A 227,040-nucleotide genomic window follows, 5' to 3' on the forward strand; every position below is an offset into this window, starting at 1 on the left:
CTGTGCTCCTGTGTGACGACGTCAGGATGCTTCAAACAAAGTGCTTGTCACGTTGTCAGTGTCTGAAACCTCCTGCCCCCACACCGAGCCAACGCTGGAACTGGGGGGCTTGATGTGTCCCACAATTTTTGTTGCTTTGCAAAAGTGACAATCACACAATCAAACCCACTTCGAGCAGCGTTTGGCCAGGTGTGCTGAGGTGAAAGAACTTCTCCTCCCAGCACCTATTCATTCATTCATTCATTCATTCTTCACATGGCCATTTCTGTCGCTTCAACAGCATGAATTATTTTGAGGAAAGACCGTTGAAAAGCGTGGGCTCTTATCTCGATCTTAACAATTGTTGCATCTCGTCCGTTTCTGTTGCGTCAGACTTTCTGTCCCCGCGTTTGAGCGTGACCGTTCGGAACAGCTACAAACACGTTCACCCTCTGATGTGGTGGAACGACGTGACACGAACTCGCTCACTTCGAGCGCACACCGGCCTTCACAGCAACACAATCTGCTGGGGAAGCGCAGTGATGCTGTAAGTCCACAGGCCTGTTTCTGTCCACATCAGACACTTTGACATGTCACAGTGTGAGAAGCACATATAATGGAGCTGTTAATGGAGGCTCTATTTTATGTACATGAGCCAGTTTCAGGCTCCTGGTTTTACGTTCTCTGGCTCCGTTGGGACTGAGCCATCATTCATTGTGTTTGTGACACCGTGAATCACGTCACAACGTCTGCTGTGGAAAGATGATTATTATTTTAACTGTAGACTATGAGGTCGCAACAATGAACCAACATCAACTATAACCATCACCTTCATTTAAATCTGATCCTAAAGACTTGGTCACACTCTCTGCTCGTACTCACACAGAGTCATGGGTCAAAGTTGATCACCTGTCGCTGTATCTTTCCCATCTTCTCGTGTGAGTACATGGTTGTGTAATAAGATGTGAGATGTGTCCACAGCAGAACTTCAGCTGAACAACAGCATCGGGAGAAAACACCTCTTAGCAAGTACACACAGACACACAACCACGGCATCCAGCATACATCTCCCACCACCTCCCCAGGGTTACATATTACACAGTATAATGTCGGATTCTTCTTCTCCTCCCCATGTATTTAACCTTGTGTCTCACCTGTGTGTTTTCGGTGAGTCAACACAGAAAACAGCCAGAGAAATCCCAGCTTCAGCGGCCACATGCTGCAGGGTTCAGCCGTTCTGTGGATGCATATGGAGGAGGCAGAGGACTCATGGGAAGCCTTCTCCCTGGAAATGAAGCATCGTCCACCTTTGTGTGCCAGTGCTGCCTCCTCTCCCCAGCTGCTTTCACACCTACGTCGTCCTCCACCCTCATCCTTCCTCGTCCCGCTGCTCTCTTCCTCCTCCTCCTCCTCTTCCTCCTCCATCCTTCTCTCTGCTTCACATCAAAGAGGAAAAACACATGAACACAGTGGTCTTTTAGATGTGCTGCGGATTTAACAGAGTGGAGTGAGTTTGAGTTGTCAGAGAGATGTAGCTTCAGATCTCTCTTCGATTTTCAGATTACGTAACGTTACGTAATTCCATCTGTAACTGTAAGAATATTTGGGAGGCGTGTGACCTTACGCTCACTGTAATATTCCTCGACAAAACTTCGATTTTAGCTCCCCTGACATTTTACCAATAAAAACTGCATTAAGCGTAATGCATATCACCGGCCTGAGAATCCTGACTGTGTCGAAGGTAAGAGACTAACACGACATAATACCTGCACCTTGAAGGTAAAACACAGCATGACATGCATTGGGATGTTTCGACAGGATTAGGAATGGCAGATTGAATGTGTGGCTTCATGGAAAAAGGAAAGCAAAGGCTGTACTGGGACGACTGATTTATATTATGTTTCTCTGCTTTCTGTTGATAGTTTGCTGAGAAAGACGTGGAAACACGAGAGCTTAGAAAGGAGGAGTCCCCTGTTCACACATCTATTCAACTGTCCTCCACTTCTATCTCCCTTTTCTCCTAAACTTTATCTCTTTTCTGCTGCACGCACACAACACTTTCCTTTGCCAACCACACCCAGTATTTTAGTCCAGTAATCCCTGGAGCGAGTGTTCACAATCAGAGCACGATTGTTGGAGAGCCCGCTGTTGTACCTGAATATCAGCAGACCAATTCGCTTCAAGAGTTCAACGACATTTCTCTTAACAGCAAATCATAATGAAAATTGTAGGTTTAGGAGCCAGGAAGAAAGAAAGAAAGGAAGGGAGGAAAAAAGTGAGGAGCGCTGTTTGGTTTCCAAGCAACAGTTAACGCTGGGTGCAGTGAGAGCTGCAGGGTGGGTTCCTGAGTTCCCATGTTTCTGCCTTCGTCTCCACATTCTCTTCCTGAGGAATTTGACCCGCCTGACCTCTCTGAATACGTCTGGATTTACCCTCCCCTCCGACACACAATCACAGCGCACTGTAATCGAAAGCTTTTATGAGAGCAAATCTCACTCCCTCTTTTTTGCCTCTTCACCGCTGAGGTAGCCACAGAGCCATGTGTTCTGAGGCTGATGTGCATGTTGACTTTAATGGCTCTTCTGATAAAATTCTGCATCCAGTGTTTCCTGTTGCGTATTGGCCTGATTTTGTACATGTAACTCGCTGTATGCAGGTGCCATTCAAATGCATGAAAACACTGTGACTCCGTCAGTAGAGGTGTAGCAGTCATGAAATGTTTCCCTCGCTGAAGTGCAACACATTTAAAAACAGAAAGAAGGCGTCGCTGTGCGCTAACAGAGAGATGGTAATTGAGAGGAGCGACATTAACTATAATTAAATAACAAAAACCAGAAAGAAATTCAAAAATAAAAAAATGTGCTAATCTGCAGATTTGTTTGCACATCATAGCAGCAATCCTGACAACTGGAAATGCAAATGATCAGTCACTGGTCGCACTCAGCAGGACAAGAATTAACACATACTAACGTCCTCAGAAAAAATCCCATTGGAAACTACTGTGTATGTGCATATACAGTGTGTGATGTGCTACAGCTGTGCTTCAAACCGCAGAAGGCGACTCTCAGTGGCTGATGGACAGGGAGGCAAAAATGTTGTCATGTTATATCTGTTTGTGTCGGAGAAAGAGGAGATAGTGTGCGTTTGCTCGCGCATGCCTGCAGTGGGGTGAAACATGGAGGTGTATGGGGGATGATCAGACAGAAGGCCATCTGAGAGCACGGTACACACTCCATCTGGACACACATTCACTGTGAAAGAGAGTGTGAAAGAAGAAGAAAGAGAAACGCTGAGCGAGACGGCGAAGGTGACATTATAATCTCGAATTTTAAAAAGCAACCTGTAAATGTTCCACCAGCGTCTCGCTCGTACTTTCTGACTTATGTTTTTCATTTTATTCACGTCTTCAACAACATCCGTTCGCACAAGTAACAAAATGATGTGTCCACCGCTGACCGAGGAAGAGTGGCACCCACACTCAGATCAATAAGCCCAAAATCAACACAATCTAATGTAAAATTCACTGTGGCTCCTGAATTTGGGCTTTTTGTCATCTCTTCATCAAACAGTCATTCAGGCGTCGATGTGAGGAAAATGGAATCATGTTTCTACACGAATGAAGCTTTGGTCCAAGCGAGGTAAACGTGTGGAGAGGGTTCGATCACTATATTACCAAGCTGCTAAAGGAAGAAAAACCTGAGGATGAAACTTTTCTACAAAAATAAACACAGAATTTTGGGAGTGAACACTGTGTTTGTGAGTCATAATTAACTAAAGCTGCAATTTTCACACCCTGTTGCTATGGAACTCCTCTTGCTGTGATAAGATATGTTTCATATGGACATATCTATGTTTTAAATACATTTTATTTCTGTCAGTCGGTTTTTGTAACCACAATGGACTGATGCAGAAAGGTGGTTGTGTTGTTCTTGTTGCCTTGGAGTGAAAACTGAAATGTGTATCTGATATTTTGTCCAACCCGTTGATAAACATGAGGGGGTTGAACGTTAGAAACACCTTTGCAGAATGACTCTGACATCGAAGACTCTAACAATCGTCCACCTTTGTGTGTCAGTCCTATCGCACTGCAAAAATGAAAACCAGGTAAGAAGTCAAGACACTATCAAAGTCATCTCACAGCAGTGGTGTGGAGGACCACTTCTGTTTTCACTCCAGCCTTCATCCTTTTCCTGAGCTCTTCTCAAGATATAATGGATAATCCTTAATGCCAAGTGTGATGGATGGATCTCTGTTCACAGCAGAGGGATAAACAGTCACTTCACAGAGCAAAGAGCTGAATCGAACATGAATGCACAATCACAGGTGATGGATTCTGTGCTTTTTACCGGGTCCTGTTCCAGTTCCTAATTTTACAAACTGTACATGATCAGCATCATCACTCTGAACACTTTTAGCCGCCCCTCTCCTAACAGAGATATTATATTTACATTTATTCATTGTTTCTTGAGGGGGGGTTGCATGCCTGGCAGATTGTGTGCATCAGCATCTGATATGCTTGAAAAATGTTGAGATAACAAAAGTGAACGAGCATTTTCCAATCTTGAAAAATCAGACAACTTCTGAAAAAACAAAAAAACGAGGTAAGCATATTTTTAATTGTCGTAATTTGTGTTGTTTTGTGGGTCAGTGCGCGCACACGCTAACGTACAGTCCACATGTATGAGAGCGGTTTGCTTTTAAACTAACTACACCCACACTAAAATCACATAACCTTAAATCTTGCAAACTCACACACACACACACACAAATTATTGCAGAGGTGTTGAGAGAGTTGACCTGTGGCCTTATAATCAGTGCTCAGTGTGCTCCACTGTGTTATATAAGGGAGCAGCGAGTGCTCGTCAGATCCTCCTACAGATGCCTGAGCAGTCACGACTAACGCGGATGTTCTCCATCCATCCACTCAGCCTGGCTAACGCAGACTTCACTTTAGCCTCTGCTCCTCAGTCCCACACAAACACACACACACACACACACATCCACACCACAGCAGGGACGTCCGCATACACATGCACAGTTGACATACACATGTGTAGTTGGGCAAAAAATAAAATAAAATAAATAAATAAATCCCACACACAGTTAGAAGATGCATATGTTCATTCCCACAAGTACGTTAAAAAAATTCTCACAAATAAAAGTATTTCTGATTTGGGATTTATGAGTTTGGGACGGAGAGTATAAGGCAGAGGGGGTGAACGGAGGAGGAGTTGAAAAAAGAGGCAGATCTAAAATCAGATCACTCATCCACATCCTCCCAAACGTTAGAGGACGAACACCTACAGTGCTAAATGTTCCTGCTTTGTGATATACGTGATATGATCGACTCCTGCTCATTCTACAAATCCCTGAAGTCCCACATCCTTTTAGATCTATTTTTCCGGTCTCAAGGAAAGGGTTATTTCACCGTGGATCTGAAGCAGCCTTTGGGACCTCAGAACCTGGGGCTCTGAGAAGCCTGTAGCTGAGAATAGCAGGCAGATCCTGCCCACCATCTGATGTTCTCATGCACTGCTGTCTGCAGGGAGAGAGATGAACCTTGATGAATAAATATGAAGATAACCTGCACCTCTGCTGCACTTTTTCTCTTCCCATTCCCCATATGGTTCTACTGAAGAGAAGGATAGGGGAGAAAAAAAACCTCCGATTTTCAAAAGAAGCCTCTGGGCCATTGTGTTTGTCTGTGTGCTCGTGGATGTGCTGGTTTGTGTGCTCCAAGTACAGCGTGTGCATGTTTGTTTGTGCGTGCGTGCATCTAGCTATCTCTCTTTGTGTGCCACCATCTGAATGTGTGCATACACGTTATTGTGTAGTGACTGTGTGTGTGTGTGTGTGCATGTGTGGGCGGCACTGTGTAGGAGTGTGCAGTAGCTTTTTGACAGAGCCTCCAGTAGCATGTATTTGTGAATCTTTTGTTTTATTCTCCATCCCCTATTCAGCTCTGCAGTAATCACACCTAGCAGTGCCGCTCGAGTGCTGCTGCCCTTGAATGAAGAGAAACAGAACGGGTCCTTCAAAGACTCGTTTTCACAGGTCACCCAGCCTCAGTCATCAAAGCTGAATGCTGCTGACAGCAGTGATGAGCAGTTTGTATACACTGATCATAAAAAAGGAAAAAAACTTTTATATTATAACAATAAACAGGACACGTGTTCTGCCATAAATCAGTGCAACAGACAAGATCACCTCGGAAATCAACAATCAATTATTAAACGGGAACCTGTTGCATATGTGAAATCTGTTCTGAATATGAAAATACTTTTGGTATCAGCAGTGGTTTGCACACTTCCTGGGCCAAGCTCGCATTCTCACTCTGTAGGAAAGAGATGTGGGTGGGGGATCGATCCATTCAGAGTCACATCGGACCTTGTTTTGACTATCAGCAGGTCCACAGTGACACGGGGCCCAGGCACAACACAGTGCCACGCGGTGCGTCACAGGAAGAGGAAAAGACAAAGAGAATAAAAGAGACAGAGAAGATTTTCTGTAAAAGCAACAAAACTCTGAAGTGAAATGTTTGGTTCAAAACATAATTATGGTTTTGTTTAAATATTCCTTTCTTTCCATTGTTTTCAGATCAGCTGCTCAAAGAAAGCACACAAGCACGAAAGCATCACAGCTGATAGCTGATCACGTTAGATGACAAATCTAATCGATTGATCGACAGCTGTGTGACAATGGAACTATAATATCATCCATTCAACATGGTTGTGGTTCAATTTTGGGAGTCATTAAACTGCTGTGTAAATTTCTTAAAAGAACAAATGGTCTCAATGTGTCTCAAATTAGAACTTTTTATTTATTTATTTAGCATTTCTACGTAGAATGTAAGCTTAAAGTACGCTCACTCTTTTAACTGAATGTAACTGAAATGTAGGAGAAAATCAACATCAAAACATTTTTAACAGCTATTTTTGATGTTTTAAAAATGGAGCCTGAGCACAGGGGCAGTGCTGTGCAGTCACAGTGTGATTCCCATCCATTTGCGCAGGTCTTACATCATTTCCTGTTGGTGCAAACTGTAATAAAGTCTGTGTTTCCCTCACTTTTACTGATGAAATCTCAAGAATTATTTTAAGAGACTGAGAGCAAACACATCATGAGCTAGCAGCAGCAACAGCAGAACACAAAGAGCACAGATGCTGCCATGCATGTCCTCCGTGTCTTTAACTGGAGATTTCTCTTTTTGATGGATTTTATTTGCTCCTCCAAATGGATCTCCATGCTGAGAGACGGAAACGCTTGATGGACATACTTGATGAGCCTCCTAAATGCACATCCAAAGGTTTCATTAAAAAAAAAAAAGTAGAATAACAGACTAAAAGTTTGAAATATAATCCTTCTTTTTTTTGGAGAAACAAAACAAAATAAAACATCAACCCTGAATTACTGAGAAAAACAAACTTCTGTAGTTATTTGATTTCTGTTAGTTTTAGTCGACAGACACCTGAAGACATTTCAGTCTAGGTTTTGGTGATCACCTAGCATTAGCACAGCTCCCTGTCTCTATCACAGAGCAGGTGTTTAGTTTGAGAGGTGAAGCTAAAACGTCGACTCTCACTGCCTTTAATCCTGTTTCACTCTCAGTGGAGTGGAGATGAATTTAATCCATTAATCTGTTTCTTCCACGAACGAGTAAGATCAGATAACACTACTGACAAAGAGAGAACAATGCTGAATGATAGATGACTCTCATTAACAGCAGTGCAACAGGACAAACTGATAAATCAGCCTCTTAAGAAGAAATATTTTGGGCAGTGGAATTAAGTCTTTTACTAATCAGGAGCTACAGTGTGTGATTCCACAGAGGCAGGTCGCTGAATAAGACCTGTCTTTCACTGTCTTTCCCATTATCACTGAGTTTTTATTTGTTAGTGAAAAATGTCATATATTTACTCATAGTTCTCATTTTCAAAGGGGACTTTTTATTTAGCTTTAGTCTTGTTTTTGTTCTGGAGGAAAAAAGGGTCATCAATAATAAAAATAATACAATTTTCATAATAATCTTCACTGATGAAATTAACACAGCTGTGGATTACAGAGAAGTAGCACACTGTACATCAAAGTTCTGCTGTCAAAGGTATTTTCAGTCACAGTGAGGAGAGCTTTGATGCTAAGAGACTTTCTGTTGGTGGGCTGAGAGCTGTGGGACTGGGACTGCACTGAATAAAACCCAGTGAGCAGTTTGTCTCTTACAAACCATCTCCTGTAATTTACAAATGCTTTACTACCTACAGACACGTGGAACACTAACACAGTTTAAACGGGTCTGAGTATTTCGACATGCGGAGCTTCAACGATTAATCAACTAGTTGATTGAGTGGTAATGAACTGACAGAGGGACCTTAAAGACGGTTAATCCATGAAGCATGTGTCATTGGAAGAGTCTAGTCACCTGTTTACATATTTACTTTACGATGTAATTCAATGTCTTCATTTTGTGGCTTTGGGGGGAGATATGTAGAACAGAAACCCACAACAAGCTGTAAGTACACAGACACAAAACCCATAATTAATCATACAAATGTGTGTGTGTGGCAGTGAATGCTGGTGAGATCAGAGAATCACGGAGAGAGAGAGAGAGAGAGGCATACGTTGCCCCATGTAGAGAGATGTGAAGTCAATGATGTGTTGTGTAATAATGGAGGCATATTTCTGCCTCATTTGTCCTGCCAACACTCCCAGGATCTCCCAGCGTCTCTCAGCTTCCACACATCCGATCTGCGCGGCACCTCACGGCGCTGACACTACCTCACACCGGGAACAATCATTCGTAGGTAAATGTTTGTGTGCATAGACGGCCTTGTGCCTGTAAGGCCCGCTTGACGCACTGGGGGTGATATCGAACATGTCGACGAGTGCTCATGCAAAGGGAAAATAAAACCGAAGCCTCAGAGAAGCTGTGAAAGCATGCTCTTTTAAAGCCAGAGGACGACAGATTGGTGAGCTCAAGGCCTTCGATGCAGAGCGGCCTTATGACTGCGTAGGTGGCTGGGCCGAGCTGCATCGCGTTGGTAGGCAGGGGAGAGACATATCAACAGCAGGAAGGCTGTAGATCGTCAATTACCAGGACTTCTGCACTGACAGTTCTTCCTCCAGTGCTTAGCCAAAGGTATTCCGAGTTCATTTCACCTACCTCTGTCACCTAGCCCTCAGCCCCCACACATCCCATAATAACCCTCTCCATGGGGGGGACACTGCAGACTGGGTGCACCACACAGGGAGGTTATTTAGTGTATTACACTGTCAGCCACTGATGTCTCTCCGGAGCAGAGCTGCTGCAGTGAAGTGAGCTGAAACGCATGTGATAATACTACTAAAGCTGGAAATTAGCCACCTATCACTGGCATGTTTACAGAAATGCTGACTGATGTGTTTTATACTTAAACAAATAAATGAAATGAAATCATGTGCTGTGTGTTCTCATAAAAGTCAAAAAATTCTAAGTCCAAGTTCATCAAGGAACAATGTTCAGTAACAAACGCTCACCCATTGCAGAATTAAGCAGCTTCATTTTTCATGGAGGACAGAAGCTGCATTTATCCTGGATTCACAAAACGAGTAAAGATCAAGACTTTACTCACAAGAAAAATGCTAGCACCTGTCTTTGGTTCACGTTCCTAACCTGCCCAGGACCTCGAGATACCACGTGATTTATGACTCTCGTGTGTCAAAACAGAGGCTGAAGCAGGGTAATGTTGTTACATCATGCAGAGTCATGCAAAGAAAACTGTCAGTTTCCTACCAACAGTTCATGCTGTTTTCTTTAAACCCTGACCTGAATCTCTCCCTAACTGTAACCAAGCTTTTGTGCCTAAGCCAAACCAACCCTCACCGAACCATAGCAGCGACAGATCTGAAAAAAAGTCAGATGAATCATTCTGTGACAGTCAACGGTTTTGGAAGGCACTGACAGGCGTGCCACATCACAAAACACGCACATGCTTTGTGATGGTCTGGGGGGATAACCCTCAAAAACCGAATAACAGCAAATATAAACATGACCTTAGAACAGTCCTCCTGAAATAACATTAGAACATACGTATTTAATATATATACAGACAACAACCTTCTGTTGTTCAAACAGCTCGACCTTAGTTCATTCGTTAGCTGGACGCTGAAACAAGAGAGAGAGAGCAGTGGCACTGAGACGGAGGAAGTAGAGAAGTAAAGGAGGACAAAGTGAAAAACGCACCTCTGGAGAGTTTTATCCAGAGGACTGAGCAGAAAGGGTTAAAACCGTAAGATGGAGATGAGGGAATGAGTCTGGACTTGAGGTAGCAGAGCTGTTGCGCGCTTGTTGTTTGGTATGGGGTGATGATATCTCCAATCCCTTTGTGGTATGTCAGGTATATCTGTGGGTGAGCAGTTTGGCCATAGGGTATGTCCCATTCTTTTGCCATGTGTCAGAAGTGTAAGTGTGTGTGTGTGTCTGTGTATGTGCTTGTGCGAGCGTCTGCATACTGTGGATTCCTGGTGTGCAGACTGCATGTGGGCGCAGAGAGAAAGCACCTGGCTGAGAGGTGAGTCACAGACACAGGTAATCGCTCTGACATTTAATTCTAATGAAGTACCGGGAAGATAATGGTACCCATTGGCATTAGCAGAAACGCACGTACACACTCACAACTGCATGCAAAACACAAGCACACAAACACACACATAAAAAGCCCTCCTCAACACTTACCACTGTAAAACCTGTGCTTAAGACCCTGACTCATACACATTAAGGCAGAGAACGCGGAGGAGGGAGAAGTGTATTGAGACCCAGACAAGATGACAGTCAAAAGGACACTTACACAGCCAAACAGTGGCAGCGCTAACAGGAGGCAGATGGCGGGGATGAAGGAAGAAGGATGGAGAGGGCAAAGAGGTGACTAATGCAGGAGATGCTGATTAGCTTACTTGAAAACACGAGTCTGAGAGTTAGAGAGAAATGGAAAGTGAGTTCATAGTTTTCTGCAGCGGGAGAGAGCTGAAAACTCTCAGATTAACTATTTCACTGTGGAGGAAAAGGGAAATATTCTCACAAGTAATATTGTAGTCAAACAAAGAGTGGGCAGTTTCACAAGCTGAAACATTTCCAGTTGCTCTCTGATTGCACTGAATTTATTTGAAAAGGTGAAGGGTGAGATGCAGTGAAGTGGGGTTTTCTCAGTTGTCATTCTGTGTATTTGCATGTACAATAATAATAATACAGTCGTGTGTGTGTGTGTGTGTGTGTGTGTGTGTCTGCAGAGCTCATCAGCATATTTAATGTCACATCTGATGTCACCGTGTTTCCCCTCAGTGAAAGGGCTGATTGCTGATTGTGGTTTGTTCCTGACTCACTGTGGTTTACCTTTATCAGATATAGGCTGTGTGTGTGTGTGGATATGCCAGTGTGTGTGTGTGTGTGTGTGAGAGAGAGAGAGAGAGACAGAGAGAAAAGAGAGCGGTAGCAAGCGGATGACCAGAGGAGTGAGAGACTTTTCAGTTGTGTGATGTGAGTCAGATGGGTGGCAGCCGTAAATGGCGGGGTAAATGTTAGGACTGCAGGTCACCCTCCACACCGCAGAGATCACAGCTCCATCACTCCCTCGTTTTGCTTCTGAGATTTTTTTCTTCTGCTTCTTCTTGTGCCCACACACAACAAATAACACAAAGTACAAAAGCCCTCATTTATTTAACCTCTGTCAGAGTTTTGATGTTTCTGACACGCTGTAAAACGCCCATGTGGTTTTGGGAAATTCTGCCTTTGAATTTCTTGCTCTTTTGTTCTGTCTCCCCACCACCACCACCACCACCACCACCACCCCCCAAGAACAGTCACTATTTGTTGATTGTCAGCTTGTGCAAAGACTACAATGACTTTATGAGTGACTGTGATTGTGTATTAAAGAGACTGCGAGAGAGAGAGAGAGAGAGAGAGAGAGAGAGAGAGAGAGAGAGAGAGAGAGAGAGAGAGAGAGAGAGAAATGAGTGTTTGATAAAGAAATCAGCTGCGGCCTACCAGTGCGGCACAAAAGCCCTTGAAATTTCGCTTGTTGCTCCGGTAACAGCGAGGACGGATTCAGGTGAGTATCAGGGTAAAAAAGTGAGATCAAACAAACTACACATGCATTTGTCTTTTGTCTGCGTGTTCGAGTGCAGCTGTGGAAAACACGGGATGTGGCAGCTGGATGTAACAGGTCTTGATCCTCATCTGTCAGGTGATACAGAATCATTTGTCTCTGCGCATCATTCTGCCGATCCTTTCACTACTTGAGAAAGCTCAGCCTCGTTCCTTTCACGCGTTTAATAGTGGTTTGCCCTCACTAATGTGCATTGCTCCTGCACAACTTTTATTTACATAATATGTTCTATGGCAGTGAAGCATTAGTGGCCTTTGCTGTCAACGCATCTTTTCTTTATTTGGGGACGGAGGGGGACTTTCTTTGGATTGTCCCCCACCCCCTCCATTAAGTACATCCTTGTATCTCCATTAAACATGATGCTTTTCATCAGATTCAAAACCGACAGTCCCTTTTCACCAGGTTGTCACGCCCTCGTCATTGTGCTGCTATTTGACAATGAATCTCGCGGCTGAAAAAAAGAGAAAAAGCTTGAAAACTGACAGTCACTTCTCAGGCGTGGACCTTTTTTAAACAATGTTTCGATTTTACTTTCAAATGAATATGTTTATTTATTTATTTATTTTTTATTTTTTTTTTGCAGAAGCCTGAGTTTGAGTGGTGGAGGTGAAACCCATTATAAGATGTGTCGGCGGAGAGAGGAGAGACAGAATGAGCGAGTGGGGGAGAGAGTGGCTCTGTGGTGTTCGGTGAGTGGGCTGCCGTGCATTCTTTTAGCCTTATTCACTGAGTAAACGTGGGCGGCTAATTCGTGTTTGCATTCACCAGGTTTACCTAAGGGGGAAATGTTTTATTATATTCTGTCTTTGAAATCGATGACTAATTGTACTCCTTTTTCTCTCCCTCTCCATCTGCTTGTCTCACATCTATCCATCTCCCTCAGCTCCATTTTCTCCCAATCTTCATGTCTCTCAACACTGTCCCCTTCTGGACTTGGACCTGAGTGTTGCAGTGTTTTGGGTGAAGGAAGGATGAAGATCTGTGCTGCTGTAACATACAGTACAGTTAGGTGCGATACTCAGTCCACTGGGAAGAAAAAGGCGTTTTATTCCATCATCTGAATCTCTGAAAGAAATACACAAAGAGCACCGGAGAGCAATACAGACACGGCCTTGGGAACCGAGAAGAAAAGAACACATTGAGATCTGAAGAAACTGAGGGAGAGTGTGATTGAGAGGCATTAAGACGGTTAAAAAAAAAAAAACTAAGAGAGAAAGAAGTGCATTCTCGGGACATGAGTCACTTCTGAGTGAAAGCTTTGTAATTTAAGCCACACACAGTGAAGGAGAAAGACACAGAGAGGGATAGATGGAGAGATACAGAGGAAAACGCAGATGGATGTAGACATTATCCATCACAGAAATCACCAGCTTTAACCACAGCTCAGTAGGTGGGTTCAATTAAGTCGGTGGGTGTACCTGATTTGGCAATACCTGCCTAGGCTGATTCCAACGTACAATAATTTCATACTAAAGAGCCGATGACAAGTAAAAACAACACACGTGCACTTTTTGTTTTAAGATCGTGGGATCCAGGTGCGGCGTTTTGGGCAGGCCTAACGGGCCAGGGCCCGCCCACTTGTACAACCGACAGATCCTAAAGGACTGGCAGAAGATATATATCGACTTCATTTTTGTATTTAATTATTAAAAGTAGCATTTAAATACACAACAAAGATTTTAAAAGAACATTTCCCTTATCAGAAGGTGAAAGACGTTTATTAGGCTTCTATCATGTGTGAACTCTGGACCAATCACAACACTTACTTTGGCCTATAGGTCTAATAAACTGCAATCAGTTTAAAGAATCCAGTCAGATTAAGGATATTTCCTTAAGTAGAATTAAAATGTCAGTGTAAATGAGTGGATTTACTGATCTGCACAATCTACAGCAAAAATGATGGGATTTTCACACAATTTGAGCAAATAAATGTGTGTAAATAATAATAATAATCTTGGCACTGACATTATTTTTAGAAAAAAATAAATAAAAATAATCCCACTATTTCTTTGACAACTGTCCAGAACCAAGATACGCACCACGAGGGTCCTGAATCAGAGCAAAACAAATTCAAAAACATCATCTTGCCAACCACAGCACTGTACTCACTGTACTCTGCAGCATTAGAAACATAACGTGACCTGAGGGAAGGAAATTCATCATAGTATCTCATAAGGCAGGAAGAAGAACAACAGGTGGAGAGAAAGAAACTTGTTTAGATGGTGTACAGGTGATTTCCAAAGAAGTGAGTACAACAAATTTTAAATCAAAGATGGCGCCGGTTTTCTTCCTCACTCATAGTATGAAGAGCTCTGCACTCAGTGCTGCCGCTGGTGGCTAGAAGCGATACTGCAACAATACTGATAGAGGAACATAAGCTGCTGCACATTATCAGATTATCAGAGTCTCAGTGACCGATAAAGTCCCCTCCACTCAAAAATGTGTTTTGCTTACTGTCACACACACACACACGCACGCACGCACGCACGCACGCACGCACACACGCACGCGCACACACACACACACACACACACACACACACACACACACACACACACACACACATCCAGCAAATAAACTTTTAAAATGAAAAAACATTTGCATTTTCTTGGAATGTAATTTAAAAATAATTATCTTGGTCAGAGCATTTTTTTTTTTGCGGAGAAACTATATCACACACAAATTATTATTCAAAGCACAGCATGATCTGTGTTTCTTATAATGTGCATCACTGCAGACCTGAACATCCAACCCCTCTGTATCCACTGACCTACATCAGCATAAGATGAAGTTTTATTAAGCAGCGAAGGGAAACTCATGGCCATGTGACAGACTGATCAGAGATATGAATACAGAGTTTAAATGTATGCTGCGATATCCCAGAGTCTACCAGAGTCTACCAACTTGGATATGGGATTATCCTGTTTTCTATTTTTATGTTTAACACACAAGATAAAATGTAAATAAGGCATATTTTGAGTCGACTTAAAGCAACGCTGCAAGTGATAAGGCAGGGGAAAACTAATATCTAGTAACTAATCAGTTTTCCCCTGCTTCCAATCTAATTGCTAAGCTAGGCTAAACACACCTCAGACTTGTCTCATATTAAAATAATACTAATCTCCATGTTACTTTGGGTGGGATGGCAGTTTTCTTTAAAACTCATATGTCCGCCATGTTCTCATCTTCCAGATAAAGCAGTGAGGTGTATCTACCAAGATGCATCAGCTGAGCAGGCACATTCAGTATCTACCACTAAAGCAAATCTTTCCCTTCTACATCATCATCCTCTATTCTGTTATTTCCCTCGGTGATAACAGAGAAACGTTTTCATCACTTTCTGTATGTATGCTATATGTATTATTAGCTGTGAGGCGTTATCTGGTAGTTTTTCTTCCCCTGTATCTGATGATGCCCGGACGTCAGCATCAAAGGTCTGAAAACTTACATTTGGCTGAACACGTCAAATCTGTTGGATCCACGTGGCTAACTGTACATGAGTCATGTGGTATTTACCATGACCTGCCTCCAGTCCTGCCTCCCCTCTGACCGCCAGCTACTATTTCATTTACTGTGGTCTGGATGATGACAGTGTCCTGGTTACATACACACCCACACGTGCACAAACCTGCACGTGTCCTTAAATGCAGCCCGTCCACTTGACAGCTGGTGTTTTCAATAAAATGGTCAGTAGGCCTTTTGTGTTTTTTTTTTCTCTTCATCTTGAGGAGAAAAAACAGAGACACATGTTGTGAGTCACCACAGTGTGTCACGATGATCTGTCAGAGAGGACGACGTCCTGTGCTGTGTTTATGACCAGCACTGTGCTGCCTACTGCCAGGGCGGTGGACAAAAATACAGAGACAGCATCTACCTTACTGACAGACATGAGTGAGAAAAGCCTGACAGCACTGCCTCTAACCTGCACTGACAAATACTGAAAGATGTGCTTGTCACTTTAAGCACCTTTATGTGGACGAAGACGTGTTGCATTCAGAGATTTCTTCACCCATTCTGCACCAATACTTATCAGTCTAATCACTCACTGACCACTTCCTGCTCAGCAGCAAACAGCAGACAGACTCAGTCAGAGAGCAGCTGGTGAACATAGAGGAGCATTTAGCAGCTGAAGAGGCTGATATTTCCCTCAGGAGCTGGTGGAGACCAAACACAGAGCGACTGCTGACAAGTTCAGCATATCAACACTGATGATATATGTCAGTGTTGTGTTCACAGCTTTTATCCACTGTCTACCAGTGACCAAAACATCAGTTATTTCTGATTAAAATACAACTCTGTAAAAATACTCTGCTACAAGTAAAAATCCTGCAATCATTTCTTAAAAGTTTGCTTGAAAGAACAGATTAGTTTGGAACAACTTACAGGAAAAATAGCAGTTAAGTTCTGAAACTGTTATTTCAGTTAGTTCAGTCAGTTGTGTTGCATTCATTATTGAGTTCAAGGTGAGTTTCCAGGAAAGAAATGGCTCCATTCAAACCCCTGGAAACTTCATTTTTTAATATACACTGAAGCGTGTGAATGTTGACACACTTCAACAGAATGTCGACTGATCACTCTCTGTTTCACCTGTAATTAGTAGCTTATGTGGTTTGTATGGTTCTTTTCAGGAAACACCTTGGAAATAAATATTTGGAAATAAACAGAAATTTATGGACCCTAAAAATAAAGCTTTACCAGTCCTCCACTCAGGTACAGAAGCTTCATCAGCACCAGGAGTTCACAACTACATTCTACACTGTTAAATAGTTTAATCTCTAACTATGCCTCATATTTTATAAATCAGTGATATGGTACTGTAGGCAACTTCATGGCTGCAAAAACAAAAAAAAAACCATTATCTTACCCAAAAGGAAGTTTTTCATTCTTTGGAAACAAATGTTCAAACAAATGGCACTGCAGCTGACGCCCTGCCGTGGGTCTGCTTGTCAGAACTGTGCAGCAAAGTGACAGTTCAGATACATGATTGTTCAGAAGAACCAATTAAAAACTTTCAAACGTTTTAAATAATGCAGTATTGCCATTCTTTGACAGACTCTTATTACTGTAATCACAGGTCACACGTCTGAAGTTTGGGAGTTTCAGGCTAACTCAAGTCCTCATCCTTTGTTTCTGGGAATCATACTGAGCTATTTGATTGTTACAGGTGAGCTGGCTAATGGCTATTGTTACATTTGAACTACATATGGTGCCGTAAAACATACACACGTGTGCGGACACAAATTCACACGTTTCTGAGTCTGCTATGCAAAGCACATTGACTCTGCTCACAGACAAAGCACACAAGGACACAGAGGTAGTGAGATGGATTATCGTGACTGTCAGAGGAGTGGACACAGTCATTATCCCCTAACTGAACCTCTTACTTTTCCTATAACTTAAACCGTGTTACTGAAACCAATGCCTCACAGGTATAGAAAGCTGTATACTAAAAGGGTGGAATGCTAGACCTGAGATCTGTGATGAAATCTATCTCTGACTTCCTGGAAAAGGTCTTAAGTTCTATTTGAGGGGGTTCCCACTGAAATCCACTATGCAGCTCTTACAGACACTGAATGAAAATTGAATAGGATTCTATTTCTAACCCCGATCCCAACCAACAATCAACACGCCGGGGTTTGCAGGAGTTTGACCTGACAGCGGAAAGAATCGGACCTGGTTTTGAAAAGGGAGCTAGAATTGAGGGAAATCCCTAATATGGAAATCAGACACCTGTGCCAGAAAGTTTCAGGGACTAAGGTGAATAAAGTCATCTTTCCAAAGCGTGCACACCACACACTCAGTGTGTGCGTGTCCATTACAGTCATCATTACCCAACCGCTACAAGTCATTCCAAGTCAGTGACAAGGCAGGAGTGTAAGATCCTGGCTGAAGTCCACTGTCAGCACCAGCCCGCTACAGTAGCAGAGCAGTCCCCGGAGTCGGCAGGTAGCTTTGATCTGCCACCAGTGAAACTATATCAAAGGACACACAGGTGATAAAGCAGTGCACAGTTCTCGTCTTCCCCTTATCAGCGTGGCCTACATCACACAACTTTGAGGTCATGTACTGTGTGAACAAGCATGCTGCTTTGAAACCCTGCCCAGTGTGAGGAAGATGTTAAATATTTTAAAGCACATCGTTTTTCTGTCCTTGAATGTGACGTTATTAGAAAAACAGCTCTCTGCCAAATATTAAAGCTCAGCCCACGATTTAACTCAATATAATGAAAATGATTACTCTTATCTCATGTGAGCCCCAGAGCATAAGAAAAAGCTACAACCTTTTCCTTCCTTTAACTTTTTCTACCCGCTACATGAATGGATAGGATCATGTGAAAGGCACTTTCATGTGACGTAAGCGCGGGCAGTTTTCATTTGCTGTATGGCACCCTATCACTGATAAGGATCGAGACATCAAATGTTTTTCATGGCGTAGCTTAGCAACCGGTGAGCCGGGAACAGTAGGCTGAGGATTTGAGGTTAGCTAAAAGTTCGACCGTCTAATTGCTGACATCAAAGAGAACTTTCACAAGCCATGTGACATCACCCTGTGGTACACTGGTCACACGCAGATGGTATTGACCTAAGCTACATAACCTCCAAGCACTTGAGGCCAAAATAACAGAGCAGCCTGTCCTGAGCGTGGCTGAGGCCAAAGTATGACACGATACTATGGTGTGAAAAAAGAGGAGGAAAGTGGTTTTTGCGAGCTAATGAAACATGCATCGAATTTATCCTCACCTCTCCTTTGCATATAACTAAAGTCATTAACTAAATGAAATGTTCAAATATATATTTTTGATCAATACAGCACAAAAAGAAGAATTACAATGCATAACAGCTCAAAATAAAAAAACATGAAATTTTAACTCCAGCTTTATCTGGATGGTAATTTTTGTGTCTATAAACCCACAGCCTCAACAGGACCTTGAAAACATGAGTGTCTTGAAAGGTCTCTTTCTAAGGCACAAGGTCTCTCTCTGCCAGGGTTTTGTGTTGTGGAGAAAAGCAGTGATGGGAGAGGGAATGCTTCAGCTTTCTCCTCTAAAAGAAAGTCACATATTTTTAAATGAAAGGCCTTTCGCAACAAGGCTGCAATCATGTTTCTCTGAAAAGGCTGTCTGCCCTTTGACCTCAAATATCTCTTGTACGCAAGAAAGAGAAGGAAAGGAGGGAACAAATGAGAAAAAGCATATTGACAACCTTTTCCTCACACCTTTTTCTATACCTCACCTTTTCTTCATAATATGGAACCTCTATCTCTCTATGCTCCTTCTCGTTTCAAGGCCGTGTCAACATTTAGCGGTGTATCCAGCCATTATCCATCCAGCCACCCATCCTTCTCAGGTATTTGAGCAGGAATTAGTTGGTAATGCCAAAGCATTGTTTCCCACGCCGAACACTGAGGGGTTAACAGAGCAGCGTAGGAGTAGTTTCGATCCGTCAGGTAGGTCAGGTTTCTCTTAACATGACTGCATACCTGTGTGAAACTGTGTGTATGTGTTTGTGTGTGTCCGCATGTGTGTGCACGCATTTGCATGCTTGTATTGAGACACCCAAAAAAAAAAAAAAAAAGCGGTAAAGAATCCACTCATTCTTGATATGGCCACCCAGACAGTAAACATGTAAACAGCCAATCAGATGTCTGCGCTTGCTACACACCATGTTCACAGATTCACCAGATGTAGGAGGCTGCTAGTGTTCGGTGACCCTCAAAGAAACAAATACCTGGTTAAAAGATATCAAATGTCTCGAGAATCAGCGATATTTCTCGGTAAAGATCAGACATGGTCATGGTCAACATTAGGTGGGAACAAAGGATCCAAAAACCTGGGGAAAGTCTTCTCAGATGAGTGGAGAATGTGATAGCAGCATGTTAATGCCCGCGTGGGAGTAATATTTTGGCGTCCACATACTTTTGTCCACACTTGCACCTCAACTGCAGCCACTCGTAGTTAAAGGCATCCCATTTAGGTCAGATTTAGCCGCATACAAAGAGGCATGGCTAAGTGGAGGAATAGCCAGCATGAGCCGCATATCTGTGTGGTGTAGGCAAGAGTGAGAGAACGAGAGGCACTCTGAGTGTTGTGTTTTTTAAACTTTAGCACACACACTGTAATGACAAGTGCTCATTCACACTGAGTCATCTTTTGTTTATGTTTTCAGCTCTTGCAAGGAAATGTAACAGACAGAATGTCGAAGCTCTGAAAGGCACCATGCATTATAAAGCATCCTTGCTCTGTCGCCATTCTTTGTGCAAGGACAGTTTGAATATCTGCAATCAGCCAGACACACTCAGTCGCTGCTGTGCTGTGTCTTTGTCGCCCACACTCACTTGCACGCGGGCAGGCACTGAAAACACGATAACTGGAAGGTGGTATCTTGCACTTTATTTTAAAATCTGACTTGCATTTAGCGTAAATGACACAAACATTACATCACTTCACATAACTTCTTTTTCTTTTCTTGCAAATTTAACTTGTTACGGGCTTTATTTTGGAAATGTGCCAATACACTGAAAAGATCAGTAACGTACCATGCTGATCAGAAGTAGCATACCACTGAGCTACCGTCACTCCATTCCACACATACTACAACGCTGAAATGCTTTGGAGGCAAATTCATTCATGAAGTCACCTCAGAGGTACATTTTTAAGTGTTAGGAATCGATACTGGATTAAATGATTTATTAACGTGGATATCTTCTGCAGTGTACATACATGTATAAGCACACACACGTGCACACACCTTGTTTAATCCCTTTCATGGCGGGTGGCTGTGCAGGCGGATGCTGTTTAAACAGAGCGGGCCCTTGATGTGGGGCCTCTAGGGGCCAGGGTTTGTGTGTGTGTCTTTCACCCTGGATGTGTGTGTGTGCCTCTCCGAGTTTTCTGGCCATGGGAACAATGGTCCTTTAGAATGTGAGGTTACTGGTGCGCTGACCCCTGGCAAATAAGAGCCATGTTCTGGCATTCCAGGCCTGATTGGCACTTTGAGCCTGCAGAGAGCTCAAAGGAGACACAGGAAATGTGACCAGTGTAATTGGTTATATATTAGCGGAGCATTCTCCCCCGTTTAAATGATGGAACATTCTTCAGTGACACTTAGGTTGATGGGGCTGGGATTCCACGAGCTACAAGGAGAGAGGGGAGGGACAAACAAGGGGGTAAGGAGGGGGTAGAAGACGGAAGGAAAGAAAGGCAAGATGAGGAAGAAAAGAAGGTAAAAAGGGCAAGGACAATAGAAAGATTTAAAGACTTGTTCAAATCTTCTTCAGAGAAGTGACGGCTTTCATGGATGAGAGCGACCATGGAGAAAATATTGGGGCGGAGTCGTCTCTTGTGCACCTTGTGTATTTACCCCTGTGGCGGTGAATGGGGCTGTCAGGTCATGATATGTTCAGCGCTCTCCCTCTGAAGTGTGGCGAGTGGGGAAGGCTGCATGTGTGGATAGGGAGGGGACGGGGGGACGGGGGGACGGGGGGCGGAGGGGGGAGGCCAAATCAGTAGCTTGACCTTTGACTTGGGGTGTGCGGTCACAGTTCGTGAAGGCTTCATATAACACCGCTGTGTCTGTGATGCACTTGTGAAGAGATTCATGTCCTGAGCTCTGTTGTTTTCTAGCGTTTTGAATCTTCCCATTCTGCACGGAAACCCATTTGTGCTTAACAGGTATCCGTCAAAGTAACAGCAACAATTTTGGCCTGCGAAAGTAGCTTGAAAGCCCACGCATAGATGTGTAGCCCAGTGTCAAAGGAATGAGTTATTATCCCCTGAGGCTCAGCCGGGGGAAGCTTCAGAGGCAGCGGAGCCACAGCACCACCCTGCATTCCTTCCTTATACAATGAGTTTAAGGATGGAACAGGTACCGATGGGTGCTAATATGTGCTCACTAAAGTGATCTTATCTACAGCCTGTCCTTTCAAAACAAAATGCTTGCTGGGGTAGTTTAGATAACATTAGTCTGGCAGAAGCCCCCCAAAGCTCATAGGCACACTAGATGAGTGCGCGCACACACAGACACACACACACACCTTGGTATGTGGCCTCAGGGTAAATGCAAAACACACAGATCTTGTTGTAAACTAACTGGAGGCTGTCAGTTTCTGTCTGTCAGGCCATTAAATCCATTGCGAACCATGAGAATCTTGTCAAAATGGACCACCCACTCCCATCAACACACAGACAATCTCTGGGTTTGCTCAAGTTCACATGAAGCCAATGAGTTGATGAGACCTACACTGTTTAATTCTCATCATTAACTGGGAGAACAGAAATCTGTGAAACAATGAACATGATGTGATCATATCATCCAGATTTCATTCTACTGAGGGTCTTTGACTGGATTAACGCTAGCTGACTCCCGCACTGCATCTAATGCTTCAGCCAGACTTTATTACTTGTTAGTTGAAATACATTTTAAAAATTTGTACATTTGAATTATTTTGCCAAATCGACATCAACTTCTTCACTATCAAGATCTGCAACAGCATCTCAAATTCAAACCCACATCTCAATGCACGGTCTGATGTGCACAGTGTACACGCACCTCTATTTGTGCTGCCTGCTCAGACCGGCTTATATTAACTGTGTCACCACATATTTCTGCTCACCAACACGCACACACTTTCCCCATCGTCTTCAGTGACAAAAAAAAAAGGGGGGGGTGAGTTGATTCATATCCTGGGTTGTTAGCCATGAGGACGGAGGAGCATTCCTTTGCATTCCATGCCGAGGTGAACACCGGGGTTGAGAGGAAGAGACAGGCATGTCTGTGGATGTCAGTGACTCACTGTCAAACCATTCTGGATCATCTGTCTTTATTCAAAGGGGCCACCACAGTTGGCACTCCCAGAAGCCTGGGCTGGTTAGTCCCCCCCGCTCGTGTTCAAATAGGGAAAAAACAGTATTGATCTGACTGGAGGAGGGCGCCGTCAGACTTTAGGAAAAGCTTGTCGGTACTGAGTTAAAGCTCTGGGCTATGTGATCAATCAGGCTGATGTGATGGGCCGAGGGAAGATGTCTCCTGAGAGACTGACCTGAGGATTACACACATGCACAGCCAGACATGGCACTCGGCAAAGAAACGGTGAATAAAAACACACTCGCAAACACAGACACAGGGATTGCACAGGCATTTAACAAGCTCTTTGTGCAGGTCAAAGTTGACTGCAGGCCCCTCAGGAAAAAGGAGGGGTGGAGGGCGGCTGGAGAGGCAACAGAAGGGAGAGCTGGGGAATGCAAGGGTACAGGGGGAACAGAGACACTGACTGAAACAAATCTTAAACAGACATGATGGATGAATTTTACCCCTCCTTTTCTAACATCACTGTTTTGGTTACTTCACTCATTCTTTCCCCTAATCTTTAAAATACCCAACTCAGTAAAGAGCTGCCGTGTATCTACGTGATTTTATTTTGAAAAATAAAAGATTTTCAGGGGATCGATGGAGCAAAATGCCTGTTATCCAAAACACATCCGAGAAGGATCAGGTAAAAATGCAGAAGTGTAATCTATCACCTTTCATCCTGTCAAAGCCGATTTAGACGAGTAGAGTTAAGATGCAGACGAGATCCACTTAGTGCTCCTGAGCTGTGACTGCCCATGAACCCTAACCCCACAAGGTCCAGGGATTATTTTAGGATGTTTAAAGAAAGATTCATCAGATAGGAGATAAAAGCAAATCGACTCTAAAAAAAATAATTATTATACATTTGCTTTAATTTTTGTTTTTTATTCCTTGTGAAATATTAATTTTATCAGCTTTCAGGCTTCCTCTGATCAAATAAAATAAACTGAAAAGGAAATAATTTTCCTGCGGCTGCTTTGGCATGTGGTTAATTTTTTTTACAACAAAAACGGTTGAGAACTACAGTCACAGAAGTAACAGCCATTTTCTCCCTCCCGATTTATTAGTACCTGACGACGGCATTCCACTTTTAGAAGACTGAAGAGCTCTCTCAAGGACATGCAGAATTATAAACCATAGTTCAATGAAGTACTGAATAACAGATCTTTGAGGTGTGTAGGATACAACAAGATTGCACTGCAATCTCCTAATACAATGACAATAAAGCTTTCTATTTTTTTTTTTTTTTTTATTTCTCATGGCCACTGCACGTTGAGGAAAAGAGACAGCTTTACCATACCCTGGAAAACCTGCCAGCTCCTTAAAGCAGACATGCACGGACAAGGACCAGGTAATTTGTGTTGAGTCCGAAAATGCTTTACTGGTCCTGTCACAGCCACAAAGCAAGACTCAGTCATACAGCCACAGCACGTCAGCGAATTACAATTTAATACAGTCAAATGCAGCCGAAAGAGTATCCGGAGATCACCTTCAAAAGACACACTTCTGTATGATAATTACCCAGGTTAGGATTTGGGGAGGTCTCTCTGCCTTTCAGCTACTTAAAGGGTCACTCCAGGTCAAGCAGAAATTAGTGGAGTAATAGCTCCCTCTTGTGTCTATATGTCACTGAAGACAATCACATCACAGGAGTCTCATTCTTAGTATCACCAAGGGGCGGCAGACTACTCACAGGACACTGATGGACTGATGGGAGTTTGTGAAGCCAGGGCACAAACCGAGACTGGAGCCAGAATGACAGTAATGGAGTCAAAGCCCAACTGTGTGCTGTGCTGTGTTTGCTAATTGTGGCCCATAGATGGTGGTGTTTCATATTTTACTTTTGTTAATACACATCTCTGCCTTACGCGCACACACACGCACACACACACACACAAATAGATGCAAGTGTGTACAAATAAAAACAGATGTGTTCCCAGATTCCAGTGATGAGAGGAAAACTGTTCTGAGATCGGGTGGATAAACAGCACCGTTCATGGTGTTCTGTGTGTGCGCCACTGTGTACGCTGTGTGTGTGTGTGGCTGATCGAGTGCGACCTTGCAGTGAGCGAGTGAAGAGAATTTACCTGCAGGGATAAATAGTGTATATTATTATTTATGCATGCATTTGTAGAGTCAGTGTGCATGCGTGCGGTGTGGGTGTTTTTACTTGTGTGTGTATTTTTGTGTGCATGCTCATTTTTTTTTCCTGTCTGTGCCTTTGCAGCCTTTATTTTGAACCCGCTCTGACCTCTGCGTCACAGCGGTGCATTCCTGTGGTGATTGTGTCTGTGGAAAGAAAACAATCTTCAAAAACCTGGTGCTCCCCTGTCTTTGCTGGTGCTGAAGCTCTGACATTTCAGCAGAAGTTCAGGTGTGTGTGGGCGGTGCTCAACTATTTCAAGAAAACAAACAGCTGGGCAGATATTCTGGTAGACAAACGTGAAAGGCTCATTGTGCAGTTATAAAGTGTTTAAAGGAGTGCTTCAACATTGGCATTATTGCCAAGAACAACAATATTAATTTCATTTCTGTGCTCAATACGCAGGAGTCTGTGTGACACATTTAGCTAAGCACAAGCACTGAAAACAGCAAAGCTCCCCATGAAGCTGAAGCCGTCCTTCAACACCAAAACACTATTTACATATTGTACAGTATCTTTCCATACAGCACGCTACTTAGCAACACAACCATGTTGGCCTGCAACTAATCCCCCCAGCAGTGGGACCACATCATTTGTCAGTGCCTCCAAAATCTTTACAAATGGCCGCTCACCAAAAAACCTGTGTGGTTACAGTTTGGTTTAGACAACTATCTACTTCGTTATGCTTGGGGTTGAAGAACCAGTGACATTTTTATGGTGAGGACAGTGGGACGCTGGGAAGTCTTTGTGATGAGCAGGAGTCCATGGGCTGAACACATGTGAAAGCTCCCTCTATATTAAAATACAGAACTGAATTTATAACCTTTAGTGAGATAGACAAAAAGCAAATTAACCAAAATATCAGAGCATTCTTCCGAGATGAGCCCTGTGAACTGTACAGTCTGACTTTTATTATTCCCAGAAGTGAGGATGGAATTAAAGAAGTCAAACCTAACTAAACCTCAAAATACTGTAGACTCACAGTATGTTAGCTTTAATCTGCAGACAAGTAATATGATTATACAGCCTTTTAAAAGCAAACACCATTTGCTTTCTTCACCTGTTAATGCTTTTGGAGGAACTTAAATAGATTTATGTAATGTACATTAGGCAATACCATGTTTGCTCTTCATGTTTGCTCTTTAGATCTGGTGCCTGCTGGAAGGAGAAATCAGGGCTTGTTTTTAAAAAAAAAGCATTAACAGCTGCAGAGTGTCCCTGACAGACTGAGACTGATGATGAGACATGGACATCAGTTGGTTCATTTTCTTATTAAAACATGCATGTCTAAAATACACACACATATTACACACTGATACATTTTAAGCAGAACCTCTGTTTTCTGGTGTTAAACTGTATGTTAATATTTGCTGTGGCCCGTCATGGGCACTGTCAGTAATGTCTAATTTATAAAACAGGACTGCTTTGCCTCTTGGAAATGACTTGGCCATCAGGTCTGCGACTCCTGATCCGTAAAGCACCGCAGGGTTCCCGGAAAACAAATGGTAGCTGTCAGGAGAGTGCAGTAGCATTTCATAGCTCTAAGATGCTGTAATAGTTAACTTTGCTCCCCCCAGTCTGAGAGTCCTGTATATAAGCTGACGTCAGTGGAAACGCTGGGAGGGAAGTGGCTGTCAACTGATTCAGCTCTGTCTCAGCTGAGGGGGTCAAAGGCTTGTCTCATGGGACGGAGGCTGGGATTCCTGAGGTATGTCTACTCTATTATAGGAAGCAGGAAACCTGGTACTCACATTAGCCCCAGACATTCATGATAATGTCACTAGAGTAGAAAAACCTCAACACAAATACAAAAGACTACTCTGAAAATGTTGTTAGACGCTGGAGCAAAGAGAAAGACAAGTCTTTGGGGAAAAGAAATACTAACTACTTCCCTAGCGTGTGATTTTCTGTACAGGGTTCACATTTTTCAGGTCAGGGGTTCTCCTTACGATACAAACAGAACACCCAAATTCCTTTGCTACTTCCAAACAAGGAGGGCTTTTTGGAAAAGTACCAAGAGCTTTTTGGACACAGGCCTGTTTCAGCTCACAATAGGGAGAAATAGCCTTGCACTATGTTCAGCTGTGAGTTTGTTTTAACACATACAGTGTTATATAGGTAAGCAGGTAGGTCAGTGGACCAGAATGCACCTGGGTGGGCCTGTTTCTTTTTTTCACCATAGTAGGAGAGGCAGGTAGGACAGGCCTTGTTTGTTTGCCTGCAAAACGGACTAAATAAATCTCCCACAAAATGACGATATTTACGAGTAAGGGCTTGTGTTATCAGCTGAAAACGTATCAAGACAAAAGAAATGCAAAGTGTAAACAGGCAAAAAGACTGTTGGAAGACATTAATGCGCTAATTAAAGCAAATGCAGATGTTAATTTGGTGGATGCTCTGCTCACTAAAAAAAACAATGCTGCCAGGACGCAGGCGCCAATCATGAATGGCCTAACCTTTACCACCAAATGAAGAAAGAGCTTTGAGGATAAAATGACCACTAGTCATTTTGCAGAAAACAAAGTGTTGGCTGTCTGAAGAGGGACAATCATTGTGCAACCAAATGCAGACACTGAGCCACAGTGTCCTGCAGAAGATGTAAACCCCGAAGACAGTGCCTCAAATATATTGTAAGAAATCTAACGCTAACAAGGAAACTTTCCGGCTTTCAGGCGCTTCAACAACATCATGTGCGCGTTTAAAGGCTGAAGTATGGATAAGGCAGGAGCTGATGGAGCGTGTCGCTGCGCTGAAGGAACAGCGTTACATTGATTAGAAGGAGCAAAGGTTGAAATGAGCAAAGGGACAACTGGAGCTGGAGCAATGGCAAAGCATGTACTGAATAATCCATCTGAATGTGGTTCAAAACGTTCTGATGGAACTCTTATTTTGAAAAGAGAAATGGCAAAGATGTGTCCAAGTCGGATCCCTGCGCCCACGTTTCTGTGCCCTCAACAGTTCAACGTTTCCCCTCAGGCACCGTTAGACATCCTGAGGCTGGAACATGTAGGACACAACACGAGCTAAGTGTTCCAAGCGACCTTTGACTATTGAAGACGGGGAGGGAAGGAGCCGGCAGCAGCGGCGCAGGTAACGTTAAGCTAACGGTTACAGTAACGTTACAAGCTAAACGTTACAAGTTCTAAATTCACGTTTGCTGGTTAAATTATTTGTTGACTTATTTTACCTGGCTGAATCTACTAAAATATCAAGCAAGCACAGACACGAATCGGTTTTTAGCTAGCTAGTTAGCTCTGTTAGCTATATCGGCTAGTGTAACCAACGTTATCAACACACGTCCGTGTGGTCTGGATAGTTTTGCTAATCCCACATGGTGAATGCAGATTGATGCAAGAGGATAAGATATCGTAACATGAAACACGGAAGAACTTGTGCTATTAAGCACAGCAGTGATTGTTTTAGCTGGCGTGATAACCAGAGATCGGAATCAGTTCAGGTTGAGAATCGGCAGTAAACCGCTCTAGTGAGCTAGCTACTACATTTTCATGGACAACTTTTTTTTTATTAAAATGATTAAAATTGTATTGAAAAAGAACTTTGTCCATGTAAACGCAGTTAGTTATATGAAGTGAGATATTGCAACCTGTTGACCTTCTATCAGGTCAGCAGGCGTCCTCCTGTCTGATTCTAACTGGCTGATTTTTGGAGGTTTTTCTCACATAAATCAGGAATCAATAAGGGAATCATTAAAGAATCAGATCAATAAGCAGAACTGATAATAGCTTTGACATCCATAACATTTTACCAATTCCCATCCCAAGTTATAACACAATGTTATAGTAACAATCACTTGTGGTTAACTAGCTGCCACTGGTCCTTTCTGTGTGGTTTCAGGTATCCTAATGCCACCGTCTCCCACAGCTGTGCTGTCAGCCAAGAAACTGCGCACACAGGCCGAGGAAAAAGATGATGCACAGGCCCTGTTGGCAGAACAAACAATTTTTTATCTGTATTAACAGACAAATAACAAATATTTACTCATAAGATTATTGAAAATTAGTTGATAAGTAAATCATGCACAATCAATGCTGACACAGCACTTTTAATGTCTAAATCATACATAAATGTACAACTTTAGTTATAAATGGTTTTATAATCATTTACAAATGTATATAAATGGTTTACTCATTAGTTCAGTATCTACGAATAGCTTATAAATGTCTTGTAACTTAAGTAATAAGTTTTAATAAGTGTTTTGTTCATGATTAGTTAACTATCTACTACTATCTACTAATAGCTGATAAATGTCTTATAAAGGATAGTTATTCTAAAGTGTTACCAAGTCCTTTCTTAAGATTTGTCATTGTTTCTTGACTGCATTGAAACTGCTTATTTCAATATGTAATTGCACTGTTTTCAGTTTTTATGTCTGTGAAGCTCTTTGTAAACTTGACACACTGAAGCAGACAGAAGTAAAGTATTTCTGTATAATCTTTTCCTCATTTATCTTCTTCTTTACCTCCACATTTATTTACTTTCTCATTTATTCAGTTTCACTTTGGGGTTCCAGTAAGACTGTACAGTATCTGACCTGTATGCACATTTACAACCTCCTTGAGTTTGTGTTGAGGTCAGCTAATCCACAGTGTCTGCCTTATTACTCTAATTTTTTTCTTACAGTATCTCATTCATTTACCTCCATCATTGTGTAAAATTGTACATAGCTGGAGAAAACTCACGTAAATCACACCAACAGTTTCTTAAGAGCATTGGTCGGCAACCTTAAATACTCAAAGAGCCATTTGGACTGTCTCCCATGGAAAAGAAAACAGCCAGAGCCACAACAACCTTTGACATCTAAAATGAGGATAACACTGCATATATCGTTTTTATTTTTACCTGTATGCTATGTATAAAATACTATAGTGTGTTGCAGTTATAAAATAAAAATCCAAACTTAAACAATTGGGCCTTCGTCTGACTTGTCAGGCTCGAGCCCTAGTTATCCACCTACGGCGAACCAAAAACGCCGCGTGCACTGGAGCGTGCAGTCAGCTGTCAACCTGAAAATGTTGCCACCGGGTGTCGCACAGCGGCGTTTGTGACGCATATTTTGAGCGACAAAAAATTAAAAACATTTTATTTTGATGTTAGAAGATCACCCTAATCCTCAAATTAAGAATTACATTTAAAAAACTGAACAAACTAAAATAAAAAGACATTTAAATTATTATTATTATTATTTATTATTTATAAGTCACAGGGAGCCACAGCAGAGGGATGAAAGCGCCTCATGCGGGTCTGGAGCCGCGGGTTTCCGACCCCTGCTTTAGAGGAAGGCAAAGTACGGCTCCCTATTCACCGCAGGAGGCATCTTTCTTTGCAAGCCGAATTGAGCAGTTTTTGGTGTGGGCTTGCATAATTTCAGTGATAGTGTCCACAGTTGGCTCCTGTGACAGTTTAGCGAATTCCAGTTTAAGTGATGCGTGACAATGTGGGGGAAACCGGAGCACCCGGAGAAAACCCACGATGTCACACTCACAGTTTCTTTAGAGGAAAGTTAGGCCGATGACCCGGAACACGGCTCTCTATTCACCGTACGAGACACCTGTCTTTGCAAGCCGAGTTGAGCAGTTTTTGGTGTGGGCTTGCATGATTTCAGTGATAGTGTCCACAGTTTTGAGAGTTCAGCGGATTCCAGTTTAAGTGATGCGTGTCAGTGTGGGGGAAACCCACGACATCACACCAACAGTTTCTTTAGAGGAAGGCAACGCTGAGGACGAGGTTTTATATTTATCCTGAGAGGCAGTTTTCACTAAAAGCCGACATGAGTGTTTGATGCGGGCTTGAATCAGTTCAGCAATAGTTCTGTCCATCTCTGGTTCTTGTAAGATTATGAGGGACTCCATCTTGCGTCTTCCACAGAATTTAGTGTCCAGTTTCTTTAACACGGCCTTGCAGACTTTTTTTTTTCAAGTGGGGGAACCGGAGCACCCGGAGAAAACCCACGACATCACACCAACAGTTTCTTTCGAGGAAGGCAACGCTGAGGGCGAGGTTTTATATTTATCCTGAGAGGCAGTTTTCACTAAAAGCCGAAATGAGTGTTTGATGCGGGCTTGAATCATTTCAGCCATAGTTCTGTCCATCTCTGGTTCTTATTAGATTATGAGGGGCTCCATCTTGCGTCTTCCACAGAATTTAGTGTCCAGTTCTTTTACGGACTTGCAGACTTTTTTTTTTGTGTGGGAGAAACCGGAGCACCCGGAGAAAACCCACGATATCAGTTTCTTTAGAGGAAGACAGTGCAGAGAGCGATCAGAGCCACCACGCCCAGACTAATGCCGATGGCCTTCAGCAGTTTTTTAAGATGAATCTTGGAGGTATCTTTCACTAAAAGTTGAAATGAGCACCGTTTGATGCGGGCTTGAATAATTTCAACGATAGCGCTGTCCACCTCTGGTTCTTGAAATATTAAGAGGGACTCCAGCGTGCGTCTTCCACAGAATTTAGTGTCCAGTTCTTTTAACACGGCCTTGCAGACTTTCTTTACTTGCTTCTCGTTCGGGCAGAAGCCCTCCGTGACAGTAAGTCCCTTCATTGTGAGATCCACCAGACGCTTGGTGCGACTGACCCACTGTTCTTGGTTTTGTTTCTTCAGAGCGTGACACTTGGTCAGCACTCTTATGGTCAGCAGAGTAACGAACAGCCTGAGCTGTATCTCACGTTCTGCCTCGGGTGTTGACTCTTTAGCTGAGCCGGGAGAATGGGCACACTCGGTTTTTTGAGATATGTCCATCATGACTTGGGAGTTGTTTTCTCTCTCCACGATTGTTTGTGTTGTAACTTCTTCAGATACAGTTCTTGATTCCTGCTCTTTCATTATCTTGGATGTTTCTTGGTCTTAGTTCAGAGTAGTCTCTGCTAGCTCATCCAGATGCTTGGTGTTGTGCTGAAAGGTCATTTATAAGGCTGCCAGGTGACGTCAAAGACATCAAGGGTACAGCTTGCGTCACTCGGTTCTACTTCACAGATCAAAGGTAGAGCCAAGTGCCTGCACGTGCGCATGCGCGCTCGAACGCACACCACACCTCCCAAGCAAAACAGTAAATTTGTTCGTGCGCATGCGCGCTCGAACGCACATCACACACCTCAAATAGTAAATGAAAGAAATTCAAATATTTACAACTGAGAGTCATAAGTTAACTCAGCACAAACACCTCCACTTATAACCAGACATTTTTATATGACATTAGATTGTTAATCGTGATGCATTAATGTGTACGCAGTGTTTTACTGGTGGAGATGGAACACGTTTTAACTATTTAAACTATACAGTTTATACTTCAGTCCAGTACCTCAAAACAGTACTGTACAAAACTGTACTTTTGAACAAATGGACTTTTCTTTCCACCACCACCCATAACTCATGCCCTCCTCAAAGACTACTTTTAAGATATTGTTTGGATTTCTGTGGGGAATAACAGGAAATATTTAGAAAACTATAACAAACTGGAAACGCAACAACAGTTAAAACACAACATTTTAGAAAACATTTACAAATTAGAAAACAAATTACATTATTCTAATTTGTTAATGTGAACCATATAATCTTGGCAAATAATAATAAGAATGATAATAATAATAATAATAATAATCAGCTTACAGCAACACTAGAAACTGAGACAACATTTATCTTGCAGCACCCTCGGTGGTAAAGCATTTACGGTGAATTTAGAGTAACATCAGGTTTTCCGAGGATCCGTGAATGGATTATTTTACCGGCATCAACCTCCCAGCCTCAGCTAACCGCCCGTTCGTCTGTCGCACAGGTGTGTATCAGCTCGTCCTTTTCTGCCAAATGCCCAAAATTCCAAGTGCCCGATGACTGGAATATGTGTTTTGACACTTAAAGCTGCCAGGACTTGTTTGCGAACGCTGTGGCAATTAATGAATTATAGGAGCTATTTTGCCAGTTTGTTTATTCATTTAGATTATTGTTTATTTAAAATTAGGGGTACCTAGGTTATATCAACACAGTCTCACTCCCAGCTCGTCACCTTGTGCGCCAGTTACTGACGCCAAAGGGCCGTGACCAAGCGTCGGTTTTTGACGAGCTGGGAGTGAATGCGGTGTATACCTTGTCCAGGTTGTGTTGATTCTAGACAGTTATATTTAGCCCTAAAGACTTGGCTGTTGCAAAACCTGTGCTCAAATAGAAAAAAACAGAAAAAGCTACAAGCTGCTGTGCACTGCAGGGAGTAAAGAGGGAAAGATTTTGTTTCCAGGGCATAAAAAGAGTCTACAGCCACGCTAGCTGCTCTGTGAGGCTGTTTTTAGGCACAGTGGTGCTCTGAGCCAAATGCTAACATCAGAGTGTTAACAAGCTCACAATGACAATGCAAAGCTGCTGATGTTTAGCAGATATTTCTCACACACACAGCTTGAGGCTGATGGGAAGGACATTAGTTTTGCACATAGACACAAACCAAGGAAACTGAAATGACTGACCTGATGGCAGCACTACAGGAAACATGATTCAGAACTGTAATTCATCATGAGGGGGACGTGAATGTCATTCAACAGCTGAGACATTTAACTCAATACCACAAACCTCACTGTGGTGTCAGCAGAAAAGTCTGGGGGATCACATTCATCAGGGTTATCATTTGGGAACCATAAGTATCTGTACTAAATTTAATAAACCGGTGGCTCAATATTTTCACTCCCAGTCACACTGCAAGCAAAAGTTCCTCTATTCATACGATCCAAATGTTAGCGACTGCTCTCATAATTTCACTGTGCTAAAACTTAATCAAAAGAGAGTAAATCAGATAAAACATTATCAGTTAATAAATGCTGTCAGAACTATTTTGAGACTCTCTTTGTCGTCTCTTGCTTGAGTTTCGGCGAGCGATCATGGCCATCTGTGCCATTTATGGAGCAGAAAGCAGCAAACTCAGCCAGAGCCCTCCTCTCGCCTCTCCTCAATCTGTCACTCCCCAACACACAGTTCCATTACTGAACAGCCATAAAAGCTCTCATTTGCCAAACCAGCTGTGGGGCTGGCGTACTACTTCACCAAGATTTGAGTCAGACACAGATGTCCCTGGAAAGAGACCCAGAGCTGAGTGGACAACTGCATTTTATTTTTTTAATTTTTTTGACATGCTACAATTCTTGGACCCAATTTAAAAACAACATTTTTTTTATCCTTTCATTGTGGTGAAGCACAGTTTCAGTCTACTTCCACATCCTTCCTCAAACTGCTCATTTTACCAAGACTTTAAAGATACTTGGATGCTTTGTGCGTTGCATGTTTTCACCACGGGGAACCATATGGGGTTAATTTGGTCCACTAATAAAAATGTAGGAGAACAGAGGAGAGAAGTACAAAGACAAACTACGACTCACAAACCAAGCATAAGAATTGCAAATCAAAAGAAAAGCAATGCATTCCTCCAGAGAAGGATAAAAGGCCTGGAAATAACCTCAACATTCACTGGTGCCACTCCATGAAATCCACCCTCAAGAATCCTGTCACTCAAGCTAGAACTGCCTTAGTGTGGAAAAAGAAGGACCTTGAGGTGATGGCTGAACTGGATCACAGCAAATTACTTCACATGGCGCTTTAGTGTCTTCAAATGACTGACAGCTACTTACATGGACCTTTGACTTTCGCAGTTCTCTCTGTCTCAAAAGTGCTCAGTAATAAGCTGAAGGCTACCAATGCTAACCACTTTATATGACCTAAACCACTTCAAATGAATTAAAGCAGTATTAGATATAAAGTTCACGTTACGTAAAAGGTCATTTCTTGCTTAATTTTGTTCCCAAATGATGTCTGAGTGGTTTTTCTTCTCACAGTCATTTGTGTAATTGTGTGAGAAAGTTGTACAGTCTGTGCTGAAGAGACTTTGTGCTCAGTGGAACTGTCACATTACCAGTAACACTGCTGTTGTTTCTGCGAAATGTCAACATTAGTACAACACAGACTGTCTGCCTCTCTGCTCCACAATGGGACTGTTGTATCAGTGTCAAAGACCCAACAAAGTATTTAAAGTCGGGACACTTGGGAAAGCTTAGCTTGGCTCCGTTTTGGAATATGTGTGTGTTTTTGTAGAAAATGTAAAGCTCTGTTCCAAACTTTGCCTGTAACATCTGAGGTTTTTTCCACTCGTAATCAAAATCAACCACATCATAAATACATCAGGTTTCTCTGCTATGATGGTTGAAATATGCAGCAACTGATGATGATTTTCCAGTTATACACACCCTTTTCTTCTTCTGTCCCCTCTCCTCTTATTCTCTCTTCCATAAGGATCTGATATGCGACTTCTTTGAAAGTCTGTTAATGAATCCACGCAGCAGCTGCATCCTGTGCTGTTTCTAAGACTTTACACATTTGAATGAAACGATCAATGGCCAACCTAAAACTGACAGACCACATGTTTCAGATTTTGATTATGCTTTCCATATGACCACTGACATTTCTAAATAAAAATTCATCTCATCCCCATATTACTGCTTTGGATGTGTACATTTGTTTAGTCTGAACAAGAGGGCATCTTACAGTGTTTCAGTACCAACTTCCCTTTTTATGGCGCAATGCTTCCACTGCAGCTCAGCAAAGAAACAGTGTGGGGGGGGGGGGGGGGGGGTTGATTTGTCGAACTGTGACTGCTGAAGCACAAAGCTAAAGTCAAGCACCTGCTATCAATCCCAAAACTGACTGACGGGTCTCTTACAGGGCGACTACATCCTCAAATTCTGCTGGAGGCCTGTCTCTCAGAATGCAGCAGAGGAGATGGGGAGCAGTGACTGAGGAGGTGTGGCTTCGTGGCTACATGGAGCTCTGAGTCTTTCCTACTTTGTCACAGAACATGTTTACATGTAAACATCATAACCTGGTTTCACAAACCTGGATAAGGTCTTATCCCAGTTTTCAGAAACCTGAATCTGCTACTACTACTACGACTACGGTGAGAAATCAGGACACACCTGATCAGACCTGTGTGATGATGCTAAGACTAAAAGCCAGTATAGTAATATGTACGTAAACACACCAGAGATACAGTTTTAACATCATATGCTAACAAGAAATCATTAGTGTGGTGTTCTGCGTCAGCATAAAAACAAACCCACTCATTAAAGCAGTGTTTTCTGATGCTGCTGTGGGTTTGCTCACATCACTGAGTTTTGCAGACTCAGAGAGTGTAAACAGGCATACACATTTTTAATTATGGCCCATACAGTATGACATCAGCTTTGGGTGTGGGCGAAACAGAGCACACCTATGACCTAAGCGGGCATCAGTGATGCTGGGGGTCTGCTGTGCACGTTGCAACAGACAAAAGAGCAGAACGAGGCTTTTTAGGTTTTAAATCACTCTTTTAGCCCTGGATTTACAGCCTTGGATATACAGTACAGTGTTCGAGAGAGATATGTGATTCACACACGTCGCAATCTATGATCTGGTTCATGCCAAAATATTTTGATAAGAACTGAGCAAAGCCTGCAGGCTATATAAAGATGACTCCAAAGACACTCAAACACAATGTGCTCTCACTGCAACATTTACTGAACACACCCAGAAGCAAGACGCCAAATATCAACAAAATCACTGCGTATTTTTCTTTCCCATTATAATCTATTCCACATGAGCTGGCTGCGTGACTGTATTATGTTTACAGCCCAAGAAACACTGCTGCTTCTCATCTTAAATAACTTTAAAGCCATCGCTTAGTAAACTTTAACAGCTCCGTTTCAACAAGAAGGAAGACTAAACAACGTTCCCTTCTCTAATATTACAACAATTTAAAATATCATAAACCCACAAACACAACTTTGACGTGATGCATTCCCCAGCATAACCCTAACCTGAACCCTAAAACAAAGTCTTAACCCTCAGAAAGTGCTTTGAATTTATGAGGACCGACCAAAATGAATGTCCTCACAACAAGAGTTTCAAACCAACAGGAGGTTTAAGAGTCCGATAACTTGCTTTTGTCGTTAAGTAAAATGATTCAATTCCAGTTTTCTAAAACATTCACACATCATTACTGCTTGAGGAAGAAAGACACAGCCTCTATGTGAGCATCCATAATAAAAATCTTTTTGACAGGATTCATGGTACAAAGTCTCTGTGGTCCTTGGATGAACATCGAGTTTTGACTGCCGACCTCTTGTGCGTGTGTGCTCAAAAGTGTGTGTTTTTACAGGTGCATCTGCAAGTCTGTGTGTATGTGACCATTAGCCATTTTAAGTCTGCCTGTGAATCCGATCTTTTATAAGATCTTCAACCTGGTATTAGGGGTCTATTCAGCCTACTCCAGACGTCTGAGCTGTTTTGGTGCCCGGTGTTCGTCAGAGCTGTTAGCCGCGGGGGGACTTGGCACTGGGAGACGCCGGCTGGGGCAAGTGGAGATGCTAAAGGACTCTAGTCATGCTTGGTGAGAGAGCAAACATTCTCATCCTTAATCCTCCCTAAAGTAAACTTGACCACCAGATTCGCCCGTGCCTCAGGACACTGTAGACCAGACAGGATGTTCATGCCACCTCCTACTTCCTCAGATTAGTTAATGTGCTCTAATAGCTAAGATGAGCTCAAAATACGTTTCAACTGCTTTTTAGTGGTGGCCAAGGTTGCTCATTATTTATCTCCCCTTGTGTAGAAGTTGCAGTACAGGTCTTTTATCATCTGTGGTATTAAGTGCATGTGCATGTGGCAGGGCAAAACTTACACACCTTAGACATTTCACCTCAAATTCCAGTTTTCAAAGACCTGAGCACTGACCTGGCTGAAGCGTCCTGTGAGTGGGAGCAGCACTGCAGGCAGCCAGTCATCAAGGAGCCACATAAACTGGAGATGGGCATCGTGACGATACCAGCCCCTGGTCCTCTGCACATCAGTCTGTCATCATGCTGTGAAACAGGGGGGTAACAAGAAATCAGCGCTCCATATTTCATTACACAAACACACATAGATATTATGCATGTCGGTGCTAAAAAGTAATCTCATTATAACCAACATCTTATCAACTATACAGAAATATTATGTAGATAGGGATCTGCACATAGAAAAACTGTTTTAATTTTAAATATCAAAAAAATACTGTTAACGTCTAAAGATGGATAAATAAGAAATCATCTACCATCATAGTTTATTTTCATCAGACTTAAACATAGTGAGTGAACCCGGCTGTAAACTCTAGATCATGTCTTTGCTCTCCCACTGACAATACTTAGGATCACAATGAGTGAATATCCCTGAGAATTTACCTTGTTGTGTGTCTGTATGTTCTGGTTCATACACAGCATACACAGACTGGACATCAGTGATTGTGTCAGTGAATATACTGAACCCGTGCATGTACTATATGTGAGTGTACAGGTACAGCATGTGTATGAGAGTCTATAGGCCCAGATCGTTAGCCGACAGAGCACTTGGAGTTATTTGTACCAGTAGCTGTGCATGAAGGGAATGTTATTCTAAAGCCTGGCTGTGGAATGCACTGTTCAAACACTATAGACCTACCCACACACTGTACTGTGTTCCCTTCACATGCTGATTGAAAACATCAGTGTGGCACCTCAGTAGCACAAAATTATATCCTGTTCATTTCACATTCATGTTTGCTCAACTCTGTTACTTGGTCTGTATATGAAAAGTACATGAAAACAGCACACGTGCCTGGGAGCGTTTATCTACCGGTATGTCAGAAACCATGCATGGGCATACATATTCATGCACCACCTGTCAAAGACAGATCTGCACGCTGTCTACTGCACCCTCCCAGCCGTCAGTCTCTGAGTGCTGCCACATACGGGAGGTTTGTGGCTGTGGTAGCAGCCGTCTTTCAGGTGCTGAAGATTTCTGAAGTTTTAGAAAATTCTTTACTTAAAACAACCATTTCTACTCGAATGGAAGCCGACACTGATCAGATCAGACTTGGAGGCTGGATGAGCGATGGCTTACAGAAACAGGTGTGGAGTGAGGAGCTGTTAAGCCTATTATTCAGAGCCACCTCTGAGGTCGGAAAAGCTACAAACTCTCCTTTAAAGAGAGAGAGAGACAGAACAAACAAACATAGAAACTAAGAGAAGTTACGTGACAGTGGTGACTGACAAACCTTTTGACCAATGCATCCTCCAAACTAACAACACACAAAATGTACTGTTTACAACTGGTCCCATGAGTGACACATAAAACAGTGTTCTCATCTGACATGGTTGTGGTTACGGTTTGGTTTGGTTTGGTTTGGTTAGGTTTAGAAAAACACAAATTAGCAAAAATGTCTTAGTTAACTATTTGTATAAGGTTAATATTCATGGCCATGGTTAAAGAAACCACTGTAGACAGTAGGTAACACAAAGTCTGATTTGTGGCTCTACAACATCTCACTCCTTCATCCTCTGCTCCAGTAACTGACGACAGTCATGTCCTCTTTTAAAACCTCATTCTTATTTCTGTGGTTCTTGTTTACCAACGGGTCATGATTACACCTTGTTCACCATCTTAATGGTTGAGTCCTGACTAAGCAGTTAGATTACTTGAATGGCCTCCAGCAGGGAAAGAGACAGAAGAGATCACACAAGTTGTAGACAAACATCTACTCACAACATTTTAATCACTTAACTAGAAGGAAACACTGAGCCTAATAAAGTTATTAACCAACTCTTATTGGATTGAGATGCTTCCTGGTGAAACATGGAGCTGCCAAATAGCTTTCAATGCAACAGATACCAGCGGTGGAAAGTACACTTACCCAAGTACTGTACTTAATTGTGAAGTACTTGTACTTTACTAGAAGATTTCCACATCATGTTCTGTTCACTACAGTTTAGAGGGAAATACTCTACTTTTTACTCCACTGTAGTAGAAACTGTGTAATGTCAGCAGGACTCATTTCCTAAGGGTTTGTAATTTTTGTTTGTTTGTTTTGTGCAGCTACAGGTTCTAGTTACATTTCAGGAAACTAGTAAAGCAAAGATTAAAGGGAAATATTGATTTATTATGTGACTTTCAGAGAGGGCCCAGCCCCTAGACCAAGGGTCAGCAACCTTAAATACTCAAAGAGCCATTTGGACTGTCTCCCATGGAAGAGAAAACACCTGGAGCCACAACAACCTTTGACATCTAAAATGAGGATAACACTGCATATATCGTTTTTATTTTTACCTGTATGCTATGTATAAAATACTATAGTGTGTTGCAGTTATGAAATAAAAATCCAAACTTAAACAATTGGGCCTTCGTCTGACTTGTCAGGCTCGAGCCCTAGTTATCCACCTACGGCGAACCAAAAACGCCGCGTGCACTGGAGCGTGCAGTCAGCTGTCAACCTGAAAATGTTGCCACCGGGTGTCGCACAGCGGCGTTTGTGACGCATATTTTGAGCGACAAAAAATTAAAAACATTTAATTTCGATGATACAAGATCACCGTAATCCTCAAATTTAGAATTACATTTCAAAAAGAAAAAAATAACGAACTAAAATAAAAATACATTTAAATTAAATTCTCATTATTTATTTTCCAAAGTCACAGGGAGCCTCATGCGGCTCTGGAGCCGCGGATTTCCGGCCCCTGCTCTAGACTGAACATCTGAACTAAAGTTGTTAAAATCAGCCGCCGCCTCCACAAACTACAGCAATAAACTACGGCGATAAACTGCTCTTTACGAATTGAGTAGTGATGGGTCTGATGCGTCGGCGCATGCGTCGAGCTCATACAGCAAAACCCCGTGTCGGTGCGCGTATCGCTGTAAGAAAGTCACGTGACCGATACAGGAACTGTTAGGAACTGACACCGACGCGCCAAACTTTATAAGGAAGCGCATAAGTCAACGAGATGCATCTGCCAAAAGAATCTCTGAGCTTTGGCGGTTCATCGCCAGATTCATCAAGAATTACGGAATAAACTTTGTTTAAAAAAAAAAAAAAAAAAAAAAAATCCCAGTCCACAAGCATCCTCATTCACAACACGTTCACTTAGATTTTCACGTTATGATACATGTTCACATTATTTATTGGCTGTATCTAAAAATATCAAAGATATTTTAAATTTAAATGAAGATATGAAATAATACAATATAAAATACAATGACTTAAATTATATTATTGTATATACAAGGTCATCAAATCAGTGTCAGTAGAGTCGGTCAACTAGGTTGCCTGTAGGGATTTTTAAGGCACAGCAGGTGTCAGTATTCAGTGACACAGTATCGACACAGTACCAATACAGTTTGTTAATGTGTCGAAACGCTTCATGACGCCTTATCTACCCATCACTAGAATTGAGACATGAGTATTAATAATCTAATAATATAATATATTGTCGTGTTATACTCACAGGCAACAAATCTCTGCAGTACAACCACTTCTACGGCTTGAACAGCAACAGCGACGCCAATCGAAGAAACACGAACGAGCGCTCGCGAATGACTGAATAAGCGATGGAGATACACCATTGGTCAGCGGTATGCCGCGTCACTGAGTGCCGACGTTACACCATTGGTCGGCTGGCCGTGTTACCGTTTCGCCATTGGCTGCTGCTCTTTCAAAATAAATTGGCGCCAACAGTTTCTATTACGTAATTGGGGGGGCGTTTACAGGTAATGCTGACAATTTATCGCATGATTTACCGACTTCTCAGGCCCTTTAGCGACCTAGAGACAAATCTATTGACTTTTTCTGGACTAATGCAACCACATCTCTAGGTGTCTGAATCAACTGACCACAGGGCAGCTGATATAGACGAGAATGAGCTTCTAAATTTCTCTCTGATCATTTTACCATTAAATACATCTGAAATCACAGCACAGTCCTTGTCTTTAACCTGTGTGTGTGTGTGTGTGTGTTTTCTACCTCCTCCACTCAGAGAAAAAAAACCCTTCCTCAAACAGAAGCATTCATGATTTGGTTGTTATTAAACCCACAGGACAGACAGAGAGCGACTTATCCTCTTTGAGCTAAGGCCAGAGCAGAAGTAGAGCACATTGGCCGGGGAGGACTGTACAATATGATGTGGTGTTGTATGCTATGTTACAGTGATGTGTGTATTTGTCTAAATTTGTACTCCTCCATGGAGTCATTACTCAGCTACATCTAAACACAGAGACATGAAACATGTTTTTAGATTCAGTGTGACCTACACATCCTGAGGATATCATTATATGTCCAGCATGAATAAGCGTTCACAAGTCCATTTAGAAATCATAGACACTTCTTCCCCATACAACTTGCTTGAGAGTCATCAGGTTTTTAAATTTTCTTCAGTGTCAGGGTAATTCAGTCAAAGTTGTCTGTTCATCCGTGGTTACAGTGCAAGAGGAAGTGCTAATAGTTCATTCAGAATACTATTTATGTCGCCATTTTTCCAAAATGAGAGCAAATGCAGGCAGAAAATATGGAGCTGAAGTTTTTGGCCAGAGCTAACTTGCTCTTTGTGTTTGTTGGACTGCGAAACCACATAAAATATGCATATCGCCACCTGCTCTGTCTGTGTTGTGGCATTAAATCACCTGAAGGCTTGTAGACTCATTGGTTTAAAAAAAATCTAATCTTGTTTCCATAATATAACACACTATCCCACTTCCCTGCATGGCGACGTGTGTACCCCATAAGTGTGTCCATGCATTCATGTAAATGAGAAATCTTAGGGTATCATACATGTTTCAGAGTTACTGAAACTCTGAGGCTGAAAGACTTAAGAAAAAAAGATTGCTTGTTATAATAACAAAAACAAACATGATTAAATGAGGAAACACAATGACATTTTTAATCCTTTAAACAAGCTGATATAGTAATTTATCCAAACAACAAGGAATTATAAAATCAGATTTTGGGAGAGGGATATTTCCTCCTAAATTAAAATAATCCAAAGAGTCAACAAGCTGAGAGGCCTAACACATTTACAGGCTTATTAAAGATGCCTATCAAGCATGATCGACCTTAGAATCCCCAAAAAAAACATCCGCTGTCCAGCCTGGATGTGATTGTCATCTCTGGATCTCTTCACACTGCAACATAGCCAGATTTCATTATCATCCTCATCTGTGCTCTATTATATATCAGCTATTTCCTTCCGCCAGGCATGGGATTTCTATTTTGATATGCGTTTGGATTTAGAAATGTTGAGCTGTGTATGTGTGTGTGTGTGTGTATGCGTGTGTCTATGTGGCTTATATTCAAGGTTAATAGTCCCAGTGCTCTCCCAGCATGGAAGTCTGTAAGTCATTATCCAGTCTCTCCTACAGTATAACTAACAACAAGACTCTTGAGTACAGAATCAGCACATATGGCTGATTTGCACATATTTCATATTTGTTGCATACTTTCTCATCAGACACAATCTGCATTTGCTTTTTTTTCCATCTCAATAAGTGCCTGTAGCAATGTATGACTATTTGAACTCCATTTTCTGTGTGGATTCATGTTTATATTCTATTTTCGTAGCGGTATTTTGGTTCTTTCGACTGCTGGGATGACTCACTCTCCACATGGGAAACATTAAAGTCTCAGCATATGCTAAAATCAACGTTTTCTTTCAAAGTGTCTCTGAATTAAAAAAAAATCAGTGATGATTGATAAGAGGAATTTTCAGCTTGTAATGTAACTGATGCATCAAATGAAAGGTTGAAAACATTGCTTTTGTCTTTCTTTTTCTTCAAAGATTCTCTTGTTATTGTTCCACGGCTTCCTTCGCACATTCCCAGCGTTTCACTGCACTAAAACCATTAGCATACCAGTAACAAAACTTCACATGGAATTCATTTGGGGTACAGTGTGGTCTCGGTATATTGCTCTATACCCAAGATAAATCAGGCAACGTTTTTTTCCCCCCGTCTTTATTTGAAACTAATGCAATGCAGGAATGTGCTTTGTCCCGCTGAGTCTGGGGATGCAGCTCACTGCAGCTGGCTCGGCTGAAGTGGCCACGACTCCACCCTCATCACAAGCCAACTGAATCACAGTGTGTCTCTGCTGTTGTATGCAGTGTTTCCCTCTGCTCTTCCACACACAGCACTGGGCTGACAGATTAATAATTTGTTGGTGAAGGTGCAAACTGCAACATTAGTTCTTTTTCTTTTAGCGTAATCATGTCCTGTTTGAGTTATCAAGCTACAGTGAAGGTCTCAGAGCCCTCATGTACATTTACTGCTCTACGGCACTTAAACTTGAATGTTTTAGAGTGTAAAGCACAAACAGACCCTTAATTTACAGAAAATAAACATAAAACAACAGTTAATAAACATTTGAGCAAAAGATCATTTTCAGCCTATAACCATCTGATTCATCCAGATAAATCTCTTCTCTGGCTTTTAAGTCTCAGGTTCAGTCTTGAACAAGTTTTCCTATAATTTATCTGCTGTGCCCACAGCACAGCAGAACAAGTGGGATCTGAAAGTCCCACATGTTAGGGTCATTAGTTGGGAAGCTGTGGCCTGGGCAGCTACATGTGGGGATTGAGTCATACTCTGTCCTCCTACACCACAGGCTCTCTGTGATGTTTCACCCCTATGAAAGGCTCCCTATTGACATGATGAATGGCCTCAGCCTCACGGTGCAGGATTTGGGGAAATCGAGTCACAGCCAGTCAGTCCGAGCCTGGTTTACACATGAACATAATCATCCTAATATACACCCATACCCATCAGTGGCTTAACACACTTAGAGGCTACTTAGCTGAGCAAACTTTACCAAAGAATGTATTCACATGTCTCAATGGGTAGGGTTGTTTGTCATGGTGGTTTGTTTAACTATAAAGTTTTCAGAATGATGAAGATTCAGTACCAGAGAACTGGGACTGAGAATCAACTTCATGCATTTTCACTGTGCAGAGAATTTTTGATGTGCTCATCATTTTCATGGCATAATTCTGATATTCTTCATCATTTGTCTTTATTAAATTCATTCTTGTTTATTAAACAGTTACATACAAGCAAACTGGTGCACTGGTTGTTTCCAGACTTCTGAATCACTGCAAATGTTTCTGGTATTTTCAGCATCACTAAATATGCAATGAAATTAAATGTCAATTCAGTCTGATTATCAGGCCAACTCCACTTCAGCTGATTTTTAAAGTAAAATGCAAAATTTCCTCAATAAAACATATCAGATGTTTACACTATGACTTGATATGTGACATTTGTCGTTTTCTTCCTTAAAACCTTTCAAGGCTTTCCTGGCTTGTGGCCTCATCTCTCTTTCTCCCTCTCACAAAGTACAACACAGTGTTATTAAAAAAACGGTGTGTGTGGGGGGGGGGGGGGGCGTCATACAATAAATCACTCCTTTACTCCTGACTGGGTTTTCATTTTGTGCTGTTTGCACAAGGTGTGCACAACAGGAGTGGATGGGGTCTCTGGTCTCAGCAAAAACACTTGTGGTCGGGATCAGGCTCCACACCCAGGAACCAGCGACACACACATATACACATATTTGCACGTACACATGCCAGTACGCTCACACACTTTCAAAGCCACTCAGTGTTTTAACGTGTGAAGTCATGTTCTGCTGAAGTCGGGGAAAAAACGGCAGAACACTTTCAAATAGACAACACCAGCCTGAAGAGAACAATGGAGTGAGGATGAGAGAAAGGGATGGAGTTAGAAAGTGACAGCATGAGACAAAAAGAAAAAACGCTTCCCCTTTGATCAGCTCTAAAGTTGGTGTCTGACATATATCAACCTCTGCACGTCTCTTAGTCAAATAGTTTCTATACTCCAGTCCCTCTGAGCTCCACTAAAAGATGACATGTGAAAATCATTAGGTTATTTTGGTCTCATGTGAGCACTGCCCTCTTATTTCTAAGCAGGTCCTTTCTTTCAAGGTCTACCAAGTTGAAATCTTTGTGGATGGATACGGTCGAGGAATCTGCTTCTGAAGCATGTTGGGAGAAAAAAACCCAAAAGGTTCTAATTAAAGGACGTTTTTTGATCTCTGCAGTCAGAATTTTAAAAGTTTTTTGTGTACAATATTTTTTGTCAGAACGTGTCCGTCCTGGGGACACCCCGGCAGCCCACCTGTAGAGTCCGTATCATATAGTAAGACTTAGTCCTGACCACAGCAGTCTGGGTTTGAATCCAGTCAAATCCTCCCATGAAAATGCAGACTGATTTGTCAGTGTGCACCCACACGACATCATAATGTGAATGTGTGTAACATGTGTGACAGGTTTCCCTCTCACTGACCTGTCAGCGGGCTGATAAAACAGAAGGAGAGTTCAAAGGTTAAGGGGCGAGGTCAAAGGTCATCGTGTTTATGAATGCAGTCCTAGACTGGACGTGCTGCGTCAACAAAAATTCACTGGGGTCAGGATGTCACTGTGGAGTGAGACAGTGTTTCCCAAACAGCGTCTCATATTTCCAGAAATGTCCACATTTCAGAAAATCAGCTGATGAGCAGGTCGACACGTCAGAAACAGTTTCCCTGTATTTCCTTTGTTTCTGTAACAATGTAAGGTTGATGACAAACTGATGGTATTTTGGGTGGAAACAGGGTGGGATGAAGCTCCAAGGCGTGGCTGCGTCCACTGAACCCTGACCGCCTGCCATTCATCCACACACCGCTCACTGCTTCACAGGACACATGAGACTTATCATGGCCTTTTGAGCTTTAAATCTCAGTAAGAACTCAAGATGTCAGTGAAGTTTCAGGCATGTCACACTCCCCAGCAAAGCCTTGGAACAGAACATGTGAGGGGCGGATGGCTGAGAACTGAGTGTGGGTTTGTCAGTTTGACTTTAACAGGACAGGGTTGGCACAGGAAAGCCAAAACGTTCTTTCTAAAACAACGTTTCCTGATGTTTTCCTGAAGACTCTGTCCTGAGCTGTGCCCTTTTTCCATGCTATATACTGAATGTTGTGTGTGCACATTTTCAAAGTATAATGTTTTGGCATTTAGTGTAACAGAAAAACAGAAAAACCACACAAGATATGTGTTAATGCAAGTCAATCAAACTACTATTTTTAAAATGCTGCCAGTTAAACTTAACAAAGAAGACAACAAACAGTTTTTCCAAAGAGTTAATACTTGGTTGTTTCTTCCTGGAGCTGTCTCACCACCATATGGAGAATCTTTTAATTTCTACCAGCTGTGAGTTGCTCCACCATTTTCCTTTGTGCACTGTGGAACAAGAGTGTGCACCAAACTTTGGTTTGTCAGTTTTCCAGTGTTAACACATCCTCAAAGCCCAGTTTGAATTTGTACAGCGTGTGCCACAGCAGTCGTGCTCTGTGACCTGCTGAGTCACTGACATCACGTTGTAAACTTCAGAAAATGGGGGATCGTTCATTGTTTATTCCATCGACTGGATGCTGATCTCAGAGGCTCAGTATCAGCTGCACATGTGAACACCACATAAACCATATGTAGAGACTACATCGTGAGCCTTTGCTATGGTTTGCACATCTGCTTTCCTCATGAGTGATGTATGTGTGCCGCCTCTTATATGACTTTACTGGTTTGTCTGAATGTAATAAAGGTCTGTAATGAAGAACCATCCAGATGGAAGTGAAGTCCGCGGTTCAGCTGGCAGTCCTGGGAACGATCTGCACTCTGGCTCATTCAGCGTGAACGGTCTGTGTAGCAGACAGAGGACAACAGTGATTTTGCATGCAGTGTAATTACAGCAAATCACAGAGACTTCTGGGGACATGGTAGATTCAGAATAGGACACATGCAGCAATCAGTGCTCTGTGCAATGCTCATGCTCACCTTACTGTGCTCCTATGCACAATAAGGAGCAGACAGTGACAGACTGAGCCCAGTTCAACCCATCAAAACAGGAGCACAGCCTCTGTCTTCTTTAACCCAAACACACTGAAATCACATCTGAACAATCTCACTCTGTCCTGCAGCTGTTCTTATCTGCTGACTTCAGGAGGAACGCAGGATGCTGGAGGCCCTTTCACTGCTCTCATCATCCAAAAAATATCTATTCAGTAGTAGTTTCACTGTCCTGGGAACCTGCACGTGACTGACATAATGTGAGTTGTGTCTGTTGTGTTCTAGACAGCTGACATCCTCTGGTTTCTGTTGGAGCTTTGTTGTTGTTGGTCTTTTTTTTTTTTCTTTTTTTGTTTGATGAAATATATTTGGGGCGAGGCAGTCGAGCTGGAAGTGGGTGTTGTATATTTTATACAGAACTGATTCTCTTTCCTTTAACTTCTCAGCTATACAGTTCGCTGTGGCAGCGGCAGATACTGGACAGTGTTTTGCCTTTGCAGAGTGGATGTGGCTCAGACCGAGTGGTTTACTTTTCTTAACTTAGGCCTTAATTACAAGACAAACTGGGAAACATCCTCAGAGGAAATGGAAAGAATCTGATTTGGACTGAGAGAGCCATCATAAAAGAGCAAAGACAGTCATTGCAATTATGTTATTTTGGCAATAAACATGTAAAGACAACATTCATTTCCATTTCTTTCTCTCTTTTTCTCACTGTAAACAGAGGAGCAGTAAAAGGATGGCCAGCCTCAAAGTTTAAATGCACACCAGCACTGTATTTCCCTCTAATTCGCCTGTTTCTGCACAGATTGTGCAATCCAAAATAAGAAGCAGCCCTCTGGAAGTAGATGGGAAAATATGGTCCACTTGGAGGCTATCATGGTGGATAGGGATGGGATTTGGGGGCGTTTCTCTGTTGGTTTTAAAGGAGGAACTTGACACTGAGTCTGATTATGGCCATTTGTCTTCCCGGTAAACTGGGCGGCACGGCGGGGGACACGGAGTTTTACTCTTTAAAAATCAACTTTTATTCACCCACTTAATATGTTATGCTTCAGAGCGACTTAAAACCATCCCAGCGTGCGGACAGGGAGTTTGGTACAAAGGGAGCTCTAGTGAAAGGGGAGTTGCAGACTGAACTGGCAGGTCTTGCCATTGCGTCGCCAAGAGTCCGGAGGCTGAGGTTTGTGTGGACATTTCTGGGAAAACCTCCAAAGCTTTTTTTTTTTTTTGCCAGGGAGAACCTGGGAAGAAGCACAGCCGCGTTCTCCTGTGCAGACTCAGCGCAGGTTTCCAGCGAAGTTCAGACTCAGATTTCATGCGTTTTGTCGGAGGTTTCTTCAGGTTTCTTCTTCCCTCACAAAGAGGATCGCATCACAGTTTGTTGGGGATGAAGCAATGAGGATTAACTGGGTGAGTTCATTATCAGAGTGAAAACGTCAGCTTGCGTGTATTTTGGAGATGTGACGTGGTCCAAAACTTTTCCAAAGACTTCATTCATTTTCTCTGGGGGTTGAGGAATTACTACAAAGTTGTGGATGCTTGTGTAACGGAGATGATACACAGTCCTGATCTCCTGGGATTATACTTGAAAACCGAAGTGTTGCTGAGATGAAGTTGTGGATATAACTGTTTACGCACTGCAAACTCTTCTCTTATTCGCCGTGTCTGTCAAATAAAGAGCAGACAGTGAAGTGGACTTCCCCTGTAGAAGGCATGCTCTGAAAAAGATCCCTGTCAGACTTGTTATGTGCCGAGCGCGCTGTTCGTCTTCATCGGGAATAAACTGACTAACAACCTCAGATGCACTAAAGACGCGCCAGGATCACGGGTCCACCGCTGGATCTTTACCTTTCCCTCAGAGAGTGTTTAGTCTTCTTTGTCTGACATCTCGCCAGAATGAGGGCTCTCGTTCTCACTTTAGCTCTGATTTATCTGCTGACCTGGAGAGGCGAAGCCGACGAACAGACTCCTGTCAGGCGGGTTTACCAACGCGCAAGCCTGGGACGTACACAGGTGGGCGCATCGGCCAAGGGGCGCCCCGTCAGACGTATGTACCCTGGGTTTGCTTCCGCAATCTCTTTGAACGCGCCTAAGGATGGGGAAGATGTACAGGCTGACGAGGCTGTGCCAGTTTCCGCCAGGACGGGGACTGTGCAGGGCAGGAGAGCAGGGGGTCAAGGTCTGGTCCCAAGGAGAGGGGTGGCCGGACAAATTGGCTTGCCCAGTCTACCGGACTTGCAGCAAGATGAAGGCACTCCAGGGGCGAGAGCCAGGGTCACTCGGATGCCCAGCGGCGCCGGGTCACCAAATCTTCTGGCCAGTTTCGCAGGGAAGAACCGCGTCTTGGTGATCTCCGCGCCTCATGAGTCAGATGGCTACTACCGGCTGATGATGTCTCTTCTGAAACCAGACGTGTACTGCGAGCTCGCCGAGCGACATGTCCACCAGATTGTCATGTTTCACCAGGAGGGCGAGATGGGGGGCAAGGTGAGGAGGATCACCACGGAGGGGAAGGTGATGGAGGAGCCGCTGGACACAGCACTCATCCCCAGACTCATGAGCTTCCTCAAACTGGAGAAAGGTAAAGAATAGTAAAGAAAGTCTGGAGGGAGATCTCACCACGACAGTAGTTTGTGTGTGTTTGTATTTGGGGTAAGTTCAGTTAGTTAAGTTTTCTGTTGTGGTGACCAACCTGAGCTTACACAGGACAGCACACACCTCACACTCAGATCATCATCTGGGTAAAAACATGACCCAGTGCCTGACATTATTTATATCCTGACCTGATCAGTGGTGTGGTGACCCTCAGGTAAGTTTGGGATGGTGCTGCTGAAGAAGACCCTGCAGGTGGAGGAGAGGTACCCCTACCCCGTGAGGCTGGAGGCCATGTACGAGGTGATTGACCAGTCGCCCATGAGGAAGCTGGAGAAGCTTCGGCAGAAAGGCTTTGTCCAGAAGTGTAAAGGAGCAGGTGTGGAGGGTCAAGTGGAGGAGGGCACGCTCACAGGTGAGAGGGGTTATGTTGAGCATTTTATCACTTTTCATAACTGTCACAGGAGGGGAACAGACAAAGAAACATTAGTTCACACAAATTAGACCAAAAGCACATTTTCTCTCTTTGCACTGCAGTTCACAGGTAAATGTCATTTTGTTTGTGGTTTTCAATGCAATAAAATATCATTTAAAAAAATCTATATCAACATGTCTCTCCAGAAGGAGCAGTGAGTCCTCATCTTTCACACTCAGGGACTATTTCATCACAAGATAATAGTTCCAGTGAAAACTATGACAGTGTGTTTTCTGGATAACTCAGAGTTAAGGAGACATGGTCCCTGGAAAGAGAAGTTTCCGCTGTAAAATGTAAATGTCCTATTTTATCTCTGAGCGGCACAAACAAATTCATATCCATTTCCATTCTGTGTGTGGGAGAAAATCTCAGAAGCAGATACCTCAACAGCTGAGCAGATAAAACCCAAACAGTCTGCAGGACTGGATACTGCTAACGGCAAGAGAGGAAATAAAGTTTTACAAATAGTGAGAAAGAAGATTCATTTTAAAATAAAATATTCAGTGAATAAAGATTAAAGAAATATTTATACTAGATTTTGCATTTTGTAACAGCAATATAAAAGTATGGATTTGTAGTGCTTTATGAGATTCATGTGTTATATCACTGTGTGTGTTTATATATGTGTGTGTGTGTGTGTGTGTGTGTGTGTGTGTGTGTGTGTGTGTGTAGCAGTAGAAACACCTGTAGAAAGAAAACCAGGGAAGAAGATACCAAGGAAGCCCACACAGGCAACAACAACAACAACCACCGCCACAACAACTACACGACCAACCACCACAACCACCACAACTACAACCCGGCCCACGACAACCACCACAACAACCAGAGCTACAACAACAACAACCAAACCTACAACAACAACCACCAAACCCACCACTACCACAACCAGAAGAACCACCACCACCACCACAAAAAGACCCACCACTACCACCACCCAGAGACCAACCAGAGCCCACACCACAGCCCCGTGGCTCCCAGCCCCCAGAACCACTGCTGACCCTTACTATTACAACCGCAGAGAGAGGGAGAGGTACCCGGCTAAAACCACCCCAGCTGGAGATAATCGCACTGACAAGGACAACAGAGATCCACACAGTCGCAAGCTGGTACCTACTACACAAAAACCCTCCAAGATCAAACCCACCAAGAAGAAGAATGGAGGAGAGAAGGTGATTTGCACCTTCTTTTCTGACTGAGAGTAAATTGTAATTGTTTGATAAAAGTGTTTGGGGTTTATACTAACAAACAGAAGCAACTATACTGGTGGAAAACAACACTGTTTCTCTACACTTGGTGTAGACAATGTACTTAAAGAAGTCATCCTGCTGAATAGAAGCTAGGTAACACATCACTGTTTGGGTCCTTATGCATCAGAAATCAATTGATAACATATCTTTATCTGTGCAGATATTGGCCAACGAGTACGAGGACAAGTATGAACCCAGCAAGCCGACAGTGGGTGATCCCGAGGAGACAGAAACCTTCACTGACATCAGTCCCACAAAGAAGGTCAAGGTCAAGCACAGTAAGCATGACAAGAAGAAGAAGAAGAATGACAAGACAGCCAAGAAAGCAGAGAGGAGAGGAAAACCAGGGAAGGAGGGGAAGATCGGGGGAAAGAAAAATGCAAAGAAACTGTTAAAGTACCCCGAGAAAGAGGACTACCCAAAACCCACTAAGAAGCCATCACCCACTCCGAAAGGATCTCTGGCTTCCTTCCTGGACTACTTTGAGAACAGGAGGCGGCTGCTGGTGAGAGCATGACATAACAGCCAGTTCATAAAAGGCTCACTTACTGTCTTTCCTGGCAAATATCCTGTTTCAGGCCTCAGCCAGAGGGAGATGTTTGTCCTCAGAAGCAGTAACATTATTAAACTGCTCAGATTTTACCCCTATACTCTTCCTGCTTTCATATCTGTCTGTTTAGATAGATAGATAGATAGATAGATAGATAGATACTTTATTCATCCCCAAGGGAAATTCACATCTGGCTACAGGCAGTTAGCCTAGCTTAGCATAAAACCTAGAGACAGGGAAACAGCTGGCCTAGCTCAGTCTTAAGAGAACAAAGTCTGCATATGAGACATACACCTCCAAAGCTCATTAATTGGCACGTTTTAGTTTGCCAGGCACGGCCACTTCCTGCCAAGCAACCAGCAGAGACTCCTTTGGAACTTTAGTAGAAAGTCCAAACACTACTGTGAAAGTGAAATTATTTTTTCACAATAAGCAAGCAATAATTAAACCAGCTAATCAGAGTATGGTTCAACAGAAGCGTCTGATGAAACCATGAAGCGTCTCAGACTTAAATTCTTGACAGAACGTTGCACCATTCTGCATCATTTCACAGGAAGTGCGGAGCAGGAGGAGGATGTGATCTATAGTTTACTGTAGCTCCAGTGAGAGGGAGTGTGTTTTCTCAGAAATGGAAAGTTAGGTTTGAAGGCCAAACATTTCAACATCTGGATAAATAATCTATTTCTGATGAATTTTTATAAGCTATAAAATTATTTTTGCGCTTTCAGGCGGAGAATCTTTCACTTGTTCCCCCTTTTTACTTTCTACAGTGTCACTGTTTTATAATCTCACTGTGGCGTGCTAAATGAAGAAAAGGCATGAGCTGCTCCAGCTATCTGCACAGCTGTGTGCTAACAGACTGTGTGTCTCTGTTTTCAGCCCGTACAGATTCTTATCACAGCAGTGCTGTGAGCAGGCTGGGAAAGTATGCCCCATCCACTGCCTGCAGGTTAATGTAAACACCACCTCTGCAGCACACGGTGTGTGTGTGTGTGTGTGTCTCAGTGAGTATACATGACACTCTAACCTCCTTCCCTCCCTCCCTCCCTCCAGCTGATTACGTCCCCCAGTGAGGAGAACAGTATGTATGTTCAGCAGAGGGATGAGTACCTGGAGTCTGTGTGTGAAATGGCCATCAGGAAAGTCTCCATCATCACCATCTTTGGCTCCCTGACCAACTCCACCATGAAAATTGACCACTACCAGCTGGGTGAGTAGCCCCCACATGCAGCTTCTTCTTTCTCTGTGGCTCAAAAGGTGTTTGTAACTAAAACAGACTGTGGGATGATGATTGGCTGCTGTCTCTGACATCAGTGTTATCCCAGCCCTCCCTGGGCTGTTAGTGGTCCTTGCAGTTGTTGAGTCATGCACCTGCTGTGAATAATTGTTTCTGAGAATCCAAGGTCTCACTGGATGTTTTCCACATTCGAAACTTAGAGTGAAGAAGAGAGCTGACGTCTGGTTTCCTCTCTGCTGCTCACAGCCTGTAAAGGTCTCATGTTTTCTAAACTGAAACTCTAAAGAGCATCTTTATTTTAAATATAGCAATTAACCTATCAAAAAATGCCAGGTCTCTTTGTGCTGATTGATCATTATTACATGGATAGTGAATTGTTTTTTTTCTCATATTTTATGGGACTTTAAATAATGTCCGGAAAAGATGCAGAAACTCCTGCATTTGACAGACTGACTACAGTCTTAGCTTTACATAATAATACAGAAATAAACCTACACTGTAAAATATCCAGTATAATTTCAGTAATTCAATGGAAATGATAAATATTATTTCAAAATACTATCATTTCTTTCCATAAGAATTCAGAACTGCATTCTCACCACAGCAGACTGGACATTTGTTTCTGGAAGATGATATAAGATAAGATGATAAGACTCAGTACTATTCGTGTTGCTCACTAAATTTTCCACTGCTGTTGCTGTTCAAACTACATTCAGGGAAAATTTTATGATGTGAACATTCACAATATGAAGACAGAGGCCAAGAGAGGTGTCTGCTGCCACGTCTGCTGTCCTGTCCTTGTTTTACCTTCCTTGCATGATGTCAAACTCGATGCTTTCAGCAGGGATCTCTGCTCCAAGTGTAACATTCAGAATGTAGACTGACTCTGCCAAAGCCACAGTATTGTGTGCTTCTCTGTGCAGGTGACGCTAAACAGTGCTGACTCCTGATTCTCATATTCTTGGCTTCTGTTCTTTTACTTTACTGTGGAGTTTACTCTCTCAGTAACAGCACATTTATTTTACTTTGAAATGTCACATTCCCATTGTGTTTTTAGTGATGATGAGATAGAGTTTGTGTTTTCCTATGAGAAGTCAGATGAGCTCAGCAGCTATTAAAGCACTGACTGTTTCATTAGTATCAGGGGAGCAGGAGGAGCCGCCGCCAGAAAACATACTGTCCCTGTGTATCATCCTAAACAGGGGGGGGGGGGTCAGTCTGCCTCCTCTGGAGCTGATGTGTGAGCTGGAGACAGTTAATTCATCACACCTACACCCACACACACACACACACACGCACACCCACACACACACTCTTAATTCAATTATGACAGCTTTTCAACATCTCCCTTTTATTAAACCTCTCACAGATACTTGTTCAAAAGGAACAAAACCACTGCTGCTTCCATGAGAAGTGCTGTGTCATTTAAACTTGGCAGCTCCTCGTATTTTGAGACTTTTTTTTTTTTATAGCTGTCTCAAACCCGAGGCTTTGGTTAGTGCGTGTTAACGTTGGGACGTACAAACCCACTGTGTAAAACTTTATGAGTGTGTCCCTCCGCATGACAACCAGGTTTTATCCAGATGGAACGATGGAAAAAGTGCCGGGGTGACGTCACCCACCCCCACCTATAACAGGACTCGGTTACACTTTTGTTCCATTTTCCGGCCAGGGGGTCAACATGTGCGTATCGGTGCGTGTGTGTGTGTGTGTGTGAACATGTACTGTATACGATCAACTGCTTCTTTCAGTGCCGCCCCTCCCTCCATTTAATGTGACTTCATAATGTTTGAGTCCCGGGTTGTTTGGCTGGTCAGCAACATGTGTGTACAGTCTGAGTCTGCTGTCTCCAGAATGTCCTGGGGTTTTCCTGATTTGCTTGCTCACACACATCACACATCACACATCACAGAGCGGGTGAAACAGCCACCAAAAAACACAGCTCTGTGGTTTGTGTGTGTGTGTGAGTGTGTGTGTGTGTGTGTGTGTGTGTGTGTTGTGCACATGGTCATGGAGGGAGTGGTGATTAAAGGCTTTTTCTGGCCTGTATAAAAGCCAGCTACAGTAAATTTCGGAGGCATCCGACCCTGTCAGATCTCAGTGAATAAAAGCTGCTCTGTGTCGACTTGTCCCTGATTCACTCTGCGTGTTTCCATTCTGCTCTTCACTTGTCTTGTCAAACACATTTTTCAAAGGAACATTGTTTTGAGCTCAGCAATGGAAAACACATTTTACTCCTAATATCTGAGAACTGAGCACTCGCATTGTGTTTGTGTTGTCATGCTTTATTTGATGGGAAGAAATTTATTGTCACAACTGTACATCATTTCCCATGAAGACGTCTAACAGTTGTTTCTCTTACAGTCTGAGAGTGTCATGAACAATAAACGCTGTCAGTCGCATTTTTCACACACTCACACACACACACACACACACACACACACACAAACCCAAAGCAAAAGCTGAGATGTCACAACAGTACAGTTTTCCTGTAAATCTACTTCCAAGGTCAAAAAAAGCTCAAATCAACAAACACTGTCTCACAGAATCACTGTGTCGTCTTGTCTCCAGAGAACGACAAACCTATGAAGGGGCTTCGTCAGGAGGACCTGGTGAATCAGGACCTGATCACAGAGCTGAGGAAAGAGTTCAGCATGATGCATGATGACTTCTACATGGTCCTCACTGACACCGACATGAGAGTCAAGGTGGGGACTCGATCTCTGGAGCCGTGTCCCGTATTCAGGGGCTGGATCCTCTCAAGTCGTCACATCCAGCTTTTCACCTAATGACAGAAAACGGTTGATTCAGATGAAAACTCACAACAGTCCCATCAGCTGTACTTTGTGTTTGGTGCTGATTAGCTCATGTTAGCATGCTAACAGGATAAAGTAAGCTGGTGAACAAGGTAAACTTTACCTGTTTGAACATCTTAGCATGCTAACATTAGCATTCTGAACATGCTTTTTAATAACACTTTCCCTCCGAGGTTAAACTTCACCCTCTTTCATGTTATGCTGCTTAATTCCAAACAAATTAGCTGTTTTTCTGCTTTATTCATAGCACTGCTGTTGGTCTCCCGGTCCTGTGTTTACACATCCACCGCCCATCTGCCCAACACTTTCATCGTCTCCTTCTATTTGAAGGTGGACCGACCTGTCCTCACACTGCCAACATGCTGCCTCCACTAAAACACTGTTTTAATTCACACAGCATGACATTTGCCCGACACCTGTGTGTGTATACGTACGTGTGTGTGTATGCCAGGGTCAATCACCGGGCTGTTTTCGGACAGATTCATCAAAGAGGCCAGTGTTCTCCTCTCTGCTGACAGAGGCACAGACAGGGAAGTCTGTGAACGTACGAGGATGTGGGTGTGGGTATGAGACAGGCGGGGGCAGAAGGAGCTCAGCGGAGAAAGGTGTGAAAGAGTTAGAGCGAGCTGTGCAGCAGATTCAGCACACCCCGAGGAAGGTGTGAGAGTGTATGTGTGGCTGTGGTACAGTTTCTTGCATGTGTTAGATTTTCATGCTGAGATTTCTTAGTGGCAGAGGTCACACCACATCGATGAACACGTGCAAAAGCTTCCCTTCATCACTTTATTGGAAACAGGTTCACCGCTGATTTAAGCAACAGGACTCGGGTTTCAAATCCTCTGTCGTTTCCAGATCTTTTCCGGGCAGGCATATTGATTTATTTATTCTGTGGTTTCACCAGACTTCAGATCAAACTTTGCGAGAGTATGACTGGTTCTTGTTGATGTTCTTTTGCCAGCAATCCTATGAGGTTCCCATCGCCATGAAGGCTGTGTTCGACTACATCGACACATTCTCCTCCCGCATCCGAGAGATGGAACAGCAGAAGAGAGACGGGGTCGTCTGTAAGAAAGAGGACAAGCCCAGATCGTTGGAGAACTTCCTCTCCAGGTAAGACTGCTTTTAAAAGTTTCTGAACAGCTTTCTCCTCTGGGAAAGTTTTCTGCAGGGTTTTGAAACCCAGTATCTTCAGTGAGGTCAGGCGCTGATGCTGGGAGATAAGACCTGGCTCGCACTCTGTGTTCCAGTTCATCCCAAAGATGCTGGGTGGGGCTGAGGTCAGGGCTATTCCACACCAAACTCAGAAAACCACTGAAGCATTGTTATTGTTTCCTGAAACAAAAGAAGCACATCATTTTCTAAAATATCACAGATGTAGCACTGATACATATACAAAATCCATATAGTGTTTCTTTTAACATGCATAAGAACAACTTCCAACCACCTGAAAAGGCAAATGAATGGCTTCACTCATATTTGCTTTAATAAAACCGTTGGACTGAAAAAACCTGCAAGTCCTTGAAATTTGGACATTGTCATAGTTAAGTATTTTTCTGAGGAACTGGTTGTCAGAATTATTGGGTGGTCCTGACAGGCCGTTCCTGCTTCCATCAAACATCTGTTACTTTGCTCAGTAATCAGCTGGACCACAATTTATAGCTCTTATAAGCAGCACTTGGCAGATTGCAGCAGCCTGTTTGTGTGTGTGTGTTCCTCAGATTTTAAAAGTAACATAAACCCCTGCCGTTCCTCAAGGCTGAATCATTGCACTCACTTATTTTCCTGAGATGTCTAAACTAGACAGGCTGTCTTTTGTTACCATGGAGACCTGGATTCCAGCTCCAGATCACAGTGCTGAGATCTGGCAGGTTTCTGACCATAATTCGGGATTGTCATTCTCTGGCAGTAACAGTATGGAAATATTTTAGTGCACAAGCACGAGCTCCTTGTCTTAGTACGGAGCTTTCACTGCCGCAGCAAAGTGCCACTTAAATCCAGGCTAAAATTTTCTGTGATTGCAGGTTCCGTTGGAGACGTCGCTTGTTCATCATCTCCGCCCCCAGCGACGAGGAGTGGGCCTATCAGCAGCAGCTCTATGCCCTGACCAGCCAGGCCTGCAACCTAGGTGAGTCACCCGAAATCAACCGTCAGTTCAGTCTCTCTTCAGCTAACTCACCTCCCTGAGGTCGGGACAGGAAAGGGACTTTAAAGAAAAACAAAAACAAAATACAACAAAATGAAAAACAAAACAAATCAAAATACTTTTTCACACTTTCTCTTAATCTCTCTTAATAATGTTCTTAGCAGAGCTTTTGAGATCACTGGTGAAACATGGCACTGGACAATGTCCCTGTCATCTCTCAACTTTTAACTATGAAATAAAAGCATTAAAATGCAAAAAAAACAAACGTGTTAGCAAACAGTTGCCTATTTACACATTTAGCAGATACAGAGCAACATTACCTTTTATTTTGAGTCATGTTTCAGGCCACCAATCCAATCTTAAGTCCAGTCTTCCCTCTCTTTTCTCTCCATTTTTGGTCTCCACCAACTCCTGAGGGAAGTGTCTGACTCTTTAGCATAAAGAATGTTGCAATACAATATTTTGACCTCTACAAATTAATTTATATTAACCTCTATTGTACTGGACTCTACAAATAACAGTGACGCAAAATTTCAAAGTGCCTTAAAGTGAGACACTGTGAAGCATTTTTTGCTACATACTGTGAGTACTTTTCTCTCCGGAGTTTCTCCTGTTGTTTTCCGTCCTCTGTGTGTCCGCTCATGCTGACCACTCTTTCTGTGCGCTCAACAATTTCCTGTTGCTGCAGCCAGAAACAAACAAACAAACAAACAAACCAACCAACCAACCAAAAAGCTTCTCTTCCGAGGAAAGATCTACCTTAGCAACCTTAGCGTTACCCAGGCATGTGTCCTGTTGCTGTCTGCCAAAGTATTAGTCAGACCACTTATGAATATGTTAATCACACAAAGAAACTGATTACATGGAATGTGTTTGTTTGCTGAAACCCTCCGGATATTGTCAGCATCTGTGTTTGTGTGTGTGCACACTGTGTGTGTTTGTGCGCACAGGGATGTGCAGAGAGATGCCAGATGACTGAACTGGCAAAGAGCTTTTCTGTGCCTCCCTGACGACGGCCTTTTCAGCCGTCCTCTTACTCAGCTTTTCCACAGTTACTCAACTCTTATTACTGTATATCTCAAAAAGGCACATTTATTTGAACTCTGCAAATATTAACAACCTGACGTGTCCGGCAGATGAATGTATGATAAATGTAAACTTTAAATAGCTCACGTTGAACTTCACTTCTCAGTAAAACCAAATAAATGCTGTCATCAGGAGTTTCTTCCCCACTTGAACCTCATGCCCCAGTCATGTTTATATGAGTTCAAGACTTAGTTTCTCCCTGGCTCTTACTTCTCTCTAACTCTGACTCTTATAACACTATAACACTCAATTCATTAATAAAGGTCACAGGATTCTCGTGACTTTTATTAATGGTGGTTTCTCTTTCATCAAACCACTGAATCTGCAGTTAATGTCAGCACATCAATAACTGTCCTATCTGTCAGTAACTTAACACCAGGCTGAAAATCCACCACCATCTGTTTGAAAACTTTCACCTCTAACTACACCCACAACCACTGCTGAGTCCGGTCTAAAGACTTCACACCTGAGGTGTCAACCTGAGGCCAACAAAAAACAGACTTACAAAGACTCAATTTCAAGGATTTGAGGATTTTTAGATCAATTTTCATTCATGAAAGCTGAAATTGTAAATGTCATGTTTATGAAATGATTTTGCTCCAGATGCTCTGCGCCTCAGATACTAGTTTTTTTATCTCATATGGTTTTGATTGTGCCTCATTTGTACGTCACTTAGCCAAATCAATGTAATGTCAAATATTTAAAGTATAAAATTGAATGGGAGTGGCCAAACAGATGGGCTGAGGAGTCCTCTGATGAATTAACCTACAAGGAACAAACTAAAGGCTTTTAACAACCTGGCAAACCACAAAGAAGTTCTTATTAATGGTTTGTTACTGACATGTGAAGCCTTTATAAATGATTTATTAACCATAGTCATAGCTTATATTTGAAGTGCCTGATGAAATATGCCTTATGTGACAGTGGAATCCATTTAACTCTAACGTCAGTGTGTGCCTCTGTTTTTCCATATGCATGAGTCAGGTGACTCGGGGGAAACTTATCGTTTATCAGCACACCAGGGTCCATGAGGACTTTTTTCCCCTCATGTGTTGCTCTTGGCCGGATTGGCACCCTGGGCTGTTCCCTCCCCCCCCTGCCCCAGACAAAGGCCTGTCCTGCTGACTGGGCTGAAGGCCTGAGAGGTTTGATCCTGGTATTCAGGACTTGGCTCTCACCAAGTAAAGCCAGAGTTCTCCTGTGTTTAATGTGGGCTTTCTCGCTTCAGAGGAAACAGCTTTTTGGCAGGACTCTCCAGACCACCACGATCTCCTCCCTTTACCTAGAAACTGGTGCTTAGGATGGTTCCAATAATAAACAATAATAAACCGCAGTGGAATCAGTTTGGATAAGCAGATGGCCTGATGGATAGAAAGCAGCTGATCAGCATATCACAGACACCATGTTCCCGTTTGACTTTTGCTGTTATCTAAGATATTTTCTTCTCTCTCATGTGTGGTCATTGCCGTGGTGACAAAGGCCTGAGGCACATCGCCATTCTAAAGTTGGTCGGCACGGAGGCGCCGGATATGGGCGGAGTCTTGGAACTCTATCCTATCAATGGTAAGAACAAAAAAAATAATCCATGGGGCTGCGGCTCAGGCTTGTCTGCAGCGAACACACTAACCCACACATAGCGCCTCTACTTAGGCACACAGCACCTCATTTTACTGAATGCTAAGACAATGCCAGCAAACCAACATTCAGCTCACTTGTTTCACTACAAAACAACAGTCTCTCCTCACAGTACAAGTCAAAAATCTTGCCCCAGATCTGCCCTCGCTCCGCAAAACCAGAATCCCAATCAGTCCAGAAATCCCCCCGCACAGGCCAGTGTTTCTGCATCCCACCTCTCATCAGTAATTAACCATATACTGCAGTAAAGAGAATCTACGCTCCGTTGATCTTCCACCGTGTCCCCAGAGGAACCTCAAAGATCTGTTATTAACAAAGACAATCCCCATAAAGCCCTGCAGCAGCAGCATACCCATGTGTGCTGCTGCTGTGAATAGGGACTCAGGACCAAAGTAAAAATGGATTTCTTTCATTTAACATGACCTGGTAGATGTTGCTCAAGAGAATTTTTTATCAAACGAAGAATAAACTTTACTGGAGGAAGAAAAAGAAATGAGAGTCAGGCTTGTGCAAGACTGTAGAAACCAGAGCTGCTGCCAGTGGTCTGAAGATGTTGAAATTTCTGCCTTTGGTATTTGAGCTCAGCGTGAGGAGATACAGTAAATGTCAAACAAGGCTGCAAAGGAAAACATGGCTGTTCTCCCTCCACTGCAAAAATAAAAAAATCTGTCTTAAATACTTTCATTCCATCCAGGGAGTGCTACTGTGGAGCGTGAAGGGCTGTCAGCCACCCTGGTGAAGGACATGAGGAACTACTTCCAGATCAGCCCGGAGTACTTCTCTATGCTGCTGGTGGGGAAGGACGGCAACGTTAAGTCCTGGTACCCTTCACCTATGTGGTCCATGGCTATCATCTATGACCTGGTAGACTCTATGCAGCTACGCAGACAGGAAATGGCCATCCAGCAGTCACTTGGCATGCGCTGCCCTGAGGACGAGTATGGTGGCTATGGCTACCATCAACATGGCTACGAACATGGTTACCAAGACGGCTACCACCAGGGCTATGGTTACTAACTGGTGTTTTGGGTGTGCGCTAACCGAGGGATGCACAAGTTAACTCCTCCCTTGGCTTTGCAGCTGGTGCTTGGCTTCATCAGACCTGTAACCTTTGACCCGTAACCTTTTTAAATCTTTCCTACCCATCCACCACCAGGCAGTTGTCACAGATGAAGCAGTCCTTGAATGTTTTGTAGCACTTAGTGGAAGCCTCAAACCTGCTGCTTTCACCTATCCACTTCTTTGATATAGTTTCTAGCATAGTGTGCTGCGAATACTGCTAATTTTCAGGGGGCTTTAATCGGAGCAAGTTAGTCCGTAACGCGTAGATGAGCCTGGAGGTTCACGAATCTATTGTGTACTTTAGTTTTACGTTTTTCGCATTACTGACTTCAGACGGTGTTTTGCACGTTGTAACGTTATGTTTCCTTCTCTTGGTCAAATTTACATCATCATGTTATCAGCACAGACCTTTATTTTGTAGATAATGGGCTAAAATAAGACATATATGTATTTATTGGACATCTGTTGCATTTGAGGTGCAGTCAACAAATATTTTATGAAAAGAAGCTGTCACATTATTTCTCTTTTGTAAAGTCTCTGTTGCTATACAGTGTCCTTATTTATACTCTGTTGTCCTATATGAAAAATAAACATTTGTTTACTACCAGTGATGGTCTTTGTTTGCTGTGCACAGTACATCAGGACTCACAAGCAAAGATTCAGTGTAAGAGAACTGCAAGAATCTTTAGAGCTACATCTCCTCCTAGTGGCCAAATAATAAGTAGAGGGGAACTACTGACCATTTAATACTGAAGACAAACCCTTCGAATATAAAGAAATGCGTCTTGTAGCAGATTAGAAATGTAAAATAATGAAGCTTTGACCTCTGAACACACTAAATCCCCACTTGAATTCTCTTTAATTCTCCTCCTCCGTCTTCTCCTGCCGTCTGTTTTCACAATCCTGTTCCTTCTCTTTCCTCACCTCTCTGTACTCTCATGTTTCTCCACATTACTTTACCTTTAAATTTCCACACTGTTACTATTATTCAGACAGAATTAAAACAATTAATTTGCAGTTTATTTCGGAACAAGTTGCATTCGTATACGTTTAAATTTTATGGCACAAACAAGAATCTTAAAACAAATACAGTTCATAGTATTTCACACATCTATACTCCGCCATCAGACAAAAAATGTTCAAGGCCAAGTGAAAGGACCCAGAGCCAGTTTGTTGTGCTTTTAGAAATTCACACTTAAGTGGTCCATTATGTCCGTGCTGGTGCAAAAAACAGAATTCCCTGAAGATGTAATGGATTCAACAGTCCGGTTCTGAGGGTACGTTTATAGTAATGTCTAGTTTAGAAATCCATGGTAATTTTGAAGCTGCAGTTTGTAGATCTGTACAGAGACTGCACAGATCTACAAACCTCAAAGACGACAACAGAGTGGAATAAGGAAGTTTAAACTTTCACACAGTCTAACAACAGTTAGATGAAGCTTAGCAACAATCATAGAACTGGCTGAAATATGACAAGTGGTCATTAAACTTATCACTCACCTGCGAGCAGGTAAACAGCTACACATCCAACAAGATTCATTAGAGGATTAATAACAAGCTCTTAATGATTCCGGCTGGCAAACGCAGCACATAATGCTGGTGTTCCTCCCACTGAACAAACAACAGCAGCCACACACAGACAGGCACGTTTCAAAATACACACAACAGCCTTAGTTATCGCGAGTGTCCGACCAACACTGTCGCTCTCTGTTTACCTGTCCAGGAGAACAAGTCTGCTGTGGGGTTTAATATTAGCAGCAGTTTTAGTCGAGCTGTAGGTCAGTACTACAAAGACTCCTCCTCAGATTCACTGTCCGTGTTGGGCTTTGTCAGGAGCTCCAGCTCCTCACCGTCCTACAACAGAAAACACGAAGAGCAAATCAGAATGAACGCAGCAGTGATGGCGTACGGTGGACAGATCCAACGGCATTTCCTCTAATTAACAGCTTAGTATCATCACCAACAGTCTGCTCTCAGACAGTGGAGGGAAGAATTTGCTGCCATGAAAACACACTTTGCATTTTAAAGCAAGTTCTACCAAAAGAAAAAAAAAGGACACATCTGAAGGCTGTTATTTCACATACAACAGAGGTCTGCCTCAGTGTGGGACAGGACACGAGTCATGGAAACGACCTCAAAGTCCAGGACCGTGTCCTCATGAGGCCCTCATGGAGATCTCTTCTGTTTAATTACTTCCTCTTCCAAAATCCAATAGATTCTATTGACCTAATGAAATTATGTGAGGTAAGGCCCCAGCATCAGGCTGAATGATGTTTTCATAGCAAGGAATCAGGTTTCCCCCAGCACCGGAGAAATCACATTACAGAGAAACAAGAGCCAAGTTTCCTACAGAGAGCCTGGTGTGTGTGTGCGTGTGTGTGTGTGTGTGTGTGCGCGTGTGTGTGTGTGTGTGTGGGAGGAGAGGAAGAGGCTTTGCATGGGGGTTAGGTGAGTGATGCTGTGCGAGAAAAGGAGCGTCTGGGATTGTGTGCGTGACAGCTAAAGATTTGTGGTTGGCTTCCTACCCCTCTGGACCTCTCGAACACCTCTCCGTTGATGACCCGCAGTTTTTCCTGCTGCAGGGTGTACTCCAGGTCCTTGGGCCGGCTGGCGTTGTAGATAAAGATGGCCAGCAGGACCACGGGAGCCTGGAGGAAGAAGTCCAGTGAGGGGCGGAAGTCGAAGAGGAAGAGGGAGAGGGTGGTAACCAGAACAGTGGTGATCTGGCCTGTCAGCACATGGAACATGTTGTCTCTGAATTTCAAGATGAAAGCCACAGATAAACCCAGGGCAGCTGAGGAGAAGACCGAAAACAGTGTGAGTTCTTCAAATTTAAAATTCTGAGCTCAGCTATATATCAGATACATGAAGACAAAGAGTGCAGCCTTGATCTAAAGACAGCTATCCAGTGAACGTCCTTACAAAACAACAGCAGTGGTTTTATGTTTGGAAGCTTAAAGTCGCAGAGACCTTGCCTAAATTTACTTGCCTAAATTTAACCACAGAGGCATCGGACCTGAAAACACTCATACTGGTTGTTTAGGAAGACGCTGACCAACGTCTGTCTTATAGTTTTACTCACCAGTGACCAGCACCAGGCCCAGGGAGTAGACGTTATGTCCATGGAGGAGGCCACAGTGCACGGTGAGGCCTCGTGCTTCACTGCTGAGCCCAAGGGTCAGACCATTAAACACCACACCAAAGGCATACCTGCAGCAACACGAAGGTCGAAGATCAGAATGCAAGAACTGAATTCAGCCCCGTGTCCCCTGCCTTGGTATTTTCTGCCTCTCACAATTTACTGTTCTGGATGAAGATGCTCTCAGTGAGCTGGTCTCCGTCTTTGAGGATCTTCTCATTGTAGATGTTGGCCATGGCCGAGATGAAGCACTGGAGCAGGAGCAGGATGTGGCCCACACCCAAAGATCGAAGCTTCCCTATGACCCTGTCCCTCCAGGCCTGCCCGGGCAGGTGCGACGTCCATGATTCACTGGCACTGTGATGGGAGCAAAGATATGATAATCAGAACACGTCTGAGTGAAGAGGTGTCTGCTACAGCATCAACAGAAAGCCTTTTCCTACACCTCTTTTTCACTTCATTGATTAGTTGTATGATCTATTAAATATCACAGTTTTGTACAAACAACAGTCCAAACCCAGCGGTATTCAATTCAGTTCACTATCATATCCTGTCTGTAACAAAGAGAAGCAGGAAACCTTCATATCTAAGAAGCTGGAACGAGCACATTCATTGTATTTTGCCTGAAAAGTGGTTTAAACAATTAATCAGTGATCAAAGTTTCTTTTGTCTTCTAGACCCAAATCCCCTGGCTTCACCCTCTTGTCCTACAGAATCCTTTTTCTTTGACAGACTGACAGTGGACGTTTTGTCTGTGGTACCTGCTGTTCCTCATCTGCTCCAGCAGCTGGGTGTAGAGTAGGCAGGAGTTGGAGGGGGTGGAGAGGGGGTTCGAGTGGAGGCCGGGCACAGCTATCGAGTTTTGGCTGCCTGATCCTGATCCTGTCGTCAAGGACACGATGGACAGGAAGAGGATAACTAACGCTGCCCACTGAACCCAGGAGAGGCGCCTCCTGAGGGAGAAGGCGAGAAACACAAATTGAAGTTTTATCTGTGGTTGACATGAAAGTTTGCAGTGGTGTCAGATACAAAGAATGGCCTGGTTGTGTGGACGTGGTCCATCAATAAAAAATGACACTTTCAGTATTTCTCGCCGCTTGGCTTTAGTGAATCAGACAAAGACATACAGTGATGTTTTCCTACACAGCGGTAAAGATAAGTTTCACTTTGAAGATACTGAAACATTTTCTCAGGGAAACACAGAGAAGTTTGATTAAAATGACGAATGAAAAAAAAACAGCACGAAAAGAAAAACAAGATAAAGTGTATGAACAGATTCACACTGTCCTGAAGAACATGACATTATCGAGTTCTTCGCTCAGCCACTTACTTCAAAACAATTCTAAAGAGAACAGCTGTGGTCAGGATGACAAAGTTGGAGAACAACACTGCCATGGCCTGGGGACAAGAGGGAGGACAGGAGACAGAGAGATAAAACAGCAGAGTGATAGCAGAACATAATAACTGAATCAAACACCAAGTCTTTGAGCAGGATGTTTTGTAAAAGCTCGTATGATATGAGAAGGTAAAATGTAGGTTTAGATGACGTGTTTCAAAGAGTCACCAGCAGGGTGAGGTTTGAAGAAGAAGCTGAACAACTGGAATTTATGCAACAAAACCTTCTCATAGGCCAAAAATAATCTCCCTCTGTCAGTGGTCACACAGCATATTTAGGTCTTAACTAACAGGCTGCAGGTAGGTCATCACATAGAAGATGATGAGGTTGTCGAGAAAGTAGAGGAAAGCAGGGACGGCCCACTTCAGGGAGCTGAGGAAGGAAGAGCTGGAGGAGCAGCCCAGCTCTCTGCAGGATCGTCCCTCTGAAGAAAGAGACGGAGAGAGCGAGTAAACAAACGTCACCAACAAAAAACAACACAACAGACAGATGTGACGTCCACACTTACCTCGGACTATGACCCTGACTGACATAACCAGACAGAAGAGCAGTTTGAGCGCCTCAGCAAGTAGGTTGACAGACGCAGGGAGGAAGTCATACTTGTTCTCTGAAAATAAAGAGACACGGTCGACAAGATGCAACACTTCAGGAGAAGAAACAGAAAAATATTAAAACTGTTTAACATGCATTTAAATATGTGACGACTTATCAAATGTTTTTATCTCTCTGTGGAAAACTTAATAACACTATTATCTGTCTCATTGTCAGTCAGTCACCAGCATTGGCAGAGAATTTGAGCAGCAGGATGCGACTGGTCCCCAAGGTTACAAAGCCCAGGCCGAGGGCTAGGGTGTAGGCCGACGAGCGGGAGCACAGTCTGGGGCAGGAATGGCAGCAGGCCATGGCTGGGACTGGAACACAGACACGGAGCTGGTATCAGCCTGGTTTCTCAGACAGAAACACTGAGACTGGTTTGTCTCTATCCAACAACACTGAGATCAGCGTGGTCAGGTTATTAGACAAACAGGACGACAAGACGAGTCCAAACACAGCCAGAGTCCTGCAGGAGACGGTCTGACCCACAGGACCCCACAGAGACCTGGACACGTCCCGCTCTCAGCTTCTCACACATGGAAATCTATTGGGTGTTTAACTCAGACAAAACAATCAATTTAACCACGTCGACTCGGGCAGTGAGAGGTTCACACACACACACACACACACACTGAAATGCTGATGTGATATGTGCAGACTGTGCTCTGAGCAGAGAGTAACCTGCTCTCATCAAACAACACGATGCACCACATCATGTCCGAGCCGCAGGTGAACGTGTTCACACACACGGTTTAAGAGCAAACGGAGCCTGAGAGCTCCGAGCAAACACCGCCTGCATCTCAGCGGCCATGTTTCTGCAGATGAACTCCTCCAGAATGAAACAGCGTGTCTCCTCCTACATGTTCGGACAGTTTGTTGGTTACAAACACGCGAAAGAGACACAAACTTACCGAGACTTCACTTGTTATTGTCCTTTTTCACCGACGCACAGCCGCAGCGTCGTATTTTCGGCCATCGCGCTTCCTGGTTAACCTGCGCAGGCGTACTGAGACAGGTGTCGCGATGACGTCACCGTACGCGTGGCGCTGGTTGGTGTGATCCTCGTGACCCTCTGGCTTCGGACTGTCATCGCCTGGCAGCTGATCGAGGTGTGTGTGAACCGCAGTCTTATGTTTTCTTCTGTTTGCCGTCAGTCATTCAGGCACACACGTGATTTAGCCATGTTCAGGCTGAACAGGCGTGATCTGATTGGCCAGCGCTGCTCTGACTCGGGAGGTATGGATTTGTGAATGGGTCAGTCAGGTATCCTGCAGGTACCAGTGGCTGTTTATACCTCTGAATGAAATTCAATCAAACAACAAAGAGACACAGGATAACTGCAGAGATTCAAAGCAACCACAAAATCACACAAAATGCCCACAACTGACCACAGACCCAAAACAACTAAACACAAACGCACAATGATCACGCAAAATAACAGCAAAGAGATGCACAATGACAACAACATGACTAAACAGAGACACACAATGATCTTTACAAATGAAAGTGTGCTGATATATTTGAATCACTTCATATAAGCACATCTAAAGTTGTTTACCTGCCATTTATTTATTAATTACAGTGACAACAGTGGAACTACTACGTGTACATCCATTTTAAAAAGGTTTCTGCCTTCTTTAAAACTGTGCTGCTCCGATTCAAAGGTTTCTAATCCATAACTGATAGTATATCAATCGATCAGTCTCCTCCTAACTTTATCAGTATGTGTTTGACACAGGTGCAGAGTGCTTTACAGATGTGCTGTAAAGCTGCTGCAGTGGCTGTGACAGGAAAATACAACATCAGTGGACAAAGCAGCTTAAAAAAACTACAGTGACATAAGATGCAGACTTTTACCGACAATGATCAATTAAGTATTTGGAGTAAGTAGAAAAGCACCTGTAGGTGAGATAAGGCTCAGACATAATGAGAGTCATAAGAGAACTGCAACTGACAGATTAAAAATAAACAAACAAAAAAAAAACGTTAGCAGTTATTTTGTTTAGGCTCGTACAGCTGCGATCGTTAAACTGGGGGGAAAACCACACTCCGGGATGGGTGTTGTCTCCACCTGTTACACACAGGAATGTTTTGCTCTGTGAATTATGATATGTTTTTATGGGAATTTGGTCCCGGAACATTTTGAGGTCAGAGAAATTTGCGATGTAATTGTCAAAGCTCATCCCCACAGAGTGTTTTCAGCAATGACGGAATAAGCTCAGCCCCACCACATGATTCACAGCAAATCACATGAGGTTTCAATTTCAAGAGAAAAAAAAACATATACAGAGACACAGTTCATTGCCCTGGGACATAATGTTTAAAAGTGTGTGTGTGTGTGTGTGTGTGTGTCAGTGGCAGATAAAGCACAGAGCAGACCTCGCTGTCAGATCACAGCTTCCTCACTTGCAGAGCAGACCCAGTCTCACCTGGAGGATTAATACCAGATATGAGGCTCTGTCCCTGGGCTGGATCTCGGTGTCTCCTGCCCGTCCTGGTTGTGCTGACTGTTGTCCTCTATGTCCAGTCAGATCAGCATCAACCCAGGGAGAGACACTATTACATCGCTGCTGTCGAGATAGACTGGAAATACCATGACAATGACACACACAGGTAGGATCCTGGCTGAAGGATTTGTGATATTAAATGATAAGAATTAGATTTGCAGCAGGTGTTAAAGACCATTTTTTAAATTCATTATGAAATTCCAAGTTAATGTTTGCAATGTTTGGCAATTTTGTAATTTTATATTGTATTTTTGTTTCATTATTATTTATTTATTTTCATTTAATTTTGCCTATGTTTCAGCCAGCGTCCTGTTCCTTATTGCATTTCTTTGTCAGCCTGTTATTTGTCTACGATAGTATCAGAGTTCACACACACAAACACACACACAGATATATTTAGAGACATTCTAGGTTACAGACTTTGAGAAATTTGTGCCTTCGTGTCTTCCATTTCTTGTTGATATGCGGTGCTTGGTGTGGGACGTTTGTTTTCCTTGTGTGCTGATTCATGTTTTGTGTTTTTCCACCGTTCGGTAGGTTTGGTCCCACCTATAAGAAAGTGGTCTTTCGGGAGTATGAGAAAGACTTCAGGCAGGCTAAGACTCATCCCTCCTGGTTAGGTAAATGCTGCACATCATTTAATGAATACAGTCTGTCTGACTCTGATTATGAAGAAACCCTTTTTCCTATCTTCAGATTCGCTAGTGACGCAGACAGAAACATTTATTTCCTCATTTCCCAGAAGGGAACTGGGATGTATGTTTCTTTAAAAGAAAGAATATCAGCAGTTCTGTAACTAGTGTCTCATCTCCTTTATCCTTAATAACGGGACTCCGTTATTAAGGAGGGACTCCTCAGACACTTAACAACTGTCCCAGCTGGATATTTTCTATATTTCCCTCAAATTAGAACCAAAGTACATTTTCCTGTCCAGGAAACAGTGGAATATTATTTCCTTTCTAGGAAAATAAGAGACAAAAAATAAGGAATTACCAGAAAGAGAAAACACATATTGTATCAACTGTATTGCACTGACATACATTACAATGCATGGGCCAGTGGTGAACTGCTGGTGAAAACAGTCAGTGAATCAACAATAATAACACAGAAAGACCGTGATGAGTCATTATGAATTGTCCTTACTTGTTCTGGTGCGTCATGCTGTATATAAATATACATAAGTGCAGTGGATTCCACTTAAGTCTGTTTGTTCCTCTGCAGGTCTCCTCGGACCCACACTGAGAGCTGAGGAGGGGGAGACGATCGTCGTCACTTTCAGGAACATGGCGACTGAAGCACATAGCATTCACCCACACGGGGTGGCTTACGGGAAACAGTCAGAGGGTGGGTGTCTGTTAACCCAGCTGCTGAGGACTGTGGCAAACCTGAAGACACCAGTAACACCCTGTAACTCAGTGTGTCTGTGAGGTTAGGGTCAGAGTAGGCGGCCATGATGTTATTCATTCCAATAGTTACACAAGATTGGCCAACACAACAAACAACTGTGTTTGTCTTTTTCTAAAATATTAACCAGGACAGGCAGATTATCGAAATAGACGGTACTGAAGTCCAACTTCTAATCCCGGAAATCACTGTCTCTGTTCTTACATACTGAGAGAACAAGACATTCGTGGCATTGTGGATTTAGGAAATTGAGACTAAGCGTTTCTTAATTTGCACTTAATTCAAAGGTCAGAGGGTTTCAGAATAAAAGAACTGCTTCCAGGAAACTCTTCATTAAGTCTTCATTAGTTTTGGGACTTAAGCAAAATCATTTCAGTCATGTCACAAATTTAGTTAAGAAAGTCAATGATCTCCTCAGACCCCTGCACAGCAATGGTATTTAATTCATGTGTCCAGTCCGACATTATTCTTCATTCGTCCATAATGCAGAGTTTTTTGTTTTGTTTTTATTACAGGCGCCAACTACTTTGACAACACATCACAGAAAGAGAAGGAGGACGACGTGGTGCAGCCAAACAGCGAACATGTTTACCACTGGGAGGTGACGTCAGATGTTTCTCCTCAGCCAAACGACCCCACCTGTCTCACCTACACCTACATCTCCCACCAGAATGTTGTGGAGGACTACAACTTAGGCCTCATCGGCACTTTGCTCATCTGCAAACCTGGTAAGATGAAATGTGGCTGTGTCGTCACTTTTGTTTGACGTGGAAACCACAAAATGTCAGTTGCTGTTGCTGCTGAAGTGAAAGGGTCATGGTTGCCATGTCCCCTGTCTCTTCACAGGCAGTCTGGATGAGTCGGGGAAGCAGATTGGGGTCCACCAGGAGTATGTGTTCCTCTTTGGGGTTTTTGATGAGAAGGAGAGCAAGAACAAACCAAACGGCTACGACTCAGACAACCACGTCAAATACACCATCAACGGATACACAAAGGGATCGCTGCCCGGTTAGTCAGTCACTCAGATACTCAAACTGTCAGTCAGTTGATCAGGTATCATCAGTCATTAAAGCAGAGATCAGGACACCTCAGACTTGGTCCTGTTAATAGTCAAACCTCTGTTCTGAGTCAGTGCGCAGAAAGGATATTAAGCTGCAAGTAACTATAACAACAGTGTTGATGCTTCACGGTAAATAATGTCCTAAACTAAAACTAAAAGTATTGGACTGGAACAAATGAATATTTTCACTATCAGTTAATCTCCTGCATAATGTTTAACCCAACTTCAAATGAATCATTCAGTCAGTATCATAGCACATCAAACCTGTGTCCCGGAACGTCCCGTGTTCCCTCACCAACAGTTTCCTGTTTTCTCTCCAGATGTCAGCGTGTGTGCTCATTCCTCCGTCAGCCTGCATCTGCTGGGTATGAGCTCAGAGCCTGAGGTATTCTCAGTGCACATGAACGGGCAGGTGCTGCAGCAGACTGGGCATAAGGTGTCATCAGTGGGGCTGATCAGTGGCTCCACCGCCACCGTAAGCATGGTGGCGCTCCATGAAGGCCGCTGGCTGCTCTCCTCGCACACACTGAAGCACATTGAAGGTGAGTGTTTCTCTGTGATCCCACACGAATGGATCCACCATCCACACAGGTTTTCACCACAGATGGAACTAAACTGAAATTTCCTGCTCTTGCAGCTGGCATGCATGGTTTCGTGGATGTGAAGAAGTGTGATGGCTTCAAAGCGCCACTGCGACAGATGACTATTGAGCAAAGAAGACAAAGCAGGGAGTGGACGTACTACATAGCAGCTGAGGAAATTATGTGGGACTATGCACCTACCATGCACGAACATGTTGATGAGTAAGTAACATTTAAAACATTATTACTAAAGCGTTTTAAATGAACTGATATTAATTGTTCTGTTTACTGTCACTTCACTGCCTGTGATTAGTTTTTCTCTTCTTATTAAATGTGGTTTTCTTCTTCTGATTTTCTGTTTTTCACTCATTAAGATAATCTTTACACTCTACGTTCTGTTTAAACTGGATGAAGAGTTTTTCACTGATTAAAAACGCTTTGTTGTGTCTTGTAAAAGTCAAATCCATGTGTCAGAATTAGATAAAAACCTCTTATCTTTTTGTGCAGGGACTTCAAGCACCAGTACTTGAGGCAGTCATCAACACGCATAGGTCGGAAGTACAAGAAGGCAGTGTACACTCTGTACAAAAACGAGTCGTTCACTGAACGGCTGGAGACGAAGCAAAGGAAAAATGAGCTCGGCATCTTGGGCCCAGTGATCAGAGCACAAATCAGAGACGTTATCAAGGTGAGGTTGCAAGGACATGTTCTTAAACTAACAGGCACTTGATGATGGTTTTTTCATGCTTTCATAAATTGAGCAGCTCTTCAACAAAAAAACAGCTGCAGTTTCTACACTGGTCATCTGCTGTGGAGATAAACGCTCAAATTAAAGGTCAAAGTTGGCACTTTAACCTCACAGTCAGTGGCGTCTCAGATAAATGGCTCTGATCACAGAGCACCATTTAACATTGTTTACAGACTCTGTGTCCTCACACATCCTCCTGTCCTTTTACAGATTGTTTTTAAGAACAAGGCGTCCAGGCCTTACAGCATCTATCCACACGGACTGACAATTGCCAAGTCAGAGGAGGGAGTCAACTACCCAGAGGGAGGTACTGAGCCTCTCCTCACCATCAGACACACTGATGAAGTGCTTTGTGTGGTGGACTGTCCACTTTGCTTTGATTAAATTAAATGATGAGAAAATATCTGATGGGGTACTTTGTGATATGGTTGCCAGGCAACCATTCTCATGGTGTCCAGCCGGGTGAGACATACACTTACGTGTGGAGAGTGGTCGAAGAGGACGAGCCTTTGGAAGGAGACTCCCGGTGTCTGACGCGGATGTACCACAGCGCAGTGGACGCACCACGTGACATCGCCTCGGGACTGATAGGACCAATCCTCATCTGCAAGAGTCAGTCCCTCAATGTCAGGAACGTGCAGGTGAAAGGCGTCGTCCTCTGTAGGAACGCGAGCAGCACGTAGACACTTTGTTTCTGTAAATACAGATTTTTCAACATGAATAAAAAACAAAGATTTGGTCATTTACTGGTGAGTTGGTCATAATTACAACGCATTTGTAGATCAACATATAAAGCCACAATTTATGTTTTCTACAGTTTTGTGGAAATGAAAAATATCTTGTTGCATTTATGATCATTGACCTGTCACAGTTTTGTAAACCTATGAAAGGGAAACTAAATATTTAGCAAGGCAGTGAAAAGGTAACTAACTATACTGATTCTGTATTACACTTTCAAGACTATCCATAGTCTAACAAATGTGCACATTCTTTCAGTACTAATTATGCTGAAAGCCAAAACAGTTTGTCAAAATAATCCAAAATGTTCTATAAATGAGTGGATAGGTGTAAATGGATGAATAAAGGCTTTGCTTTGTTTCTACAGCTGAAAGCAGACAAGGAGCAGCACGCCATTTTTGCCGTGTTTGATGAAAACAAGAGCTGGTACCTGGATTACAACGTTGGCCACTTTTGTGATCGAACCAAAGTCAGCAAGACTGACCCGGACTTCTATAAGTCCAACGTCATGCACAGTAAGTTTCGCCATAATCGGACTGAAGCTAACGAAAGCTCATCCTGAAAGAGGTGACATTGTCACTCCATGATTTGTTCATTCATTGAACTGCGCTGCCTGTCAGCTGCCTGTCAGATGACTGATATTCATGCACATGTCCTCACAGCGATTAATGGTTATGCGTTTGAGAGCGGCCCGCTCTTGGGCTTCTGTAATGGCGAGGTTGCAACGTGGCATGTGTCGAGCATTGGAGCGCAGGACTACATCCAGACAGCTACCTTCTATGGCCATGCATTCGAGCTGAATGAGCGGACAGAGGACTTTCTCAGTCTCTACCCCATGACGGGAGAAACCATCACTATGAGCATGGACAACATTGGTCAGTCGGGGCTCACAGTGCCTTTTTTATGTCAAATTATTTACTGTGTATCCCAGTAAATTCAAGATATGTTTAATATCACGACAGCAGAAAGTCAATATACTGTATATATTTGAAACAATATTAAGTGTAAATCCACAGAGACTATCAGCTGAAACAGCTGCTTGGTGTTTTAGAGTCTTTCATGGATGATTTTTGTGTGTCTCTGTTGAACCAGGAGTCTGGCTGCTGGCTTCCCTGAACTCTCATGAGACAACCAAAGGAATGCGCGTCAAGTTTCAGGATGTTGAGTGCTACCGTGACTACCAGTATGAGTACAATGACTATGAAGACGCAACGGTCAACAAAGAGTTTACGGTGTGGAAGCCTCCGAGCTGGGATGATATCAAGAAGGAAGAGGAGAAACCAAAACCTGTAAAAGAAAAGCCTGTGGAGGTAGATGTTTACACAGATATGTTTGCAGAAGAATTAGGTCTCAGGTCTCTGAAGAACCAGTCGATGGACTCGGAGGCGGAGGAACTGGACCTCTCTTTCCTTGACTACGATGCTATTGATGTGCTTGATGGAGGTCCGAATGTCACCCTTAATTTCACAGCGATAAAGAGCAACAATAAAACCTCTATTCCAAAGCCAAATGCACAAAATGAGACATCATTTCCCAATTGGAAAGAGGTTGATGGAGTAAACTTTACTGAGGTTAGTTTGCTGAACCACAGCATCAGTGAGAATACAAAACATACGCAGAACAGAAGTGCCGCACCAATATTTGACAAGATGAAAACAGAGAACACGACCGTCTTTAATAACACAAATGATTTACCAAAGAACGACAGTATAACTACAAATAGCAGTTCTTCTCCCGTTGTCTCAAATCCTAAGAATGATTCTGTGTCTGACACAAAGAACACAACAATTCACAATGCTACGGCATTATCAGCAGCTGGAAATGTATCTACAGACACACATACCAATCTTACCGCCACATTACAAGGAACTGCTAATCTTACTGTAACATTACCTGGAAATTTAAGTTCCCTCTTGGAGCCTGAACAAACTAACGTAAACCTGACTGCCTCTGTGAGCCCGGACTCGGCCGAGGACTCAGAGGAAAGACTCACCAGAGGAGATGTGTTCTCTTACTCTGCTCCTGTATCCAATTCCAGCAGCCTCCACAGTACACCAGAGGGCAATGTGTCTGCTACCACTCTGCCACCAAGGGACGATGTGAATAACACAGCGACTAACTATGTTAACGTGTCTGCAGATGCAACAAACCATTCAGTGTCTGTACCAGCGTCTGATGTTGGGGAGGTTAACATCAACAGCACAGACAGAAGCAACTCGACCACCTTAGACTTGGAGAACACAGACAACACAACCAGTGACAATGGCTCTTTGAGTGCTGCAGCAAAGCCGGAGTACGGACTACAAATGAATTCCTCTGAAGTTGAGCCTAATCGAGTCAATTCCAGCCTTGAAAATGTAACACATACTTTACTTGAAACTGGGCTCTTGCAAAATGGCTCAGTGAATAGCAAATATTCAGATATATCAAGATCAAATGGATCAAAGTCAACAGGGGAGCTTAGTTCAGACAGTCGAGAGAACATCACAGCTCTTTTTGGTGAGTTGAACCACACGTCTTCCTCAGAAAGTTTCTCCAATGAGACTGTGGGTTCAGGTAACCTGTCCTTCTCCAGTGACGCAGTGAAAAATGGAGGTTCTGAGGAGCTAAGTGCCTCAGAGAGCAGTGAAGAGGTGTTAATCTACCTCAAAGGGAACAACACAGAGGTGATTAAAACCACCTCTGTTAAAACACAGGACTACAACTGGCCCTATGAGGGAACGCACCAAATGGTACCCATGGAGATTCCTGACCACATGATGAAATATTTTGAGAAAGAGACTCCTCAAACAACGCCAGCTCCGAAGAAGAAGATCAAGAGGGTGACCCTCCGACACAGGCCCCAGAAGGGCGAAGGCATGAAAACAAAAAGGAGGAAGGTATACAAGCCTGTTGCTAGGAGTGGTTTACCAATGTCTCCTCGTGGATTTAATCCAGGCATGACCCCGCGGGGGTCACGACCCAGTGCACCACAGCCTTTCTCTGATGAGGAGGATCTCATTAACATGCCTGTGGTCATAGGGGTGCCCCGGCCTGATTTCAGTGACTATGAGCTGTATATTCCTGGGGATGAGCCAGATCGTCTAGGGTTTGATGAGCAAGATGTGAAAGAAGATGAATATGAATATGTTACCTACAAAGACCCCTACAGCAGCCATGAAGACATCAAGAATCTCAACCTGGACGAGACCACCAAATACTACTTAAAATTCTCAGGCCCGAACGTAAAGACTTATTTCATCGCTGCAGAGGAGGTTGAGTGGGACTACGGCGGCTACGGACAGAGGTAAGCTCAGAGACTGCAGTAAAAAATGGTACAGCAAATACACATACATACAAATTAAAGGCTAAAATAAGGTAGTGTTACCAACACAGGAGGCAAGACAAGTCACAACTTAACAGCCGAGAAACTACGTTCACCAAGGTGGTTTTCCGGAGATACATGGATAGTAGCTTCAGCACACCTGACATCCGTGGAGAGATAGACGAGCATCTAGGCATCCTGGGACCTCTCATCAAGGCAGAGGTTGGACAAAGCATCATGGTAAGTTCAGCCACATCAGCTGCAAGTGCAAGGGCGTCTCTGTCAGCATTTTTATGTTTATGTTTTTATGTCTTTTATATCAATTGTAGCATTTACAACTAATTGATGCTTTATGTAAACCGTGTGTCTGTATGCAAAACAAATCAGTGAGAGGAAGCAGCCAGTGAACTTAGCTTAGCTAAAGACTGAATATGGGCCTACAGGGTGGTAGCTATTTCCAGTCTTCATGCTTAGCAAAGCTAACCAGCTGCTGGTAGTAGTTTCATATTGATCATACAAACTTGACAGTTGTATAGATTTTTTTTTTTTACACAGAATGTGTCTGTTGACTTGTAGGTGGTGTTCAGGAACAATGCACACCGGCCATACTCCATTCACCCAAATGGGGTTTCCTATACCAAGCAGACAGAAGGTCTGTCCTACGAGGATGGCTCCAAGTACTGGTATAAATATGACAACGAGGTTCAACCCAATACCACCTTCACATATTTGTGGAAGGTCAGTTCCATGGTTGGGCCAACGGCAGAAGAGTCTCACTGTCGGACTTGGGCCTACTACTCAGGTGTTAATCCTGTGAGTACTATTAACTAATTATAAGTTTAGTGTGACAGGTATCAAAGAAATTCCATTTACAAACATACATTAAAAGCAGTGTACGCATTATTTGAGTTTCTGACTGCGGCACCCCCTAATGGCCGCAAAAAAAAGACACTGTGGGACACAGATGACTGGGCTGAAAGTAAAACACGGTGCACTGATTTTTACCTGTTACATGAAATACATTAAATTAAATGTCTGAATTGAGCAAAGTAAATGTATTCAGATTTAAGCACTAATCTGTGCTCTGTCTCTCAGGAAAGGGACATCCACTCCGGCTTGATTGGGCCTTTGCTGGTGTGTCGAGAGGGCACCCTGGATTTACCAGACATCAGGGAGTTCGTGCTGCTTTTCATGACCTTCGATGAGTCACAGAGCTGGTACTATGAGAAGAACCGTGAGATAATGCAGAGGAAAAGCCGAAGGAGAATCATGGACCCCAATCTGAAGGACAACCTCAAGTTCCATTGTAATGCATCAGTACCTTCAACTAGTTTGGTTAAAATCATCCTCCACCCAAAATGTTTCGAATATGATAGGAACTAATTATATAACATGCTTATTTAAACACATAGTGATGCACATTCGCTGTTGATAACATTCATTTCAGTATTCATTCATTCAGTTTTCACCAGCACTGTTAATAAAAATGTCTTCATGTTGTTTCCTTAGCCATCAATGGGATTATATACAACCTGAAGGGCCTGAGGATGTACACCAACCAGCTGGTGTGCTGGCATCTGATCAACGTGGGTTCTCCCAAAGACTTTCAGAGTGTCCACTTCCACGGCCAGACGTTCCTCCATAAGAAGACCACCAGCTACAGACAGGCTGTCTACCCACTGCTGCCTGGTTAGCACTGTAATGTTTGTTTGGACTGATGATAGCAGTCCAGTATTTTTCAGCTTAATTACTGTACCTAACTGTCTTTGCAGGGAACTTTGCTACTCTGGAGATGTATCCGTCCAAACCTGGCCTGTGGCAGCTGGAGACAGAAGTGGGTTTAAACCAACACAGGGGCATGCAGACCCTCTTCCTGGTTCTAGACAATGGTACAAACAAATGAAACACTGCAGCATTTAGGGTATGATTTTCTCACTACACCGACATACTGTTATGTTGTGTTTTAATAATGATGTGTTACTTGTATGTCTCGTCTAAGACTGCTACCGTCCACTGGGTCTACAGTCAGGCAGTGTGAAAGACAACCAGATCACTGCACTCAACACCAGAGGTAACCAAACCTCCTCCTGTCTGCATCCATCCACAGTGTGATCCTACTGCAGTCACAAAGACTTGTGAAATTATTGCATAACTACTGTAGTAAAGCTCTATAAGCAAAGATGTCACCAGAGTAATGACAGTATTTCCATCTTTGAAGGATACTGGGAGCCCCATCTCGCCAGACTGAACAATCAGGGTAAATACAACGCGTGGAGCACAGAGCAGAACAACAGCTGGATTCAGGTGTGTGTTGTAGGTGTACGAAATCCATATTTGCATATGTGCACTTGCTCTCTGTGTGAATACAATCTGCTACCTGTGGACTTCCCCCTGCACAGGTGGACTTCCAGCGGCCGGTTGTGGTCAGCCAGGTGGCCACGCAGGGAGCCAAGCAGATGTTCCATTCCCAGTATGTGGTCAAGTACTTGATCTCCTACAGCTACGACCGCCGGAAGTGGATCTTCTATAAAGGAGACAGCAAGGGCCTCAGGAAGGTGGGGGAAGTTTGATCACCTCTTTGATCAGTACAGCTACAAACTAAGAAAGTGTGTGATCGGCTCTTTATGTCTGTCTGTCTGTCTGTCTGTCTCTCCCTTGTTCACCAGGTGTTCCAGGGGAACCAGGAAGCCTATGAGACAAAGAAAAACACCTTCTTTCCTCCTGTGATTGGACGATTCATCAGGCTCCACCCCATCAACTGGTACAACAAGGCCACGCTTCGCATGGAGTTTTACGGCTGTGAGCTTGACGGTAAGGTGTCACTGTACATGTGACATGGACGTGAGCAAGGCAGAGCACAGGTCAAAAACGTGAACTCATGATCAATATCTGTGTCACACATTTGATTTTGTACATTGTTCACTGACCACCTAACGTTGTGTTTAACCATGCTTGCTATGCACATAAAGCACATGGTCCGGATTAACTGACATTTGTAATCCTCAGGCTGCTCGGTGCCTCTGGGCATAGAGAGCGGACTCATAGAAGACCGTCGGATCACTGCCAGCTCCACAGCCTCCAGCTGGTACTCTGGACCCTGGAAACCCTCTCTGGCACGCCTCAACAGACAGGGTACCATCAACGCATGGCAGGCAAAGGTGCTCACCTAATCCTGACATGACAGGTCACAATGAATGCATCCAAATTTAGAATGAGAATCAGGTACACTGACACACAGACGGTCAGTGCTGCTGTAACACAGGATCTGAGTGACCTGCTGGCAGCAGATACACACACACACCACAGCCCTCAACTGTGGATTAAATAACACACACGTTCCTCCAGTGGTTCATCCACACAACAACCTACAAGTCAAACCCATTATCTCCCTCCTCCTGCGCTTTCTCTTCCACAGTACAATGACATGAACCAGTGGCTTCAGGTGGAGCTGCCCCAGGTTAAGAAGATCACAGGTATAATAACACAGGGAGCAAAGTCTCTGGGGACAGAGATGTACGTCATGTCCTACACTCTGCAGCACAGCGACAATGGGATACACTGGAACCAGTACACAGATGATGAGGACCTCTCATCCAAGGTGGGCTGCAGCAAAATCACAAGAGCCAGTTGACTGGTGTGAGTTTTCTTTGACAGTGTGTTGTCTCCTCTCTCTCATCACATCCAGACTTTCTCTGGAAATAAAGACAACAACGACCATGTGAAGAACTACATCTACCCTCCCATCTTCTCACGCTTCATCCGAATCGTCCCCAGAAGCTGGATGAACTCCATCACCATGAGAATAGAGCTGCTGGGCTGTGACTTTGAGTGATGCACATACAGGTCACTGTCAGGTCAACCATACTCCTTTACCTGCAATTTAAGCACACATGCAACGTGTAGACATATGCACATACATTTCCACACATAGGGTCACGTGTAGAGGACAGTACACATGTGAATATACTAAATTATAGCCATTGCATGCAGCCACAAGCAAATACATACTTTCATACACTTTCTAACACATACACCATCCATTTCCAGATTTGTCGAGAGCAGTAGTTGTGCGTAATCTTTTTGTCAATAGGTTTGCGTGTTTTTGAGATACCACTTTCATTTTTAAGTTGATGTGTATTGATGTGTATTGATTTTGTCCATCAGAAATGAACAGAAATGAATGTAAATATGTAAGTACAGACCATGTAATTTATTTTACAATAAATATGATTACCATTCGTACTTACTCAGTGATGCATGAGTATATAAATGAATGGCTTCAGTTAGCAAGTAGAGAGTTTTGGTATCCAAAGAATGAGCATGTGAACACTGATCTTCTCATGGTGTCTTGAAGGTGTCACTTTTAGCACCTCTGCTGAAGCCAGGCCCATCGTTAAGTTGCACCTATGGGCCTCCAGAGTCAACAGACACGTGCAGCTGCAAACACATGGCGTGTTTATCCATTTGCTGATCACGTTAAACTGGGCACTGGAGGTGTGAAAGTCTCAGCATGGCTGTCCTGCATGCTACTGATCTGCGAAGACAAATTCATTCACAGATAGCTTTATTGGACAACTGGCTGTCTGGGGCTTTGGGCAAACTGATGAGAACCAGCTGTTTGTCTCTGTGTGAGCTGACTGTGGGAATAATTATTCAGAGATCAGAGCTGCTAGAAGTTCACATGGACCTTTTAGCAGATTATCCAGTGGATTGATTATCAATCAGTGGACAGACCGCTGAGGTAAATGCTCACTTACTTTCTGGGTCTTTTAACCCAACCAGCACATGAAAGTTCACCATTATGGTTGTAGCACTGCTTCTGTTTGACCAAACTAAATTGCCTTGGAAGTGACTTCTGAGGTGTAATGTTAACTCCACCTGCTGGTGAAGACTGTGATAAACTCAAAAGGCCTGAAACAAGCAAGTAAGGGGAGTGTGAAGCTAAACAGTTTGTGTTGCTGAACTTTTTGGAAAAACCATCCCCCCAGGTTCCAAACTTCAGATGCAACTGTGACACTGCACCACCAGATGTCGCTCTTACTTCACCTCTGCCTTAGATCAGACACAGACAAAACATCTGTCAGTCTGATAAAGTTTTCTTTGATAGAGGCCCACCTGATAAGATCACAGGAGATCACGTGATACAAAGCCAGGAGATTTACAAGACTTTCAAGATGCTGTCTGAGTACAGCGCAGTGAAAAACCTAATACATAATTCTCAGCTACAGTAATTTCAACTATCTGACATACTGTCAGGTGCCTCTGGAATGTTTTGTGTTTTACAAACTGTTCACCTTTTTGTTAATTAATATGAATTAGTAAATTAATAAACTATATAACTAGTCAAATAAATATACTGGAATGAAAAGTACAGTATTTGCTTTTGAATTGTAGTAAAGTAACATAAAAGGAACATAAGGGTCGCAATCATACTCAAGTAAAGCTGAACCCTCCATATGTGATATACACGTTCTACGTATATATATTAAATCTAATTCTAATCATTTCCAGCTGCACATCACTGACAATGATATAAAGGGTTCAGAGAGTGTTGGCTCCTCCAGGGTCTGACTCTCAGTCACAGTTTGGCCTCGTTCTGTTTGGATCTGCCTGGTGATAAAATCTGAAAAGCTGTGGGTCATGATTATAAATATCTGTGTATTACACCGCTGCTCGGAGAGTGACACACAAGTTGTTTACAAACACACTTTTATGAGGGAGACGTCAGGAGTGTGTAACTTCAACCGGGAAAACTTTTATTGGTCACTGCGCACGCGCGCACGCACGCACGCACACACGCACGCATGCGCACACACACACACACACACACACACACACACACACACACACACACACTCCCCTCCCATCTCTGCTTCGGTTGTCACCGCCCTCTCTGAGCAGGGCTCGTTAAAAAGCGGCAGTCTTCGGGCGGCAGGGTTAGTTGAAGACCTTCAGGAGTGTTTTACACAGGAGGACAGAGGGGGACTTTACACTGAGGGACATATATATACATATATATGTATATATAAAAATATAACACAGACCTTTCAGGACAGTACTGGATAATCTCTAACCCGACTACTTGAACCATGAAGTCTCCAAAGCTTAAACCTCAAGGTAAGTTGTATTTTTAATTAGTAATAACTGTAAGAATGAATGTTTGGTGTTCATTGTCACTGTAGTTTCAAAGTCCAATAACATTCCTGTACTGAAGTATTTAAATATAACATTGCAATAGAAAAGATCCTGATCCTGCATTTAATGGATTTATAGAGTCAAATATTCTCATTGCCATAATATTAGGTTACACTACCACAGTCTAACTGTGTGCTGGTGGCTCTGTTGTCAACCTTAGCTGTCTCTCATAAATATATTAAAGAAAAAAAACTTTTTTTATACTTAAATTTGCGTTTTCTTGCAGCGAAGTTCGTCAACGAGGAGGATCTGAACGACGTGCTGTGCGAGTTCGACGCGGTGATCGAAGACTTCACGTCGCCGGTGGAGAAGCGACACTTCAGGTACGACGAACACCTGAAGACCATGAAGAGGAGGAGCAGCGCCAGCGTCAGCGACAGCGGCATCAGCGACTCGGAGAGTGAGTTGGGATGAATCCTGAAGTGTGTGATTCTGTTTTCCTAATGTGACAAGAAAAGCAGTGTCAGATATTGTATATGGACCGTGTTATGATATATATGTCGCTTTTATCATGGTTCATGTCATATGGATAAAGCTGCTCATCCCACACCTGCAGGTTCCGGACTGAATCTTGTCTCTCGTTAGTTCAAACTGTGAACCGACGCCTCAGACTCCAGAACGGAGATCAGGCTCTGCACAAACCACATAGTTATGGTTTGGATGTCATCTGTCACTTATGGCTGATGGTCTGAGGAGGTTCTGCCCACTTTCCCATCAGATACAGTCCCAGGAAGTGACTGCTCACATCATTTTCTTTTTATCAGAGGCTCATGAACTTTGCCTCATTCATGCTTCTTCTCTGCTGGAGTCAGCTTTACTCCGTTTCCCCCTTCACGGCACTGTAATACCTTTGCCCTCTGTGCAGGATCTTATAATGTGCAATAAAGAGGGCAGCCAGGTCTACTGGTAAACTGTTGCACATGCAGATATGCATGTATGTATGTATGTATGTATGCTCACACATGCAATTACACAGAGAGAAACAGAGAGACAGAGAGAAAGAGCGAGAAAAACCCCTGATCCTTGCCCAGAGATTTTGGGTTAGATTAAGCTGCTGCTGCATATTTTGGCACATCTGCCCCCACATTGTGGCTGCGCCTCTAAGGTTTTACTGTCAGACATTACTATATTACTCTACCATACAGTGTTTTAAAATTCTCCTTCCCCAGCTGCAGAACTGGCCCCAGGCTGACTCTAACCCGAACGGGAGAGCCTCATATGCTGACACATCGAGAAAAATATGTTTCAGGTCCCCAGGAGCAAAGACAGTTTCCCAAACACGTGTGAGTGGGTTTGGATTTCCGAGGGAAGATGTGAAAAGATCTTTATGGGCCTAACATTTCTGGAACGGCGATCTGTGGAACCATTTAAACCATTTAGAGTGGAGAGAGGATGTCCAGTTAACAGGCTCTGCTGCTTTGCACATGATGAAAATCTAACTTTTCATGCTGATTTGTTTTCCTTTGAGAAAGTAATTTGGTAATTGCATAATAACTGAGGTTCCAGTGGTTTTTCTGAGGGCATCATCAGTCCCCACAATATTTATCAGTCCAGCTACAGTTTATGTAATTACTGCTTTACCTCTTCTTGTTCGAACCCGTGGCTGTGGCACCACTGAGCTTGTTGATTTGCTGAAGGGATCAGATTCCTGCAGAAGCTCTGTCCTCTCCATGGCAGTCTAATGAAGAGGGACCTGTCCACCTATTGTGTTGCAGCCTGATGGATGGATGGACCGTTGAAGGCGTAGATAAATGAGAGAGAGAGAGAGAGAGAGAGAGAGAGAGAGAGAGAGAGAAGGTAGACGACAAAAAAGAGCAGAAATGAAAACTGAGAAATTAGATGGTTTCATGTCCAAGACAAACACGGATGTTAAGGCCACAGCTGTGTGTGTGTGTGTGTGTGTGTGTGTGCACATGCACGTCTGGGTGCTCCCTGTTGTGTGTGGCGTCTGCTACCTCGCGCTGTGTGTTCAGTGCTGAGTGGTGGGAGTGGTACAGGTCAGAGAGGGGGGAGTAAGTAAGTGGCCGACATCTGAGACACTGTTAAGGTCTGCAGAGAGGAGTGAGACAGACATGGGCGGCTTTAAGTGTTGCCTAATCTTCTTTCTGTGACACACGCTTACTTCACACACACACACACAGATATCATTATCAGGAAAACTTTTTTTAGATGATTAATGATGTGAATGTCAAAAAAAACTGGTTTTAATAAATGGAGACTAACACTATCTGGTGTTGCAGAAACCAAGCTGCAAAAAGTCTGTGCTTCCTTTCCTCTCTCTTCCTGAAAATGTGTTATATCATGTGGTGGATTGAAATGTGACCTGCCACAATCAGCGTGGCCATTACATCATTAATGTGACCATCTGCATGGAGAGTTGGGTGGTACTCTGATTTAACTCAATCAGAGATGAACTTTGCTTCAGAGCAGTGGAACAGTTCCTGCCTTCAGAGAATTCTCTGCCCAGCACAGTATTTTATATATCGCTGTCACTGATTACCAGAATTGAGTTTTAGGTGCTATTATTTGCTCCGGAGTCGTCCACTGAAGCAGGGTGGAAGCTTTTGCTGTTATAAATGCAGAGCAGTTGTAATGTACTGGGATCATTTCTGCTCAGGGGTCAGAATTGGAGTCGGCTTAAAGTATTTTTGTATTTTTTTGTCTCAGTTTGTGTAAACAAGTGTCTGTCTGTGCAAATACAAGCACATGCATGTGTGTGACAGGCCACAGAGGAAGGGTGTCATTAGAGGAGAATGCGATGATTACACACTGAATCTGCTCCTCTGACACAGATCAGATTTGTGTGTCTGTCTGTGTGTGTGTTGTGTGGGGTGCACTGAAAAGTGAGCACTCACCTCATCTAATTTGTCTGCTCTTTGTCTCTTTGTCTCTCCGTCTTCCTGACAGGTGCAGAGTCGCTCAACAGAAACAGCTTCAGCTTCAGCGACGAGCGGCTGAATTCCCCCACTGTGCTCTCACCCGCCACCACCTCTCCCCCTCTTCTGTCACCCAAACGTGAGCTACACCCCTCATTCTTAAACACACACAGTTTTGACTTTCTGTAATGATGTGAGATGGTTTACAAAGTATAAATCATTAAGTGGAAGACACAGAAGACACACATATAGAAGCGTCCAGCTCCTGTCTGCTGTCTAATGTTTGATTAAAGATGCTTATTATAAAATTCCTCTCTATCCTCACTCTGAAGTCTGAATCTCTCTCTCCTTCTCCCTTGCAGCCAAACTCGGCGACACTAAAGACCTGGAGGACTTCATCGCCGACCTTGACAGGACATTAGAGAGTAAGTGCTAATGCAACCTAGCTGTCAGGACCCCTGATGAATTAGCCCGTGTGCAGGCGCCGCCCGCTACTCGGAATTAACAGGCTCGCTTGTTCCCTATGTCAGTTATGTTAACGACCACTCATAAAGTGACACAGGAGTCACTCGCCTTAGGTTTCCAAGAAACAATGATGTGTCAGGAGCATGACGGAGCAGGGGCCTGTTACGTGGACCATGAGGCGTCTGGGGTTACGCTGGAGAGAAAGGCAGCGGATCCATTTTCACTCTGTCGCTCAGCTTTGAAAAAAGCAAAGTGCTGCTACCAACACCATGCAATTTGCACACACCACATAGCACTGTGAACTGTGGCTTTTCTATTTTGTCCCATCCTTTTCTCCCCTCGTCCCTTTTTCATATGCATGTTTATCACTTCAGAAACACAGAAGTCTGTGAATGTACTTGCATGATACTGTAACCTGAGAAGCAACAGGGCGTCACTTAGCAGCTTCCAGAACGTCATGGATGATGGACGTACAGTACATGGCTGATTCGTGTTGGCCCTCCTCTTTACTACGGGGCCTGTGAGTGTTGGAACTTGCATCAGAGTATGAGGAATGTGTGCTGGTGCAAACCTGGGCTGAAATTCCAACTGTAAATGTCAGGAATGGAATGAGACAGACGTGGGAGTTGAAACACTTTTCTTATTTTCGTGTTTTTTCCTTCCACCGCCCTGCTCTGCTCTGTGTTTTGGACACTGAATGTCCGTCTTTCACAGCTCACGCGCGTCCCCGGTTGGGGGCTGGACACTCAGTCAGCCAGTCGGGCAGTCAGCCAGCCCCCTGTTAGTCCCGGAGAATGGCGTGTTTATTAGGGCCACCAATGTTTACGATGACCAGTCTGTAAAACTGAATGTCCACCGCTCTGAGAATAGAGTCAGAGCCAGGGAGCCAGGGAGTCCAGTTCTAATCAGGTCTGTCTGTCTCTGTCTGTTCTTAGGCATGTGACACGGAGGCTCACAGTCATCTGGGAGTGTAGCCATGAGAGAGGGAGGGAGTGGATGTCTGGACTCCCCCTGAAAATGCACCTGCCCCCCACACTGAAAACCACCCAACAGGATACAGCTGGATGGCACAGCAACTGCCAAGTGGCTCCACTGCGGCATCAGGTCTAGCCAGCGCTCTCCTAAAGTTAATCTGGCAGTGCTCCACTGAATCCAGGCCACCTGGCTCCTGGGCTGTAAGGACTGCAGGAAGGGTCAAAATTAGCATTGTAGGGAACCTGAGGACAAGAATACTCAGCAGCCATGAGGTAATGGACTCCATGAGACGCTGTGAAGAATGACAACATAGATTATATGCTACAAGAGTCACTGGAACTTTATGGTCAGAATCATATCATCAACCCCCCCCTCCCACACCCACACACACACACACACACACACACACACACACACAGACCAGGTCACACTCCCTCATCTGAAACTTGAGCTGGAGGATTATTTAAAATGGCTTTTTATAATAGAAATATATTTGTAATTTTATAGAGCTTCTTATTGTAAATGTATGTCTTTCTTTTTTTGTGAAATATATTTTTGTATCTTGTGTAAATAATAATTGTTCCAAATTCTATTTGCCTTGGTATTAACAGGACAGTCAGATTAAGATTTGACACTCGTTGACTGGAATAAAGTTGGTTACATGTTTAAATGTGAACTGAAAAAACTGGAAAAGTAAAATGTGTATTTAATACAGCTAATGCCTGCCAGAGACAACATTAAAGTATGAAATATTGATCTTTTAGTAGCACCTGCCTCCTGTGTTTTGCTTCTTTGGGCCTCGGTGTCATGTAACTCTGATCTGATTGTAATCTGTACCTCTGTATCTCTGTTTAGCTTTATTATCTCCATTTTACTTTCTCTTGCTCTCAAGCTCTTCAACCTGCCTATGTGTTGTACACTCTGCTAAATACAGTAGAATAACTTACCTTAAGTTAAATGAAATGGCCTGATTCACACTGACGTTCCATCTGTTCAGTGTGTCCTGTGCGATAAATAAAAAGTCCTTATATCTATGGTAAAATCAAATCACACAAGTAGGTATTGATTTCTTCTGGGGGAAGAACCTGGCTGAGTGGGAGCAGTAACACAGTGGGGATCTTTGAATGACAGCTGGCCCCTCTCCACCTCAGTGCTTCATTAACCCACCAGCACCAACACCACTTCCCTGGTGTGTCCTTCTCCCGGCCTCCCTCGGTTTTTCAGTGACCTGCTGATCTCCCTCCCAAACTGCAGCTTCCTTTTCAGAACCAAGGCCAAGTTAGAGCTGTGAACACAGGCAGACAAACCACATGAGAGCTACATTTTCATTTTTCATGTTGTGTGGACAGAGTTTTGTTCTGTAGACCACCAAAGAAAAAGACTCCCCAAAATAGAACAGCATGGAACAGTGCAGGAAGAGGCTGGACATTCACTTAGTCCCAAGAATGTAAACTCATACATGCAACAGCACACACACACACACACACACACACACACACACACACTGAAATAGATATGACAAGTCTCCTACCTTCTGTGCTCATTAATCAACCACTCAACAAAGCAGCGACTTATGTAACTTCTGCAGCAACGTGGTCTATTTCCAGAGGTGGAGGGAGACAGGAGGGTGGGACCCCTTCCAGGCCCCGGCAGCAGGTGTGGCTGAAGAAATCTCGTGTCAGAGGCACCCCTCCGTCTGTTGACCACCAGGGGTCAAAGATCAGTCACTAAGGGCAGGTTCGTTTCCATATTGGTTCTGTAGCAGCAGTGCAGCAGGTGCAGACAGACCTGGGACCACAATCAAATCTGCAAGAGACAAACTGGGAAAAGAATCTGTGCAGAAGAGGCCAACATATCCTCACCTGTGTGGGTCAAACAGCCACGAACAATGGATCCCACTTTTTCTATAATTCAGTTCTCCCTGCCTGGCAAAGGCAATATTTCAAATTCCACTCTATAAGTTTGTAACACGGGCTTTAATTTTTCTCTGCACACTAAGGAAACCCTGCTCACACCACGCCGACATCTTCTTTAGAAAGCTCCTCCGGAGAGTGTTACTTCTCATGGTCAGTAAACTGATTTTCATGTGTAAAATTGGTGGAGTGGCCCTTTAAACTTTGTTGATCTTGATGCAGTTATGTGTCCACACTTGGTTGGCAGCTGCCTTGCAGAGGAAGAGATTATACCTCCCTCCTTTCCTCCAGCCAGTTACTGACCCTCTGCGCTGATTTCTGCTGCAGCCTTTGATTTTATTTCACATGAAGTCTCGTGTTTTGAAGTGTTCGAGTGAGACCGCAGCCCGCTCGCTGAGAGTCCCTCGCAGCTGTGCGTGGCTGCTGCTCACAGCCTGTGGATCCGGGGCAGTACTATCACTGCATGCCAGTTCGCTAATCTGATGGCAGGAAGCTGGCATGGAGACCTGTCTCCGTGTTGTTTCTTCACCACAGTTGGCAGAGGGAAGCTGTGGGCACTGTCCCACTGTGAGTCCACCTATCTGTGCTGTTCTGCACCATGGGCACGGTGTTTGGAGGATTCCTGCCCCAGGCTGGGCAGCTGGCACCCATCTGAGGGACCATGTTGACACAACTCATGATCCCCTGAGGACGGGGGCGAGGGGACCTTCCCTCTAAAACAACCCGAGACCCCCCCCCCCCCCCCCCCCCCCACTCCCACACACACTCCCACACACACACACACACACACACACACACACACACACACACACACACACACACACACACACACACACACACACACACACACACACACACACACACACACACACTCTGGCAGCAGTGGGCATCTTTTTGGCAGCCTGGGTCAGTCCTGCAGAAGTGTTGGCCTTGGCAGAGGACAGTCTGTTCAGGCAGAGGGATGGAAGTGTGGGAAAGTGGAAGTCAGGCAAGAGAACGAAGTGAAGTGGAGGGACGGACAGATTTAGAAAGCTAAGGTGCATGAAGGAACCAGGGGACTGAAAGACAGACATCCTGAATCTGACATCCCTATTCCTATGGGAGGCCCTTCAAGGCTGCTGTAGAACTCTTTCTATGAATAGGCTGGGCAGAGACACAGATGTGTGTCCACATCACAAAGAGACAGGAATATACAGAGTCAAATATCAGGTTCAGCTGTCCACCATGTCTTCATGTCAGTGGAGTCCAGATGTTCTGGCAGAGGACAGAGAAGGGAACATTAATGAGTGTGTGTGCGTGCGCGTGTGTGTGTGTTTTCATGTTGGTCTGTACATATGTGAATTTGTGCATGATAATGTTAAGTTTGATGTGTAGGACATGCTGTGCACATACTGTAGTTGTGTGTAGACTGTATGTTTGCACATACATGTGTGACACATGCATGTCTGTGGCTGTTTACCATGTTTACACACCAAATGTGTGAATAAGAGCTCTCACCCCTCATAAATACAGCAAACATGATTTGGTTTTTCGGGCTGTGAAGTGGCTGAGACCCTGACAGAGAGGGTTCAGAAGGATTATTAGAAGAACGGCAGCCTAGTAATTTGTTCAAGGATGTTGAAGCTGAAAAGAAGATGAGAGATGATCTAAAATTATACTGAGTTGGATTTTTGAGCAGTTTAATCACAGACGGTACGACCACATTGGAAAGCAACTTATTAATGTTATTCACCAACATGGGCACAGTTCTAACATGTACATGTTTCACGTGCACAGACAGGAGCGTGCACCGTGGACCTCTGAACTCATTCTTTCACCATCGTGACAGAGTCCAGACTCACTCATACGAGGACGACAGGCAGGTTCAGCTGTCATGGAGGTCATTACAGCCTGTGTGTGAGTCACACAGCCCCTCCATCTATTACCATCTCCATCATCACTATCTGACCGACTTATCTATGACCTGAGTGACTGACAGACTGAAGCAGCTGCATTACCTTGACCTGTGATAATATCTCTGATGTCTGAAAACGTAGAAACAACAAACGAGGATAAAACGTAATAATGTGTCCGTGTTAATATCATAAAGTTTATATCTGAAATCCCTTTGAATAGTGTGAACATGATGAAATTTAGCCTCATCTCCACCTTTGGGAATTAGGTCACACTGTTCTTACAGGCAGATGCTCCACACACACACACACACACACACACACACACACACACACACACACACACACACACACACACACACACACACACACACACACACACACACACACGGTCCACAGGCTGTGGCCGCTGGGAGGTCTGAACAATGCGTGGGTGTGTTGGAGCTGACAGAGCAGTGGATTTACTGCTGTGGAAGCTCATGCAGCTGAATAGAAAGCTCAGAAGCAGGTGCTAGATGGTTTTCTAAAGACTCATGGCCAAATGGAGAAATGAGACACGTCACTTTTTGGCTTGTTTTGTAACTAAGAAACAAAGCTGAATGTGTACACTGAAAAAGAAAAGGAAAAAAAATTAACATTTCAAAATGGGACAAAACATAACACAGGGTGTTATGACAACAGAATAAGTGACAGTTATGTAATGCCTGTACTTCTGCTGACGAATGACGACCTGCCTCCTTCTGTTTCACTTTCATCAGTGGGTGAGTTCTCTGAATCCCACGTCCCCAAAGTGCAAACATCAGGAACAATGTCAGCCACTTGAACATGTATGTAACCTGTGGATGAATTCATCTGGCAAACCTGGTGTTAAACGTGCTTCTCTCCACCTACCTCCGGTCCACGCGGCATGAACGTGTAATAAATGATTGCCACATTATTTTACAGTTAGTTTTGTCTTTACTTCAGTGGAGCAGCTTTGCAGCTTTTCCACGTGGCTGTAGCAGAGCACGAGCAGCGGGACGTGAGATGGGACGGTGCTGGCACACGCTGAGGAGAAGCGGTGATAACACTGGGCTTCGGGCCTGCTGAATCCCCAGACACAGCTGTCTTCTTTGGCTACTCCTGACTCAGCCTGCGCCTCCTCTGAGTCAAACTGGAAGGATTCACACGAGGAGAAACTGGGATTCTGGAGAAGGACAAAGATTTGACTTTATGTGTTTGATCACAGATAAGTAAAGACTCTTCATTAGCAGCGAACCTGAACATGAGGAAACCCACTGTTAGAGTTGGTAAAACAGAACCAGATAAAAACCAGATATGACTCATGCCGTACACGTTCGAGTGACCAGCTCGTAGACTCTGAGTCAGAGTGTGCGGCTCGTCAGCGTGAAGTGAGAGTGAGCCTATATTTCCAAACTGATGAGTCATCACGGTGCTGCACGTATGATGGAAGTGGTGACTGCGTTGTTTGTCCCAGCGAACATCAAGCGTGAGAGAAATCACTGAAAAGGAAAATTAATAGAAGTGTAATGAGTCTGATTAGTGTTACAAATAACTTCCTGTATGTGATAGCTGTGTGATGTGTGTGTGACCTCAGGACACACAATATAAGTCTCCTCTGACCTCTGCTATACGTGTGTGTGTGTGTGTGTGTGTGTGTGTGTGTGTGTGTGTGTGTGTGTGTGTGTGTGTGTGTGTGTGTGTGTGTGTGTGTGTGTGTGTGTGTGTGTGTGTGTGTGTGTGTGTGTGTGTGTGTCTGCGCCAGGCAAATCCCAGATGGCCCTGTTCTGTCATGGCCCTCCTTCCTGTTGTCAGTCTGGTCTGTCTGCTTCCCATCTGCTGCTCTCTCCATTTCCTTCCATTCATCCTTCTGTCTCTCTGTGACTTATTAACTGCCTGAAACCAGCTCCGTCACAGATTAAACAAAACCTCAGTTTCTGCTCCGTTTCCCTCCCTCTTCCTTTTTTTTTTCTTGAAGAATCCTTCATTATCATCCAAGTATGTTTTTTACACATACAGGAAATTAATCCTCTGCATTTTACCCACACCACTGCTGTGTTGTTACTCTACAGGATCATTCCAAATTATTACTACTCAAACCTAGAGATACAGACAGGAAACGTGTGGAGAGATAAACGGAGGTGACGTGCAGCAGATCTACCCTGCCAACATGTGCTCATGTGGTAAGAGCATACTCACCCAGTTCATTTCCGGGATCTGGGAACATCACTGAAAACAAGACAGAAGAGTTCATTTACAAAACAGAAGACAGAAGACGGGACCAGAAACAGCCAGACAATCACACAAACCCTCAGGTTAGCTCAACTTCACAGAGGATAAACAACAGCAAACAAACTGTCACCCAAACATTTTCTGTAGTTGTGTGCACTCAGTTTTCCTGTGCACTGAGGGATCATAACAACAGAGGTGCAGTCACTTTGGGTTTTCCTCTAAATACAAGACTTAGATTATTGACTTGTTTTCTGTGTGTGTTATTGTCTGGCTGCTCGTGTTTCTTGTCCCATTGGAGCAGAACATTTTCTCACAACCAGTAGAAACTAGAAACAAGTTGTAGAACTTTCTTTAAGGGAAACGTAAAGACAGAGATACACACAAAAAGACCATCAGATAAGAAAGAGATGTCTTATCTGAGTGACCATGAACAGTTCCTGCTTTGTCCTGATGCACTTGATTGACTGTAGTGTATCAGTAAGTTTCCCACTGTGTGACAGTCAGAGAATGTTAACCACTGATGAAATTTGTCCCCTCTTAAGTCCTGAATTTCCCTCAGTGAGGCCACAATGATCTCTCTCTTCTCTCAATAGACTCCTCACTCATCTGTTCCAGTGGTGCCAACAGGATTAAACAGAGAGGGGGAGAGATCTCCCCCCTCCTTCCAGAGAGGGAGAGGCTGACAGGGCAAAAGGGTTTCCTCCTCTTACTGTGGGCAGATTAAACGTCTACTTCACCAGTTTTCTAACCAGTTTAAGAGCAAGGACAGCGACTTTCTGTAAACTGATCGAAATCATTATACAATATGTGGCACTCAGACATTAGAGTCAGGGATATTAGAGGTGTGTGTGGTGCTGCTGAGGCAGTGAAAGACAAGCTGTCCTCCACAGATTCCTGGTCCCTTACACCCAAACCACGATCTGTGGGAACACGCAGAGCCTCGCTCACACTGACCTCACCGTTCAACCCCACATCCAAAAATCAGCTGAAGCAGGTTTGAGTGCAGTTGTAGTGACCGCTGCGTCTAACGTCTTATTTTCTGAGGAGAGGAATGAGAAAGGGCAGAGGGGGAATCTGCTGAGAGCCTGAACTCTCGCTGGATGAGGCTTTAAATGACCTAACACATGTTTTTGCATGGCCGAGGCAACGCTCTACAATTTGCATATATTTCACTTTGACTACATTTTCCTAGGAAGTGAATTTGTGTGTGGTTTGATGTCCTGTTTGTAATGTTGCCACTGGTTTCTCTTCATGCTGGTTAATAAATAAAAACACGGAGGCATCTGAAACTTCCTCCATCATAGAAATTTACTAAGCACATGATTGTTCATTTATTCATTTATTCACAGGTGTTTTATCATCAGTGAAACCGTAGGACGAGGGAGAAGTGAAAATGGAGAATCCATGAACACAGCAGCCTCTGCCAGCATCTTCATCACCATGACACAACAACAAAATTTTTTCTGTGTTAGTAAAACGTCATGTCTCTGCAAGTTGATTATCACAATGCACTGATCTTTAAAATGTATGAAGAGGACTGAGTGTAATATACAGCTGTTTATATAAATACACAATGTTTGTAACTTGCAAAGTGTATGTGATTGATTACTGTGGAATCAACAGACGCAGTGTAAATAAATCAGGGACGAGTAAACATCATTTTATCAGACAAAAGCCAAAGCTAATAATTAAGTTCCAATAGATGCTGGTTTCTCTAATCCCTCCCCCTGCTTTCACTTCTCCTCCCATCCTTCTGTTCTTTCTGTCCCTCCCTGTCTCTCCCCCACCCCGCCCCCCACTAAGCTCCTCCACCCTTCTTTCAATGCGAATGTCTCCTTTTCACAGCTACTGTAAACTTGTCCCTGTCTATTGTCTTTCGTACCTTTCTCTATCATTCTTGTCTGCACTTCTGCCCAACACGGCCTCTGGCGTTTCTAAGGAGGGTGGGTTTACTTTTTCTACTTCTCTTTACCCCCGCCCCCCCCCGCCCCTCCCTCTGCTGCCTGCCCCTTGGCCAGGTTAGAAAGGTGGGTCAGGGTTTAGCTCTGGGCCAGAAGCAGCACCCTGTCATTAATGTTGAGTTTACAAGTGACCAGACTTTCCATGGGAACTGGACCCTGGGGTGGGTGTGGGGTGGGTGTGGGGTGTGTGGGGAGGCCTCACTGCAGCTCACCTGACTGATGGTGATAAATTACGTCTCAGGTTCGTTGTTTAACACACATGCACTGATACAAATGCACAGATTCAGTGTCTTTTTAACACATTTGAATGTTCATGTGCTGTTGAATTGTACTGAGAGGTGTTTCTGTTATTTTGTCCACCACATTTCCATCAGTGAGGGCAGGTTAAATAACAGAAACCTCTCTGTGTAAAAAGCAACACGGTTCAACAGCATACGAGCATGTAACTGTCAGAGAGCAGTGAGTCTGAAGCACGGATGCTGAAATCATGTCTCCATGTTCCATTTGATATGAAACACTGATGAGCGGAGCTTAGCGTGAACACAGCTAACAACGTGTGTGATACACACAGGTTTGAATGACAGCAGTGATTTTAGCAGAAAGGTGAACACTTTGCATTTACCTGCAGTTACCACTTCAACTGTCACCTCAGGGCAAAGTGTCCCATTTTATCCTGAACTGCAAAACTTAAAGGAGCCTGTTTCATCTTCAGAAGTCCCTGCAGGGCACCAGTGAAATCCCCGCTCTCCCCATAATTACTGCCCAATACAGGCAGTGACAACAAGCCAAACTCTGTCCTCTCTCTTACAAAGCTCAGCTCATTGATTTTAGCCTCCTGCCTGATGTGTGTGTGTGCGTGTGTGTGTGTGTGTGTGTGTGTGTGTGTGATTTGTTCTGTGCAGTCTTGTCCAGATTTATGTTTTTTTCATTTTCTCAGACAGTAAATTAAAGTAGGACAGGCCTGTGTTTAAATCAGTAAATCCAGCTTATTCTGTGTTTGTAGGTGTGCGACCCAGTGCTTCCCCATTGTTCATAAATCACGCTCCATCTGCCAAAGACTGGGATCCAGAATCTGCCCGTAAATCAGTAAGATTTCCTTTTTCAAATGCACCTTTCATCAGCCGAATCTGGTGAGTGGAAGAATAATAAATTACTGTCAAATTAAAAGATTTCATCACGCCCTCCCTCCCAGCACAAATAAACACAGGAGAGAGTTGAACTAGATGCTGAATGCTCCCCGTCCTCTCAGAGCTCTACTGAATGAATTTAACCACGCTAATATTACAGGTGTTGGTTAGAGATTTTATCATTTCTTTTATTTTACACAGGCTCTGCTTCCCCCTTGAAATCCTTTATTACTCGACCATATTTAACTTCCCTGGACTGTAGAACATGCTGTTCTTTTCTGTTTTTGTAAAGCAGAACTTCATCATAGATTCAACACACATGCAGACACAGTTCTGTGCAGCACCTCTGAAGATGCATACACTGAATAATCTCGAATGGAACAAACAGCATTATGCGCTGCACACACAGAATTTCCTGTGAACTGTCCTCGTTCACTTTGAACAACATGTGCCGGTGAGTCTGCAGTGTGATCAGATCGGGAGGCGAGGAGCTGCACGGAGGCTCTGCTCGGCCTGCGTCGGTTGGCAGAGGAGGAAACTCTGCTCACTCACAGAGGCATTTCCTGACTGTTGAGGTAATTAGGCCCATCAAGCCTCAGACACACAGGAATAACCCAATCTAACAGTGGCTGCACTAATTAGAGCTGTTAGTGCTGCTTGGAGAACGGCCAGTTCCTCTGTAAAATGAGTGAACAAGAAAACTATGTTAGTGTTGCTATTTGTGTTTCTCCAGTCTTTGTAATTTCCCAGTCCATTAGGCAGCAAAATAATATTAGAGACTATTATTAGAGGAGGGGAAATCATCAGTAGCAGTAATGCTGGGTAATGACATTTAAGCAGGGAGGCAGGGAGGGGACAGGGCAGGACGGAAAAACATCTTCCCTTGTTATTCCAAAACAGGCCTGACTCCTGGCCTGTAGTGAACTTCCTGGTCTCAGTAAAGGAGTAAAGGTCAAGACAGACACACACAGAAACACAGTCCACTACTGTTACCGTGTTGTCTTCGAGAGGTAACGTCTCCAGAGGAATGCATGTGTGGGTGTGGGGTGAATGAGAGATGAGGATAAAGGCCTGATTTTGGCCTTTGTCGCTCACACAAACTGTAGAAAACCTTCTCTACCTGTCACCGTTTCGCTGCTTCATTCATCATCATTATGGTCATTACTGCCTCTCTCCTCAGGGCTGCTGCTGCTGCTGCTGTTGGGGATAAGCTCTGGCTTAGACACTGTCTGCAGGACGCTACACTTCTGAGGTCAGCGGCTGCAGCTCCACCCCTGTTTGCTGCCTGTGGGGAGAAAAAGAAAAGAAAGACAGATGAGGCATAAACACAACGAAAGACACACAAAGACACAACACGTAGACTGTGCTGCTGGTAGCATCTTTTCTTTCTTCATCATTTTCTTTCATCGAGAGAGCACTGCAGAAGGAGACGTTCATTTCCACCGGTCTGAACTGGCAGAATTATCACATATTATCTCTGACGTGCACTGGTATGCAGCCGGAGGAGAGAGAGAGAGAGAGGGAGAGAGAGAGAGGGAGAGAGAGAGAGAGGGAGAGAGAGAGAGAGGGAGAGAGAGAGAGAGAGGGAGAGATGGGGGAGATGAGATGTTGCCAGACCAGCTTGGTTTGACGTGGTGGTGTGAGAGAAAGAAGCAGGAAGGAAAGAATGAGAGTGGAAGAGGGACAGAAAGACGGAGACGAGGGAAATCTGCAAATCAAATCAGTGCAACATCTGTTGAACACGCACAGACTCACCATGCAGGGAGCAGGACGATGCACAAACAGCAGTGACAACAACAACTACAACAACAAAAGCTTTCTGCTGTCAGTCACAGCCTGTAGCCATGACAACAGGTATCTGGCCAGATGTGTATGTGCCATTCTATGCTGCGTATTCTCATGTGACCTTGACCTCGCTGGTCTGAGCTTGTTTGGCTTTGAGAAGTGAAGTGTACACAAAGTCTGAAACAAAACAAACATCCCTGATTCATTCAGCAGTGAACACACCTTCAACACTCGTGACACATGTATGTTTTTCCACACAAATCGAGCGACGTGAGCAAACGTAACACAATCTTACTGAGAAACGTTACACAACATGAACAAATGTCAGTATTTCACATTCATGTTTCCCACTTCAGCTCGTTTTTCTCACTTGTCTGTGGATTTGAAATGTAACATCACAGTTTACTCACAGAATCATCATGTACATTTGCAAACCTTGTTTTTATTTGTGGATCATGAAACATGCATTCGTCACAGAGTCTCCAGAGAAATACTCAGTGATCTCAGCTGCCTCTGCAGTGATTGGCTGGAGGCACAGAGAATTGCAGCTGATGTTTAACAGGTTGTGTAACGTTACACTTCATCATCTCTCCCTTTTCTACAACCAAAGCTCTGTCTTTGGAGTTTGTCCTCATCTGAATCAAGGACAGAAGAATAGAATAGATTAGATAAAGATACAGGGGGTCTATTGTTGAACAGTACAGATTAGAAAACCCTCTAAGTCAAGTGCTGTGTATGATTTTTGGCTCTGATCTGACACTGGTTCAGCAGCAAAAGGCCGAGGCAGAAGAAAAAGACAACGTCAGCAAGTGCAGAGGAGGTCAGAGGATCTCTTAGAGCTGTGCTCCAGGCCTGTCCTCTCAGAGGGGAAGTCTCCCTGCCTGTCCCATAAATCAACATGTGTGAAAAGACACACACACACACACACACACACACACACACACACACACACATGTCCATGTAAGTCTTGAAAATATAGTACACACGATAAAAATGCAGCAAACCTTTAAATTAGACACATTTTTAGTGTCGGTGACTGAAAATACTCAATTCCTTCAGTGGTTCAGACTTTTCAATGCGTTTGTCACGAATATTATGGAAATTAGATTTTCAGTCAACTTATCACCTCATCACATGTTTGTACAATAAATAGCTACAACAACTCAACAGTCACAAGCACATCAACAAAACAGTGTTTACCAGTCGTCAAGGACAACAGCATTATCATAACTGTTCTGAGAAGTGACCACAGAAACACTCTGCCAAAACCACATCCTCTGCATGATGTAAGACTCATCACAGGCCATGTGCAAACTCCAGCTATCTGAATGGGAAGTATTAGTAATGGAGCATTCAGTGTCTCTGTTGTCTGGTTTCATAGAGAGTGTCATGGTGACTTAAAAAAAAAAAAAACAAAGCTCTTTGGCTCTTAGAGAAGATGACACTCAGTCATTCTCACTTTTTTTATTTTATTTTGTAAAATACCAGAAACTGCAGATGAGAAGAAAACTGACGATGCTAGTGCCAGGTGGACACACACACGCACACACACACACACACACACACACACGCACACACACACACAGCCAGAGGACTTGCTCTTATCATAATGTTCCACTTTGACCAGGCTTCACTTACCTGAGTTACTCAACAACCAAGTGCATGCTTTCAGTTGACAAAACGACTTTTCCAGCGCAGCTTTATGTGAATCTGCTGAAACTTTAACTGCAAAGACAGAGGGAGGAACAGACAGAGTGAAACTCAACAGCAAAGATGAAAAAAAATAATTTTAACCACAAAATGAGTGAAAGCTCAGTTAAATTAATGTGGAACCATTTTCCCAGATGGTCATGCTTGTGTTCGCAGGACAGGTGGACAGTTCATTGGACAGTCCTGAGCAACTCCAAAGGGAGACCTCCAATCGGATGCCAGAACTCACCCATCTGGTTCCTTTCGAGTCCAAGCTCCAGATGTCCGAGATCATGTCCCAAAGCCTGGACCTAGACACCAAGGAAACTCTTTTGTCCACTTCTTATGATTTCATTCTTTGCTCCCTACCCAGAGTTTATGATCACAGTTGAGAGTTGCAGCATAGATCAGCTGGTAAATAGGAAACTGTTGTGTTGAAGGGGAAACTGAGCCAGTGGATCTCACCAATGGTTACGGGCTTTGGAAAAGAATGAGATCCTCAATACAAGCAATGAGTTTCCTCCCTGAGGTGGATGGGCTCACCCAAAGAGAGAGGACTCAGTTTCCTCCCCTTTAATCTCAACCCATGTGCCCAAAAGTCCGATAAAAACATGTGAGGTCACATCAGGTTCGGATCAGGTGCCCCGGCAGATCTGTGCAGATACCCCACACTGCCATCCTGTCTGTGTCTGGGGGTAGTGGTACTGTCCAGCTATCGTACTACTTTTCCCAACAGGGAGGTGACATCAAATGTGCCAAGATCCAGTTTTTGGAGCCAGTAATTAGTTCAACATTACCCCTCCTTCAACTACAAACCAGCTGGCAGTGAGATCCCCTCCCAGGCCTTGCTCCAGGAGGGGGCCTCGGTTTCCCTGATTTGGAAGAGGTTGCTAATTTCCTGAAGACACCGATTCATAGAGGCCTTTGAATCAGTCTGGCCCCTCATCTTGGACCAATTGCCTTGGGACACCAAAACAGTGGCCATCGCCCCTGGCAACACAGGGTCATAGGGGCATTCAAACCCCCCGCCACAATAGTGTAGCAGTTCTCAGAGGGGACATACCTAAACTGCTTACTACAAACAACATTTATGGTGAAGGAGAATGATGCAACCAACTGAAAAAAAAAATTAATCAGACAGAGCTATAAAATTCTCTGCATTCATTTCAGCATATAACACTGACAGCGATAAGAAGTTTGCCTTCGTTCGCTCTAATATTTTCACAGACACAAGCCCAAGTTTGGATTTTGAGCTCAAAACCACATCATCAAGTCCAGATGAACTTGGGCGATGTGCTGAAACACAGGCTTGTAATCCCTGTGTTCACAGCAGTTTGTTTTTCATCACTGCTCCAAATGTCTGACCCGCTGCACGTTCGTCTGCGCGTCAGCATTTCTGAGTGTCAGGTGCTCCGCCACTTTGTCTTTGGATCTGTCAGCAGCTCGGCTCCTACGGCTCCTCTCAAGATCAATGTACGACTCAATTAGAGCCTGACAGGGGCAGGTGTCCGGTGGTCAGTGTGTGTGTGTGTGTGTGTGTGTGTGTGTGTGTGTTGGGTGGGGGGGGGGGGGGGGGGGGGGGGGGGGGATCTCTGTCAGCTCAAAGAGACCAGTCTCTGTTTTTTGCTTTTTTTTAACCACACACTTTCTATCCACACACTCCAGCCACACACACACACACACACACACACACACACATGCAACAATAACCACATGATGATTAGTGAGCTGCTGACTCTGAGCTGTTATTACTGTCTAATCAATCTGGGACTCCTGCCAGCTGTTTGTCTGTCCCACCACAGTGGTTTGAAGCCTTTGTGCTTGTTTGTCGTTTCCTTTAAATGCAGCCTGCTCACTCGAGGATGGAACAGTATCTGTGTGATGTTTTCCTCCATGTCTGTATTATATCTTAGTAAATGTTATTAAATTCATGTTATTAGATTCATATTATTAAGTTATCCTGCTTAAAAGCTTCCTGTACCCCTGTACACCAGGACATGGCAACGCAACACAAACACAAACACAAACACACACACACACACACACATACACACACACACACACACACACACACACACACACACACACACACACACACAGAAATGTTCACATCCACTGACCACAGGGGAAATATGCCACAACATATGAACACATTTCTAACAAACAGGCCTGTGAGTAACTGACAGGTCGGCATCAGTCACACAGCTGCAGCTCCTGTTCCTACTGTTCAGACAAACACCACAACGATCGCTCTGCTCCGTGTCCTGCACGAGCTCAGTAATCGATCACAGTGATCGGTCAGGTTCCCCCTGCGCTCTGTATTGGGATCAATCACGCCACAGTTTAGCCCCCAATCAGCGCGTAAGTTGGTCACGCATATTATGTACCCAGCGTGTTGGTGTGTAAGTGTTATCTGCTTTGTCAAACACAGGGTCCGGACTCACTTGTGACGACATCAGCCAGAAAATAATACACACATTATGAATCATGAGTTTGACTTTGTGCCAAACACACACACGTAGCACTGACTAATTCAGGTGATACCCTGTTAGTCTAGACATCTTAATTCTCTGTTGTGATCATGCAGGCCTTTCTAGAGTGGGCAGACCAGGTGTGCGTTACAGGTAAGTGTGTGTGTCTGTGCAGTGACAGTGAGTGAACGCACAGATAATCCTCAGAGCATCAGAGCAATGGCCACAGATTTCCAAATGATCTCTGGGTGGTGAAGCTTCAGTAACCGAACCCGGTTTGGAGGAGAGCAGAGGGCGATACCTGAGCACACAGCGTAGGAACCGCGGGGTTGTTTTTGCTCGAGGAGGAGGGAGGGTGGAGGGAGGGAGGAGGGAGGGTGGACTGTGTGACTGTGGCTGAGCGAACAGATCATTACAACACATGGAAAAAGTGACCGTGGAGGAAATGAGAGGGAAGCAGAGCGGCCTGTGATTCTGAGCAGTCCTTTGGTTTCTAAGAATCATGAGCTTCTGGTCTCCTGCAGAATAACATACAACACAATAACACACTCAGAACACATTATGTTCACTCACTCTATGACTTTAGAACAGAATAATTCTCTTTACCAATACTACTGAATACTTTTAATACTATGTAAAAATGTGTTCTATCTTTGGACAACAACAAGAGGAGACCAGCGGTTACAGATGCAAAGGTTAGAGCTGCAGTTGTTAACGATCATGTGATTAACTGTATGATAATCAACGATCTGTAGAAATACCTGGGGGGAATCCACTGAGCAATGCTAATAAGATTTATTAAACTTTGTACATTACGTTTACAATGTATTTCACATAAATTAATAATGTACAATTAAATAAGACTAAACATATTATAAATGAACATTACTTTAAAATGGCTCTGTGTACATTTTAAATGCCTACATACCCAAACATGAAGGTTCAGGAAGCAAACGCATTATGAAGCAAAATGTCGACACAGAAACACAGAAACGAGTAACTAACGAACAGAGTGAGAGAAAGAGCAAGAGGAGGGGTGAGAGGGGGTGAGAAGGGGTGAGTGGGGGTGAGAGGGGGTGAGAGGGGGTTTAAAGTAGGGCAATAAAAACAGCATCGCTCTATCAAAGACGGATCAATAGAGACTGATAGGCTGTGATTGATATTGATCCTTTGAGTCCAGCAGAACCAGGCATGAACACGAAGTGAGACAACCAGAGGGCAAACTGCTGTGGTGTGTGGGACGCACGTGGCTGCAAACTGGCACAGACCGTGGGATTTAATCTGACGGCACCGTGCCATGTAACCGATGACTGTGATGATGGTAACACTTTATTTTACACGCCTCATATTTTCCTGGAAACTTTCCCAATAAGTTCTTAAACATTAGCAGATATTTAGAGGTGTATGGAGTTTGGTATAATTATAAGGGAAATGGAGAAGTGGAATATTATTTTATTTAATTAGGTAGAAGGTAAATGAAAAGTTGTGTAGACTTCTGTTGGAAATATTCTTGTAATCAACAGATAAATTTATGAGGAAAGTTTCCAAGAAATTAGCTGAAAGATATTGAACGTGAAATAAAGAGTTGCTACACCGACACACTACTAATTTGCATTAGAATGGCAGAGGTGTGTGTGTGTGAGTGTGTGCGTGTGTAAGGAGTGGGAGGTCTGGCAATGAAAGGCGATCTCAGATCTGAGAACACACGCGAACACATACACACACACACACACACACACACAGGCATGCACACACTCAACAGTGGTGTGCAGTGGCGGCTGCCTTTAAGGAGCGTGTGCAGTCAGGTGGGAAATTCCCTGGTCACAGTCCCAGCATTCCAAAGGAGCCAAGTTACTGCCGCTCGCCACGTCCAAGTGTCAGTCCGGTGGCGCGTTAGCGTTTCCCTTCCTGTGCGTTTTTGTGTGTGACAGACGATAAATGAGCAGGAAGTCCAAAGTAAGTGAGGCCGTTTGAAGTTCATGACCCTCTCCTCGGAGCAAAGTTGCTCACAACCCAAAACAGGACAAAGACGTATGCGTGTGTGCGTCAGCGCGCAGTTAAAAACAACAACAGGTCGGACAGTGTGTTTGATCCCCACATGGGGTCTGAGGCAGGCTCCAGGCATTCGTAACGCCACTGTAGTTACCTCTGCAGTGACTGCAGTCATTTGTCAGTAGAGTACAGTCCCACTGCAGAAGATCACAGGCTTTCTGCTGACCACACTCTACAGCATTTATTCCCAGAGGGAAACTACAAAGCAGCTGAACACTCTTTAAATGTCACGCTAACACGCTAACCCGTCTGATTTTACAGACAGACCGAGGCCTTCTGTAAAATAACAAACATAACCGTCTGTCCCCTTCAGGGACTGTACAAAGGCGAGTCTGCAGACCTGATACAGCTCAGAGAAAGTCTGATGCAGAAAGTGGGTTAAGGACACATCGTGATAAGTCACTGCGCCAAAGTCTGACAAGTTTCACAACCTGGAGAATAAATTTTGAAGTTTTGATTGTGTGAGATAAGGAGAGTGTGTGTGTGTGTGTGTGTGTGTGTGTGTGTGTGTGTGTGTGTGTGTCTCAGGCATTGGACAGCATTGTAGATGTGAAGATCTGCTGCAGTATTTGGGGAATCTGCTTAGTGTCCATGGCAACGAAGGATCTCCCTGCTGGAAGAGTCTTTTGGAGTCTGAAACAAAGACAAAAAAAAAAAGTTTGGGGTCAAACAGAGGGACTGAACTTTAGCAACAGAATCGTTTCCAAAAATAAAAAGACAGACAAGTACTTGTTTACTGTGTGAACTGGTTCAAGACGTCTCCACTGACAGGGTACAGTGTGTGCTGTCATTCACATGGTGGAGCTTAGGAACAACACAACACGCCTCTGATGGCTCTCTTTCCTTTCTGTTCTTTCATTCCCCATTTGTTTATGCATTCCTCTTTTTCAATAGCTTGTCCTTTAAGTGAGGACACACACCAGCTTGGACAGGGATATAAAAAGTATTCTCAAAGTGCCCTGATGTCAAATTAAGAGGCTTCCTGTGACAACTTCCTGTGCTCGCCTGCTCCCATGACGTGAATATTACTCTCTCTTTTTCTACATTTTGACTTGAACTTTCTTTGCATTCAGAGCTCATTTCTACCCGACCTCAGCTTCTTTCCTCTCAGCTCCTTTCATGGGTCGGAGGTCTCTTTCTTTGCACTCGCTCTCTTAGCTTCTTTGCAGTTCCTGCTCTTCACAGAGTCATGAGCAGGGAGCCAAACAGGTCATTGTCATTCTGAAGGTCCTTAATCTTATGACTGTATTCTAACCATGAAGCACAGAGGATGTAAAGTATATCAGGCCAGGAGCTGCAGTGGGAGCCTGGAGCAGAATGGCAATAAGGAGAGAGAGAGAGGATTTTCCTCCTCCTTTGTCCTCACTGCACAGCTCAGGAGTTAATCTGTGATCTGACAACAAAGGTCAGCAGGACCAGCAGTGGGCGGGAACATGAGTAAGTCTCAGCTAAACTAAATTGGATGGTCATTGTTCTACTAAACTTTGAAGTTGGTTTCAGAAGTTTGGCTACAGTCATTGCATGGACTCCATCTCAGTCTCCATCCTTTCCCATCGTTGGCTCTTTTTTCTTCTCCTGCTTTTCATATTTCCTCCACTGCAACCTCTACTCAACCCCCCACCCCCACCCCCCCCACCCCCACCCCCACCCCAACCACCACCTCCTGACCTTTCAGCCTGATCGCCAAGGGATCCGATGAAGATAGCAAAGGCGTTGACCTGCGGGTCAGAGGTCAGGACGCGGGCGAAGCGCTCGGGCTGGATGCCATAGCGCTCCAGGTTGGCGTCGCTGAGCACCACCACAAAATGCTCGTCTGCCTCTTCCCGTGCCAGCTCCTTGATGCTGGCCTCGGTGCCCTCCAGGGTGTAATCGCCGCTCATGCAGAACTGAGAGTGGGCATGCATGGTCTGCAGGGTGAGGGAGGGGGAGAGAGAGTGAGGGAAAGAGGAGAAGACGGAGGAGGAGAGATATAAACCAGAGAAAAAGGGGGAAGTGGAAAACGAGTTTATTTGGTCAGGTCAGGAACTTTACAGTCCACACTGTGGGAATGAATCTTTGGATGAGCAGCTGTCTTCAGTCTGGGTGTTTGGGCGGTCAAGAATAACCGGTTTAACAAAACACTAACGGACTGATGACAGGATGAATCTTTACCTTGAGGACTTTGAGTCTCTGCTTGTTATCCTTGGGGACTTTATCTGCTCTGACCAGCTCGATGTCGTAGCTGTCGCCTGAGTGGCCCACGATGTCGTACTGCCAAGAAGAAACAGAAGGAAAATGTATGATGTTTTAATGGTTACACAACCAAGGCTTCTGTGTGACCTCCCACTGTAACATCATCACACAGGACCAAGTCTGATACTTTGAATGAAGTGTAGAGATGCAGTGCGACGGTAACGTATATGATTCTACCCACGACAGTATGTTAACCCACAGACCATCCATCACATGGGGCTGGCATAAGGCCCGGTCGGCCTGGCACTGCGGGCTATTTCAGGACCCAAGTATTATGTATATGGTCTATTTCTAATGAGGGCAGTTAAGACCGCGGCGGTCAGTGGTATGCGACCGTGAGTCTCATCCATCCATAAATCATGTTTTTTCTTTTCAGATCACAATCTGTCTTTTTGTACAATTTTTTTTTTCAGCTTGGTTTTTTGAAGAAGTTCACAGGTTTTTGATCCAGGACGCTGATCTGTATGTTTTCTGATCCTTTTTTTGGTTTGTAAATGAGGGTCCGTCCGATGATTGGAATAAACAGGACGTGAAGCTATAACGTGACAAACTCTCAGGACTAGTGTTGCATCGTGTCGTCTCTGTTTACCACCATCAACACACACAACGCAAGACTGTAGGTAGCATGAGCACACACGAGTGAACGTCTGTACATGTGTGTCATGTGTGTTATCAGATGCACTTTTATGTAAGGGGTGTTACGCAAAGAAAGCAGTTACACTGACATGTGATGAGGAACGCTGAAGTGTGTGTGTGTGTGTGTGTGTGTGTGTGTGTGACCCTGATATGTGATCAGTATTAGGTTGGGTTAAGTGTCACTCAGGGGCCAAGAAGTCTGTCTCCCCTGAACTTTCTTACACACACCCATGTCCCCCTCTCCGTCTCCCCACGTCTTTCTACCCCTCTCTCTCTCTGAGCCTCCCTCCATCTTTTCAGTGACCCGGCTCTCCTCACTAAGATGGACTCCTTATTTTCCAATAATGAAGGGCCATGAAAAATGTCAGCCCGTGTTTGCTCTGAGTTTCCTTTGAACAAACTGATGTGGTTCCACAGTTTGGCAAAAGAGCAACAGCGGCCCAAAAATTAGACGGCAGCAGGCAGGTAGCGAAGATTACACGGTCCATCAGCACCGAGCACCGTCTGTCATTGTCTGTCATCCTAAACACTGACAGTGAGGCATGTTTGAGGCTACACTTCAGTTACACGGCGACAGGACATCCTGACGACCTGGGTATGAAGCCAGATTAACGCCATGACCTCAGTGAGTTTTCATTCATAAAATCAAACAGAGGGAAAGTGGAAGAAGATCAGTGGATAAAGTTTATTGACCCAGGAAAGAAAGAAATACGCATAGAAGCTCAAACTGCACATTTTTTTTGACGTAGATCGCAGCTCTCGCTGACCCAGTGAGGAAAGTGTCACAGGTCATAGTGCTGGGTTGAGTTTGCGCAGTAAAACTTCTTCAGTAACATGTTGCTTGGTCTCACCTTGAACTTGTGCTCGTAGTTCTCCAGGGCCTCCATGACCATACACACGGCCTCCATGGAGCGCTCCAGCCTTCCGTCCACGCCGTTGAAGCGGTACATGCTGCCCGACACGTCGGCTAGCACCCGCAAACGCTTGGGCTTCTGCTGAGGACTGCCCAGCTGTAAACACACAGCGTGACATACAAACAAAACACTGAATTATCAGTCAAAATCAGCAGCGACTAACGATTAAATTAAAGAAAACACCTACCGTGGAGAGTGTTTTGTTGGAAATGGTGTAGCTTACTTAAAATAACATTTAACATAAGGCCAGGATTTCAAAACTGGGTGTAATTATTTAAACGCAGACCGTCAGGCCCGACCAAAAATATGCAACGCTTGGAGCTGAATGAGGTAGAAAAACATGGTATGCATATTATGGTTTGTGTGTGTTTGTATGATTAGTGTGGGAACTATCTCTGGGAACTACGTGTGTGTGTGTGTGTGTGTGTGTGTGTGTGTGTGTGTGTGTGTGTGTGTGTGTGTGTGTGTGTGTGTGTGTGTGTGTTTGAGCTCGAGCAGAAACACAGGGTGAAATAATAATCTCACACACACCACTGGAATGTACCATCTGACAGATAAAGGACAAAATTATGTGTATGAGTCTGGGAGTGTGTGTGTCTGTGTGTGCGCTTGGAGGTGTGGCAATGTTTCAGCGTAGTTTAAATATATGCACACACACACACACACACGCACACACACACACACACACACACACACACACACACACACACACACACACACACACACACACCTCTGGTTCCAGCTCTCCCCTGCGTTTATATATAGCCTTCTCTCCAGTCAGCCCATCAATGATCTTGGCATCATCCAGTTCTCCCAGAGCCTGGTTCTTCAACCACTGTCGCTCCTTCCCTTTAGCCTGAAACAAACACACACACACACACACACAAAGTTTGGACCAGTCCACCAAATAAATAAACACGTTTCCAAATCTGTCTGGGGAAGATGATTTCATTTTGGTGGAGCTTTCAGAGGCAGCAGATTGTGAAACAAGGAAAAAAAAATCCAGACAGTGGCAATTCACCCTGTCACATTATAGACAACAAGAAAGATTTACAGCACAGGAGCTCACAGCCACCTGCACATGCATACATGCATACGACTTTCTGTCCCATCAACACCCACTGAACATAAGAAGCAGGGGCCCGGGGTCTCTCTGAAACTCTGACCCCATTTCTTAGGAACACACCCCGCCCTCAACCTGCCAGTGTTCAGAAAGAACACAGATTAGACACCGTGTCACACACGATGCAGGTCTCATGATTTAAAATCACAGATAAGCACTGACACACGTAACAACGGACAGTTTGCAGACAGATAAGTTTGTGATAGTGAACACAATGTGCTGTACTGTAAGAAAGAGAAACTCTCTGGTTTCATATTCTCAGCTGGGAGGATCAGGTGCCTTTATGTGTCTCATGTTTGGGTCTCGGCAGCGTTGGGCTGGTGGAACGACAGCGACCTGATGGTATCACTCTGGGATTTAGGAAATTAGGACGAATTATGAAATGATTTGAGAAAATAAACTGCTGATTAATCAATAATGAAAATAAGTCAGTTCAGCCATAGTGCAGTTTAAATAGGAAACTATGACACATCTGCGTGAAATGATCCCAGTCAGCCTCATCATGGTTTCACTGTGCCGGTAATAGAACTGCAAGCTGTGCTTTTCCATGGCCCAAGGTTTGTGTGCAAACAGCCTGTGTTCTGCTTTTTGATGCAGGGACTGTGTGTTGCACAAGCTCAGTCACAGACTGGTATCTTTTAATACGCTCGCTGTCATTAAACAGTGCCAGCACATCTCCTCCTCCTCACGTCTCTACATGACCGTCACCTCCTGAGAAAACCTCTGGAGCTCTCCTCCACAGACACTAAAGACATGAGTCATTTTCCAGGTTAATAAAGTTGAAAATAATTTTACCCCCGTGGACCTAAAAGTGGGAAAGAATTGGCTCTGTGAATCTTTGGCCAGTTAGGACTGATTTCCTACTCAAACGCTTCATAAATTCAGGCCCAGGTGTTTATGTCTGCCAAGCCCGTCCATTGTTGAGAGATAAATAGAGAGGGGTTTCCCTAAGGGAGACTGAAGCTGATGGAAACAATGCATTATCAGTTTACTGAAAGCTTGCCAGCTTTGGTTCGGTGTGTGTATGAAAGAGTGTGTACGTGTGACACTCTTAAATCACTCTTCAGGTATGATAAAAATAACATGACTTCACAGCATCACGCCTGCTGGGATTGGTATAATCTCCATCGTCTTTACAGCGGGAAAAAGCCCCGGGGCCACGAGGACAAATACAAACAATAACCAGCCAGCGCTGGCATGGCTGCACACACCTGGATGGAAAACACACACACACACACACACACACACACACGCACACACACACACACACACACACACACGCACACGCACACACACACACACACACACACACACACACACACACACACACACACACACACACACACACACACACACACACCACAACATATACAAACAGAGCTTCACACCTGGACAGGAGAATAATAGAGGAAGGCTTAGTGTTGTTGCTCTGTAATCATTGCTGCATGCTGCATGATTTTCCTCTAGTCACATGCACATGAACACAACAAACACACACTCACACACACACAAACACGCACAAACTTACACACACACACACACACACAACCCATTTGAATACACATTCCCCCAAAGACATGCAAACAAAGGGAGGAAAGTCTAAACCAAAATAATGAAATGGAGACAATATCACATCCTGGATTTTTAAGCACCACTCCCTTTGCTCTGGCTTTTCATTCAGACAACCAATCAGAAAGCTCCTGAGGGACAGCGACCCTCCTTCCTGCCCCAGCATCACATGCAGGGTAGTATGAGGTCAACCAGCTGCCATCTACCTACTTTATGACCCCATGACTTCTGTTTACTGCCGTACTGTCTGACTGTACAATAAAAGCTACTCTAAAATGACAGTTTAGCTGGATCATGGATGTCCCATCGAATTATTTTTGTAATTATAAAAATTATAAAAGAATTATAAACTCGGTAATCTGGTAAAACTATAACAAAGTAAACTGAGAGCGATGCAGAGGTCACAGCAGCGGTGGTGCCTTGGTCCACAGTGCTGAGGAGCAAGTACTCATCAAAACAAGGAACCATGTGTAAAATAAGGTGCTGAGTGTGATGCCAGGTGGAGTGACACCAACCTGTAAGTTGTCCAGGATGATACGCAGAGACTGAACTTGTCTCCTGACAGCGGCGGAGAAGCGCTCGTACGTAGCAGCGTCATATTCGCTCATATCGATCTCCTTCAGCCTGAGATGGAAGGACAAAGAAAAAGAGAAGGGACAGACGCTGTTACAGCCACGGCTCCATTTTATATGTTTGATATCTGTAGTTTCTCTCAGTGAAGAGACGAGGCTCCGTGCTCAGGATACCACCTGAGCACAGAGGTTTTACTGTTAATACAAATCAAATGACACTGGACCAACTAGATTTAAAAATATGCACAGTTAACATCTGTAGACATCTCGGTCACATGTTCCCTGACATGTCCTGGTCCTTCAATACATATAAACAACAAAGGACCTGCTTATAAAATCACTGCGCTATCAGGCAGCGGTCTAAGACCGGTTCAGCTGGTTACAATTCAGCTTCAGTAAAATAAATCTGGCTCATACTTGGCCTACACGCTTTTTTTTTCTTCTCCTGTTATGGACCAAACTCAGACTGAGGTCCCAGGAATGTGTTGGGCCAGAAATTTCATTTTGTTCTGAATTCATAAAGCGTAAATCATCCAACACTGATCAAAGCATCTTCTCTCTTCTTCTCCTGATACTTCTACCAAAGGAGCTGAATCTTTAATTTCCAAAACAGACAAATCGATTGATGCAACCACTGACCGGATGCAGCAGAGCAAAACAACAGCTGCGCTTTTTGGGGAGAAATTTGAAGCTACTTCTTGTGACACTGCCTGTGTTTGTCTCTTGATTTTCCAAAAAGAAAAAAAAAAAGAAAAAGGTTCAGGCAGACGGAGAAAGAGTGAAAACAGACAGAGAAATCTTTTCATGAGCTCAGGACACCTGTGGATAAACTGACACAGGGGTCAGTGTTGTTAAATGTAGAGCACTTTTTTGTGTGCGCATCTGTGTGTTCTCTCCAAAACGCATCTGTGGTCATGACAAGACAGGTGGGCTGTGCCCCCCCTCTGCCCCCCGCCCCCATACCCCACGCTGAATTTATCAGTATAATCCCACTATGCAGGTACTTTAGTATCTCTGACACACAGACACAGAATCCTCCTCGGGTGTGTTACAGGTCCTTCCTCCACCATGTTCGCACCACCTGATGTGTGTTGGAAAGAGACTGGGAGAGCTGGGGGAGCTGGGGGGAAATCTCAGCCAGGTGTTTGAAACTTTTGGTGACAACCAGACCGTAACAAGCACAGAGATACAGAACAGCGACTTCAAAACGCAGGCAGGAACTGAAGGATGGAGGAGAGGTCACAGCTTGCAACAAATCTGTGAGTGTGTGTGTGTGTGTGTGTGTGTGTGTGTGTGTGTGTGTGTGTGTGTGTGTGTGTGTGTGTGTGTTGGTTGCATGAGAGCAGAGTCAGTAGAAAATGTTGTGTAGACTGCGCTAGCATCAGCCATGCAATCAAAAAGATCATCCACACAAACAAATCTCTACAACAAAGTCAGCGTGACCGATAGAGGCACAACAGCCAGATACACCAGGCTGAAATAATTTTGCACATTTTAGACATTTCAATATTTTGATCCTTTATTTTACTTTTTTTCTGTTTTTCTTTTCTTTTTTATACATATATTTTATATTTTAGAGCTTTTATGGCTCTGTACATTACCTGTACTTATAGCTAATCGTTTTTGATCCATCTACAAAAAAGCTTAATAAAAATAAAAACCCTGAGCCTTATTTGAGTGTTCAGTCACATTTGACTGGTGGCTCATCAGACTGTGTATTACTTCCTCTGTTACTAATATATTTAATATATATGTTTAAATATATTCCATTCATGTGTAGCAGGAATAACTGGCCTCTGACGGCACACAGCGTATCACACTCTCATTATCGTCCAGTTATTTTTGACCTGCACACCCTGTGTGTTCCCGCACGTTCACACACATCATGTCAGCCCACAGAGCAGTGCATAGCAGTGTCGCTTCTCCACATGTTCTTATGTGTGTGTGTGTATGTGTGTGTGTGTGTGCGTGCGTGCGTGCGTGCGTGCGTGCGTGCGTGCGTGCGTGCGTGCGTGCGTGCGTGTCAGGATGCGTGAGAGTACGTGTGGTGAGCACACACTCTGGCCAGTGGCCGTAGCTATTTCCTTTAAATTCCTGAGCCTTGACATAAACAGGGGAGAGGAAGAGAGTGAATACAAATTCAAAGAGAGAGTCTGTTTGGGCTCAAGGTGGAGACAGAACACGGAGACGTCACACACAGCAGCCACAAAAACAAGGACGTAGGCTGACACTCCCTACAGCTACACACACCCGACAAACAGGAGCTTTCAATCCACACGAGCTCCCTGCCTCTCCCAGGCCACAGACGGCGATGGAGCAATGTGTTTTCTGACCAGTGTTAAATTATGATGCATTAAATGAGAGAAACAGAATAATAAGAGCGGCTTACACACTTACTGCTCACTGTGGCTGCTGATGAATTAAAATGTTGTTATGAACATTTTTGTGTGTGTTGTAATAAAAGTGCAGCTTGACACAATAACAACTTGCTCAGGACTCATCAAAACTCTGGAGCCTGGTCCGGAGTTGTCTTTTTGGACATGCTGCACAGGACAGGAGACTGAGAGACTCAGTGTGGTTTAGACGAGGGGTTTAGGCAGGACAGAAACGTCCAACATGTCCACTCTTTCACTGTGAATTCTCCGGGCAGTGACCAGCTCTAAGCACATTGGCTCGGGTTCAGCTGATCTGACCATTTGCCTTCACGCATCCAGCTCCTCCTGCAGTGCATGTGTGAAAGCAGCTAAGTTCAAAGACAACTTTTAATTTTTGACATCCACAAACAGGACAGACTCAGGTATCAGAAACATACCCTGTGAAGTGTGAGGATGTGTGTCGAAATGTGAACATGCTCACGAGGGTGTTTCATGTTTGGGGCATACCTGAGGCCTGTTTTTGCTTGTGTGTGTCGCATGCTCGAGGGTTTAAGGAAAGGTTCATAGTCTGATTGATGCTTAACCTAAAGCTAAGTAAACAAAAGACTGTGAGCACACACCAGTGAATGAGACGGTATGGAGACAGAGCAGGCACATACGATCTGTAGATGTGTGTGTGCTCATCTGCTGTGTTTAAGACTGTCAAATAAATGACATCTACTTGGAAGCAGGGTATCAGCATGTAGCTACAAGATTTTCTCTGGGCTTAGTGGGACACTGATGGACAGGGAGGGAGGGAAAGAGGGACAAGGTGTCAAAGAGAGAAGAGATATAGAGAAGAAAGGGTAGTGACATGGGAAGAAGAGAAGAGACAAACAAGAGGAGATAAAGAGAGAGGACAGTCAGGGAGGTTGTCTTCTTGGTGTGAAAGCAGCCTGTGTGTGAGAAGAGCCATGCAGGGAAGGGGGGAGGGAGAAGGGGGAGCACGAGGGGGACGGGGGAGAAAAGAAAGTAAAGAGAACGAGCCTGTTTGAAGCGAACGTGAACAGAGACGGCCTTCATGGTCGCACTGGTGAAAGGGCTGCCCTCTCAACCCTTCACACTGAGGCAAATGTGTGTAACACACACACACACACACACACACACACACACACACACACACACACACACACACACACACACAGACACACACACAGACACACACACAGACACACACACAGACACACACACACACACACACACACACACACACACACTGCCCAAAGGAATGTACCACTGCGTTCATCCATCCAGCCGGGGCAGTGCAGCTGGTGGATGCTTGCCCAGGATGGAGCACCGTACCTGGGATGGCCGACCAACCAGGAAACACAACAAATAGCCAAATCAAAAAGGCCCCCCCCCCCAAACACACACACACACTTCAGTTCTGGTTTCCAAGGTGGAAAAAGACTCAGTCCAAAACATCTGTAAGCCTCCACAGTTTCCCACCTGTGTAGTGAACTAATTTTGGATAGGGGTTAGTTCAGGATTGACCGTGCTTTCCTACACCGCTCAGGGACTTTTTAGCATGTGATCAGTGTTTTTTCTGTATTTAATGCAGCCAACCTTTCTTTGAAAGCCTTTTCAGCCATTTCCCGGGCTGCTCTGCGGACCTCCTCTGGAACTGCGTCCTTCTCGGCCTGGGAAACCTGGTAGACCTTGTGTCCTGCATCCAGGCGATAGGGCCCCCCTTTGCCACCCAGCCCTGCTGTATCTCTGCCACCTACAGAGAAACATCTGATTAGGGATGAACCAGTCACGTTTTCTGGAGGCACCTCAGATAACACAATATCTTCTAACAGTAAAAAAAACCCAAAGAAATTTTATATTTTATTATGATAAATTACTAAAACAATCAAAATTGGTGTCTCTTTATTTTCTGTAGACTACTGGATTTACACCCAGTTCACTTTCACATAGTCACAGTAATATGTGTGTTAAATGTCATCACAGATTTCCATCAGCATTTTTGGACAGATGGAATTTGTGAGTATTGGTGATCCAGTGAGAAATACTGGTTACCTGTGCCTCCTGCCCACTGGTTTCCCCCAACATGAGGAGCATTGTTGGCGTCAATCTTGCCATGTTTTGGGGCTGAGACATCCAGGCCACTGTCCCTCTGGATGGTTATCTGTAAGGAGAGTCGCAAGAGATTCCCTGTGGATCAGTTTTAAACATTCACAAAAGATGTAAGTGTCCAGTCCCTGTGAATGGCTTCAGAGAAAACACACTGAGTTGTAGCTGCAGTTTGCCACCAATGTACCGGTACAGTACACAAGATTCTGCTGTTTTCTTGAAACCTCGTTGTGTTCTCGTATTGAATTAGCATGTGAGAAAGCCATTAGCGTGAGGGTGATGGACAGAGAAGGAGCGCAGACCCAGAGACGCTACAGCTTTGGATTTTTAGGTCCATCTCAGTGGAACCATCGGAGCCAAAATCAGCACGCCGGCTCTCACGCCGAGGCAGGGCGGCCGTCCAGAGTCTGGCATGCATGAGGGAGCGAGGACAGAAAGGGGGAGTTCAGTGGGAGACTAAGTGTGTCCCCTGCAGTTCAGCTGAATTCTTACATACTGCAGGAATCTGAGTGGTCTGTGGGGGGTGAGGTTTTGTTGTAAACTGTGGAAAACTCTGTGTGTGTGTGTGTGTGTGTGTGTGTGTGTGTGTGTGTGTGTGTGTGTGTGTGTGTGTGTGTGTGTGTGTGAGGTACTGTATTATCTTTGCTGTTTTTCATTTTTGCTCGGCTTGCCTTAGTCTGGGCAGTTAAAGCGAGACTTATCTGGCAGGAGCAGCAGTCCAGCTGAGGAGAACGCACCCTCCCTCCCTCCCTCCCTCCATCCCCCGCCACCACCTCCGCTGTCCACACCTCAAACCGACACGCACGGTGGAACTCAGAGCTCAGGCTCTGCTCTCACACATACACGAAGCTGCTGTGTCAGCTCTCACCTATATTTAGTGTGGATTAGGACGGTCAGCCCGACGCACACCAGGTCAGATTAGAAGATAATGATCAGTGTGGGAACCAGGTTACACGGTGGATCTACTGTAAGTGTCGTTAGTCGTCAGTTGGACACAATATGTTTTATTGCTCGAGCAGATTCACACTAAATTTACAAAATGTGCGTTTATGTGATGTTTATCCAGGAAACATCCACCTAACCTTCTGTTTTTCACCTCTGCATCAACACCTGGCAACCCTAACCCATGTTTGAGAGCCCCCCCCCCCGTCACCGTAGGGATGGCGGGGTCACCTCGGAGCTTTCACTTCCTGTAGTGCTAACCAGTGTTAACCTCAGTAACCAGAGAGAGCCCGGTGCCATAGCTCTGAGCTGAGGTAAAGGGTCAGAGGTTTGAGCCACTTGCGTCACCGCAGCTCACCTTCAGGAGCTCACCTCCGCCATGTGACCGCTCTCTGATTACACACGAATACATACGTGTCCGTGTATGAGTCATACAGCACAGCACATAGAGCAAAAAATGGCACCAGAACATGAGCTTTGCTGCACGCATGCCTGGCCCATGTTGGGAAACGAGGGTGTGCACCTGATGCACGGGAATGTGGCTTAGCTGTGCTGGCAAGAGATCATTCTGACTGAGTGTTTATGAATATGAATACCATCACTCAATAAACATCACACACACACACACTCACACACACACTCTTTCCCCTGCCAACACAGCACCACCTCCATCAGTGATCAGGCATCTGCTGGGCCCTGATGCACATTTTCACAAGCGTCTGTTTGTCTCAGTGAATCTGTCCATCAGAGACGAAGTCCAGCTATCAGGACGGCAGTTTCCTGAACACGGGCTTGTTTCAGTAATCCACCCGTCATCACACCGTATATAGATAAAACTCTCTTGCTAGTGACAACGTAATTCATGAATGTGTCTTCATGCTGGTAATGGACTGTCCTCTGGGTGACTAATGCTCCACTTTAGGGTTTAGAAAACTGATGAGTGACACTTTACCACACGTGTCCATTTTGGGATCTGTGCAGCTTTTAGAGCTTCCACACTCAGTTCAGGTTCCTGCTCTGGTTGTGAGTCATTTGTGCACTGCATTTACAAGACGGTGTGTGTGCATGTGTGTATGTGTGTGTGTGTTTCCGTGTGTCACATTACTGTGGCCCAGCAGGGATCGCGACAGGAGGAATATCAGCTTTACTAACTACATGAAGACTACCCGACAGGAGAAACCTCACGTTCCTTCTGATATACGAGCATCTGTCAGTGTAATGTGCAGTGATTAATGCTAAATTATCCTTCTTGTGGTTTGCCTCCAGTGTGTTTTCAGCAGACATGTGGGATGCCTCCTCCCTGATGCCTTGTGAGGTCTCTGTAAAGACTGCAAAGTGAGGGAGGGTCTGATGCAAACAGTGCTACAGCTAAAGCCTGGTAAAAAGTCTCCTTTGTCTCCACTCATCTGATCTGAAACCCATTCGTCTAATAAAGGATAAAGTTTTACTGGAAACAACTGTGAAACTGTAAGAATAATGCAAATTCAGTGTTAATGATTAAATGTGAAACAAAGATGAGATACCAAGAGTTAGACTGTGTTAAAAGTGAATTAACACAGTAACTAAAGTTGTCCCTCACACAATGATCATCAGTAAAACCACATATTTAGTCCTCATAGGAAGTAAGACACACACAGAGTCCACAAGAGTAAAAATAAAACAGCTGGAACAACAGGAACATAAGTCGTCATGAGGTTGTTTTGACCTCAGAATATTGAATAATGGAAAACGTGGTCAGCTCGTAACTGATGGGAGAACAAAATGATTCAATGCTTGAATTCCAAACAGTCATGAAGTGGCTGGGAATTATGTTTGGACACAGATCTGACAAAATGGTGGATGTAATAAGGTTAAACTTTAAACTGTTATGGTCAGTGCCAGTTGAGGTTGCTATAGTAACAGAGTCTGGACAAACTGCACATGCAGCAGCCACAGTGACTGATTGTTTAAAACAACACACACGCACACGCGTTAAAGACGCTGGAAAAACGTCGTCTTTTTATCAGCTTCTCACTGCGAAAGACGGCTGCCACATCTGGGAGACAACTTTTCTGCCACGCTTCTTCAAACGAGACATTCCTTTATTTCTCTCTGTCGAAAGACGTTCACGGCAGCGCCAGCTGAGACTCAGAGATGCTGCAGTATTTAAACCCACCATGTAAAGATAATGGAGTCATTATTTCTCAGAAATAAAGATGAAATAATAAAAATTAGCAGCAATAAGATAAAACTGTATGAGAAATAATCTGCGCAGTAACACAGGGTATCTTTTTAAGGAAAAAACCTGAAACCTTGGACTGAACTGTCTGTGACTGTACTGACAGCAGCGCTGGGCTTGTTTGGGTGCTTTGATTGATGGACAGTTGTCTCAGGCTCCGTCCCGCAGCTGAAATATGAAAGTTTTCTGTTCCAAACACATGCCAAGATCATGATGCACGGTCAAAACAACACTACACAAACTAATGGCTGACGTCACAGACACTGTGTTAGTTTACAGTATTTGGCTGAAGCGTGTCAAAACATCACGTAAACCCTGGATGTAACAGTTGCTATGTTGCTGTTGCCACAGGTCCCAGTAGTAAGCAGTAAGATAGATATGGCACATTCACCCTGAGAAGCACGGGGAGTGTGGGACAGAAAACGTTTTTATGACTGTGGGAATCAATGTCTCCACCCCCCACCCTCCTCTCTCTGCGAGTTCTTTCCCTCTCTCTTTCTTTTCTTTAACCAGTGTCTCTCCCTCTGTCTCTCATCTGTGGTCCACGCCTTGTCTTGTAGGATTAATAGCCTCATAAATTTCTGATTCTCCCTTTGGACGCCTAAAGACAGTGATTTAAAAGTGATGGCAACTGTGTGTGTGTGTGTGTGTGCACGTGCGTGTGTGTGTGTGCAGTCACGCGTGTGCATGAGCCCACTTTCAAGTGTGTTTTTCTGAGTAAATGTGTGCCCCTGTGTGAACTTGGGTGCAGGCTAATGTGTGTGTTGGTAGAAATGCATGCCTGCACATGAGCGTTGGAACATGTGCAACAGTGTCTACGTTATTTGTTTTAGTTTGTGAATCCAGGTGTGAAAAAAATTAAAATTTAATAAAGCAAAGCTGCCTGCAGGGAGGGAGGCAGGAGGCCCAGCAGAGCAGCAGAGGGTGAAACACCCAGACACTGACACATGGGTCTATAAATGACAGTGTTGTTCAATTAAGTCTCAGGTTGAGTGACTGGATATATAAGAGTGAACTGCTATGAATGTGGTGACATTATGCGGGATACCTGCTGACACCTGCTTGGCACCAGAATCGGCCGGACATGAGGTTTGTGTGTGTGTGTGTGTGTGTGTGTGTGTGTGTGTGTGTGTGTGTGTGTGTGTAGATAGTTGACTGATGTCTCCTGTGCATCTGTGTGTGTGTGTGTGTGTGTGTGTGTGTGTGTGTGTGTGTGTGTGTGTGTGTGTGTAGATAGTTGACTGATGTCTCCTGTGCATCTGTGTGTGTGTGTGTGTGTGTGTGTGTGTAGATAGTTGACTGATGTCTCCTGTGCATCTGTGTGCGTGTGTACTGATGCTGTCAACAGTGCTGTAAGACTTAAGCTACAGACAGATGAGGGGGAACAACTGAGTACTGAAGACAAGACAGTTACACACACCTGCCTGCACACTCACTCAGACACACACTCACACAGCCCATTGTGTGGTGGGCCAGAAATACTGTGTGTGTGTGTGTGTGCGTGTGCACAGGAGTATTACAAAGGCAATGAACTGTTATTCACCGATGACGCACATAATTTAAGGGGTGAGTATGAAGATTTCTTTTACTTCCTCCGAATTCATACTTTTGGTCAAAAGCCTCATGAAAACACACAGGTAATGAAAACACACAGGTAATGAGAACACACAGGTAATGCACATGTACCCTGTTCAAACAGGTGAGCTCGCAGGGAGGTGAGCTGAGTAAACAGTTTGATAAAGTAGCATATTTGCGAGCAGACATACAGGCAGCCTTTGAGGCAGGTATGTTTAAATACAGTAGTGCTACTGTTGTTTGCAGTGAGCCAACACAGGGAGAGTCTGTGTCCGTCTGACCTACACTGGACTCAAGGTGCCCCATCAAAGAGGACCTGACCACTGAGGAATCTAGGCCAGAAAGAGGTCCTGTGTGTGCAGGTGTATGGGAATATGTGTCTAAGAACATACAGACATATATATATATATATATATATATAAGACTGGGTGTTCAGTTGCTGATGTACATTATACAGTTCTATGATTGGTCCCCTCATGTCCTCTTTTCAGTCCCTGCTGAGTCTTCTCTCTCGCTGCCATGTGCACAACCTACAGACCTGCAGATAATGGACCTTACATCCGTCTGTGTGCATGTGGGCACTTTAACAATGGTGTCTCAGTATGCTGGTCCGAATGTTCTGACCCATACCACGGGTCAAAACTATTGCATCACCAGCACAATGCTCAGCCATTCATAAACACCCACCACGGGTACAGCCGGACCATAAAGCCCGTGCCTGGAAATATTCCGGTTAGCATCAAGTCAGGAATGTTTCAGATATATTCTGTCAGAGTGAGGAAAGTATGCAGGGCGACTTCCAGCTCTAATTCTGTTCACAATAATTGTTTTTAAAGTAGCACTGCCCCCTAGTGGCGTTGAGAGGAACTTCTCAAAGGATTGTTCTACCCATTAGACAGTTCTCTCATTTTTGTAATACAACAGACGGAGGTTTTCCAGAAAGCAAGATTTTTATATGAAACATCCACATCACCAAGTATTTTAAGTTGCGATGTTACCTGTACGGGCCTGCCATCCTCTGTCCCAATCATATTCCTCCACTCCATCAGTGATCGCTGCAGGGTGTCCAGTCCTGTCTCCCACAGCCGGACGTATCCACCCATGTCCACTGTGACCACGCCTCCAGAACCCAGGGGAGCTATTATCACGTCAGACTCGGACACCTTGGACAACCAGGTGGTGTAAGGGGACACGGTCACTGACCTGCCAAGTCAAGACACAGTCACTCAGAGAAGTCATCAAAAAAAACACCAAACCTTTCACAATTTTTTTTAACCATTTAAAATTTCCTCTAATGTGTAAATTATGTTGTCAATCCAAAACAAAAAAGTTATCATGATGACCCTGATCATCTGAATTTTGATGTTTACCCTGATAACAAAAAGGACTTTGTTATCACGTTGGTGATGCATAAGAATTTTAGAAACATACTAATAAAACATACTGATATGTATTAGTATGTTTTAGTAATTTGCATTTCTAAACGTAATGCTGTCTCTGACCACTAGCTGGTGCTACAGGATGTAAGATAATGTTCTTAGACACAGTAAGGAAAAGGTGTGCTGTGTTTACCTGGGGACAGGAATGTATTTGACTTTTTTGGAGTTCAGATCTGTCACCTCCAGGTACGCTGCAGTCATTGGAGGTGTGACGTCTGAGGGACAAAAAAAAAAAAATTTTCTTTGTTTGAATTCATTTGCTCTGGCATAGACAAAATGCATGTTCTCCCTCACTCTGACCTTTGGGGTAGATCTCCCTCAGTGGCACCTTGTTGGGTGGAAGGGCTCGGACCACCTGATTGGCTGAGAGCAGACTGACACAGTTTGCCTGTTTGGCCGAGCTGGACCGAAGCCCACCTCTAAGGAACATGTGGGCCCCACTCTCGCTGCTCTTCATCACTGAGAGGTCAACGGGCCTCTTAAAGCTGTATACCTCATTAGGAGACTGGACAAAAACAGAAATCAAGAGAAAAATATCAATAAAAACTTTGACTCATGTTCTCTACTCATTTAATTCTTCTCAGAGAAACATTAGGCTGAGAGCAGAGCTGCCGCTCCACTGCATGGTCAACACAGACACAGACCCACACATTCTTTTTGTGTATAAGAGTAAAACAGAAGACACAGAGGAAACCTACAGTATGTAAACATAGTGAGGACATATAAACTGTACAGAGAAGGTAGTACACCATTCCTCATACCACACACCTAATATTTATTTTGACTTTACGTGTCCCAAAAAACGACAACCCACAAGTGTCACCAGTTTCTCTTTAAGTCTCACCATGAGGTCTGGGAAGCCCACAACCACCTGCGCAAAGGAGCCGGTGTCGGCCAGTAAGCGGTTAGGTGAAACAATCTTCTGGTCCAGAGCGGCACTAAGGTTCTCATTGGGTAGCTGCTCAGAGGACAGCGTCTGGGGCACAGACACCTCAGCTGGGAGGATGAAGGAACAGATAAATGGACACGAAGAGAAGAAATGTTAAGATCGTTGAATAAAAGAAAGAAAGAGAGAGAGAGAGAGAGAGAGAGAGAGAGAGAGAGAGAGAAAACACTTTGGTTAATGTTCCAGACGCTGCCCTTGTGAGGTCTGAGGAGTCCTGCAGCGGTGAGAGTGATCCGCAGCCCATCAATGAGCTCACTGCGTCCACGCTCTCAGACGCTCGTATTTCTACTGTAGTATTACAGTGCCTCCTGACCTTCATGGACTGATTCAGTCTCCATTGTTGGACATTACTCATGACTTCACATTTTGTTCACACTAACTGTGACATAGAGCGATATGAATGTTTAATATTGATTGAAACATGCATGGCTCACTTGGCCGGTTGACGGATTAGCTAAGAGGTCTTGTAAGGGCAGACATATGGCTGCCTGGGGCACCAGTCTATTTCTCTGTATGTCCATCTGCTTGGTTTTGGCCGATATAATGTCTTTAATAAGTGCTACAGAGCAGCGGGATGGAACATAAAAGCCCTATTAACCTTTGTTTAGAGCTGTGGGACGTCCATCCTAACTGTCCTTATCGTTATATATACCTGAGCTGGCTCCATGTCCCGAGCTGACTGAGTCCTCACTGATGCTGTGGAGCTGACACACTCCAGAGTCTTCAGCTGCCATATGCATGGGCTTGGTCAGCAGGAACTTCCTATTTAGTGAACACAAACAGTTCATCACATTATAATTCAGTCCAAAAAGACCTTGAGAGGGATTTGAGATCCGTCACTTACTTGTTGGTGTTGCTCTCGATCAGAAGCCAGCGGTCCTCAGCCACGAGGAAGACGGACTTCAGGTTGATGGGAAGGGAGATGGAGTGAACCCGGCCCTCCAGCACATCCAGCACCTCCAGCTGGTTCCTGCAAACACAGACACAAGCAGAGACTGAGACTGTGCCAGTTAAACAGTGTTGTGGATAATCTAGTTTGGAGCAGACTTGCTTACCCGTCCTCTTTATAGAAGAGAAGCCAGTTTTTGTGAGCGAAGTCTCGGCACATTTTATGTCCTCCCTGAAAAAAACCCCAAAACAATCAATACACACAACACGTTAGCTTCAGACATCGCTTTCAAAGGATGAGTTCAGTGATTATTCTTCTCACTTCTCAAACTGTATCTGCTCCGACTCCTTGAAAACTATTTATAATGCAATTTAATTCATCACCAAAAGCAAATGTGTAAAGCGCAGATGCTTAAGAGTCCTTATGTAAACCTGGACACATGGGAAAAAATAACATGTCAAGTCTATGTCTTGAATAAATTGTGGAGATGATCCCTGAGCATTCGAGAGTCACAAGCTGATTCACATTTCCCTGTGGAGACGCTGAAACCTCCGACCTGTTGTTCCTTGCTGCTCCACCAGTTCGAAGCTCTGGTGGCGGGTTGATCACTGTCCGGAGACAACGTGAGCCTCCGTACGGCGCCGGTGACCAAGTCCAAATGGAGCACTGTGTTACTCTGGCAAAGAGACAAATTGAAAGACAGACAGGAAGTGGAATGAAAACTGCTGAATAAGACCGGACTCAGTGAAGTGAATATGCCTACACCTCCAGACAGCAGGCCTATGTTCTGTATGTGGATGGTTATTTTTCTGTCATATCAATAGAAATCAGATGACATGAAACATGGAACATATTTCCATGAACATAAACAGGAAATTATTGAATTTATAAATTTCTTTTGACTCTGGTTAAATATTACAATTTTGAATAGTAATTGGAGAATAGAGCATAAACATCATGGTATGTAATTCTCATCCTTCCTATTTTTAAATGTGATTTAAATGAGCCCGAGACACTTCTTATTTCCTACAGTTTAAGTGTTTGTGCAGGCAGACATGGTCTTTGGAAGAGTTTCTGTATTTGCTCTTTGCTCCACTTTTTGTTGTGGTATTACGTTAAAACACAGTATTATAGTTTGATCCTGCTGCTGCAGTTCTGCCTTGTTCTTCATGCATTCATTTCTATTCTACACCATAAAGAAAGAAGAAGAGCCTAATCCATATTTTGGTGCACATGCCTACTGCTGTGCAACCAGTCACACTGTCACCACTCATTTGGACTCGAGCTAAAATAACTGAATAACTTTTTGCTCCACAGCCAGCAGAGGGAGCTCTTCTCCAGAAGGAACCCACAGGATGAGGCTGGTGTCCAGTTAACTTTAGCTAATGTGAACACTTCACTGCAAGTTAATTCAATTCAATTTAGATAGACTTAATGTCCATATGTGATTCTGTGTTTATAAGCTTCATTTCAGCAGTGAGATATCTCAGTGTGTGTGTGTGTGTGTGTGTGTGTGTGTGTGTGTAGTGTGTAGTGTGTGTTGGGTGAACTGTGCAAAAGGCTTTTGTCTGTGACGCACTAGGCTTCATCTTCAATTGAGTTTTATGAGAAGGAGCCACAGGGGAGCTGGCCTCGGCCCCGGCTGCCCTGCTCCACACTAATGGTTTCCTTATGGCCTCCCATTCCTGACACACACACTACTGGGCCGAGGGCTGGTCGAGCTGTTCGCAGAAGGAAAACCCCATTTCCTGGTTCTATAAATATACAGACTTTGGAGGGAGTTTTTACATGTGCGAGCACACGTGTATGTCCTGCATGTGGATGTGTCTTCTGACGGGTCGCGCTGTTTCACTCAGGTTTTGTGTGTGTGTGTGTGTGTGTGTTACAGTCAGTGTAAGCAGTGTATGTAACTGTGTGTTTGTTTTTCCATGAACGTAACTTTATTATGTTTTGGTTAAGCTTTCACAAGTATGTGTGCGCATGTATGTTTGCATATATAGTGAGCAGAATTTGCGTATGTGTATGCAAGTGTACAGTGTGTGTGTATATGTGTGCGTGTTTGTGTATGATGGTTTCCCTGATTTCTCTGGAAGACCAGTTGACCTGTGAATGAACTTCGTGTTGTCTGGACCTCTTCAGTTTTAGACAGACGTAACATGATCCATCATCACCACGGTATTTTTAGAAATGCTCTTCTTGCCTAATATGCACCAGCTGTAAAGTGTTCGGGTTGGAGGAAACAGTGAACATGCATTGTTCTTGCCTTACGCTCTGCTGTCATAGGCCAGGGTCTTGTGGGGTAAGACGGAGATTCAGCAGCAAAACAACCACTAACCACCGGCCATTTTAAGAAACTCCGACAGACTTGTGAACAGCTATTTTAAATCTGTGAGGAATCTGTGGTCGTCCTCCAAAAAAAAAAAAAAACCCCAAAAAACTGAAATACCAGTGTTGCGTAAGTGTCACGTTACTTGTTCTGCTCGTCAGTAAAAAAGGACAGAAGAGACAGAACTATGATTCCTTTGTGACTCAGTGTGTGAGTGTTTTATTACATAAAACTGAGACTATTAACAACTTCCCCCTCACTCCACATTGGTCTTGTATGGTGTTTCCACATAACTCAGGATTAAAACTGACATTTACAGTACTTATATTCTCCTGTGGGAAAAGGTGACAATACCCACTGTCGATTGCACGTCAGCTGTAAAGCCACAACCTTATTGTATTTTCAGCACCTGTGTTGTGTGATTACTTGTTATCGGCACCCTGTTCACAGCATCTGAATGAGGACATGTATGCCTGTATACAGGGATGAGGTGATGTATATTTATGCCAAGGTAGATTTAAACCATAAGCTTTACAGCTGATGTCACATCAGTCATAAATATTAATTAAACACCAATAACACACTCACATGTACTGTATATGTAATTCTATCAGCAGTGTAAATATTGTCAGACAGAAGTTCTAAATGAGGTTTGTGGGTTTAAAACTGGAAATATCCACTGCCCTCTGACACTCCTTCCACATCCCATTCGAGCTGATCTTTAAATAGGCAGTAAAGGCTGTTTCCTACTCTTAAAGAATACACACCATATGTTCTGGTGAAAAATATGTGATGGAAAAATACATGTTTATTTACAAAGAAAACTCCACAGGGTACCTTAAATATGATCAACATCCTGTTCACTGACTCCACTGTGACAGCAGCAGAAGTTTCCCATGGGGATTAAGGAAATAGTAACTGAATCTAACATAATCTAATCAGCGTGATCGTTTAGTCACACAAGCTTGTCTTTATGTGTTTGTGTGTTTGTGTGCGTGTGTGCTAACCTGCTCCTCGTGCAGCACCACCTGTCCGTCCAGAGGACTCCCGAGAGGAGCAATGGTGACAAAGGGCTGCCAGACACCGCTGATGGTCCTGGGAAAGATGTCGTAAAGCTCCATGCACTGGATGGTCTCCCCGCGCTCCTTCATGGAGTACAGGGACACGGGGTTACACGTGGCCACATACAGCACATCTGCAACACAAGAACAGAAGGAATGTTAGGCTGTAATTAATTCAGAAACGTCTGTGACACAGCTGTTACAGTGGCTGGATCTCTGATTTATTTCACACTTACATAATATGTGACTTCAACAATATAATAGTCTGATAAAACCCTAGATGAACACAGAACCAGAGTCCTGTGAATGTACTGCGTCAGTGTTGGTAGTGTGTGTGTGTGTGTGTGTGTGTGTGTGTGTGTGTGTGTGTGTGTGTGTGTGTGTGTGTGTGTGTGTACGTACCATCTTTGGTGGTGACATCGCAGATGATGTTGACTTCATTCATGGGAATCTGCCAGTGGGCTTTCTCTTCACTGAAACTCAAAGCCCTGCTTTCCTGCCTATTGCAGGGGTAACCCTGCACACGCAGAAACACGGGGCCCTGGAAACACAAGACACTCTGTTACCGCAGCGCACACAAACACACACACTCTCACACACAGTTACAAAGTATGAAAACAACTCTGGTGTTTAATGTTTATAGCTGAAATTCTGCGTAACCGTGTTAGAGTGGCTGGATTCAGATCACAGGGCTGCTTGTTTATGTTTTGATCTACTGAAGGTGCAGAAAAGGCAGTGACGCCAAGCCGACACTATGAAACTCCGAAAATGGTTTTAAAGTGATGCTCAAAAAACATCTCAGCTATCAAACATGCGTCCCCCGTCTGATTTTAAGAGACAGCTGATTGTTTGCTCCTGCGGGAACATTTACCTTGATGTCTATGGGGTGTGTCTCAGTGGGACAGAGCAGTTTGCGCCGAGCGTTGCCACCTTGGTTTGTTATCCAGTATCCTGTCATCCTAACCTCAGGCAGTGGCAGCCTAAAGATTGAAGGTCACATGGCGACAATCGCCTGGTCAGAGTCACACACTATCAAAATCAATGTTTTTGTATGTTTGTGTGTTTCACTGTCACCATTTTGCATCTGGAGTAACATGAAAATGAACTCATCTTATTGTGGTGATCAGTGTGGCCACTGCTAAATGTGTTCAGATGTTTTCTTGTTTTGAACAAGATTTCTTAGATTTTACTCCACTGTCTCCATAACTGTTAAAACCAACATGCAGTGAGTGTGCGCCTGTGTGAATCCCTGCTCAGCATGTTGTGTATGGCCAGATGTTTCCTAGTCTTCCCATGAATCATAGCTGGATGGTGGCCACAGTCTTATTGGCTGCAGGTGGGGTGAAAGACACAACACAACCACAAAATACAGAAATTCCAAGAGGATAACACGGTTGGACGATGGACAGTCCTCTAACCATAAATATTTCTATGAATGGAAAAGCAACGAGACACATGAGAGAAGCGTTCTTGTTTTCCATGTCCAAAATTGGAAATCAAGAGACAAAATATGTGCTTTTAAGTATACAAGATGTTGTGGGCAATGCAACGAGTCCAACATAGACTGTTCAAGATGGGCTTTAAATCGCTTAAGCATGGATCCCACAAGACACAAAGACCCATTGAGCTTGGACATAATGGAACAGATCATTTATAGAAATCAATTTTGCAGTTGCTGAAGGAAAATACTTGTTTCTGCCGTGCTTGGTTCTCAAGATTTTAGTTGAGAATTAAATGAAACTGATTTAAAAACGTGATAAGTTAAAATGAAACCACAGGAGACAGAAGAAACAAATATTTTCCTTTATTTAAAAACCAAAACTTTACATGATGAGACAATGTAGTGGGTATTAGAATCTGATCTTTCCCTTATGGGAGAGGTGAGGTAATGTGAGTTATGCAGACAGCCATTCGTTTAACTCTTCAGGAAGTAGTGAGGAGACTTCATGAAAGCCTCAGAGTTTAATCCAGTCTGAAACACGGCATCAGCCGATTTCAAGCATTTCAGGATTTCATTCCTACAGGTTACAAATACTCTAAAGTCAGTAAATGACGTCTAAAAGTTACAATCTCAGCCAGAGGAGACCCAAAAGGGTTCCCCACAGAGAGGTAAAGGTTCTGCCGAGGACCACTGACCTCTCAGAAGCCACTTTCTGCTGACAAGCTTCTGGAAAGGCTCTTTGAAAGGCAGACAGTTAAAACAGTAACATGAAGAAGCATTCACATAAAGAAGCCTCTTCAGAAGAACAACTATGGAACCTCTGGAGGGTGAAAAAATTATATAAATAATGTGTTTTGTTAACTTTAATTTCTCAAAATTCACAAAAAGATTTGTAAATTTGTTGTGAATTTGATCTTAGTATCATTCTCTAACAGCAACATAATTACATGGGAAAAATCAGTGTGATGTAAACTATGTACGTAATTTCTGCTTTTGCGATGTCAAACTGTGTTAAGTGTCAAATAGCATCTTAAATTTCTGTTATGCTAAGAGAATATCAGCTTCTGATACATTTAAAAATCTAAATGATGATCGCTGCTGTATAAAACGAGCCGTGGTGCTTTAACACGCTTAACGAGAACCCTCTGATAGATTTCCAATGTCATCCTGAGAAAAGGTTCCATCGACCAGGAAAAATGGTTCTCCAGTGAGAATTCTGCTTTGCATGCATTTTCTAAGACTGTACCACCTCATCAGTCCCTGTCAGGTGTCCCCGTCCTCTGTAGAGGTATAATTATTATCGGACCTGTTCTATCACTGAATGAAAGACTTAACTGTACTCTGGTCCATTCAGTTATTATCAGGAGTGAATATATACTGGATGTACTGTACGTGTGTGTGTGTGTGTGTGTGTGTATAGCATCTCGTGCTCCTGATGCCTTACTCCTTAGCCAGGTTGACAGAGCTGGGCTTGGCTCCAATGGGAATCCCGTGCTTGTGCAGCGCTTCGATCAGAACCTCCCGCATGTCCTTATTGTACGAGTCGAAGTCGAAGACATTTCGCACCACGTTGGCCAAACCCTCGCCAGGGAATTTCTGTTGGGACGCAAAGCAGAGTAGGAGAAAAGGGGAGGAAGGAGGGAGACAGACAGAGGGGAGGATAAGGTGAAAAAGATGGAGGGATGAGGGAGATAAGAAAAAATGATAAACAACAGGGAGTGTGACATGTAGGTAGAAGAATAGGAAAAAGAGCAGAGGAGGTCAGGAAAGCAAAGTTATAAAGATTTACAGTTTCTCTACACGGGTCAGTGCAGGGGCAGAGTGTGGATAACACATGCTATCTGGAAGGCAACTCATCTCTAGACTCTGACCACAACAGTGCAAAGAAGTCTTTTCTCTCTTGCTGAGACTGTTACAGCATGTGTTACTGTCTCTGTGACACAATTAGAAAGATACAAGTTATACTGCCTCAATAATACTCTGGTAAATAAAGGCAGAGAAACAGAGAGATGGAGACACTGTGTGCAAAAGCAGAGACGGAGGCTGTGCTTCAAAGAGGAAATCTTTACGGAGATACTAAAATGTTTGGAAACATCATGCAGATTACTTCAGGTGAGTCCCTCTCTGCTGGGGAGACGTGAAGAAATGGATTTCCTAAATGTCCCAGCAGATAAAACGAAAGTTGATTTTTCTTTGTTTGTTGCTGTCAATTTTCATAAGATAACTTTCATTATGTCCGAGAATGAAAACTAATTATACCTTTAAATGCATTAACTTCATGGACACTTACACTGCATCAAGACCATGAAGCTGCAGTGGACTTTTCAGCAAACTGCTTTGTTGTTGTGAAAAGACTGAACTGATCCTGCTGACCATTAAACAGGCAACACGAGGACACTACTGTTTGCATACATTTGCAGGACACAATGCTCATGATGATTTAACAGCCCTGGATCCTGGGGCATTATTAGGACCATAATTGCACTTTCAGACCTAAACGTTACTATGAACTTACACTGTTAGTCCTATAAATTGATTCAGAATCAATAACAGCCTCATACCAGCTGGTTACAGCTAAAACATCCATAAAATGTAAAGACCGCTGGGCTGTATTGATCTGGGTTTTAAAGTTAACACAGAAGTGCAATTATGACCAAATGTGAAATGGTAATTAAAGTGTGCACTGGCTACTGCCTGGAAAGAAGCAATTCAGACTTCGACTAAATTATCCTGTATCTGTCCCACTCCTCCAGATGTCAATAATGGTGGTGATTAATGACAGGAGTGGGCGGCCAGTGGGGAAATCAAAGATAAGGGATTGTCCCTGTGCACTGAATTATTGAGCTCAAGCTCAGACCCTAATTTCACCCTGTGGTTCTGCTCTCTGGTCATTATTTTCTCCTTGTCTATATAAATACATGTAAACATTGTGCACGTTTCTGAAGAAGACACAAGGAGGCAGAGAAACCTGCACTCATCTGCAAATACATTCAAAATAATCAGGTTTATCTTTCACACTAACAAGCTGAAAATACCACTTGTTTTTTTTTCCTTTCCAAAGTGACGGTACTGGCAGCTAAATGGCACACAGCAGTCTATTGATGATGATGATGGGAGGAAAGATGAAGAGGGGGAAAACGGTGTATGTGAACAGCATGTGCTGCACACTGTGGCTCCACACTGTGCGCCTGGAGATGGATAAACGACTGGAAAAGCTGTTTACTACTCAAACAATAAAACTACAACAGCAAAGCAATAAAAGAGAATAAATGTGGTAACCATGGATACAGTACTCTCTGCTGAACATTCACTGTGTCTCCAGGGGAGTTTTTTGTGTCACTTTGTTACTGAAGTCTTGGATGAATTATATATAATAATAATAAATTAAACAAACTGTTTCCCATCAAAGTGTATTTGGCCATTTCATACAGACTGAAACCACAGGGAGAGAGAACAAGAATGACATTCAGCATGAAGCATTTTGATTTGATGATCCTGGATTTTCAAAGGACATGGAAGTGAAACTTGAACACAATCGCTCTCGGCTATCTGCTGCGTTGGAAGGATGTGTTGTATTTTTATTTCTTCAGGAAGAATAAGCAGGGTTTCAACTTCTCTCTCAAACTTCCTTTTTCCACGAATTACAAAAATATTTCTGTCATTTTTTGTGCAGGACCAAACACTATGAGCGTGTTCCAGGAGAGACTATCTGAAAATAAACTATTATCACATCCCTTCCTTCTCTGGCGGCCAGCTTTTCACGCCTCCTTCATGTCTGGCCTTTCAGAACAGCTGCAACTATGTTGTAACTGAGCTGGAACCTGTGCAGCTGCACACTTCAGGCTTTGGTGATGATTCTTTTCTGCTATAATCAGGACCAGAACCAGAACCAGGACCAGAACCAGGACCAGGACCAGAACCAGAACCAGAACCAGAACCAGAACCAGAACCAGAACCAGGACCAGGACCAGAACCAGGACCAGAACCAGAACCAGAACCAGAACCAGGACCAGAACCAGGACCAGAACCAGAACCAGAACCAGAACCAGGACCAGAACCAGGACCAGGACCAGGACCAGAACCAGGACCAGGACCAGGACCAGGACCAGAACCAGAACCAGAACCAGAACAAAAACCTCTTCTAATAACTGCAGATTATACTGCCATTCTTTTGTAACAGTATGTTAAGGTTGTGTGAGTCTCTGTTTGTGGGTTCTCATCAGTTTGACTTGTGGCAGGAATACAGCCTCCCCTCCCTGTCACAGCTATGTTGTGAGGACACTCTCCTGCATTATTAAAGTATTTTCCAGTAAAGGCTTACGGCCATCTAATTGTCATGAATTATTAATAATAAAATAGTCTGAGACCAAACTGGAGAAAAAAAAAGTGGTGTACTGTTAACGAACGTGTATCATCTGTGGATGTCTCAGCGTCCCTCTTACCTGGAGGTGTTTGACGATGTTGACCACCTCTCGAGTGGAATACGGGTACGTGATGGTGCCCTGGTCGGCCATGGACCTCAGCTCTCCAAAGGCAGCCACCAGCTTCTGCAGAGTGGCGTCGGGAACATCGGGGCCGTACTGTTTTAGCATTGCCAGTTCTGCCTGTGGCTTTGGATTGTCCACCGCATGGCAGCTAAAAATGTCACCTGTTCACAGGACAGTGAGCAGTCATCCTGCAGAATTTACAAAGTGAACTTAAAAGGAAATACTGCTGGATGTTGAGCGTGTGTGTGTGTGTGTACCTAGAGCCCCAAAAAAGTCGTTGCCCAGAAAAGGAAAGCCGGGTCTGTTAGCCAGGACAAGCATCCTGAAGTCTGGATGCATGACTATGGTGTTGGGCCTCCCTGTGGCTTCACGTGGATCTTTGAAGGAGAGACGGTCATAATTAGCACATGACATGACAAGCAGACACATCAAAACCCGCACTCCTACTTCCTGTTTCTGCCTCTCTTTGCGTTTTGATGCCTAATGTTTTGATTCGATTTGTGTCACTGAGTCTCACACACACCGTCACTGCCCTGATAGCATCAGGAGCTCTCAAGTTTGTGTTTATGAAGTCTCTGAGTTGTGTTTGCATTCCTCTGGGAGGAAGAGCCTCACAGGAGTGGAGAAGCTGTCAGCAGCTAGCATGATTACGTGGGACTACATGGAAAAACTACACATTCACAGCCCAGGAAGATCCACAATCTACTGGTACTTGTCCATAAAGGCTTTTATCCAAAGCCTCCTTTAGTGTCCTGTATCTGATGTTTTACTCGTGTTTGTCTTCTGGGACATCCAATCCTCGTCCATTTAATGGTCCTGCCTCTGTCTGCTCACTGTATCTGGGACATGTCTGCTGTCAAGGTGTTAAACCCTCCATGTGCGTGCGAACGTGTGTGTGCGCGTACCTGAGATGATTCTGCGTCCGTCGGCCAGAATCATCTCTCCGCTCTCCACCAGGGTTTTGAGGATGCAGGTGACGTTTGTAGGAGCTTTGTCGGCCTCGTCGATCACTAATATGTGACCCAGTTTCACTGCCTTCACCTGCACGTGCACACACACAACAACAATGGACAATGTGCACATTACAAAGATTGTTACAGATGTGGTCCTGGATGTGACATCTTTGCCTTCTGATCATCTGACAGTCAGACTTCCTCATAAATAAGATCTCAGCTGTTCACTTGGTGAGTGCACTGTTATCATAACCGACAGAAAGGATGACCAGAACTATGTAAATAAATTCCAGTTCTATCAAACTGGAGTTTCCCTTTAAAGGTCCTACATACCCACTGTCCACCCTCACAGGTGTTTTCACTTATTTTGTGTGTGTTATTCTGTGTGTTATTCTGTGTGTTATTCTGTGTGTGTGTGTGTGTGTGTGTGTGTGTGTGTGTGTGTGTGTGTGTGTGTGTGTGTGTGTGTGTGTGTGTGTTACTAACTGACCAGAGGTGAGTCCTCGTAGGTGATGATGCCATCTCGGACTGAGGGCTGCAGGGTCAGAGTCTGGACGGTTGTATCCCTGGGGCAGCAGAAAACAGGGTTACACAAACACACACAGACACACACAGACACAGACACACACACACACACATTGAGGTGACACTGTAGATGTTGATTTACACAAATCAAGCAGCACTTCTGCTGTAGATTTACAGTAAAGAAGCTGTACTTGCTATACTACACTACATACTATCCTCAGTGTGGCCACATGGGTTCTCATTGACCTCCAGAGGTGGTTTTGGTGAACAGATCTCACGTCTTTAGTACATTTCCATATCTGTTTCCTGTGCAGTGTTTCTTTACCTGAACACCATCTGATCACTGAAGATGCAGGCCAGTGAGAAAAGGTGTCAGTAACACTGCACCTGAGATCAACAGGGCAGCAAATAAAACATAACACTGAAGCATCGCCTGATTCTCGAGTGGCACCCAGAATTATTACTCCCTCTTTCTCTGAACATCTCCCTGTTCAATCCGCCCTGCCCTCCCTCCAGCACCCCTCCCACTCAGTGACCCAGGAGCTGTCCTAGTTTCCTTCCTGGCAGGCTGCATCTCTCTTGCTTTTCTGAGCCACATCTCTGTAGGCTTTCAGTCGCAGGTTCCCAAAAGCCACATGCACAGATATTCCTGCCTCTGCCCTGGTCTAATATTAGCTGCTGCTGCAGAAGCTAACCAGGCCACATCCATGCTCAGCTCCACTTCGACTTTCACAGGACTTTGACAAACTACATACACGCACAGCGAGAGGAGAAATGGGTTGTGTCCACATGTGGATGTGCTGCTGGTGTTTAAGACTGAACTTCATCTTCTTTCAGCTCTTCAGGTTTGTGCAATTGACGACTTTTATTGGCATTGTATTTGCCGCCTATCTCCCATCACAGAGTCATTGACTCGCAACACATTGCCTTCTTATTAGTGCCAAGATCAATACAAGGCCTGTCTCTGCCTCTGATTGATCTAAGTTACATTCAATAGCAAGGCTGATTTCACTGCACATGTCACGTTTCTCTACGGATGAGAAGCTCTGACCTAATTTTCCTGAGGTGTGATCGTGTGAGTATTTATAGACGCAGTGAACCCGACTTAACAAGGACTTCTTCAAAACGCCTCATCGTTAATATGGCCATGTGAAGTCCCTGTTCTGGTGAAGGATGGCCTAATTCACTGAGGACCAAAATAGTTTTTGATACCCTTAGATGGGAAGGCCAAGGCTGGCAGGGGGGTAAGAGAAAATGCTGGCTGCTCACATCTGCCTTAAATAGAGACGCTTTGTTCCTCTTCCAGAAAAACTACATGTACGTAAAAGACACTTATGTGTTTATTACCTCATGAAAATCATCATATTTGCTAACCACAGAAGATACAGGCTTAGAAACCCACAGAGGCTGACATTTCTTCCTAATTTGCTTTCTTTGTATGGTTCTATGTGAAGGGGGAAAAACCTTCAGTAGCTTTCAAGCTGATGTGACACTTTTAGTGTGAATGTGTTTGGGTAAAACACAGGTGCACTTTCTCCTCACCTGTGGAGCTGTAGGTATTCTCTGGGCCTGTTCAGGAGGTGCAGGAACCGATCCACTATTTTATTCTTACCCACGCCCTACGGAAGGATTGGAAAACAGAACATTTAGCTACCAACCTAAGATAAAGAAATTCATCTCTATGTACCAGTGGTGTGTGTTTCAGTAACATAGGCTGTGAAGGGAGATAAAGAGGTGTCCGTTTCATCTGCAGAGAGGCAGTGCTGACAGGGAGAGCAGAGACCGGCCCTTCGTTTGGATGGTTCCATGTTCTGACAGGGGCTTCCCACAGAGCCTGCCTCTCCTGGATGGCCTCTGAGTCTCTCGGCCAGTTTGTCAGACGTTCAGTAAGCCGCTCTGACAGCTCCTAATGTCTCAGCTTGTCTCACCCATGCATGGTCATGCAGACTTGCAAATAGCTTCTCCCACTTAGTCTCCCTCACACGCACAGACACAAACATTAATGCAAAAACACACGCACAGACAACCACCTCTGGGTTGCCAGTACACTATGTCCACTTTCACTCCCTCCTCCTCTGCCCATTACGACCAGGCTGGGGGCACAGAGTGTCCCAGAGGAAGTGCTACATGCTTCATTATGCCCACAGTGAGCTGTCACCAGGAGGGGCTGGAGGGTGACATCAGGGAGCAGGGAGCCTGTTTCATAACTCGGCCCTCCACGCTCAAACAGGGCTGACATGTGTGGCCTACTTCACTTCACATTAAGGCAGTGAACACAGCTGGATCTCAGTGGACTCGCAGTGATATGTCACTCACCTGGTTGCCCACCAAAAGGAGGTGCTCTCCTAACAGGAAGTCTTTCAACATGTCCTCCATCACCATCATGTGCTGCAGAAACATTAAAATGAACAAACGCTCAACTGAAAAACAGCTCACGAGTTACAACATGACTTTGATTGAATCAAACGTTTTCACATTCATACATTACAAGAAAGTACTGTGGTCCCTGTCTGAGGATAAAACTGTGCTTCTATTCTAAAGACATAAAGCAGGCCATTGAAAAAGTAGGGCATCCTGCTCTCCTCCTGTCTCACCCTCTTCCACTCTTATTTTACTCTCCAACACAAGAGGACAGGAGAAAAGGGCAGAATGAGGACAGGGAGGGAGGGAGGGAGGGAGGGAGGGGGAGAGAGAGAGAGAGAGAGAGAGAGCGGGGAAGAGATAAATCTGGGTCACACAGTGTCATCAGCGTTGCCAGAGGATGTCAGAGTGGCATTTCCTTAGCTGGTTCCTCCCTGGGCATGCTGTGGTTCTGCCACACCAGCAGCAGCCAATGAGCTCAGACATGAGACACCAACATTAAAGTCAACAAAAAGGGGTAAGTGAATGTTTCACCACGTAAAATCTAAAATCTACCTGCACATCTACACAAGTGTCATTTTATCTAAACCATATGTCATGTATCTGAGCTGCTGATAACTAAGGAGACTTCTTCGGCCGCCACTGAAGGTGAGTAGTCGTTAAAATCAGATGGGAGTTTTATACCAATGCAAGAGATAAATAAACATGATACTGAAACTAATATATTGCTTTTCCAGCCACAGGAGCTTACAGGTCGCTGTATTTCCTGCTGTGTGTTTAACACCAGCAGTGAAAATGTGAAGATGTGAGGACAGAATCTGTTCTGGCTGCTGTTGAGAACCTGATTCAGATTTTGGTTTCTTTCCTCTGCCTGTGAGGAGCGGAGAAAAGACTCACACCTGTATTATGCACACACCCAACCTCTTGAACAAGGTTTTCCATTTCTTTCTCTGAAGGGGAATGATGTCCATTTCTGTTTATAGATCTGAGGTATGCACTGCACTGATTTTGCAAGACCTTTGCTCTTTTTTATAATGATTACAACTACAGGCTAACCACAGCCGCTCAATAACATCAAGTGCTTTCCTGTTGGACACACTAAAGCATGAAGTCACTGCTGAATGAAAGTCACATTGCTTTCTCATCCAATGAAATCTGGGTCAGTTACAGTGGACCAGGGTCAGATTCTACTGTCAGGCCAGGACCAAGATTAGCATCTGTGAGACTGTATCTGAAAAGAGCAAGGCAGGAAGAACAGAGAGCGTGGCCCTGGGCAACATCAGCTAATACCAGAACGAAAAGCAAAATCCCTCATAATGAAATAAAGTCACACACTGCAACAAGCACAGAGAAATATTAATAATGGCAAGAAAAAAAGAGCAGTGAGACTGAAGGGGACCAGAGTTTTCTCATTTGAATGAACACTGCTGTGAATATTGTGTAGTGTGGTTATACAACCACAGGCTGATCTTTCTCAGTCTGGGAGAAACAAAAACAAAAACAATGGATTATTCTTTATTATTTCTAATCCAGTTTTTTCCCCTTATATGGTGAAATCTGGGCCATGCCTGTGAAATAAATGTCTTTCTGGAGCTCTTATAAAAACCACACACGCAGACTTGGTAAAATGTTGTCTTGCAGTTACTGCTTGGGTTTAGACTGACATGTATGTGTAATTACCTGGGGATTATCGTAAAAGAGCACATCTGGAACCTTCAGTTTCTCGTTGGGGGTGTAGATGGGAGCGGACACGTTGCCAATAGTCAACACACCATCCTTTACCATACCTGGAGAAACACAGGAGAGGCAGTCAGTGTCAGTGTCAGTGTCAGTGTCAGTGTCAGTGTCAGTGTGTCTGCACTGGCCTTGAACTGAGAACATTTCTCTTCCTACTGAGCAGCTCCACTGGTGTTAATCACTTCCTCACTGGACACTACAGACGAGAGGAACTGCTCCTTAAACTGCTACCCACATCTGGACTTCCAGTCTGCAGATTCAGATTGAGATTTAGACCTTAGCTTCCTTCTTTCACTTCTGTTATCTCTCGTTTTTCATATTTGCTTCTGACAGATCATCATCTTCAAACTTCAGTAATAACTGACAGCATAGCAGGATGTGGTCTACGTCAACATCAACGTCCCTTATACACACAGCAGAAGGAACGACTGCAGAATGTTTTTGAGAAATATTTACTGTCTATCTTTAAAAGATGTTTGAGTCCAATGTGGAGTCCTGGACTCACCCTTCAAAGTCTAAGCCAGCAAAAACCAAGACGCAGCAGAAAACTCTTTTCAGTCTGTGAAATGTATTTAGAAACACAGAGCAGCTGAATAAATTTTATCTAGATAAGTGACTGAAACTTACAGCTGTAATCACGAGTGTGTTCAGCAGGATCTGGTGCGTCCTGTATGGAGCAGTTGGCGAGGCTTTTTTCCAGAGAGGCTCGGGCCAGGCTGGGCAGGAACCTACAACACACACACACATTTAGTCACAACCACAGAGCACTAAAAAAAAGAGAAAACAACTTGTTTATATGGCACTTTCACCATGAATCACAAACACAGATAAACACACAGAAGCAAGGAATCTGAGTGTGTGTGTGTGTGTGTGTGTGTGTGTGTGTGTGTGTGTGCACCTGGAGAGACAAGCCTTGTTGACAGCGTGAGCGACGCTCTCCTCAGGGTACTGAGAGAGACGGCGACAGATCCTCAACAGCTGTCTGGTGGAGAGAGAAGAAGCCAGAGACTGTGCCTGGAAACACACACCACACCCAAACACATTACTTAGATCACACATACGTAAACAAACTGGTAAGAGGACACACAACCACACACACACATGCACTTACTGTGGGGTCATTCGTCTTGCGGAGACTGTGTGTGAGGTGCAATAGCTGCTCCGCTGCTTCCGTTGGAACGTTGGGAGACTGAAAAGAGAGAGAAAAAGATGAAGAGGATTCAGTTGTACTGGATTATACACAGATGTTATTTAGCCTGCTCCCACTGGTATGAATGGGGTGGACACAATAATAGAAACACCTGTTTGGACAGCGCAAAACAAAAATAATCATACAGTCAGTCTAGAAGCTGCTGATAAGACCGCAAACACAATTAACACCTATTTATTAACAAACTCATCCTGTAGCTTTTACAAAGGCGTTGTCTCTCAGTGTGTGTGTGTGTGTGTGTGTCGTACCAGTCCCTGGATGAGGCTCATCTCCTCTGCTTTGGCCAGAGGGCTGACAGTGTGGTACAGGAACATAGTGAGCAGCTCTGGGCCCAACCACTGCTGACCTCTGCTGCTGCTGCTGTTCGTACTGGCACCCACAACAGGGGGCTCCGCCAGGGCCAGCACCCTGAACGACGGGTGGATGGGGAAGATTGACCTGAAAATACACACACACACACACACACACAACAGTTACACACCAGCAGTGGAAGAACATCTGTTCAGCTGTGTTCAAGTAGATGTGAAGTGCAGGTGCACATGGCGTTTGTCATGGATGTATGTGTGTGTGTGTGTGTGTGTGTGTGTGTGTGTGTGTGTGTGTGTGTGTGTGTGTGTGTGTGTATGAGTGTCGCACTCAGTCTATGTCAGGGACAGGAGCATGACTTTTGACAGCTGGCTGTGTAATTCTTTGATTCAAGAGGACAGCAAAGTCCATTTCGATCACTCCACACACACACACACACACACACACACACACACACACACACACACACACACACACACACACACACACACACACACACACACACACACACACACACACACTGCAGCACGATATATTTATTTTAATGTGGGCGGAAGCAGGCGCTAACCATCATCATCATCATCATCATCATCACTGGACGAGTGTGTGGGAAGACATTTCATACATGAAGCTATCAGAGGCTGTCGCTGTTTTCCAACATCCATCCCGATGTGTCACAGATAAGTTTGGGTTTTGTTTGTTTGTCTTGTGGAGACGGGGGAAAATAAAATAAAGGCAAACGTCCAGTAAGTGGCCATTCTAAGGACGGAAACACCTTGTCGAGGTCAGAGGAGAAAGGTTACGATAACTCAGATGATCACTCTTTACAAACGTGGTGACCCGGCCTGCCTTGTGTCAACAGTTCAGGCTGGTGGTGGTGGTGAGATGGTGTGGGGGATGCTTTCTTGACTCACTTTGGGCCCTTAATGCAAATCAATCACAGTTTGAATGCCACAGTCTGTCTGAGCATTGTTGCTGAACATGTTCTTCCCTTTGTGGCCACAGTTCATCGTCTTCTAATGGCTCCTTCCAGCAGGACAATGCTCCATGTCACAAAGCTAAAGTCGTCTCAAACTGGTTTCATGAGCTTCACGGTGAGTTCAGTGAACCTCAGCGGCCTCCCAGATCTGAATCCAGCAGAACACCTCTGAGATGTGGTAGAACAAGAGACTGGCAGCTTGAATGTGCAGCTGACAAATCTGCAGAAATGATGTGATGAGTCATGTCGACAAGGAGCAGAAGCTCAGAGGAAAAGTTTCCAACAGCTTGTGGAATCCATGAGAGCAAAGGGAGGAACGACCCGTATCAGTATGGAGTTCCTAATAAAGTGCTTGGTAAAAAACTCAAACCTGTATTGTACTGCACAATAAAATCCTGCTGGACGCACACACCACACACACCACACACACACACACCACACACACCACACACACCACACACACACACACATTTTGTCTGAGCCACAGGAGAGGAGGAAGAGGAAGTGGGTTTATTTCAGCCCAGACGCCCCACCACAAACATCCTTCCTGCCAGTTTAGGTGGGTTCTCAAGATGTACACACACACACACAGACACACACACACACACACACACAGACACACACACACAGACACACACACACACACACACACACACACACACACACACACAAGGAACAGTTAAGGTCAAGACCAACAAAGGTCACTCACAATATGTTGGAAGCAGCAGAAAAACAGTAAAACGCTGTCTCATAGTTTATAAACCACCAAACAGTGTTTTCAAACCTTCAAACTCACAGGTCTATTATTAAAACTATGCCTCCCAGATCATGTTTTCCTCCCTGCTACTACCATTCTTTTAACTTTGGGCTATTTTCAGTCTGAACACCTGGTAAAGCTCCGTCTGTGACAGGAGGCTCAGAATAAGTTGGATGATAAGAATACTGATCCAGGGGAGAGACATTCAACACAAACACGGAGGACTCAGCTCTCTCCTCTTCATTTATGTGACTTCTTTCTCTTCTTCAATTGTTTTTCTTCCTAACTCATCTCTCTCTCCCTCCCATAGACTCCCACCTGTAGATTCCCTGAGACGCCAGCATCAGAAGTCTGAATGTCACTCTCTTTCTGTCTCTTGATTTACCTTGAATACTATTTTTGTCTTTACTCTCTGCCTCCTTCTCCATTTGTCTCTCTCTGGGTCTTTCTTCCTGTTATGGGGCTAATGGTGAATGTGGTTATTGTTGTCTTTGAAAAGCCAGGGATCACATCTGTCATGTTCTCATGTTTGACGCACACACACACATTCACAGATTCTCCTGAAAAACTCCTGACCTTTCCCACACACGACCCACAGCCCTCTGTGTACTGACCTGTGTGTGTCTGTCTGTGAACGTGTGTGTGCGTACCTCTCTTGCAGCTGCTCGTCACTGAACTCCAGATGTTCCTTTAACGTCTGGTATCTGTCCCACCTCAGCAGCCTGGTCCCATCGTACAGATCCAGCTCCCTGTCATGCAGTAACCTGGGAAGCAAAGCACAGTGGAATAAGCTGAGCAGTGTGTCTGTGTTCACAGCTCCAGCTACCTGCAACAGGAAATCTTTTAAAATAGAACAGATTAAAACTGAGCAGCAGAGGAGAGCTTCAAAAACACAGCAGAAGATAGCACATACAATAATATCAACATCACGTTTTAAATATGGAGACAATATTTTTAGCAAACTGAAGTACCTAGACAGCACAGCAAGGGTTCCCAGGTTGACCCTGTGTATACCGTCGAGAAGCAGCAGCTTCCCCTCGATGGCAGCAGTGACCAGCGGAGACGGCCTCCACGCTGTGTCTCCGTTAGGGAGGGTGTACCTCTGTTGCAGAAGATCCCTGGCTGTCATGTCCTGGAAGTGAAAGGAAAAAGTCATGGAGAGAACGAGGTGCATGGAGGAAAGGGATAGGAGGTGGGAGAGGGGGCAAATCAGCACAAGAGAAGCAGGGGAAGAAAAGGGAGGCAGGAGGGAAAGAAAGGGAGATAAAGTGACAAAGCTAAGGGAGATAAGCAGAAGTGGTTCAGCATGCTCACGTTTTTAAATCACACAGAGAATCTGTGTAAAGTGAGCTGAGATTTTCCTCCAGTCAGAAACTAGATTTCCAGTTTGTCTCCTTTAACTGGATCCTGACATGATCTGGCTCTGCTGCTTTACTTGACATCTCAGCTTTACAGATAACAGTTAATGGCACATTTCTGTGCGGGGGAAACGTCTGCGAAGCAGGGCTGTCATATTGGCTATCACGCTACCGTGTCATGACAGAGACGGAGGGAAGACAGGCACAGTTTGTTCCAGGCAATGATTACTGAACTGCTAACTGGTCCACAGCAAGGAGACGTTTTGGATTAGGTCAAAAATCATTTGGTGGAATGGTTTCAGGGGGTGAGATTATACCAACAGCAGGTAACAGATAAGTGGACAGTCACAACAGTGAGGGATTCTAGGAGGAAGTCATGGATGCTCTTTGGGATTTATTTCAGCCTGAGCAGTGATGTTCAGGAACAGACTGAGGAAGGGCTAGCACCCAGCAAGGGAGAAACCCCCCAAAAAAGAAAGACACAGGCGACTGAGAACCTTACAGGACACAAGGTTACCGACGCGATGCAAACAGAAATCTGACAACAAACACAAGATGCATCTGCTGAAAAGTATGCAAGAATCCACACGGCCTAAAAATAACAGGCCAAGATGAAGCGCACGGAGCGGGAAAGTGAACTGCAGAGTGCAGGAGCTGATCCTGGTGAGACACAGAGCCCAGTCCCTGCAGGACAGTCCCACAGAAGTGGATCAAGTGGCCTCCAGCTGACATCCAGGCTTAATCGTTGCGGTTCGATGAAGATGTGAACAAGATTGTTGGAACCACAATCAAGGGAGAGATGGACCACCGGCTCTAGGCTATGACAGCTATCATAGTCAGTTATGCTTCTAAGAGGCTTGGACACATCGAGAGAAGCAACACCAGCTCAGCCTCGACAAGAGGAAGGCCGTGAGAAACGCTACACCAGCTGTGGGGAAGGAGAAAGCCACTAGCTGGCTGAGGACTGAACACTGAACTGTATGTGTCATATGTTACACATGTATTAATATGCTATGCTTCCCCTCTGGCCCCCTGTGTTCAGGCAGGAAGGGAAAGTGCTACTCTAAAATAAAATAAATTGTCGAGATTCTTATAGTTCAACATTTGTGTCCCACTCTAGCCTTACACACCACTTTGTTTTCCAAAAATGGGATTTTCAGAGCGGACTAGATGAATTGCCCGGTGAAGGACTCCACAATTCCTGCAGCACAAGTCACCCCTGACCTCAGCCCGCTAAAAATAGCTGCGGCATGATGCATTAATATATAAAGCTTCAGCACACCCACTTCCTGCACGGTCATCACCCAGCTGACTACATTCCACAGATCTCCTCTCTCTCTCTCTCTCTCTCTCTCTCTCTCTCTCTCTCTCTCTCTCTCTCTCTCTCTCTCTCTCTCTCTCTCTCTCTCTCTCTCTCTCTCTCTCTCTCTCTCTCTCTCTCACTCTCTCTCTCTCTCACTCTCTCTCTCACTCTCTCACTCTCTCACTCTCTCACTCTCTCACTCACTCAAGGGGAGCTTCTACCAATGTTTACATTGAGAAAAAACATATATTGCAGCAGCCCTTCTCTGCTCTCTATCTTCCAGTCAGTGTCAGCTTCTGGCCTAATGGGTGGCCTGAGGCTCGGGCAATGGAAGCCAGATGTGGTTCTTTCAGCCAAACTTACTCCATCCCACTACACTGTACCTTCCCTGGCTTTACACAGGTGAGACGTAGGACGGCAAATGATTTCACTGTCAATTAATCTGATGATTATTTCCCTGATTAATTAATTATTTAGTCTAAAACATGTCACAGTGTCACAATCTCTCAGAACCCAAGGTGACATCTAAAGAGTTGTTTTATAACATAACGAAAAGCAGCACATCCTTTCAAGGGATGATCAGTTAATCGTTACAGCTGTGGTAAGATGTGCACTCAGCCAAACAATCTCAAACTACAACCTTCATTATTCAGTAATCAATCATTTGTGATGGACTGGGAGCAACCGACCACCTGACAGACTGTGACGAGTGCAGTGAAGAGTTAGGCCAATAACAAAATGCTTGTGGTTAAAAAGCCACACGTGTGACGAGTGGAGCTGAAGTGGTTTCTGTTTCAAAATCCCCCTTCTCACTGTGTCTGCCTTCTGCCTTCCTATTGGCTGAAGCCTACTTTGTGACATCACAGGTCACAAACTGTGTTAGTCTCTGCAATGATTTGCTTTTTTTTTTTTAATACAGGCCATAACATGAACCAACACAAGTGTTTCATTAATTATTTGGGGGCACCCTACTGTATCATAGGCTCTGTAGTCTTTTCATAGATAATACAGACACATACACACACATACAGACTTTAAAAAACCAGATTTTATTTACCTGGTAGAGCATGACTGGCTCTATGCTGTAACCCAGCAGCTCGGCGAACTCTCTGGCAATCACTGACTTTCCACAACCCTAGAAAACACAGTTACTGTTATTAAAGCCAGAGGCCACACTCACTGTATGTACTGCATGTGTGCACAATATACTGTGCATTATGTGTTAGCCACCTTTGCTCCTATCAGACATATGTCCTTAACCAAGTGTGACTGCATCATGTCACACATCAGCTGGGCGTGGCTCGGTGTACTGATGAAGTTGGGGCTACTGCTGGGGGGACGCGGCTCCTTGGTCCCCGCTGGGACCTGCAGTTTGATGGAGAGAAGAAATTACTAAAACAGACCAACCAGCAGCTGTGGAAGAATACTGTAGGTATAATACTGTATGTTACTGTTAATGCAACTTAGTGTTATCAAACAATCCATGAGCCAAAGAGCACTGCATGCCTCTGATACTGTGTGTGTGTGTGTGTGTCTGTGCATGGCCAGCAGATATCTGTGTGAACTGCATGACTCACTGACTCTGTTTTGTCAGAAACAGGCTTTTTAGTTCATAATTTGATGAATATGGTTCCAAACAGCTCAGTGCTCTGGTTGTTGTTGTTGCTTTGGTAGAACTGTCTGACTTTGTGGCTCACACCCATAATGCAACAGCACAGAGGATTCTTGTCCTTTGTTTCTTTTATTTATCTTTTTTAAAAAACAAAAAACATCATCTAAAACTTTAAAAGCACCCTGAGGATCTTTTGTGAGTTAGTCCGACCTTCTGTATGTCTGCGAGTGACAAAATACACATCCCTGCCAGTGGTTTCACATTATTCCACTGAACCACAGGTTGAAGTAAAGCACAAAGAAATGCAGCAAGATGATACCTGGATGTAAACAATGCAGGATTTAAAATACTCCATAGGGCTCCTCTAACAGGCCCCACACAGGCTTTGTAGTTCAGCCCACATGATCTGCATACCAGGGTGGGGCTATAGTTTTATTCTGCGTGCAGCCAATCTGCTGGTACCTGAAAGGTGGCGTCCTTGTCCGCGACACGTAATGTGACATCTGCACGGCCCCCAAGATCCTTTGTCATGGACACATCCACAATGGTACTGGGTGCAGGCTGACGACGACCATCCAAAATCTCAAATCTCTACGACACAGAGCCACAGAATGAGTCTCGGCCAGAACGAATGCATCCAACTAACGTATCTTATGTTCGGACAGCAACAATAAGCATGCACATTATATGACACCACATACAAACGACCGAACATTTTGACCGGTGGTTCACATCTTGACTTACACTGAGTACACCCTCGACAGCGGTGCGCCCCTCCTTGCCCAAAATACTATTGTAGGGGTAAAGTCTCTGGACTAACTGCTGGGAGGACAGCATGGGGAAGGCATTCTGCAAAAACACACAAAAGACAAGCACTGGACACTACTAACCGAGGACCAACAGAGGTCTTTTTTTTCTTTTTAATAGCCCTCAGATTCATAGTGCCTGGATTCTCACCAGCATGTGGATGGCAGGAAGCAGGTTGTCCACAGGGAAGTCAGGAAGGCCCATGTTGGATGACTCCTGGGAGCACAGCGTAGTAGCTAGAGACAGCAGCTGGGACACCCTGACACACCGGATACAACAGAACACTGAACAGGAAGAACTGCTGTGTTCAAAGGCTACACATGAAGTCATTTAAAAAGGTTTTAGCTTCACTAAGCGTTGAGTGTTTACCTTTCTGCAGCAATGTTTGGTCCTGCTGAGTATAACAGCTCCAACTGGTCCTGAAAAGAAAATAACATCAAGGTGAGAACAGCTGCAGGAAAAACTGTTGAATCAGAGGGTGAGAACCTGCAATGTAACCGATCCTCACAAGATGTGGCTGAAATCATGAGGTAAACAGCGTAAAATGTTTTATGTATTTCACACAGGTGCAGCCCACTAAGTTTTCCAAATAAAGAGTGAGTTCACCCAAATTACAAACACTGAAAATTTCCATTAACCTTGAATGGTAGGTAATAGATGTCTCGGGCCTGGAAGCGAGAGCGCAGAGGAGGATCCAGCGGGTTGCCCTTGTACTTGGGAACAGGAAGACCAAGAGCGATGACCCGAAAGTCCTCACTTACACGGACAATCTTCCAGCTGTCCAGCTCCTCTTTGGTGTGCTCCTGCAATGCATCAAGGTATAAAACACTCCAGCCCCTTTCCTTTCATTTTACACATTTTATGTTAAATACTCTTTTATGGAACATGACTGTAGGTATGCAGCTGCATTTAACAGGTACAGACTCTGAATGTCACATAGTATTTATGTCAGGAGAATAGCGCTGTGGGAGTTGTGTGAAAATTCACTGCTTAAGTGTGAAGATTCAGTTACGGCTCCATAAACAACAGCCAGGACCGAGGCCTGCCACCTTCAGCCGTGCCTTCTTCAAATAATTGATCATTAGGTTTAATTTCTGAATGACTGAAAACAACTTAAAGACTAGTTTCATTTCTGAAGGTGTGTGCTGCACTGACCTGCAGCAGCTTGTCGTAACGCTCAGCTGACATAAGGAAGCGTCCGTCCTCCAGCTGCATCTCTCTGTTCTCCAGCAGGTTGTTAAGGACCGGCAGAACATTTCTCTCTGCCTTCTCCAGCCCCTCCAGGACCAGGACTCGACCTTGTGTTGCTGCCCTTACAGCACACTGGGGACAGACACATTGGAAGTCGAGGGGAATCAGTGAACTTGTTGGTATCAGGAAAGGTCTGATTTTAAGGCTGACCACTGCCTTTGGTTCAGCCTCAGGTCAGATCTGCTTCTCCATTGTCCAGCACAGCCTCTGACCCTGTGTACACGTTAAAGGTAAAAGCTTTTATACAAAGATTAGAGTGACTGTCCGTCAGTTTTTACTGCCCAAACTCTAATGACAATATGAGCTTGCCTTCCTGAGGATGTCCTCAGCTTACTGTGTTCAGAATGTCCTCCAAACTACTCCAAACCAAGCTTCAAAACGGTCTCAGTTGTTTTAGGAAGCCCTATTTTCTGCCACAAAATGTGGGATCAAACTTAGTTCGACTTGGTTTAGTTCATACAGCACGTGTGCATGCACAGGCATATGTGTGCGTAGACGCACATTTCTGCAGAAATCAAAAAGCACATCTGACGTCAAGAGGCAGGAAACTTTAGCTGTCTGGGTGGACCGCAGAGCGAGTGGCCATGTAATTAGGTTAACATGTAAATACGTGGCAGGTTGTGTGGGAAACAGAGCCATAAAACTATAGTGAGGACCAGATGCTCTATATTTAACTCCTGATCCATTTTCGGCACCAACGCTGTAATCAGATAATTGTTAGAAATGTAAGTGACGCAGGATGGTGAGAGAGACGGGGGAAGCACAGACAGGTCCTGTGTTCTGCCTGACACTAAGTGTGCAGAAAGAACAACATCCCATCAGATACTGAGAAGCGTTTAGCGAGCACTTAGCAATGGATGTTATTTATAGTATAAAGTGGATGGATAGAACACATGTTAACAGCATTTTCCATTATAATCTTCTGTACTGTCTGTGATGTGTGTAACGTTTTATTGTCATTCCATAATGCATGTCCTGTGTGTACCAGTTAACTTCCTTCATGAACACACAGACAGAAACGTTAAATCGCACTCTAACACTCTGAGTCCTTAGCTACCGTCGGTAGCAATAATAAATCAGAATATCTTGTTATTGGTTTCTATTTTTACGCACTGTCTCTGTGAAATGTTGTGTTGATTCAGTAGTAACTATGCTAGCTGACATGTGGCATTCTTCCTCCCTCTATGGTGCACTCCAGTTCTTACAACTGTTATTAAAGAATTCTGCTGATTTATAACTATTAATGTTATAAATTTTTGCTTATAATTTTTTGCTTTGCCTTGTTTTGACACTCAGTTGCCACAGGTTCATATGTGGAACTTAACTAAATAGCATTGTTTGGGTGTTAACTTACTGCATGTGAACAGCGTATTGAAAGTGCATCCAGGTAATTCATTAGCAAGCAGCACTTGCTGCAGAGGCTAACTATTGCTTTACATTCAGCTCTAGTGGAGGAGGTAAACTTTGTATTACTATAAAAGGGACTTATGTGCAGTGTGGGTTTGTAAGCTGCCTGACATAAGAACCTGCTGGAGAGAGGAGACTACTGGAGATGTCAGAAACACAACATGCATGAAGGAAAAAGAAAAAAGAAAGACAGAGTCGCAACTAAAGAGACCAAGAGTGAAGTGAATGTATGGAAAGGGAGGAGAAAGAGTAAGCACAGGGACTGACACGTTAAGTCTGAATATAGGGCTCCAAATCAGCACAGGGCCCCGAGGAATACTTGGATGTTCTAGTTAACACACACCTCCTACGACACAAAAATATTCTCAAAGAGAAAAGCTTGCTTATTCGCACCCACACGTCTTCAATCCCTCACACAAAATAAGTGTCAGATACTGTAATGTGTACATATACTCACTAATCACACCCACAGGCACATTTTAAAACAGAAAATAAAAATCAACTCCAAGTTTTATCCAATACACCAACTCATAAACCAGCACACACACCCTGCCCACATTTCATTAGATGGCACCAAATTCCTTGAGACTTGAGGAAGACCAGAAATAAGCAATCTCTTCACACCTATCAGTACCATCAATAATGCTGTATCTATTCACGAGCTGTTTCCATGGGAACAATGGGCACCTGTTTTCATTTTGATGGGAAGGTGGGAGGCGGATGAGCCTCAGGAACTTAGAGGGGTTGGCCGGCTTCCCTCGTTGCAGGAAACAGACGATGCATCTTGGTAGATTCAGAGAGGAACCAGCTCAACAAAGACTTTGGACCAAAATTGTTCTTCTTCTCCCTTTTTTTTTGCCTTTGGAACCAAGGCTAAGTAATTGTTTGCATATGTTCACTCCTGGGTCCTAGTTTCCTAACGCAGAAAGTGATGTGTCTTCATACCACCATCTCACTCTGTGTCATGGGAGTCGTGCAGTGTGGAACAGCAAATGACTGAGGCAACAATCACATGTGCACATAAAACAAACTTGGTGGAAGAATAAAACACGTTCCTCTCATTTTGAAGGCTGCCAGTGTCATTTTTTCTCCGATCATGCAAGATGTAATCAAGCTACACATTTGTAGGCAGTGTGTCTAATTATGCAGTGCCTAGAAAATGACACCACTGCCCCCAAAATAGACCGAGCGTACACACTGTACCTGTCCTGGTGCCTCAGAATAGAAAGTCAATTAGTTGATTACTCAATCTACGAGTAGATCTATCTACAGACTGCGATGTACAGAATTAAAACAGGGTTCATGGCTTTCAAGGCACTGAAAGTTTTTGAACTGTGTGTCCATTTCCTTTTGTGTGTGTGTGATTGTCTGAACGGAGACAGGTGTACTGGAGTCACAGCAGAGCCCCACCAGCTGCATCCCATCCTGTAATCAACATTTCTACTCACACTCAGCCCAGTTCCTCACATTCCCAGTCATTCCCAGTCATCCCCGGCTCATATCTCATCCCTTTAACGCTGCAATAAATGTTGTTCTTCTATTTAAAACTCAAACTATGAGTAAAGTCTACAAGATAAATGTTCTGAGAGTAAAACAAGAAAAACTTTGCCCTGTTTCCATGGAGTTGATGTTTGACCTGTTATGCAACTGATGACACCATGTGTTAATTAGCTGTGGGTAATGACATGACTGAGTAAATGTTAATTATCACAGCTTATCATCACCTGTCACTGCTGGCTCCTTGAAGCCTGGTGACATGGTTTCAATGGTCTTCTATGGATTTTGTATTTTTGTTTGTTTTTCTGTACCTCTGACAGATGAATGGAGATGAATGAGAACAGAAAGTTATCCTTAGAGAGAAACCAGCCTGGATGATAAGGAACTGCTGGTCGCCATGGTTACCTGACTTACAAAGTCAGCAGAGTGTGGGGGTGTATGTTTGTATATATGATCGATCAATAAGGCGAACGGAAGGGAACAGAATGGAATGGCTGAGGGACAGCACTGCTGCTGTGGCGTGACTTTACGTGCTACTATAACTGAATGCACTTCAGAAAGAGGTAGAGAGGAAAAAACCCCATCAGGCAATGTTCCATGCTTGCTTTTTTCCACAGTGGTGGAAAAAAAAACCCACCAAGTTGATAGACATGCTCCATGTTGTGTTTACAGACCAGTTTTCAGTATTGGTCATATCAGTTCTTCACAGTGTTAAACAGACAGTTAGCCAGAGTTGGATTGTTGTGAATTAAAATTTGTGTTTTAATGGTATTTAATCTAAAACACTATGAAAAATGAAATGATGTTTGTACAGGACTGTGTAAAGCCAACGTCGAGAGGAAATTTAGAAAAATCTTTTAGTAAAACCATCTCAGTTTGTTGTACTGAGCTGGAAATGAGCCATGAACCTAACATGGACAATCCTTGAGTGATTGAGAAAAGAGAGGAGTAAAGATGAGTCTATTTTTAAATCTTTGCCTCTAGAGGACATCTCGGTAGCCACCCATGTAGGAAACACAAATGGGTAGAATTTACACAGTGATAGAGCCTAGCCCAGCATCTACTGAGCTAAAGGCGGAGTACAGGGTGCTAGAGAGGTCACAAGTCTACAGCAGGGGTAACAAATACAGAAATACATCCACATTCTCAGTCAAAGACCATGTAGTGAGTCTACATATTGAAGTGTGTACTCAGAGAATCCACTGACCAGGTCCTTACAGACGTCTTCAACCTGTCGCTGGACCTGGATATTGTTCCCACATGCCTGAAGTCTGCTGCTATCACCCCTATCTCAAAGCAGTCCATGGCCACGTGCCTACATGACTACCGTCCTATCACACTCACACCCATGTGTGTGAATGTCAAACACATAAACTCAGTCAGCATCATTACGCTTACTGGGCCGACAGATTAACAGAGGATGAAATATCCACCACGCTCCACTTTGCTCTGTCACGACTGGAAAATAGATTTTAGTTCTGTCTTCAACACGATCACCTCATCCGACTTGTCAGTGAAGCTCCAAACCCAAGAACATTGCAACTGGACCCTGGACTTTCCAGACCTGACCAGCGGACCACAGTCCATCAGGATGGACAGTCTGACCTGTTCACCTCAGACCTAGAGCAGGGCTGTGTACTGAGCCCCCTCCTCCTTAATCACATTCAAATGTTATTGTGTCAAACATTTACAGAGCAGTGTGGCAAATGACTTGGTTTATCAGGAAAAGCGGATTTTACACCAACGTGCGTTGAATTCCCTGCTCGTTAGACAGTGTATAAAAAAAAAAGAGGATCTACCTGGTCGATGTAGAAGGCCGTCCCTGAGCGGATCTCTCTCCTCTGTTTCAGGTCAGTCTCTGTGGTGTCCCTGGATAGAGCTACATACTCCACCTCCCGTTTGGTCAACTCCTGGTCAAAAACAAGGAGAAACTTCAGAGCTTCACACAGCATTTTGGGCACCGTTGCAAAAGTTGACGGCTTAAACATTCCAATACAAAATCAGAGAACTGTACAAACAGATTGCATGAATCAACAGTAATGATAAATGAGTGATATAGCTAATGGATAGATGGATAACACATTTTTGGGGCAGTTTGTTCTCAAAAAACATTTATACAGCTATGTCAACATATTGTGTCCATTAGCATTGATAAACTATTTTGTTCATAACTGAGACTGGGTTTTGGGGGGTATTGGGTCTGTAACAGTTTTGGTACAGTTTTACAAATACTTGGGTGTGTGTTTTGTGTTTACTCACGAGGTACTGCATCGCGATGGATCGTCTCAGGGGCCCTGGGGGGCCGATAAGAAACACATCCTGGCCCAAAAGGTCTTTCTGCATAATCCATCGTAGGTGCTGAGCCACTGTCTGGGGTAGGGAGTCTGATACTAGCAAAACCAAACAAAAAGTTTTAGTAACTTTTGTTTTACTTGTTGCCATCGCCTTCCTCTCATTTCACGCAGACACTGTGCAGACATATTTTGAACAAACATCTCTAAATACATGAGATTTAAAAAAAAAAAAAAGACATACTGTGTTTGACAGGAACAAGTTCTGGATTCCGGGGCGTTTTGAGTTTGTAAGAGATCTCTCCGATCTTTACTGTCTCACCTGCAAAAAGAGTATGGAGATGGAGCAACCAACACATGAGAGTGTCTCACAGACAGTTCCAGTGATAATCAGGACACTGCACTATCAGCTTCTACTGATATTTAACTTCTCTTCAGTTTCAGGGCCCTGGTATTGTGCATGCTGGATCACTGTCGCGCTGCTTACTGGGACACAGCGGAGCCACCTGTGCTTTTCCTACTGTGACAACTCAACAGTGTGAGCAACAGCAACAGAAAAGGCAACAGACAAAGAAAACCTGTTTACCGAGATGCAACGGTTTCTAAACCAAAAACAAACATGGCAGCCACAGCAACATATGCTTGCTCTTTTTATACAACAAAAGTTATAAGCATTATTGTTGTATATAAAGATATATAACAGTATTAACTGATATGGATTAAACAACTAAACCTTGCAAACGACCTGAATGTAAAAACGATGGCTATCAGTTGCACCTATAACTGCGGTTCGCTGCTGAAGTGACTGGACGCGGTTGAACAGTTGAGTTAACCTTTCACCTATAAGCGAAGTCAACGTGTTACGCTAATCGCACACTTGTCGTCTCATTGTGTTCAGCAAGAAAACACGTTGTACACCACCGGCGTTCTGTCACCTTGGAAACACACAGTTTCACTTCTGTCCAAAAAGGATCAAGCTAGCTACCCACAGACACAACGTACTGGTTCCGACGGAACACGGGCTTTAAAATGTTCACTCTGCCTTCGCTGTGGTGTTTTAACTGGTTATAACTGACTGTAACAGGCAGGTTACCCGAGGATGTGTTGAGAAGTTTGACCTCATGGCTTCTCCACATCCAGCCGTCTCTGCCCAGGACAGAGCCCAGAATAGTCCGCATCCTCCTCGCAGCGACGGCCGCTGCTGTGCCGCGACATAAAATCTGGCCTTGCATCGTTAAACTATTCCGCTTCCATGCAGAACACAGTTTGAAAGAAGGTCCACACGCGTCTTATCAGGCTACGTCCTGTCCGGCCTTACCCCCATTTCATAACAACCGTCAGCTCATTTTGTCCGAGGGGGAAGATAATAAAAGGGGGACCAAGTGGTCCGGCACTAAAGTCTTCCGGAGTGGTTTGCTGACGAGTGTCCCGTTCTCACATCAACAGATCATGATGTGACTGTATTTACAAAGCGCTGTTTGGCTAAGATGAAAGAAAATAAAATAGTCTAATAAATGTTTTGTATGATTTATGACTAAACCTACATTCTTCATTCATTTGACGGTTGATGTCTTTAAGCTGCAGCCTTTCAAAGTAAGAAAGTTCAGAAATATTATTGGCACACACTATTTAGGTAAAGAACACCTAGTGTACATATAGGATATATATATAATTTCAGGTGTTTTGTCACAAGAAGGTGAGCATCTATATTTTTTCTTCATGTCTATAATTTATTCAGCTTTAATTGTTTTATTTTATTACTGCAGCCAACGTACCACCAGTCTCTCTCTGTCCCCACCCTTTCTCTCCATACATCCATCATGATATAAATGTAAATGTGTAGTACATTTAAAAACAATGACTGTGGCTTTACAAGGGACGACCACCGTCACAAACCCTGAAAACTGAAAAGCAATGAGCAGAAAGAATAAATGAACGAACATTTGTGTCAAGTGTCAGTGAAGACACGGAGCAGCCTGAATAAACTCACACAAATAAAATGGCTTCAGAAATCGGGGGAAATTAGGAAACTTGTGAAAATCCATGATTTTATTAATTAGATTAGGAGAGATGGGACACAAATAGATGACGTAATTTAAACTCCGCTCTCGGGGGGGTGGGCAAACCGAGCCGAGACGCGCGCGTTTAAGTGGGTTTGACATTTATCACGTGGAGAGGCGATAGGCTCGGCCCACGCCGGAGCAGAGCGGAGGGAAAAGGAGCAGGCAGGAGGAGAGAAGTGGTGGAGGTGCGGTGGTTGTAGTGGAGGGAGCACAAGACGAATTAAATCCCATCTTTTCAGCGCGCATATGAGAGGCGTAAGGGCAGCGAGGCAGGTTGTGAATTCCTCCACCTTTCCCTGATTTCGGTTCTTTTCTCCCCGGAGCAGACACAGAGGTCTGGGACTATGGAGGATGTCTACCATTACACCCGCAGCCCTGCCTGGGAGGACCTGGTTAGTAAAAATTCAGCACTGGAGACTTTTTTTTGTTTCTCATTTCACTGCGAGTCTGCTCAGCTTCCCCAAAGACAGAAAACAATTAGACCTTTTATCAGACTGTGTTCACGTGTCTAGTCTTCATTACGATCTTTTTCGGACTTCGTCTTACACTTTGGAGGTGTTTCATCTTCCTCTGTGTAACAGGCTGCGTTCGTATAGTGTTGTCCTTTCTTTTGCCGTGAATAGTGGAGTTCTGTTCTGGAAACCCCTTTAAATGTCACTTTATTATGTCTTAATGGACAACACTTCGTGGCTAGTTGAATTTATTATCAACAGAAAGTGTTCGGGGATCTTTTCTCTTCTCTTCTCTTCTCTTCTCTTCTCTTCTCTAATATTTTTATGTTCCTGATGTTGGAGGCTATCCTTCCCGTTTCCTAATAAAATCCAAGTCCTTCCTCGCCTTGCCCGCTGAATGGAAATTATATAATTATATAATATAAAATAATTTGCACCCTGTCATGTCTGATAGATGATCACAGTTAGGTCTAGACCAGGAGTTACTTATTAAGACAGTGATAAGTGTTTGTAAAAAAAAAAAAAAAAAAACTAAATAAATAAATAGATTTTTATGATCTTGTTTAAACCTCTGGCTCAGTATACAGTATATTACTGTATGTACAAGAGAATGGAGAAATGCATTATGATGAGATCGATGGATTACAGCATCATTGAGCCAAATATTTGATGACAGGACAGATCATGATCACTTCCTGATCGCAGCCTTATTGATTTATTGTCATGTTATATTTAGTGGTTACACCTCCCACAGTTTTTAGCAGCAGTCCAGGTTATTTTGACTTGAGAAAAAAAAAAGAAATGAAATCACAGTTAGTCTGATTATGCTCATTTAACTTTTGCGACACTACTGCTCGGGTGCAGCGCTTGTGAAAAACAGCCGCTAGGGTCTGCCAAGCCACGGACGTGTCCACCGGTGGATGAGGCGGTCTCTAGCCTCAGTCGGGACTGGCCGTGTAGACTGGAGCCATAACCATCAGCCGAGCAGGGACTGGGGTGGTGTGTGTTTGTATGTGTGTGAGTGTGTGTGTGGGAGTGAGGGGGGTGATATGCTTTGGAGCCCATCCCCACTGTGCCGCGACATGCTACATCCCCTATGCGTTTACCAGCCCACGCACACTCCAGAAAACAGCCGTTTTCACCACAGAGACAGTGAGAGATGACAGCGAGGAGAGACGCTTCTCAGCCGCTGAGCAGCTCTCGACTCCAGGAGAGGAAGGGAGCGGCGGACCGGGCGAAGGCTAACCCCGAATGGTTTTATTCCTCCCCTCGACAGGAGCCGGAGAAAGGGCCGGCGTCCGCGGCGGGGATCCATGCCCATGTGTTGGGCGCTGGCGCTGGCTCCGGCGCGGCGGACGAGTCCTCTGACAGCGAGGCAGAGCAGGAAGGCCCCCAGAAACTCATCCGGAAAGTGTCCACCTCAGGACAGATCAGGAGCAAGGTAAGATACCTCTGTATCTTTGTCTTTCTTTGACTTACATGGATGTCTGGATTACACACGGTCACATGTCGTTTGTGTACTTACTGGGTGTCACAGTCCCTGGTGCCTGGGCCGCTTGTTGATGGGGGGGTCACTCCTTCAGCTAGATGATCAGTGGGCAAACATCCTGCTGAGTTGTCCCTGAGCAAGGCACTGATCGGCTATGGCAGCACCATACTACTGGATTATCTGACCTGCAGTCTGACCTACCTGCTGACTGGGCCATTCAAATGAGTAGGCCTGTGTAGTGGAGTTTGCTGCAGATTGATTCCTAATGATGGTGAATGGTACCAAGGAAACGCAGAGGCTGCTCAGTATTTTTGGTCTTTACTCTTTTATCATGTAGGCTCATGTAAGAGGAGACTGCAGGGCTGCTGCAGACCGATAAGCCCACAGTTTGATGTCGTTAGTGTAAAATAAAAACTTGCAATTTCACAAAGAATTGCTAAAACCTGTTGCTTTTGAAGTGTGTCCCCAGACAGTAGTACAGTAAGTAAAGGGACAACTCATGTAGAGCTGCAGTGATTAGTCGATCAATCGATTAGTTGATCAACAGAGAACTATTTTGGTAATCAGTTAATACCTTCATTTATTTTTCAAGCAAAAGTGCAAACAAATCTGGTTTCATTTTCTCATTCTTGTCCTGTAATGTAGAATATTGTTTTTCACTTCATCACAATAAACCAGCATCTATTTGTTTAAATAAAACTTAACTGTAATGTCACTTTATGGGATATAAAGTAGATATAAAAAGAAGATTTAAATCAGCTTAAACAATACATTTTGTGTCATAAATAAAATGGAGGACCAACGATCTGCTGCATCCTTGCGTTTGACGTGGGCTAAGTAAGAGGATGCTGTGCTAATTCTTAACTCTGACACCTAAGCTTTCTTGGCCCACTTATCTTTTACACTGCAAATGAGTGCTATCCTCCCACACCAATGGATCCACTTAATTATTGACTGCTCCATTCCACCCCACTTACATTATTCAGCAGAGGGGTATATTTAGAGACCTGGGGCAGAGGAATGGCTGGTCATACCTTTCTTATGCAAATTCCCCAACCAGTCAGAGTTGTGCTGCCCACTGGTTTTATTGCAGGGCTGCAACAAACATCATATACACATCTCATTTAATCAGTTTCTCACATTTTCAATAAACATATTAAAAGTTTTGTCTATGAAAATAATAATAAAAAAAGAATTACTGGAGCCTGCATGAGAAATTGAAATCGCTCAGAGGTTTTCGATTTAGTGAAGTGTCACAGCAAAACAAGCAAGTCCTCACCTCTGAGAGGCTAACACCAGCAAACGTTTGGTGCTTCAACCTGATATGAATAATTAATGAAGAAATAATAGATTGATTGTCTGTCAGTTTTACAGCAGTATTATGTTGTAAACAGTGAAGCGCCAGTCTAAAGGTGATATAATACAGAGTGTGAGTGCAGACACAGATCCAGCAGATGGTGGTTGAACTTTCCTGAAGCACCGTTTATCGAAAGTTGATTTTTTTTCCATGCACAGAGTGATTCTTTACTCACCTGAGTGGATGAAAGTCAGGTTGATGTGAGTCATGACACTGTGGCTGCAGTCATGTATGTATACTGATGCTAACTGCTGATGCTAACCTAATCTGTTCTGCCTACTCTATATGGCAGGCAACATGCTGCACTAAAATGAGTTTATACTGCTGTCACAGTGGCATAAGGCCTTTCTACTGTAATTGTATCAGTGTGCTTAGCATGTTGACATTGTGCTAACAAAGGTCTCAGAGTTGTTGTCGTGTGGGTCAGTGGGTTTTCTAAGAGTGTGTGGATGCTGGGAGTTACTAATGGATCATGCAGGCACTGACTCACTGAGTGTTGTTCCACTGGGTTGTTTGCTCACAGCTCTGGACTGTGTGTGCGTGTGTGCACATGCATGTGTACGCTTGCCCATCACATTGTCTATGTCCATCCCTCTGTGTCCACTATCTCTCTGGTTCTTTGGTTGCCACAGACAACCACGTCTTTCGCCGCTTATTGACAGAATCCATGGCAATGCTGCCTGTAAGACAGCTGGTTTGGTTGAAGGGGCACATATGCCACACGGTGTGTCTCATCTGTTATCTTCTCAGACATGCCTGCTCTTTGTTTCCATTTCAATCTGAAAAACATGTCAGTAAATCACAGCAGAGGAGGAGTGAGAAGGAAAAGCCAGTAAGCCAGCCACAGGTTTGCAGAAATGTCCAACTTCACAGCTCATTTAACTCAGCATGGACACTTTAAAAAGCCTTTTTCCATCAAAGAAGTGAAATACAAACTGCCAGTGAGGGCTGGGTGTTCGTTGTAAAATTGGGCAGAATCAGGTGAGCTGTTTATGAATATCAAGACTGTTTAACAACATCTCGTAAAATTCTTGAAATATCTTCTTTGCAAAAAAGAAAACAGAAGAAAAATAAGATTTTGACACGATGATTTGTTAACGTGGATACTGACTGCACTGAAAGTCACGACTCCAGACACAAGTGAAGTGTGGCTTCATCCTTCATTACTGACATTTGTGGCTAACTTTTCAGTTTATCTGCCTTACGGCCTCGGTTGTTGATAGCCACTTATAACCCCATCATGACAAATCAGTATATTGGCAGCTGTGAATAGTTGTTGTTGTTGTTGAATAAATGGCTGATGCAGAGATGAGATACTGGGTGTCATTTATCCCTGCGTGATGTTCTGAGATCTCTCTCGTCAGCCTGAAAGTAATGGGATGTGACCACACGGAGGGAATTTGATGCTCCATCATTTGTACATAAAACCCATTTCACTCCTTCTCTCTCGTGTAGTGAATTCAGTATCTTAGTGTTTTAAATGCATTTTATTCATTAAACTAGTTAATTGCAATAAACACAAAAATATCTGGTAGAATGAGAATCAGGCTACATGTTGCTGAGATATGTGAGGTTGATCAACAGTCTTTTCATCGCCTTTTCTCGCCTGTTGTCTCCACTCTCAGCCCCCTCTCTGTCTTTTCAGGGTGTGCTGTTGCAGCTGAAGAGAGCTTATAAACTTGTGACTAATACTGTAGCTGTGTGATTGAAAGCAGAGCTAATGGCACGCTGGAGCCTGCTGCTGCTGCTGCTGTGGCTGCTGCTGTACGGATGACTGGGACAGCACTGCACGTCTGACAGAGAATAATCCCAATCAGATAGACGTGGAGTTAGGAAGAGTTGGGATGAGACGCTGTAGAGAATATTCGTCTTCGGTCCATGTTTCTCACGCACTGGAAGAGGCGACACACTGTGACTTACATTTATGGGAAGTAAGGCTGACTTTTTGGATCAATACTCTTGGAATCAGCTCTGGATTGAGTGGTTATCCGGTTGCTGATTTTTGCTTGTGTAATTTACGTTGCTCTTTGATAATATTTCCGTACGGAAGACACTCAAATAGGTAAGAATACGAAGAGAAACATGCACCCAAAGTGTTCCGCAGAGTGTTGCTGGTTGTGCCCACTCAGATGTCCTGCACTTCCTGTTGAGAAAGCGTCAGCAAACACTTTTGGTTTTTTTTTTCTCTTCTGAAAGTACTGGGACTATACTTGAACAGGAAATTTGCTGTTTGCTTTTATATTCAAAAGTTACAGTTCAGTTATGTGACAGAAGGCTTTAAATTAGGGAATCTCTCCAATGTGCTGCAGTAGTATCTGCATATTATTTCTATTTACATACCATAATCCAATGTAGGATTGACACGCTGTAAAACTGAATCCTTATCTGTCTGAAGCTGGAGCTGAATCTAATTGAGGTAATTGTGTGTAAATTGCTGGCCTCAACAACATCATTTAACATCCAACCCTGCGCCCACTTGACACATGTATAACTGCCCACATATGTGGTCACACAAAGGAGATCACAGACAGAGGAATTACAATTACCCCTTCCCAACTACTGGATTGTAATTTTCCCATCACCATGGGGAAATTTTAGCATGTGGTGGGAGTTGGAGGAGGAAGGGTACAGAGTTGCAATTACACCCAACAGAGAGGACAACATGCCAAGACAGCTACAGGAGAGAGGCGGAGGTGCAGGGAAGTGAGGGACGAATGGGGAGAGAACCTGAGAGATTCAGCACTGCTCTGTAAAAGGCTTGATTGTTCAGGCTCCACAGGCTCTCCACTCTTACTCAGGAATGACAGATGAGTTGGTAATGGAGGTATAACAGAGCCTAACTGCATGGAATGATTCCTAAGACAGTGGGCTTCTCTCAGCAGCCACGAAGACTAAGGACACATAAGTAAGCAGTTGTTTTTATGGACTGGCCACTTGCAGTCGCAGCAGTTTTGTCTAATCAGTCATGAGTTGAAATTACCGGACAGGGATATATTTCTTTTTGTACTGCGTATGTGTGCATGGATGTGTATGAATGTGCAGTAGGACATATATGTATACGTGTGTATGTGTCATCATTCTTTATATTTGGGACAAAGAGGGTCAGTGGCCAAGGCTCTGCCTGAATTTTCCCTGTTTGCTTTCTGGCATGAGTCAGATGAGAAGTTCGCTACCCTGCCTCCTAGCTCTGTACAACTAAACTGCAAATATGTTTAGTAGGAAACATAATTGTGTTTTCTATTAATATCTGACAATAATTTGTAATTATGTTCATATCCCTTGCTGTAAAATATCCTACAGAATTAATGAAACTGTTTAATGGTCATGTTAAGGAGGCAGTACTCAAGTTCAGGGAAAAACAAAAACCAGAACCAAAACAATCTTTACGTAACTAAAATGCTTTGTTGACTACATCTGACAACAGATCAAACAGAGTAATCCACAAACAGAGTACAGATTTAATACCCAGCAAGCATTTGACAGACAGTCATACAGAGGATGAATAAGTTCAGACCTTCAAGCCTGATTTATGTCACTGTAAACTGAAGATACTTTGTGTAAGATCCTTCCACAAAATATTTTTAACCATGATTTCATTTCATCCCAAGAACGATGATGTGAAACTGAAAAACTCACAGTCCCAACTTTTATAACAAAATTGGCAGCTCTGTGCCTCTGTCAGGTCCGATATATTAAGAATCTTTAACCTTTGCTCTTTGCATTAGAACAGTTATAAAACAATTAAGCTAACCAGAGAAGGAGGTGGAAAGTCAAGCATTTTTATCTGATTAATTAGATAGAAACCTCAGTGAGGCCCAGAAGGGACCAGTAATTGGTTTAGGACACAGTGCTCTGGAGCTTAAGGTAAGAGAGTGAGGCTGTGCAATTAGTATGATGGAGTCTGCTGTTGTCTCTAGTTAGCTCTTGCTTAAGTACATAGATGGTCAGGTCATGCATGAACTAGCAATGTGCGTAAGCAGTTTGACTGCTAGTCTGGGGATTGTCAGAGGCAGGACCGAGGCTTGCTCTGCTCTCTTCATTTAGCCTCGCAGGGAACTCCTGCTCTGTTCTTATCCACCAACCACAGCTGCTGGACTCATTTGAACTGCCTGTGCCTTTGTTCATTGTGTAAGTGTGTGTGTGTTTAGATTATGTTTGTGTCACCCTGTCAGTGGCCGGGCTCAGTGTGGGTGTACGGTACATGCTGCTCAGTCAGGTTACTCTTTTCTCTCTGGCACAGGATTCGCTCTCTGTCTCACAGTTTAGCAGAAGAGAGAAGCAGTGCACGGAGGCAAGCTCAGGGACTATTTATAGATCACTTCTGGCCTACTTGGCAACAGGAAGGAGATGAAGACAAGGAAAGGAACTATGGAGGCCAAGGAGGGACAAAATAGAAAATAGAACGTCCAACTAGAGCAAAGTCACCTCTGCTGTCCTGGCTGGGCCAAAAAAAAAAAAAATAAAAAATGAAGTTCCACTTTTTGACTTTGGTAGAGTCTGAAAGTTTCTCTTCAGACACAACACCAAGACAAAAAGTCTGGCTAATAAATGCTGGACTGTCATAAGATGCAGTAGGTGTCATTAGGACTGTAGTTAACAATTATTATGTCATCTGTCAATCTGCTGTTGTAGCTCGTTCACCCTAAGGTTGGACATGATGTTCATTCTGAGAAGCTTTTCTGCTCAGCACAGTTGTACAGAGTGGTCATCTGAGCTGCCGTAGTTCTGTCCGCTCCATCCAGTGTGACCATTCTCCTCTGAGCAGAGCTGCTGCTCCCTGGGTGCTTTTTGTCTGAGTCAAACTGTAGACTTACATTAGCTGGAGCTCCTGACGTGTGTCTGCAGGATTTAATGTGTTGTACTGCTGCCACATGATTGTGGGAGGAGTACAGGTGTTCCTAATAAAGTGCTCGGTGAGTGTGTATTAAGTCTATTAGTGTCAGTACCAGGACAGTTCATTCTGCTGTGTGATGACTCAATGTGTTTGTCTCCATCAGTCATGAGATGTTCATTAAGCTTCTCAGTCGTCCCCACTCCTGGTTGGATGAGCCGTCCAAGCAGCCGACTGTACGGCCTGCGATGTGTGTAAACGCTCACGTGAGTGTGCATGTGCTGCTGCCTCGTGTTCCTCCAAAACAGCAGTTCTGTTAGAATTAGAAACCGCTGAGGAGATCCCTGGACGCACTTCTTAACTCCCGGGAGCCCGACGGCTCTAAATGAGGAGATGACTTCATCTCCTGTGCCTGTGTTTCAGGCTCCCTTTGATTGTAGATGCAGACAAGCAGCTAAGGCCTTATAGGGTAGTCAGCATTCAGGTATTTCACCTTAATCCGCGCAGGAATGTGGTCTTCGGGCCGTACCTCCGGAAAGGGAAGCAGGGAATTAACGTAGGTAGACAGCCTCTGTCTCCTTTTCTTCTCACTCTTTCTTGAGAAATCTCAGCTTGAGACTGAAGACTACTAATGAATGCTACACAAAACAGAAAGCCCGCCTCACAAACCAGGGGCACGGAGTTTCAAAGATGTGGTCTCTTTACAAGGCAGGAAAGATCTAATGAAAGACGCCAGTTACATCACGGGAAGTGTGTTTTGAGTGCAACCTATACCAGGAACTAAAAGTCAGGAAACCTCGGCCTCTGTTGCTTTATTTGACTTTTTCTGTCTCTCACACGTCCCAGACTTTATGAGAGTTTAATACATTGCTGGGTTGCTGCTCTTAAGGATCATTTCACCTAAATTAAAAAAAAATATATACATTCTCTCAGTTACTTCTGGTGGTATTTAGCTGTGCAGCTACTTTAGATTTAATCCAGGGTTTGAGACATCTGCCTTGGATTAATAAACCTGCCCCAGTACAACTGAGCTAAGTGCATTTTAGTTTTTGTTGCTTGCAGCTTTGACCAGTGAGAAAAGACAATTCACATCAGTATCTCTTTCCAAGAACAACGTCAGGACTCAGGATTATCCAGAGATCTCACTGTCAACAGTTTTTAATGGAACTAAATGTTTTAGTCATTATGTAACATAGAAAAACTGAAAGCGTGTCAGAAAATAAGAAGAAATGCCCGTCACCATTTCCCAGACAGCCCAGAACCCAAAGGTGTTCAGTTTATTGTAATACAGGAACAAGAAAAGCAGCAGGTCCTCACATTTGAGAAGCTGGAACCAGAAAGTTCTTGACATTTTTGCTCAATGCATGACTGAAACTCATTATTTGAGATCATGTGATTATCAAAACAGTTCTGTCAATCAACTAATCAGTTAACTGACTAGCCCTGTCAGTCGGAAAGAAAACTGTTGGCAGTGTGTTCTGTGTAACAGGGACGCTGTTTCTGGGAAAACATATTGTTGCTGTTACTGTTTTAAAAACCTTGACAAATAAACTTTGCAGCACTGACACGCTGACACCACTATGGATAAGTGAGAAAACACAGTATGTTTTTGTAATTTGTGTGAACTGACCCTTTAAGAATCACTCATTTAGTGAAGCAGTAACAGTGACAGTTCCTCTCTTTTCATGATTTGTATCTGTGTGATCCTTCTTTATGGCTCTGTGTATGTGTGCTTCATCCACTGTGGCATGCCAGTGTGTGTGTGTGTGTGTGTGTAGTGTGTCTCCACAGTGAGCCTGTATTCTGCTGCAGTGTTTTCTGTGTTTAAGTTGACACAGCTGGTGGGCAGGATGTCAGGCCTCTGTGTCTGTTTGTAATTCTCCCCTTGGAGAGCAGCCTTCCTTTGCTATAAATAGCTCCTGCGTGTGTGTGTGTGTGTGTGTGTGTGTGTGTGCGCGTGCGCGTGTGTGTGTGTGTGTGTGTGCGTGTGCGTGTGCGTGTGTGTGTGTGTGTGTGTGTGTGTGTGTGTGTGTGTGTGTGTGTGTGTGTGTGTGTGTGTGCGTGTGCCCCACCTCTCCTCTGTGTGCCCAGAGAGAATGATGTTCCCCCACACAGCATTTCCATTTGTGTGTGTGTGTGTGTTTTATCTTTCCCGTGTCCACTGTTCCATGTCTCGCTGTATTTGCTCTGTATGTCCAGTGTGTGTTTGTGTGTGTTAATGTATACAAGATGGTGGTTATAATGATGATAAGTGTGTGTATGTGTGTGTGTTGTGTTGCACATGGAGAGATGGTCTGATTTGATGTGACACACACACACACACTCATGCACAGGTTGTATCAGAGACAGGAAGTCCCTACTTCTTTGTCCATCTTCCCATTATTCTTTAGGCTTATTTAAAATAAAATTCCAGTCCATTTTCACTCTCCCTTCTGTTCATCTGAGTCTCACCAGCCCTGCCTCTCACACCGTGGTGTACTGCATGTTTCTTTCCCTCCTCCTCAAACTAACTAACTTTCAAAATCCCCATAAAATGTTCCCGGTTTGTGGAACATCATCGTTAAGACGTTAAGGAGAACGTCCCGATGTGAGTCTCTTTTAAGTTTGTCCAACTTAGGCTGTAAGACACATTTGTGTTTAGTCCTCCGAGTTTGACAGATGTCCAGGGTAGCAGAAGCAGTCAATGGGATGCCATACTTTCCCTTTTTCCCCTCTTTTCTTCTCTTTTCTTTCTTTCTCTACTTCCATGTCCGTCGTTCTTTTCTCCCTGGCCCAGGGGAACGGGTTGAGTGTGAGTGATGTGTGTTTACAGCTCTTCAGAGAAATGAGGGGTGGTTTGTGTGTGTGTGTGTGTGTAATGGGTTTCCTTTCTTCTCCACTTTTCGGCCGATTCCTCGTCTCCCATGCATGAAATTGGTGCTCAGATTCACACACACATAAACAGTATACACTTTGACAGTTTCCTGTAGATAAATGCAAGAGGGTGTTCTGCATCTGAGAGTGAGATGCTGTGTGTGTGTGAGTGAAGCTTTGTTATTTTCTGATGGAGCCTTTCACTGATATAAAACTCTTTTATTGTGTCTTTTCTCCATCCAGACCAGTATAAAGGAGGGATTGTTGTTGAAACAGACCAGCTCCTTCCAGAGGTGGAAAAAGCGTTACTTCAAACTGAGAGGCCGAACTCTCTACTACGCCAAAGATGCCAAGGTAGGCGTACCCAGTGCATCACCGTGCAGCACAATACACAAGTAGCTACAGGTGAACAGATCTTCTGTTTGTACGCTGACGTAGTTAGTGTTGACTAGCTTTAGTGTCTGGAGCCAAAATTTCAGTGGTTCGGAGACAAGCAGACAATCTTAGAGGAATAGTTTTACATTTTGGCAAATACGGTTACTTTGCTGAGAGTTTGATCAGAAGATCCTGCAGCCTGTTAGCTTAGCTTAGCATTAAGGTCTAACTGAAACAAGGGGAAACAGGTGGCCTGGTTCTGTCCAAAGGTAAAAAAAACGACCTACCAGCACCTTTACAGCTCACTAACTAACAAGATATTTGTTTAATCCACACAAAAATCAAAGCAGGAAAATGCAGCTCTGCAGGATTTGTGTCCCGGAGTGTCTCCACTGGTCCCGGCTGTAGAGGTTCTGGTATTTGTTACCTGTTTCCCTCTGTTTCCAGTCTTTATACTAAGCTAAGTTAACCTGTTGCAGCTGACTGTAGCTCATTACTGATTCATATTTTCTATAACCCATCTTCTGCACAGTAGTTCAGCCTGATGCTTTCTTACACTAATTTTGTTCATTTCCTGATCAAATTTCCTCAGATCCTTTATTTTCCTTTCTTAATCACAATCTTAATTTCCTTCCTCTGTTTTACTTTAAGTACATTTTTGCTCTTAACCTTTGAACTCTCTTTCCTCTTTGCTTCTAACCCAACCACCCTGGTCTGGAACATGTGTGTGTGTGTGTGTGTACCTGTGTGTGTGCACGCGCACTAGTCTGGCAGTGCTTTGGCGCGCTGGCAGGAGCGGGCGCTGCGCAGAGTGTCCAGGAGTCGCGTGTGCTGGCGAGTTCTGTCTGTGTGCTGGACGGGTGCACGACGCTCCCCCCCACCTCTGGGTGCCAGCGGATCTGAGGAAGGCCTAGTGAGAATCCGGGTCAGCACAGCACTGCCAGGGGCCAGGGGCCATGGGCCAGACCATTCCCTACTCGCCCACTCACCTGTGCACAACAGTGCTACATTCATGCCATATGGTGCTTTACAGATGTGAAGCAAAATAATATGATAGGTGTCATTCAGACAGTGGGGGCCATTTTGTGGATGAACTGAGACAAAATTAAGCTCTTTCAACGACTTCCACACTTCCTACTGAGAACTCAGACGAGGTTGCAAGTCTGGAACTTTTTTTATTGCCATATGACATGAATGCACTTTATATAAGATGGATATAACCCCAGTTTGGGCAGCAAAACACGTGTACCGACTGTAAGGCCACACTTGGATCAGTTTATGTTGTTAAACTTACTGAGTCCGTGGCTTTTATTGCCTTACACTGTGTGTTGCTTGTCCTCTGCAGCGTAAAGTCGCTCGTTGGCCATGCTGGGAGAGTGGGAAAAAAAAAAATCATAAATACTGTGTTTTCTTGGTCGTGTGTTATGGATCAGTCCTTTATAACTGGAACATAATGGGTGATCGAGTTCTTTCTGTCATGGCCAGACAGTGATGTTAGCCTCTATAGATAAGTGCCCATTCCCTACATGTCCATCCACTCTGGTGTCTCCAAGGTGGCCTGGCTGGCTGTGCTGCCCTGTGCTTAAGAAGCCTGACCTCCTCATTGATCCATCAGGAAGGCTACATCTCAGCACTTCAGTTTGTCCTAGGAGCCGCTCTCCTCTCCTCTCCCTCCTGGTTGTGCAGAAAACCAAGTCAGCTCCTCAGTAGTTTAACCACACGGGCTGAAGAGAACCGAAGGATAGGAGAGAGGAGTTGACGGAGGTAGGACAAGGGGCTCGTTGAGGTCGCTGAGATGCAGCTGCTGAGCTAAGCTCTGGATCTATGGGTTACAGAGGGTCTGGATGCTTGCCTTTGTCCACCATTCACTGTCAGCTTTCATTACAGCTTCCCTCAAGACAGTAGAGTGTGTGCCCACACATATACAAGTGTGTGTGTGTGTGTGTGTGTGTGTGTGTGTGTGTGTGTGTGTGTGTGTGTGTGTGTGTGTGTGTGTGTGTGTGTGTGTGCTGGTGGTGTGGTGAGTGAGAGGGAGGGAAAAGGATTGTGTCAAAAGAACTGAAAGTATTCACACACATGCAGTACACACACGTGATGCACTGCTGTAGCAGCCAGGAGCACTGTAACAGGGGGGCAGTGTTTGTGTTGGCATGCCATTCATACTCAGGCCCTCTCCACACTCCACACACACATTCACACGCACTTGTAGGCATATGTGAAAGTGCTGGGACACACGCTTCCCCTGCACACACACACACATGCACGCACACACACACATAGAGTAAGCGTTGGCTGGTGTCCCTCTCTGGCCAGGCGTCGTTAACTGGCCATTCCCTCTGACAGCTGCAGTGGCTCACTCCTCCCACACACACACACACACACACACACACACTCAGTCGGAGGGCATTCCTTTGACGGCATCGGTTTTTGGCCTGCGGCTCTTTAAGAGCTCAGCTGCATGCCTTATGCATCACGGCTCTGTTAGGATATCATGTTCCTGTTCGGAGACTCTGGCTGTCTGCTGGCTGTACTGGATGGAGTTGGCTCCAGCTCCTCAGCAACACAGAAATTCAATAAAACATATTAACATTCAGCGTTATGTTGTTGGCACTATTTTCATGTAGGTACAGAGTGAAAACACAGGAGGGAAACACAGGAGGGAAAGCCTCGCTGCAGCGTGGCTGAGTGATCTAAGAGCGTCGGACAAACTGGACTCGTTGTTCCTGACCAGAACGCTTCTGAGCCATCAGCTCAGACTGGTCCACTGTAACAGACATCAAATTCTAACTGATTTCCTCATGCCCATCATAAAAATAATCCACCCAATGGTCTGACAAGCTGCAGAGTATTTTAACCATAACATAATGCCCTCCATGACACGCATGGGTCAGGAAATGTACATGTGGTAATGTACATCTGCTGTTTGCCTTATTTTACTAAACCCTGCAGTTCCACAAGTTTCTATTTACTTTGTCTCTTTTTCAGTAAATTACGAGGAATTGATAAATCATTTTTCAGAACACGGACGTATCATGAAACAAACTCTCTGCACAGACATGTTAAAATGACCCCACCTCTCCTACGTAAGAGCCAGCGTGTTGTTTTTGGAGGTCTTGTGTTACCTGAAGCTTGTGGCTCCTCAGACCAAAAATAGATGTAACTGCTGAACAGAGGCGTGTGTGACGTTATTAAAACTGAAAATATAATTTTTATTATCAGACAGTAAGTGCACTTTCATGTGTTCTGTGACACCTGCAGTAGCTTCCTGTTCATGTCAGGTCTGCTTTGTTTGCTGTGGCCATAACGAGACATTTCCTCATGCCCTCGTATACAAGTGATATTAAGCTAAGTTGTTGATAAAACTGTCCAAAGGCTGATTCTCTTGTTCTTTTTTGTTCCCTCTATCTCTCTGTCCCCTCTCCCTCCAAACACATACACCTCGTCTTTTCTGTAGTCCCTTATCTTTGACGAGGTGGATCTATCGGATGCCAGCGTAGCAGAGTCCAGCACGAAGAATGTCAACAACAGCTTTACAGTGAGTGCATCTTACAGTCACACACACACACACACACACACACACACAGTGGGTTACAGGGGAGATCACAGGCAAAGGCACGTGTCACGCAGAGGGACTGAGTGTGTCACAGTGTCACAGTGTGTCACCAGTGGAGCAGAACCACACCAACGTGTGTCGCTCTACTGCAAAGTTATGATGATTAAAACACATTCAGGCTCTGGGTTTTCATGCAGATGAGAGTTTCTGTCTCTAAGCTCTGTTTCTTTTGGTTTTGTGGTTGGATGAATGTCATGGTTCTTCACCAGTTGCACCAGTAGAAAAGGCATTAATGGTTATTTTAATGTCAGCCCCTTTCTCACTGGAAAAGAATGACTTCATCACCATCGAGAAAATTTTAACTACTTTCCAAATATCCGTGTAAATAAATCAGTTACAGCAAAATAATCACCAGTAAATAATAACAACAGTAAACCTGCTGGTGATGAAGGTCACATGGTTGTTCCCATTGTCCTGTAAGTGTGGCTTAAACTTAAAACTTTTATTTTATTAATCACGCCTGAACCTGAAAGTGATACAGACATTTTACTGCCCCCTGGTCAGCGTCAGTCAGACAGAGTTCTGTTCTCAGCACCAGGCAAAGTCACAGGGACGATTTCCAATGATGGGACCACGTTTTATGAAAGGCTCTGGTTGTGTCAGTGGGTCCCATGAATCCCAGTATGAACGCAGGTACTTAAGTATTTTAATGAACACTGGACTGCATTCAGCCACAGCGGACAGCACTCACAGCCATTATGCATTCAGCTGGAGATCCATCAGGGTTTCTAAGAAAACAGGATTTGCCCTTCAAGGATAATGATCAACCAAACACCTGAAAATGTCAGTCCTCGTTATATTTAGATGATATTTCAATACATTTTGCCAGCGTTGCTCCTTATGTAATTGTCACATGCTGCAGCTACTGAGAGAAGGAAGTGAGTGGTGCTGCTGTGAATGGATGCTTGTTCAGGAAAAGAATGAGCTGCTGAGCTGGATGAGTTTGTGTGGGAGGTGGAGGGAAATGAACACGAGTATTAGGAGTAACGAGGATGAAAACAGACAGTGAAAGAGCTTGTGGTGCCCTGTCCTTTCTATAAATGTCTCGCATCTCCCAGAGTGTTGCTATAATAAGAAACAAGGAGGAGGAGGAGGAGGCAGGCAGGAGAACAGTGCCCAGATGAGAGCACAGAGCTATTTTTAGCAACCTCTTGAAACGCTTCAGTGAGTGACTGCGATGGCTTAACGTCTGCCATAATCATAAATAAGATTATGTGCTTCTGCTGCATGTGTGTGCGGCATGTGTGTGCAGTCGTGACCGCGTGTGTGTTTGTTTGTTTCAGGGTTAATAAACATGCTTGTTATGCTGCTTTGCTTTTCTGAGGGTTTGGAGCTGAGCTCAACACGTCCTGATGAGCATCAGCATCCCAATCAGATGGTGAGAAGGTGGAAGAAGAGGTGATGTTGAAGGGGGAACGGGGGGATGGAGAGAGAGGAGACAGATAGAAAAAGGGAAGTGAGGACGAGATGTGGTTGAGAAGTGTGAATACAGACGGAGGTGAGAGAAGGTCTGGACAAAAATACAGCACATTAAATAAATGACTGATGGGGAACGATGGCGAAGGGAAAGACACAGCAAGGTAGTGCAGTAGAGGAAATCCTGGAGTGATGTCACACCATCGCTGAGTGCGCTCCCTGGGGAAAAGAGAAAGAGAGGGGCAGAGCGAGATCGAGGCATAAGTGAGCACTGAGAAGTGGGAGAGGAAAGATGGATGCAGAGGAAAAGAGGAGTGCAGCCGAGAGGTAATGAAGACGGGACAGACGGCAAAGGAGCAGTGAAACACAAAACCAAAGGTAACGTGACATGCTGAAGGGCAGTTCACCTGCAGCGGCTGCACACGCATGCATTTCTCTGTAATGCGCACAAACCCAGACACAGTCACGCAAACCAACAGGGGGAGACCAGGCTTCATCGGACAGGTTGTGTGATCACGACTGAGAGAGAGAGAGAGGGGGGGGGGGAGGCAGAGACCACTGCAGAGGAAGCATTGCAGGGCTTTGCTCTGACTGTGCAGAGTAATTGCCAGTCTCTGTCTGTGAGTCTGTCTGTCTGTCTATCGGTCTGTCTGTCTGTCTGTCTGTCTGTCGGTCGGTCTTCTGAGGATGAGTGATGCTGCTGGTATCACCTGTGCAGGTTGGTGCTGCTTGGTTGGACGGTTTGAATGAGTGATTGACTCGTGCCTGTGCTTAGATCCACAGCTCTGTCGGCTCAGTGTGTTTCATGTGCATGCACGTGGGGGCGGGGACCAGGGACTCCCCCCGGGGACCTAAAAAGAAAACAAGGGGCAGCCGTGGCGCAGCAAGTTAAGATTGCGGCTTTGGACTTTGGACCGGCCTGAGATCGTGGGTTCGATCCCGCGACCAAGCGCAAAAAAAACGGATACTTTGGTGGTGAAGGAGACGCGCCTCCCCCTGTCTCTGCGACCATGGCTGTGAAGAAGGGGCACCACATCTACCCCAGCTCTCCGGGCGCCTCACTAGGCAGCCGCCTGCCCCAGCGTCTCTAGTGCATGTTTGTGTGCGTTCACTTGGTGTGGGTAAATGGGTGAATTACACCAGTTATGCAGGGGAATCATGTCACTCTTTTCTCTAGTGCATAGTTCGGTGTAATTAATCTAAACTCTACACCTCAACAATGTTTTAGCTTTATTTAATTATTTATTAAATGATAAAAAATGTAAATTATAAAGAATATTTATAATTGGTTAATAATTGAGGCTAAATCAGATTCAGGACTGGGTCTGCACTGACACGTACACTACACGTATGTGACCAGCTGATCCGTGCTGTGTCACATCTTTGTTGTTGCTCTTGCCATCGGCTCACTTGTGCGCTGGAAAGCAGCCAGTGTGAATATACGATGAGGCAGCGGCGCTGCAGCTGTAGAGAGAGCACCGTGAAGTCCACGTGAGGGGGGAGCTCAGCCCAACCCAAACCCTAAACTCATTCCACACTCTGCGGGGGTGCGCCGCCTCTCTCCCGGTCTCACTCATGTTTATTGGAGGGGCTCACTTATTACCATCCACTTTTAAATCCATGAAATGAATCGCAGCTTTGAAATGTGCACTTGCTTCATCGTTGTTGTGTAGTTAATAGTGTTGTGATCACTGTGCGAGCATGTGCGTGTGTGTTACAGGGAGAGAGCAGCTGCTGCTGTCTTTTGCTGTTGTGCTGTTGGTCCCAGTGGATGCAGGATCTGTGCACCAATCCCGCGCCGTGTGTGTGTGTCTGTGTGTGTGTGTCTGTCTGTGTGTGTGTAAACAGCAGCGGGTGTCCCCCATTATCAGCTAATCTTTGGTGGCTGCCTCTCTGGCAAAAATCAAAACAAACGAGGCTCGTGATTCCGTGTTCTCCTCATCACTTACAGATGCAGATTCTGATCAAAGAGCCACTTCTTGTTGTCACTTGACAAACACACATGCGCACAAACACACACCTGACATATTCCGTTCTGAAGGTCAGTCATCAGGAGAGGTTTTCCACACTTGAGGGATGCCTAAAGCCATTTTTGGAAACAGCAGTTCCTGTTTCCCCTGGCAACCAATCTTATCACTACCCTGTTTCAGACACACACACACACACACACACACACGGATACAGTACACCAGCAGAGAGACAGGATGATCTATGTCCAAAGGGATCAATTTGCCAAGTGCATGTGCATCCATACACTCACACACACACACACACACACACACACACACACTAATCCTTGCAGTTCCTAGTGGAAAATGTTTTGTGATTAACGTTTGAGGAAAACACATTTCTCTGAAGAGAGAGTAAGAAGGAGGGAGAGAGAGAGAGAGAGAGAGAGAGTACAGCAGATTTACTCTTGTTCTACCTGCTGAATGGCTGATTACACGAGTGATTCAGGTGAGTGATCAGGGAGCTGGTCAGGTGGGTGATTTGAGCTCGAGATGCCGTAGAGCAGAGCAGCTCCCTCTCCACCTTCATCTCATTCAGGGCCGCAGCACAGAGTTATTTCCATCACTGATCAATCTGTCCATTTTCTTGATTAGGTGTTGAGTGTTTAAAATGTCTGACAGACCTGTGACCTTCCACCTGTTTTATACCAGTGTCGATGCAGAGTTTCAGATGTAATACTATTACATATACTGTATACTATTTTTTCTTTTCGTTTAACTAAATGAAGCACTGTTGTTTTCACACTAACACTGTCAGATCGTGTCTTTTACATTTCCATCGTGTAAGCAGTGTCATACCATCCAGTTTTACGTAACACTGCTCCACCATATGTGCGTTCAAACAAACGGGTTCATGATTACAATCTGCTTTGCACTGAACACGTCGTTTTTACATGTTCTGATTTTCCTCCGGTCTCCGTTTGCTGCGCCGCTGGTCGCCGCTTTGCATCTTTGTACCTCTGCACGTTGCTGCCTTCTTATGTAACAGGTTCCCATTTAAAATAATGCATATGCTGCTTCTTGTCCTGTTTTAGCTGCGTGTGTGAATGCACTGTTAAGGATAGCAAGGGGTGAGAGGTCAGGAGTCAACCCAACCACTGTATTATATATACTATATTATTAACATGACCATAGTTCAGAACACGTCACAAGAGGGAAACTATAATTAAAGTTCAACAAAAGTTCTGTTTTCGTGTGTAAGACATTTAGTTTTGTGGTTCAGGTTGTTTTCCCTAAATAACGTTGCCTGTTTAATAATGCATGTGTGTCATGTTCTACCACAGCTTTGCGTGTGGGCAACACACGGCTGTAAAGCAGATGGTTAGCTGTAGCCTTCACACAGAAAGACAAGCAGTGCTAAAACAGATGCATCCGTACGCCCCAACATACACATACACTCATGCACATTACACGCACACACACACACACATGCACAGTACACAGTGCAGTTGTGCACCTGCTGTTCTCAACACCTTGTAAGAGCCTGAGGTGCTGCTGGTGTAATCACTACTTTCACTGTTTCCCTGTGTTTTTCTGGGACTCATCGATGTCTGTTTAGTCTGCAGGATGTGCGGCCTGCACGGCTACACATTTATCCAATTATCACCAAAATGGGTGTAATTCAAGAATAGAATGGATCCCATCAGCAGCTGAGCATATGGCTTCAGATTATGGTGAATGGTTGGTCTGAAATGGTGCCTCGAAAAAAAAATCAATGAACGCAAAGTGTGTGCAGCACACGGTGATACTGACAATCAACAGGCCAGAACATGGGAGATTCATTCCCCTCCAAAGTTTTCATGTATGGAAATTACTGTAAGAATTCCTCTCTGTTTACCAAGGGTTTGTACCATGTTCCTTCTTAGAGATGCAAAATGTAGGAGGAGGGAATTGAAATGTAAACATTTTAAACCACTGCTTCTGATCATGGAGTCATTGCCAGCTTCTCCCTACAGGAGAGGAAAATGCATCTGAAATGTAATATCTGCTAAAAGCAGGTTTATAATCTGAGCCTCAAACAGAGTGTGAGAGAGAAGGAGAGGGAAATGATGAAAGATAAGACCGCTCTGTCGGCCTCAGGTAAGGAAAAATCTTTGGTGACAGCAGTAAAGAAAATTTCAGTAAATCAAAATGTGAAGATACTGTGAGGTCACTGAAGAGGCCCTTTGTTTGGCTTCAGTACTGGACAAGACTAAATTTATTAGTTATTTATCACACATTTTTACTTTAGTGCTTCCCTTTTCTTCCTGCTTGATTAAGGATTTTTTTGTGTTACAGCCCATCACAGATCATGGTGTGTGTGTGTGTGAGAGATGAGTTTGAAGATGGGTGTGGTCTGAGCCACGAGCACTGAGGACTTGTGGGTTGGACCGTCGGTGTGTTAGGGTTGTGGTCTCTGTGATCCCATTGCGAGATGGTCTGTAGTTTCATTAATAATTAAGCATCGTTAAAGAAAAATTGACCTGGATTCTCTGGTTTCAGTTTGTCAGATGCGAGGATTTGTTGCTCTTGTGTGTAAACATGTGTGTAACAGCAAATCTCTTGGACAGTTGGTCAGAAAAAAGAAGCTGAAGACATCACAGTTTTTTCACATTCTGTTTCCTAAATGATTAATTGACTATATAGATAAAATAACAAGCTGATAATGAAAATAATTAGCAGTTGCAGAGCTATGCAGTGCTCCTGTGGAGGAAACACTACCTCTCTTCAGCCAGTATTTTAAAGTGCAGGCCTTCAGTTTGCTGCGTTGCTGAGCAGCCCTGTGTTTGTGCACTTTGTTAAAGCCTCAGTGAACAGAAAAAAAATGTGACAAAAACACTGAAGTCTGACCGAACAGTAGATTTGTTAGGATTAGTAAATCTTTTTTTTTCCAGTGTAATCATGTTTTCTGATGAGACCATTCAGTCAAATCAGACGTCAGTGTGCGAACAGTTCCTCTGTTCAGCCTCCCTGCTCCCACTAAGATGAACAGAGATAACATAAGGACAAGATGAGTTACAAAGAGACGGAGAGAAAGAAGAGAGAAGGGAGCATAAATAAGTGATGGGGTGTTGAAAGGGTGATGTGTGTCTGTAGGGTTATCTACAGGGAGACTGTCCATACACACCCACTCACAGACAGGGAGAGGACAAGAGAGGGGGGAGGAAGGGGGGGGAGCTCTTAGCCTTTACCGAGGTGCTTCGCCTGTCAGCACATATCTGCCTCAACTCATGAAGGGCTAAGAGCGAGAGAAAGGGAGGGCTGAGAGGAAAAAATGCTGGAGCGAAGGAAAAGACTAACTCAAGAAGGTGTTAGGGCATGAGAGAGCTACAGTTAATGAGAGAGAGAGAGAGAAGGAGGGAGGGAGGGGGCTTCTCATCCTTTCTCTCCCTTAAAGACAGAGCCGCTCGCTCTCTCCTCTCAGTGGCACCGCAGGCTGAGGAGGAAAGCACTGGAAACATTTATCCCTCCCTCTCTCTTTCTCTTTCTCTCTCACTTTTTAGCCATAGAATCCGTCTCAGCCTTTTCACCCGTGCACGTATCCCTCACTCTCCCTCCAGGTGATCACTCCGTTCCGTAGGCTCATCCTCTGTGCTGAGAACAGGAAAGAGATGGAGGACTGGATCAGTTCGCTGAAGTCCGTCCAGTCCAGAGAGCATTACGAGGTAAGAGCTCCTTTCCAAATCAACAACTAGACAGATCCAGTGTGTGTGTGTGTGTGTGTGTGTGTGTGTGTGTGTGTGTGTGTGTGTGTGTGTGTGTGTGTGTGTGTGATCATATGTATATGGCAGGGAGGGGGCAAAGAGATAGAGAAGAAAAAGAGAGAGATGGGGTGTGTTAAGACATAGTGCCGCAGGAACAATGGAGCTGTTTTTAGGCGTATCCTCTTCTGGAGATTTTTGTCATTTTTCTGTTTTTAATAAACATTTCAACTGAGGGTGTTTCTGTAAGTGAACGTATCCTGTTAGTGTTTTTTATTAGAACAGAAATAAGTGTATGTGGAACAGTGGTGAGCTCAGATGGGTGTGTAAAGTATAGTAGGAAAAAGAGTTGCATGTTGGGAATCGTGATATTGGCAACTCGGGACTTAACAAGTTGTTTATGCAGAAGCAACACACTCATGTGAAGGTTCAGAGTCCCAGAGCACCAGCAAACACACACACGAATGCATGGATCCACACATACAGTCACAGGTACACAACTCTACAATCAGGGAAAAAAAAAACAGTAAAGGAGACACACACACACACACACACACAGAATACAATCAGCATCAAAGTCACACATAAAAACGAGGCACATGCTGAACGCCACAGCACGTGTCTGATGGTTCCAGCTTCATAAACACGGAGCGGCTCTGTCTGCTGCTCATTTTAATGCCCTTCTTTATTATACATTACAGTTTTTCTGGAAGACTCTAGAAAACAAGCAAACAGCACGACTGTCGACTTACGTGCCACCATGACATTTTTTATTTGTCACAAAACCGCCCGTAACTGCTGAGAATATTCCACTGTCAGCGAAAGATGAAAGCGGAGTGTAAATCTGGGCTGTGTGTTGACAGTGACGGGTTGTGGCGAGCGCAGGGAGAAAGCAGCGCTGCATTTTAATGGGTTTGATTTGGGAGGGAAATCTTATATAAGACCCCATCCCTCGCCCCCTTACTGCACTGCAATGCAGCAGCACCCCCAGAGCTCACACACTACAGGGTACACACATGTGCACACATGAATGCGCACGCACTCCTGCCAAGATGTCAACACAACAGCATTTAATCACCCTCTTCTCTAATGCAGCAGCAGAAGAGTCTGAATGTCCTAGTTTGGAAGCACCTGTTACAATTCTACTTATGAAACTGTACCAGGGCTGCGCCAACTACTGCAGACGCAACGCCCACGCTGGTACAGTACACTACTCACATTAGCCTTCGCTCCACAGTCGGCTCGCTCCGCACGCTGAAATGTACAGAAGCGTCCAGTTTTCCTGACCAGGTGTCACTTCTGTAAAATGGTGGAGCAGCAGAGACACTGATGTGATGCGGAGGATTTCTCCTGTGCAGATCCCACACAGTGTCGTCACGAGGATCTGAAAGATCAGAGAGATCAGACCTCAGTGGAAAGTGAATGATTATTGTTATTGATGTTACTGGGGGAAGCTAATACACAAGGAATGAATGAAGTGAATGTGAAAATGTGTTGATTTGTGTCTGCTGCAGGAAACAGGTGGAGAAATGTGATGCACTTTACACTTTACTCAGATTTTTCATGTTAAACACTTGTTCTGTTTACAGTCATTATGTGCAGTGATCTGTAATGAAACCTACAGTAGACCTGTCACTGTGTATATGTTATTGTCATGACGATGTAGTGCACTGTGCTTGCCCTTCTGTGACTGTCATCCCAGTGCCGCCAACCTGTTTTAACCTCTCCTTTGCCAGACGGCACAGTTTAATGTGGAACATTTCTCAGGGATGCACAACTGGTACGCCTGCTCCCATGCACGGCCCACCTTTTGCAACGTCTGTAAAGATAGCTTGTCTGGGGTCACGTCTCATGGCCTCTCGTGTGAAGGTAAATAACACACAAACACAACACATGCTCACTGTCAAGCACATGATTGTTTGTGGACGAGTACACACACTGTGTTTTCTTATGTAATACCCTTTAATCCAGGGCCCTTTGAAGCAATGCTCACTCATTTCTACATCTTATTACTGGCTCATAGACTTCCTGCTCTGTACGTTGCAGCAGATCATTTGAATGTTGCGTAAGAAAGGACTTGGGAGTCACTGAAGTGAGAAAATTCTTTGTTCGAATGTCTGGAGCTGACTAGATATACCTGAGCCAGCATGAGTCTTTGAGCGGGGTGAATGGCTGGGTGCCCATCAATCTGTTAGCTTGAAGTAGAGGGAGGGAAAAGAGCTGGAGGTGAACTGCCATTAACTCTGCACAGACATATGATTGAAGCCTGTAACCATATGCTTTTAAATGGCACTGGGTGTTAGTTAGACTGTTTGAGTTTTATTTTAGCTTTATGCACGGAAGTGACGGATCCTGTGAATGACGCCACGTCTCCTCACCTCATCTGTGAAGGAACAGTGAAGCGGGGGTGTTAAAGGGAAGGGGTGGTGACATGGGAGGTTAACGCTGTTTTTTTTTTTTTTTCAGTGACAGGCAACAGACCTTAATGAGCACCATCTGCATATCCTCTCGTTCTAATTTTGCTAATGTTCCTCCTCCGAGCGTGTGCGTGCGTATGTGTACACGCGTCTCAGCAGTCCATGCGCGTGTTTGTGTGTGTTCACGCACATGCATTTGGTGCGGTTTGTATCTGTGAAGGCAGTAAGAGCCTCTCCACTCAGTGCTCATTATCCTCTACAATGAGGTCCTCTCATATCCAGAGGAGAAGGCAAAAGAAAGAGACACAGAGAGAGGGAGAGAGGGAGAAAAGAGCAAGTCATTAGAGCAGCATCTAACTCTAGTGGTCTAAATCAGCTTCTACACACACACACACACACACACACACACACTTTTTACCAGCAATAGGGAGATGCAATTGAGGTCTCAGGTTGATCAAAACATGGAGTTAAGGTTTAGGGTGAACACATGGTGGTTAGTGGAGCTCTGTGTTGGCCTCACACAGGTTCCCTCTCACACCTCCTCCATCGTAGCTTAACACACAGCTGCTTTGTTTACTCTTGATATACAGCACTCGGCCTAAGGTACAGCTCCGCAGTGAGCACAGGAGCTGTTCAGTACAATCCAATAGAAGCCTGCTGATGTCTGACTCAAAGAAGAGACAGTGTGAAGAGGAGGATCACCCGTGAGGACAGTGTGTGAGAATGGTAGAGAGAGAAGGAAAAAAAAACAGGAGAGAGGGCGGGAGAGTGTCTCTATTAAACGTGGAGAGCAGCCAGCCAAACAGTTTCACAGCAATCAGCGCGGCTTAAATTTCCCTTCGATTTCCTGTGCAGGACGGTCGGTGGGGATTGATTTGCACTACCTAGCCTCAAACACACACAACCTCCTCTGGCTTTCAGTCTGTGTTTCACACAAACACTCACAGGTCTGCACACCGTGTTTTCTTCCAGTCTGGTTTGTGGATGCTCGGGGTTTGGCCCCACCATTAACAGACAGTGGTATCATGTCCTCTGAATTCTCTTAATGCTCTGCTAATGCTCTCTAACAGCATTTAGTGGTCGACTGGATTGGAACATCGATTGTTGCTCCCGGATATGACTTTGACTTAATTTGTATATCTTGTGTAGATTGCTTAATGACAAGTTTGCGTGTGTCTGGGTGTGTGTCGGTGTTACGTATGGGGTGGGTGAGGTGGCTAGAAGCAAAGTTCCCCAGAGTGCAGACATTATTCACGAGTCGGCTAAGTGCCTCATGTCTAATGGAGAAAAAGGCGAGAGCCGTCTCCATCTGCCTGAACATGTTCATGTTTTTACATTTCACATTTTAAATGTCTTCTTCAGAGGAACCTGCATTACTTCAACCATTTTAAAGGAATTGTTAAACATAACTATACTGTACTGTACTGTAGCATGACATTGGAACTGCCGCCACATCACATGTACATCACGTAAAATGGCAGGTGCAGTGGAGCTAACAGAGGCCAGGACTGAACTAAGCGCTGGCCTTCATGTCAGCCTGCTCGTATGGAGGATGCTGAGTGATGCTGATGAATGAGTGGAAGGAAACACACACAGAACTGGCCGCGTGTTCTGCTTTGTCCTTATTTGCCTGCTCTGCTAATGTGTTGAGGCCACACTGAGATGAAGCTGCTGAGGATTATGGTGGAGCTGATTACGTTTAGCAGGCTTTTACTTTCACCTGTTCATCCTGTGACTGATGCCACAGAAACACATTCATGAACATGCAGCTGCACAGATCTGTGTGGTCCAGGTCTTTCTCGGCCTGGCTGTAGCCTTCCTGTTATACTGCTTATAGATAAATGGATTGAGACCTATGGTGTGGAGCTAAGTCCTCATGCTTTGCTTCTATCTGTCACATACTAAGTGCAGCACAGGCTCAGGCAGGTTAGTAATTACGCCCACTGACATCTCATTAGGGAATGATTGATTAAAACACTGTACTTTCAGGGGCGTGTCAGTTTCTGAACATTTAGCATCTTAAATGACCTGAGTATCTGAAAATGCTGCGGCTTTAACCAAATGTCATGACCGTCACACAATTCAAATTGTATTTATTTTAGAATTACATACTAATCTGTTTGATTAAAACTTCACTTAACAATTTACTCTAATGCAATTTATGTTGTTATTTAATATTTATGTTACTTAATAAACTGTATTTATCTAATTTATTATTAGAGTTTTCACACTGTCAGACTGACTGACGCTGTGTGTGTTGAATGTGTGTGTTTTTCAGTGTGCAAATTCAAAGCCCACAAACGCTGTGCAGTCAGAGCCACTAACAACTGTAAATGGACGACTCTGGCTTCCATAGGGAAGGATATCATTGAAGATGAGGATGGGGTAAGTGTGTGTGTGTGTGTGTGTGTGTGTGTGTGTGTGTGTGTGTGTGTGTGTGTGTGTGTGTGTGTGTGTGTGTGTGTTTGTAAATGGACTCTGTATTGAAAAACATCCATGTGTCTCAAAGTCTGCTTTAACATATAACATATCTGGGGAAATACTGAAGCATGTGACTTGTGTTGTGGTCATTTTTGCTGAGTTTAAAGAAATTGAATTTTGATGCAGAGCTTCAGCTGCCAGTTAGTAAACATGCAGTTCATGGATTCATCAGTTTCTGAGAAAGAAGAGAGACGTGTTCCCAGAAGGAAATTACAGATAACAGTAGGCAGCGTAAAGTGTTTCCCATTTCTTGATCTGCGTGTGTGTGTGTGTGTTAAACCCACAGATTGCGATGCCTCACCAGTGGTTGGAAGGCAACCTCCCCGTCAGTGCCAAGTGTGCCGTGTGTGATAAGACGTGTGGCAGCGTACTGAGGCTGCAGGACTGGCGCTGCCTCTGGTGCAAAGCTATGGTGAGGCATCTGTCACATATACATACGTTTTAAATGCCACATACAGTAACACTGGTATTTAAACAGGAATGAGAGAGAGTAGAAATGGTGGCTGATGCAGGATCAGCAGTGTGTGTGGCCATATTTTATGGTGTGTATGTGTGTAAATGTGTGCATATACATGAGTACAGTATGTTTGTATGTTTGTAACATAACCCGATGTTATATTAACCATTAAAAAAACAATAAATCAGACATGAACAGGCAACGTGACGGGACTTTTACGTCATTTCTGTTTCATATTTATACGAAAGGAAAGAAAATAACATGAATCACAAATGTTTCCTTTGTATTTGCTGTTGTTTTTCCAGGTGCACACAGCCTGTATGGACCTGTACCCTCGCAAGTGTCCTCTGGGTCAGTGCAAAGTCTCCATCATTCCCCCTACGGCGCTCAACAGCATCGACTCAGACGGTAGGTACCACGCACACACACACACACACACCCGTACACACGCACACATACAAAGGCACTCTCACAATCACCCGCACAATCGTGCTGACTCACTCAAAGGGTCAGAGGTTGATGCCAGCAGTCGTTCCATTTCAGAGGTGAATAAATGAGATTTCTCCTCATTTGGCCGACGATGTCTTTGCTCTGAACTTTGACCTTCTCCGGACGGTAGCAGGTCATAGAGGGAGAGAGTGATGATTGGTTTGATCCAGGCATCAAGGTCCGTTCAGGCATGTGATAATTCACACACAGTTTTCCTCACCACCCGCTTCTCTTGTAAACTGCTGGAGCATGTGCTGGAAAACAGAAAGAAAAAGACGGTATCATTATTTTCCCCTCATGTAATTGAGCTCAGCATCAAATCCGTGGTATTAGAGAGGGACAAGGCTCTGGAATGTGCTCCAGGAAACTGCCTTTCTCTTGTATAGCGAGGTTTTTAAAAATAGCCCCACTTGACAGGTTGGTACACACCTTTCAGAGGGCTTAAAATAGATCTTGAGACAAGATGTGTGTGTGTGTGAGAAGAATTATAATTAGATGCCTCCTGACGTTCTGTGAAAATGGACACACACGCTCATCGTTTCATGAAAGCACACGAGCAGACAGACATGACAGAGGAGGACGAGCTCTGCAGATGGCGGCGAAGCACCCTGAGGCTCCCTAAAGGCTCTCTGTCCAACGTAGTATGTTTCTGTCATCTGTGGTTCTTTGTTCATACGTGACAACTCTGCGTGACTTTCCCTGTGTTATATGTGTGTGTGTGTGTGTGTGTGTGTGTGTGTGTGTGTGTGTGTGTGTGTGTGTGTGTGTGTGTGTGTGTGTGTGTGTGTTTGTGTGTGTTTTTGCCAGAGCCCACATTAAACTCATTCTAGATGGAGATCAGCACCTGCAAGACAGACTCAGATAAGCATGAGTGATTGGATTACTGTTGCTGAAGTCAATGGCTGGATCACACACACACACACACTCACTCACAAATACACACACATATGTAGTACACACACACACGCAGTGAGTCTGTGAAAAGCTGGCATTGGCTAATTGGTAGATGGATAAAAGAGAGGCAGAGTAAGGGAGGATGGGGAATCCAGATGAGGAGGGGAAGATGAAAACAGGAAAAGCAAAAAAGGGCAAATGAAAAAGAAGATACATTCTTCATCTCTCTCACTCGCTCTTTCTCTGCCCTTTTACTCTCTCTGCATCTCCTCACGTGCCAGGACCCCCCCCCCCCGCCCAAATGCAGGCTGGGAAGAGGGGGAGTTTGGTTGTAATTGTCTGGGAGGCAGACTGAAGCACGTGCAGGAGCACTGTGACTCCCCTTCCCTCCCTGTCTCTTCCACTCGCCCTCCCTCAATCCATCCCTTACTGACAAGATCACAGAGAGAGAGAGAGTGAGAGAGAGAGAGAGAGAGAGAGAGAGAGAGGGAGGAAATAAAATCGAAGAGGGTAGACAGAGATTAGAGAGCAGAAGGCAGGAGTGGAGGATGAAAGGGTGGGGAAAGGCACAGAGTAGATGGCAGAGCCACACACATGCAGGGTGGAACGACGCTGTCAGCACAGTGGGGGTGTGCAGATTATGCTGTGAGCACAGACGCCTCTTGTTGCATTAGCTTCCACAGATTCACGTATATATAAGCGTGTTTTTGGCGTGTGCTGTGCTCACATGTATTATTCCATTCAGTCTCACTCACACACTGAGACTTTGATGTGGTTGTTTAAGGATGACAGTGTTTTCACATCAGCCACTACATCCAACATGGCTGCTCTGCTTTGAGCTGTGGCCTGGTCACACAGCGTTAAAGGGACAGTTTGATGTTTTCCCTTGGCGGTATCCACTCCTGCAGCTTGTTTTCGTTTTATTCACTGTGCAGTTTTGTTGGTGCTCAGAGCGTTAAAGGTGTTTCCATCTTTCCTCAGGCTTCTGGAAGGCCACCTGTCCCCCATCGTGTGCCAGTCCCCTCCTGGTTTTTGTCAACTCCAAAAGTGGTGACAACCAGGGAGTGAAATTCCTACGACGCTTCAAGCAGCTCCTCAATCCAGCTCAAGTCTTTGACCTGGTCAACGGTGGGCCGCACCTCGGGTGAGGGCTTACAGATGCTTACAGATGGAGACACAGTCCAAAGCAGCATGTCTGTGGAAATCAGAACAAAATAACTGACTGCCAACTGTTTATCCTTGTGTGTCTTTGTCAGTCTGCGCCTTTTTCAGAAGTTCGACAACTTCCGGATTCTGGTGTGCGGAGGTGATGGCAGTGTGGGCTGGGTCCTCTCAGAGATTGACAAACTCAATCTGCACAAACAGGTAATAGACAGATTAGTGGATGTGTTGGGATGTCAACACAAATATCACTGAGCTGAACTTTAAACTGTCAGAACAGCAACTTATTTCTCCTGAATTAACAATAAATTACAGCTGCAGTTTAACGTCAAATAAATTGCCAGAATGGAGTAAAAAACTACGAGATGATAGAAAGTGATGTGTCTTTGGTCATTTGAGCTCTTTGCCTTTGCTCCCGGCCGGCTTACATAAAGACACGCACTCATTATACACACATGAGCAGGCATGCACAGACACACACAGACCTCATTTTGACTGCTGCAGGCCTTTATTCCCTGGTGCCAAATAAACCCTCTGCCTTCGTTTCAGTGCCAGCTGGGGGTGTTGCCGCTGGGCACGGGCAATGATCTGGCGCGGGTGCTGGGCTGGGGCCCGTCATGCGACGATGACACCCAGCTGCCCCAGATCCTGGAGAAGTTAGAGAGGGCCAGCACCAAGATGCTGGACCGCTGGAGCATTATGACCTACGAGATTAAGATCCCGCCCAAACACAGCTGCCCCACCACGCCTGAGGGAGCCGATGACTGCCAGGTACTCACAGGAGTCGACAGATATTCACACACATCAGTAGGCACAATCAAGCCCAGCAGGGCTTCCAGACAGACAGACGTGAGTAGGAGGTAGCTGAGCACATGCTGGAAATAGTGTCTGACATTTTCAATTCAGCTTCACCTTAACCTGGGTTCAGAAATAGACAAAGAAACTTCATTTCTCCAAAATGAGTTTTGCTCATTCTATACTTTATAAGATTTTGCAGCATTTCGAGAGAAAAATGGAAGAACATTTACTTGTATTTACAACAGGACACTTACCCCCACAGGTCTGAATGTGGTGTTGTCTTAGTATGACAGTATTTTTTTTTAATGTATTTTCTCTCCAGTTTCACATTTCTGCCTATGAAGACTCAGTAGCTGCCCACCTCACAAAGATCCTCAACTCTGAGCAGCACTCTGTGGTCATCTCCTCTGCCAAGTAAGCGACTCAGACGTAACAGTGAGACCCCAAACAGACTAGAATCAACTCAGAATAACCCTCTATAGACAAAAGATTCATCTGACCTTTAGAACATGTCTGCTGGCTTCATTTGGGATGACACAAATTTGTTCAACAGCACATGTCAGAAGCCTTTTTTTGTGCTGGCACACAGGTGTGTAACAGTGCCACACACTGTAGATAGCACAGGCTTATTTAAAGCTCAGGACAAACAGGTGAAATGCTGCTAAACTATAGTTTTATTACATTTTTCAAAGCAGATCTTCAAGTTGTTTTGTAAGAAAATACACAATGACATTAAATCAAACCTAATCAGACAGGAGGGTAAAGTACTAAAGGAGTTAAGAGTCCAGTCATTACAGAGCCCTGAGCTCATCTTCTCCTTGTTGTTGTGATTATACCATGAAACACTGAAGCTCTCCTCCTGTTTTTTAGGATCCTGTGTGAAACAGTGAAGGATTTTGTTGCCAAAGTGGGGAAAGCTTACGAAAAAAGCACGGAGAACGCAGAGGAGTGTGACACTATGTCTCTCAAAGTAAGCCTCAAAAACAGTGCAGTCAACATCCATGATCTGCCTGTCCTGAAAAGCTGCTCCCTGTGTATTAGATCTTGTGTCTCCTCTCCTCTGTGCCCACCAGTGTGCCATCCTGAATGAGAAACTGGACTCCCTCCTCCAGACCCTCAACACGGAGTGCCAGGCTCTACCTCCACTCCCCCACTCCACGCCTCCTATTGTGGAGGAGGAGCAGGAGGAGGAGGAGGAGGAGGAAGAGGAGGCCAGCGAGGAGAGCCTGACAGAGCTGAAGGAGAAGCTGGAGGAAGAGGAGACGGAGAAAGGAGGAGGAGGTTCCCCACACCAGCTGTTCAAAAGCAGGGAGCAGCTGATGCTCAGGGCCAACAGTCTGAAGAAAGCTGTGCGACAGATCATAGAACAGGCAGAGAGAGGTAAACACACTCATGTTAATATGGAGGGAAATCCATCTGAACCCAGTTCACACAATTTTTCATGTTTTATTTATTGTTTAATAAAAACATCAGAGTAATAACACACAGAAAGAGAGCTGAGGGACTACACATGAATCATGGCCTGTACTCTTCTCATCCCTCCTGTGTTTCCTCCATTCAGTGGTCGATGAGCAGAATGCCCATACAGAGGACACCGAGCTGCCATCTCCCCTTGAGTTCAGGAAGGACAGCGAGGACGAGAACAGGGACAGTGAGAAGGACGAGGACACCAAGGAACTGGAAGCGGTGCCATGTGAGTGCTCCGCTGCCTCTGCTGCTGCTTCGGCCCTGTTTCAGATCTCTGACCTGTCTGTCCTGGTCCATGTTCCAAATCTGAGACCTGCTTGCAAACCTTTTACTTGCTTGACCCTGAAGTGTTTCCATCCTGGGCCATTTCTAAAACATCTAACCTGTCCTGCCTTGTTTGATTTCCACTTTGCCAGCTCGTATTTTCCTCAGTAACTTTGAGAAAATAATTTGGCTTTGCCTCACGTGTTCAAACACGCTCCCTCCCCCTTTTCTCTGCTGAGAGTGGTGAACGTTGCTATTCCTGTAGTTTAGGCAAACATGAGAACAGACAGATATAAAAGCCCATGTTCTCCTCTTAATGGTAAAAAAAAGAATGATGCTGTTGTTAGTAAAAGTCCTTATTTGAATTTGTGAAGTTCACAGATGCAGTAGAAAATGACATGATTCAAATGTTGCCACCTTGTGGATGTTTTGCTCTCTGCACCACAGAGAAGCAGCCACATAGCTAATGGAAAAAAAATTGCTGCTGACGCAAATCAAGTTTCCTGTCATAAATAAACTCAAGGATTAGTTCTCAAAAGTGCACGGAGAAACCCTTCTCTCCTGTGATGTCCCACCTCTTGTACCAGGCTAAGCTGTTTATCTCTCCATCTTCAGTCTCCACAACAGGCTGTGGCTACGGAAAACTTCTATAATAATAAATGATCGCACCTGTGGACACTGTGGAGGCAGGGCCTCTATAAAGTCTGTCTTTGCCTGTTTATATGCATCTGAATGTGTGGAGCTTTGTATGTGGATGCACATGCATGTTACTGCTTCAGTGTTTCGTGTGCCTCTGTGTGAGTGTGTGTGCATCGACCACAGGATGTGTTATTGTCTTAGGGGCAGAAGTTCTTCCTGTTTATCATGGGGCTGCTTCCTTCCTTCCACACATTTTTCAGCCATTGGAAGACCAGGAGGTATCAGTCAAACCCTCTGCTTTGTGTCCTCTCCTTGTTTCCCTCCTGACCTGGACACAAATCAATTAGAGATCATGTTAAACAAATGTTGAACTAAATGTTAAATGTTGAAAACAATATGTGTGTGTGTGTGTGTGTGTGTGTCCAGCTGCTAAGAGTCCGTGTTCTCCAACGGAGAGGAGGGTGAGCCGCAGCACCCAGTCCTACGGCTCCTTCACCATCACCCCATTCACCACCAGCAAGGAGAACCTCCCCGTACTCAACACACGGATCATCTGCCCTGGTAAACACACACACACACACACACACGCACACACACACACACACAACATGATGTTTTCTATTTCAGAGCATCCACACAGCTTCTTTTCCTTCATCTGACCTTCACAAAGCTCACAAAGACAGGATCTCTTTGCTCTGACATTTCAACTTAGCATTGTGTGTGTGTGTGTGTGTGTGTGCACGTGCAGGCTTGCGGGCAGGTCTGGCTGCCTCCATCGCTGGCAGCTCCATCATTAGCAAGATGCTGCTGGCTAACATCGACCCCTTTGGTGCCACACCCTTCATCGACCTCGACTCACTGTGAGAGTTGTTTCTCTTTAGTGTCTCATCTCGTCTTTGTCACTGTGTCAGCCTGTGTGGTTTTATGTCTCTCTGTCCATTCATCTGTAAATCTTCTGTCTGTCCACACCTGTGTCTTTCTTGCTCGCTGTCTGTCTCTGATATCTTTGTTTGACAGCTTACTGATTGTGTGTGTGTGTGTGTGTGTGTGTGTGTGTGTGCTACTGTTCCTCCACTCAGAGAGGGCTACATGGAAAAGTGTGTGATGAACAACTACTTTGGCATCGGCCTGGATGCTAAGATCTCCCTGGAGTTCAACAACAAGCGAGAGGAGCATCCAGAGAAATGCAGGTGAGACACATCTCCCTCAGCCTCAGGTGCCTCTGCGCTCGTTAAACAACACTCATTCTCATTGGCTGTCGGCATCAAGGCGGTGCTTTTTTTTTTTTTGATAACAGTGAATGTTGTCAGTGCTTTAAATGCACACAGCATTTTTACATCATGAGCAACAGTAACATCTAGGTGGTTTATAACTCCCTCCATCTATCTGTGCTGTGTCAAACCAGCTATCCAGTCCTTCTTTAACAGCCCACACTCCTCCCAGACATTCTCTTGATCATTTCCTGCATATTTATGTCCATTTCCTGCATCACAGCATATTTCTGTCTTTTCAGTTAATGTCACAGCAGTCCTTTTTCCTCACTCTGTTGTACACACCCTCTCTTCCTTCCTACACAGGAGTCGCACCAAGAACATGATGTGGTACGGTGTCTTGGGCACAAAGGAGCTTCTGCAGAGAACCTACAAGAACCTGGAGCAGAAGGTCCAGCTGGAGGTGAGACAGGAAAAAATCCCAAACCAGAGACGTCATTTTACACTCTATAGCCGCACTAACCAGTTAACAGTGGGGACTGATTAGTTATCACTCTTGAAGCTTTTAAGCTACGTGTTGTAGACATAAGGTGATGCATTATTCTGCAGCTGTCCAGCCTGTTTCTCAGCTCAGGTTTATTCAGAAACGGATTTGGAGAAACAGCATTTTTAGAACATGTCTCACTTCCAAAACGAAAAGCCTCATCCAGCCCAGAGGATGGTGTCTTCATGTGCTCAGGTGTATTCAGGAACAGTGTCAGTATTATTGCCTGTCATAGTGTCTTTCAGAAATTTGATTGTGTTCAATCAGAAATCATCTTTTTTTCGTAGCTCAATGGTTCTTTACTTTTGCTGTGAAATTGTCCTTAACATTAGTGAAATACATTCGATTTGATGTTTTATGAAACCTTCAGACACCCAGAGTTTCTTCTACAGACACGTGCACCTTCCCTGCTGCCTTTGCTTACTGGTCCATCTGAGCTCTGCTCTGTTATTCTTTGTCTTTCCCAGTGTGACGGCCAGTACATCCCCCTGCCCAGCCTTCAGGGTATTGCTGTGTTAAACATTCCTAGCTACGCAGGCGGGACCAACTTCTGGGGCGGCACCAAAGAGGATGATGTGAGTACATTTACAGCAGTCATGATGTTCATACTGAACCCTGTGTAATGTTCCATCCTGCTGGACGTGCCCCCGGTTAGAGACTCAGATCACCTCTGAAAAGGAGAAGGCGAGTTTCCCTCCTCAGGCTGATGTCAGAAGTTGGCCAGACTCATGCCTCAAAGCTCCATCTCGCTCTTTGTGTTTCTCATTCGTTCTCTCGTTTTTTTGTCTGTTATTAACTGAAAGACAACCTGGATCCTGGTTTAACATGACCGCGATAGCCTGGAGGCAGAGGGGGAGGGACGGTTGGAGAGATGTTTGTGCTTCTTTGTTTAAGGCTCAGGGATTGTCAGTTTGCACACACACATGCATGCACGCACACACCTTAGTGAGCCCCTGCAGAGGTTACCCTTGGACACACACATACTGTACAGTATGTGCATTTGGTGTTATATAACTCTTTTGCTGGAGAGGAGGAAACAGAAACAGGGAGAGGACATTTAGTTAAACTTTATGCGCACGTATGCGCACGTATACACACACACACACACACACACACACACACACACACACACACACACAGACGTACTGTACATTACAAGCAGAACTTTCTGTCTGAATAGATCTGCCTGTTCTGTGGGCTCATCAGATATTTTGTCACATTGCAGCTGGTCTGTAGTTTTGCTATAAAGATTTAGTTTATTTGAAAATACTGATACTAAAGGGATCCAGCTTTTCTCACTGAGCAACATGTTGCCATCTCTGCTTCACCACCAAATGCAGTGCAGAACGTCCTTTTAAATGTGCTTTGGTTTCCGTCTAGTGGCCAAGGCCGCGCATGACAGCGTGTCCGATCATGTTCTTTGATCATTTTACCCTGGGCGAGTTCAGCAGTTTTTCGCTGAGCTTCTCTGTGTACTTTGGCACATGCTGACTCGTTGCTGCTTTGACCTTTTCATGGGCAGTTTGCTGGCAGAGATCAATATTTGTTGACTTGCTCTTCTTTCAGAAACAAGGCATTTCTCATTCAGGCTCCAGCTAAACTGAGCTGACAGGGGAAAACAGAGATATGGACTCACAAATCCTCCTGTCACGATCACAACACAGGATAAGGCTGATGATATTTAGTATTTTTCTTATTGTTGTTGTGGGATACTTGACATAACTCTGTAATATTGAGGAAATTGCTTTTTTTAAAATGACATCTTCAGAGAATAAACTTGGCACAGAGAGGGAATCTTTTAATGAATTGTGTTGGCTGAAAGAAAACTATAGAACAACACCAGCCTTATCTGATTATACAGCACATAATCAGTCGATGCAACATGGCCCTGCACACACGCTTCCTGAATGTCATTACTGTTTTGTGCAGATCTTCTGTGCGCCATCATTTGATGATAAGATCCTGGAAGTTGTGGCTGTGTTTGGGAGTATGCAGATGGCAGTGTCCCGAGTCATCAAACTGCAACACCATCGCATAGCACAGGTGAGAACACAAGAAAAACAATATAGAAGTAAAAAATATGCACTTAGGAATATGTGCATCTAATCCATGTTTGTTTGCCCAAATTAGTGTCGAACAGTGAAGATTACCATCCTGGGTGATGAGGGGGTTCCCATTCAGGTGGACGGTGAGGCCTGGATTCAGCCGCCTGGAGTCATCAAGATTCAGCACAAGAACAGGGCTCAGATGCTCACCAGAGACCGGGTGAGTCTCAGAGAGGGAGGGGACGTGGACTGGGGCTCAGTGAAGAGCAGCAGGTGTCTGGAAAAGTTGGAGAATGAAAGGAATCTGAGTGGAGAGGTTGGATTTTGGGTGGGAGATATGCTGGTAGATGGATAAAGTTTTACATGATGTACTCATCCTTTCATTTTCCCTGCAGGCGTTTGAGAACACACTGAAGTCATGGGAGGACAAGCTGAAGTATGATAAGCCTCCTCTGCGGCCTCACCTCTACCCACAGCAGTCTGTGGACCTGGCCACAGAGGAGGAGGCCGCCTTAGTGCAGATGTGTGCCCGAGCTGCAGAGGAGCTCATTACAAGGTAAACACACAGGGCCATGAATATCAGGTCTCACTCTGCAGGTCCACGGGCTTTATGGATGTATGAGGCATCCACTGAAGTGCTGCTTTGTTTTCAAAAATGAGTCATATCCTCTGACATGTGCTCTGACATGTGCTCTGACATGTGCTCTGTCTAATCACAGGATATGTGAGGCTGCGAAGACCAATGGGCTTTTAGAGCAGGAGCTGGCTCATGCTGTTAATGCTGCATCTCACGCCATCAACAAAACACACCCGAAGTTTCCAGAGGTTAGTTATCAACACGAAACACACAACACAGTCATTTTTATTCTAGGTTGAGCACTGAGACGCTGCTCTGCATCGTAGAGTTTAATCAAACTTCCTTTGTTGAGTCCTGGGAAAATAAAAAAATCACTTACTTGCCACTAGAGGGCACTATATCCAAAGTTTACGTTAAACATTTTGCACACATCAGTGTCACATAAAAACATTAACATCTGTCACTCTGCAAGGTGCCACCAGCAAATCATTTTTAAGCAACCGTGTACTGTGTGTGTGCAGTAAGGCACATAAAAGGAAAATTTAAAGAAAATCGAGATGTGAGATGAATTACCAGTATCACCAGCATTAAGGTACGCATATGTAGTTGTAGTTTGTTGTTCATACTGTACAATGTGTGACAGTTTACAACTGTTGTGTCCTGTTTCCAGAGTCTGACTCGGAACACAGCTATAGAAGTGGCCAGCACTGTCAAGGCTCTGTACAACGAGACCGAGTCTCTCCTGTTGGGCAGAGTCTCTCTGGTGAGTTATCATGGCCGTAATCCTCATTTTATCATCATATTAATGAACTTATTTTACTCTTACTTCTTAATATTTAACGTTTCACACGTATTTTCATTGCTCTCTTCACTGTATTCTGCGTGTATTTGATCTCTGTTTATTTTCTCACCTTTATAGCAACTGGACCCGCCAGAGGAGGAGCAGCTGTCCAGTGCTCTGCAGAGCGTGGAGTTGGAAATGGGCAAACTGGGAGAGATCCCCTGGCTCTACCACATACTGCAGCCTAATGACGAGGAGGTAAGCAGCCTCATCAAACACTGACACACACATTAGCATCGACACACACCGTCCTACAAAGGCAGAGCACAGCAGCTGTTGAGAGGAAAGGGTTTAAAGTTTTCAGGCTGGACATCAGACTGTAAAACAGGCTGAGCACTTTTACACAATGAACACAAATACACACACATCTACCAACACACTGTGTTACGCATTTCATTTAAATTTCTCTGAGGGACCCTGCCCAAGGGATTAATAAAATTCTATCTATCTAAAGGTAACTAAACCACCAAAGCACATGAGACTAATTAGTCAGAAAGTACGATGGCAGCTCCTGAGATCTGCTGAGCTGCTACTGTTTAGCTGCTGCCTCATTTAATTACTTGTAATAACAAAATGAAAAACCAAAGTGTCAGTTCATCAGATGGATATTGGTCGTGTACAGAAAACAGAAAATCAGTAACTAAGCAGCTTTAGCTTTTTAGCGATCTCACAGGCTAGGTTTCACCTGATACAGTGCTGTTACTTCAGCTGTGCAGTTTGCTGACTTTCTATAACAAAAGACACAAGTGCAGTGATGAGGCAGTGACAATGTGAGTGATAGTTCCTGTTTTTTGCCTTTGTAGGGCAGCATACACACACCAGACTGTGTGTAATATTTCTCTAAATTAGATAACATCACCGGCACTCTGTTTTACTCCTACCTTAAAACACTCTGTACATAAATACACTACTGTATGTCTTTGGTGTAACATGGCTCCAGATAACGGGAGAGCTGAGTAGCTAAATGAAAGGCTATAGGTTGACTGTGCTTATGTACCAGGACCACTCTTTGGGTTACGGCAAGAGGAACAGTCGCAGCAGCATGTTTCGCATAGTCCCCAAGTTCAAGAAGGAGAAGGCCGCCAAGAAGACGAGCCCTCAGTCAGGTAGGCTTCAGCAGTGAACAGACAGGACAGACTGTTTACATCTGCTCAGGATGGGGAATCAGTCAGACGGTCTGTCCCATGGGGATTTAACAGGCAACATCATTTCCTGTCAAAATTTAGTTACACTACATGACGCTTTTAATTTGAAAGGATGGTAGAATTAAATGAAATGACTCTGAATGACAAGCTGAATGCTCAAATGTTGCTGTGGCTCAAATAATTCAGCGTAAGAGGCCAAGCAGGATTTGATTTATCAATCCTAGAATGATGTTTAAGCTCAGATAGAATGAAAGTTGTTTCCTTTATCGTAGCAGCTACAGAAATGATTCCTTGTTGTTAAATACATCATCAGATACTCAGGTTATCAAATACTTTAACTACTGGGAAGCAGGATGATTAGCTGGAAGTGCCGCCATCCTTCGTTCATTCTCTGATACTTTACCACTGTGCTTTAACTTTACACTCTCAGTGATGAAGATGCACATTTACACACACACACAAAATAAACAAACTTGGTTCTGTCACCAGTTGTCACGGTTGCCTTTCACCCTGTCCCTCACCACCATCATATTAGAATTCATGCATAAAGGCATTGCTGCATAAACACAAGGATGGGTGTGTGTTTGAGGTGTTACATCCCACGGTCTGACCCTAACCATCAACTTGCACCCCCTCCGCTCCATTCATGCTCTCATCCAGCTCTCAACATGGCTTCAGAAGGCACAAAGTCAGGAGAAGAACAAGGCTGCACCAAGGAACACCCTGCAGGGAGCGAATGTGTCATTAGAACACAAACGAGCCAGAAACCAAATCATTTTTGTTGCATATTAAGCAAAAAATATCAAATCAGTATCAGATTTTAAAGAGTCCACTCAAAATTGATGTGTTGAAGTGGGCATACATTTTTAGACATAACAGAAATAATTAAACATGTTTCGCAGTCAGCTCAGGTGTAAAGCGTAAGCCCCTGCTCCTCTCATCCCGACTAGTTGGGCTGTATTTCCTGCAGACCGCACAGGCTTCCGCCTCCCTTCACCTCCTCCTATCTCTGTGTGTTCTGATCTGGTTTACCGTACAGTATGCATGCACCCAGCCTTCCTGGAACGCCACTGGCCTTGTTCTGACCAACCTTTGGCCTCTGTCATACTCCTCCCTCCTTCACCAGCTGCCGCCACTTGCTCTCCCTCTCCTCTTCCTCTCTGATGCTGTCCCTCCCTTTTTGTTCTCCATCTTTTTTCCTTTGATAATTTACCACAATTTGTGCCCATTTGTGAGGTTGTGTGCGGTGACATATTCACGTCTGGTGAATGCTGTGTGAGAGAGAGGACACGAATGGGACGAGCAGTTAAATGAAGTGAGAGAGTGGCAGTGTGTGAATACCTGTGAGGCGCTCTGAGCCTCTCTCTGCTCTGCTCCGTGTGTGTGTGTGTGTGTGTGTGTGTGTGTGTGTGTGTGTGTGTGTGTGTGTGTGTGTGTGTGTGTGTGTGTGTGTGTGTGTAGTGGAGAGATGGGGCACAGAGGAGGTGGGCATCTGGCTGGAACAGCTGAGTCTGGGGGAGTACAGAGACACCTTCATCCGACACGACATTCGCGGCTCAGAGCTACTGCACCTGGAGAGGAGGGACCTGAAGGTACATGCAAACACCTGTTAACACACCTCAATCCCTCAGTGAATCTGTGTGAACCCTCTCCTCCAACCTACAATCAGCTCTTTCTCTCTGTCTCCTCTTTGTCTATTTCTTATGCTCTGTAACCTGTTAGATGTCTCCCTGTTTCGCCACCACTCGCGCTGCGCTGCATTGCTCTGCTTGGCTTCCTCTGTCTGATCGTTGCTTTGTGATAGAGACTTGCTGTTACCCACTAACACTGAGCATCTGCTGAGAGGAGAAGCCTACAGGGGAGGGACGGACTGGGCGTAGACAGACCAAACTGAGCTGGGCAGGTTGTAGAGTGCTGAAGTCAGGCAGTGAAGCCAGGCTGTATGAATCCAATTTAAAACAAAACAAACAAAAAGAAAAAACCAAGAAGGTTTGAGAAAAACACGAGTGTGAGCTCAGCTGAAGAGAACACGATAAGAAAAAGTGAAAAACAGGTTTGGACATTCTCGTTACACACCTGTTAGGAGCTATATTTCTCCTGTTTTCTTGCACACAGACCACACAGTTCCACAGGTGATTACTCTGTACTCAGATCAGGAAACAGCCATTTGACAGGTGAACTTCTCTTCCAGATCCAGACTGAACTGCCAGTGTGAAAGAACCGGACATGGATTACACACCAATAAATACCAGCTGTGTCTTTGCTGGTTTTCTTAGACTTCTGTGATCATAAATTTGAATATTTTTGCACTGTTAGGAATGTGAGTATACCACCTTGGGTACTGTGAAATAGTGAGGGCCTTTTTTTCTACTTTTTGACATTGGCTAAAACAATCAATCATTTAATAAAGAAAATAATTGACAGATTATTCAATAATGAAAATAACATAAAATTTGCATCCCTGAATAAATGGTAAGCAAAATGTGTTAACTGACAGAGAGTATTGAACTGTCAGAGATTTTCTAATCTAAAGACTGACGGTGGAAAACATAGTTTGCTACTCACCTGCTCGGATGGTTAGACCATAATACACCTGCAGCTGCAAATGTTCACAAGTAGTTCACAGTCGGATTTTGGTCGACATGTCCTGCAGCTATTTCACATTAGTGGTCAGACGGTCCATTGGAGAGATTCCCATAATGAATTAAAGAGCTGAAAAGACAAAGTTTCATGCTGAAGGAAGATTTGGCACAACCTGGCAGTCCCTTCTATTCATGGCTTATAACTGATAAATAAAACATCAGTAAATGATTTATTAACAAGTAATAAAGCCATTAATGACAACATAAATGAACAAAAATGAAACTGTCGGGTATCCGTTCCATCTCTGTTCTATTTTTTGTAATTGGAGTCATTCCCAAAGTCGTGCTCACACACGTCAGATTCACTGGTTACACTGATTAAATCTTAGGCAATCGACACTTGAATGATGCAAAATAACCACACAAACGCCTGCACTCGTACACATCACATGATTCATGTCATGATTCATTGTTTTACACAAGTTTTTGTGGTGGTGAATCAAACAATCACAGGGAAGTTTAAACTTCTCTCCCCTTTAACCAGTTACTCCACTGGCACAGTCAGTTTCCTTTTTACTGAAATCTAACCCAAAGTACTTGGTTAAGATCCAGGCAACAACTGCACGTCATTTTTTTTTAATGTTATCAACAGTCTGAGAGGCAACGTTTTACTGTTTCACCTCTAACCACAGCAAGCATCACTGAAGGGTGTGGGCAGAAGTGTCACACCTGTAACCACGCCCAACAGTGATGTCACAGTGTACTGACACACCCAGGAATACACCTTTACATCACTGCAGCAAGGTGACGAAGCAAAACAGTTAACAGATAAACAAACCTCAACCATGTGGGCCTTGCATCTGTGGCCATGAAAACACTGACACTGGCTTGTTACTTCTTGATTCATGGTGGTTGTCCACACATCAGAAGCTGAAGAGCACCTTTATGATTCCTAGCAGCAACAGTAAAGAAAAGTCAACAAGACTGAGAGTCTACAGCCATGCTAGCAGCTCCGTGAGGCCGTACGTAGGCACAGCGGTGCTTTGAGCTAAGTTCTAACGTTAGCATGCTAACATTTTTACCATGTTCAGCATCTTATGTTAGCATGCTAAAATTAGCTGATCAGAATGTCATTAGTTTGATAAACACCTGCAGTAATGTATTAACATTTTGTCCTGATGATGCCGCTAGATGAAAAGTCAGTATTAAAATGTCATTGATCCAATAGTCGTTGAGACTCTTAACTCAAAACCACGGATGTGAACCTCATGGTGGCGCTAGAGGAAAACTCAGGGGATTATCAGAGTCATTGTTATTCATCCTGTGGGCACCATGTATATCTGTACATAAAATGACCACACTGGTGTAGTCTTAAAACTTAATGAATAACTATCAGGTACGGTTGTCTTCACCTCAATTCAGTTCATATCAAATCGCATTAAATGCATCACCCTAAGTTTCAAAGTTAGTCATTATGCATGTCTTGCAATAGACCTCTTTCAGTGTGTTTTTAATGTGTTGGTCTTATTTCTCTTTAGGATCTGGGGATATCGAAAGTGGGTCATATGAAGAGAATTCTCCAGGGAACTAAAGACCTGGCCAAGGCCTCCATGGTTGACCTCTAACCCAGGAGCAGACGCTACTGGAGAGGGGAAACAAACAGTCCCCTTGCATCAGTGGAAGAGTTTAGGAGCACCATAGGCAGCGGAGGAGAAGATAGGTATTCAAGCAGAGCTGGATCTTAACCCTCTGCTCAGACAGCCTTTGGGATGTTGTGAACAAGATACATTGGTGTGTGTGTTTGTGCTTTGGTGCCAAAATGACAGTCGAGAAAGCTGATGGAAGTGCAAAGGAAGTCATGGATCTTCACAAAAAAAAAAGCCATCTTTAAGTTAACAACCATTCCTAGCACACAATCAGGTATGCAACTAACCATACTGTTGACAGTTAACTCATTGTATGAGTTGTGATAACAAACTAGTAGCAAAACCAGGACTTCCATGAGTGCGGGGTTTAGTTTCGGTTCAGTAGTATGTGAAAATGTGACGTTTGCTGGATCTCTGCCTCACGTTATAGAGCTGCAGATGCATCAAAGCAGCCTGCGGGTTTCAGTAGAGGCAGAGAGGATAAGCTGTAACGTCACAGTGTAGGTAGAAATCTGGAACATGTGGTTTCTGAGAACAGTGGGATACTGTCGCATGCTATGCTTGCTCAACTTTATATATGTTTAATTGCATGATTAGTGTCTTGATTTTTTTTTGTGTGTGCAAAATAACACTTGAACAAGTTTTACATGATTTAAGTATTACGATGCCATTTGTTACTACTGAAAGCATCCTTTTTGGTCTAAATCAAACTTTTTTTCTATCTTTAATTTATTTTTTTGCATGATAATGATGTGTCAATGATTTGTGTCAAGTGCCATATTTTCAGTCATATAGTGTAAAATGTGCTTTATTGGTAGGCATCATAAGAAGTTTTTAAAAAAGCTGTTGATGAGGTGTGAATATATGGAATTAATATCTGTAAGTTGACACGTTCTCCGTGGATGTGAAAATCAGTACCAAAGTGAATGTTTAGAAAACATGATTATCTGATGACTTTGTTCAGATCACAGCTCTTTGTTTAATAGGCCTGTAGGTCTTAGGTCTTAATTCCATTTAAGGTGGGAAAAAGATTAGTATTAGTCAGAAAGAAAGTAAAACTGTTGGTCTGAAGCCAACCACATAAACTGTAGGGTTGTTGAGATTTTTTAAGGAATACTTAAAAGGCACTTTTTACTTCTTGCTTTATGCAAGTGCAAATCCTCATATCATTACATAGAGTTAACGGTTCACCTCAACTTTTTAACTTTTGGCAATTTAACACAGTATTTAATACTAATGAGAATAGGAGTTAGATATTGGTTTTGAATCTATAATAGAGAAGTTGATCTGCAGCCTGCATAGCATTGTTCAAGTGCAGCTTTTTTTTTTCTTCAAATCACAAGTGAGATGTTGACAGAACACTACTTTTACTTGTTAGTTTCTTTTAAGACTGGTGGCATTACAGGGTATATTTCTATATGTGATGCTAAGTTGGTGTGTGGTGTGTGTGTGTGTGTGTGTATATATATATATATATATATATACACTGTATATACTGTATACCAGTGTATGCAAAAAATGTTTGTAAGTGTTGTAGTTTAATGCATTTGTAGATTGCTGACATGGCATGCATTGTCAACAGCTTACACATTTGATTGTGTATATTACACCATAACAATTGTGTATAGTTGATTTTGTTCTAATCTCTTGTACATGGTCATGCTGTTGTATTCTAATGATGGTGCAATATTTTATCTCTTGTTTTGATACTGTCTCTGCAGCTTTCTGACATGATGTTTCTCAGTGGGGAAAAAAAAAAAACCTTGAAAGAGTTTTTTGTACATGTACTCCTCCTCCACAAGGTTTGAGGATTAGATTTTAAAAGGTTAGACCCATAGACAGACTGCTTTTTCTTACAGACTCCAAATTTCTTCCAGTGGTTCACTAGTTTGTAGTTTTGCTCCTCTGTGCTTCCAAGATGAGACACTACAGTGGGACTGTGTCAGTGAATGAGCAGAATGGGCAGACATGACTGTTGTGTTAATGTAATATGTATAGCAATGTATCTGCGAGCGTTTGGGTGTGTGTACTGAAACAGTGGCATATTTTACCTTATCAGCAATTGTATACTTACCATTGCCAACTACTTTTACCATGTAATTTCAGCTCTGGTAACTGAGTTCCCCCACCTCCATCTTTTGGAGAATAATTTGTTGCTTGTTTGTTGGTTCTAACTCTGCCTTTGTCCTTGAATTAAGAAGTAGTTTTAAAACTTTTTTTTAACTTAACATTGAGTGCTAAAATTCAGCAGGATGCACAAGTTTTCACCTCTTACCATTCATCAAAGGATGTGAGGAATGTGAGCGAATCAGTGGCTGAGCTGTGAGTAGTCATGTATTGTCCTTAATCTCCCACCAGAGGGCAGTGTGTCATACCTCTGCGGTCCCTGAGTCACATTGTCAAATAGCATGACTTTACAGTTGCTTATGCCGACAATCATTTCAGTCAGTACCATTGTATTGGGTATAATCTTGCACACTGACATACAGAAATCATTAAGCACATGAAGCTGATTCCAATTCAAGATGCATTTTTCATGTATGTACTATTGTTCATCCTGCAACTCATAGCCAAAGATAGGTGTTAGTAACTCTAAACCACTAATTTATAGACATCAGAGATCCTCTCAGTTTCCCAGACAGAATTATGCCTTTAGTTTATTTAGCAGATCTAGATTCATTGTTAACTATATGATGACAGTTGGCCTTTAGTGAGCCAGAAACTCTGAATATAGGTTTTACCTAAGCTGAAGCCTTTCTGTTAGTATGTGCTTTACTGGAGCAGTATAGTAAAACTGCTGTATGCTGCCTTGTTCCTGCAGTGCTCATTAATTTTGGCCTCAGATCCACTTAATCTCCATCATACCAGTCACCAAAATGAATTCACTAACACACTGTTGCGGTTCTTGAGCTGTGTCTATGTTCATGGTATCCGTGTGTCCAAAGTGTCTGCCGGGTTCCGTAAATCTCAAGTGTTTTGGCCCCAGACTCCAGGCGAGATAATGCTTGGTCTCTCCATACACAGTGGAAGTTGCCAGCTTTCTCCCTTGCTGTGTTTTCCAGTGGTCTGTAAATAATGCTGCAAACTGCCTGGTTTTCAAAAACCAACGAAACCCACGCAAGGATCTCCAAAAGACAGGTTAACACATAGTCTTTGACATGGTTCTTAACGTGATGGGAGAAAAGTGAATTTCATTTGTTTACATTATGTTTACAATGGCACAGTTTTAATTTTTAAGAATATATATGTAGGTATAAACAATATTTGCATATTTATTGCCTAAGGTTAAATGATATGATGTGTATTGTGTTTTCACATTTGGAATATAATGTTACAGTTGTCACCTGTATTAATATCTGGATGATTTTGGTAAAGTAGTTGATAATTTTTATGACTACTAAGTGACTGTTTTCTGTGCCTTTTTATGGTTAGAATGCATGGTTAACTATTTATTACGATTTGGAGTCACTGAGATGTGTATTTTTGTATTCTGAATAAATAAATGGTTCAGCTTTTGTTGTACATTTTTAAGGTGCCTTAAAACAGGCTACCTATTCATATCTCTCTTCTTCAATAAAACTAAATACATATGCAGTGTGTTTCTGCCTCATTCTGTTCTGATTTCACATCCAGGACTAGAATCAGTGTTGTAAAATGTAAAGTATGTTAGTCAAATAAAGTGTGTTCCAGTCAAATGTACATATATAAAAGAGTTTTGTCACATCTCAAAAAGAAAATCCTCTGTTCACTGTTTCTGTGTTGTACCATAAGATAAATCAGTTGTGGCAAACAAATTATATTTGGCATTTCAGAGTTTCAAAACCAAAATTGAATAGTTTCATTGTGACTTGAGACTGTGGGCCTTATGTGACATTTCTCAGTTCTCTTTGAACACCCACATCCCTGAGCATTTCTCTCCACATCCTCTTCTGATGAAACTTTTCTTTACTCTCAGTTTCTCTCATTCTAGTTTTGCTGTCGTACCTTTTATCTTCACAACAAATTCCTTTTGTTTTTGTTTCTCACTATTTTCTGAATTTTTGCAAACCAAATAATCAAATTGATTAAGAAATTAGTCATAGAATCAGTCAGTAGCTGCATCCTTATAGGAAGCTGTTAAAAATTAGATGCACTTCAGCTGCAACATTAAAATGTTCTTTACATGTTAAAGCGTGTAAATTAGTAATAATGATCTAATGTTGTAGCAAAAATACAATTTTCCTGCATTGTGTATATTTACTCTTAATACCTTTAGTACATTTTCCTGATTATACTCATATATATTTCTTTTTTTACTGAAGCAACACTTTCAATGCAGGACTTTTACTTGTAATGGAGTATTTTTACAGCGTGGTATTAGTACTTTTATCTGGATGCTTCCTCCACCACTGCATCTCACTTCCTCTCTGGTTTTTCTGTCTATTCATCTCTGTTTCATGAACCATCAATAAAGAATCACCTCAGCTTTTCCTCTGACAGAATCTGTCCACGTTTCACATATTGAGGCAGTTGATGTGCAAAGGTTCTCAGGACAAGCAGGTTTCATATTCCAACAAATGGAGCAGACATGAATTTGTCCGAGAACAGAAAACATCTGTGATGTTGAAGAAATGAAAACATGAGAAGTTGTTTAAACATTTAGTCTTTATTAACCATTTCACAGCAAATAGCATTAAAGGTATGTTTTATGTTTTTGTTTTTTTTTCTTCATTTTTTTCAGTAACATCAATAAACAATGTTTGTTTTAACTGCTGACACAGATTTAAATTATTAGTCTTCACCAAATGTGTGAGATGTCAATAACTTCTTGGAAGCTACCTGAGCAGGTCTGTGTTTTTAAATCTGCAGTCCAATCTGTGTCGTAGATCTTTTTGATGGGTCTTAAGAACAACAAAATGCTGAACAACCTGTTAAAGGCTTAATCTGATGCTTTGTTATTGTCAGTTGTTCTAATCTTAAACAGCGTCATAAATGTTTTCTATGTAAAATCCTAATCTGCACTATAGCTGTAAAGGCCTTCTTGAGTAAAAACTGCAATATTTACGTGTGAAATGTAGTGAAGTAGAAATATAAAGCTTCCAGAAATGGACATTCTAAAGTTTAGGTACATCAGAATTGTAGTCAGTTTCAGCACAGTGACTGAGTAAATGTGCTTAGTTACATTCCACCACAGCTAATTTCAGTGTTTGTTAATTTTCCTTCAGTTCGATTGTTCTGTCATCGACAGTGCCAGTGCGACACACATCGTTTCCTCGGCGTGCGATTGACGATGCCTCGGACGCTCTTGTTTTCGTGGGGAGAACGGTGACAGTCAGTAACCGGAAAGCTCGATTCATTTTCGGGAATCGGTGAAACAGATCCGAACAGGCCAACGTGTATACTCCTTCTCCAACCCCTCCAGGTGGCTGTCGGGCCAAGTGTGGCTCATGGGAAGAAATTTAAATACTTATTTATCTCGACTTTAAAGGTTTCAAACTCTAGAAATGGTTTTAGCTTCAGTTGTTATTATTGTTGTTTTCTGACAAACAGTCTAATTCAGCATTAATTAGGCTTAAAACGTGTCTCATTCCTATTTTCAGTTGTAAAACTGAAGTAATTAGGGCGGTCGGGGAGCCCCAGGTGTGCGTTTCTTCAGTAACGGCTGCGGTGCGAAGACGAGCTCAAACGGACGATTCGTTCACGGGTCGCGCACTAAAGACAGCGGCCACCGTCAGCGCTGCTGGAGTCCGACACCAAGCGGTGAGCTAAAATGTCTCCATAAAGGCAAACAGCTGAATTAGGAATACCAACCGAGGACTACTTATTGTCGGTGGTTAGGTATTTAACTGCTCGTTAACGTCGGCGCTAGCTCGGTGGCTAGGTGCTAGCTAACGACAATAAGGTGACATCACAGACCGAGCCGACCGCGGCCTGGTTCTGCTGTTAGCCCGGTGATTGACAGCCTGACAAGCAGCGAGGTGGGCGGCTGTTGTTCTCTGTGTCCCCAAGGTTTAGTTATGAGCGGGTCTTTCTCCGTAATGTGCCGCGGGTGGCCAGCTGTAGTTAGCCGTGTGTCCGTGCTGCTGCTGCCCGCACAGAGCCCGAGTCGTCGTGAATTAACATCAGCATCCACAGCGTGTGGCGGCTCTGTGGCCTGCTGCGGCGGGTACCAGCCCCGGGAGCAGACTCTCAGCGTCCGGGTGATTTACCTGCAATCAGACCTTCGGTAGCGTCAACAGGCTCTTGACGTGTTAGTTATTTGCAACAGGCAGAGGTGTTGAATACAGCATTCAGTGTGTTGTGTTAAAGATGTCAACAAGGACTGTGTACGGTTCAAGTGGCAGTGACGATGCAGAGGACGGTGTAAGATGGTCGTTTTGTTGCACATTGTATTTAAAGAAGATATAATTTCTGACATGTGGAGTGGGTGTGTTGTGTAGCAGGGTGCTTAATACCACAACCCCCTGAGTAATACCAAGACAGTGCAGCACTAAGAAAAGTGTTCACGTACCAAGGGTGTGATTTAGCGTGCGATGGATTTATTTCTTTTCAATTAATCCTACTGATGCCAGTGTCCACACTCATAATAAGACTTTGTATTGGTAGCATTGATGCTTTGGGAATTGAGATGAGTGGTTTTGGTCAGCACATCAAGTCAGTTTTTTAGTACACAGTCCAGAGCAGAGGTGTCCAAACTGTTCCACAAAGGGCCGTGTGGCTGCAGGTTTTTGTTCCAACCAAGCAGCAGCACACCAGACTTGACTCATTTAATCATCTGATCTTCAGACAGCTGATTGGTCAAACTGTGTGCTCATGATTGGTTGGAACTAAAACCTACAGCCACATGGCCCTTTGTGGAAAAGTTTGGACACCCCTGGTCTAGAGAGATGGGAAACAGAGGTTCCCTGGCCAGGTATTGAACTGTGGACACTCCCAGTGAGTTCTTCTTTTAATGTGTAAAATATCAGAAAACATTAGCAGTTGTTCTATTATTCTCCATGGAGAAGGACTGTAACTAATGATTATTACCATTATTAATTAATCTCCTCGTGTTTTCCAAGTTTACCAGTTAAATTCATAAAATGTTAGAAAATAGTGAAAAATGCCCAAAACAGTTTCCTGTAGCTCAGGCTCATGTCTCTGAATTGCTTGTTTTGGCTCAGCAATAGTCCCAAATGTAAAGATATTAAAGACCTCTCACATAAGACACAGAAACCCACCTGAATGTTATTAGTATCACCTGTGCTTTTCCTACACTGACAAGCCAAGATGTCTGCTGTGGGGAAAAAAAGGCTCATTAGAAGCTGGAATTTCTGAGCATGTAGTATTTTTGGTTGAAAAATCAGTTATCACTGAAAATAGTTGCATGTTGTTCATTTGTCTAAATAATTTATTGATTATGCTGCACTAAAGAGCATTTACAGCTCCAAGATTTGTCTCTATGTGCAACCGGCACCACATTCTTGTCTCTGTTCTTGTCAACTAAAGCGAAGAATAGTTCAGAGATTATGGAAATAAGGTCTGATGACTGCTTTCAAGTTGATCTTAAATTCATTTGTCTGCTGCAGTGAGAGCACCTGACCATAAAGTGGCTCATTAGAGACTGGTGTTTGGTCTCACAGCGAGCTGTGAGTTTTTCTCATGTTCTCCAGACTGTGCTTCTCTATCTCAGTCTTTGTTTATCTATCCTTCCGGCCACCCACACTCATGCTCAGAATTTGGCCCACATCAGTTCCCAGTCAAACAAGATTTTAGTCTACACAGCTTCTGCCCTTGACAGGTTGTTTTGCTGTCTTCTCTCTGAGATGATCACAAAAACCCCCTGGAATCCTTTTGCTGAATCTGCTTAGCTCCATTACATTTTTGTGCAAACAGTGATAATTAGTTTTATGAATCAGCTCTTGAGAATTTGTTTAAGTCTAAACTTGGTTAGACTTAATTGCAGTTTTTCTATGCCATGACTAACACTAAATACATGTGGCATTATGTGACCACATTAGTTGCATAAGGTGATGATGTAGGCCTATTAAGTTGATTCTCATAAACTGCACCACTGAACGCTAAAGCTTCGAACCAAACATGAAACATCCCAGGCTAAAAAAGCAGATTTGCTAACTACTTAATGTTGTTCATCTCTGTTTTAGTCACAGTCATAATAGACGTCATTGTGCCTGTTCCCTTGTGAGTGAATTGGGATACACTGCATGGTTGAGGTTAGGCAGCAGTGGCTGGCTGTGTTGTTTTTGTACAGCCCACCAAAGCACCCGTGAGAAGCCAGGAGGTCCTGGATCACCAGAGGAAGCCAGTGGCGTGTACTCTACCCCTCTGGTTCTCAGGATGCAGGAGGGGCTGATCAATAGGACCGCCTGCCTGCGTCCAGACTCAACTAGCTGTTTTGGACCATACCTCAAAGGAGAGGCTTGGATTTCTTGGGAAACTTTTCCTTCTTGTACACTGTAAATATTTTGCCTCCTTTACCCGCTCTCTCATGCTGCTTACCAAGTGTGTTTCCCCTGCTCAGAGCACACACCCCTGTTCTCTTGGCTTGCTGTTTGATCTTTGATGCAGGCCTGCCTGTTTAAAGAATATCAAAGAAGAATGGCCTACTCTAGCTTATCCTCACCAGCAGGACAAGTCCAGGCCTACTTCTCAGAGCTTCATGAGGTTATTTTCACACAGATTTAAGCAAAACTCAGTTGGCTATGCAATCTCGAGCATTTAGAGCACATTTCATGTGGTGAAATGTTCTGGATCTGTTTCACAGGCTTGAGTCCATCAGTAACTGTTGGTTCAGTACATTACTGGATGGCACAGGTGCAGTGACTTGGCTCCTTGTTGACTGCTACATCACACTTCCTGTTTTGGCATGTAGGTGTGCAGCAGTGGATAGAGACACAGTGTGCTGTCTCTTTGTTTACTAATAGCCCTCATACTGTCATGTGATGTTCTCGCGGTTGAGGGTGAGATAGCTGAGCAGCAGTCAAGAGCAATGGAGACCTCACACTGAACAGTCCTGTTTTCTTTTGCTAGCTGAGAATTTTTGATAGAACTAGAAAGAGAACCTCAGGCTCAGCTTTGAGACTGAAACCAGCGATTTAAGTCTGAATTTCTCAGATCTTTCTCATTTCAGCAGTTTGACTTTATTGTCTAAACTTTCTTACCATATCACTCACTGTCATTTTCCATTCTGTTTCACAGGTGAGCGGCCTGTCAGCCAGCCCTGTGCAGCTCTCTTTTGTTATGGATGCCTGTGCCCGTATTAGAGGAGTCCCATTAAGGTCCAGGGCCTCAGTCCGGAAAGAGGTCTGTCTATTCTGGACTTTTAGCTGGGCATTTGCACCTGATACTAAGAAGCATTTCAGCAGGATAAACTGAAATCAGATTTAACTTGCTCCCCACAAAACTGCACTTTAGTTCCACTTACAGTGTTATGTTAAAATGCTAAAAGTTGTAGGTTGTTATATAATTTGTATAAGTATGATAATTTTGTACTGTACTGTAACAGTTGTTCTTTTTGCACGCCACAGTAACGGGGTAACCTGTGTTTAGTCTAAGAAACACTGCATGTGTGTTTGCAGACTGTGCGTGACAGTGGGGCACAGAGTGTGAAGAACCTCTTCAGGAATAAAAAGGAGCTTTGCAGTGTTGGCCCAGAGCTGCCAACCAGAGACACCACAAGACTGACAGAGGTTTGTCTCACTTACACAGCACTTCAAACATATACAAAGCTCAGCCATATTCAAGCATAAGGCACATTAATCCTGACCAACAACTGTGTCCATTCAGATTCATTTTGTGTGTCTGCCTGGCCAGTGTGAAGGGGAAGATGTCACCCAACAGGTACGTTTTCATAATTATAAATTATAAAACCTAATCCTGATATGGTTGTGATGGACATTGGGTTGAAACGGGAACAAAACAAAAATAATTTGACACTGAGTATGTAGAAGGTCTTTCAGTTAGCTCATGTGCCTCCCTGTCTTCTTCCCCAGGCTCTAACATCTCTACCAGGGGGCCTGTGTGAACTTCTCAGGTCGCTCCACGTTCAGAGTCTTAAAAATGATGAGGTTCTGCTGCTCAAGGACTCCCGCAGGCTGGCAGAGCACAAAGACGCTGGGCCTCAGGTAGGCGACACGTTTCGTATTGAAGGAATGTGCTCAGTCAGCATGTCGAGCAAAGCAGAAGTGAGACGAAGGGATGTGAGGAGAGAGAATAAGGGGAAGTAAGAATGTGCAGCACCCAAGCTTTTCTGTGCCTGTAGACATGTCTATCCTAAAAAGTAGTTGTTTCCTTAAAAAAGCACCAGTTACTCAAAATTTTGACAATTTTCCTGGAAAAAAGAAATATGTTTGAAGCTAGGGCAGCTCTCAGAACAAAGACAAGTTTATTTACGCTGGAAACATGCACAAACATGGCAGATGTAATATTTTGTTTAACACTCATTAGTAAAACAGAGCAACTTTTTGAGTGATGTTATTGTTCCTAGAATTCTTGCAGTTTTTCATTACATAGTTTTCAGCTGCATGGCCTCGGCTGTCCCTGCATATAAACAGATGTACCAAGTGTTTCTCACGCCTTTGAAGAAATGCAGGTGGGACAGCCAGACAAAAAAAATGTTGTTTTTTCAGCCCACGGTTTCAGCCTGGTCCTTCCTGGTCCTGTGTGCATTGTACTGGGTTCACACAGACCCTGCAGCTCACTCTGTGGTTTTTTTCATCCGTTTCAGACAGTTAAGACCTCCCACCTTTCTGCGTTACAGTGTGGAATTGCACTCAGGGATTTTCTATTACACACACGCAACATATCGACTCACAATCAGAGTGCAGACATAGCAGTATATTTCTGGTCTTCTCACCCCCCCGCCCCCCTCTTGTGAATTCTGTTTAATATGCAAAAGGAAATAACTTTCATATTATCAGCTTGTCTTGTTCCATGTGATTATGGGACACAGTTGCTTTGACATTGCATAGACTGTCTGCCTGTTGATTACAAATGCTGTAATATTTCTGTGGATTAGCCGAATAAGCCACCAACCACCCAGACTTTCAGTAGTTTCCTTTCACATCTCTTCCTTTCTTTTGTCATTATTTCTTACTGTACTATCTTTCTCTTCCTCCAGTGTTGGTTAAAGGCTGTGTGTGTGCTGAGGCATAGCCCCAGCACTGGCGTCTACCCTCAGGCCAGTGTAGCGTCTTTGCTGGGCTTGTTGGGATGCTACATGGCAGGTGTCCGCTATGCTCTGGAGCTTCAGGCTCTTCAGAGGGGCACAGCTGAGCCCAGTCAGCCAGAGGAAGATGACACCAACCAGTCGGTCTCATCGATCGAGGATGACTTTGTCACAGCCCTGGAGCATCTGGAGGAGGATGACACAGGAGACAATCCCTGTAGGTTTAACGTCTGATGATTAGTGGCATTTAGCTGCTGTTGGTCTCGTACGTGGAGTGTCTTGTGATCCCATCATTTGAATAACAATCCAAAATGGAGACCTAAATTTTAAACCTTCTGTTTTTTTATACCATCATAATCTAAGCATAGTGAGTTTTAACTATGCATGGACGTTGCAGGGGTTTAAATTGTGGCAATTTGCTGCTAGATGGCACTAATAAGTTATTAGCTAGTTGAGATGCACTTTTTTATCCACATATAATATAAGTAAGGCTCTAGGGTTGACAGCTTTTGTGTTCCCTTAGCTTCCCTTTATCTTTTTAGTGATATTTATCTTTTCTCCTCTATTTGTATGTATTGTATTTAACCAGTTTTCTCCCATCTCTCCTTCATGTCCACCTGCACAGCTGCAGCTTCCTATCGTCATTTTAAGAAGCGTGATGTGGCATCACAGACAGTCCCAGCCCACAAGAGAAGAAAAGAATTATCAGGCTCCCGCGTTATCATCAGCTCATCTTCGAAGAAGTATTTGGCCAAACATAGGTCAGGTCCAGATGTATCCGTCACGGTGCAGAGATCATCAGGTGTGGAATCCCAGTGGACTTACTGCAGTCCTGGAGCTCGTCTCCCTTCACCTATGATTCATGTCAGTGAATCAGAGGAGTCAGACTGCTCTAGCCCCAGTCCAATCATTTTCCTGGACGAGGTGGGCTACCAGAAGAGCCTGCTGGCCAAGCTGGATATCCCCCAGGTGCCAGGAGGACCTAGAGAGCGAGTTGAAGACTCAGACTCTGAAGTCAGTGAATTCTTTGACAGTTTTGACCAGTTTGATGACCTGGAGGACCTGAGCTCAGAGAGCTGCACTCTTGCCCTGCCTCTGGACACCATCAGTGCCCCATCCGCTCAGAAGAAGTCAGCTGAGTCGAGCACCGGTGGGTTGGCATCCAAATATGTTTCTAGGGGCTGCTCAACCAAGGGAATGAATCCTCACCGCTTTGACCAGCCCACTCTCCCAGCCAATGTGAAAAAACCCACTCCTCTGAAACCAGGCTCTCCTTACTCACTTCACTCTGAGGTGCCTGACTCCCCTCGACCGGTGCAGACCCCATCTGAGGAGAATGGTGGCCCACTATTCAGTCCTGTCAGCTCCTCGGCCTTCAGCCCTCTGGTGGACTCTAGTGGGCCGCTTGAATACTTTTGGAAGACACATGAGGATGGACAGGACAGCTCAGAGCTACGTAAACCCCAGGATCTCTGCTCTCTGTATAAGACCTACTCAGACTTTGCCAGCAGTCTGTCCAAAGAAATTCTGGGATCTGTTTGTGGCAATCAGTCTGCTGTGGACATCAGTGACAACAAGAATCTTAGCTGCGTCTGCCACAAGGAATTTAAGAACCCTTCGGGTTACTTGATGAAGCTCTCAGAAATACAAGAGACTGTAACAGTGGACAAGCTGCAGAAGAAGCCTCAGTCTCTGAAGGATGGCATTCAGAGGTTTGCCACCGACCTGGTGGAAATGAGCCTGGGCAGTGCCTTGCGAGACCTCCAGAAAGGTGTGTCCTCCTGTACCACAACCTTGTGTCACTTAGCTGCACGGCTCACTTCGTCAGTGTTTCAGATGGCCTTCCATGAGATTGGTATGCGCCATGCCTATGTGTTGAAGGAACGAGCAGTCAATGGATTAGCTGGCTTCCTGGTCGGAGAGGCTGTGTCTGGGGCGCTGAAAGAGTTCCTGACGGTGAAAAAGCAGATTTTCCACAGCACAGTGACACGTTTTGCCGCTGACCTGGCTGAAGAACTTGTGTTTGAAGGCATTATGGAAGTGTGTCAGTTCTCCCACCCCTCAACCCCTCTTACACCAAGTGACTGGTCCTTTGGCCACAGGCAAGAAGAAGAGGAAGAGGAGGAGGTGGTTTCCTCCTATGCCTCAGACTTGTCAGAGTCCGTAATCCAGGAGGCCTTCATAGAGCTCTCTCAGGCTGATGTTGCCTTCACTAGCCAAGCAGCTATTAGTGTGTCTTTAGACAACATCTGTTATGTTAGTGCAGAGAACACTAGCACTCACACCTGCAGTACCTTTGCTAACCAGCAGGTTGTAAGTGCCAGCTCAGCTGCAGAGGTTCCAGGGCCCTCAGGAGAGGATGCTACCTGTACGGTGAAGAAAGCCCTGTTCACCGTATCAGGCATGGCCAGCTGTATTCCTGTGCCCCAGGCAGGCCAAGCCCTCTCCCACCTCCAGGATTCTGAAGAGGCCTGTCAGTATAAGTCTAGTTCATCAGATACCCCACAGTCCAGCCCCAAAAGAATAACTGTGTCTTCCTCTGACACCGCCACATCCACACAAACTCACCTTTACAGTCATGGAACTCAGACCCCCATACCTGAAGGAGGACCCACCCAAGGAAAGTCCCCATTCCAAAACTTCTCGGGCAACATGGTGGATATGATAGTAACTGAGGCTTGTGAGCTAATAACTGCTTCCAAGATGAAGAAGAGTTTTGGTGACTGTGCTGATTTCTTTACGAAGACAATTGGAAGCCGAAGAGGCTCTTCTTCCAAGCAGGAGACGCTAAATTTTGAGGCTCCTGATTCCCCGTCGAAGCAAGGAGCCGGCAGCGAATGTTTCAGATATGGCTGCAGAGATTCTGGGTATGTTAGGATGGGTGTCTCTGTTGAGCAAGCAACAGACCTTAGCACTCCTCACATGTCCTTTCAGACAGGCTCTGAAAGCCAGAGGAGATCCAGCTGTGAGTTAGATCCTAGGACCAGTGGTCTGGTTGAAACACAGTCTGTAATCATGCACACTCTGGACGTGCCGGGTACCAACATGGGTGGACAAAGGAGGGTATCTGTCCCTGTGGATGCCTCAACTCCAACCTCTGGCCAAAAATCGGATGGGACTCCTGGCACTCCTCCTTCTACCCCCCATCAGCCCAGTGAAGTGTCCAAGGAGAAGCAGATAAAACAGTTCTCCAAGAAGCTGAAAAGCAAACTGGCCAAGGAATTTTCCCCTGCTACGCCCCCTCCCACCCCTCACTATCAGCCGGAGCCTGGCCCAGGGCCCAAAGACATCACCCCTGAGGCAGACAAAGCAGAGTTCATGCTCAAACTGATGAGGTCTCTCTCTGAGGAGGCAGATGGCAATGAGGATGACGAGGAGGAAGAACCCGCAGAAGAGGGTGGTGTTGGTGGCACCAACCGTTGTTCAGAGACAGGGGGTGGGCGGCATGAACCGAACCGGATGTCTGCTCGCCGAATGTCCAACAAAGAAGCTCTCCACTATGCTGAGAGGTTGGCTTGTCACATTGTCTCCATGGCAACAGAGATGGACACACTGGGAGCGGCAGAAGAGGAGGGAGAGATGAGCAAGGGCAGCGAGAGGAGGAGAGACAGTGTGGCTCAGTTCTCAGAGCAGACGCTGAACACCTTGTGGGTGTATGCTGGGGAGGTGGCAGGAGAGGTGATCAACGATGTGAAGAGGATGGTGAGCTCTGGACAGCAGTGTCCATATCACAGAGATCTCAGACGAAGAAGCTTGGACCGATCTAGCTCTGAATGTTTACATCACCACCTCCACCACCAGTCTCAACCCAGTACAGACCAGAACAGAGACTGGAGGGTAGGCAGGCTGGCTGAGCAGTGGAGCAGTGACCTGATAGCTTCTGTCTTTCGGTCTCCTGCCTCCACTTCGAGTACCGTGTCCAGCTCCAGCTCTGGCCTGTCCTCGGAGTATCCCAGCTGTGAGAGTGTGACAGATGAATATGCTGGCTACCTCATCAGGGTACTGAAAAAGGAGGGCGGTAGCAGGGAGTTGGTCCTAGACCAGTATGCGAGCCGTTTGGCCTATCGCTCCATAAAATTAGGCTTGGCTCATGCCAGTCGCAAGATCAAGCAGAGATCCTCCAGCACCCGCCTTCACTCCTCCAAGTCACTGCCAGATGAGTGGAAAGCTTCTGGTATTGAGGTCTCACCACTCAAGGACAGAGCAGAATCGGTGGTCTGTCCCTCAGGCGAGGATGCTCAGTGCTGTTGCAGGGACTCTGAAGAGCAGAGTCAGAGGGAGTACATGGATCTGGTCAACTTTGCAGAGTCTTTAGCTTATAACATCACTTGTGATGTCACACGCAAGCTGCACCTGTCCTCTGCACGGCTGCCTAAGTCTCTCACTGACTCTTGTCTTTATAAGAAATCCAAACTTGAAGACATGGCAGAGAATCTCATCAGGAACTCCTTCTCCTGCCCCCTGTTGTCCAAGGAGGGTAAGAGCAGGCATTACCACAGTACAGGAAGCCTGTATGATGGAGGCTACAGCAGTAGAGTGATGCAGGTCATCGAGCATTATGCCAGCAAGATAGTGGATGACACTTTGAAGATGAGCCTGGCTTCAGTTGGTCATTCATCCCGGGAGCATCAGAGGACCCAAGGCCATGACAGACACTCTCACACCCAGAGGTTGTCTGAGGGGCCAGCAGAGGGCCAAGCTCTGGGGGAGAGGACGTGCCGTTATTGTCAGATCCAGGAGTGCCCATACTGCACCAAGCACAACAGGCGCCACCAGCCTGTATTACAGAGGAGGAAAAGGGGGCCAGAATGTCAGGCAAGGTCTGAGCGGCTCTCTAGCCTGGACATTCCTGAAATCCACATTGACCTGGACCACAGGGCAGCATTTGCAGAGGAGATGGTGTCCATGGCAATGGAGACAGCTAAACGTGAGCTTAGCAACACCAGCCTTAATGCCGACAGTGGCATCGGTCATGATGGAACCAGCTACGCTGAGAGCCTGACTGCTGAGATCATGACGTCAGCCCTGTCCAACATCTGCCAGGCTGCCAGCATCAGGTACACACACCTAGCTTCACATCAGTTCCTCTTATCGTAGCAGCTTTTTTAAATTTGCTTAATATTGATTAATAAATTGGTCATTTGTAAAAATCTGGTGCTTTGTAAGTGTAAATATTTGCCTAATTTTTAAAGCCCTCTCTTTTTTCTCCTTCCTCTGTGCATTTAGCTCTCCAGGGAGAGAAGCCACAGAGTCCACTGTGTCCCAGCAGCTGAGTGTAGGAGATGACAGTCTGGGCAGCTGGTCCAACCTGAGCTTTGAGGATGAGCACCCAGACGACAACAGCAGCTTCCTCCACCTCAGTGACAGGTATACAACCTCTAGCTCTCTCATCCATAGCAAGCTTAGCAAACCAAATATCCAGTTACCTGCAGAGCACACGGGTGCTGTCTCCCTTAGTGTCAGTACTTTACTGTAATAATAAATAATGAATGCAGCATTGCACATTACCAGACTCTTAACCCACTTGTCTCTTGAAGGGATATATTGGTGTGGGTCACATTAGGCTGTAATGTGTTCTTTAATACACTTGGGGATTAAATATTGCTGTAACATTAATAATCCTGATTGAAATATTTCTGTCTTATTTTTTGCACAGGATCTTTTCAGTATTTCAAAAGCATAAGTCATTTTTTATTCAACATACACCAAATTAGATGATTATTCATTTTAGCTCTGGGTCTCCCTTTCTTTCCTTTTATTTATTTATTAGATAAAGTCACACAATCTACATCACATCAGCAGTGACTCATGGATACTAACAAATAAGCAGATATCTGTACAAATACTTCAGGAGCATCATTTAGGCTCAGGTGTGGGACAGCTTGGGTACAGTTTAGTTTTCCCAGTGTTTGGCAGAAAGTATGCAGCGATAATTTTTTGGGAACAACAGGTGGCTCACTCTCCTGACTCAGCCTCATATCACACTGTCTTTCTTTATTTCATCTTTTAATCTAAACAATCTAATGATGGTTTCTGTGGAATATTTACAAGATGACGACAACATAGGAGAAGAATTTGAATTAGAATTCAAACACTTACAAAGTGGCACGTGAGGATCAAAGCAGTGAATCAGCACTGTTGAATTATCTGGGGACAGTGCTCATGTGGGTTTAATATTTCAGTTTGAAGCAGTAGAATTTGTTTCTGTGTAGTCCTGGACTGGAGGTTTCCCAAGGTCAGCACCGGGCACAGTGTATGGTTTTAGACTCCTCTGCCAAAAGGCAATTTTCTCTGATTTGTGCAAATGTTGCATTATATCTGTAACGGATATGTTGTTAAAGATTTTATGTATCTGTCAGTGCAGCCGAGTTTGTGAAATACACCACAAGGAAGAGGACCAAGCAGTAGTTGTGACAGTAAAAAGGGTGAGAGTGGGAGCAAGTGAGTGAGCCCGAGTATCTGCGCTCTCAGTAACAAGGTCGCATACTCTCTGGTCTCTGGGAATTAGGCTGTTGACATTTCTGGCATAGGTTACTATCTCTATGGAAGCAAAACTGACAACATTTCAGATTCTTTCCCAAGATACAAAGAGGAACACAGTGTGTTAGCAGCTATTTTGGCCATCAGGACCAAGTTAATGTATCATAATATTTTCTAAAGGTGTGTCCTTGAGTGCTCTCTTCACTTCAGGCATTGTTTCTACAGGAACAAAGTCCACCACGTGTAATTCATTAGACGTTTCAAAGGGCTTGTGCTGCCATTCTCACTCTGTATAGGAAATAAAGGAGGGGGAAAAATCACCTGTGAGGGTTTATTGGCACATTGAACATGATGATTGACTAAATGAACACGCTCCCAGGATGTGTCATCCCGTCAAACCACAGGGAGAAAGCTGTAGCTGAGGAAATGCAGATTAATGGAGGTATTTTTAGATATCAGAAATGTTCCTCCCTGCAGCCTGACTGAGAGCGCTGCACGCCACAGTCTGCAGGTTCCAGCCAGCAGGTTAATCAATGACTAATTACAGAGAGAGTGTACGGTGTTGTGCTTCTGTTGCCAGCTGGTTGTCCTGGTGGAACCCACAGGATTAACTGGATTATGTGAGTACAAGAATGAAATGATCTCACATCGTAGGCCTTTAGCAACAAATTGTCTCGATCAACATTACAGATGATTCAGTGGGACGTGGTGGAAAAATCTGCATCATTTGAAGGATCCTCCTCTGTTTTGAACCTCACCTGACATTTAAAGGATTATTCCAAATGCCAGAAATTGTCATCAATCTGCGTATTGTTTGTTGAAGCTACATGACGGATATGGTCATTATAGCAAATGAGATGAAACTGCTTATTATATCCTGATCTTTGTTTCATCTCAGCCATTCTCATGTGATCATGTCACTATCAGTCTTGCAGTGGTGCGTTACCTGCCTTCTCTCTCCAGCAGCAATGGGAACAGCAGTAGCTGGAGCAGTCTGGGCCTGGAGGGGGAGGCGTGTGAGGAGCGCATGTCATTCTCCCCCTCTGACAGGTTGGTCAGCAGCTGGATGAAGTGACTAACCTTCCAAAAACACCTGGGGTTTCACCTAGAATGGGACAAAGAAGTAATTGGGTCACTGAATTTACTATGACGCTAAAACTAAGTAAAAGAGCATGTGACAGATCCATCAGTGGAAAATTTCAGCAGGAAATTGGAAGCAGAGAATTGTTTCATCATCTGAAAATGATCTACTACATCGCACAACAACATTTGATTTGCACTTTGTCTCATACTAGGAACCACCAGCCCCTTGCATGACCACACTAAAGCTCCAAACATAAATAGGCTTGACATGTCATATGCTTATTGATGCTAACTTCAGCTTGTGATGTATTGTCAAAGTTTTGCTGGTTTGTTATTACATGCACGTAGTTTAGTTGCTTGATAATTATGTTTTGGGGGCTCTTGTCCTCTTTGCTTAACAGTTTAAACCCACCAGTAGGTTCAGATACACTGCAGCAGGCTGGTGAATGTGTTGATGCTTCGATCCATGCAGCCGCTTGTTTCAGCTCGTAGCAGCGCAGTACCATCAATCAACATGTTCATCAACACACTCTTGTTGTAGGAAATTCCACTCGAGGTTCAGAGTCAACTACTGAACAACGATCTTGCAAAAAACTCGCCACATTTACTTTATCCTGCTAACAGCTTCCATGTTTTCTGGGTTTTATTTTCAATCAGCACGGTTCATGAATTCAGTTCTGTTTGGCAGCTGACAACCAGCTCTCAGATGTCAGAGCTTCCCACAGACGTCTGAATGCACCAACCAGACAATCAGCGTCTCACCACTGCGTGATCAGTACTGACAAAATAATTAAGAGGACAAAATATTCAGTGTAATGAATAGCCTGACTCCAGAGGGTTTGTGCATGTTGATGTTGTTACTGGTCTACCATCAGCTGAAACCGGTGGCTTCCTAAAATGTAGAAAAACTGAAAAGGGCTAAAACTTGAAAAACCACTGTTATGGTCCTTTTTGTGTTGATGGAAAAATGTGACTGTACAGAAAGAGAAAAAACGTCTACTTTAAAGAGTAACCTAAATCCAAACCCACATCTGCTGATGAAAAGCAGAGAGGACTGGAACAGCCATCACACATTTCCTTTAATGTTTATACTGTGATAACTTTCACTATGATATCTTTGAGTTTTTAAGTCAGTTGATCTTTCAGGTATTTAGTTCACTGGATCAGACAAACAAAGACAGTTCTGCCTGTAACGCTCGTCCACAAACACGTTTTCCGAGGATTTTTCAGAAAATGTATCATATCACAATATATACTCATATGTGCAATTATAAAATAAGGTATGAGGTAATAGACGTTTGTTATATCACCCCCTCCGCAGACAGAATAGCAATTGGCTGACTCAGTTCCTGCCATTAGGTGGCAGGTTTCTCACAGAGTCAGGTTTGTGGTTTAGTTACTTGTAAACATGGTAATTAAAAACATGTTAAGATATGTTTGAAAAAAAAAAAGAACTAAGATGGCCGTCTAGGAAAGTCAAGGCTCCAGTCGGTCACTGTTGGCTGGCTTTTATCACAGTTTTATTTACGGAAAAATATAAAATTATTTTTTAATCGTCATCTACAGCAAATGCTGGACCACTGGTGGGTTTATGCTCTTCAGGCGCTGTCATTAACGGCCATGTGTGATAGATAAAAGTGACATTACACAGGTTTTGTCCTTTAATGCATGCCTTTGTAGCTGGTGGTGCCCTCTGTCCTCCTCATCTCTGTTTTGACAGTGTCACTGCTGCTTCATGAACCTTTTCATAAAAACAGTGAATGTGAGAAGCTGCCTTAGTCGTCCTCCCTCTGGAAAGAAAGTGATATCCTTATATCACATCGAGCAGAGTCTGGGTGTCTGTAGCCGTGGGCTGTGTCAACAAGACTGTGATTAACAATCTTATAAAGTGGAGAAATGACTGTTTACCTCTTGGCACGTCACACAGCAAATATTTGCGCAATTGACAGAATGGATATTGAGTAGATTTTCAGCATGGGGAAAAAAAAAAATCAACTTTCACACTGATCAAGATGTTCTGTTAGTCATTGTGTCTTAACTGACAAAAGACACTGATACAGGAAAGTAAATTTACTGGAATGTAGAAAGAACTTTGCCTGGAAACATGCAGCATAGTTCCCTCAGTGTGTCTCAGATGTCTTTGATCAGATTGATTGCAGTGCTTCTGTGCTTAAATCAAAGGCTGGCAGCTTAAGCATGCTTATTGTCATTTGTATGTCCTCCCAAGCAGCTTAGTCTCTCGCTCATTGTCTCCCTTCTCACTAACCTGTGTGACATTTCTCATCCAACAGTGACAATACAGAGGACAAGGAGACTGAGGTCAAAGAGGAATCCAGTGGTAAGGATACTTTACTGCAGCTTTACCTTTTATTTGGCCATAGTCAGTAAATTAAATAAAAGTTCAAACTTCTTAAAAATGCAGGTTTGGACACAAAAAAAAAGAATCCAAATCAAACAGTTTAACATAGCACACTTTAGGACGGCAGAGGGGAATGGGGAAAAGCCGACCCCCTCTTAATTTGAGGTCTTGCTCTTTCCGCTCTTTGAGATTCAGAACAGTTGGCCTTGATTTCAGATAGCTGCATACGTCTGCCTGTCTGGGTATGTTGTAGCCGGGGATTTTACCACCCCCATATTTAGCCACTAATGCTCATTCATCCCCTCCACTCCCTCCACCGTTGCTCCGCTCATGATTCGTTATGTGTGTGTCAAACCAGAGCAGCCCCCAGTGAGGGGGTCGGGGGGGTGGGGGGGCTCCTCATTGGGTCTGTGGAGTTCTGTGGGAGCGTGGGAACCCAGCACTGAGAGAGGAGAGAGCTCGGGCAGCAAAGGACTGTTACATATTACCCTTGGTGTATCCACATATGTTTGAGACGTGCTTTAGAGGAAGAGAACACACTCTGAAAATGTGCCATAGAAAAACATGTGAGGACGATTGATCTTGAATTAACCACGTGTGTCTGTGCTGCAGGGACTCTCTGTGTGGACAGGACTCAGATGCAGGCTCCCAGGACTTCACTGGTCATAGTGGACTCGGATGTCAGGGAGCTTGGGCGTGGCCCTCAGCAAGTGGCCCTCGACCCCCAGCTCAGGAGCATGCTGCAGTGGGTGGCAGCCTCCGTGGCCGACATTCCCCAGATCCAGCTGAGTCCTGACAGAGAGCTGCAGCAGGTGACTGCCCTCAGTCCGTGCTCAACACTTTGATTAACCACCGTCTCAAACAGGTTTTCTCTGTGGTGTTTGTTATTAAACATCTGCACTTTCCTTCACCATGTCAGGCTGCTTCAGTGAAAGAAGAGACTGTTGGTGTTAGCTTTAAAGGTTTGTCATCTTGTATAGCGGTGTCCTTTTCTCTGCTGCAGTAGCAAGCAGGTGGAAAAACAAACAGGTGAAAACCACCAGCTATTAAAAGCTGTATGATATGATATATTCCTGCAGTAGGTACTCCGTCACTGTCCTGTTCCAAATGTGTTCATTTGACTTGGTTTTAAACCTATTTATTTATGACTGTTTGATGTTATTGCAATGTTTTTTCATACAGTTGATTTATGATATTTAGGTTGTTGCTTGGAGTTGGTTGCCTCCTTCTGAGTGATGATCAGTGTTTTCCCTTTCAGCTCCCAGCGGTGGTCCAAAGGCTTCGGGAGAGGAAGTGGAGGGTGGGAGAGCTGCTGCACACGCTGCTGCGCTACTGTGAAGAGAGTCAGATGCACAGCCAGTCCCAGGCCAGAGAGGAGGCACTCCAGGCGGGCAGAGAGCCGCACCGCATCCCCCTGTTCCAATGGCTCCTGGAGCACACCTAGGGGCCTCTCCTCTCTCCTCTCTCCTCTCTCCTCTCTCCTCTCCTCTCCTCTTCTTTCCTTAGTTCCAGACAGGGCTTTGCAAACTTCACAGCCCCTAGAGGGCACCATACAAATCAGCTGATCCAACTAATTTTCACGAATGTGGGCGGCGTGTGTTTTGCATTGCATGCTGTGACCAAGAGTACTTTTATTTTTCTTTCCACCTTCTGTTTTGTTGTTGCAGTTTCATTATTTATCAGGCTGCATCTATCATGTGTTGATTTAGTGAGCTGTCTCTCCCGCCCGCCTACACCTCTAATTCAAAGCCCTCACACCTTGCTACCATGTTGTGTGCTTGAGCTACAGAAAGAAAAGGAGAGAGAGAGAGGGAGAGAGAGAGAGAGAGGGAGAGAGGGAGAGAGGGAGAGAGAGACCCACCGCATCTGTTCCAGACAAAAATGCAGCGAGTTGAGAGAAGGAGGAGAATGTGTTTTTTGTTAGGGAATCCCCATAGCTGCTGGGCCGATGATGTCAACACACCCACAGCTCACCTCTGTGGTGGTGTTTCCACATGTTAAGAGACCAACTGTGCGTGCGCACACACACTCACACACACACACACTACAGCACACCACACCCTGGTGTTATCAGGAGGAATCCAAGATCCACTGACACTCATCAACATCAGACCATTATTCCCCTGTAGTATTCCATTGTTGTATTAATCTGCTCAGAGCTGCTGTGGAGCCCTGAATGAGTTGAATGCATCTGTAATGACTCCTCACATGTGACCTGTGAACATTAGAGGTCCTCACGGGTCCGCTCGCTTCTGAATTCGGCCTCAGCCAGGTCCAAATTCTGCTCAGTATAATCGGGCCGGGCAAGGTGTTTTACTGCCACAGGTCCTGGGTCTGTGTGTCAGTATGTCCAGTGTATACCCAAGTGTACGCAGTATCAGAATATTTGTGTTGGTTTTCCTTGGGTCTGCTCTGGTCTGGTCTGGCTGTGCTCAGGCACCCCCCCCCCCCCCCCCCACAGACCAGGTCTTTATTATCTGAGAATGAATTTATGCACAGCGGGTTTGGGCAAGTTTTCAGCAGGTTTTTCATTTTGGATCAGGTCCAACATTTAGGACCCCAGACACTATTAGCTGTGAAACCCGTCTGTAGTTTAGTAACTTGTACCTCGCTGTGGTCAGCAGAGTGATAAAAAGCGCTTGATGAAGTTGCCTCTTGCCGGTATCGGTATGTGTGTTGTATTTAAAACTTTAAAACTCTTTGCTTAGCAACAATCTCCTTGGTTGTCAAACTTAGTAAAATGCTTAGAGTGGATGATGTTTACCAGGGCGGTTCGGTAATTAAAAAAAAAAAAAAAAGTCTATTTTTGAAGGTAGAGTATCTAATCAAACATGAAATGCTGCTCAAAGCTATGAAAGAAGCCATGATGTTGGCTCTGTGTTGCCAAATGTAGCTTGTAACGTGACCCTTCTCCCTCCAGTCGGGAGTAAACGTGTGATTCTCCGGGTCTGTGTCAGTGGCCCACGTCCAGTTTGGGGGAAGATCCAGTGACGCAGATACTGGATCTTTTGGTAATTAAAGACACCGGTCTGCACCTCCAAAACCACCAACTAAAAGCATGTTCATAGCTCAGCCCTGGACTCACACACTGTGTCACCCACGCCCCACAGTCACCTTGTGGAATGAAGGACTCTGAATACCACAGCTCCCAGACAACACTACCCCCCCGACACACACGCTTGTTACTCACCAGCGCCCATGTGTACGTCCACATGCACAGCACTAACAGCTACTTGCTGCGATGCACTTTGGGTTTTTTTTGTTTTGTTTTGTTTTTTTGGATTTGGCCGAGGAGAGACTGGGCATTTCCAGTCCTGCCCTCAGACCTCTCCAGACCGGGCCTCCTTTGTGAATTCAGTCCCAGCGGTCAGTTACATGCACAGTGACCAGAACCCCCCCCCCCCCAAAAGAAGAAAGATTATTAGGTATCATTTTGATGTTTGTATTTATTGTTTTGCTTTTGTTTGGTTTGTGTTACTTTAATGAGGGACCTGAGAATGACGTGATGCTGTGAGGTCCTCCAGTTTATATCAGGTCTTTCCTTCTTTGGTTTGAAACACTGTAAAATACCACAGCCTCGCATCTATTATTATAAACTAAGTGTTTTTGGTGGTGTTCACCCGCATGGCTGAATCTTCGTTGACATTTAAAGCTCAGCATTATTCTTCTTAATGTATTGGCCTACACTAATCGAGCTGCAGTGATTCGTCTGTGTCCACACTGCTTAACAGTATGCTATAGGCCTCTGCAGATGCCTTGTCTTTTACTGCTTAATCTCTAGGCTGCCAAATGGTCATATAATCTTAAAGGTGTTCGTCCTGTATAATTTGTTTACACGCAAAAGTGAATTAATCACAAAATCCACTAAACCCAAGTCGCACCTACTATTAAAATGATAGTAGAAAAGACGACCTAGTGAAGTATTAACCTGAGAAGTGAGAGAGTGCAGATGTGTTGGTTTACATTAAAGGAATGTATTAAGAGTCATGGACTTTACACATGAAGAGAGCTCATCACAGTGTACAGATTCTCTCCCTGTGTGAATGTTTAGTTGTAGGACTTTCCCAGGTTTTTTCCAGTACCCAGCCCCCCAACGCCCTCTCTACTATTTTCTTTCTTTATCTACTTTACATTCCTGTGCATCCCAGATGACATACAGCGCTATATTGTTGTGTTTGTGAAAGCGGAATGTGTACCTGCAAAGACTCGGCTCCATTTAGAAGCAGATAATGTAAATCCAGTGTTACTTTCTGCCTCTCTCTGACCACACACAGCAAAACATTAAAAAAAAAAAAAAAAAAAGAGAGAGAGAGATGTACCTCACCTCCACTCATGTCTGTATTTTTCCTGCTTCCTTGTAAAATCCTGCCAAATAAAGATATTTAATAAATTATGTAAGTTATATAACAGTGAGTTCTCCCTAGTGGCATTGCTGAATAGTTTACACATTCTAAGCTTGAAGTCAAAAACTCTAAATTTGTTTATGTTAAAGCTTGATGTGACAATAAAGCTTTTTCATGTGCTCTTATTTATTTATTCATTTACTCATTTATTTGTTTCCTTTTAATGAAACATCCTTATATTGTCATGTTGAATATTTTTGTTTCACCGTATCATTACAGATGCTCTAACAGTCTCCAAACACAAACGTGAGTTCCGTTTTCCTTTGGCTTGATTTCAAAAATGACGGATTTTGTTGAATTTGTGATGTTTTGTGTTGAGTCATTTGTGTTTAAAAAGATTTAGGTGAATTAACTGATTAATAGATAAAGTGGACGTTTATCAGCAAACATTCCCTGAGTCCAGTTTCTAAAAGTTGCTGCTTTTCTGAGCAGGATGAGCATTTTACAGTGTGTTCTTCATTAGCAAAGCAGAGGGTCACATGAAATAAAGCAGGTGCATTTTAGATTAAGAGTTTGTTCAGATGAGCTCCCACTGAGTCAGATGCAACATATACGATCATGAACTGCAACCAGAAACTTCACCACATCAAAGCCGCTCTTACTGTCAGTGAAGAACCTGAGGGATTTGTCTCTTAAATACTTTGATGAACGTTCTTTCTCTCTTTCTGCTTGTAAATCCAGGATTGTGGAGAGTGGTGACTTATGGTGGACTCCCCAGTGACAACAGCCTGCTGGTAACTACAGAGATTCATCCAAACCTATTACAGGCTTGGCTCACAGGCCAAGGAGTGTCCACCTCTTTACTGTT

The 227,040-nt window shown here is 44.1% G+C and overlaps 7 protein-coding genes and 1 long non-coding RNA gene across 20 annotated transcripts; 5 read left to right on the plus strand and 3 right to left on the minus strand.

Annotated features, from left to right (window-relative positions):
• The first annotated feature begins 48,763 nt into the window (after window positions 1-48,763).
• Window positions 48,764-63,254, plus strand: ccdc80 (coiled-coil domain containing 80). 3 transcript variants are annotated; one of them, XM_041057039.1, is made up of 10 exons: window positions 48,764-50,382; window positions 50,611-50,808; window positions 51,541-52,040; window positions 52,279-52,623; window positions 53,722-53,878; window positions 56,477-56,613; window positions 57,680-57,831; window positions 58,743-58,846; window positions 61,430-61,513; window positions 62,280-63,254. In XM_041057039.1, the coding sequence occupies exons 1-10, from the start codon at window positions 49,698-49,700 to the stop codon at window positions 62,600-62,602; spliced, it is 2,685 nt and encodes an 894-aa protein (XP_040912973.1). In that variant the 5' UTR covers window positions 48,764-49,697; the 3' UTR covers window positions 62,603-63,254. The 3 variants fall into 3 exon arrangements, with proteins under 3 accessions (XP_040912973.1, XP_040912975.1, XP_040912974.1); XM_041057041.1 differs by having other exon boundaries at window positions 51,541-51,977; XM_041057040.1 differs by having other exon boundaries at window positions 51,544-52,040.
• Window positions 63,255-63,649: 395 nt separating this feature from the next.
• slc35a5 (solute carrier family 35 member A5) lies at window positions 63,650-68,772 on the minus strand. Of its 2 annotated transcripts, none has more exons than XM_041057043.1 (10): window positions 68,688-68,772; window positions 67,959-68,093; window positions 67,691-67,789; window positions 67,473-67,606; window positions 67,117-67,184; window positions 66,548-66,739; window positions 65,943-66,143; window positions 65,730-65,857; window positions 65,173-65,441; window positions 63,650-64,501 (listed from the first exon to the last, which is right to left on the minus strand). In XM_041057043.1, the coding sequence occupies exons 2-10, from the start codon at window positions 68,083-68,085 to the stop codon at window positions 64,433-64,435; spliced, it is 1,287 nt and encodes a 428-aa protein (XP_040912977.1). In that variant the 5' UTR covers window positions 68,086-68,093; window positions 68,688-68,772; the 3' UTR covers window positions 63,650-64,432. The 2 variants fall into 2 exon arrangements, with proteins under 2 accessions (XP_040912977.1, XP_040912976.1); XM_041057042.1 differs by having other exon boundaries at window positions 67,959-68,112; window positions 68,678-68,744.
• A 1,385-nt stretch (window positions 68,773-70,157) lies between these two features.
• f5 (coagulation factor V) lies at window positions 70,158-82,361 on the plus strand. The gene is made up of 25 exons (XM_041057625.1): window positions 70,158-70,389; window positions 70,821-70,903; window positions 71,505-71,627; window positions 72,203-72,415; window positions 72,534-72,695; window positions 73,068-73,289; window positions 73,385-73,550; window positions 73,836-74,016; window positions 74,287-74,383; window positions 74,512-74,717; window positions 75,182-75,329; window positions 75,477-75,689; window positions 75,907-78,100; window positions 78,190-78,358; window positions 78,695-78,931; window positions 79,214-79,424; window positions 79,628-79,807; window positions 79,891-80,007; window positions 80,118-80,189; window positions 80,337-80,422; window positions 80,518-80,673; window positions 80,785-80,929; window positions 81,125-81,276; window positions 81,534-81,716; window positions 81,804-82,361. The coding sequence occupies exons 1-25, from the start codon at window positions 70,226-70,228 to the stop codon at window positions 81,948-81,950; spliced, it is 6,027 nt and encodes a 2,008-aa protein (XP_040913559.1). The 5' UTR covers window positions 70,158-70,225; the 3' UTR covers window positions 81,951-82,361.
• Window positions 82,362-84,044: 1,683 nt separating this feature from the next.
• rgcc (regulator of cell cycle) lies at window positions 84,045-89,392 on the plus strand. Of its 2 annotated transcripts, XM_041056623.1 has the most exons (5): window positions 84,047-84,235; window positions 84,540-84,713; window positions 87,221-87,328; window positions 87,552-87,614; window positions 88,590-89,392. In XM_041056623.1, the coding sequence occupies exons 1-5, from the start codon at window positions 84,208-84,210 to the stop codon at window positions 88,595-88,597; spliced, it is 381 nt and encodes a 126-aa protein (XP_040912557.1). In that variant the 5' UTR covers window positions 84,047-84,207; the 3' UTR covers window positions 88,598-89,392. The 2 variants fall into 2 exon arrangements, with proteins under 2 accessions (XP_040912556.1, XP_040912557.1); XM_041056622.1 differs by lacking the exon at window positions 88,590-89,392 and having other exon boundaries at window positions 84,045-84,235; window positions 87,552-87,625.
• A 4,416-nt stretch (window positions 89,393-93,808) lies between these two features.
• Window positions 93,809-99,184, minus strand: LOC121194062. Its single transcript, XR_005895349.1, has 3 exons — window positions 98,875-99,184; window positions 94,634-94,663; window positions 93,809-93,936 (listed from the first exon to the last, which is right to left on the minus strand). It is a non-coding gene; the product is annotated as an uncharacterized LOC121194062 (long non-coding RNA).
• A 5,293-nt stretch (window positions 99,185-104,477) lies between these two features.
• vwa8 (von Willebrand factor A domain containing 8) lies at window positions 104,478-156,315 on the minus strand. The gene is made up of 45 exons (XM_041056621.1): window positions 156,059-156,315; window positions 155,210-155,287; window positions 154,934-155,064; window positions 154,474-154,584; window positions 149,675-149,842; window positions 149,158-149,322; window positions 148,889-148,938; window positions 148,670-148,778; window positions 148,457-148,561; window positions 148,175-148,303; window positions 147,331-147,465; window positions 147,158-147,235; window positions 144,411-144,571; window positions 144,090-144,203; window positions 141,646-141,835; window positions 141,299-141,376; window positions 141,086-141,201; window positions 140,815-140,915; window positions 140,131-140,237; window positions 138,406-138,477; window positions 137,632-137,708; window positions 136,055-136,130; window positions 135,517-135,652; window positions 134,869-134,988; window positions 134,567-134,772; window positions 131,569-131,720; window positions 129,555-129,663; window positions 129,086-129,224; window positions 128,630-128,817; window positions 125,853-125,972; window positions 125,463-125,527; window positions 125,252-125,377; window positions 125,060-125,169; window positions 124,306-124,457; window positions 123,762-123,966; window positions 123,595-123,676; window positions 123,021-123,225; window positions 117,234-117,342; window positions 116,778-116,934; window positions 112,741-112,849; window positions 110,264-110,389; window positions 109,471-109,629; window positions 107,903-108,001; window positions 107,420-107,658; window positions 104,478-106,384 (listed from the first exon to the last, which is right to left on the minus strand). The coding sequence occupies exons 1-45, from the start codon at window positions 156,195-156,197 to the stop codon at window positions 106,276-106,278; spliced, it is 5,712 nt and encodes a 1,903-aa protein (XP_040912555.1). The 5' UTR covers window positions 156,198-156,315; the 3' UTR covers window positions 104,478-106,275.
• An 880-nt stretch (window positions 156,316-157,195) lies between these two features.
• On the plus strand, window positions 157,196-202,557 carry dgkh (diacylglycerol kinase, eta). Of its 5 annotated transcripts, XM_041057155.1 has the most exons (30): window positions 157,196-157,420; window positions 158,757-158,921; window positions 168,254-168,364; window positions 171,840-171,920; window positions 178,963-179,067; window positions 180,840-180,972; window positions 183,799-183,905; window positions 184,288-184,413; window positions 184,764-184,866; window positions 186,823-186,985; window positions 187,098-187,206; window positions 187,552-187,773; window positions 188,123-188,214; window positions 188,671-188,770; window positions 188,874-189,180; window positions 189,362-189,493; window positions 190,597-190,731; window positions 190,919-191,030; window positions 191,250-191,360; window positions 191,748-191,844; window positions 192,393-192,500; window positions 193,855-193,968; window positions 194,056-194,190; window positions 194,366-194,526; window positions 194,690-194,795; window positions 195,218-195,310; window positions 195,467-195,586; window positions 196,389-196,494; window positions 197,995-198,125; window positions 200,654-202,557. In XM_041057155.1, exons 1-30 carry the CDS (start codon window positions 157,373-157,375, stop codon window positions 200,738-200,740), a joined length of 3,720 nt encoding a protein of 1,239 aa, XP_040913089.1. In that variant the 5' UTR covers window positions 157,196-157,372; the 3' UTR covers window positions 200,741-202,557. The 5 variants fall into 5 exon arrangements, with proteins under 5 accessions (XP_040913089.1, XP_040913088.1, XP_040913087.1 ...); XM_041057154.1 differs by lacking the exon at window positions 157,196-157,420 and having other exon boundaries at window positions 157,429-158,921; window positions 196,367-196,494; XM_041057153.1 differs by lacking the exon at window positions 157,196-157,420 and having other exon boundaries at window positions 157,429-158,921.
• A 3,661-nt stretch (window positions 202,558-206,218) lies between these two features.
• Window positions 206,219-226,186, plus strand: akap11 (A kinase (PRKA) anchor protein 11). Of its 5 annotated transcripts, XM_041056810.1 has the most exons (13): window positions 209,125-209,196; window positions 209,505-209,608; window positions 209,939-210,043; window positions 210,319-210,429; window positions 210,527-210,580; window positions 210,733-210,864; window positions 211,860-212,124; window positions 212,533-216,964; window positions 217,134-217,274; window positions 219,351-219,437; window positions 221,762-221,808; window positions 222,442-222,641; window positions 223,088-226,186. In XM_041056810.1, exons 3-13 carry the CDS (start codon window positions 209,981-209,983, stop codon window positions 223,271-223,273), a joined length of 5,718 nt encoding a protein of 1,905 aa, XP_040912744.1. In that variant the 5' UTR covers window positions 209,125-209,196; window positions 209,505-209,608; window positions 209,939-209,980; the 3' UTR covers window positions 223,274-226,186. The 5 variants fall into 5 exon arrangements, with proteins under 5 accessions (XP_040912746.1, XP_040912742.1, XP_040912745.1 ...); XM_041056812.1 differs by lacking the exons at window positions 209,125-209,196; window positions 209,505-209,608; window positions 223,088-226,186 and adding exons at window positions 206,219-206,500; window positions 222,749-223,080; XM_041056808.1 differs by lacking the exons at window positions 209,125-209,196; window positions 209,505-209,608 and adding an exon at window positions 206,220-206,500.
• The last annotated feature ends 854 nt before the right edge of the window (window positions 226,187-227,040 follow it).

The sequence above is a fragment of the Toxotes jaculatrix genome, chromosome 15 (assembly GCF_017976425.1).
Source record: "Toxotes jaculatrix isolate fToxJac2 chromosome 15, fToxJac2.pri, whole genome shotgun sequence".
In the NCBI taxonomy this organism is placed as follows: domain Eukaryota; kingdom Metazoa; phylum Chordata; class Actinopteri; family Toxotidae; genus Toxotes; species Toxotes jaculatrix.

Bases quoted from the DNA above. Each gene is read 5' to 3' on its own strand.
- dgkh (XM_041057153.1), top strand. From the start codon at position 158,640: ATGACAGCGAGGAGAGACGCTTCTCAGCCGCTGAGCAGCTCTCGACTC. The intron at 191,361-191,747 runs GTGAGACACATC...CTTCCTACACAG, and splicing joins GAGCATCCAGAGAAATGCAG to GAGTCGCACCAAGAACATGA. The intron at 193,969-194,055 runs GTGAGAACACAA...TGCCCAAATTAG, and splicing joins AACACCATCGCATAGCACAG to TGTCGAACAGTGAAGATTAC.
- rgcc (XM_041056622.1), top strand. From the start codon at position 84,208: ATGAAGTCTCCAAAGCTTAAACCTCAAG. The intron at 84,236-84,539 runs GTAAGTTGTATT...GTTTTCTTGCAG, and splicing joins TCCAAAGCTTAAACCTCAAG to CGAAGTTCGTCAACGAGGAG. The intron at 87,329-87,551 runs GTGAGCTACACC...TCTCCCTTGCAG, and splicing joins CCCTCTTCTGTCACCCAAAC to CCAAACTCGGCGACACTAAA.
- ccdc80 (XM_041057039.1), top strand. From the start codon at position 49,698: ATGAGGGCTCTCGTTCTCACTTTAGCTCTGATTTATCTGCTGACCTGG. The intron at 52,624-53,721 runs GTGAGAGCATGA...CCCTCCCTCCAG, and splicing joins AGAACAGGAGGCGGCTGCTG to CTGATTACGTCCCCCAGTGA. The intron at 61,514-62,279 runs GTAAGAACAAAA...CATTCCATCCAG, and splicing joins GGAACTCTATCCTATCAATG to GGAGTGCTACTGTGGAGCGT.
- slc35a5 (XM_041057043.1), bottom strand. From the start codon at position 68,085: ATGGCCTGCTGCCATTCCTGCCCCAGACTGTGCTCCCGCTCGTCGGCC. The intron at 66,740-67,116 runs GTAAGTGGCTGA...CTTCTCCCTCAG, and splicing joins CTCTTTAGAATTGTTTTGAA to GAGGCGCCTCTCCTGGGTTC. The intron at 64,502-65,172 runs GTAGGAAGCCAA...TTTCTGTTGTAG, and splicing joins TGTTCGAGAGGTCCAGAGGG to GACGGTGAGGAGCTGGAGCT.
- f5 (XM_041057625.1), top strand. From the start codon at position 70,226: ATGAGGCTCTGTCCCTGGGCTGGATCTCGGTGTCTCCTGCCCGTCCTG. The intron at 71,628-72,202 runs GTGGGTGTCTGT...TTTTTATTACAG, and splicing joins TTACGGGAAACAGTCAGAGG to GCGCCAACTACTTTGACAAC. The intron at 72,696-73,067 runs GTTAGTCAGTCA...TTTTCTCTCCAG, and splicing joins CACAAAGGGATCGCTGCCCG to ATGTCAGCGTGTGTGCTCAT.
- akap11 (XM_041056808.1), top strand. From the start codon at position 209,981: ATGGATGCCTGTGCCCGTATTAGAGGAGTCCCATTAAGGTCCAGGGCC. The intron at 210,581-210,732 runs GTACGTTTTCAT...CTTCTTCCCCAG, and splicing joins GGGAAGATGTCACCCAACAG to GCTCTAACATCTCTACCAGG. The intron at 217,275-219,350 runs GTATACAACCTC...TTCTCTCTCCAG, and splicing joins TTCCTCCACCTCAGTGACAG to CAGCAATGGGAACAGCAGTA.
- vwa8 (XM_041056621.1), bottom strand. From the start codon at position 156,197: ATGCAAGGCCAGATTTTATGTCGCGGCACAGCAGCGGCCGTCGCTGCG. The intron at 149,843-154,473 runs GTAGATCCTCTT...GTCTGTCCCCAG, and splicing joins CGGCCTTCTACATCGACCAG to TGTGCTGTAAGGGCAGCAAC. The intron at 117,343-123,020 runs GTAACATCGCAA...CTCTCCTTACAG, and splicing joins AGGATGGCAGGCCCGTACAG to ATAACCATCCAGAGGGACAG.